Source organism: Coloeus monedula, assembly GCF_965178545.1.
Source record: "Coloeus monedula genome assembly, chromosome: 23".
Taxonomy (NCBI): domain Eukaryota; kingdom Metazoa; phylum Chordata; class Aves; order Passeriformes; family Corvidae; genus Coloeus; species Coloeus monedula.
Genome location: NC_138803.1, coordinates 6,718,095 through 7,003,014, shown reverse-complemented (window position 1 = coordinate 7,003,014; position 284,920 = coordinate 6,718,095). Strand labels below are relative to the sequence as shown.

Sequence of the window (284,920 nt, the reverse complement as noted above, 5' to 3'; positions counted from 1 at the left end):
AGAGTTCAGTCCTGTTAGGATGATCTGAGGGAGAGACAGCAATATTCCTCTCTCAGGTACATTCTTCAGCACGGAGTTTGCCTCTGATGAAGATCCTGGACTGGCACCAGTGGAAAATGGATTGTATGGAAAGAGCAGCGTGAGCAGGGAGACAGGAGCAGTCACTGCAGGGAGTGACAGAGGCTTCGTGTGCCTGGGGATGATGGTGGAGGCTCTGGGGTTGGTGCTGCAGCCAGGGCAGAGGCAGAACTGCCTGGAAGGAGCTGCTTGGCCACGTCACCTTCTGGCTTTCAACTGCTGCTTCAGTCCAAGGGCCCGATCTTGTCAGCACATGAAAATGAATCCGAGGGAAACGTGTTTTAAAGCAGTTTGTGACACAACACTGTCTGAGGCTGTGGTCATGTTTGATTAGTGTGGGTTGGGTGTGAATCAGGGTGACACAGGCCCTGGTGGCTCAGTCCCTCTGACATCAGGTGCCACAGACACCTCCCATCACTGGGGAAACAGAGAACTCTGCAGGCTGGGCTGATTTTCAGTATTTCCACATTTGCAAGGTATAGAGTGCAGCCAGATGAGTTTGAACTTACTACAGACCTTGTTTGCAATACACCTGTTCTGAAGGCTCCAGCCCCTCACCCTGAATCCCAACAGCCATCGACTGGGTGATGATAGTTTCTCTACACTAGAAACAGTCAAAATCACACACAAAGCCTTTAGGAACGATCTGTGATGTGCTGGAGAGTAAGAACAGCTCAAACAGAGCATTTCTGATGTGCAGTGGAGACAGGAGTCCCTGCCCAGGGATGAGCTTGGGAGGAAATGAGGACAGAGGGATGTGGGAATAGCAGTGAAGAAATGGAAAACAAAGAGAGATGGAGATGTCTGTGGGAGGAAGGGCGAGATTCAGATCACAGTACAGTTGGACAAACCATTCCTGCTGGAAATCAACACAGCAGTCCCCAGCTCTGCAGGACACGCACAGGAGCTTTGCTCTTTCACCTGCCCTCATCATGTTGCCATTTGCTCTCCTGAAAGCGGAGCAGAGTCGTGCTTGAGACAGCGGCCCTTGCGAAAGGTTACCCTCCCTCTGGCATTTCCCGAGGCGAGTCACAGACAAGGAGCTGAAGTTCACAGCCAAGCTGCAGAATTAATACTGCCCCCGCACTGACGAGTTTATTCACTCGATGGATTTAGAGCCAGGGATGGAATTGAAAACAAACCCACTGCAAGAGCCCCCCCCCACTCACTGTCAGAACACTCCAGGGTGAGGTGCTGACACTGAGGGTCCATTCCATGCACAGCACAGTGGAAAACTCCCCTGGAGCAGGTTCAGAGTGGGCTCTTGGAGGACACTGAGCCTCTGCACAAACTAGAGCCCCTCTTGCCCTGGCTCCCACCACTGCACTGTTCCAGAGCACCTTCCAAATCTGCCTCCCTGGGCCAAGAAAGCAGCTGACAAAACTGCCGGACAGAGACCAAACCTGCTCTTTGTGCGTGCAGCTGTTGGGAAGCATTTCCAGGTAAGCCAATGGATTTTGAATTATGAATAATTAAGTGATTTGGCACATGAAATACGGGAGCCTCATCTCCACATATCCCTCAGAGTCCTCCTGTTACTGGCTGGAGACTTCCTGGCTGCTTCCTCTCCTCTCTCCATCCCTCTCTCCCTCCCACTCAGCAGCATCGATGCAAACCCCTCCTCTGCCCCCTCAGCATCCCATCAAACCAGCTGCCAGCTTCCCCTTACTCTCCAATTATCCCACAGTTCCTGTCTCTGAGCCCTATCCCGTGACCTCTGCCTCTCAACACCTTTCTCTAAAGCTTATACTAACATGAAGTTAGTCCTGCAGAGACTTACAGGGCGAGAAATACTTCCCATCCATGAAAATTCCAGCACAATTCTCTCTCTCTGTTATTTTAAAGCCTCATCAGCACAACTCCCGTGCTCTGCTGCTGCACAGAATCACATCTCTCTGAAGTCACCTCAACCTCGGTGCTGTGGCTGTGCCTCTCCATGCCCGATTACGTCCCGTCTAAAGCATTTTTCTTCATTTGCAGGAGCAGTGGTGCTGCCTAATGAGGGACGCCGTCCCCTGCTAATGGGAGTCGCTTCATTATGAGCTGGGCTCTGCTTCCAACTGTGGCTCCACACTACCAGAGACCTAAATCTTACCACAAGGATTTTAATTTGGGATTAACCGATCGGGAAATTAGATCACTTGTTACATCAGTCATTCTGCTCCCCCTGTTACCTCGTGGTCCGGATGGCTTGGCTACAGCAGGAACAGGCTCCCCAGGGAACAGTCAGGGCCCCAAGGCTGCCAGAGCTCCAGGAGTGTTTGGACACCACTCGCAGGCACAGGGTGGGTTTTTTGGGTGTCCTGTGCAGGGCCAGGAGCTGGACTGGATGATCCCTGTGGGTCCCTTTCAGCTCAGGATATTCCATAATCTTTATGCTTTAAGTAGGAACCACTTTTATTTGAAAAGTGACACCTGCCTTTATTTCTTTGGGATGAGCCTGGCAAGCAGGTGTGGATCATAAAATCACACAATTGTGGAATGGTTTGCCTGGATGGGACCTTAAAGCTCATCCTGTTTCAATCCCTGCCATGGGCCGGGGCACCTTCCACTGTCCCAGGCTGCTCCAAGCCCCACCCAACCTGGCCTTGGACACTCCCAGGGATGGGGCAGCCACAGCCGCTCTGGGCATCCTGTGCCAGGGCCTCCCCATCCTCACAGGGAAGAATTTCCTCCCAATATCCCACCTAACCCTGGCCCCTGGCAGTGGGAAGCCATTCCCCCTTGTCCTGGCACTCCAGGCCTTTGTAAGCAGTTCCTCTCCACCTTTCTTGTTGTCTCTCTGCAGGTACTGGGAAGTCACAATTATGTCACCCTGAAGCTTCTCTTCTCCAGGCTGAACAATCCCAATTCTCCTGGATTTTATGCTATGGGTAGACAGGAATTCTTTTGGACTGCAAACTATTTCCAAAAGAAATCTAAGTAAAATATTTACATGCTACAAGTAAAATGTGGGAATCCCTTCTCCAGAGTCAAAATTAATTTATTATCCTGTTAAAACCAATATTCTGGAGTACCCATCACCCTTTGTGTGTGTGGCCCTGCAGATGAACGCGCACACACGTGCACACACCTTATCTTGTAAATTCCTGCTTTTTGCTCGCACTTCTAGGGCAACACTTAATAGAAGATGCAACATAATAAGAGCCCCAGCTGGGGAAACCATGACACAGCCCAGGCCCCAGAAAGTCAATTACTCTGTAGGAGAGGGTGACGATAACGAAGGAGATTTGCATGGAAATAACTGATCTCCTGACAGAACGGATCGCACAGGCTGTGCTGGCAGGCAGCGCTGAAGGGAAAGGTAAAGGCAGAGGATCAAAATACACCAGGCATGGCCGTGGTAATCAGCATTTCTTTGTTCCTTTGTTGGAGACGGCCAGGCAGGAGACTGAACTGGTGGAGATCTGGCTGCATTCTTGCAAAAGCCGTTCATTGAAAATTAATGGCAGCTTAAGTTTTCAATTAAATTTTAATTTAAACTCTGTGACTGGCGCAAATCAGCATAGTGCCACTTGTGTCAGTGATTTATCTTAGCTGAGGATTTGGCCCCACACGTCAAGCTCTGCCAAAATAATCTGCAGTAGAGATCCTCTGGCGAGATTCCAAAATGTGCTAAAGCCCTGAAAGGTGTAGATAGGCATGAAATCAGTGCAGCCTGGGACCTCTGAAAGCTCCATTAGGGGCCTGTCTGAATCTCCTGATGTGTAAAGTACTGCCCCAAGTATAAATTTACCATAAAGGAAAAAATCCTGCAATCCCCAAAGCCTCTTTTCTTTACCAAGTGGGATCTGTTCATGGCTCTGCTCAGGGCCCTGGTGAATATCAGAGAATCCCAGAACCTCAGAATGGTTTGGGTTGGAAGGGACCTTAAAGCTCATCCAGTGCCACCCCCGCCATGGGCAGGGACATCTCCCACTGTCCCAGGCTGCTCCAAGTCCTGTCCAGCCTGGCCTTGGGCACTTCCAAAGGTGTCCTTGGCTGAAACACAGCCTGGAACAAGGAGATAAAACCTGAATCTGTATCTCTTCCATGGAACAGCCTCTCCTGGGCTCACCTGGGGTGCTCTCAGGTGAGCTGGTGGGTCATCTCCCCCAGCCTCCACCAGCATGTGGGGACACGGGGACAGACATGGGCACATTCCCAGTGGCTTCATTCGAGAGGAGGGCTTTGATTTGGACTCTCTGCCTCCTTTACATCCCATTTAATAGATCTGTGGCAGAAAGTCTAATAAGTTAGGAAGTTTAACACACTCTTTTTATTTCATATGTAATGTAGTCATTTCTCAATCTGCCATTCTCAAGAAATTATTTTTTTTCTCCTTGTTGTTGAAATCTATCTGGATTGAATCATTGAATCATTATTCCCAATGTTCCACAAGTCTTGTTCGGAATATTTTTAGAAGAAAAAAAAAGAGATTTCTGCTTGGGACTTTTTTGTTTATAAATTTTGCATAAATCTGCAATACAAAAGCAGCAAAAAGAATTCAACTGAATCTTTTCAAGAACAGGATCAGCTTGTGATGTGCAGAGCAAAACCATTGGGTTTAACAGGCTGAGAGGCTGGAAGAGAATGAAGCAATTAAGGGGAAGGAGGGATGTGGAAATGAGGGTCACTTGCACTTTACAGAAAACCAGACCAACACGGAGTTATCTCTTAAGCTGTGTGGGCTTGGAAAATCCAAGGACAGCAAGGCAAAGGCCCTCTTGACGTGGCTGCTTCCATTCTGACTGGCAGTTACACTGAGGGTGACGAAAGAAACACCTGTCACTGCAGCCTTAGCCCTGAAAGTTCGTGGGTTTGTGCATTAGGCTGGAATAGCCGGTTCCAACTCATCTGGTGATGATTGGGCTGCACCGAACTTACGGAGAGAAGTTCAGGGGAGGTGAGTCACGGCCTCCCCACCCCCGGCATCAGCAGTGACTGGACAAGTTTGACTCACACCTGCAGACTCAATAATATTAATAGAGCACCTTGAAGTGCAAGGCTGTGATGAGTGGAATTTGTTGGGCTCATTTGCACTGTTTGGAGAAAACATATTGTGGGTTTGTTCTCAGTGATGTTTGGAAAACTTCAGAGCGAGTGGCAGTGATGGATGGGCCCGAAGGAGCAGAGCAGGCAGTGCCAGCTGAGGTGGGAGATGGGAGCTGACAGCAGGAAAGGCTTCTCTGCACATCCACTGCCTCCTCCTGGGGCTCTGCACGTGGGAACAGGCGCGGGGAGCACCGGGATGCTCCTTTGTGCTCAACACAGCTCTGGTCCTCCCGGGTGGAGCACAGACCTGTGCCACTTCAGGGTGCTCAGAGCAGCTGTGGCTGCCCCATCCATGCAAGTGTCCCAGGCCAGGCTGGACGGGGCTTGGAGCAACCTGGGGTAGTGGAAGGTGTTCCTGTCCAGGGGGTGGAACTGGATGAGCTTTAAGGTCCCTTCTAACCCAAACTGTTCTGTGATTCTGTGACTTACGGTCACTCCTGGCAGAGATTTTTTGTTTTGGAAGAAAGTCCCTTCCCTCCTCAGCTGCTGCAGCTGCTGCCACTGGTCCCACTGGTGACATGGACAGGCTTTATTAACGTGGGGTTTCTAAGACGGGGCTTAAAGCTTTTAATGCTCCCACATCTCTGAACACAGCAGATGAGAAAGCAAAGTCATTTTCCATCTGTCTGCAAAGGCCTGTTAAGTTCTCATTCATACGTAAAGCAGAGCCAGCAGAGATTGTTACAGGCTCAATGACAGTGCTCTACAAATGTTAATATGGTTTTTAATTGGGAGGAATAATAGCTTGCTGCTGCACGCTTGGCAGACCAGGCTCTGCAGCTACTTGATCCTACCCCTTTTTTAAAACGGAAGGGGAAAATTGCAATTCTGCATTGCAGTCAGGATTTATTTTAAGTAGCTGAGGTGCTGAGCTGACAGCGATGGTGTCCCTTATCCCTCTGGTTATCCTGGGGACAGCAGAGGCAGAGGCACCCTTCCACTGCACAAGTCTTGCTGAGTCCCTGCCACAGCAGGAGGGAGCACCCAGGTCCTGTGGAGGGCAACAGGACTCAGAGTCACTGAATGGTTTGGGTTGGGAGGGACCATAAAGCTCATCCAGTGCCACCCCCTGCCATGGGAGGGGACACCTTCCACTATCTCAGGCTGCTCCCAGCCTGGGCTGGGCTGAATTCAGTGTGGAGCTTGGTGCATCACCAAGTTCTGCTGAAGTTAATGAGGGCTTGTGTGCCCAGTGAGATCAGGAAAATAATCAGAATTAACTTTTAAATGTATTAGTCAAATTGCATTAAATACCTTTGTAAACACTTTTGTTTAGAATTAAGGTGGACTAACTTGATTTTGTCTGCTTCACTTTAATTCCAAGTAGCACCACCTAAACGGAAGCTTGAAGAAATTTAATCAAGCTTACACCTTGATTAGTCCCTAAATCTCCCTAAGAACTCAGAGCAGAGTGTGAGAGACTCCTCAGCTGCCTTGTGGGGTGGGATCTCCATCCTGGGAAACCTCCCAAGAGGGAAGGGACTGCTCTGATCAAGCCTCTGAGTCCCCATGGCCTTGATCTTTGCATTCCAGCCACCCTGTTTGCATCTTTCCCTGGGTTTTTGGTCCTCACTGGCAGCTTTGGCACATGGCAGGGCATGGCTTTGCTTCCCCTGGAGCTGGGAGGGCAGACAGAGGGTCCTGGCCCCCGGCCCCTTGTCAGGAGTGTCTGACCTTCAGGAGCCGGCTCAGCGATTTAATTCCTTGCTTCATCTGTGTGGGGAAAATAGAGGCAAAGTGAGAAATCCCACTGTGGCCGTGAGGGCACGTGGGGTAATCAGGGTAATGGCTGGTGCTGGCAAACAGCAGTGAGTGTTTGCTGCCAAACCCCTGGCACTGCAGCTTGGCTCAGAAAGTCTCTGTGTCCTCACTGGTGGTGTCCGGGGCAGGGGCTGGACAAGGGCCGTGGACACTCTCCTTGGGAGAGGAGAAACGCTGGGAACGTGAGACTCCGAGCAGAGCCCATCCTCGGCTCTTCCCTCACACACCCAGGTACGGCTCATCCCGGGGGCAGAGGAAAGGGTGGAAAAAGAGAATTTGCATGCATTCATTCAGGGCATGGTCAGCACTGGGAGGCAGCTGGGCAGAGCCACCCCACACCACTGTCTCCCCCGGCTGGCTCCTGACCCCACGGCCACCAGGCACCCACTGGAACTCTGGTGCAGGGGAAAGGGGGGGGGGGGTCTTGGAGAATTGCGGAGTTGGCTGGGAACTGATGGCAGCTGACAGGATTGTCAAGGACAGAGGGAGGTAATTCCTGCCCAGCTTCACTCCCTGTGCAGGACGGAAAGGGCAGCCATGCAGCTCTCCCCCTTTTGGAAGAATTACAATGCAGTTGAGCTATTTTTAGTAAGGCCTTAATTAAATCATCAAAATATTTTAGGCTGATGTTCATCAGCAAGTAAATTCAGGGAACAGGACAAGAAAAGAAGCTGTGTATTATTTTTCTGAGTAATGATATTTGGATCTCTGCACTACAGAAAGTGGGGAAAAAAGGTAAATTATACAGAAAATGCTTTCAGGAAGGTTTTAATCTTATTACAAACCTTCATTATAATGTATGATCAAGCATGTAAGTGAAAATCTTAGGACCCAGGGGTAACATATCGATTCTGGCAGACATTAAAATTTCTATTTGATGCTTAAGCAAAAGATAATCTGACTTCTGATTTTTCAAAATATTTTAGGGTAATTAGACATGTTTGTGCTTTATTGATTCTTAAAATGAACATAAGTATGTGGGGAATTGCTAACACTCTGGATTAAAGAGAAAAAGACTCCTTGCTTTGCAAAAGTTCCTGTAATTAAATCACTTTCTGCAAATGTGACCCTCATTATCCTGGATGGAAATGAATGCAGAAACAGGTAAGGGAGGTGAAAATCATAATGATCGTAAGAGTGAAGCTTTAGTGTTTAAATGAAAGTCTGTTTTCTCATAGTTTCCCCACAGGCTTTGGGATAAATCGATCATCTGGAGGACTGGGGCTCTGAGCAACCTGGGAGAGTGGAAGGTGTCCCTGCCCAGGGCAGGGGTGAAAGAGATGAGCCTTAGGGCCCCCTCCAACCCAAACCATTCTGGGATTCTGTGTTAAAATCCTGAACAGCCTCAGGGCACAGGCTGGGGGAGAACTTCTGTCGGAAATGGGCTTTTGAGAAGTCAAGCTCAGAGCAAACACCGAGGGCAGGGTCGGCACCGCCAGCCCAAGCCCTGACCTGATCCAGACTGTCCCTGTGCTGTGCCTGCCGAGGGAGGGGTCACAGCACCATCCCGAGCATTTCCTCCCAAGAGACCAGTCCTGCCAATCCATCCCGAGCTACAGAAATATTTACTGCTCCATTAACTTTTGCTGCCTTTCCCATGGGAATTTTGGAGGAACGAGGCCAGTTTCATGAAGGAAACCACCACCCCTCCGGCGAGCTTCCTCTCCACGTGGCTGAGCCAGTGTCCTCAGCATCACATCCCCCTCCACTAACCCCATGGGATGCAGCACCGGAGGCTGCAGATCCAGCCCAGCCATGCCAAGGATGCAGCTGGGACCTGGGAGCACGGAGGACAAGGTGCCCTTGGGAGCGAGCCCCGTCCCCACCTCGCAGGGCCCGCACTCCGAGCACCGACGGCTGCGAGGGTGTGAAGTCTGCTCGGAATGCACGAAAGGACAGAAGTTCAGCTGGTTTGAACAGATGGCTGAGTAACATTTGCTGCCGGAGCCTGCAGGTCCCCAGCAGGGCCTTTCTGTTATCATTTACTGCTCTTGCTATTTTCCCGGCGATGCAGAGCCACGCGCACGTGTGCGCAGCGCTGGGGACGCGCAGCTCGGCCCCTGGCCCCGGCACTGCAGCTCCGATGAAGTCATAAATAAGCAATAAGCAGAGATAAGTGTCTGATTTATTGGGGAGCTCAAAGGCAAAGACAAGCAGTAGCAAGGTCACATCCACGGTTAAGCACGTCCCTGACACAGCTCGCTCCTCTCTCTCCTCCCCTTCTGCTCCCACCAGGTCTGGGAAGGACCAAAACGGAATTTTTATCTGCACTTCCCACTACAGCTTCCTCTGTATGCTGAAAACAGCTCATTTGCTCCAAATCCAGGCAGTTTTTCCTGCTGCAATGCCAGTGCACCACAGCACAGCGGGGTGATGGCCGATGGCCATGCGGCTCCTGGCTCTCCGTAGCGTGGCAACAAGTGCTAAGCAACACGGAGGCTGCCACCAGGCCCTCGGTCTGGCTTTTATCTGGTGAGGGACCACTTATTTAAGAGCTGATGTCTGTACAAGACTCTGCCCCTCTGCAGGGCTGGCAGCTGTGTTACTCATTGGAACCTGCCTGGAATGGGTGCTCATATAAGATATATATATCCCTGGTCTGACAGGCAATATGTCAATAATGGGAGCCCACTTTAATCCACATAACTCTGACCCAGGTGCTTTGTCAGGATTACAGCTTGTGATTTTCCACCTGATGGCTTCCCACCTTCCCTTCCCAGGGACGGGGCGGCTTTGGCAGAAGCATGCCTCATGCCTGCTGAGGTTTGTCTCCCTGTAGGTCCCTGACTCTCCCCAGGGGTGGACCCGAGCTCCCCAGGCTCTGATGGATGCCCATTCCCAAGGGCCAGAGCAGTGTCCATGCAGCCCTGTGCCAAGGCATTGCCCTGCTCCTGGGATGGTTTTGGTTGGAAAGGACCTTAAAGCTCATCTCATTCCCACCCCTGCCATGGGCAGGGACACCTTCCACTATCCCAGGTGGCTCCAAGCCCCATCCAGCCTGGCCTTGGCCACTTCCAGGGATGGGGCAGTCACAGCTTCTCTGGGCAACCTGTGCCAGGCCCTCAGCACCCTCACAGGGAAGAATTTCTTCCTAATATCTGATCTAAACTACTCTCTTACAATTTAAGCCATTTCCTCTTGTCCTGTCTCTCCAGGCCCTTGTAAAAAGTCCCTCCCTGGCTCTCTTGGAGCCCCATCAGGTTCTGCAAATTGCTATAACAGGGCTGCTCCTGCCAGGGCTGTCCCGGGAGCAGAGGGGTACCCCCTGCACAGACACATCCCTCTGGAGCCCTGAGCTGGCACTGAACGTCAGGATTTCACTGCAGAGCAAGAAACAAGACGAAGTTCCATGTGTCAGGGAGGCGGCTGCCTCACCTCCAGGCCAGGAACGCAGGCTGGGCAGCAAAATGTGCACTGGGAGAAGCCGTGCCTGAGAGATATCTGGGAGGACAGACTGCTATCTTCTGTCTTTTTGCTGTCTGTCATCACCCGCAGCAGTAAATAAATCCAGGTGGCCAGAGAGAGAGGGCTGAAAGCAATGCTTCCCCATGACACACTGGATTTTCTGTCACTTGGTACTAAATAAGCCAGGGCAGATTTAGAAGCACCGCGATTGCTGAAAAAATAACCGTACTAAAGTGGGTATAAATAACTGTACAGCAGTATTTCTGCATATTGGAATTGTTTATGCAGGTAAAATTTAATAGCAGAGGTGTGACTGCATTTATAACAGAATAATCAGTGTGTAATTCCACAAACCCAGTGTGTTTGCTCTCAGGAGACAACCCTAATGTCTTTTAAAATGTCATTAGATTTAAGTAATAGCCAGCACCCAAGTACTCGATCAGGCAGATAGAGAACAAATCAACTTTTATTGCCAGACAAAAACTAGAAAACCTAATTCCTTGGAAGCTAATAAAAATTTTATAATTTTTTTTTTGAGTCGAATAAGCGCCAGGTTTATTACTTCGTAGACGTCTTCATAAAACCTGGAACAAACCTAATCTAGATGAAAACAACAGCTGTGAGGCACAATATATTTGACCAAGACGGATGCCTCAGAGGTATGATATTCATTAGCTCACTAATTCCAAATGGTAAACAAGGTTTAATTAATTTTGATTTCAAGCTACAATGGTCTGCTGGCCACGCAGAGGAATAGAGAACATACAGCTCCTGTAGGAGCAAGTGTCTGCTGGAGAAGCTTGCATGTTCTCCTGACATTTCTGCAGGGAGAGGTTTTGGGAAAAGAAGAGGGTGAGTGTTCATCTCCTAATTTTGATCTTTTGCAAGAGCGCTACTGGGGGTGTGTGGCGAGGATGAGGAGCTCCTTGGATCAGTGATGTGGCTATGCTTGCATGTATGTAAGTAGAAACATGGTGCCTAATTCATTAATTTTATGTCTAATTTGTACATTCAGTGATGGGGGCAATGTTAGATCTCTTCCCTGGGAGGGTGGGCAGGCCCTGGCACAGGGTGCCCAGAGCAGCTGTGGCTGCCCCTGGATCCCTGGCAGTGCCCAAGGCCAGGTTGGATGGGGCCCTGGGATAGTGGGAGGTGTCCCTGGGCTAGTGGAAGGTTTTGCCAGGGCCCTGCCAGGCTGCTGCATCCCAGCCAAGCACTGTTAATAATATATCTTTCAGTGATGGAATTGAGGGAGCCTCCTGATGGGAAGCATTTACTCAAGGAGTATCTAAACAAAGCGGAAAGCCTGAAATATCAAATTTGTGTTGCTGACTTCGGTGACCTGAGAGAACAAAACACTCCCACAGACAACAGTCAGATGCAAAATGGAGATGCACAGAAGGAAGAGGCGAAGAGGAGGCGCTGCCCCGGTGCCGTGTGCCTGTGGCTTCCCAGGCGCCTCAGAGAGGCGTCTCCCTCCCGGACTCATCCGTCATGTCCCTGCCCGCGCAAACACCCCCGGGATCAGCAGCACGAACGCCCTTCAAGGACAAGTGCTTATGGGGAAACGCATCCCATAATTACCGTGATAAATGCCGTGCAGGATGAGTGAGGAGCAGAGCACACACTGCGGTGCCAGGGGCTGCGCTGAGCAGCACCTCCCCTGCCACCCCCTCACTGTGCCAGGGTGCCCCCAGCCCTGACCCCGCATCCCCCATCCTCACTGCTGCTGTTCCCAACTTGGCAAGCCCCTGGAGAGCACCATTCCACCAGGAATTCCCCCTGCCAAGCTGGGTGCAGCTCGCTCCAGCCCCGCAATCCCACCCTCCCCTCCCTGCATCCCATCGGCACAGCATCGCTGTGCCGCGCTACCCCACCTGCTCCTCCAGCTGCGTCAGTTCCTAATCCTTCATTTCTGGCCTTCAAAAGAAAAAGACTGTTGATCTCATGGAGGCGCAAGGGACAGGGAGGAGCCCTGGGAAGCTGGTGTTCATCAGGGTGCTGTGGGCTGCCTTTGAAATAACCAAACAACCGCCTTTCAAATCACCTTGCTGTGCTCGCAGAGAACCGACCATTGTTTCCCATTTCTGGCAAAATTCCCTTCAATGACAGCGCAAGAGACAGATTTTTGGGAAAACTTGACATCCTCATCCCTTCAGTGTCCTGACTGGGGTGTTTCACCTCCCTTGTTGTTTCTCCATGCCATTACCTGTGCTGTGCTTCCACGTGTGAAAGCTCCACTTGCACCGATGAGACTCCAGGGAATGGGAAAGCCGAGAGCAGAGCTCTCCGGAGGGAAGCTACAGGGTGAGAGAGAATCTGTCACTGAGCCATGGCAATGCCCAAGCCTGCAGCAGGAGGGGAGCAGGGCAGGTTTCTCTGAGGAACATCTGGCCCAGCTGCAGCGGTGCCGGAGGCTGCGGAGGGCGGCTCGGAGCGGGAGCACGGCCGCAAGGCTCAGCTCTCCCAGGGCTTTTCACTCCCCAAGGACAATTCCTAGAAACGAGCTTACAGCTCACGTCTGACTCTACAGCCTTTTTTCCAGCTGCATGAACTTCCCTGCTCTGCACATTCCTGAGTCGCGGTGCCTCCCCCCGGCACAGCTGAGCCCGCGGCACTCACCCTCTCCTGCAAACAGCACCTGCTTTTGAGATGCAGAACTCCCCCAGGCTGCCCAAAATAGCCCTAAACACAGCACGCGGGAGATTTAATTGTTACTCTGATGGATGTGAGTGCCTCCTCTGCTTGGGTGCCCTCGTGCTCATCAGCAGCTGTGCTCGGGAGAGGTTTGGACAAGCTTGGAAAGCACCACGAGCCCGCACGCTCAGAGATTTCCTTCCCTGTGCCACCTCTGGGCAAGGACAGGCATTAATGGAGCTGCTTAGAAAAGAACCTGCTGTTCCGTCTGGAGAAGAGAAGGCTTCGGGGAGGCCCTAGAGTCCCTTCCAATGCCCAAAGGGGCTCCAAGTCCCACAGCCCAATTCCATATTAAACAGCCCCAGCTCTGCAGCACAGAGCTGCTCGAGTGAAAACAGAGCACAGGAACCAAACTTTCATGGACAGAAATTGAAAGTATCACAGGACATAATTTGCTGAAGTATTTCAGAGTTAATGACACGAGCATTGCCTTTATCTCCTCCCGGTGCCCGACAGCTCCGTTGTCCTGTGGGAGGATGGGACACACTGCACCCACCAGTCAGCACCCGTGGAGGGGTCTTGCTCCAAGGGGCCGTGGAAGTGTTTACTGTCACCTCTGAGTGACACCAGGACATGCACTTGTCTTGTATTTGTGAACTAGAAATGTATTTAGTTCAGGCTTGAGGCAAAGTCACGCTCACAGCCCTTTAGTGCACTGCTGAATTTGAAACCAGCTTGAAAAACTGTTCCCAAAATAACCCAGTGAGTTTCTTTTATCCAGAGAAATGTACAAAGTATTTTTGTTCAAAGACAGAGGTGCAAAGAAACTAAATGTCAACACTCCCGTGGAAGGAGAGGATGGGTTTGGGGGTCTATTTTCCAATATGAGTCGGTGCTGGATCCCCGGAGGACAGAGGCTGCGGGGTGGCAAATCCTTGTCTTGGTGAGATGTGCCTGTCTCCACAGCAGGGTGATGGTACCACTGTGAGAAAAGCTTTCAGAATATATAAAAACCCCACGCCAGCACCTTTTCCATGGGTTTCCTGTAGCCATCACTGCATATATCCCCTTACCTGTCCCCAAAGGCTGCAGGAGGCTCATGTTCCCTGCTACAGGTACAGCAGCTCTCCCTGGATCCTGCCCAGGGCTGGGGACCTGCCAGTGGTGTCACATGCAGGGCTGGACTGACTCAGCTCTCACATGGCTCACCAGGAACCTGCAGCATGGAGATACAGTCATTTATCCACAGGGAAGCTTTGCTGATAAATAACCAGAGCTGGAAATATGCTTTAATGAAGCACAACAACAATTAGCTTTATTCACATTTTCCCCCTCAAAACATAGACAAATATATGCACTTAAAGAATGATGATGTTTTGGGTAATCACAGCTAAATAAATAGAATGGAAACTTTGTATACTTTATGCAAAAGACTTTGCTGGCTGCAATATTTCAAGTTTCGTTTAAAAATAATAAGTGGTTGGAATGAAGCCTATACCCCAAACCCATAACTTTGCATTTTTAAGGGCTGTGGCCATAATGTAGCAAGGAATATATGAAAATATCTGTCTTCTTCAGACCATCATCCTATAGTTGCTGTGTCTGGCACAATCTGTCATAACACACCAACAGAAAACCTGAAAGGCACTGAAAAGAAAATTGATTCTCTTGCAAGCCCCTCTTTGTCTGGTTTCTTCACTTGCCCATTAATAGCCCACAGTGCAATTAATTACACACGGTTCAGGTACAATCCTCGTACCCCTGCAGAAGAGAGTTGATCAAGTCCTGCAGACATTTCCAGCCTGGGGGTAACATTTCTTCTCCTGCTCTCTGCTGTGGTTTCTGTGGGGACCTGGGTTGTGCACGGCAGCTTGGAGAGCCCAACAGCACCAAAGAACACGCAGGACAAAAACGGTTTGCTTAAAATATTCAGGTCAGTCTTGATGAATAATGAATACATCCATAGAAATGGGGCTCAACCACACACAAAACAGTGGTTAAATTAATCAGGTAATTTAACGGCAAGGAGTAATTTGACATCTTGTGTCTCACGGGTGCTACTTCCACAGCTTTCCTCCAAGCAGCCCGGCTTGTTCTCATCGCTGCAGGCTGGACTGTCTTAATGCAAGGCTTTTAATTATGCAGGCTGGACTTCTTTAATGTGAGGCTTTTAATTATCCTTAGATCAATACTTCTCATCAGCTCTAAGGAAAACCTTCCCCTCCTGGTGTGAGCTGGGCAGTTACAGGAGCACACTCTGTGTTAAAATATTCCCCCTCACCTGGAGGAAAGGGACAGTCCCTGTCCTGAGCTTTGAGGTACCAGGGTGTCACCATCCCGTTCTTTGAGGACTGGGGGTGTCACATCCCCCGTCTGGAGTACAGGGGTGTCACTGTCCTGTGGTTTAGGAGAGCCACTGGCCAGGCTGGGGGTACCACAGTCCCCTCAGCACCACACTGCCCTTCCAAGACAGACCTGCAGGAGGTGGCTGCATCCTCCAGCCTGGATGAGATGGGAAAAAATCAGCCCTAAAGAGCAGCTCCTGCTGTTGTCCTACTGAAACACAAGGAGAATTAATGACGTTATTTTTCATGTTGAGAGCGATTTGAATTATTTACAAAACTCCCATCAAGACTCTCAGCCGGGCATGTGCTTTTTCTCCTTGTTGTTCTCCTTTCCATCTCTCACTTTGAAAACAGCTGCAGTTGCACCTTCTCACATGGATTTTGCTGCACCATTTCCCCATGTCCAGGACAGCCTGGGGCCAGAGCCCATGTGCCCAGCACTGGCTGGTCCTGTCCCCCTCCTCTCCCCTCCACAGCATCCCTGGCTCCGTGTCGGCATCCCTGGCCCCAGCAGAGGAGTGACTGGATCTAATGAGTTTGGCCTTGGGCAACCACCTCCCTTGCTAGGTTATTTTAATTTTTTTGGAGCCTTTCAGCCCAGGGTGCTTGTTGCTTCTCCAGCAGCAACAACATTAACAAGCTCTGACATCTCATAAATTTCCCTTGGTAAAACAAAGAGAAACAAATAGAAAAACAAGTTTCAGCAGTACAGGGGGTTTGGTGCTTTGAAATTTTTCCTTCCTTTTCCATGCATTGGGTTTTATTATGAGCAGCCCCTTTTATCCTGCTGGTGTCTCTCTGCTGCAGCCAAACTGTCTGGGACAACACCAGCTAGAACACACTTGTTTTGGCTTTGGGTAGAAAATGCTGAGGTAAAGTGAGATCTGCTTAAGAAAAATATAAATAGATCCAATGCAAGCCCAGCCATAAAAATGTAACAAGTTCAGAACTAAGACAAAGGAGATTAACCCCGTTGATCTTTTCATTCAGCTTAAAGCCATTCCTCGTCCCGTCATAACGATCAAATGATTTATAGAACGTTTTAGGTTGGAAAAGACCTTAAAGATCATTGAGTCCAACCATTAAGCCCACACTCCCCAGTCACTTAAGTCACACTTTAAGCCATGTCCCCAAGTGGACTATGCAGCTGAACAAGCATCACTGCAGGGTCACTCCCGCTCACATGCCTCAGTTTCCCCCTTTAAAATCATGTATAGTAATAACTTGTAATTGTAATAAAAATCTTTGGTAATGCTTTATTTAGAAAGTGGGAAGTTAAAAATTGGGATTGATCATCACTGTCACAAGGAGCTTGTTCAAACACTCTCTGCCACGGCAGCCCCAGGCCCTCTCCACACTTTCCTCCTTGCTCTCTGTAATTCTTTGCCAGTGACCAAAATATAAATTTTCTTTCTTAGGGAATGAGAAATCTCCTGCCTCGGAGCCCAGTTTGTGCTCAGGGATGCAGAGACTGCAGACACTGCCTGCCCCTTCCACCACTGGGAAGCGCCGCTCCACCGAGGTGCCATCAGGAACTGCAGAGGGATGGAACAACCACGAGCCATTCTCTCTTTTCCTTGCAATTGATTTTCTTAAAATACAGATCCCAGAGCTTCCCAGAGACACCTGAGCAGGGCTCTCCTGTAACTCACTTTGTTGTTGGGAGCTGTATGTGGCACTGCAGCAAGTCAAGCACAAGCTCTGTCCTCCCCGGGCTCACTCTTGGATCAGAGGTTCCAGGAACTCAGCTGAGGGCCTGGCTTTTCCAAGAACGTGTTTTTATCAACATCTACCCCAGTGCAAAGGGAGTCTCAGCTGGTGCTAAACCAGTAACACACGGCTTCCAGCAAGGGCACAAAGCCCAGCGTTAACGGCAGAGGCCAAAAGGGACTTCACCAAACCCTGTCACCCCCTAACACAGATCCCCAGGCTGGTGTTTTTTTCAGTTACTGCTCCATTGTTATAACAATAGATGAATTATCATTTAAATGATGCTACTGGGAGGGAATGTGAGGTGGAAGAGAAAAACTGATTTTCCAAGGACAAAATTATTCAGCAACAACACTGGACATGTGAAATGGCATTTTGGACTCAACATCCACTGCTTTAAAATGAGGCAGAGTATTTTCCTTATGGATCCAGTTCTTGAAGCCCTGGAGCTCCTGACTGTGTCCTCTACTTTACTGCCACAACATAAATATCAGGAGTTATGGTTGCAGCAAGCACTCTGCACACTGCTGAGCTGGTTTGAATTTAATATGAATTTAATATCAGCATCCCATAGTGCCACAGCAGCTGTCAGGAGGCAGCTGTGTTTATCCTGTTTTGCTTTCTGCATTCAGCCTTTGACCCCAGGCACATCATCACTGTGCTTTGGGTGCAGGAGGGGAGCAAGAGGAATTTCCAATTAAACCACTTAGCAATAACAGGCAGCAGTCAGAAGGACACCTTGGGAAGGTGGACATTTTCACATTTTTGGAGAATATTTGCAAGCTGCTTTATTGTCACTTTTTTGTATTTTTTAATGGATTTTTTTTTTTTATTTAAATACATTTTAATTATTTAATACTAAACACTTTAAATCTCACAGAATCAGAGAATAATAGAATGACAGAAGGGTTTGGGTTGAAGGGACCTTAAAGCTCATCTAGTTCCAAGCCCTGCCCTGGTTTACTACAAATTAAGAAAAATCAGTGGTTCTACATCACCCATCATCGTACATCACATTAACACAATAGCAGAGAGTGTCTGCAGACCTGCAGTAGGCATGAACTGTTTGTTATGAATCCTGTTCCCCCTGAGATCAGTGCATTTCTTCATGTAATATGATTTAGGGAGAAAAGTGTATTTCTGACAGATCCAGAACAAATAAAATCTGTGTTCCATCTCGGAAAACTTTTCGGTTATTCTTTTATATTATGCCACAAAGAATGAAAGAAAGAAATAGATATCTAAGGAAGATCTCCCATTGCATAAAGATGAGAACTGAAACCCCCAGCCCTACAAACTATGATTTATCGATCAGCCAAACCCCAGGACAGCTCCACTTTGACCCATCCTGTGGTTTTATGAGCACAATAAAGCAAACATTTCACAGCACAATCATGAGTTCTGATGTTTGGGAGACTGACAGGACATCTCTGTCAGTTATGTGGGCTCAGAAAATAAAACATCTGAAACAGCATATCTGATTAAAGAGAATAAAACCCTGCGCACATCAAGAGACACTGAAGATGGAAAAAGCAGCAGAGACTGGCAATGCTGGGCTGCTGAAGGCAGTGGAGAAGTTATGGATATTGCAGGGGAAGGAATGAAGAATTTACCAATGTCCTGTGCCCAAGAAGATGAATATAATCACAGTTTTAATGTAAATGACAAACTCTGAACAAATCAGACCTCACGTGAAAGTCCCACACCTCACCCCAGGCCTTCAGCCTGCCTGTTACTCAGGCAATATTCACATGGGAAGAAACTGGAAGAGCAATTCCTGGGTGAATAGTAATTGGTTTGAACATGAGCCCTCTTCCCTCCAGGGAGACTGAAGTCACAACAAAGATAAGGCACATTTTAAACTTAATTCCCATGTAATTGTATAATGTGCTAAGGGAGCGTGAACACCAACAGATTGATTCCCCCATCTTGGTTGAGAAGGGTCCCAAAGGTGGAGAGATACAGGATGGGAATGCCTGGATAGCAAGATCAGGCCTGGATCAAGAGAAACTGCTTCTGGTGGGATACGGGATGGGAACTCCTGCACATCAGACCCAGCCTGGACAGAGGGGAGGTGTTTAACGAAGGGCTCAGCCCTACTGAAGGGGAAATGGCTTCAAGTTACACCAGGGGAGGTTCAGGTCAGATATTAGGAAAAATTTCTTCACTGGAAGGGTGGTCAAGCATTGGAATAGGCTGCCCAGGGCAGTGGTAGAGTCACCATCCTCGGAAGTGTTCAAAAACTGAGTAATGTGGCACTTTGTTAAATGGTTTAATGGGCATGGTGGGATTCAGTCAAAGATTGGGCTTGATGATCTTGGAGGTCTTTTCCAACCCTGATGATGCCAGGATGTGCCATGGAGGGTACAGATGTGCTGCTTGACATTTCTTTAAATCTTCCCCCCAGCCCAGCCCTGCTGAGCGACACCTCCCTCTCCACCAGCATCTCCTCCCAGCAGGATTCTCCTGGTCCTGTTGCCTCCATCCGTGCTCCGAGGGAGCTGCAGCCTTGTCCATCTGCTCCAGTGGCCCCGTGCCCACCCAGCCCACCAGGCTGCTCTGGGAAGGGCAGTGCCAATCAAAATGGGATTAAATGGGCAGCTGGGGAGAGCGAGCAAAAGCCGCCTCTCCTGCTGGGTGTGTGTGGCTCCTGCCTGGCATTGCCGGCTGGCACGGAGCTCCTTGTCCTGCTGGGAGGGCAGGAATTCAACCCCCTGGGTCTGTCAGCACTGCCCCAACACGAGAACATTGGGTTTGGCACCTCATCCAAACATAAACGGCGCAGAGAGGGTGATGGCACAGAGCTGCTGCCCTTTGGGAAGAGCTGGGCTGGGCTGTGTGCCCCTGGCAGTGCCTTCGGAGTCACGCTGGGGGTTTGGCTCCTTTGGTAGCAACCCCAGAACCAGAGCAGGACACCAGCAGGGCCTGGAGGGGATGAGGGACAAGCACACACAGGCACAGCAGCGAGGTCCTGAGGGGACCCAAGGAAGGATGGCAGTTTTTTCCCTGGCTCTCAGAACCACTGGCTGGCTTTGCCAAGAGGAGATAAATTGATACAAACCAAAAAGATTTGAGAATGAACTCTGTGTCAGGCAGCTCTGGCATTATTAAGCTTATCTTGGGAGCAGACAGAAAACTAAGAGACAGAATGTCAATTAATTTGAGTGCAAGTATTCCCCGGGCCGGCGGCTCAAGGAAGGCAGGAGAGATGCCCAGATGGCAGTGTCAGAAGGAAATGGATTTCTCTGCACAGACCCAGAAACCTGAAACCTTTCTCATTTCTATTTGTTTAAAGATTCTGCTCAGTGTAGAACAATTTGGGCTGGATGAATGCTGACTTACAGCAGTAATTGATGCCCTAACAGAGAAGAAAACTCCATATGAACAAAGCCAGTATGGGGCGAGGAGTTCTGGGAAGTGAAGACTCATCCATCAGAGCTGGGACCTGCTCCCAGCAAAACCATCTCCTCTTGTTCCTTCCCACATTGTCACTGCCATTATTGTTGCAAGGAGGGGACACCTGGGGCTGGCACAGCCCTCACGCTGCACTGTGAGGAAAGTGCTTGGCTTGACTTTGAATTTGATCTATAGCAGGATGTTGGGCTTGGGCCATGGAGGAGCTGACAAATAATGCACAACTCACTGCCTGGCCCTGCAGGTAATTGATCAGCTGGGAATCACACACATCGAGGATGAGCTCATTTAATGTACTCCTGACCTGTCTCCGTGTACCCACAGCAGGCCAAGAAATGCTGTTTGCATCTGGGAAGTCCATCACCGGTGACAGGAGCCAGCAAAGTCATTGTCATTATGTCCAAGAGAACAGAGAGGCTCCTCTGCTTTGATTTCTTTCCTGCTCAAACACTGAATTTGGTGCCTCCAACAATCCCCAGGAACTACAGTTTTGCTTTCCACCTGCAAGGCAGGTACAGCCTGATGCCAGAGGATCCCTTCGCTGGCCTGCCCTCCCAGGAACAAAGGGCAGGGAAGAGGGATGAGGCTGGGACCTGGTTGTTCTTCTCCCTGGCATAGCTGCAGGCTGATCTAAAACCCGGGGTTCAGCAGCCAAACCCCTTTGAATTCTGTTCTTCTGCACGCCCTGAGACCGCAGCAGGAGCCCCCGAGCTGGACACTGCCCGAGGAACACGGCTCCTGCTGGGCTTGGCACATCAGCCCTGGCACACCAGCCCTGGCACATCAGCCCTGGCACGCTGCTCCGCAGGGAAGCTGCAATCCGGCATCCTCGTCCCTGAGGCGCTCCCAGAGCGTGGCACAGGGCAAGCCGGGCTCGCCAGCAGCCTCCCCGTGCAGCAGAGCGCAGCCTCGCCCGGGCTGCGACCGTCCCGCCGCTGCCGACGCTCAGCTCCGCAGAGCCCTCAAGTATTTCAAAGCCTCAGGTGCTGCTGTAATGCAATGCTGACAATGAACTCTGTGGGAACACAGATCCATCCCGGACAGGGAGCGGCGTTTAACCCCGACACGCTCCCCTGCTCACACCCAGCTCCCCCCTCCTGCTCCGGCAGCTTCTGCTGCCAAGGCACTTTCGCTGGTCACAGACCCGTGGTGCGTGGAGCAAAGTCCTCTTAGCTCCTCCCAGCCAGCTTGGAAGCCCACAGGGCAATATTTAACACCTCCTTTATCATTCTCGCATTCTGTACAATATGCATTTTGCATTTATGCAGGTTTTCTCAGGCGGATCATTCCCAGCAGCCACATTATATATTTACACTGAACGAGCTCTTGAAGGAACTTGCTGTACCTGCAGCGTGCCCCCGGAATAGCGGAGCTCCCGAAGGATGTTTTCCCCTAAAAACTGCTCAGAATAAGCACGATCAGAAAGGGTCAGATTTGTGAGGGGCAAGAGGGAAAATGGGTCTAGTCCCATGTGCCTGCCCTGGCAAGGTCAGAGCCAGGGAAAGCCTCCCCCCAGGCAGAGGGAAAGCGGCCCCATGGCAAAGCCAAGAGCAGGAGCAGACCTCCGCGAGCCCCCAGACATTTGCCGCGCCATGAGAGCTCTCCCAGCAATCGCTCCATATGGCAGCACTGCAGGATCCCACCACAGCAATTATGGGATACCTGGGATGCTCTGTGGGGCTCGGGAGCCCTGGCCCACCAATCACCTGGTGGTGGGATATTCCTTCCAGCCCCATCTCCTTTCAAGCTACAGGCAAGCAGCTGTCAAGGCACAAAACTGTTCAAAGGTCTCTTGTGGCCTGATCCATCTCTTTTGGTATTTGCACTAATGTAGGGCAAATTAAAATTACGTGAGTGTGGGGCTGGTCTGCCGGCTCTTTCTGCATCCCTCCGTGATACTGTGTGGAAGAAAATTTGTAGCTGATGGCCACAAGGCTCGGGGAAAGGTTCCTGCAGATGTGTCAGGAAAATCCTGATGAAAAGCCACATGGACCACGTGCCATCCCACACACTACTCCCCAGGCACAGCCTGCTCTCCATCAGCATTTTCTGCTCTTCATTTCAAAGCTGCTTTTCTCTTGCTACAGTGAAGTGCTGAGAGTTTTCACTCCTGTTAAACACTCCTGTTCCTTGTTTAGGCCCTCCATGGCTGGTGGAAAAAATTTTAATTAAAAGCTGTTCTGCTTTTATGTCCAACATGCTTCAACTGGCAATACATCTTTTTGATGCTGGAATTGCCTGCTTGGTATTTCTTACACCGTCTAAGCAGCTGGTGCAAGGCAGCACTCAAATTAAGAGTAGCTGGATGGAAACTGCCTGGTGTGGCCACAAAATCCTCTGCATCTCTGGTAATGCTGCTAATTATAGCAGTGGCTGGATTCCAGCTGATGTCCTGGGAAAACAAAACTGTAGGCCCAGAGATTAGGGGAAAAGTGCTAAAACCTACCCAGCCACCTCCTCACAGGTGGCTCGCTGTCTTCTGCCACCAGCAATTCATTTCATGACACTGGAAAATGTCTCAAATAAACGATTGCTCCTCTGCAGAGCCAGAAGGAGAGGTTTCATGGATTAGGAGGAAATCTCCTCCCAAATTTACATGCCCTCTCCTCAGCCTTGAGATGCACAGGAGGTGGTTCACCCACAGCACCCTGTGGGTCGGCACGGCATGACCCCACCAAGCTGATCTCAGCCTGTGGTGACCCACAGGAGCACGGCCTGGGTCACCCCTTTGCCTTTTGGGTTAAAAAAACCCCTCGTCACCTCTGACTAACGGGGTTTATTGTGCTCCCTGGTTCAGGGGGATAATTGCCCACAGCACTGAGTAAGGCACACGGCTTGGCAGAAGAGAAAGCGCTGGGGAATGAAAGAGAATGGGAAATAAGAGGAAAAAGCAGCTGCTGGAGCTTCTGGGCTGCAGAACCACCTGTGGGGCAGCTTTTCCAGCTGCTACACCAGGCACCAACTGCACTTTAGCAGTGGCTCTATCCCTCATGCCCTTATTGAGAACCAGGAGAGGTCTTGGGGTTTCCTTTGGGATTTGCTTGTGGTTGCTTTAATGTCTGAGTCAGGGCTATCCTCTGAGAAGGCAAGACCCAGCAAATCCTGACCGCGGCCAAAGAAACTGTGTTTTTTCCTCTCTTTTATCAAGTGAAATGTTAGTAGTAAGCTGCAAAATTGATTCTTTGTCCTTTTATCAAATCATCCTGCACAGCCTCAAAGCTCCTTCCCCTTTCTGGATCTGTAAGATTTTCCAGGAGCCCCAAAATCTACCGACCCATCAAATGCCATTACAGGTAGAAACACTGTCAGGCTGTGTACAGGAATATAGACATTTAAGATGAGAAACTACTTAATAAATTCAGAGCAACTCTTTGTGACATTTCCCACAAGACTTTAGTGCTGTTTACAAATTCTGAAGAACACCCCAAGTCATTTCTGGCACGGACTTATGATTTATTTCAAAGCAAAATGGGTCGGAGTGTGTGGGTCTGTGCTTAATGCAGAAAGGGATTTGGAAATGAGAAGTCAACTGGCATGAAAGATTGCTGGGCAAATGTAAAAGCAGTAAAGCGTGTGGGTGGTCTCTGAGCATGTAATAGGATATTTGTAAGGAAAAGAAACACGCAGGATTCCAAGCTTTAATAAAACAGTTCCTTTTTACCCAATCAATAACGTAATTGTAATTTTCCAAGGCAAATTGCCTCTAAACTGCCTTTTCTCAAGGGAAGAGTGGCACAAATGGGACAAGGATGAGAAATTACTGCAGGACCAACTGTGCACACGTATGGGGGTGACCCTTCCCTGCCTCCCAGGCTGGGGTTGTGCTCCCAGCGGGAGCACCTGCAGCGAGCAGGATCAGGCAGAGCAGGGTTTGGCTCAAGCCAGGGATGGATAACACCCAGACAGGAGGGGTGGAGGATTTTCTGCTCCATCTCAGCTCCATCTTCCCACACACCGCTTTAGTGCCTTTGCCAAGGGATGTTCTTGAGCAGCCCTGGTGCTCCGAGTGGCTGCGTTGGGAGAGGAGAGGCCTCACCAGGGAAAGGCTTTGCAGGAGACAAAACGAGGACTGCAGTGGAATTTGGAATGCAGCAAGGTGGTGGAGGAGGTTACAGGGATTGAGGAGGAGCTGGCACAAGGTGCCAGAGCCCAGGGTGGGAAGAACCTCCCCCAGGGACAGACAGGCAGTGGCAGGACAGGAAAATCACTGATTCAAAATGCAGATATGAGCAGGGAGTTATTTCTATCTGAGAAGACTTCCCACTAATTGGGCTTTCTGAATCTGCCCAGTAACAGAATCATGGAATGATCACGGCTGAAAAGATCTCTGAGTGCAAGCTTTACCTCAGCAGTGCTGCATTCCCCATATCCCATGTCCCCAAGTGCCACATCCACACTCCTTTTGAACACTTCCAGGGATGGTGACTCCACCACTTGCCCAGACAGCCTGTTCCAATGCCTGACCACCCTTTCAGGGAATAAATTTTCCCTAATATCCAATCTAAACCTGATGGAAGCCAAGTTACATTCTGAGTCGCATCATCAGAAGTTCCAGGGCATCACATTGAAAACAAATTAATCATTATACTACTGCCTCACATGAAACTAAGCCCCACCTTCTGTTTCAACACTTAGAGAGCTTCAGCATAATTTATTTTTCAAAATTCAGAAGAAACACTTAAAGATGAAGGGCTCACAGGAGTATCTCTGACTGCATCACCATTCCTCAGCAGCTCTCATTGCTCAATGCAAAGCAGACAATTTAATTGCTATGGATTAGTGCACAGCGTTGGCTCAGGCTCATTACTGGGCTCTGTCCCTCTTTTGCCTCACAAGGGTGATTTCCTCCACGTCTTTATTAAGATGCACATCAGCTCCCAGTGGAGAAAATTATACAGCCATGGGGGGGTCTGCCCATTTTTAACCTTTAGGAAATACAACAATTCCAATAGGAAGAAAATGTAATCACTGTTAGATGTTCTGGACTTGAGTCAAGCAATAAAAACCAGCACGAAGATTGATGCTCCTGTTGGGATGGAATCACAGAATCACGGAATCATAGGCCAAACCTGTGTGATGGCTGGGAAACCTCCCCTGCATCCATTTCTCTGTCAGTGACTCCCTGGGGGAGTGGCTGGATGTACCCTGTGTGCCATGGAGCAAACTCTTCTGCAGAGGGATTCATCCTTCTGGACAGTTCAGAGGCAGAAATTGGCTTCAGGTCTTCTTTTCTGTAAAGGAGAAAGGAAGACAGTTTGAAAGGCTCTGCCATTATCCTCCAGGACAATAACACAATAATTAAAATCACTCTACACAGTCCATTTTCCTTCCCAATTTGGAAGGCTATAATAGAGAGAATAACAATTGCTAGGACCCTTTTCTTCTCCCCCAGAAGAACCTCACAAGTGACAGAGACTTGAAAGCTCAGAGCTGGCTCTCAGGGAGAAGATAAAATGCTGCTCAGAATATAGATTTTGGTGCCAGCTGGGAATTACAGCCCTGATCCATCCTCTGCTGTCATTGGAGTCTGTGTTGCTCTGTGGGCTAAATGGAAGTGAATACAGTTACTTTCCCTGTCTTGGGGGAAAAAATGACATTCCATTTTGTCTCCAAAAAATACACATTATTTAACTTATAAAATATTTAATCTGTGTAATTAATCCTCTCATGACAGCGCTTTGCACATTTTTCTGGCAATCCATACTTTGAATGGCCTATAGTTATAGCTAACTTTGTTTCCTTTTTCTCATGAAATTAATCAAAGGCTTGTATTCTAAATTATTCAGGAACTGAATGAAGCCTGCTTTCTATGGCTTGCAGCAAGAAAACTCCTATTTCTTTCATGTGCCAGCAATACAGAAATTCCATTTCTCCAAGGGGGAAAGGACTGGAAAGCGGAGGCGATCCAAGGCTGCGGGGTGTCACTGCTGCGCCCTGGTGACACGGCACGGGCTGAGCAGGGGCTGGGTCCTCTCACATCCTCCACCTGCCCGCAAGGAGCAGCAGCATCGAACAAGGGACTTGCAGGCACCGAGGCTCAGATGAATCATCCCAACAGCGGTGGCCCAATTCCCAGAGAAGTTGGGAGCAGCTGTTGCTCTGCTCACTTTGATTTGTCATTCCAGTTGCACTTCTGGGGCTGAACAGGGTGACTTTTCCCTTCAGGACACTCCAGCAGAGGTGAAAGGGGGTCGTGGGGGCCACGAGCTCTGGGTACTTTGTGCTCACACCCTCGTCCCTGGGGTGTCGGGGCCGGCAGCTCAGGCTGCTCCCCAAGTGTTCCCTCAACCTGCCCAGCACCACCCTGCCCTGCACACTCTGCTCTCCTCCCATCCTCCCCTTCCACACACTTTGTTTGGGGGATTTCAGAGCGTTTCATCAGCATTTAGTCCCCACTGGTGCTCAGGGCTGGCCAGAGCCTGGCTCCTGCAGTGGGAGAAAGCTGATCACAGGCTTGGCAGGGTTTTGAAGTGCTTTATCAACACTTGCTCCTCTCAGCTCCACGATGTGCATAAGGCTCTTGCTGGATTCAGAGTTCAGCCCCTTTGAAGTTTTCACCTTCAGGCTAATTTTTTTTCTGCAGAAAATTTTCTCTATCGCCACTTGTGGAGGAGTCATATGGAGAGTCTCACTGCAAGGGAGTCACACTTGCTGTGTCACTGACCTGCATATGAATTTCTTGAGATCATTTTATTTTTCTTAGTAAAAATATTTCCTTTCTCTGAGAAGCCACTACTTGCAGCCCCCCAGGCATACTCTTTCACCTCTGGCTCTTGCCCAGCATCACTCAGGTTTCAGTGACTCCACGGAGCACGAGCAGCAAGAGCTCTGGGTCAGATTTGGGGGCTCTGGACGTGAGGTTTTGGTAGCAGGCAGAACATCACCACGTTCTGTCACACAGGTTCTGGGAAACCTTCAGAGCTCACAGAGCCTGTCCCCTCCAGACTGACAGAACCTGTTCTCAAGGAAATAAATTACCACTTGGCACTGAAAGGAGACCCAAAGGAGACCCAAAGGGGGCCGACAGTTCATTAACTGTACCCAGGAAAATGTCCTAATCTGCCCTTTACTCTTCAGGCTTTACTTTGGAACTCTGCCTTTGCTACCAAATAATATGTGAAATTGATAGAAAAATCTATTTTCTGGCTGTCCCACTGCCCAGTGGGTTGTCAGCTGCTGGCACCTACAGAAATTCATCCCAGAGCACCTCAGCCTCGTGGCAGGGGAAGGGGTGATGTTTGCTGGAAATCATTCCCAGGGAGCAGTGGGATGGAACAGCCACAATTTCAGTGAGAAAACCTGAAGAGGAAACACAAAGCACCAGTCTTGCTTTGGGAGCCAGCAGCTGCTTTGGCAGAACACAGCAAAGTTTCCATCTCTTGTATCGTTAATCAGCTCTGAAATTCACAAAGAAAGAAACGTAATAAAAATAATTACAAGTGCAAAAGCAAAGCCTTGGTTAAATCATACCCTGCTGCACCACAAATTTCAGTATACAGAGCTTCGCAGGGCTCTGCCCTAATGCATCAAAACCTCCAGTGCAGCACCCTGGTCCAGATACAGGAAGTCTTCTAATGATCAACCCAGCATTAGGAGCATCATTGTTAATCAGGTTTTATGGATTTATGAAACAAATATACACACTTGTCTTGTTTAATATTATTTTCCACTCAGAACCTTAGTTTAATACATATGCCCTGAAATTACACCATTCATAAATAATGCAAGTAATAAAACCTTTCTCTTATTCTCTGGTGCACACAAATGCAAGATTAAATGTGGATTTAACAAAAAAAAAAAAAAAAAAAAAAAAGGTAGAACTTTGGGTATAAAAAACAAAAAGCAAGTGCTAAGTGCCAGCTACTCCAAGAGGAGGAAGTCAGTGCAGCTTCCAGGCTCCAAGGCACAAATGAGAATTGATTTTTAAGGAGAGATTTCATGGCCTTGATTTCGTGGTTAGATTTATACGACTGGGCTGATCTATTTGGTTGGTCTGGACTCAGGGCGTGGGTGTGTGATCCAAGTGGCAGTGGAAGCCCACGCACCCACCCCGGGAATCATCACCCTGGAGAGCCTCGCGGGGCCACGGGGAATGCAGGGGTTGTCATCCCCTCTGCCCACGGGGTTGTCAGAAAGCCCCCACGTTCACACTCTCGGAGGGTGGTGGGAGGAGAGGGAGCTGCTGAGGGAGCTGCTGCAGACAGGTGGAGCTGGACACCCGGCTCGGGAAGCTGTGCTAAACCTGCCAGTGCTTCAGCTTATTTGCTTTGCATCTTCTACATAATTCATGGCCCAGAGACTGCTGAAAATCAGGAACAATAAATAAATAAAGCAGCAAAATTAGTAGTTTGGGCTGGCTTTCACATGGAAAAACACATCTGAAAGAAAACCATGGTCTCCCTTTGCTGAATTTGGCCAAAATCTAACCATGGGCAGAACTGCATTCCCACTCAGTAGGAGACAACTGCCTTTTTCCTTTCGAATTGGACGAATCGATGTATTTTTAGTGCCCAGAGGCCTGGGACTAACGAGGGGAAGGAATGAAAAGAATCTGTGACCTGTGGGGCATTTTGTCTGCTCTGAGCCCCACCAGCGCCTGCAGAGGCAGAAATGCCAATGAGGTTCCCTGCAGCCGTATCTTCTGCCTCCGTACTTCCCTGCTGCGCATTTCCCAGTATTTTCTAGTCATTTCTCCAGCCAATTCCCAGCTCCTCAGCCGTGAGTCCTCCCCTTCCACTCTGGGCTCAGCACCACGGAGGGCTCAAGGCACAGAGCTCTGGTGACAGCGGCTCCTGCTGCTGTTCCTGTGGCTGTCACACTCTTCCTCCCTCCTTAGGCATGCTGGCACATGGTTTTATGGAATGCGTTAGGTCCTCTCTCCTCCAGCCTGCTGGACAGGGAACAGGGCTCCACCGCCTTCCCGGTGAGCCGGGAACAGCAGGGACAGGAGCTGGTGGCACGTCCCGAGCTCCCGGCTCTGCCAGGCTGGGTCCCTGTGGCACCCCAGCAGGACCCAGCAGGACCCAGCAGGACCCAGTACGACCCAGTACGACACCTGCCTGCCGACAGCCCCTCTGTGCTTGCCCTCTGCCCGCTGCACACGCGATTGCCCGTGTGAAATGAAATCTATCCCTCAACAGCAGCGAGTCCATCCTCCTCCCGGCCCACGCAGCCCCAGCCCCGCACACGCTTGGCTGGGTGGGAGGCAGGAGAACGGCGGAGGCTGCCGAGATTAGAGCCCGGTGCTCGGGAAGCGCTGCTGACAAACCGCACAGTCATCACTCCCGGAGCCGCCTGCCCAGCCAGCAAACGAGGGGAGGAAATAGGCTCGGTGGCTCGAATAAGCCCCAGAGCCCGCATTTGAATTTACAATGAGCTGCTCAGTGGAGCTCAATCTGTCAGGCACCATGTCCCATTAAGATGAAAATTTGAAGGTCTCAATAGAGGAGATGGAGAATCTCTTTTATTCTCTTTATTAGAGGATGCTTGTGAGGATGGCAGGTCGGGCTGAACACAGAGCCCAGTTTCAACGGCCAGGTGCTCCTTTTCTTGCTTGTTTGTTTGTTTCTTGGGCTTTTACTGATTCTCAGCTCCCCACATTTGCATGTGCTTATGCCAGTGCCTCAGTGTTGGGGCTCCCTTGCTCCATGATGCTGCTCAGTGCAGGATGTGCTGGGATAAAGCCTCACCTCACCTGGCACCGCCCAGACCCTGCCACAGTTTGGGTAGCCGTGGGCAAAGCTGCCCCATCAAAACAGGCGAGTCGTGGTGGAGCTGTCTCTGAAAGGAGAAAATGGGAATGCCTGGGTTCTACATCACCTCCTGCCCAGGGTCTGCAGGAGCTGAGCACTCACACCCAGAGCAGTGCTTCCATCTCCTCTCTCTCCCTCCTGACAGTAACCCCTGAAAATCCAGCCCTGTGTGAATGCAACTCTCTTCCAAAAAGTGAGAAAAAACTCACTTTTCTGGTTCCTGCATCATTTTAAGAAACAATATTCCCCCTGCTCAGAAATACATTGCACAGATGCAGCTTTGAGAAGGAGCTGCCTTGTTCCCAGTTCAGAGGTGTCAGTGGCGGCAGCTCCTGTGGAAAACCGTGTTTAGGTAAAGGATGCTTTTCCCAGTGCCAAAGAAGCAGAAGATGTATGCTGGAACCCTTTGCTGCTGCCCACCCCGGAGCTTCGGGCATCATTACTCCTCCCTTGCCATGTGTTTTGGCTCCTGCAAGCACGGAATATTTGCAAAGCATTCAGCGTTTGTTGAAATACTCTCTCTGGATCAAAGCTCAATATTTCTTGGCTTCTCCACACTTTCTGAGCTGCCTTCTGCTCACTGTTACATATTTGCCTTTCTCTCCTAGGTTGTTAATGGATCTGAACAGCTTTTGTTTATTGGTTGGGCTTCTCTTCCCAGAGAAGGGCAACAGAGCTGGGAAGGGGCTGGAGCCCCAGGAGCGGCTGAGGGAGCTGGAAAGGGGCTCAGGCTGGAGCAAAGGAGGCTCAGGGGGGACCTTGTGGCTCTGCACAAGTCCCTGACAGGAGGGGGCAGCCGGGGGGGTCGGGCTCTGCTCGCAGGGAACAGGGACAGGAGGAGAGGGAACGGCCTCAGGCTGGGCCAGGGGAGGTCCAGGTTGAATATTAGGGAAAATTTTTTGAGGAAAAATGACGTGATCTTGCCAGAAGCTGCCAGTTCTTCTTACTGAATTTAGAATCAATAGTGCATCAAGTGGCTTGGTATGTTATTAATCAGAAAATTGGCACGAAGGACCAGGAGGTAATAACACCACAGTGTGCCCACTCTTTTCTTGTGGAGTGGCTGTTCATTACTCCAGATAGTGCTAATTACTCCTTGGGACCTGCTTTTCAGCTGCCTTCCAGACAAGGCAAACTCCAGCTCACAGCGCTGCAAAGCTCAGCTGCTCCCAGTTATTTTCCTGTCACTGTTGTTGTAACCTGCAGCAAAATATTCCATTGCCTTCCCTCCAGCCCAGGAGGAACAGCTGGGGGGAAAGGCACAATTATTTTGGGTCAAAAGACACTAAAAAAAAAAAAAGGGACATCCTGCCAGTGCTGGAAGGGATATATGGCAGCTTCTCCTGATGCTGTTCCTCCCTGGGATCCAGGGGCAGCCACAGCTTCTCTGTGCCAGGCCTCCCCACCCTCCGAGTAAAGGAATATATATAAAATACATGTATTTTCTTTCTCTCTAGGCTGCAGCCACCAACTGTCATTCATCTTTCAGACATTCTCTGGGTCTCAGCTGCTTTTCAGGGAAATTAGTTACTTGTATTCAGAGCATTTAAACCACCTCGTCTACCACCTCCCTGGCACCTCCATCCCAGCTCCCTAAAATGCAGCAGTGTCTCACAGCAAGTTCCATGTGTGTAGCACTGCAGTTTATTAACAGGGAAGATGCTCAGCCCTTAGAAGATTTTCCTATTTTGAAAGATTTGAAACCTTTTCATTTCTTTTTTCACTTGCCTTTTATAAAAATCTCTCTGTTTGCAAGACCTTCTTCAGGGTCAACAGATTTAGCAGTATCTCTATAAAAATAACAGGGAATTTCTGAGCCTCTGTATTCCTGGCCTACACAGCACACCAGGGAAAGGAAAATAACTTGAAAAGTATTAGAACATACTTTAATAAGCTCAGGCCTCCTGCCTGTGACCCTGAAAGTATGTTTATCTTTGGGTTTGTCCTCAGCAATTGTTGTTCCACCACCACCTTAGGATAACCATGAAAGCATGAATTTACAGCTGTAAATCCCATTTGACTGCATGTAATCTAGTGGTTTTCCATGGAAAAAAGGTTTGAAATGCTGCACCTGTCCTGCTTTTGCAGAGAGGGGATTATGGTCTTATATAATTATTGTACGATTGTGTCTAATTGGATTTCCAATGCCATTTATTTCGTCATGAGGCTAACCTGGAAGTCACCTCCAACTGAATTCATTAATCCTAATGAGTTATTAAATTTGTGATTAATAAACACCAAAGGGAGCAGAGGCAAATATAACCACCACCCCACCGAAATGAGTGCTAGGCACATAAATGAGGGATCTTCTCCCCAAATCATCCTTCCAGATCTCACATATCTCTCCATAACCACAAGGAGTTGGTCTGTCATCAAACGACCTCTAATTTATCAAATTTCTGCTTTCCTGCAGCCTTCCTGGTCTCCCAGGAGAGAGTCTGAGAGTGGATTCTTGTCCCTGCTTCTGTTGCAGCATCTGCCTCAGATTTTTAACCAACATCATCCAGATGCCCTTGGGTTAACACAGACCATGGGGCTGTAAATGGAAACCTGCTGCTCCCACAGTGGGAGCTGGATGCACAATAGAGATGACAAAAGCGACCAGAGAAAGAGATACAGGAGATGGGGGGCACTGGGGGCTTTTCACAGCACCCAAAATTGCTGAGCTGGGGGGAGCTGGAAGGGCTCTGGGAAGGAGCAGCAGGGCTGCCTCAGCCAGCACTCCTGTAGATCCCTTCCAGATGAAATATTGTCTCTTCTCTCTTCTCTTCTCTCTTCATTCCCAGTGCATGGACAGGAGGGAGACAGGCAAAGCAGCTCACATCCTCAACTCCAGGAGCCTGAGGGATGTTCTCCCTTTTTTTACAAGAATCTGGTTGCTACTTTGGATTCTTACAGAAAAAAAAGTTGAGAGAGACACTATGGATACAAGACCCAGCACGCCCAGCCTGGCACTGAAAACCCTGCTGGTTTAGAGCAGCTCTTCTGTTCCAGCCACTACTGCTCCTCACCCCGTATCTGATCACCATGTAGCAGTGAACTAGAGATGCAATTAGCATTTCCCAGATATTATCTGCAGCAATCCATAGCCATAAAAACCAAGAAGTGATGAAGGCAGAGTCCAGCACAGCACCCACCCAGCTTTCTGCCCGGGCAGCAGATGTGTTTTATATGCTAGGATTTCTGACAAGCACAAATAATTGGAGTTTAACTTTAATTTAAAATGTAGCAATGGCTCCTAGCATAAAACTGGGCTCTGGTTTGTTATCAGAGCACACTGGTGGATAAACACCTCTTTTCATTGCTTTTTCCCTGCAGGTTCCCAATGCAAACACTGACCTGCTCAAGGCTGGTGAGGTTAGAACAGAGTCACACTGTGGAGAGGCACAAGTGCCTCTTATTGACCTACCTGGAAGGAGACCTGGACCCAAAGGTGTGTTTATCTGGACAAGGGGAGCCCTCCAGCCCCACAGGTGACAAGGCAAGGGACCCAGGGGCTGCTGCTCAAGAGCGTGGGCACATTTTCCACACAGTTCCCATCCAAGCCTGTTTGGGGAAGATGAGCGTTGGCACCATGTCAGAGATGAGTTTAATCGCATTATGAATATTCACTTGTTCCATGACAGTTTTCCTTGGAGTCTCAGAGCAGCGGTGGCCGGCGCTGGGCTACTTCCCTGCAGCCCTTCTGGCTCCAAATGCATGGAAACAACTCGGGGGGAAACTCCAGCGTTCAGCAAGTTTATGGGCAATGCAATTTATTTTATGATCAAATTACACCAGGGTAATGCTGCCTTTTGCATCAGACAATTCCGTTCTAGTAATTGCTACCCTGGGGGTCTCTTCTCTTCTCTGAACACCCAGCCCATTTATAACACTGATGGTAGCAGTGTGTGAGCAGAGGGAGGATAATAGACCTTAAATAGCAGCAACATCTTGCTGGAGGAAAGAGAGCTTTGTCTTTATATTTCCAAGACTTGTTGAGCCTTATGGGGTGTGTGCCTGTCCCGGTGAGCTGTGACACATCCCCAAGAGCTGATGCCACAGGAATGATGGGATCAGGCTGCTCTCCCAGGGTGTCTCGAGGTGTGTTCTGTCTCATACACATGCACACATCCACTGGCCAAAGAGTCAAATTTGACTGCAGGTAAGTTGTAAAAAATTGAGGGAAACATGCAAAGAACTGGTAACAACAACTGGGTACGAAGGACTGGCCCTAAAATCCTTTTACCACCCTTGGGCTGCAGCCCTGGCAGTGGGACAGCCCCAGGGCTGAAGCTTGGATTTGGGAGGTGTAGGTCCAAGTAGTACCTGCCTGAGGTGCCCACAGGCAGGAATTCCTGCTGCAGAGCAGCCTGTTCAGCCACAACTTAACCCTTCTGTTCTTCCCTTTCCTTTCTCTGAAAGGAAGATCACAGAATCCCAGACCGGTTTGGGTTGGGAGGGATCTGAAAGCTCATCTCATTGTGGGCAGGGGCATCTTCCACTATCCCAGGCTGCTCCAACCTGGGCTTGGACACCTCCACGGATGGGGCAGCCACAGCCTCTCTGGGCACCCTGCTCCATCTGGAGATGGCATTTGCCTTCCTCAGAGTGCCAGGGGGCCGTGCAGCTGATGCCCAGGGAGCTCTGGCACGTGAAGGTCAAAGCCATCGTGTTCAGCACGGATGGATGGGAGGGAGCAGGAGGCTGATCTGTCTCGACTCACGCCTGTCAATGGGGAGGAATCGGGACAAATGACACTGGGTAATGCATTCTGAAAGAATGTCCTCTAGTTTGGGGAAAGTCACACCACAAGCCGTGTTGGAACCAAGTCTTGATCTATTTAAACTGTTTTGCTTTGGGTTTCAAAAAGACAAGAATTTCTTGGGGGGGAAAAAGCAACAGCAAACTTTCAACCAGCTGTATAATTTCCTATAAATATTCCACAGCCCCTGGGATCCCAACGCCCTCGCTGAACACACGGCGGGGAGCACTGTGGATCATCTTCCCAGTGTGATGAGGCCAGAAAGTGGCTAGAGAAGTCCTGGAGGATGCCTGGATGATTCCAAAGATGAAAAGCAGGCCTTCCATGCTGGCACTGAGTGCCTGGCACTGCCGAGAGCTGGGCTAGAGCAGCCTTTTAACCCTGAGTTAGATGGACTCTGAGAAGAAGAAATTATTGACTGATTTTTACCAAGTGCGTCTGTCCCCACCCTTGGAAAGTGGCAGATGAATGGCAGGAGCAGGTACACCCCAGGCTCCTGGAGAAGGTGTTTCTCCCATCCTCATTCCTCATCTCTCATCCCATCCTATCCTCACACTTCCCTCGCCTCAGCTGACTCCTCACCCACTCCCCTGTACTCCACGGGGAGCTCCGTGCCTGCCCCTGTGCTCCATCCATGACTGCCATGATTTCCCTCTACCTTTTACCCGTTCCTCCATGTGGGCTGCTTTCCAGCCCTCCTTGCTTTGATCTGGCCCATTAATCTGGTCAATAAGCTATTTTTGGAAGCACCGTTCCAGATGTCTCCGGATCCCGTCGCTGTCTCCGCGGGCGCTGAGCGCACACGAGGCCGTGGCCAGAGGGGACTGGAGGAAGGAGGGAGCAGGGAGTGCCAGGAGGGAGCAGAGAGTGTCAGGAGGGAGCAGAGAGTGCCAGGAGGGAGCAGAGAGTGCCAGGAGGGAGCAGAGAGTGTCAGGAGGGAGCAGAGAGTGCCAGGAGGGAGCAGAGAGTGTCAGGAGGGAGCAGAGAGTGCCAGGAGGGAGCAGAGAGTGCCAGGAGGGAGCAGGGAGTGTCCCACACAGCCCCTGGCTCCCGGGATCAGGCCGGGGCTTTGCAGGAGCCCAGGTTAACACGAGGTTGCCACGTGCCCTTACAAGGCAAGTGACAAAAATCCACTGCCGGCCACAGCAGCCTGGCCACAAGGTATTGATTTACTCTTAACACTTCGTTCCTCAGCAATAACATAAATCAGCAAGACAAAAAGAGGAATAGGAAATAGCTTCCAGCAACGCTGAATGGACTCTCAGTGCTTACGTGCTGCAACCTTGGATTTACCCAGCAAGGTTACAGCTCGGAGGAGCTGCACCAGGAGCTCAGGGCTTGTGGTTTCCCCCCGTATCCTTACAATAACTTAAAGTGGCTAAGATATTCCCATAAAATCCCTGAGTGAAGAGCAGCTGTTGTTCCAGCAGCCAGCTGAAGGGACTGGGAGGACTGGGAGCCATCCTGGAGCCATCAGAGGGCTGGGGACACGCTGGGGCAGGCTGTGGCTGTGTGGTCCCCTCGGCCACGGCTGTCCCAGTCAGCACAGCACAGCCCTGGGCTGTCCATGGGCACCCTGCACCTCTGAGCTGCCCCAGCCTCAGCTTGCAGCAGAGGGGAGCAGGGAGGGATGGGCACTAGCAAAGAGCTACAAGGGTTATTTTAAGAATTACAGAGTTCCTGTTAGGAAAAGTGAAGACTCCGCTGATTGTCTTCCATGTGTTGGAGACCTGAAACTGCATAAAGTAACATTATAAGGGGCAGGAAATGGGGACCTGCTGAAACAAAAAATAGACTTTTTCAGCTGAAAATTTCCATTTCTTGTCATGTACGTAGACCCATACACTTTTTCTATGGAATTATTGATCCACATCTGCTCTTAAACATATTTCTCATTTCTTTTCTCCTCTCTGCTAACCAGCCATTCTTGATAAATCTCTGTTCTGTGTGTATAGGCACCTGCACCTGGATGTTCACACAGTGTGTGCGCACACACATCACAGAACCACGGCATGTCCTGAGCTTAAAGGAACCCACAAGAATCACCAAGTCCAGCTCCTGGCCCTGCATGGAACAATCCTGAAATCGCACCCTGTCCTTGTGTGCCTTTGAACACAACTGCTTTGGTGCTTCCATGTACTCACATCCATGTATTTGGTCTCATCCACCCAATCTGACAGAGATTTCCTGAATAAAATGTCAGTCTCCTTATGGAAATGAAGCTAAATATAAATCTAATACCTGCCTGAGCTCCTGAGCACTTGGAAATGTGGGGGTTTTGGTGTCCAGCCCTCTCTAAACCCAGGGAAAGCACAACCCTGCTGTTCCATGTCTTGCTGTATCCCTGGCAGGCTCCCTGCCTTTGGACACAGCACAGGGACCTTCTGCAGACAAGCCAAAATAATCCTAATTTGCCAAGAATTTTTGGAGTCTGCACCTCCCACATACCTGTGAGGGTGGATGGGAGCAGTGGGACATTAATCTCAGCCTTTTGTACCTTTTATCAAGTGGAGTGAATGTGGAAACAACATTTTCATTGGCATTTGCTTGTCCTTAGAGCCCGAGTGTCTCGGCTGAGGGGGACACTCATTTCAGGAGCTCAAGCAGCCTGAAACCTGCCAGGTTTTAAATTTATTATTGATTCCTTTTCTGTCTCCAGGGATTGCTGCAAAAGAACCAAGCTAAACCCCTTCTTTATGATGCATGGCATTTTCAGCACAGGATGCTGATGGAGGAGGATTTTGGGTATGGCAATTATTCAGCCACAAACACAGCACTGTTTAACTAATCATCAGTTTTAACATAAAGTCCTCTAATCCCTGAGGACTGGGACATGCCATACATCATCTCACAGTGCCGGGGCTTCTTGGCCTCATTACTAAATAAACAGAATGGAGTCAAAGATGAGCTGGGTGGAAATGCACTCCCTGGAGTGTCCTGGGCAGCCCCTCAGCAGGATGGGGACATGGGGAGAGGATCTGGGCACCCGATGGGGACAGGACAGGCCAGGCCAGGCTACTTGGCCAGATCCTGACCCTGCTCCATGGACCTGCTGGAATGAGTGGGTAGGCAGAGAAATAAAAAGACTGGGGAAAATATTAAAGGACTAAACCCAATGAAAGTCCTATTCAGTTTTTTTGGCAGATTCCTTTGGGAGAATGTCCTTCATCAACATCTGCTCTCGAGGGTTACAACACTGGGGGAGAATGTCCTGGGAGGTCTCGCGGGGGTGGAGAGTGGGAAGCCAAAACAGGACCATCTCCAGCCTCGACCCTGGAGGAGCCAGAGCAAGCAGCACCATCCCCACGTGTGCTTGCAGATTGCTATGCACCCTTTAGTATTTTAATGAGCTTTTGGCTTTTGCAGTGAATGTCTTCTATTGTGCCAAAAGGCCTTTTAATGGCTGTGCTGACAGTGAGACACACGTTTGCAGAGAAAACCACTTCCCCCAGAAACAGGACCTCAGATGAGCAGCTCCTACTTGCAAGAAATGAATCTGACAACAGAACTTTTCCTCCCCTTTCACCCTTGGAGGAGAAGGGTGGGGAAGGATTAAGATGGAAAGCTGGTATGGTGCTAGTGAGGTGCAGCAATCCTTTCAACCCCACACCATGCTGTGAGGAAGAGAGAATCTGCACATCATTCTCTTTTTAACTTTTTTATTCTGCCCTAGAATTGTTGTTCTTCATCCCAATATGGAAACATGTGATCTGAAATATAGTAATGTTTCTTCTTTCTATACCTGGAGTATGCCTGAAGTCCAACACAGATTAAAAGTTCACTGTGCTGCTGCCACCACAGATCTTTTTCCGGTAAATTATTCAGCTTTATTAAGTACATAAAGACCTACAAAGTTGGTCTTTTAATGTACTTATATAGACATAAACTAATATCACTGCTATGACTGCATTTTAATGATTTTTTTAATCTTTGCCTAATTTGTATACTTAACAATCACACCAACAGAAACAGAAATGCTCACTGTGGAAGCTTTCTGCTCAGAGATTAGGTGCACGTTTACGCCTCATCCCCAAAGCTGATCAAAGCTTCCTCATTCCTGTTCCCTGCTCTTAATGGCTCCTGTGGAGATAACCCAGCTGCTGTGGTGCCCTGCCTGGTCTGCTCAGCGTCTTGGCACTCTGCAGAGCGGGTTTGAAAAGCTCAGGCTGCTCTGGAAATGCAGCCTCAATCCCATCAGGGCAGATTTGCTCTTCCCTCCAGCCCTGGCTGAGGATTCTGCTGGGACACAAGGAGCACACGTGCCTGGACCCAAGTTTTATGTGGAAAAAGAAAGAATTGTGTCCTAACTTCTTCAGAAAGCACACAGAGATCCAGAACTGCTTTGGACGGTACCACTTGCACCTCACGCTGCCTCTGGTGGACTTTTTGGGTGTGGTTGGGAGCATCCCACGGGCAGGAATCAGGCTAAAGCTTTGCTCTCTCCCACGGACACCCAGGTCCTGTAGGGCTGGAGCTTCTCCTGGCACAGCACTGGGAACTGCCCTGTTACATTTGCCTCATGGGTTGTGATAAAGTTTCCCCATCCCTGGAAGTGTTGGACGGGGCTTGGAGCTACCTGGGACAGTGGAAGGTGTCCCTGCCCATGGCAGGGGGTGGAACGGGATGAGCTTTGAGGTCCCTTCCCACTCAAACCAGTCTGTGATCCTATGAAATACAAGCAGTATTTTAAACTTCCTAATTAACCTTAATTTAGCATTAGTAACAGTTTAGTAACATTTATATCTGTAGATTGCGATGAGTGAGCAAAGCAGAGCTGTTTGCTGACAGCATTTAGGATCCTGTCGGCTGCCACGCCATTCCCAAACAAGATCTATGCACCACTGGTTAATTAAGTTCTCAGCTGGGCATTCCTTGTAATAATTTCTGGTTATTTAGTGAGATCAGAATTACAAATTATTTAACCCTGCTAATAATTTCTCTAAGTGGACATTAATTAACATTGACTAATCATGAGATTCTCCCTACACCCACTTGCTTATCCGAGAATTTCTGCTGTTGATTGATACAGAAATTAAAGCCAGATGAATCAGTAATGTTTAGAGCTTATGGAAAAGGATTGCCCGAGTCAGAAGGAATAAATTAGCTGCTCATTCCAGAAAAGTCAAATGTATAATTATGCTGCCATGAGGTGCCTTGTCCTGTGTCAGGCACGAGAGCCCCGGTACCACCGCACAGGCTCCAACCAGCCCCGTCCTAGAGGGACATCACCCTTTGAGGGCTCTGAGGGGTCCCTGGGCAGCACTGGGGTCTCTTCTCCAGCTGGAGGATGAGCTTAGAAAAACCCACTCAAGCACCGTTAAGGGCAAAGAAGCTGGGAGAGCATCTTCAAGTTCCACTGATGTTTTTTCTTTAAGTAATAGATGTCGAGAGGACTGGAGGCCCCATGAGCGTGTGCTCAAGCGCAGATAGGAATCGAGCCTCGTCTCCCGCCGGCTGTCGGGAGGAGTCCTGCTTTTCCAGGAGCCGAGCTTTGTGCCTCGGGGAGGCTCTCTCTGCGGCACACTGCCGTGCTGTGCCCTGCTCCTCCCAGCAGCAATAAATAATCCCCTTGTAGTTAAACTGCAACAAATGAAACAGTTAAACACCTTACACGGGGAGCTGCAAAACCTGAATTCCAAATCTATCCTTTCTATCTTTGTCATGATTTCAAAGTCTTCACATGATGGAATTGGGGTGGGGATTTTTTTTCTCTCTCTCTTTAGCAAGCTGCAAAATGTTTCAGCACACTTTGAGCATTTCCTCCTGTTAACTTCTTATGCACGTTTAATTTTTGTGGGGTTTTTCATTCAATCTCTGAGAATGATGCACAGGTCTCTGCAATCCTTTTCATCTTGGCTCATTGCACACGCGGAAATGGGGCTGCAACACAACATGCTATGGCAAAGTTCCCCTTTCTGCTTCAGGAATGAATTACATAGCAGGGATCTATATTTGGAGCTCTCCGGCACCGCTCTCCATCCTGTGCCTTTTGATGTTTTATACATTTGTCTGAGCCGCCTGTCTGCTGGTTGAGCTGGCTTGAAGTTATCAAAATTTTATCATTTTTCAAGTAGAAAAACACTTTCTCCAGCCCCCTCTCTCCCTCCCCGCTTCCAGCATTTTTCTTCCAGCCTGCAGAGCCCCGGGCCCGGCTCCCGCCCGTGCTGGGCGCTGTTCCCTCGGGATCAGCTCTTGCCTCTGTCACAGCTCGGGGAGGGCAAATCAAAGCGCAGCTGTGGCAGGATTTAGGTGTGGGAGCGGGAGCAGTGGTGATGCTCTGAGCTCCTGACACAGCCCTCATCCAGAGAGCTCCATCTCTTCCCATCACCCCACCAGCCCTGCACCCCTCAAGAGCCAGGGTGTGCTGTAGGTGTTGGGTGAATGGGGAGGATGCTGAAAATTGCAAAATGCCTCGTGTTCTCTTCCTCCTCCACTTGTGTATTTGTTAGTCGCTTGATCCAAATAATTTCAAGCTGCTTAGAGCAGTTTAGCCATAGGGAGTTCAGGTGGAAGTGCTCACCTAGACGGACACAGGACACCTGAAGCTGTGGCTTTGTTCAGCCATGCTGAGTTGGGGTACAACAGCTAATCCCAAACCTTTATCCCTCCAGTAAGCCTTGCAGTTATTTCCAAGTTTTCTGGTGTCTTGAGATGGAACCCACACGACCTGCTTTTCTGGGTCTTCCTCTTTGGAATTGGCAACCCTCTCCTGGAGCCTGCAGCTGCCTGGTGTTCCTGCCAGCCTTTGGCTCAGAGCTGGGGAGAAGGTGGGAAAATGTCTTCTGCTGTAAGTAAGGTCTAGCAAACTGCAGGCAAAAATGAATTTTCATTGCTTCTTAATGATGATTAGTGATTTTGATACCACTGATCACATGCATTCCCAGAACATTTGATTAATGAGACCATTTCTAAGCAGAAATAATAAGCCTGTAGCAAAAATATGACAGGAACAGTGAGATCTGTCTGTACATCTCCCTCATAAAAGTCCCTAACTGTAAAGAAATTCCTAAAGGTTGTAAACAAAATGGTTTTCTTCCTCCCATTTTCCTCTTGCTCTCCCCCAAGGCACTTCCATCATTAGGAATCAATGCATTAACTGGAGATCTCTTGCTCTGGGGTTGCAGGCAGAGAATACCAGTCTTTCTACTCATAAAAAATGTGAATTTTAGAAGTAAAGGGGAGTCAGAGATCAACTCCTGCAGATCAGTGGGAGCATCTTCTACCACTGGGAAATCAACACACCAGGTGTCTCTGGGATGGAGCCAAGGGCTGGTGACTGCAGGTTTAGATGGGATGTTGGGAAGAAATCCTTCCCTGAGATGGTGGGGAGGCCCTGGCACAGGGTGCCCAGAGCAGCTGTGGCTGCCCCTGGATCCCTGGCAGTGCCCAAGGCCAGGCTGGACATTGGGGCTTGGAGCACTCTGGGACAGTGGGAGGTGTCCCTGCTCATGGCAGGGGTGGCACTGGATGGGCTTTAAGGTCCCTTCCAACCCAAACCACTCTGGGATTCTGTGATTCCATGAAAATGTCTGGCAGACGATGACTCCAGACCTGGCTGCGAGAGGTTTCCATAACATCCCCTGGATCCAGGGAGACTGGAGCTCTCAGCTACCGGCACCGCCTCAGCTGGGCATTTGCTCTGCCCCAGCCCTTCAGCTCATGGTTCTGGGAGTGAGAGTGGGCAATAAAGGTGCAATTAAGTTGAGACGCAAGAAGAAAGAAGATAAATTATGGCCCTGCATTTATATAGCACATTTCATCCCAAACCATTGAGTTAAGTGATTGATACACAAATTACATTTTGAGAGATCACTCTACTCTCTCCATGCTTGACATGCAGATATATATAATGTAATCATTATTTTTTAAAGCAAACTTACTTATTAATGCAAACCCTACAATTGGGGTGAGCTCTTCTGGGCAAAGATGAATCAGAAGTGACAAAACTCCACCATCTCATGACGAGCATGCTTAAGAATGAATGGAATAATTTAGATACTTGGATCCCTCCAACACAGCAAGTTCAAAGCCAAACAGAAAACGTCTCTCTTCTCTAAGGATTCAAAACAGAGTTTGCTAAAATGTAATTAAGCAAAAAGTCCCTTGAAATCAATCACTTCCAGAAACTAATACCCACCTTGCTGATTAGACAGTGGGTAAGCCAGGGGCAATTAATGCATTAGTATGAAAATTGTTAACTGTGAGAGCAACCAGTTTTGATGGGATAATTGCTCTGAGAAAGACTACTTGATGGTTAATATCAGAAAAAGTGATGTCTTTGGGAGAGAGAAAGCTACTATGTTAACAGCAGCTAATTAACAGTGACCTACTTCTCATTAATAATCTTTTTGATTGGATACAAACTTGAATCTGGGAGTCTAATTGGTACCATCGGCACATGTCACCCCAGCTGATGGCAGCTGGGAAGTTTCTGCTTTGTCTCAGGGAAAAGAGGGGCTCTTTTCCCACTCTCGTGGCAGTGAGAGGTATTTTGGATCAGAAAGGTGAAGCTCTGGCTCCTTGTTAAGTCATTTTTCAGCCCATACCAGGGTACAGGTCCATCCCTGCCCACCAGCTCCAGCAGCTCCCTGCCTTGTTCTGTGGAAGAGGGGTTGTAACTGTGGTGTAATCCTGCAAATGTGGCAGCCAAACTCCGTTCAGTAACCAGAAACCAGCCCAGGGAAATGCAATCCATCGTGTTTAACCGCTTTGAGTAACGTGTGATGTTTCTAAATTTTCAAGCATGTGTTTGCTCAGTGTGGCTGAGTGGAAGTGTCAGGGAAAAATGTTTGGTTTTCATACTCCTGCAGTTAATGACTGATTTTCCACAAATCATAATAGTTTTACACCATTAGCTTTATAATTAAGTCTTTATTATGTGATCCTGTTTACTCAGCACACGCTGCAGTTTGACAGCCGCCCCGTGGCCATCAGGCCAGGAATGATTTGTGTCGCGGAGCAGCTTCCCACATGACAGCTGAGCTCCTCCAACAGCACCAGAGATCACTCTCCAGGCAAAGAGGAGGCAATTTCAGCAGGAAACACAAAATAACCATGACACGGTTGGAGCCGGTGTGTGAGCGCAGCGCTGTCCGTCCCAGCCCCTGAGAAACTCCACGCTGGAGCATCACCTCTGCCAGCTTCCAGGGGGATTCCCTTTGCTCCAGAGGAAGAATCAGCTCTGATGCTATTACAGACAACTGCCCAAGGGTGGGGAGGACACCCCACACCCGTCAGCATCCCCAGCAGGCAGCGGGTACACAGCTTGGCCTGCTTTGATCACAGCCTCCCAGAATGGTTTGGGTTGGAAGGAACCTCAAAGCCCATCCAGTGCCACCTCTGCCATCAATATTCATTCCAGGAGGGAACAAGGGCTGCAGTCGCTTACATCCCACAGAGGGTGAAAGGTGGTAATCAGTGAATTAATCACTAATTGAGCATTATACCGGTGCCTCCATGGCTGAACAATTAATGACAGAAAAACAACCACAAATTATGTATTGACCAAAAATATCTAAATTATTTGTGTAAATTATTGGCAATAAATAATCTGACCAACCACTGTGAACTCCTTTGCTCATTTCATAGAATCACAAAATATCCCAAGCCAGAAGGGACTCTCAAGGATCATCCAAATCCAGCTCCTGGCCCTGTACAGGACACCCCAAAATCCCACCCTGTGCCTGAGAGCATTGCCCAAATGGTCAGTGTCCCCCAGCCAGGGTCAGCCCTCCCCAAGCACAGGTACCCAGGGAGCAGCACTCCACTGCTGGGCACTGAGCATCACCCTGGGCACTGCCCAGTGCGTGTTTATGCCAACAAAATACCCCAAAAGGCACTGAACTGAGGGGCAGGGCTTGGTGTTCCTTCCCTCTGCTCCATCCCTGCAGGATCTGCTCTTCCCCATTCCCTCCCCCACCGACCCCACCCTCTGCTGCGACTCATTTCACGCTGTTCCAAAACTGCCTCCAGTCACCTCTGAGAATATTCACCAGAGCTAAAGAGGAATCAAGATCTGCTGGACCTGCCTCATTGGCTTCACACCATTTCAGAGAGGATTTAGAGCAGCATAAAGTTGTTGTGGCAGTGCAGGAGCTGAGCAGGTCTTTGTATTTACATTGCGTTTTTCTGCTCGAGATAAAGCCCAACTTAAAATCCCTTAACTCTTTTTGACAACAAATTAGTTTCAGATCAAGGGCTCTTGCTCTGTCTCAAAATATGACTTTCACTTCCAAATTATTCATCTTGCCAGAAGCTGTTGCTCACCAAAAAAAAAAAAAAAAAAAAAAAAAAAGGCAATTTTTAAGTGGTTTGTATAATGTCTTGTTCACTTTCAGTTTTCTTCATAGAAAATTCTCTTTGTCACTTCATGCCAGAGAGTAAACTCTTCTATCACATTAATTTAGCAAGGCAGCCCAGGCTTTTGGGTAGAAACCTCCCTGTGGGTGTTTTGTGCAACCTCAGAAGGCAGCATCCCCTCCACCTGAGCTGCAGGCTGGGCAGTGATCCACGGCAATCCACAGCCTCAATAACAAAAACAAAACTTAAGACAAAAGTCTCCAAAATCAGAGATATCCCAGTATCCCAGGATACTGGGACTGGTTTGGCAAAGAGTGTGTTCAGTTGTTTTAATTGGTTGGAGAGAGAAAAGCAACTGCAACCCCCCAGGAGTTGCTGGTGTCCTGGGCCAAGGGTGGGCAGGATGCTCCATGAGGATGGAGCCCTGCCCTCCTCCTCCTCCCCACCCACTGGAGCCTTTCGCCTGGGAACAGCACATTCCGAGAGGCTGAAGAAGGAATACTACACTGTTCAGGGAGAATAAGGGTATTTCTCCCCTTTTAATTGTTTGCTGCTTGGCTAGTTATTGATTAACTTTTTTGCAGAGTTGCTATTTGTTTTTCTTTGCAATATATTGGCTTCTCGAGGCTTTTAATCAACTGCAATTGATTGTGATTACCACTAGCTGCTCTCCAGCCTGCCTGGCTTACTCCACATGCTCAAAGCAGGGGTTGCCTTGCTCCATGTGTGTGGAGACTCCTGCATGCCCTGCCTCCCTCCTTTCCCCCAGCCAAGCCTGAATTTTGGGACAAGTGACGTCAGCACATCAGCAGAAATGAAGGCATTTCTTCTAAAAATTCCCAGTTGTCCTCCACTCCTTACAGAGCTCAAATTGTCATCCCAGCTTCCCTCTCCGCTTTTTAAAGGAGCCCTGGAATATGGGATTAAGCTTTAGGATGGAGCCTGAGTTTTTAAATGGAAGTTTGTGCTTGCTGAACTCGGACATTTCAGCAGGTGTTCTGGCTGCAGCTGGAGCAACGCTGGGACAAGTCTTCTGTTGGCTTAATGATTAATTGTATCCAGTGGAAAATTATTCCACAGGCACAACAATCAGTACTCAGTGTTTCCAAATGTTAGTTTCTTCTATAAATGGGTGTTAGCAAAAAGCAGATGGCAAAGATAATTCACTGTCTGCTGCACTACCCTCACCCATTGTCTTTGCCTGTTGCTGCTCTCTCCAGTCAGGCTCTATTTACAGTTCTCCCCTCAGCTGCCAGGCCCGTGCCGTGACAGGCTGTGATTTATGGGGATTTTGTCTGCTGGTTTATTTACAAACCTCTTGTTCTGTGATTTGCTTTGAGATAGGAAAGGTCCCTGTGGAGCTGAGAGAAAGGGGTTAATTTTGATATTCTCCTCAGAGCAGCTCTTTCTACCCCAACAGATGCTGGGAAGGAGCAAGTGCTGGAGGAGGACAATGACATCCTCCAGGGCCGGTGATATTTGGGCTTTATGGCTTCTTAACCACTTCCTTTGGCCACCTGAGCAAAGAAAGGTTCAACCACCTGTTAACAGGGAGTACCTGAGTCACAGAAATCACCTGTGGTTCCCTGAGGTTTCTCCTGGTTTCTCCCTCCTGTGCCTTGCAATGCCCAAGAAGAAGACTGGAATGACAGCAGTCCTTTTGCAGCATCAAAGGGTCCTGTTTAATTTTTTTGGATTGCTTTTGAGTGAAGAGACTTCCCCTTTGGTATTTGACTGCCCAGATACCCTGGAGTCAGCACCAACCTCCCACCAGCTGTCTCTAAGGTCTTTCCTATGTGGATCTCAGCATCCACCTCCGACTGCAGCTGCTGCCATTTCTCCCTGGTGTCCCTTGAGCCAGATGTTCTCTTTGTTTACTCTTCTAGTAAGGGTTCCTTGATTAAATAAGACTTGGTTGCTTCTTCTGCTTGTCCTCCCCTGCAGACTTTTCTCCACCAGAGCATCTCCCACACAAATGTTTCTGTAATCTGAAGTGGTCCCTCCGAGTTGTTCCTTGGCCCCTTTGAGACACCGATCATTGAAAAAGCCCAAGAACCTTAACACTCCCAGCTGCCAAGATGTCATGGAGATTTTGAAACATGTCAACTGCTTATCAGCTGGTGAGACAAGAAATCAGCTAGCTGGAGGCTTCTAGAGAAGCAGCAGAAACCATTCTGCAAACTGAACAATGCCAATTTTCCTCCCCGCATAGCACTGAGAGAAGGTTCTGCTTTCAGCCGCTCCAGTGCAGCTGCTTCATTGCTGTGATTTCTGTGACAGCCCATTAAAGATCATCACTGCCATCTGTTCCCTCTGCCACGGGAAGGGCTGATTTTCCTGGAGCAAGGACTCTGCCCATGCAGCTCCAAGGAGCTCGGGCATGGCACCATTAGCCCTTGGTGGGAGCTGCTGCCCCTGTGGGAGCCCAGCCGGGGTCAGGTAGAGGGATAACCCCTCCAGGACTGCAGAGCCACCCACAGAACTCTCCCCCATTACGTTTTCCAGGATGGTGACCATTCTCTATTTAACACTCTGCAGCGTTTCTCCTGAATGCTGTTGTGTTCCACAGAAACCTGCTGATTTAATCCCTGTCAGTGGAAAATCCTCTGGGGACCTGGTGCCTACCAGCTGCTACTGGGTTTTAATGGACATTTAGCAGGGCCTGAGACTCGTATGGGGATCTTTCCAGGCACCATTCCCAGGGCAAGGCTTGACCTGTTCGTTCTGAACATGCAGGTCCTGCTGCCTCGTGCATCAGGGGCTGACATCCCACCTCCCACAGCTCCTCCTGCTTTCTCCTCAAGGCACCACTCACTTGAGAGCAAACCAAAGAAGTCACAGGGGGTCAAATCAGCAACACCGAGAAATGCATTTTCTGCTTCAAGAAAATATCTTGCCATTAAAAAGAAAAGGAGAGCACATCAGGGATGTGTCAAGCAGATGTGATGAAAGACACATGGTCACTTCATTTCTTACCCCAAACTCCAGGAAACACAAGCACTGAATGCTGCTCTCTCATGGACTTGGAAATGTGAAAAAAACCCTCAGCAAACATCAAAGTTTCTGTTCAAACCTGTTTGTTTTGGTAGTCCAGCTGCAACTTTCCATGGTACAAAAGCATATCCTTCATGATATTCAGATCTGAGTGCTCCTGAACATTGAACTCAAAGTCAAAACTCAAAGCCTTGAAGTCCATGTGTATCACAAGGACAGAGAAACGTCTCTCATCCTCAGAGTCAATGAGTGTATAACTCTCTGAGGCCAAATTGCCTGTGTAGGACGTCCCTCACTACAGTAACACCAATAGAAGCCTATTTTGGTACAGCTTTAGCTCTTGGAGACAATCCAGAGGCAGCTCTTACAATCCATGCTGACTCCAGGCTGACTCACACCCTTAACTCACACATGCCATTGTCTTTATTCAGATTTCCCACTTACACTGCAGGCATCTGACATTGCTTAATTACAGCTTTTTTTTTTCAGCCTATATTCCTTTTGTTTCTCCCCTTTATATTTAGTACGTTTATAAAGGGGTAGAGCAGGCATTAATGAAGATGTTCGGATTTCAAAAGTCTTTGGTAGCGCTGGAGAGGGATGGAAAAATTCTCCCTGCAGAGTGAGCAGAGATTTTACCAACCACTGCCTGGTCCGGCCTCGTCAGAGCCACGGGAGCCCGGTGCGGTGCCACCAGGGCCAGCAGCCAGCACGGGCCCAGGGACATCCACCACCTGGAGTAAAAGGCCACTACAGGTCCTTAGAGATGAAATGGCATAAAATTAATTTTTACATCAGAATTTGCCTCCAGCCGGGATCTCCCTGAGGGGTTTGCCGAGGCTCTCACAGTGCAGCTGCCCAGGGAACCAAGGCAGCCTGGTACCAGGGAGAGCCCAGCCCCAGCCGCGGGCACAGGCGCTGTGGGAGCATGGAATCATGGAGTGACCTGGCCTGGGAGGGAATCACTCTCTCTCCCTTGCCAGTTACACAGGTTTTGAAGCACCCAACCACAACATCCTTGGCTTGGCATGCCTTGCAGCACCAGGAGTGGGATTGGGAACTGTGTCCTCCCCTCTGAGCCAGCATGGCTCCCCTGCCTGAAGCATTCTGTCCTCTGCGAGCCCCAGGCAGATGCAGATGGAAAGCCTCATCCTGCCAGATTTTATGCAAGATGTTTTATTTATACACTCTTCCTCCCTGATTATACCCTGCTTGAAATAGAGCAACACTTTTTATTTCCACCAGTGCTCACCAGTCCTGTGTACTGGTTAATTTGCCTGCAGATGGTGAAAGAAAATTAAAGGGATAAAGATCTCCCTGGCTGAGCACAGCGGCTGGGCCGTGGTGGTGTCTGTGCCCAGGTAAGGTGTCACCTGGCAGCTGTACAAGTGTCCCCAGGGCAAGAACAGAATGAACAATCCCTGCTGCAAAAGAGAAGGAGGATCAGACGGCACAGAAACACCTCGATGACAGCCCAGCTGAGCCGTGAGCCCCGGGGCTGACCAGGAGCACGTCCCTCAGAATTTCCATCTTCCGAGTTATAAAATAAAGTTGGTGCTAGCAGTGCCCCTCACTCCATGCTGGAACCCCTGCCCGGACACCTTTGTGAGCACAGGAGAGCATTGCTCAGTTTGGTCCCGGCCTGGGGGGACATGGCGAGAGCAGGGGTGTCCAGCATTCCTCTGTTGATTTTACCAGATGTTATTCCCACTTTGTTCTGCCTCCTTTCCTGAGGCTGCTTTGTGAAAGCGCAGAAAAGGCGAGAGCTCAAAGTCAAGGCGGAAATGCAGAAAGTGCCGAATAAAACGGCGGCAGAAATCCGAGGGGAAATGGATTTAATGGTCCGAGTGGCTGCTCAGAGCTGCCCCAGCGCAGAGCACGGGGAATAAGGACACATTAGACTGTAACTGCAGAGGAGAATTGGCCCAAAGCCGCTGCATTTAACAGATTACAGCAGATTATCCTAAATAATGATTGATTTCTTTGGAGCTGGATTTCACACGCCTGGTTTACAGCCCAACCACACAAATTGGCAGAGAGCTGACGTGGGCTGTATGAATAAATGTGAGGGGATGTAAAGTGCTGTTAATGGGCTGTTATTCACAGAAATTCAGGTGTACAATAGTGCAAACTTACACTGACATTTTCCTAACTTCTTCCTACACTCTTGTTTCATACAAGGCTGAGACGAGCTGCAGTTGCCAGAGCTGTCTGCAAGCTGTGGAGATCAACAGAAAGCTTCAAAGAATAAAACTTTGATGAAAACCAGAAACAAAAGTGTATGAAAAGGAGAATGTTCTTTCTGTTTCAAAGAAATTAAGAATTTTTCAGAACATACCATTGGCACTTCTAAACCCAAATACCTACGGATTTAAAAACAAATTGAGATGTCTCCAGAAACACAAGCAGATAATAAAGACAGCCTTTACCCTTCCTTCCCTTGTCTGTTTTATTTCACAAGGAGAGAGGAAAAGAAAACTGTATGGAAGGCAATTGGAAAAGTCAACACTCAGCAAAGAATTCAAACGGTGTGACCAATGTGGCTTTCAGAATAATAAATGGCTCATTTCACTTATCAGCTGCACTTTTTATTATTATTATTATTATTTTTTAAGACTGGCTTCAGAATCTTTATTCAGTTACTTGGATCTATTGATGTCTCTTGTGCCAAATCAATACTCCTTCCCAGAGAACATGGAGTAAAAATCCATACTCGTCCTGCTCAGCAGTAAAATCATGGGAGCTTGGAGGTCGTGTGCCCAAGTGGTTGCTCTGTGGCTCGGTTGTTAAAGCTGTCAAGTGTGGATGCTGGGTAATAAAGTAAAAAAATATCCCATTTCCTGCACTGATCTGCACTTGGCCCCTCTTGGCCACTGACCTGGAGCATCATTTGCAGAATGAAGGTGCAGAGCACTCCCAGGTGGGGCCCCAAAGGCTCCGGGGCACAGGCAGGGACTTTTCCTACTGGCCCAGAAAGCACAACTGGGAGAGAGATGAGGGCTCACAAGATGAAATATTTCAAAGCTCCCCCTGGAGCACGGGCTCTGAGGAGTGGCTGTCCCAGAGGGAATTCCTGCTGCACCCCTGGGCGTGGTTCAGCACTGTCCCGTTCCCTCGGTGCATGGGGAGCACAGACCTGCGGTGATGCTCAGTTCCGTGTGCCTCTGCTTCTCCATTCGAGTTGTGTTTGTTGTTGGGCTTTTTGTTTGGATTTTTGCCTTTTTATTTTTTTAAGGAAAGAAGAGAATCTGAAGAGTTATACAATATTTGTAGAGCACGCAGAGACTCATGTGAGACAGTGAGAGTCCAAGAAATGAAACAGGGATGAGATAAAATTTTGGCTTATCCTTATTTTTCCTACTTTATAACAGAATTATAGATGAACTTTTTTTCTGTTTGAACTTTTTTTCTGTTTGAACTTTCTTCTTGAATCCAACTGTCTTTTATTTTCTCTGAATTCCCTCAGGACTGGCCTCTCCATTTCCATGCCTGCTTATTCCAACCTAGGCCAGGCAGCCAGCCTGGATCTGCGTCGCTCCAGAGAAAACAACCAGGAGCGTTTGATTTTGCTCTTGTCTGGGTGCTCCTGCTCAGCTGATGAGCAGATCCTGACTCCTCTTTGAAGAGGCAGATACCAGGCTGGAGTGCTGGGAAGCTCCACACAGTTTCCATAAACAAAGTTCATCAAAGCATGAATAGGAAACTGGATAATTAAAACTTATTAAACCTGCTCCTGTGAAACGCTGGTCCTTGCTCAGGAGAGCAGCACCCTTCATGTACCAACTTTCCCTGTTTTATCAAGGACAAAAAGCCAGAACTGCTCCTGAGACAAAAACCATTTACAAGAATTTGGTTATTTATTGCATCTCCAAACCATTTTTTTAACACGGTTGAGTTGATACGAAGTATTTTTAAGCAATTTCTTATTAGCCAGAGAATTAGAAAAGAAAATGTTAGTTGGAATGAAGTGTTCTCTTCAGTGCAAGGGTTTTTCTCTCCCAACCTTCAAACATGCAGAGAGATTAAAGTTTGGTTTATATTGGTTTTTATTTGGTTTATATTTATTTTTTATTTGGTTTATATTACCAAAGGTACTGTACAAGTGTGTATATTTAAGACTGGTTTTTGAGATCAGATTTATTACAGAGTTTAAACCAATCTACATTAAAATGAAAGCTGACCTCATTCACCCCATTTTATGATCATTATAACAACAGCCTAATCTGGACCATTTCTTCCTTCGTGTACAGTGCAGGCACTTTGAATGAGTTTGTCGCCGTGGATTTGAGTGGATTTGTATCTTCCTCTCCTTGGCTTTACTATGCCAGGGTTTTTTTAAATTTTTTGCTTGTTTTTCTTCCTTTTTCATTTAGATGTGGGTATGTTATCCCCATCCTGCAGGGCCCATGGAACCAAACAACCCTCTGGCCGTGCCTGGCAGGATGCAAACCCCACCACCCTTCTTCCTTCCCTGCCCCGGTGAACTCAGGGAGCAGGTTTTGTAAGAGGCATGTCAATAATTGATCTTAAAAGGATTTCTGCCTATCTCAGTCATGCTTTCCCTGCCACATTTACTCCAACATATGTCTGCAATCTACTGGGGCAACACGAGCGGATCAGCGTCCACATGACTGCACTTGGGAGCTAAAAATAACCTGCTGAAGCGAATACATTAAGTTCTTTATGCAAAACGCCTCGTGTTAAGTCTCTGTTTGCACTGCTGATAAAATGTGTGTTGAAATATCCACGGCCTTGATGTCTCGTATTCACAGAAAAGGGCTTTGGCAGCCAAAAATCCCAGTTACCACAAAGGCTTAAATAGCAGGCACATTAATCTGTTTAATTTCTCCATTCTTGGCTGTTTTGAAGGTCAGGTATTTGCCTACTACACCTAAACAGCTTCCAACCTGCAAAACAAAGAATAGTTAAAATTAGACAATTAGAGCTTAGAGAGAAGTGTCTCCAAGTAGTCATTCAAATCCAAGAGGAAATTTCAATTAGATCATGCTTGTTACTCCTTGGTGTTTGCTTTCTGCTAATCTCCGAGCATTCGAGCACTGAGAACACGAAATAGCCTGTCTGTCCCTCCAAGTGTGAGCTGATGGAGGGCTGGTGAGGAGGAGCCAAACCTCCACCTCCATCTGGAACCGAGCGCTTGCAGCAGCTACAGGAATTACAGCCAGTGTTCTTCTCTCACTGGTAGTCATTAATTATCAGCTCCTAAACGAGGAGGAGAAATACTGAACCGTAGAATCACAGAATATCCTGAGCTGGAAGGGCCCCACAAGGATCAGTGAGTCCAAGCGCTGGCCCTGCACAGCACACCCCAACAATCCCCCGGGCCTGAGGCAGCAGCTGCCTTTGCTCCTGCCGAGAGAAACATGGAATTACTCGGAAACCAGTGGGATTTGTGGCAAGGCAGCAGTGACTGCAGCCAGGAGCAGAGCGTGGCAAGGGCTCCTCAGCACCAGCCCTGGGGCAGAACCAGCCACCTCCTCCCTCCACGCAGCTTTTCCAGGGATATGAAACACAGCTCTGGCCTTTCCATTGCAGTGCAAAAGTCAGCCCTGAGCTACTGCAACCACAGAGTAATTCTTTCACTGCAGCAGCTTTGGACAATCCATACTGTCAACATCTGCTGCTTTATCTAGTTTGATTACATCCTTTAATATTTTTCCAAAAGATCCGGTGCTTAAAACAGAGTTCACTGAGGCTGAACGCTTTCCAAGGTTCAGATTTTTGGTACAAGTCCTTAAGCATTTTCTTGATTTTCTCAGTATTTGCTTTTACCTGCAATTATTGACTTTCAATGGATGAGTGTTTATGGGCACACTCCCACAATCACAGAATCCCCGAGGTTGGAAAAGCCCTGTAAGACCACCCAGTCCAACCATTCACCCAGCACTGCCAAGAGGGAACGTGTTCCCAAGTGCCACATCCACACATCTTTTAAACCTCTGGAGGGGTGGTGACCCCACCACTGCCCCGAGCAGCTCTGCCAAGGCTGGACAACACTTTTGGTGAAGAAATTTTCCCTAATATCCAGTCTAAGTCTTGTTCCCTGGGAAAAAAGATCAATCCCCCACCTCTCTACCTTTCAGGGACTTGTAGAGAGCAATGTGGTCCCCAATGTGCTCAAATATATACACATTTATTTATTCACAGGTCATAACCTTTCCCATTAGTAACCTCAAAACATTTCTGTAAAGCAAAGTAAAACTATTTATGGGAGGGAGGAGAGACAGCAGAGTTGGTTTGAGGACAGACTCATTTTCCTCCATTCTGAGCTCTCTAGCTGGATGTTGTGCATCTGCATAACACAGCTCCATGCCATGAAAATCAAAAAGCCTGAGCCCTCTGAGTAACAAACATTAGTGAAAATGCGTTTAAAAAAAATCCATTATAATTTTTGCTGCAGAGCAAGATACAGCTTTGGGGGTTTATGAGCTTTTCATGAAAGATGCAAAGGACTGCAAAGAACTGAACTGCCTGTCTGGGCAAAGGAAACACAACTTGGTGCTTTCATGTTGGCAGGAACTTCTTCCTGAATGGGCCTTTGTGCCATTCATCCCTCCCGGAGCCGAGCCAGAGCAGCAGAAGATCCCTGCAAACACAGGGATCTGTTGTCAGAACAGCATCAGCAGGAGCTGACTCCCTGCACGCTGCCCAGCGCTCCCAGCAGAGCGGGCTGGAGGTGAATGCAGTGGATTTGCCATCTCTGGGATGTGCGAGCAGGAATAAAGAAGGAGCTCTGTGACAGAGAGAGCTGGGATGGAGAGAGGAGGTGCATGGGCAGAGCAGAGGAATGGGCTGAGCTGGCCTGGGAGCCTTCTGGCTCAGAAAATCCTCATATTTTGAAAATAATCTCTACTTAGTATAACACTTCAGGAGCAGCCTTTGTTCTTTCATGAAGAAATTACTGCATGGGGGATGATGAGTGTTTAGCTCTGCTATGGGAACTCCTTCCCAGCAGGAACACCTGACTGCCCTGGAAATGCAGTCCTGTACATGAAACCAGTGCTGAGGGGAGCAGAGGACGGCAGCTGCTCCCCGTGGCAGAGCAACGTGCTGGCCACTCGTCCCAGCTGCCCAGAGCCCCATCAACTGTGTCACCCACGGTGTCACCCAGGTGACACAGGCACCTCCCCCTAACATTTCCTGAGGTTTTAGTCCAAGAATCTTCTCTTTGGGGCTGTCAGCAAATGTGACACGCAGATACAAAGCAGCAAAGACTGCTTTTGACAGCTCACGTAAAAGAAATATGAGGGAAAATGGATTGAAATAAAATAAAGAATGAGGTGACAGAAGGGGCTTTATTTGATAGAAAGGATTTTAAAGTGGGATGTCTGATGGGCCTCGTTAATCATCATCTACAAACAGGAAAAGGCTTTCATTTAGGATCATGGAATTGCTAAGGTTGGAAATGACCTTTAAGATCATCAAGTCCAACTGTCAGCCCAGCACCAGCACCGTGTTCACCACTAAACCGTGTCCTCAAGTGCCACATCCACATGTTCTTTGAACACTTCCAGGGATGGGGACTCCACTGCCCTGGGTGTTTGGTTCATGCCCCTGTTTTGTTTCTGCTCCTGCCTGAGAGCTCACCTGAGAATTGCTGGGAGCGAGGCTCTGGGCACAGACCAAAGGGACACCCCTCACCCCAGAGCCAGCTCCCCCTGCCCAGGCAGCTGAGCCTCACTTCACTCCTCCTGCCTTGTCCCAAAGAACTGATCTCTGAGTAAACTTCACAATAGAAAAACCTACAGAGTGCATTTCTAAACCTCAGATGCTCCACGCACCCTCCTTGCACTGATCAGCCCAAGCCTTTTGGTAGGCTCACACTGCAAAAAAAAAAAAAAATCCTTTGTCAATTGTTTTGAAGTGAGCAAAGTCTGGTAAATGTTCCTAATTGCTGTGGGGGCCCTTATTCTGTGTGCTGGTTTAGAGCACATTTGGGTTATTACATTTTCGTGTGAGCACTTTCCCATTATGATGAGGGGAATTATGGCTTAGGGGAAGGTGCCTTGGGAATGGCTTTGGGAGTGCACAGCACTGTGTGTGTGTTTCTAGGGAACTGATGCCACTGCCACTTCCAGCATTTTCACATGGACCTGGGGCCTCCCTCCCTCCCCAGGCAAACAGGGAACACGGGAGGTGGTGACGCCGAACAACACAACTGGGCAATTTAAAGGATTTTCCAGGCCCTGCCCTGGTCCACCCCCAGCCCTCTGGAATATCAATATAATTTTTAAACCCCATCTATTCAACAGGATCTCAGTGAGGGCTGCCTGCTGGCTGTGGCACTGGCACAAGTGCCCTAAGGTGCTTCTCTAATTCTTCTAACTGATATTTCCATAATAAGCTTTTCACTGGAGAGAGAACTCACATTAAGTAGCTTTTCTTGTCCAATGTTCCTTCTCATTTTTCTTCCTTGTCTCTTACTAACATCTGTTGGACAAAACTGATAACAACAGGGGATCCATTGCAGTCATTCCAGGGCTGCACCATCAATCCCAATGCTTGGGAAGTTAAAATCAAAAATACCCTCATGCTCAAAAGGAAGGGCAAAGCTCAGTATATCTGCTTTATCACTAAAAAAATAAATCTTTATGGAAGCTGTGATATCTGGTTACGCAGCTTACGAATGTTCTGTGCTTCCCCCGTGTGTAGCTCCCTGTTTGTTTGCTGTTGTTTATTTAGAGTCAGCCCACGTTATCTCGTGGCATCGCCCTGTCCTCGTGTGCCTGGCACGGGCCCAGTTTTGTCCTGCCAGGAGATTAATCCTGACAATGCACCTGGGGTTTGGCTCATTCTTGCTTTGCCTTTTAATAGACATGTCCCCACACGCTCAATTTATTGCCTTGTTTATATCAAAGAGCCAACTGAAGAGCTGTGCACCTGAGTAAATCACCTCAATTTTCAAGCTCAGCTACTTGACCAAAGGCTTTAAACCACTATATAGTTATAGTTAAAACTCTGCACTCAGCTGCACAAAGGTGTCTTAGTTTGCATCCCATAGTACATGTCCACTCCAGAGAGACAATACACTTGTATGGGTTTATGTGCTCTTTATATCAGCAATCCTTTAGGAGTTCTCTGGGCAGGCAGCTGTTCCAGGTAAGGATCTGAAAGCACTTGAAGGCTGTAATGATGTGCTCAAGTGGAGAACCTCCCATCCACGGCTGCTGATCCAATATTGCCACCCTGGAGACTGCAGCTCTTGGATTTCCCACCCCAGGTTAAGATAGATTTGAGTAGAACATGCAAACGCTTTAGACATGTGGAGAATAAATAACAATCAGGCAAGTAGTTCATCACAGATGTGCTAGCAAAAACGAACAAAACAAGGTCCTGTAATGACTGAGATAAATGAAAGCAATCCCTCAAGTCCCTGATAGTTTTTCTACTTCTCCAAAGCCTTATGAGTCTCTTGTTTCTGCAAAATTAAGCCAGAAATCTAAAAATCATTAGCTATATTCTAGGTTTTTTCCCTACTATTGCCATTTCTGGTCTAATTAGCAATCCCTCAAAAACAGATTCTCTCCCCTGGTGTTTCAAATCCCTGCAGGAGCAGTGTCTGCTGTTCAGCAGGAGATGCAGCTCCCGTGGGGGCAGAAGCTTGAAAACCCGACCAGCTCTGGCTGGAGCAGGGCATTGCTGACACCACAGAGGCTCCGTTCCCACCGAAATCCTGGCAGGGATGTCAGGCTCAGGTCCCACCGAGCCAGCTGCCCTCACCAGCAGTGAGGTTATTGATGAGCACTGGAGGAGGAATCCTCCTGAACACCGGGGAAATCAGAGCTGAGCTGTTGCAGGGAGCAGCAGCAGCTCAGGAACACAGGCCACCGAGTGTGTCAGCAACCAGAGAGCCAGGCAGGCTCTGGCACACTCGGGAAACCTCCAGAAACACCCTTGTCTGCTTTCAGTCAATATTTAGACTCTCACTAGGCATCAGCCCCTTATTCTGTTAACACTCAGAGCTGGGAGACAGGTTTGGAATTGAAACAGCCACGTTTCCTGGCATCTTCTCCTCCAAATAACTGGCAAATTTATTTTTGATGCATATTTGCATTTCGACAAAGCTCTCTGTTTGGATGGATTTTCCCCATTTTTGTGCAGGGTAATGTAGCACTCAGAGTTTCCCTGTCTGGAGACAAGGACAGGACACAGTTTTGTGAGCAGAGGGCACAGAGATTTGGAGTGAGGGGGTTTAACATCATTCGCTCTTTTACCGTCATCCCCTGCTCTGTTTCTCGTGCTCATTTGTACAGGGGACTGGGCTGCAGAGTTATCACTTCTTTCATTCCACACCACAATCACTTTCACTTCCCAAAGCCTCTCTCTGAGTCCTGGCTGTTTGTTAATGATCACTCCATCATCCTCAGCCCAGAAACCCATCCAAGCTGGCAAATATTTGGGTTTATAATTACGCTGGTGAATTCCAGATTTCGCATCTCGTGCCTCAGTGGGGGAGTGAGACTGACGCCGGTGTGAGTTCATTTCGCACTCAGTATTTGCAGGCAGCTGCTGTCTCTGCCCTGACTGAAGGATGCTGCTACCGAGGCCTCGTACTCAGAAAGCTCCCAATACTTCTTAAATCCCACCACAGCCCAGTTAAACATTTTCCTGAGTTTTAGACCAGGCTCTGACTCAAAGCAGGCTGCACACAGGAAAAAAGAAAGGTATTTTTGACATGTTTTGACCAATTTCACTGTTGCCACAAAGTGCTTTTTTCTTCTGACATCCAGAGGAGGAATTGTTCCGTCTCCACTCCAAAGGGATGTCATTAATTCAGGCGTCTGTGTTATAAATGTGTGTTTTGCTGATATGTTCTGTGTGTCTTTCAAAGCCAAGCCTCTCCCATCTCATAGTTCTGCAGCACAACAACTGTCACAGTCTGGAGCAATGCACCATTGAGGAAAATAATTATCCAAAAAGTAATTAAATTAATTGACCAGGGAAGTGATTATGTGAGACTGTGGGGATAATTAAAACTAACACATGTTTTGATGCATTTATAGCATAAATGCTCAGGGGCACAATGTTAACTGGCCTTTTCAGCACTGCTCTTCAGCCAGCGCAGCCGTCCAGGCGTCCATCATCCTGTCCATCAGTGCAGGCTGCAGCCACAACTGTCACTGAGTCCCAGAATGGTTTGAGTGGGAAGGGACCTTAAAGCCCGTCCAGTGTCACCCCCTGCCCTGGGCAGGGACACCTTCCACTGTCCCAGGCTGCTCCAAGCCCCATCCAGCCTGGCCTTGGACGCTTCCAGGGATGAAAATATGAATATGCAGTTTTTTTCTTAATGGTATTCCTGTGAATGGGACTGCCACTCTCAGGGTCACAAGGAACACAGCTGATATTTGCAAAGTCATAAAGGCAGAAGAGAAGATCAAAGCAGAATCCTTCACCAAATCCCTCAGAACTCATGGAAGCTGCCTGGGATGATGTTTGAATGTGATAAAAGAGGGGTTCTTGAATTGTCTGGTTTAAGTTCAACTTTTAGAGCAGATAGTGAGCTGGGAAATGTTGCCAGGGGAGGCTGTGAAGCCAGAGGAGGGAAAAGGAATTAAGTGGATTCATGGACAGCAGGTCTGTAAACAGCTACTGGGAGCAGCAGGCAGGGACTCACCCTGATACGGAGCTCAAAGAATCAGATCTTCTACCCCTGCTTGGCCTGGGGTGTCCCCTTGCTCTGCTGGGGACAGACCTGGGGGCTCTGTGCCACAGGTTCCCTCGTGCCAGGAGATGTCCCAGCACCCCTGTGAGTGCCCTGGAGGGACATCAGTGTCCCAGTTTTGGGGAGCACCACGAGGCTCATGCTCAGATGGCTGCAGAGGCTCTGGTATCTGCTGAAAGCAAGGTTCCTTGGATGGACATAAACTCCATAGAACAAAGATCATCTGAGCAGGAGAAAGATGGATGGACAGTCTTAATTAACTGTTTCTTGTGTCATATTCTTAATAATTTGGTTGATATTCCTGCAGTCTGTTACAAACTTCATTAAATTTACTTCCCTCAAGGGCATTTCTACCTCTTATAATCAGCCTCTCTCCTGTCAAAGATAAATTGCCTGATGGGATAAGTTGATCCTACACAAACGGAGCTTGCTTTGAACTTGAGGTGATGAGTAGCACCAGACAGGAGGTTTTTCTGTGGTTTATCTTTGTAGTGATATGGCATGAAATAAAAATGGGTGTCGCTTTGCTTGCTGAGCCGCATCCATCAGGCTGAGCAGAGGTTGGAAAATACTACTCACCCTAAAGAAACAAAAGGAAGTAAACTGGAGCACTTAAGAATAGACTTTTAGTCCTTTGATGTGTGCGTTTAATATTGATGTGCTGATGTGATCATCTTCAAAATTTAATCTTTTCCAGAAGATCAAAACCAAGCTCCACAGTTTTATTCATTGAATGGTTTTGGGCTGGAAGGAACCTCAGAGCTCATCTCTTTATCTCCTATGTTTGAGAAACAGTTGACAAGGGTCCCTATGTCCTACACCTGCTGTGACTTCACAGCCTCCCAACATCTCTGTGCTTCTGCCCTCTCTTCTCCAAAGGATGGAACTCCTCCCACCTGGGGAATGCCTCAGCACATTCCTTGGAGCAGAACAAGGAGCCTCAGCACAGCTGCCCCGCGCCTTTCTAAGTTCTTTTCCTGGTGTGGGCAGAGCCATCCCACAGAAACCAGACCAAGGGGACTCCTGGCTGCTCTGTCATGGTTGGAGAGACCAGAATCGGTTCCATAATTGCAGCAGCTACAGTGCTTTAGTGCTGATGTGGATGTAATCTCTTAATTAACTCATATTTAAAAAAGCACTTAATTCCTATGATAAAAAAGCATTGAAACTAACTCAATGCACTAACTCAGTAACAGCATAACCTACTTTCTTCCAAGTAAGAAAGCAGGGAATTATGAGACATCAATGCATCATTCGCTAATGAGTTGTAATTCTGTATTAATTTACCAACTAGCTGATTAGATATGAGAGATTTACAAAATATATTAGAGACTGTGGTTCCAGGAAACCAGCTCAACATCAGGGAAAAGAAGTTATTAAATTTTTCTCCATGGTGCACCTGAAATTATTAATTAGTTGGCATTTAAGTAAAATTCTTTAAAAAATAGTCTGAACTGACAGATTATAACATTGGAAATAACACAGGCAATAGCACAAACACTCTACTGCAGTGCTCAGGAGAACAAGGATTGCACACATTAAAGCATTGCCAGGTTTAGGTTTGAGAATACTTGTGTAAATTCTGTAGACTGGCCCCATCTGTGCCCAAGGATCAGCTGCTACTCAAAAGTCCTATCAACACCATCCTTATTTTTAAAAAATCTACAACAACCCAACAATTTTCCAATGGAATTTCAAACCTACCCACTTGGGATACTTGAGGGGCTGCAGAGCTGCAGATACCACACATCAAAAGGATCTGTGCAATCAGTGAAACCAGTGCTTCACATACCTTGCAGGTAGGTCAGACTCTAAACACGTTCCTGCTTGTTTTTTGCTCCTTTAATACACCTTTTTTGTCATCTCAGTCCTACCAAAGCCCTGACAGGTATTTCCAGAGGGTGGGAAGTGCTCAGTGTGCACTAGGAGAGAACTCCCTCGTGCTGCTGAAGTTTCCCTTCTCTGTTTTAAACATTTACTGCTTTGTTTTTCAGTTTCTAATTTTGGATTCCTTTAAGCACGTTGGATTTCTGTCTCTGGGAAAGAACTGTGATCACACTAAAATACTGCACATTATCTCGAGTCTGTCATAACTCAAAAACATACATCAAGGAGAAGTGTCACAATGTTAATTTTGGGAATAAGATCAGTAATTTTTCTGTTACATGTCCCCTGCTTGTTTTGCCAGTTGCAACACAAACTCAGATCTATTGACTATCTGGAAGTGCAGCCCATAGATGTAAAGACTCAGATTCATCTCCCACTCTTGAAGGAAACTGATGTTAGATATTTTCAGGATCTGCCTAATTATATTCTGTACAAAGCAAATGTGAGTTTTTCAATTGTCTCTTTTGTGTCAGATGTTTTTCTTCAAAATGGCTGAGGAATTCCACACCTCCCCTGCTTTTGAAACCACCTTGAAAATTGCATGTTTTCTATGAGCTGAGTTGTGACAAAATGTTAAATGCAAGTAAGAAAAAAACACTGCAAATGAATTGAACTAAATCTTAAAACAACTTGTTTGAGCAAGAAGAAACAGAAATCCTCCCATGCATTTTCCCATTTAATGTGTTAATCCCAACAGTTCCTGACAATGGTACCAACAGGAAAAATCAGGCAAATCCAGTGTCTTGTGAATAGGGAAGCGGAGTGCTGAGAGGTCTCAGAGCACAAAGAGCAGCAGAAAAGCAAAGATGACATTTCTCACAGTGAGAAGTGTCTTGCCCCGCTGAAACTTGAAATAAGCAAGAAGAAAGAACTTACATAAAAAGCTCTTGCATATCTTGAACAGCTGCAACATCAGGAGGGAAAATAGCACAAGAGACATGAGTTATTGTTGCCCTGGACTGTGAAGTATTTTTGTCCACACACCCAGAGCTGAGCTACTTCTGTACATTAAATCCTAAATGAGAAATACCCACAGGAAGCACCCAGTGATCTGCTCACACCATTTGTCATTGCAGCAGGGGGAAAAATCCCACAAAACCTCAAAACCCACAAGACCCCTAATTCTCTGATTTCTCTCCAGCCAAAGGGAAATCTGAGCTCCCATCCCAGGTGTCCTGCACAGGACACAGCTCTGTGGTCGGTGCTTCTGCCCCAAGGGGCCGAAGTGCTCCCAATGTCAGTAACAGATGCTCCAGGTCTGATAAATGAAGCGAGCAAATGGCCTTGGAGTGAAGAAATGCCTCTTTCTGTGCACTAAGGTGGGGCGCAAACACCAAAGTTCTCCCTGTGCCTCCTCCAAACCCAAGGCTGGCTGCACATTCCCTCTGTCATTCCTTACCTATCTCCATAGAAGATCTGAGCTGACAGTACCTAGATTATTTATAAGGATTTACTCCCACTGGGCTCCCCTGGATGTGCAGCCAACACTTGTTATTCTGCCATCCATCCTGGTGGAAACCCCCCAGTGCTGGACCAGGAATCGCTCTCCTGCAGAACAAGGACTTTTAAAACAAACCCAGCAGGCTCAAATGGGGAAGTGGCTCAAGGTTTGCTCTCATTCCCCTGTGGCTCTAATTCCCTTTCCAGTTCTCACTCTGACAGACCAGCAACAGCAAGAGTAGGTGCTTCTCCATAAAACTAGAGCTCCTCACGATGCCCCATGCACTTCCTTCAGGAGCTGTCCCTCTGCATGGAGAACACACCCAGAGTGTGACACATCCAAGCAGGGATTTTTAGTTTTTGTATTGGCCCTTCTTACAGAGTTTATCAGTATAATACCTCTAAAGCCAGAGCAGATGTTTTGGTGTAAGCACTATAACCTTTCCAGGGCCTGAGTTAAGGTGACTCTCGCAGCTGCAGGAAATGCCAGGCACCTCATTTGAGTCATCCCATCAGGAGACATCCCCAGCCTGCCAACCCCAACACATTTTAGAGGCTAATCAGGGTCAAATGAGGGGAATAATTTGGTGCGCATTCCCTGGCCATTTCCGAATTCCTTGCTGCTTTTCACAAGGAGCCAGGTGCAAAGGGCAGCACCTTGGCTGAGCTGGCACTGAGGAACAGGCACCATGCTCAGCAGATTCCATGCACTTGTCACGTTTGTTTCTTTAGCTGCAAACTGGAAACAGCCAAAGAGACCCTCAGCTGGGCTGCTGCCAGCAGGGACAGCCGCTGGCAGGGACGTGGCTGCGTCCCAGACCAGCCTGTCCCCCACGAGGAGTCCCCAGGCACCGGCGTCCTTCCCGCAGCCAGGCCAGGGCTACAGAACCAGGGCATGAAAATCCTGGGCTGGGCCCCACGGGGGGATGAAATGGCCCATTCTGGTTTTGGAAACACTGACATCTTTGGAAATAAAGTGTTGCACTTTGCTGCTGAGAGAAAAAATCAGCTTTTCTTTTTGAAATCAGCTCAGCTTCCCTACCAGGGAGGGAACAGAACCTGCAGCTGTGCTCCCCCAGCTTGGGAAGAACATTCCCGTCAGGCCTGACCTCACAGCACAGCACCAGCCCAGGGCTGGGATCATCTGCAAATATCCCAGCAGGGAGAACCCTTTACAGCAGCCCCTAATCTGCAAGAAACACCATAAATGCTAAAACAATAACCCTCAGCTCGTGCCCTCCCACGCAGCCCTGCCCTCACGGCGCCTTGGAGGGCCCAACTTCTGCAGTCACAGTCAATGTAGGTGGGTTGAAAAAAGGAAAACATGTTCTTTTCTGATAAAGAAAAGCTCCAGCAGCCACAGGAAAGATGTGAGAGTCCAGCATGGTGGGCCCTGCAGGGCACAGAGCATGGGGCATGGTGAAGGCAATGGATCAGGCACTATTTCAAGCTACTGATCTGTTCCAAGCTCTGCCTAATTACCTTTACTTCACTCCAAATTTAAGGTTCCGTTGAATTCAGTTTAAATTCCAGTGCAGACCTTTGATAAGAGAGTGAGCAGGAGGCTCAGGACTGGGGGGAGCATGGGGAGGGCTATGTGGGGCACAGCCCAGTCCTGGCTGCCTCGGCAGAGCTGGGGCTCCCACACAAACCCCAAAGCCATGTCAGGAACACCTCTGCCTCACTGCCCACACAGCCACGCTGGCCGGGCTTGCTCTGCTCCCAGCTTGCATCTTCTGCATTACCCCAGCCCTGAGAAACACCATTTCATTCTATTTGGGCTTTCTTCTCCCTGCTGCAGCAGGGTATAAACCCAAGCGTGCACAATGCTTGATATTTTCCGGAACTTTATGAATAACCATCACAGCAGACAATAAAGGCCACAAATAATTCCGGTGCTTCCAAAGAAAATCGATGTCCTTATCAACAGCAAATGGTAGCTGCAGTTATGAATATTTAACATAGAGTGTTGCCATGAGTTTAGAAACGCCTTGTATGCCCCCAACACAGCCCTGTAATAAATGCCATGGTCTTGTGGGATACTTTTTAATAAAAAGAAATCAGAAACATTAAAGCTAAGCCATTAAGTGCTGGAAGTAGTCCTGAATGCCAAATGCAATCTGTGCAACCCATCGCTTTATCCCAGTCTGGGCCCTTCCTCATAGATTTCGAATTTATTCTTTTTGTATGAATAAACAGCAAGTGCAGGTCACTTTAGCACGGTACCAGTACTTAAGTGAACTGAATCATAAATCAAGGCCAGGCCCATTCTTGCACATGCAAATGCTGTTGTTGTTGCTGCAGTCCATCCAGGAAAACCAGAGTTTTCCCAGATTTGCCATTGTGGGATGCTGGAGGTGATGGAGTCATCACTCAGGAGCACCAAACCCAACACATCTGGCCAAACAGCTGGACTGAACCTGTCATTATTAGAAGGTCCAAGCCAAGCCATCCCCACCCCTCTGCAGCCGTAGGGTGAGGACACAGCCCCTGCCCAGCGCCCTGAGCCTCTGCTCAGCCCAGCAGCTTTCACTCCCTTCTCCCCCACCGGGAATTTTCAGCTGCTTTTCCCAGTGAGGAGTTCTAGACCTGCCTGGCTGCTGCTGTTCCTCTCCTCTCTCTCACTTGCCACCTAAACCCTGCAGGTTCCCAGACAAACACAGAAACCAGCCCAGTCCCAGTAACAACACATCCAATTGCTCCTTCCCCGGGCTCAGGAAACACTTTCCAGCTCATTCCAATGCATTTCCAAGAAGGATATATTCTGGCTTTATTTCTCAAAAATCTTTTCGAATCCTTTCAAAATTTATAAAGTTATTAACAAAATTAATATTTGAAAATGACAGTATTTCGTAGCTACATCCATTACATTTAAATAACAAGCCAAAAATGGATTTTTTTTCTTAGAACATTAAGTCCTGAAGTCTTCCTGAGAAGTTCCAGTGCCAAAATGTTGGAGTTTGGACTGTGTTCTGCTGCCACGTGTGCAGTGATGCAGCAGCCCCTGCTGCAAGAGGGGGTCGTGCCCATGCTGGGGTGAAAGTATTTGAATTAATTATTTTTGTATTTTTCATACAAGATCCCGGATTTTTAAAGTAGGTTATACAATTTCTGGATTAATACTCAAGCTTTTAATGGAGATCACCCAAAGCCATTTTCTGGGTAGGAAAGGATGGGAATTAGTGAAGTTGAATAAATACTTGATGTTAAAATTTCACTTAAGTAAATGACTTGTATGCATAAATAACATGGGAGCTGTCAATAAAATCATCCTCAAATTCTGTCAAATAGAAGAATAATTATGGCGTCTGCTTGTTACTAATAAAGTGAAACGTTAGCTGAGCTTACACAAAAACAAACACCTTCTGATTTCATTGAAGATTAATGCTAATGTGCCAAATTGCCAGCATAAACTTAATTGCTCTTTTTTTATCTCCCTTAAATGATAAGAAGCAGCCACAGAAGTGGTTCTGGTGACCTTGGATTTACACAGGCCTTTGGTCACAGGAAATTGACTGCTTTTATTTCTGACTCAGTAACTTCACTGGGGGCTGCAGGATCCCAGGTGCCCTTCCAGGTTTCTATCCTGCTCTGCAGAGCTCAGCTTGAGGTTCACGTTTAATGGGATTCATCTGAACCCCCACAGTCCAAGGGAATAATTTTTCCCTCTGTGTGACAACCTAAACCCAAATTTTGCACTTCTTTAGAGACAACGTGGCTCCTTTTCCTTCCCCGTTTGTGTTTTGCAACAACGTATTTGCAGAACTAAAAAATATCGCCCAGCTACTTCCCATCTCCATGGCAACCTCCTGCTCTGGCTCCAATTGATAAATGCTTCCCAGAGCCTATTACTGTAGGTTAGTTGTTGCAAAAATTATACATTATCACTCACAAAGAAGTCCGTAGTATTTAGCACATTCCCTGGGTGGACAGCACAGCCTGATTTTAGCCCTTGCACACCTGAGCATCCTTCATTTATCCTGGTTTTCCAGTCAGTAACTGCGAACACGGTTCAATCCATTTCTGTGTCCAAGCTGTGACTTCGCAGGTTTTTGTTAAGGGTCACAAGCACTAAATGGCTTCACCCGAGCCCACGGGACAGGGGGAAAACAAGGCCCCTCCTCCAACCCCCAGCCAGAGAAAGCTGCTGTTGCACATCTGTCCAACACCTGCTCCTCCCACCCCAAATGCTCCTCCATGGGCTGGCCAGAGCAGAGGGATGTCCGTGGCTCATCTCCTGGGGCTGAAACCCGAGTAGGACTGAGAACAAAACCAGGGGAGAAGGGAAGTTTTCCACGTTTGTGCCCAGGGGCAGAGCTGTGCAAATGAACTGGAAATGCCTGGCCCTGGCCCTGGCCCTGGCCTTGCTCGTCCTTGTTGACTCTTGTTTAGTGGGAGGTGTCTTCTTTGAACTGCAGCCTCACAGGCTGGCCCTGCTGGAGGGGCCCTCCAGGCAAATCTCAAATGACCAATTACTGTCCCTGGGTCCTTTTAATCTGCTTTCACAGCTTGCAAAGGTTGAGTCAGTAACCTTTAAAATGCGAAGTTTATCGTGGGATGTCTGCAGCTGCACCCTCTCCCATCACTGCCTGCTGAGGGAACTCTGGGGCTTGTGGTCTCATCCTCTCCTGTCTGAACTACTTTGAGACTTTCCCAGCACACAAACCAGATCCTGACCCGGGGAACTGGCCAGACCCCAGCACACAGAACAGCCCCGGAGGGTGACGCTGGTTTGAGCCCAGCCCCTGCTCCTGGCTGGTCCCTGCAAGCCGTGTCTCAGCCAGAGCCTCAGCTGCCAGAGCAGCCCTGCACGCCCCAGCCCAGGCAGGACACCTCAGGAAGGGTGACACAGCCCAGGAAAGCACCTGGGCAACATCTTGGGATATTTGTGGATCCAGAGGGTAAAATTATCTTGGGCTGCCTGGGAGGTAACAGGCAATCAGTGCCTGTGACATCAGAGCAGGTCACTCTGGAAAGCATCAGATCTGGATCTGAAGGCATCCAGAATAGAGAGTACTACTCTGTACTGCAGTCAGATTTTCTCAGTAGCTAATGGTCCTCAAAGTTCAAAATTTCTACCTTGTTAATTGGATTTTTCTGGCTTCAGATTAAATCTATTAGGTCTTTTTGTGACTTTCTCTGAAGAAAATGCCTTTCAGGACCTGGAGCTGCGAAGGTACTTATCCATAGAAATTAAGTTACAAGCTTCTTCATGATAAGAAACACAGACTGAGCTCCTTAAGTCTATCACTGTAAAATATCCTCTGCAGCCCTTAATCATTCTTTATTAATCTTTTCAGCTCGGTGACATGGCAGCAGAAAGGTAAAATAAATAAATAAATCCGGAAACAAGCAGGAAAAGAGAAAGGAGATACAGGGATATGATCTCCTAGGATTTCACAAAGTGTGTTAAAACCGTGATACAACTGTATTAGAAATTTATTCCAGAGACTTCCCGAGGTGCAGCACTGCTGCTCTGAGTGGAGAGAGGCTCAGGAAGCCGAGGGAGATGCCTTGTGCCAGGCTGAGATAAATGTACATCCCCTGCACTGCTCAGAGTGTCTGAGACAGGGACTTGGAGTGGGACTGATAACGTCAGGGATGTCACCATGGAATTCACCATGGAATTCACCATGGAATTCAACATGGAATTCAACATGTTCTTACAAAACGCCTCACAGATGCACATCAACACCAGAGGAAGAGGCAGATTCCTATCACAGCACTTGGGAAACCGCAGCAGGGACCACTTCAAAGATTAGTTCATAATGAACATAAACTGGGCCTGAATTAGGTGGTGCAAACCAGTCAGCTGGGATTTCTGCACATTACAGTTATTGATTTACAGATTTATTTGCAGTGTGCAAGTCAGCAAGTGCTCCCAGGGTAAAGCAGCCCCCTGAGATGCCATTGGGAATTCCCAGGGCTCTGTGCTCACACACAGCTTCTTCCTCTGCTCACAACTGCTGTGCCAGACCAGAGGGGCACCACAGCCCCCAAATTCCCTCAGGGATGGTGAGAGCAGCTCACCTGGCCCTGGGGCACAAGCTGCTCCTTTCCCAGCCCAGGGAATTCCACAGCAGGAATGCCCTACTATGGAAAACACAAAGAATTCATTTTGGTACCAAAATAAAAGTCACTATTTTTGAACTGGTCATAACAGTTCCTCCAAGAGGGAAATTTGGGATTGGCTCCACGGACAGAGATGTCCAAGGGGCTGTGCAGGCGCTGGATTATGCCCAAGGAACACGGCACAGACAGAGAACCAGACCCATCTGTGTTTCCCTTTTCTGGAAGCCCCAGGCCAGCGGGAAGAGCAGGACCCCCCGTCCCCCCACGCTGCCCCAGCCGTAGCTGCGACACAGCGATGGTTCCTCTGCCACAACACTGAGAATTAATGCTCCTTTTTGCTCCTTTGGCAGATGCAGTGAAGGAAAATATGGCCAGAGTAATTCCTATCTCCTAAAAATCCTTGCTCTCAACTCTCGATAGCCAGCACCAGTTGACACTTGCAATTCTCATTTCATTTTTAAAACCTGGTTCACTTACATATGACAGTGACAATGACAGTGTCATTTGTTATATCACTGACCCTTTCACTTGATTCATTTATAATTTAATTGTCAGTTCAATTTGATCAAATATTTCTGAATTGAAACTATTTGCATTAAAAATAACACATCTTTCTCTTTTTAGTCCCTGTATTGTGGCAGGTATTGCTTGAAAATTCAATTGATGCCAGCCAAAAGCTGCTGTTTAATTAATAAGAAAATGGCTAATAAGGGAAGAAACCATGGGCCTGGATGAACATCCCTGATGAAAAATGTATCTTGGTAAGGACCATGAAACTCAGACATTCTCATTTCCACTTTTGCTGGATTGAGACCTGGACCTTCCTGAGGATGGTGGTAAAGGCACAGCCATGGCTATGGGATGGGATTCAAAGACCCCAATCTCCAAGTGATACATGCATATATAATATAGATATAATATAGATATATCAGTGAGGAACAGGACTTTTCCCTGATTCATATATTGTAATTAATTCTCTGAAGAATCCTTGCTTAGGAACGTTATTAAATCCCATTAAGGCTAATGAATTGTTGTTGTTTCCTAATTATACAGTTGTTTCTAGTTTAATGAAGTGTATATTAATTGACTTATAGAATAGAGATTTTACTTTCAGGATGGAAATACGTTAAATAAGAGATATATATTCTTGCTAATGGCATCAGTTGTCAGTTACAATCTCTTTTAATGAATCTGTTGGAAAATCCTGTCCTTTTGAATACAGATTTTGCTTATTTTGTTAGCTAAAGAGGCAACAAAAGGCTCCAAATTAAATATGTTCTGATGTTTTATGTATAGCTGATATTTTTCCTCTGATAATTCAATTTCTCATTGCAAAACAAGATCTCCAGGCCTCTGCAAGCAGCTGAATGCTTCTGACTCGAGTGAGATCATGAAGGAAAAGCAGAGCAGTGCAGGAGGGAGCCCTGTGAGAGGTTTGATCTTCACAGGATAAATCATGGATGCTTTTCCAGCTGAAACCCACCTGGAATGAGGCACCTGTGCTGCCAGAGCCGCCGGCCCAGCCCGGGCCAAGCCCTCCAGCACCACACAGCCGGGAGCAAACCCTGCTCAGGATGCACATGGCACCAGCAGGCAGGACAAGCTGGGGTGAGCCACGGTGGCACTCAGCAGCTGCTCTGTCCTGGCCTGGCCTGGCCACACACCAGACCACACCTGCCCATCGGGCAGAGGCACTGACTGTATCCTCCTCACTAAAAACGCATTTTCAGGATAATTTGCAGGCACCCATCAGTTCCTCAGCCCATGCAGGTGACAGCCCTACATGGGGGGGGGGGCTGTGCTTCATTAATTCCCTTCCAGCCTTCCTAACCAGGTCCTTCCTCAGCCACCTCAGGAGTCATCTGTTACCTGAACCAGCTGAACTGAGAAGCTGCTGTACCTCCATCAGCTTTAGAGTCTCACTGCAGGGTCGACATTGGTGTCCAGGGCAGGAATAAAGGACAACATGGTCAAAAATTCGGGCCTTGTCCATCTGTTTTCCATGAACTGGCCCAGCACAGTTCAGCAGCTGCACAGTCACACAGCCAATTTCATCCAAAGAAGTAAACCCAGTTCCTCTGCCAATGCCTCCTAAACTTTTCCTGAGGATGTTTTGTAGGGTGAAATAGATACACTCCTAAAATAGGAGCTGCTTGTAAAATAAGAACTGCTACTCCTTAAAAAAGTCATCATCTGGAATGCTAATACAGATAATCTTCAACAGACTGCAGCCACACCACAGATTAATTTCAGTACAGAGATTATGTTAATACATGAAAAAAGAAGTTGTGATATTGAGCTAGATCAAAGATTTTTCATTTTAGTCACTGTCTTTGGCACCAGGCAGCAATGCCTCTTTCAAAGTAAAGTCAAAGGCCTCCATAAAGCACTGGGTTGAACAGTAATTATTACAGGGAAAGGCATAAAGTTTAGACCAGAGTGTTGCTTGATCTTGATCTGACGTTAGTTGCTTAAAGTAACGGGTGTTTGATGAGGAATGACAAACTTGTAGGGAAGTCCTGAAAAATCCCAGCCCTTTGGTGCTCCCAGAAAAGGCTTTTTGCAGGGAAGAGGGTCCGAAGGTGTTGGCAGGGGGTGATGTGCTTCTCTGCCTTCGGAAAAATCTTCTTCCCCTCCCTGCGGCTGCAAAGCAGACTTTAGAAAACAGACATCCAGCACCTCAGACTGACAACTGAGTGCTTGAATCTTGTCACAACATAAGCCCTGAGTACTTCCCAGCCAGAGGAAAATAATGCCATTAATACAGCAAAGGGATGGAGCTGCATTAGCTGCACCCGAGAGAGGGCTCGCCTGCACAGCTCAGCACCCGCGACAGAAGATGGAAAAGCAGTTTGAGAGGAGTTTGACAAGCAGGTCTCTTCTCTTGTTCCATTTAGGAAAGCTCTGAATCACACAGGCATGGAAACAGAGGCCTCCTTCCTCCAGGAAGCACTAAAGGAGCTCAGGCTGCCTGGAGCAGGTTGTGTTTTGGTGCTCTGAGGAGCCCTGCAGAGGCTCCGGCAGGCAGCTCTGTGTCCGTGGAGCCCACGCCAGTCCAGCACGCACGGACACGCGGCCACTGCCGTCAGGGAAGGGCTCCAGAGCTGCCTCTGTCCCGGGGAGTTGTGAGAGTTCATGGCTCTGGAGAGGGAAGCCCCAGCCTGCCCAGGCTGCCACCATCTCCCTGCACAGGGAGCAGCTCTGCAGCCCCGGCTCTGCGAGCCACGGGTGTTACCTGCTCCAAACGCCAGCCACAAGCCCCAGCTACACGGCGAGTTGAATTAATTCTTCCCTTATGCATCCATAGGCTGTGACATGGATTGAGGAACCAAGAAAATACAGAGTGAGCCATCATCATCTCGAGGCGAGTTTAAACTTTACAGGTTTAAATCTCAACTGGATTGTTTCGCAAAAAGAAACCAGAGCTTTGTAATATTCATGTGAAAGTGCAATATTGAGTCCCCAGGCCTGGAGGGATGTAAAAGACGTGCGAATGTGGCCCTTGGGGACATGGGTCGGTGGTGAGCTTGGCAGTGCTGGGGGAATGGTTGGACTCAATGATGTTAAAGATTTTCCCAACCTAAACAATTCTGTGACTTCCACCCACAGCTGAAGTGAGCAACAGGGTAACAGCCAAATTCCTTACATGTCACCTCAAGGATCTGAAGAGGCCTGGAGGCAGCTGCAGGCTGTGCACCAGTGCTGGCGTGTGTCACCCAGCCGGCATCTCCCTGTGACGCGGAAGGAGGGGAGCATCGCCGGTTATGGCTTGAGAGGGGACCATAAAGAGCATCTTGCTAAGAGCTTTCTCGTTAGTAGTAGAGAGCTGGGGATGGCATGATTCATCATCCCCTTTTTGGAAAGCTTGCAGAGTACGGAAAGAGCACAAATACAATTCCAGCAGCCACGAAACACCGTGCCTTTGCACATTAGCTTTTCAGGGCAGTCATAATCATCTCCATTTATTTTATTTAATCTTTTAAGTGCACAAATGTGAAATGGTTCTGTAAGTACTGAGAGGATAAACGAGGTTAAAACATTCATGGGCAGTGGAATCAAGTGAGGCTTACTTTGGTGCTTTGCACCTTCAGCCCTCTGTCATTTTTGCTGGAACCATCACTGAGCAATCAGCTTTAAACATTTCAGACCTTGGTGCAGAGCTTCTGTGTAAAATGTCTCTGCTTTTAGGGAAATCCAACTCTTCATTATAAAAGAGCTGCACAGAAAAGATAAAATGGAATAAACACCCCTCACTCTAGAATAATTGGACTGGAATTAGGAAGAAACTGCAGGTTTTTTGACAAGAGACTGATTTCAACAGAACCCTGGGAAAGCAGATCAGCTCTGGTCTGCTGGATCCCAGGATGGAGGCAGCACAGCTCCAGATCCCAGCTCTCTGTGGAGAAGGGATGTGCTCACAGACAGCCACAGGGAGCTGAAAGGGAAGAGAGGCTGAAGCAGGGCAGGGAACCAGCAGCCCCAAGGGCAGGAGGAGAGGGAACCCAGGCTCCAGTTCCTCAGCCACTGCTGCTGCCAGGCCTCCACAAGTTTTTAAGCTCAGATACTTTAATTCATTTCATTTACCATCTTAGTGTAAATTTACAGTATGAAAATGAGGAATAATTTAACACTAGGAAAGGAAAAGATGAAACAAAAGCCTGGAAATCTTGGCAGTCTCTTTGAAAGCAAAGGAAATGTCACAACTCTTTTAACAGCATCTTTGTTTTTGCAGGCAAATTACAAGTCCAGGTTCAGAAGTGTTTTTGTTCTGCCATTCTGCTGTGACAGTGTCTGCTGGCAGCCTCTAATTCATTCAGGAAAATCCACAACAGCAGTGAAGAGGAGGAAATGACAACAGCTTTGTGCAGCTCTTCTTCCCTCCCTGCCAGGCAGCAGCAAACACTGACTTTCAGTGGAAAGGGGTTTTAGGACTTCTTAAGCCCTTCTTGACACTGCTCAGGCTCTTGTCTGTGCCTCTGGAGTTTTAACTCCGGATGATCTACGGCTGAATCACCCCAAGCCCCTGGTTCACCTGACAGCTCGTTTTATCTGACGAGCTCCTGTGCCTTATCAGACCAGATATAAAAGGCAAATTAGATGCACAATAATTAACACAGAAGATCTGGGCTGCTTCTGTAGCCAAGATTAATTCAATACATTTTCAGAGCCCTCGGGGATATAGATTCTGGGAGTCTGATCTATGGTTATTATTCTTTTAAAGGAAAATAGATTTACCTAATTTACAATCAGTTCTGATGGTGGGAGGAGGAATTTAATTCTTTTTTTCTTTTGATAAATATACTGCAACTTTTCTATAATCCCTATTAATCTGATCTCCTAGGGAAAATTTTGCTGATCCATCATCTTGTGGCAGCCTTAATTCCCTTAGTGCCTCCAGGCAGGAGAAATGGATTTCCTCAGACTATGCCTCTAAAACCTCGAGTGAAAACTCTCCGGGGAACTCAGCCCCTGTCCGTGAGAAGGAAACTGTCTGTGGAGGCCGGAGCAAAGGGGCTGCGGGGAGTCACTGCAGCGATTCCTAAAGCATTCCCATGGAAAAGCTGCAGTGCTGCAGGTCCCTCCCTCGCTGGCTGCTCGTGCAGACACAGACACCATTCACCACTCGCCGTTCAAAAGCAACAGGGAGAGAACATCTGTTGAAAAATAAATGCAGGACTAATTATATATGATTGAGGATTTGAAACTGCTATTTTTAGCTTTGCCTTAAAAAGACGCGATGAATCAAAGGTTTGTGCTCAGCATTTTGATCTAGAAGAGGAGCGGGGTGTTGACCTGCCGAGGAGGAACCCCGAGAGCGGCAGTGCCGCCGGGGGGGCTGTGCCTCCCTCGGCACCGGGGCACACGGGGGCAACCAGAAAATCATTTCAGTGGCAACGTCTCTGGTTTTCCTGTCAGGATGAGAGGCAGCAGGTGAACATCAAGGCTCTTTTCATTATCAAGTTTGCTTCAGCTCGTTCTGCGGGAAGATCCAAGCGGGGCGTTGTGGTGGCACATCTGAGGACGAGCATCAAAGGGCCGGGAGCATCCTCTGGAAGGCAGCGCATCCCACGGGAGGGCTCCCGGCTCCTGCCGGGCTCTGATCCCGCATCCCGCGATGGTGTCATTGGCAGAGAATCACAAGAAAATCCTGACAGAATTGGTTTTCATCTGCTGCATTAAAAAGTAAATGGAGTCCGTGGAGGTGTTCGAGAAGGGCCGTAAATAGAGGGAGGGCGAGGCTGCGGCGAGAGCCTGGCAGGCTGGATGCCCCCTTCAGGAAATTCTGTGTTTAAAGAACAATCTGGAGACATAAAAGGAAGATGGACTCGGTTCTGGTGGCTGCCAAGAGAGCCATAAATGCCCAGGGCACACATATTTGCTCAAGTGATGGGATTGCTCCCAGCGCCAGCCTCCGAGCCGGGGGTGCTGCTCTGAGCCGGGGGCTCCGGGGCTGGGAACCGCAGGAGCGGCAGGACAGCGGCTCCTGGGGCTGTGAGGAGCCCCCAGAGCACAGCCAGGGGGTCCGGGGGGAGCAGCGTGTGTTCCCCACATCCCCCCCACTGCTGGGAAAGGCAAAAGGAGCTGCTCTTCCTGCTGGAAACCCGGGAGCTGCTCCACAGCCCAGGGAAGAGCGAGCCACGTGCAATCCAAAGAAAAGCTGTTTTTCACACTTATTGCCCTTGAATTGGCAGAGGGAGACATCATGTTTTATATTAACTTCATAATAATTACAGTTATTACTGAATTCATGTATACCAAAGAGGCTACAGCTCCCTAGGAAAGCTCATAATATTTTTAAGAGAGATGCCAGTCCGTTGGCAGTCTCATGTAACAAGCTAATTCAAACATTTTGATATTAGACAGCACACCTCCAAAAATGCATGGATTTGTGCCTGGTCTCTGGGATCAATGGCAGCGACATGTCTGGCATGCACAGAGTTGTCCTTTGGGAAAAAAATGCTTTGTAAAGCACAAGTATCACAGCCCAAGAAGAGCAATAAGTGCTGCCTTTAAAATTTAAAGCAGTGAAAATAAAGCTAAAGATTTTTGATATAGGAGAATGCTGTGAGAAATGAAGGAATTGCAGCTAGCTGTGGAAAACCAATGGAAAGGAAGATTTTGTCTGTAAGAGATGTTAAGGAATTCACCCAGCCTCTTCCCATCCTTTCCGCACGATTAATTGCAGAGATTTGATTTAATTTCTCTGGGCATGTGTTCACATCGGCAAACAAACTTTTCCATCAGATTAGAAGAGGTGACCCATCTCCAGAGCAGCTGTTGTTGTTGCTTGAAGTTCTGCAGAGTGGCTAAAGGAGTCAGAAAAGGTCAGCTTTGCACCAGAAGCTGGGGGGGGACAGCAGCTGCTGGCAGCAGGCAGGGAAATCCTGGCACAAGGAAGAAATGTTTGTGCTCGGGATGTCAGAGATTGGGGCAGATCCATCCCATCCCTGCACGGAGAGTGGAGCAGGGATTCAGTCTCGTGACTGGTGTCAAAGTGACATAAACTCAGCCTGGGCCTGTAACCTCACATTGATTTTTACTGTAAATCTAATACTTGAAGTCTGCCATCAAATGAATTGTTGCACATAAAACCCAACCTTCCAAAGTCAGGAGGAAAATCAGACAGAGCTTGATTCCAGGACTGTTGCAATTTCCTCCATAATGTCAGGCTGTAGCAACACACACATCTTTCACAAAAATTAAATTGCTATTAAACTTTCTGCCCATCTTTGTAAATTAACCTCTCTTTCATCTCAGCTTTTGATTTAGCAGGAAATAATTTTTGGAGCACTTTCCAGACTTCTTCCATTAGGCGTTTGGGCTGTGGTCAATAAGGCTGAGTTAATTGCCTGCCTAACCAGATCACACTGCTGTGCAAACTGGGGCCTCATCTGTGCTGCAAATGCTGCGTTTCTTTCTTCTTAAAGGTGAAGCCAAACCCCCAGGACAACCCCCTGGAAGCTGCAGCCACAATTTGCTTTACATTTTTCCAGTGCAGGGCTTGGGAACCTGGCACCCTGGACCGTAAGGACTTGGGAGAGCAGCTGGGATCATCCCAGATGTTGGATTTGCCACAGCTGGGAAAACCTTTGCATCCACAGACTGGGAGGGTGACCACAGGCTGTGGTCAGCACTTGAACCCACCCCAAAGCTTCGGCCCCAAACCAGCAGCCCACGTGCTCAGCCTGTACAGTCAAGGGTGAAAAACAGCCCCCAAACTCTTTCCCTCCTTTTTAATGGGTGCTTTTCACGTGAAGGTCCTGGCCCACAATCAGACAAGGCTGTGTCCAAGCCAGGTGAACCCCCACTTATTCAATATCAACAGAGCCCTAATTGAGAGATCAATTGGGAACCTGCCTCTTCATGCACAATTTGGAGAGCTGACAAAGGCACCTGTAGGGGCTGGAAAATAAGTTCTGCCTCATTACAAAAGAAATTGCATCTAAATGAAAAACAACATATAATAAGAGCTCTAAAGCACCTGCAAAACGCTGCCAAGCAGACAGGTAATGCGGTGATGGATAGCACACACCCTGCCTGGGACAAGGGTCACCCTTAATTATTCAGCAATTGAAGGAGCTGAACTCATTTCCCCAAAGGATTAAATGTTTTTTATGATGATCTGTAAATTCCAGGGCAGAGAATTAGCTGTCCAGACCCTAAGAATTGCATCCCTTTGATAGATTAGAACCTAAAGAATCACATATAGCAATGCAGGGACACATTTTTCCATTAATACTTGGAAAAGTCAGGATACCCTTCAAACATTCTCCTCCCCTTCTGTTTGGCTGTGGCTGTTTTTAAAATTTTAATGGCCTAAACAGCAAAATATTTAATAAATCTGGGAAAGGCTGCATTAGCACAACTCCAGCTTTATCTTGTTTAGCTGAAAAATGTGCACTTTATAATTACTTACATAATTACTCATGTACTACTTGGAGGTTGGACTTGGAGGCAATTTCCAACATTAATGCTTCTGTGATTCTATTCTTCCACAAGTAAATTTGATCCCATCACATCTACTTTGTGTGTGATTGAGATTTTTTAAATCATTATTTATTATTATTTTTGTTTTTTAAAACAGCTCCCCCAGCTGTGGGCACACAGGAGCAAGTCCAGCTGCCAAGGAGACCTGGCCAGCCTGGATTTCTCCAGTGGGTTTGGTGGGGAGCCTTGGGCTTGGGACTGGTGCTGAACAGGAGCAGAAAGGCTCTTCCCTCTTGCCGCAGTCTTTCATAAACCTGAAGGAATAGAGCCAACCCTGTGCCACTTTCTGGGCTGCAAAATGAGATCAGGATAATAAAAGACATCCTGGAAATAGACAATAATGGTAAAATGATGTTTTGACACGGAGGCCATATATGGTTGATGGGAAAAAATGAACAAAGTAGATGATTGAGGAGGTGCTGGAAAAATAGTCTCCGTCAGCTGATGAGGCTCCTATTCAGCAGATCCCAGACAAATGTGATGGATTTCATTGAATAAATCCTTGGCTGTCTTGGTTTATCTCCACACTTCTCCACTTTCTTTCCTTTAGGGTTACATAATTCTTTTTTTTTTCTTTCCCCTTTTTGAGGGCTGTTTCCATTGTGTCCTGCAGTGCAAACCCCCTGTGCAAGTGCCAGGGCAGAGGCGGTGATGGAGTTTAGAGGCCACCTGGACAGGGAGGAGCTGCAGGAGCCGGGCACTGGCAGCTCGGATCGGGTCACCCCACGGCTGTTCTGTGAGAGACCCCTGGTGCTCCCAGGGGACGATGGTGAGAAACCCCCGGTGCTGTGGGCACAGGGTCACCTCTGGGGTCCCCAGCCACCCTCCTGCTCTGTCCCCTCTCCTCCATGAGGGTCCCACCTTTCCCCTCTCCCTTCCCAGAGCCGCGTCCCCACCACGCGCAGGACCCCGCACCTGCTGCCCACGGGCACCTCCAGCACTGCCAGTGCCCCTGGCCCGGCTCTCCCAGGGCACAGACACCACAAACCTGTGCCTGAGGAGGTTTTCCCCGCCTCAGCCCTCCCTGAGGATGCACTGGAGCGCTGTTGGCGTTGGCAGCCGCGCCAGCCCACTGCAGAACAACACCTCAATGCAAGATTAATGAACAGAGGGGAACATCGTCAGCGATTAAAAATAAAAGGTACAAGATGCTACTGTTGCAGGCAGGAGCCCCAGCAGCTGCATCGGGATCTATATTGTTTAATAATGCACATTAAATTATTGCAGACTTTTTTAAAAGCTGACTCTGTGTAGCACCGATGTAAATCTGTTGCCAATGCAGGATAATCCTCCAACACATTTCTTTGTATTATTTTATTCCTTCCACATATTTCTCTGTAGCCTCAACACATTCAGCAAAGTACAAGTTTGTGCCACAGCACCCCAACATCCTGATATCCACCTCTGGTTTCATATCACTTGGGAAAAGCTTGGAAAAACAAGCGCAAGACAAGCCCAGAGACAGAAAATTCCACTGAGGCCAAGGGGTGTTGGAGCACCCGCCGGGCTCGTGTCTGCAGTCAAGGGGCACAAACACCCTGCTCCAGCTCAGCAGACCTGGGGTGATGGATTTCTCATGGGCTAAGCCAAAAGAATGGGGGAATATTTGGAATCAACCTGGAAAATGTTATGTTCTCTTTCCAAACTGAAGTTGCCCAATATTTGTTTATAATTTTTGTATTTTGTTGATTTTGAACCTTAGCAAAATACTGGTTTGTTTTTCAGGGGTTAGTATTAGTTTCAAAGTAGATCTTACTAATATTTAAAATGAAAAGCTATTTCAGGCCTTAAAATGTAGATGTTGCATTTAATAAGCATCAATAGTAAATGTTTTGATTTTCTGAAAAATGTTTTATGTACTGAAACCCTTTGACAAATGCAACATGAATTTACAAGCACTTGCAACTGATTCAAACCTGCATTTTCTTCACCAAATAAAACATTCAGCTGCAATGTTTTTCCCAACTCTAATGTTTGTCCTGTGCCTAGGGGTGAATTTCGCTCGGTGTGAATAACAATGCAGCACAGACAAGATCAATAAATCTCATATTTCATTTGATTCACTGTCGTGTTCTGGGCGGACCTGGCACAGCTGTGGCATCACCACCCAGCACTCACAGCGTGCCTTTAATGCCACTGAACAAGGAGAAAAATGCCTTTAAATGGAGGTTGCACGCGGAGTGGATGGGGAGCCCAGAGGGTGCTTGGGGTGCTCAGAGGAGAGTGGGGACGTGGCTGGGGCTCTGCAGGCAGGGTAACAGAGCTGAGCCCTGCTTGTTCTCGATCCCCAGGGAGAGCCCAGGCAGCCCCCCAGGGACGGGACACCCAGCTGGGGACAGCTGCTCCCACGTGTGCTGGGGCTGGCACAGGCACCAGGGCCCTGCAGATCCCTCCTGCCCGCGAGCAAGGGCTGCCCCAGGAGCACAGAACCACTGATGATCCAAGATCCTCCAGTCCAACCCCCTGCCCACTAAACCATAACGTGAAGTGCCACATCCACCCTTTTTTGAACATCTTGTTCCTTTCCAGCCTTGCACTTCATTCCTCTGCTGCCTTTGCTGCTCCCTGCCATCCTACCCAAAACAACCCCTGCACTGTTTTATTTGTCTTAATATGAACTACAAAGGGATTCCATAAATCGGTGGATTTGGTATTTCTCATTTGGAGAACAGAACAAACAGATGTGACGGGGGAGTTGCCCAGAGGTTACAGCAATAACAATAGGAGGGTCAGAAAGTGATTTATGACTGTGCCTTGTGGTGCCTGAGCCCAGCAGGGAGGTGCCGGTGGCACAAGGGGACACATTCCCAGCACTCTGTGACTGTGTAATGGAAACAGGTTCATAGAATTATGGGATCAGTAAGGTTGGAAAAGACCTACAAAATCATCAAATCCAGCCTTTGACTGAATCCCACCATGTCCAATAAATCACCAGTATCGGGCTGAGGAAAAGGGAGATGCCAAACACCAATTTCTGCTTCACCACGGAAAGGTTTTAGGACGATGTAATGCTGTTAGAGAATTCTGAGGAACTCGTAATACGTTGGCCACGTTACAAAAGTGTTTGGGTAATGAGCTCCTGAAAGGAGAGATTAATCCGCTGGAGTGAAATAATTGTGGGTTCACTTTGGTACGTGCTCTGTTCTGCATCTGATGACTAATCATCAGCATCTAATAAGAGAATGTTATCTTTAAATCATGAAAAGGGTAAATGCTTTTACGTGGTGCTGAAGACTGCCCACATGAGAAGGCTGAATATTTCTTTTATTGCCATGTTTATCTGTTTTTATCCGCATTGAGTAGAAAATACTCTGCTTTAAAAATACGTTGTGGCTTCTTTGATTTCCTAAATAGATTTATAATTATCTCCAAATTGAACACACTCAGCTTCTGTCCAAGTAATTGCCAGGCACTGTCCTTCACAGGAAGTGCAGCCCTTGGCAGATTTTCACCGGGCTCTTTGGATGCAGGAAATGAAGGGGAATGAGATAAATCAGTGCAGGTTCTGTGGAGCTCTGGGGTGAGGGCACACACACGGTCAGGCATTCACAGTACTGGGTTGGGTATTTTTTCCTCAGACCTGACTGCAGGAAAATTTAGGACTGTACTGGACAAGGCTGGAGCAAAGAGTGTGGAGACAAACTGCAGCTCCTCAGGGTGCACCTGCACTGGCTTTTCTCTCCCACATCACTGAAAGCACTACAAGGTCCTGATCCCACACTCTCCATCCTCTCCCCACGCCAATCTTCCCACCCAGCTCCTTCAGAGCTCTGTCTGCGCTTCACTCCAGCGGCCATCCCAAGATTCCAAAAATTCATCCTTCTTAGAGCTGTGATTTATGCAAGCCTCCTCTGCAGTCTGTGGGAACAGGCACCTCCAGAGCATCATTCAAAGAACAAAGCCAAAGATTCAGGATCCTGCTGTGAGTCACCATCCCAAAGAGCCTCTTGCCACTGGCGAGACCGAGAGCAAAGGAGATCTGGTGGAGACAGGAAGATGCCAAAGCTGACAGGATAAATCTGAGCCAATATCTACAGTGGGGGCATCCAGTGAGCCTCCAGTAGGATCCAGCCCCTGAACCTTCACATGGACTCAGAGGTCAGCCTGGATATCGGAATTCTCTATTCACACCAACAAAGGGGCAGGAAAAGTGAAGTGCTGGGGGAAGAAAAGCCAAAACTGGTCCCAGGTAGTTCTGGCCCTGGTTGAGAGGGGAAGAGCTGAGCTTCCTGGAAGAGATCCCACTCTCACACGATCACATCAGTGTCACAGCCAAGGTTCATCTGATCTCTCTGTGCTTTTCTGAACTTCTCCCTTTTTTTTTTTTTTTTTTTGTAATCTAAGGTTCAGTCCTCCAGTGCAAATGGCTCACAGCCAGCTGTTTCCATGCCAGATTTAGGAATAATTTGTGTCATTTTTGTAACCTGGGAGAATGTTGTTAGCTTGTCCTCAAAAGAAATTGAGCAAAATAACTACAAGGTAGAACAAAATAACATAAGCAGGCTTTAATTCTGCAAAACCTAGGGAATTAAAGCTCCTCTGTTTAAATAGCACTCAGTGCTGTTAAATTAAACACACGGCCAAAGGAAAGGTTTTCTGAGAACAAATAAGAAAATAATCACATCTAAAACAAATGAGTTTAGGTTCAGGGCTGTTGCAGAGCCCCAGTGTTTCAGTGACACCTTTCAGCAGTGACGTTTCTGGAGCCAGGAGTCAGCCAGCAGAGATGGCAACAGCCAGTTTGTGGTTTGTTAGAGTTTACACTTGTTTGCTGTTGTGGAAGTAGACCAGACACTGATCTAAGAAATTGGGAGGGAAATTGTTTGAGCAAAGTGTGTCCTTGTCAAGAAAATCATTTGACTCTGGTCTTTGTGCCTCAAACTGCAGCAATAACCCGTTGTAGGAAGACTGGCACTGCTGAGAGCGAAATGGGAACGTGGAGGAGTCAGCAGCTCCTGCAGCACAGCCCCACTTCAGCATTAATTTAAAGCTCACACTGGACATCTAAGTGCCTTTTATCACAGAATATTTTAAAAGGAACAACATTTTCTGACATAAATGTGTCTGCTAATGACGAAGACCAGAAGTAGCTTGTGGCCAAAGAATAAATGTTTTTAAAAAGCTTAGCAACAGCTCACGCTCTGAATGTCATCATCCTCCTGGGAAGCCTGTTGCTGTATTCTCAAGATTAGGTAAAATTATCCTGAGTCCTGTTTGCAATTTTTTGTGGCTGTGCATCTTATCCTTCTGTCTGAAGGTCAGATGAGAATTCTCCATCCCTACTTTTGTTCCTGAAGGAAAGCTATGAGTAGAAGTCAGGAAGTGGTAATCATAATTATTTATTCTTAATAGCACTTTTTGTTACTATAGCACTTGTGAAAACTCCTGGAATTTGAGCTGGTGCAGAGGAAAAAGGCTCATTTAGCAGCCCTGGGCAGGGCTGTCGGCAGGATTGACCAGTCCCTGAGCCAAATTCTCTTCTCTTCTGCTCTGATTCTCCCCTGCAGGAGCTGCTAATGCCGAATCTGGATTTCGATGGAAGCGAGTTAGAGCCGGTGCTGCTCCAGGAGGGAGATGTGGGCCTGTGCCATGACTCATCCCTTGCACGGCTCTGTGTTCACAAAGAAACGTGTTGGAAGTGTGATCCCAGTCCCTCAAGCAGCTGGGGCCTCAGGTAAATGATACATATATTGGTTTAGACAACATTCCAGCACTAGTTAGAACCTAAAGTCCTGCTTATTTCAGGATTTCATTTTGTTGTTTAGAATTGTAAATGCTTGTTTTCCTTGCCAGCAGAATTTGTTTTTCAGACGTGCTCTCCTGCAGGGTCCCTCAGGACGAACCCAGGGAAACGTCTTGATGGCGTGCGGGGCTCTGGTCTTGCTCTGTGAACCACCAGCAACTCTAAATGAACATTTTTCATGAGTCTACTTGCACTGGATTAATTAGCAGATAATCATAACCCCTCTCTTCTCCTCGGTGCTGTTGCCATGCCAAGGAAGGGCTGGAGCTGATTCCGCTCAGCTGCCCGAGGAGCCCACGGCACGAAACCTCCACTGCAGCAGCAGGTCCGAGTGCCATGTGAGAGCTTTCATTATCAGCTGGGTCTAAAATCCACATTTTAATAGGGGCTGGGATCCTACAGAGTCAGCCCCTGGCTACAGCCCAGCGAAGCACTTAGTGCCTGTTTACTCCATGTGCGTTAGCAGCCTCTTGACTGGCTGGGCCTTCAGGATCTTCATTTCAAACACAGGCTGAAGTATTTCTGAATGCTCCAAAGAGCCAGCACCTCGCAGGGCTGAGTGCTCAGGGTTAGCTCTGCCGGGCCCCGGGGCACAGCCCTGCTCCGTGTCCTCTGCCATGGACTGAGCCACCCCCAGCCTCTCCCCCAAAATCAGCTTTCAGGAGGGACTCCTGGAAATAAGCAATCACAGGAACTCAGCAAGCAGATTTACCCCTACCTTGGCCTGCATGTTTGAGTGCTTTAGATGATTTATCTGCTCAGAGAAGGATTATTTTTGAGCCTCTCTTTGCCAAAAAATGTAAGCCTTATCAGATGGAAATCAGAATCTATTCTTTGGATCACCAGCCTGGATCACAGCTCAGGTAGAAAGCAGGTCACATAAAATCAGACCTTTCATGAATATTTATCTTACTTTTCATTAAGCTTTACACCTGAGGATCTGATCCTGAACGCACTGAGTGCCTGCACAGAGTGCTGCCGGTTCCCGGCCCCTAACGCAGCCAGGGAATAAGGTACAGTCTTGTTTGGATCTATAATATATGGATAATAGATAATAAATTAATTCCTTTCTTTCTGCTGCTGTTTGCAGTAGCAATAAAGGCATTGTCAGATCCAAATTCCTAATCACCCGTGTCATTCCTGCAGGATAATTTAACCCTGTTCCTCAGCTTCCTCATGCAGATGAAGGCCATATCCCAGGCAATGGGCCTTTGCAACAAATAAACTGTGAGGAAAGATTCTTCAACATTTTCAAAACTGAGAAAAAGAGGAATTTTATCTGCCTCCATTTCTGCCATCAACAGAAATAAAGAGCTGCTTCTCGTGGTCTGAGAAACTGAACAATGTCTGCAAATTCAGAGCTCTCCAAACAAGAAGTGGCATAAATTGAGACATTTCATCAAGAGCAAAGCCATCATTTGGATGGAACTCCATTCAAATGCTATAACATGGAGTTATTGTTGGCCATTTCAACGTTTGCTGTATTCCCATTTAAGCTGGGTGTATTGTCCTGCTACATCATCCCAGACTGTGCCGTGTTCTGCATGTTCTTCCTTGTACACAGGGTTAGAAAATACATTATCTGAGCATTCAGCTACAACAGTAAAGGTTATCTTATCTAATTGAAAAAAGGAGCTGGTGTAACTCATTCCTTGGTGAGCAATATGAGTTTTCATTACAGAGGATTTCTTGGTCAGAAACATGAGCACAGTGATTTTGAAAAATCCCATTCTTTTGATTTGCCAGCTTCTCCCCTTATACAAACCCAGAATTACCAATGACTTTGGCCCTGAAGTTTGCTATGAGCAAACCCAGTTGTATTTAACAAGACGTGCCAGTATGTCTTGATTAGCCTCCCTTCTCCCTGCAATAAAGGTAATATCACTCAACACCAATAAATCTTGCATTTTGGGTGATGTGACACGTTTTCCTAACAAGCCTGACAGTTGTGTCTTTTTACATGAAGAGCAAGAACACCTCCTGCTCAGATAGATGTTTGCATAAATATCCCTTTTGAGCTCCTTGAGAGGCTTAGATGAGAGATTTTCCATTCATGAAGAGCTTCCTTTGGCTCTGGACTATCCAAAAATACTGACTGAATTTACTTTCAAGCTATCAGCTACTGCTGCTGCTGGGAGCAAGTTTAAATTTTTGCATTAACAAAAGCTTTCTTTCTCTCTCAAAGGTCTATACTGAGGATTAAGATCTGAATTCCAGGTTAGCCCTTACTGACACATAGATGCGCCTTCCCTTTAGCTGGGAGACTACATCCTGCTAGAGCACAGCAGAAATAATGATCTTATTAGATTCAATATTAAAAAGAAATAAGATTAAGCTTGAATTCTAGTTAAAGAATTTGTCTGCAGGTAAAGTTATTTTTAATCTGTTCCAAGATAAAGGAATAAATTTATTTCTGCCTATTAGAATTCTCATATATAGAGAGGAGTTTGGTATGATAAATTGGTTTGGGGCTAAATCCACCTCTTGGGGTTTTTTCCTCAGCAATGTGTGGGGACCATCCAACCCTGGCCATTAGGAAATGTTGGGAAAACCTGTCCATGTCTGGAGGTCCAGGCTCACCTGGTGGAGGAACATGGACAATCTCACTCCCAAATTTCTTCTCCATTGCCCCACATATAATAATAATAAAAAGGAATTATGATAGTACAGGACTCATTCCCCAGACAATATCTAGGCAGGCTGGATATTGCTTTATGGCTGTTGACTTGATTTAAAACGCACTCTTTGAAATGAAAGAACAACTCCTTAAATTTGCAGTAAGTGTATAGTTCCCCAGACCTGATTTACTGGTTATGAGCCACCAAAAAACTGCAATTCCAATTTATTGTGTTGTTGACTGTGGCAGCAAAACCCTTGGTATCACTCAATCTCTGGTAATCATTCCAAACCTGATAATTTAACATTGATCATTTATTTCAGGTTGGCTTGGGCTTTGTTGGGGGTTTTTTGCTATTCTTTAATTGGGCTCTCCACTGGCAGCAGCTGAGGATGATTGCTTTGATGGTGACGGGTTAACCCACGAGCGTGAGATCAAAGCAGTGCACTTGCCTTGTGCTCTGCTCACTTTGGAGCTTTTTAGCCTGGGTCGGCTCATAATTACGAGAATTCCCAACTGGCTGGAAGCAAATCTTGCAAAAGGAACTTGCTGCAGAGCAGTTGGATAAAGAGCAAAGTGTAAAGTCCTGCCTGGGCTGTCAGACATGAAAACTGCATGGGAAATGGGCCTGGGCCATGGAGTGCACCGGGAAGGGACACAGGACAGAGGACAATCAGTCAGAGCCCTGATTCGGTGTCACTCCTGCCCTTCAAGGGTCTTTTCCTTCCACTGTCGTGTGTGACCCTTTCTCAATTCATTAACATCAGCTGAGCAGAAAATGTTGCAGCTGCTGGGTAGCTGTCACTGCTGCTGGACCCCATCCACGGCTCCTTCCTCTCCCCTTTTAGGAAGAAGTGGTAGAATACAGCTGAGGCTTTATTTTGGGTTGGAAAATCTCCAGACACAGAGGGGGAAAAAACTGATCATGATGTGAATCAGAGATGTCCTTGAACCAAAGCCCTTGGTTTCCAAAGGCCCACGGGCCCGGCGAGGCTGCAGAGTGGGGCTGGGATAGGGACTTCCATCGGAATCCAATGTTTGGCAGTGTTTTTCTGTCTCAAAGAAAATTTAGATTGGTCCTAGTGAAGATCATTTCCACCCCCAAAGCAGACACTGCATTTTCTGCACGAGAGACACACGAGGAAGGGGCTTGAACCGATTTTGCCAGACCTGTGGCATGAAGGCGCTGAAGCACACATTTAATTTTAAGGTTACAAAGACCGACTCTTTCGCATAATCACATTAATGACCTTTCTTTAATTTATGCAGGTGTTTTCACCAGCTTGGAGCCAAAGCAAGGGAACTGTTAGCACAGTCTATGGGACACAATCAGACTACAAAGCTCCGGTGTTATGGGAGCTGTAATTTCAGGCAGCCAGGCTGTGTTCCTGCAGCTGTCACTGCAGAACTTCTGCAGCACAGCCACGAGCTGAATGGGGTATTTAGATGCAGAATTTATGCAGAAGAGTACCCAATGTAGAGAACAAACACAATAAATAAAATACACTGTAGAGGCATAGGATATAAACACAGAAGAAAATGTAAGGGGAAAAAAATTAAGTGAACTATATTTAATATTGATATTTAACCATGATAGTTCATTCCATAATTTCCCTGGTTACATGGCTTGTTTTAACACCAGCAGGTTCTACTTTTCTGTAGTAGAATGAGAAAAAGTTGTTCAAAAAGTTTTAATAAAATCTATAATTGGGGCAGTAGGACCTAAGGAGTAATTCCTAGAAAAGAGAGAGAAGGGGAAAGGCAGAGTGAGAGAGCAAAATGAAAAGAGGGAAAGAAGAGAGACTTAAAGAGAGAAGAGAGAAAAAGAAACAGAGAAAATACATCAATAAAAAAAAGTAAGAGAAGAAGGAATATTTTCACTTCAGACTATCTGCAGCAAGCTTGCTTTTGACTTTCATACTCTATTTAAAAATACGAAATTGGGAGCATTGAAAAAGAGTTCCCAAATTAGCTTTTTAATAGAGATGGGAAGTTAAAAGGGGCCGAGTCATGGGGGAAAAGCGATTCAGAATCACAGCCAGGGCAGCACCAGCAGAGAGTGAGGCCAGAGCATGCCCCAGCGAGAGAGGAGTCAGGAAGTTTTATGAAGTGGTGACACTGTAAATCACAGAAAAATCTCTTATACCAGCAAAAGCCAAATGACATTTCTGGTTCTGCTTTCTTCTGAGCATCTGCAAGAGGGAAAGAGCAAGTGGAGATACAGGGAGGGTTTAAAAGTGGAAAGCAGTTCTGAAGACATCTAATAAAGATAGATTCAGGGTGCTCTGATATGTTTAAATTCTTACAGCCGCTGAAAGTTTCTCATAGAAGTTTTAGGATTCAGTTTGCACACAACTATTCTTGTGTCCAGTATACAACTCTTAATACCTGTGATCCAAAGATTATAATGCACTGTGTTTGCATGAACTTGTGAACTACTCTGCAGACACTGTAATGAATATTACAAGTGTTATTGGGGAAGGACTGGGTTTGGGAAGGGTTACCCAGGACCTGATATTCAGAAATCAGTGTTGTTTTTTAATAATTGCACTGAATTATCAGAAATTAGACCCTGAATTAGATCTATCGGGTTGAGGTTCGGTTTTATCTTAGGAAAAATTTCAGCACTGAAAGTGTGGTCAGGCATTGGAACAAGCTGTCCAGGGACGTGGTGAAGTCACCATGCCTGGAAGTGTTCCAAAAATGAGTAGATGTGGCACTTTGTGATACGGTTTAGTGGGCATGGTAGGATTCAGTGACAGGTTGGACTTAATGATTTTGGAGGTCTTTTGTGGTCTTACTAATTCAATGGTCAGGGTCCTGGTTTCAGAGTTTCTAGAACCAGACCGTTGATGTGTTGAAATATTGAGTATCTGGAGGTATTTCCCTATTTTTATTTAGTTGGTTTTTTGTGGGTTTTTTTTGTTTGTTCGTTTGGTTGGTTTTTTGGGTTTTTTTTGGGTTTTTTTTGTTGTTGTTGTTTTCTTTTTCTTTAAGAAGGTCTTGGGTTTAGAGCTCTGGGAAGAAAGGCACCTGGAAAACGGCCCCTGGTCATTGCTGACTGTACCAAGTCCCTGTTTCCCTTATTTTAAGAGGCACATCGGACCTCCCAACACACACCCCTTGCTCACAGTGATGCAGCTGAGGGAGCATCTCCTGCCCCTGACAGTGCAACCCCTGCAGCCCCCGGAACCCGCTGGACCCCTCCCTACACACCCCTCCTCCCCGGCTCGGGAACTCGGGCGCGGGGCCCCCGTTGCGGGAGTGCTGTGGCCACCGGCCATCCCCTGCCCAGCGCTGCCTCCATCCCGGGGGTCCCGCGCCCCGCTCCCCTCGCCCAGCGCTGCCTCCATCCCGGGGGTCCCGCGCCCCGCTCCCCTCGCCCAGCGCTGCCTCCATCCCGGGCTGCCGCGCCCGGCGCCGCTCGCTCCGGGTGACACCTGCCGGCGGCTCTGCGGGCGGGCGGCGGGCGGGGACGCGGCCGTGTGCGGGGAGCCCCCGCCGCCCCCCGCCCCGCGCCGCCTCCCCTCTGCGCGGAGCTGTCCCCGGCCCCGCCGATCGCCGCCGTTCGCCAGCCCCGTGCCCATCGCCGCTCTCCGCCGCGCGGTGCCGACCGCTCCCCACCGCTCCCCATCGCTCCCCATCGCTCCCCATCGCTCCCCATCGCTCCCCATCGCTCCCCGCCGCCGCCCCGCGCCCGCGCACTCCGCGCAGCCCCGCGCTCCGCTCCCGGCAGCCTCATGGCCGCGGAGGCACCGGGCGGGCGGCCGCGGCCGGGAGCGCCCTGCGGAGGTGAGGGGGTCCACCGGGAGGGCGGGGGCAGGAAAGGGACCGGCCCCGGCGGATGCGGGGAACACTGGCCCGGGGGGATGCGGGGCGCGCCGGCCCGGGGGTTCACCTGCGGGCGGGGCGGGGGCAGCGGGTGCCCCCGGCCGCTCCCACCCCCGGCCCCGGTTCCCTCCCGCCCCTCGCCGCTGCCGATCCCGGCCCGTGGCCGCACAGCCCGTGCCAGCCCCGCACTGCCGGCGATAAAGTGCGGAGCTGCGCCGCGCAGGGAGGCGAGGCAATGGCGAGGCAGGCGAGCCCCGCTCGCTCGTGTACGTATCGCTCTCACTTTATGGAAGTCATCAACTATCGCTGCGGCGCATCAGTCACCGCCGGGAGCTGCCCGGCAGAGCAGGGCAAGGCTGGCTCGCTCTGATTTGGGCTTACGGTTATTTACTTAATGGAGATTCGCCAGCAAACAGATAAATGAGCGAGGCTGCCGGGTCTCTGAGTGTGCCGAGTCCAACTTCTGACCGTGGATGAAAGAGGGATGCTGAGGTGGTGTGGAGACAGGACTGGTAAGAGCTGCAAAGGAGCAGAGCGAGCCAGAACAGCAGGGCGAGGGGCAAAGGGAAAGGTGGTGGGAAGGAAGAAGGGAGAAGAAGATAGGGAAAGATCGGTTTAAATCTGAATGATTTCTTTATATTCCTGAATGTAGCCTTCTGCCCTGGCCAAGGTGTTGGTTGTAGGTTTGTGATGCCGGAGGAATAGCTCAGTTCCTGGTCCAGAAGGAATCCCTCCTGCCTTGTCCCCGCCTGACCGAGAGCCAGGAGGGACACACAGGGAGCTCCGGGAGAGACCCGCGAAGTTCATCCCATACTTTTCCCCCCTTCATCTCCCCCTTGGCACATTAGCATGCAGGGTAGGCTCTGGTGTGTATTTAACGACTCCATTTGCCGGCGTCTCTGTCAGCTCACACCGCCCTTCTCCAGCCGCGCTCCACCGCCTGCCTCCCTGGACCAGCCGGGTCCAGCTCCGGCCGCGGCCACCCCGGCGGATCTCCCGGACCCGGGTGCCGTTCCCAGCTGGGCTGGGCAGCGAAGGGAAAGCTCCGAGCGGTGCTGGAAGGGAAAGGGGCAACGCGAAGCGAGCTCAGGCGAGAGAGGCAGGGAGAGCCTCCGTCTCGGCAGCAATGAGGGAGAAGCTGTTTAGTCATCTCTCTATATATACTTTCACAATGATGATCACATTTACTGATTGCTTCTGACTGCATTTAGAGAGGGAGTCAAGAGGCAGGCAGCACAGTTCACCTTTTATCCTGAGGAGTGACTGCTCCCCCTTCCTTCCCGTTCCCCACATTCAGCCCTACTTTTGGGCGCCGAGTGTCTTTTCTTGCCAGGTAAGGCAGCGCTGCGAGCCGGCAAGATGGGGCTCTCTGGGCTCGCTGAGAGGGAGGGAGGGGAGAAGTTTGCATGCATGTATCCTAAGCCTGTTGCTTTTGCTCCTAAATCTCCGCAACAGACTGAGGGAGTGAGTGTTTTGCAGAAAGTTTTATTTTCTGGTGTTGCTGTGAAGGAAAAGGAATGTGTGACTGACAGAAGACACCGAGGCTTTAGCTGACATATTTTGCTTTAAAGCAAAGGTGTCTTTGCTGCCTGAGCCTGACCCAACAAGGACAGGAGAGGGAAGAAGGAATGATCTCCAGGCTCTTCACTCCCGTTAGCAGTTTTCATCAAGAAACTTGCAGTATGTTTATCGGTTGGATTTCAGACCAGCCCTGTCTGCTTCTAGAAAGGGAAACACTGAGATTTTTGGTTTGTCTCTGCTCTCTTGAGATGATGAAGAGACACTGATCAGTGTGGCATTGCTGTGGGAGCTGAAGTGGTAAGAATCCATCCTTTATTTCTTGACCCTTTAGGTGAACAGTCATAACTGTTCTCTATCGAGTTTTCCTCCAGAGCTTTCCTGGCCCAGCCTTGGCTGTTGGGGTTTTGTTCCAAACTGGGATGAGACCACGGTGCCCCCGGAGCGGCTGCAGCGGAGTCAGCAGTGGTCGGGAGGGATCCGATGGGGTCGGGAGTCCTGGGAGGGGGACAGAGGGCTCATGCTCAGACTTTTCTACCAGATTTGCTTGACCGTTTCACTGTCCCCACAGCTACCTAAAGAAAACAGCTTCTTCTCTCTACAGATACTTTTTTAAATCAGGAGGCAAATCATTCTATTTTGTGTACCAGTCTTCTAAATGTCATCAGCAGGGTGCCGGTCTGCTGTCAACCAGTTCCTTTTAAATTACATGCAGAAATTACGGTAATTAAAATTAGAAATATGGATATAGCTAAATATATGCTTGTTAGAATTAAAGTGTATCTGTTTTCTATGAGAGCTCCAGAGACTGTCAACAGTACATTAGATTTTGAGTCCAGCCAATTGCTCACCAGCCTAAACAGGCTGGTTAGCAGTTACCAAAATCCAATCAGGCAGAAAAGGAGGATTCTTTCTACATTCTGGAATTCTACATTCTAGATAAATTGGTTACTTCATCTTTTTTTTTTACTCAGCTTAGGTTGTGCAGTTCAGAATTATAAATCCAGTCCTCTCTCTCTCCCAATTTTCTTTCACTTCCTTCAGGGAGTGGTAGAGTTCCAAGGAGTCATGGACAAGAAAAAGCAAAACCTCTGCAAGAGGGAATTTCACTACTCTTCTCACTCTTGTTCCTTCAGATAATTTATAGCTGAAAAAGAGTCATCTTTTGTGTCTTTTGAGGATCAAATGGGACAGATTCAATGTAACTTTGAAAATTAAGCTGGGTGCGCTCTGTTTTCCTATCCCGCCACATTTCTTGGACCCAGAGAAATGGGAACTAAACTTCCACAGAAGAATTCCCCTTTCTTTCTCTTTTGCTTTAATCTCCTGTCCCTTTCATAGCTGAGATATTTATAGCTTCCCCACATATACTGCCAGCATGAAAGGACCCATTTTATCTTTTAAAAATGGATTTTAAAATGTCTAAGTCACTTATGAGTTACCAGTGCTTTATTGGAACAATTATATGTGAAGTATTTATAGTGCCTCAGCAGCTAATGTAGGTAACCTGGAATCCACAACCAAAGTTATGAAAGTACAGAAGAGATTTCTAACGTGGCTCCCCTGAGAAATCAGGGAAGATGAGGATCCAATGTGCTGAAACTGGTCAGGTCACCAGTCAGTCCTGGCAGAAGGACTCTGGTGATGGTGCTAAGTGAAATCAAAACCCAGGGAAGACAGTTTGCCAGCAGGGAAAGCCGGAATGAGATGCCTTTTCTTGGTTTCTCAGTTATTTGCCCGTATATATTTGGTGATTAATGAATGAAATAGTTCTTATTTTGCTGCCTCCTGTTCTTAAATGTTTCATAAAAGGTAAAAGATCCACCACTGGCGGTAGAAAGCTGCAGTCTGAGCCCACTGAGCCCCTGGAGATGCCTTTTCAGCTGAGGGCTGGGGGAGATTTTCAAAGTCATGCAGAGAAAGTTTTCAGTGCTGAGCTCTGCCTCATGCAGATGACAGAGCCTGGTCCCCAGGGTGGCCAGTCTGGCACCATCAACACAATAAATTCTCTCTTTAGGGAGAGAGAAAAAGTGGTGCTTTGTAATACTGAACAATTCTTTAGAGGGAAATATTGTGGGATGTTTGCTCCAGTGCCATGTAGATGAGCAAAGTGTCTCCTTGGGATAAGCATCACTATGGATTATTATATGTTTCGTAATTACAAAAGCTCTCAGCAGCAATAAGATGCTCGCACGAGGGATTTCAATTGTCCTTTAGATAGTAAAATTGCAGAGAAAGATGCTCCACATTAAGGTGATGAATGTTAATTTGCCCCGAAGAGGAAGAGCATTTCTGTGAGCACTTCAGTCGTTTTCACCACAGACTGATTCCATCATTTTTTATTCAGTATTTTGATGGCCTGTTGGAATCAATAAGGCTGCAGCCTTACTGGCTGGAATGGCAGCTTTCATGTAAGTTAAAAACTTTAGAGTAAAACTGCCTACAAAGACACAATTAAGCTCTGAGGGCCTGAGTCAGTGGAATCAATGGAATTTCCATTGATAAATTGACTTTTGATAGGGCTCCTAATGCATCTCATATGATGATGGCACCTTTGTTCAGATAACTTCATGGTAGAATTAGAAAAGCTCTAGGGAAGTGAAAGTAAATGCAAGTTAAAACAAAAGTTAAAGACTGTAGGAACTCTGACCAGAAAGATAAATTCATGGCTAGATCAGAACACAAAAACTACTCAAACTTCAAGAGAATGTTGGCCTCCAGTGGCTGAGGATCTGGACAGCTTGGGATATTTCTCATACAAAAATCCAAGAGTGCAGTAAACATACTTTGTTTCAGCCTAAGAGTCCTTCAGTTCTTCAGCTGAAGGACTTCTGCCCCTGTTAGCCAGGAAACAGGCAAAGCATCTTCCTGCTGGAAAGAAATTCTCCAGCTTTGGAGCCTTCCTTCATTCCGATGTTCTTGGTACTTGGTAGCTTAATCCATCAGCTGTCACACCTGGGATTGAAGCTTACTGGTGCTCAGGTATTCTGAACAAAGTTTCCCCAAAAATCAGAATTTTGCTCTGGTCCAGTGGAGGGCTGCAATATTTCCCAAGAATAAACCCCACCTCTAAATGAAAGAGAGCAGCAGCAAACTGCTGCTGAGGCCAGGCCTAGCATTAAAGATGGAAGACAACTGGTGAAAACCAGAGAAAACTTTCCATTTCTTTCAACTAAAGATGTTCTTAGTGCGAGGTTCAGAACATACTGAGCTTCTTTAGGACTGGAAATGCAGCCAAGCCCAGTCGCGGGTTTTCGTGGTGTACGATTCCACTGCGGGCTGATTTCACTGGAGTTCCCAGCTCTTTCTTGACAGCTGTAGTTAAACTGATGAGCACATGAGGCTTACACCTGGGGAATTATGGATTAGTCTTGTTTGTGAGGAAGCAAATATAAATTACTGTGTTTATGCTACTTTTAAAATGCTTTTAATGAGGAATCATTTGCTATTCAAAATTTCAATCCATAATAATGCCATAACCCCGCTGAGCTGATTATCATGTGCCTTGTTCAGCATCATTCTTCACCTGGGAGGTGGGGGCAAGCCAGTGGTTTTAAATTCTCGCGTCTGTGCTGATCCTGGACTCTTCAACCCAACGGGGCAGGACGCCCTGTGTGACTGTGTGCTGTGTTCTCTTTTGTTTTGTGTTTTAGATGGAACTGGTCTGACTCCCAGCAGGTCCCAGGAGCATCCCAAGCCTCATCTCCAGTAACACGGCCTGGGCTCATCATGGCAGCAGGAGTAGCAGCGTGGTTGCCCTTTGCCAGGGCGGCTGCCATAGGATGGATGCCAGTGGCCAACTGTCCCATGCCACTGGCTCCAACGGAGAAAAACAAGAGGCAAGATGAGCTGATCATCCTCAATGTGAGTGGCAGGCGCTTCCAGACCTGGAGGACTACACTGGAGAGGTACCCGGACACTCTCCTGGGCAGCACAGAGAAGGAGTTCTTCTTCAACGAAGACACCAAGGAGTACTTCTTTGACCGGGACCCCGAGGTCTTCAGGTGCATCCTCAATTTTTATAGAACTGGCAAGCTGCACTACCCCAGGTACGAGTGCATCTCTGCTTACGACGAAGAGCTCGCCTTCTACGGGATCCTCCCTGAAATCATCGGGGACTGCTGCTATGAAGAGTACAAGGACAGGAAGCGGGAGAACGCAGAGCGGCTGATGGATGACAACGACTCCGAGAACAACCAGGAGGGCTCCATGCCCTCGCTGAGCTTCCGGCAGACCATGTGGCGAGCCTTCGAGAACCCCCACACCAGCACCTTAGCCTTAGTCTTTTACTACGTCACCGGGTTCTTTATCGCCGTCTCTGTGATCACCAACGTCGTGGAAACCGTGCCCTGCGGCACCGTGCCGGGGAACAAGGAGCTGCCCTGTGGGGAGCGCTACGCGGTGGCTTTCTTTTGCCTGGACACGGCGTGCGTGATGATCTTCACCGTCGAGTACCTGTTGAGACTCTTTGCGGCGCCGAGCCGCTACCGCTTCATCCGCAGCGTGATGAGCATCATCGACGTGGTGGCCATCATGCCCTACTACATTGGCCTGGTGATGACCAACAACGAGGACGTCAGTGGAGCCTTTGTCACACTAAGGGTTTTTAGGGTTTTCAGGATTTTCAAGTTCTCTCGCCATTCCCAAGGCCTGAGAATCTTGGGCTACACTTTGAAGAGCTGTGCCTCCGAGCTTGGCTTTCTCCTCTTTTCCCTCACTATGGCAATCATCATCTTTGCAACTGTGATGTTTTATGCAGAGAAAGGGTCCTCGGCAAGCAAATTCACCAGTATTCCTGCTTCCTTTTGGTACACTATTGTAACCATGACAACACTGGGGTGAGTATTACTTTTCCTTTTCCTGAGCAGCAGGCAAGCATGTACTGGGAGCTTGACTTCAGCTCCTCCTCAGCATTTTCCTGGGTGCATGTTCGAGAAGGGGCTGGAAGTGTTGAGGGTTTGATTGTTCTTTGCCTTACAACTCCTGCAATTTGTGTGCAGTTGTATAAACCAGAAAAAGCACTTACACCCACTTGGCAAATGCTCGGCAGCACGGTGAATGAGTGCAGGAGGAGCAAGGTGGTGGAGTAGCAGGTCCTGATTCATTTTTGCAGGAGGGAAAAGCTGACCCCAGTGCAAGGGGCTGGGAGAGAGAGCTCTGCTCTCTCTGACATTCACTCCAGCCATGCCGTTCACACAAAGCTGCTGATGTATCTGTTGTGTCTCGTTGCGGTGTCAGTCGTTGTTTCTTCACTTGACTTGCCAGGAGCTACAGATTTGCTGAATTCAAGTGGATGTTGTGGGTCGCCGTACTGAAAATACTCAGTGATGGCCAGGACATGATCTGGTTTCTACTTAATCGAGCAGGATTGGGGCTTCTTGTCTGTGTTTAGCTATGAGTTTGAAAACTGAGTGTGCTGCAGCAGTTGCAGTAGAATTTCAAACATTCCCATGGACAGGTACAAAGATAATGAAATCAAAGCAAGGGGAATGTAGCCTGGAGGGCACTTTTCCCCCTTATATTTCATTTCCGTCTTACAGATGTTGCGACTGAGATTATAGATTTGAGCTTCTGCTGCTCTGAACTAAAACCTCTGCGAGCAGAACGGCCAAACCCTCACCCTGACAAGGTTATGTAGAGGAAAGCAGGCATTGCAGGCTGCTGCTTTGGGGGCACACAAAGCCAGGATCAAGTGCAATCTCTGCATCCCATTCGTATGGGAAGTTTAGAGTTACTTTGCAAAGAGTTTTCCCACTGGAGAGTTCACATAGTTTAATATTCAGAGGTAGACAATTCTCCTCCTTGTAATGCAGTGACCACTTTTTCTCTAAACTGCTTTTGATTTTAAACACTACTCTGTGCCTATTATACATGAACAGGCTCACAGTAGCACTTTTAAATTATTAAAATCATAATTCAGCTGTCAGAAAGGCGCCGAATCTGGGCATATGACAACTGAAAGTCTGAATTTCTTTATTAGGTGAAATGTAGAACCTGTTTGTCATAGTCACCTAAAGATGTCTTATTCTTCCTTTTTAATATTGAAGCAAAGTTTGCAAATTTTTGGCAAAAGCTGTTCCTTACCCTGGGAAGGCCAGCGCTTACTTAGAAATCAAAGCTGGGCTTTGCATCCCAGCACTGCCCCACGCTGTAGCTCAACTTCCCATATTCTGACTGGTCCATACTGGTCTGTTCCCTGCCCATCCCCACCACTGTGTCTGATCAGCTTCAGGGGGACACCTGCCTTGGGTGGCTCCTTCACGTGTCTCTGCACAAGGGGAGATGCGTGAAAATCCAGTTCTATTTTCAGATTCCTGTTTAATAATGATCACACCCATCCTTCCATGGACACAGGCCTGCACCCATTCACGCTCGTGCTGTTACATCTTTGTGACAGGAGACTTGGGGCCGAGGGGCCGTCCTGTGCTGCTTGGGAACAGCCCCAGTACGTGCAGAATGTGCTGGAGAGCAGCTGAGGCTCTGCTCCCACCAGGGCAGTGCCTTGGTTTGCATCCCTTTCCCTCCCTTTCTGAACGCAGGGACAGACCCGAGTGCTCCCAAGGACCTCAGAGGGTTCTCAATTTGTTGTAATCACAGAAATCATAGAGGTACAAGTGCTGGAAATGAGCTGACACGGATTTAAGGAATTAGACATTTAAACATGGCCTTGTAAGGGTTCATTGGAAAGGGACCTATAAAAGGCTGCCAAAGTCTTAAAACTGAGACTTCTGGTGTTACTGATTTGGGACTTTTAGGTCATTTCCACCTTCCTGACTCCCATCCTCCTGGAGGAGTTCACCACCAGGGCTAACCCTCCTTGCCCCCTTCATTTCCCCAAAAGTCCTTCCAGTTCTGACAAACTGGCACTTTCAGACAATATTTCATATACATCTCTCTTCAGAAGTCATTTCAATCTGTTTGGAAGGATCTTGTTACTAATGAGAGTCCTGGCAATTCCTCCTGCACAGACGCTGCCAGAAATGCAGCCAAGGTCTCCAATGTGCTCCCTAATCCATCAGACTTCCCCTCCTCAGTGCTGGCCACTTCACTGCTTGGATTTCAGCAGCACTCAGAGCTTTTATCGAGATCTTAAATATTTCCTGCCTTTTGCCCTTAATAATTCAGCCAGCCTTTAAAACAAGAAACTATAAAGCACAACAGTTTTTAACTCAAAACCATATATATATATATATATGTAGCTTGCTTTCACCACCAGTACGTTTAAATCCAGGTAAGTGAGGGTTTCCCTGATGCTGGAATCTCAGCATTGCTTTGACAGAGTGCCTTAGAGGAGTGATCTGGAACATGCAGGATAACTTCTTCCCTGTTACTAAGATTAGCTCCATTTGTATAAAACAAAAGTTTACTTACAACAAACAACCAGAGCGAACAGTAGGAGACCATAAACCCTCCCCCTGTACTGTGCATCCGCTGCTCTCCCAGATTCCCAAGTATCTTTAGGATACAATCACATTTCCAGATTGTCTTGTAAAAAAAAGGCAATAAAAGTGTTTTTCTTCTTGAAGGTGAAGCCCAGCATCAATAAATAACCGCTGCTTTTGGTGGGGTTACCATGCAAATCAGTTTAGAGAAATTCGGGATGGCTTTGGGGCTCCTTAGGCAGTTAACAGCCCAGGGAGACAGGTACAGCAGCTTTTCTGGAGTGGGAAACAAAGCAAAGGAATTAAATTATACTGACCCTGCATCTCTGATCCCTCTGCTGTGCTCATCAGCCCTGGTTTAACAGAGGCTGTTTTTAATTTAACACGATTTAAATTTTGCTCAGGAGGCTTTATAATGAAAGCATTATTCTTGGGTGCATCTTAAATCAATCTGAATTACTGAAACAACTATTCAAAATTAATTCAAAATCGGCTCTCCAGTTCATGCAGAAACATTTTTCTCAAGAGGCCAACAGCTCCCATCTCCTCTCTCGTCCCTCTCGAAAGCCCCAGTGCAATGAGCTCTGCCTTTGCCAGACCCTTCCTGTGTTCTGTGGGGGGTTCTGACCCCTGGGACCCCCCGCTCGGGAATGCAAGTGCTGCCAAGAGCAGCAGAGGAGCAGTCCCTGTCCTGGCTTTCAGTTAATTCCATATGCGATCACTGGGTTTACATCCATAGATAAATGTGTTAATTAGAGTGAATTTGGTTCCCTTGTTACCAGTGCGTTGGTTTTCATGGAATCATAGAGTGGCTGGGGTAGGAAGGAGCCTTAAAGGCTACCTCATTCCAACCCTCTGCCATGGGCAGGGACACTTTCCACTAGCCCAGGTTGCTCCAAGCCCCACCCAATATTCAGTTTTATTCACTTTTAGGGAATGATATGGATGGGGAAGCCTCAGGTTCTGCTGCTGCCCCTCGTGTGCAACACAAACACGAGACCTCTCTCACCCCACTAAACCCCACGCCACTTTTGCCCAGAGAATGTGTTTTTCTAAGCTTTTTAGAGCTGCTTTCATTTTATCTGACAGCAGCAGTATGTTTCAGACTCCTAGGCAGTGTCTATGACCTGCAGCAGAGGCATCAAACTGTAGCTGTGAAACCCTGAGTGCCACATCCTCCTGCACCACTGCGGGCACGGAGAGGCTCCCAGGGCCCCGCTGGGCATCACAGGCAGGCTGCCCATGGTGCCCCAGACAGGGGAAGAGAGTCCTGGAATAGTTTGGGTTGGAAGGGACCTTAAAGCTCATCCAGTGCCATCCCTGCCATGGGCAGGGACACCTCCCACTGTCCCAGGCTGCTCCAAGCCCCGTCCAGCCTGGCCTTGGGCACTTCCAGGGATCCAGGGGCAGCCACAGCTGCTCTGGGCACCCTGTGCCAGGGCCTGCCCACCCTCCCAGGGGACAGTTCCTTCCCAATATCCCATCTGACCCTGCCCTCTCACAGTGGGAAACTATTCCCCCTGTGTCCTGTCAGTCCATGCCCATGTAAAATGTCCTGCTCCAGCTCTCCTGGAGCCCCTTTAGGCACTGTAAGGTGCTATAAGGAGGGAATACTCCTGGGGAAAATTGTCATTGTCATGGGGGAATTTGGGCCATTTTTGTCAAGAAAGCAGCAGCACCACAGGCCAGGCAACAGAGGCTGGTGCTGGGTTTGGTTTGTCCTTAGGGACATACTGTGTGGTTTTCTCTTGCATAGAAAGGCTGAGCTGCCTCAGCTCAGCACCCTCGGGGTGCTCCGTGGAGAATCTCTCTGGCTGAGTGTCGTCCTCATAATCTGCAAGAACATAATGGCTTTGAGAGCACTATCCCTCTTTCAGGTTCAGCTGCACTGGTCAATCAGTTTGTAAGACACAGCTCAGTGCACTTGGACAACACAGGCCCATCTGTATAATTCATTTAAGGAACCAGGTTAACACTGGAAAGTCGATAAAACAGCCCTGCTGGTCTGGTTATGTCAACAGCCTGATCTGGAGAAAGAGCTGAAATTTCTTAGAGGGTTTATTAGCTGAGTGTGTAGAGAGCGGGGATTCGGGGGTAGGGTCTGGTTTGGTTCAGTTTTGCCTCTGTGGAACGTGGATCAGAGAGAACAGGAGCCAACGGGCGCCTGAGCAACCGCCCTGAAAGAAACATCAGTCTCTGTTTTGCTTATTTCTTGGGTTTTCTTTTTTTCTTGGTGTTCGGTTGTGGACAGGAGTGGGGAGGGAGTGTGAGCAGTGCAGTGGCACGTGAGGGCCGTGGTGCCAAAGTGCTGCCAGCTGGGCTGAACCCTGAGCACGTTTCAGCGATTGCTGCCAGGCACCGTGAGAGCAGAGAGAGCTCTGCTCTGATTTCTGCACAGCAAAACCACTCAAGCTGATAGTAACCTTCATTCACCCTCCTTCACACAGACTAAGAGGAGTTTGCGAAGTAAGGAAAATAATAAATCATCTCTGGAGCACTGCCATTCCCACTCCTCTGGAAAGATTGTTGTTTGGGCCAGGAATCACACTGTGCGTGTCAGGGCTTTGGGAACTGCCATTAAACTGAATCAGGAAAAACTTCTTGAATAGAAACACCACTTTGCATACTTAACATCACCAATGGGAAGAGGGATGAGATGTGGGATGTTTCCTTTGTGAAGGAAGGTGCTGGAATTTCATCACTCTCACCATTTCCCACACAGTCAGCAATTCCTATATCCATGGGCCAAAGAACTACTTGAATTTAATACACAGAAAGTCCAATCAAACCATGAATTGATGGAGCTACACAAAGAGGCCATTTCCTTGAGCTTTCATTCTCTTCACTCCAGCTTCATCTTATACCAAACGTGTATCAATTCTCTCCTCCTAATGGATTTACAGATATTGTGTGCGAAATATCTTTGTATCAGAAACTACAGATGGAACCTTTTCCCGTCACCATCTTGATATAAATCTCAGGCAAGCATCTCATTTTTGAGCTATTTGTATTCACCAGAACCCCAGAAGTATTAAGACACCTTTATTCATTCTCAGAGCAAGTGGAATTCACTGGATTTTTTTTTTTCCTCTCTTAAAAAAAAATTATCCATCCTTGTGCCTTTCGTGGCTTTGGATATTTGTAACGATTGCACGTATGTGCAAACGCACCATTTTTAATGTGCAAGACAAAATAACTTGCCTTCAGGGTAACTCATTGTGTGAGAAGTGAATTATTTTGAATAAGGCTAAGAAATGTTGCTGACTAAAATTGTAACGTGACTGCTAAATTTACCAGTGGAAGCCTTGGCAGGGATGCATCTATAGCAACTGATTTACAGATTTTTTTCTGATCTCCTCTTTCTTTTTTTCCCCCTTTTCTTTTTAACCTGCCTTACAGTAAGTGCCTGAGAAATACAGATTAAAGATAACATTGCATTTTCATTGGAGATGAAGGGAAGTGATTGGCGTGCTGACTGGATCTGGGCTATTTTTAGTTGCATAAAATTATAATTTCATAACAGAGCTGACCCAGTAAAAGTAATCAGTTTACAGACATCAGCTGAAAATAAGGGACAGAGTAGCCACTGTCAGTCAGAGAGCAGGGAGAGGGGAAGAGAAGTTAAAGGCCCTGTAACAAATTAGCCAAAACTAATTACGTGTCTCAGCTGATTACAGCCCATGGGAGTGGACAGGGAGAGGAGCACAGGGAGCTGCTGAGTGCCCCCAGTCTCTGCAGGAGCTTCATCCTGCCAACACCCATCTTCATCCTCACAGGGACATCCAGGCCCCACATCCTTGCCCAGCCCTGCTCCCTTGGCACGGGTTTAGCATGGGGCACGAACCTGAGATAAACCCCCGCCACATTTTGATGTCAGGAAAATAACAGGAGAAGTTTTTACTGCAATTTCTTAAGGGATCTGTGCTTTCAAGAGAATGGAGTAACAGGGCAAGGGGGAATGGCTTCAAAATGCAAGAGAGTAGGTTTAGATTGGATTTTGGGGAGAAATGTGAGGGTGGGCAGGCCCTGGCACAGGGTGCCCAGAGCAGCTGTTGCTGCCCCTGGATCCCTGGCAGTGCCCAAGGCCAGGCTGGACGGGGCTTGGAGCAGCCTGGGACAGTGGGAGGTGTCCCTGCCCATGGAGGATTAAAAACAAGATGATCTTTAAAGTATTTTCCACCTCAAACCAATCTGTGATTCTGGGTATGGGGATACCTGTGACGAAAGCCGGCCTATGTCCAGGCTGTGTCCCAGGCTCTGTAATGGAATCACCCCATCAAGAAAAAAAAATACAAAAAAGTGTAAGATAAACAGAGAAACTTTTCCTGAGCATGAACCAGCACCTTTCCCTGCCAGCCATCTCACACCCAGCTCGGCACCTCGGTGCTCACGGAACATTCGCCCTCTGATCCACGGAACGGGTTTGGTGTCAGGGGAAGCAATGAACCATTGGCACTGAACACAGGTTGTGGCTTCCTGCCCTTGTCCCCGGTGCCTGCAGAGCACACAGGAGCTGCCCAAGCTCACTGCCAGAGGATGGGGCAGGCTTATGGTTTATTTATCTTTATCACAGCACAAGCTCCAGACGGCGATATCGGAGCGGGGCAGCCGGTGCTGGCACTGCCCGTGGACAAAGTGCAGCCACAGGAGCAGGGCCAGCCCCAGGCAGCTCTCGAGGCTCAGGCAAGGCTGCTGGCAGTGATATCCCATCGTGAGCATCGCTGCTCTGTAGAAGTTGAAGAGGAAAAGAGCTGCAGTTTGGTCCTTTACCCACTGCTTCCCACTCTCGCTGCTTCACCACCCAGCACAGAATTCTTTTTCTGTCAAATCCCACCACATCCATCGTGAATTTGTTAATATTTTCCTCCAGTGAAGGCAGATGAATGTTCTTCCTACAGACCAGAAGACAGGCAGCATTCAGCTAAGCTCTGCCTTCTCCTGGACAGACAATGCCTGCAGAAACAGATTGTGTCTCTTTAACTATTTACCACTGCTACATTACAACACACTCAAGGGCTGTAATTCACCTCTTAAAGTTACAAGTAAGTGTGGAAGAGGTATTTTAAAATCAATATCTAACAGAATGCCATTGTTCCAACATTAAAACCTGCTGGGAAATTACTGGGAGGCATGTGGCAAGTCAAATCACTGCCTGCCAGAGGAGGAAACAATTCATTACTCCTTTTAAAGGTGCAAGCCTTTACTGGCTTTTCATTCTGCTTTGCAGCCTCAGAAATTACGCTGGAGCATCTGGCTCCTTCTTTCCCTCATTCTTCCCTGATTTCGCTCTTTTGTTCTGCCTTTCCATTGTGGGTTTTTCTTACTTTCCACACGGGGCCGTGCGGGGTTCGGGGCTGGCGCCGGGCGCTGCCAGGGCATTGTCCCCGCTGTCACTCCCGATGCCGAGTGGCAGCTCTGAGGATGAATTGCCTCTCCCCGCTAAAAGCATCTGCGAGGAGCAGCAGCGAAGCCGAGCCGGGCAGGCACTCAAAGCCATTTCCCGAGCTGCCCTTCCCGCTTCGCCCGGGGAAGCTGCTGCTTTCATCTCGGGCTGCCATCTGCAGCACAACTAAAACACAGATCAGCTTAACTTTTTGCCTTCAGGACTTTGCGAAATTTGGCTGATGTGCATGCCCAATAAAGGCCTTGAGGAGGATTGTTTGCCTCTAAAGAGAGGAGTCCCGCGGAATGAGGCTACGGGCCCCTGGAAGCTGAGCTGGAGCAGGGCTGCTGAGGGCTCAGTGGATCTGTGCTGTGGAGCCTCCTCATAAAAAGGTCAAATAATTCAAGTAATAAGTCTTAAACACACGGAGGGAGGCAGCTGCTGTTGCTGAGTGTGCACCGCCTTGGGGTTTGCTGAACGCTCCTGCGGCAGTGGCACCCTGGCACCCCCGAAGCTCCCCAGCCTCGCCCAGTCTGCTGGGGTCACTTTGAACAGCTCCTGGTAGCCCAATCACACATCCCCAGCACTGCGAAGAGCCCCTTGCTGTATTCCTGGTGTCCGTGTGACTCCCCTTTGCCATCGAAAAGTCACAAACTGCTGCTGTTTTTCTCATCCTGCCTGTAGACACAGGGTTCCACATCAGATGTGAAAACAGCAGATGATAAAATCTTGAGTCACTTTCAGCCTTTAATATGCAAATGTGCAGCCTTGATAACAAGATTGCACCCCAGCACCAGGCAGCCCTTTTTTTCCTTTTTTATGCTAAGGAAAACACTTCTTACTATCATTTAGTTTTGCTTATATCTCATGTAGTTAGAATCACGGAATCCCAGAAGGGCTTGGGTTGGAAAATCTCATCCATTCCCACCCCCTCCCATGGGCAGGGACACCTTCCACTATCCCAGAGCCCCATCCAACCTGGCCTTGGCACTTCCAGGGATGGGTCCACAATCCTCAATTCCATGTCTGTACGCTCCACATGCACTTCTGGGGTGTAATTTGGAGACAACACATGCACATTTTTCTCTGTATTTGTATGATCTGGAGCACAAGGGAGCCATCCTCCTCAAATATTAATTACAGTCACTGTGGTAAGAACAAAAATAGCATTTTATTTTTCAATGGAAAAGGATTGTGCAAGCCAGCTCTTCTCACAACCTGGGCAGAAGTAAGCTGCCTTCAAAGGGAAAGCTAAAGTGAGAGAAAGCTGCTCTGAGCTGCTTTCTCCTGAGTCCATCTACTTTGGGGTCTTAGTTTGGACCAGGAATGCTCCGTGGAAGCAAACCCAGCCCTCCTGTTCCCACTGCAGTTTGGCTCCCAGTGCAGAGCATGAGGACCGATCCCTCCTGGATGAAATACCCCTGGAAGAGGCACTCCAAGAACACTTGATGTGCTCTTACTGCTGATGGGCTTTCAAGCACTGAGCAGAACAGGTCTGGCCTCCAATGAATACTCCCCAGGTGTGTGCAGGGGGACGCCCAGAACTCTGCTCCAGCTCCTGCTGACCTGCACCGCCTGACAGTGCAGGTATAAACTTATCCTTTCCCTACCATTGAGCTCAAAACTTATTCTCAATTATAATCCTGTTTTAGTCAGGCTTTTTTGATGTTTACATCATTTCTTGGGCTTTGTCATCAATATTAATGTGGGAAAAGCTCCACTTGCTTCTTTCTGCCTCTCGTGAGGGAAGATGGGAACAGGCTCTGACACCTCCGTTACTCCACTGCATCAGAGCCTTTTTCTAGTAGTCAGCGTCTGAAATGAGTAGAAACAGCACCTAAATTTACCACTTTGAGCACGAATCAATGAAGCATTATTGCCAACACATTCTTCACTGTCACACATCTCAGTTGTGCTGCTGGTTCAGGAAGATTTAAAACCCCGTCTCCCACCCAGCTTTGCATCTGAGATACCCTTTTTACCAATCTCGCTCTCTTATCTCTGCATAATTAACCAAAATATGAAATTCCCAGCTTCTGCCATGCCTGTGTGTGCTTCAGAACTTCCCCCAAGACCACAGGATTGTGTGCAGATGGGCAATCACGGGCAGCTCGCAGGAGGCAATCACAACTTTTACTTGGTGCCTCTTTCGTTTTCCTGCCTACTTACATCTGCCCAACCGTCTGTTCATCAATCCTGGGAGCATCCATCACGGAATAGGATGAGTCCTACTGAGTCAGACACTCTGCTTCAGTTCATGAAATGAGCTGGCAAGATATTCTAGCCCTGGCACACTCGATGCAGAAGATTTCAGCCCTCTTAGATGTTTTTCTGCTAGAGAGGAATAGCAGGCCAGATTAAATAATAGAAACAGTCATTCAGCAAAGCAGCCATTGAATGAAAACATGGGAAATGGATGATATTAGGTAAAAGTCATCCCTCTAGCTAAGGGTCAGGACGAGTAGTAAGCTGGGCTGAAGGGACACAAGATTTTGGGCTGGAGAGGGCTGAGCAGGATGAATTCCACCACTAATGAGCTTAGCGAATAAGCTCATTATCTAATGAGCTCTATTGAACAAGCTTGAATTCCTGCCTGGGGAAAGCCCTGCTACAGATCAAACATAGGTAAACAGCTCCATCAGTTTACACACAGACAGGCATCTGAAGCACAGCAGCAAACTCAGGGTCATTGGCTGAGCCTTTCCCGAAGGTGTGGATGTCAGGAAGGATCAGAAAAGCAGCAAAGAGCAGAGGCTCTTTTCCAGTTCTGTCCTTTCTGCTCAAACGGACACGACTCGTTACCACACCCGTGGCCTGGAAACTTTCCTTCACCATTTACATCAGGCTGCTCCACCCTGCTCCTGAGACACTGCAGAGCTGGACTAGGAAACCTCCAAAGGACCAAGACTGTATCCAAAAATGCTCCCGAAATGCTGCATCTCTGTGAATCTCCATCTAAAACCCCGGCCTTGCTTTGGTGCCTGGGGAGATCTGCCAGAGCACATGCCAATTCCGAGGGTTTGGAAAAGGCCCAAAGGAAATCTCACATCCACACTGCCTCATGGACAATTTATTGCCCAGAAAGGCAGAGAGGAGTCTTGGAGTGCCTGTAAGGAATGGCCCATCATCCCCACAGGCTGCTTAGTGCAGTTTTCAGTTCTCATGACTTGGAAGTGAAAAGGGAAAAGGGGATTTCAGAAAAGGAGAAGAGATCTACAGATGAAATCTTCATTTTGACTTCACATAGCATCATTTGCATTTATTTTTACCATTTCTTCTTAGATTTTCAGCACATACTGAAGTATTGTCTAAAGCATTCGTTTCCTGTAGTTGTGCCACTCCAAAACCTTGGCACTGTCCATCATTTGTCTGTTACCATCTGAGCAGGGCTAAAAAATGTTGGAAGAGGAAAAGGGAAGGAAAATACATGAGCTTTCCAGTAAAATATAATGGCTAGGTTCGTGGGAGAAAAAGATTTTGAGTAGAATATGGGTGTTCAGTGTTTAAAAATATATATCTTTAAAGCTCTGCACGCATGCCCTGAAGTGCACAGCCCAGGGTAAACAAACGCAGGCAGCTCCTTGTACGTGTCAGGATATATTCACATGATTGCAGCAGGAAAGTCTGGCACCAAATGTACTGTGAACCGAAAATGAATTTCAGCAGCTTTTATGATTCATTTTTTGTCAGAAACAAAGGCTGTGGCTGGAGCTGCTCGTGTGCCGTGTCCAGCGGTGCCAGCAGCACAAACCCTGCCTGCAGGAAAGGCTGTGGCTGTGTGTCCTTCCAGGCGGGTTCTGGCAGCTTGGACACCCCCTTGGAATGTCATCCGTGAACTCATTTCTGCTGGTGCTGCCCACTCTGGTCCCAAGGTGCAGGGGAGTCACTCTGTGACAGCCATGAGTCACAGCAGGGAAAACAAGTGCTGCTGGCTTGGAAACTGCCTTGGAATAGGCCAGGGTGGGGCCTGGGAGACACTTTATGCACTGGTTTTATGGGAAAGCCGTCATGGCAGGAGATGCCTCCTGGGGCAGGTCCTCTCAGAGCCCCATCTCATCATTCCCGTTTGCCAGGGCTTCCCTGGGGCCCCGGGGAGGTGCTGATCCCCAGCTCCCTGTATCAGCTGCACTCCCGTTAAGGCGCTTAAGAAAACTGTCGGATAGAATTTCTGTGCCATTAATAACTGCTTCCCTAGCAATAGCAAAACAGAGTGGGCAGCCAGCACATCCACCACCTATGGCACGTGACTGTACAGTAAATTAAATCCACCCGTTAAATCACCACAAACTGAGAGAAAGGGCATTTATCTGAACATCCCTGGATGCCGAGTGCTTTGTTTGCAAGGTGAAATACTCAGGATGAAAACAACTGGTGACTAAAAGCAAGTCAGACAAGGATTTCACAGAATCACAGAATATCCTAAGCTGGAAGGGACCCATGAGGAGCATCAAGTCCAACTCGTGGCCCTGCACCCACGGCAGGAGGGCCAGAATGAGAGGAGCTTTTAAGATCCCTTCCAACCCAAACCGTTCCATGATTCTGTGAATTCCCAGCCCTCTGGAATTAATCAGGTAAACGTGCACAGTCAGCTGTCCCTCTCATCCACGCTTGGGTTGCTGCAGTTACAATTCTGCTGCCAGCCAGGCTCTGTCCCCAGCACACAGCTCAGAGTGGCCCAGAGAGAGAAGGGGACGTGGTCACCCAGCGAGTGGGACAGGAACCAGCTCCAGTGGCTTCCTTCCAAACGTGTGTGCAATCTAAACAAAACATCAAAGAACTCCACCTCCTCTCACAGATAAAAGGAGAGAATGGTGAAAAAAATCACAGAGCATTTTAGACGGCAGAATGAAAGACGTTCCACAGGTCTGGGTTTTCCGGCTTTGTAGGGAACATGATTTAGCAAAGTGCAAACAGGAGTTGTTTCTCTCCCAGACGCTGATTTATTATTTAATACAGAAATACTATAAATAGCAAATCTGCAGAATCATCCAGCCAAGGAAGGGAGGGATGCATGTGCAGAGCCCCACACATCTCAGCAGGCTGTGCCAGAAGGTTGCCAGGCGGCGCAGCCGGGGCTGTTCCACACCTGCCATGAGCTCCCAGCGATTTCTGTCACTGTGCTGCCCTTTCCTCAGATTCAACTTCACCCATGAATTATTGGTTTTAACAGGTTATAGTTACACTTCTAGCCAGAAGGGAAGCCAGTTCATCTGTGCACCAGGCTGTGTTTTAAGTCAGACTCTGCCATGGCCCAGGCAGTTGGGCATTCTTCAATATTTTACCCAGTGACTTATTCAAGTGGAATAGATGCACTCTGTGACAAGTGCTGCCACACAGGATGGAAACTGGTAAATAACAGCAAAATCAGCTCATTTAAGCTACAATATAATGTAAGGTTTGGGCTTTTACTATATAATCCATTTTAAAGTACTCTTAGATATGTTACTCTATGGTAAAATTGGATTTTTAGCAAAAATATAGCCCAAATGCTCAGCATAACAAACTGTAATCACAGCAGTCAGTTTGCCATCGAAGATGCAATGCATCCTCTAGATCTTTTTTTTCCACTTATCTTTTGAATGCAATTTTCTGTCCCACTCTGTTGAAGACCAGGCTAAATCAATGAAATAAAAATAGTGTTGTAATATTATATCCTGTGGCTAAAGACTAACGTTGCCTCTAGTCAGGAGCTGTAAAAGTGATAAACCCAAACCAGATTTCATGGAACTCTGCAGGTCTTTGAGTGTCTTTCTCTCTGCTTCTCAGAGGAACAAGGCACTGAACCCCTTTGACACCACCCCTGACTTTCAGTTGTTCCAGATCCCTTGTCCACAAAAAAACCCCCACCTTTATCAAGAGCACCACATCTTCAGGTACAGAATAGTGATTTCAAGTCTTTTAAATTGCATTTGCATCCATTTCAGAAGAGCTTCTTGGTTTTCTTAAATAATCTGACCTTTCACAGGACAGAGCATCTGCCTTCCCTCAGCTGCCAACCTGTTCACACACAGGGAGAGGTGTCCCAGGCCCAGGTGAACGGACAACAGGCACTTAAAAATAGGGATTAATACCAACTATTAATATGCAATCCTGAAGTCCCATGAGCAGAGTGAGTGTATCCATGACCCTACAGGGATTTGCTTGGGAGTAAATCAGATTGAGAGGATATGAAAAGGCTTCTTGAGGATTATGTGTAAGATGTGAAAAGCAACCGCACCACCAGATATGGTAAAACATAACCATAAAACAAAGCACTGAAGGCCTGAAGGATTTGGCATTGAAGCACAGGGATTTTTAAATTCCAGTTATGGTAGAAAGGTATATCCTTCTTGCAAACAACCCTCCAGTACTGAGTGGTAGGAAAAACCCACAGATCTGAGGAAAGACACAGCAGAGGGACAGGTCTCCTCTGCCCAGCACATCTTTTCCAAATTCTTTTTCTTTCTTGGTATTCAAACTTGTACATAATTCAAGAGGAGCTCATTATGTGCTGCTAGAACAGGGGAAACAACAGGGGTGGGCCTGTGTATGTTTTGCTTGTCATTCATTTCTGAAAAGTATCACGTGTGGGGACTTTACAACAAAATCATCATCATTTCTTAGTACAGAGACAAAAAGTTGCTCCTGATGTGCTGATACACTCCAAGTTTGATCTGGGACTGGTCAGCCCTCAAGAGGAATTCAGCCCTTCTTGGAGGCCCCTGTGCTGGGCAGGTCCTGCCTGGGCTGACGTGACTGGAACGGGCTGAATCCTGCTCTGAGGAGACACCTGGAGCACGTCACACCCCACAAGGAGCGGTAGCAAATGAAGCCTAAATTTCCAGAGATTTGGCTGATGAAGAGATTGCATTCAGCTGTCAGGGAAAGGCCTTTTCCTTCTCCCCGCGTGCCCCCCGCGGTCACAGATCACTCACAGCAGCGTGGCAGGAGGGTTCTCTGAACCGAAGGGGTTTTGGCTTTTTGCCCACCGTGAGTAATGGGCTTTGTCAGGAATGATCTATTTAAAAACCAAGCACTGCCCGGGGTTGTCTTTCAGACAGACACAACCGTTCTCGAGGCACCACTGCGAGCGCCCAGCGAGGCCCTGGGCCCACGCAGAGGTGACCAGGGCTGCCCTCGGCTTGTGGCCACCACCACGGACATGGATCCTCGTGGCCACCCCTGCACACTCCCACACTGCATCAGCATTCCCAGGGACACGGGGAAAGGGAACACAGTGAGAGCACAAGAGGTTAAGGATAAATTGCGTATTTCCTTCCCCAGATCCTGTCACTACAGGGAGAGCATCTCTCCTGCTCACTCCTCATCCGTCCTGTCCTCAGCTCAGGAATGGGAGCTGCCCAGCAGGGCAGCACAGCTCAAAACCACTTTTCTTCTGTCCCACTCTGGTGTTCGTGCCACTGCAAGCTCAGGGGGTTAATTCCTAAGCCTAAAAGACTCTATTTTAGGGAGTTAGGGAAGAAAAGAGCTGCTACAGAAAGAAAAGAGCTTCCAAGGGCTGGGCATTTCTGCTGCCTCTCCTGCTGCTTCTTTTCATGATATGCATCCTCCCAAAGTGTCATTTTTTCCCTCCAAGCCACACAGTGATGTTGTGGCTCTGTTTTGGGACTGGTTTAGAGGGGAAGTGCCGGTGCTGAGCATGGTGGGGGACCTGAGCACAGAGCTGCCTCCAGCAGCCGCCAGGGCTGTGACGTGGGACAGCTCCGCAGCCACAGCCGCTGTCAGAGGCGATTTCAGGGACGTGAGATGATTTCAGAGACTGATGTTCTCCCAGCTCACTATTGACACATGGGATGGGTAAATGAGATTTGCTTTGGCATCTCATTCACTTCTCAATCCATCTTCTCTAGTACTTTTCTCCCCTCCAGCTGCACATGGAAAGGTCAATCAGTTTAATTACAGATGTGAGACACATCAGCACCATTTGCAACCCAAAGTGTGCTCATGCAGCTGCCACTCTTGCACACTCCTACTGACTTTTGCACCAGATATAATAGCAACAGGTTCCTTTGCAGTCAAGAAACCTCTCCATGTATCACTGGACTGATAACAAAAGGAATAAATAACTCAGGAGAAGTGAATTTTAATGACATTTCTGTACCAAGTCTGTCAGAGTACACTACAACCATTTATTCAAGTTCACTGCCTCCCCAGATAAACACTGACATCTCTATTTTGCAGGTGTAAAATCCAAGTCAGAGAAAGACTGAACTTCTACACAACCCACACAATAAAGAATTCCCTGCAGCCACTTTGGGGCACATTTCTCAGTGGAGCAGGGGAACCTGTGCACTCCCTCAGCCCAGCACCTCCTCCAGAACCACGGCCTGAGGCAGCTTTGATCAAATCATCCTCTGTTTCTATAAAGACCTTGATGTCCACAGAAGGTGACCAGAACGGGTCACCTCCTGCAGACAGGCAAGGGGTGGCACTGAGATTTTCTGATGTGTGTTCAGAGTCAGTCTGGCACCTTTCCACCTGTAATTTTCTTGCTCATTACCAGAACATCTGTAAATTCTGCTGCCCAGGTGGGTCGTTTTGACACCGCTCATTTCAGTTCTGTTCCCCCATATTCACGACCCTTTGAAGAGCAGAGGCACAGATCCATTAAGGAGCTGTTTATTAAGGGCGACTGAGACCGGTGTGTTGTTTCTATCCCTTTAGAGAAATCCACAAAGTTCTACAGGGGTCAAAACAAGCACACAAATTCATGAACAGCAGCTGCCTCAGCCTTCCGAAAGGACTTTGTAGCATTCCAGGAACTCGCACTGCAGTATAAACTTCACTTTGAAATAAAGGACACTTTGTGATTTTTAATTGCCTCCTAACCTTTCATTAATTGGGCTTTATGCAGTGAGCAACATCACAATAATAGGTCTGCACCCTCTGTGCAGAATGCAAATGGGCCACAATGAGGGGAGAGCACCTGACTATGCCAAGCCCCAGCCACAGCAGGAGCTCATGGTCTCACCCACCACAACAGAGACTTCCTAATTATCCAGTGGCCTTTGTTTCACTGGAATTGCTTTCAAAACAAGCAACATCTGAAGAGCATTCCCGACACACCACAGATTTTGGCATTTGCTCATTGGAGAGGCACAGGACAGCTCTACAAAGTGATGTCTTTCGGCAGCTCTGAAAAGTCACATTTGAAATTTATTTCCATAATAATGAGTCTAGTGAACAATTTTGTCAGAAAGATTTATTTGCATACCTCACATTTATGTTTTCACGTAATTTCTGAACTTCCCATAAACAACAGGCTCTGTGGTAATAAAAGCAATAATCCCAAGGGCAGGAACTTTGTTTATGGCCTCGGCTCCATCTGTGCCACGACACCCGAGGGGCCGATCCTGCAGGAGCTCAGCATAGCCCCGGCCGTGTCTGGAGCTCACCTGCCAGAGCTCCGGGAGCATTTGGACAACGCTCCCCGGCACAGGGTGGGATTGTTGGGGTGTCTGTGTAGGGCCAGGAGCGGGACTTGGGTGATCCTTGTGGGTTCCTTCAGCTCAGGACATTCTGTGACTCTATTCTCTGATTCCATGAACCCCAGCTATAGGAACACAATTCCTCTTCCTTCCTGGCCATCTCATCCTGCTCCTTCCCGTGCCTCCAGCTGTTTGCTGGAGCCCCTTGGGATTGGGAGCCCCTTGGGATTGGGAGCCCCTTGGGATCGGGAGCCCCGGGACCCTGCCAGCCCCACCAACCCCCTGCTCTGCAGAGGGACTGCGGGAAAACCCAGCCCCTGAGCATGTCCTGGGCACAGCAGCAGATTCAGCTCGTGAATTTTAAGGGTGAGGGTCCCAAAGGCTCCAGGAGAGCCCCGGTGAGGCTCCCCACAAGGGGCTCTGGGCGGTGGGAGGGCTCTGGCTCCAAGAGCAGCCAGAGCACCTGAGACCTCTCCCTCCTCTCCCCGCAGTGCTTGGCTGGAAACATTTCCCAGCAGATACTTGGTGTCTCTTGGGGCTTACAGTGCCGTTTGTTCTAATTCTTGTTGACATTTCATTTCACACGCTATTAAATGACCCCCTTCAGAAGGATGAAACAGAAATTTGCTTTAGAAGAGGGGAAAAAATAATGTGTGCTTTAGGACAAAACAAGCTCCTGATTTATTTTCCTGATAAAGTTAACACATCTGGTGCAAAGCAGGCAGCCAGCCTTACCCAGTGCTGCTGTGGTGGCCATAATTCTGTATTTGGGAACTGTGGCAGCGAAGTCTCTAATGGCACAGCACACGCTTCTGTGATTATTGTCATTTTCACACCATCAAACTGTTCCTACCCAAACTAATGTCTCCCTTTGTTTGTGAGCAGGGTTGCAAAGCTCTCTGCAAATAGCCGGGTTCGTACCTGCAATTACACCAGGCTGGGTAATGGAAGGACAAGTGTGAGGGAACTCCTATGAATCATTTTTTATGTGAGCAATTCAGCAGTGACACGTTCTATCAATCACTGCTCTGCGGGGTCTGTGGGGTGAGCAGATCTCCTGACACTTTTTATACCCTGCTTTGAGCACTATAAAATGACCTCAGGAGATGGAACAAGGCACTAAAGGTGACTGGGAATCTTTTCATGGGACAAGGACGGAGAGTTAGTGGGGTCCTGGCAGTCTGGGGACACGTGGGGACAATGGCTCCGAGAGCACCAGAGTCAGAAAATGCCACGAACTGATGTGAACAGAGCTGGAAAATGCAACGAGAAGGGCTCCTACAGAAACACAGCTTCCTCTGGCTTTCCATGGGCTTTAGCTCCCAACGTGCTACATTTATCTTTTATGGTGATTAAAGCTCAGCAAAGTCATTAATGCTGAGACTTCCCTCACTATATCACGTTCAGAAATAGTCTTTTTGACTTGCTTAAAGAAAACAACCCGCTTTTCCCCTCCCAAACCGGCCTTCCTGGGGGCAGTGCAATACTGAAAGTGTTGCGAAGGAGACCATTTGTTTACGGCCAATCAACAATTTAATGAGTGCTGGAAAAATACAATTTATGGGGATAAACAAAGACCATTATTGGCAGAAATCCCACAAGATCATGATGGGATGCACTGAAGCAGCTGGCAGGGAATGTCCCACAGCATCGGCCTGGGGGCTGCAAATGTGGGGTTGGGGGTGGTGCTGTCCCCACCCACAGCTCGGCAGAGGGACAAAAGGACAGGGACAGCCCGACTGACCAGGCTGGACTCTACCTCCTCCAGCTGCCAAAAACCCCTAAAAATTAACCTTGGGAAAACTTCTTTTGAAAAACGGAGGAATTTTGAGGACGATGTGAACTTCGGCTTTCTCAATTTTTAAACTAGGATTATGTCATATAACATTCTTAAAGATATTCCCCAAGGCCAGTCACTTTTACAGTGAATAATATCTAATCACCCATTTCTTCCCATATAATATACTACTGCCTTCTAAATTTGCCAATCTAATTAGCCCTTTCCCCTAACACTCAGTATGATTAAATCTGTATTAAAACTTTCTGTGCAGCACAAGAGCAGACACACCTGAGCATTTTCTAAATTTAGCAGAGGACAATATTTAATGGGTTATTTTTAATGGATGCTGGAATTGCTGCATAAATGAATTCTGATTTGAATTTCTTCAGCCTCCTTATTTTTTCCTCAACTGCCTCAAATTGTGTATCAAGCAGATTAGAAAGAAAAATGGAGAAACCTACCTGGAGCCATCTATCAAGGATCTTTCAGAACTAAATTAACAATGAGCACTTTATGCAAAAAGAGGAGGAAAAAACTGGGTTTCTTTATACTTCAGCTTCATCATTTTCTGAGATGTGTCAGACCAGGGACATTTGGACTCACCTCACGGTTCCCATGCGTTTTAAACAGGGACAACTTAAGGGCTGGAAGCAATTCCTGAGGATTTTCATTACTTGCACGTAACTTTGATCTGAATTTTAGGAAGATTTGCAAGAAGTTGGGGTGGTCAGAAAGCCTGTTTGTGTGTTGTGGAGCAATGACCTGATCCCTGAAGCCCCAGGCTCAGGAGGTGGAGCTCAGGGATCACCCGAGGGCTGCAGGAGCACAGGGCAAGAGAAGCATTGCAAACGCTCCCCCAAGAACAGCAGCGGCTCGGGGCTGGCTCCTGAGCTTAGCAGCGATTTTAAATTGTTCGGGCAAAGCAGGAAGGATGGGAGACCTGACAACATCAGCTCCAAGGAAAAAAAAAGGCTGAAAATCTGTAATGGGATCTCTTCCAAATCCTTTCACTGCCATTCCTCAGGCAGGTAGCTGGGAAACCATCCCGTGCTGCCTTCAGAGAACTCCACAAAAGCCTTTGTGTGTCTCTAATGGGAATATTTTGTGTTGCCAGTGCAGGAATTTATCTGAATCGTGTTGTGAGGGTTGAAAGTCGGCTCTTGGCCCATTTAACTCCACAGCCCCTCTTCCCCTGGAGTCCCCTGGCAGAAGGATGAGCAGATAACCAGTGCGTCTCCGTAAGGACAAAGCATCCCCAGCAGGCGACAATGAGGTTGTTTCTCACGAGGATTTGAATGACTTCAATTACCCAGTCCCATTCAGGGCAGGGTGAGGTTTGGGATTACTTTGGAGCGATCAATTGTGCCTGATTGGTCATATTCAATAAAACCAGATGGAAGAATCTATTTTTGTTCCCTTCAGGCAATACAAGCTCAAGGCTTGTAAAATCTCTGTGCCCCTTCAGGGCTGTCAATTGAACAAAGCCAAGGCACGAGCTGGAGAGAGGAGAAACCAGTGCTGGGAGTATTTCAGCTGCCTGTTCCTGAGAGAGCAGTTTGTCCTCACTGAATTCCAGGGCTGTCCCAGGCAGGTCAGTGCTGGCACCTCCCTCTGCAGGTGAGGAAATCGAGGCACAGTGGGAAGGGGTCTGGGAGTGGGAATCATTTCTGCTCCTCTTATAAAGGCAAAGGCAAAGATGCTCCAGGCCAGGCCGGACGGGGCTTGGAGCAGCCCGGGACAGTGGGAGGTGCTCCTGCCCAGGGCAGGGGTGGCACTGGATGGGCTTTGAGGTCCCTCCCAACCCATCCCATGACCCTGGGGCTGTCTGGCCAAAGGATGGATCCATTCCCAAAGTGCAAGCAAGACCCAGCCAAGCTCAAGTTTGACCTCCAGACAAATGAAGCTCTCAGGACCAATTAAAATGCACTTTTTCTTTCTCTTCTCTCTGCTGGTCAATAAGATAAACACAGGCCAGAGGAACACAAAGAGCACCGTGCACTCTGGGCTCTCAAAGATGCTTTACAGCATTAGACAGCAAACACAAAAGCTGAGCTGATGATTTTTATTTCTGGGTATATGTGTGTCCCTCTGGTGTTATTTTTGGCATGAAGAAAAGAAATATGTTTCTGCCTAAATATTTCAGAATGGCCAGAGGACTTAAAGCAGGTCCTCATTGAAAGATTTGTAATCCTGTGTCTGGAAGGCATGCAGAAAAATGGGTATGACTCAAAAAACTACAATACATTAATTTTTAAAAATTAATCCACCCCTGTTTAGCCAGACCACCAACTTACATTTAATTTGAAGCACAGATATGAATTCGGACTGGTTTAAAATTCTACCCTGAATAGAAACTCTTTGCTGATTTGAGGCCATAGCTATGATCTTACTCTTATCTCCAGGACTTGTTGCTGACTTTTGGAACTCCACCAAATCTCTGGACCTCTTCCTGGCTCAAAACTTATTAAAATTCCTAAAAGTTTTCCCTAAGAAAATATTATTTCCACCTCTGATCAAAATCCTAACATCCTAACCAGAACACCCTGTGAAACTCAACCCAGACAACACTTTCAGGTGTGTTTCTTCATTAGCCCTAAAATCTCTTTTGGGGAGGTAGGAGAGTTGTTCTTTTGGCGTGAAACACGGAATTCTGGAAGCTGTGGTTGCTCTGCTCACGAGAACAAGGTGCCAGCTCTCTCCATGCTGGGTCCACCAGGCACTTCAGCACATCTTCCCCTCGGTGGGCATTTAAACCCTGCTGCCCTCAGCAGAGCCCCTCCCCGCGCAGGCTGGGGGACAGACGGCTCAGCACCAGCTCTGCCCAGCTCTGGCTCCAGCTCAGCCCTGCCCGGTACCTGCCCAAGGCATCGCCGGAGCCTCCCCCAGGAGCCAGGCAGAGGAAGCTGCTCGCAGTAATATCGTGCCCTCCCCAAGGAAATCAGAGTGCTCTTGTTGGAGCCAGTTTCTGCAATGGAGAATGAGGGATGTTGCATTATCAGTGAAGTATAAGATATTGTGATATATGGCTGTGCTTTTGCAGCTCCTGCCCAAGCTGAAGCTCTCTCTTAGCTCAGGGTAACCTCCCAGTCTGCTCCTACGTTTGCTTCGCAAAGAAAAGGAGGACATAAAAAAAAATAACGAAAAAGGCACTTTTTCCCCTTTACTTAAGCATCACCTGAAGGTTTAAATGTAGTAATTAAAAGTCCCTCTATGCTTCTGCATGAATTTTTAAATATAGTCATTAAAAATAAAATAAACTCTTAGCATGATCTGCCTTACATAACTTCCTCCACAATTTAAAAATAACTTGTACAACTTTCTAGTACTCAGTGTGCATCAGAGCAATTAGAGAGAGGCAAGTAACACCGAGCTCCTCCCAGCCCTCACCCAGATCTGCCTTCACCAGAGCTTCACCCTTGGAGAACAGGATCCCACAGGGAAGGGTGGGGCAGATTTCTGGGAGAGACCCAAACCCCAGCCCAGAAGTCCCCCCTGGCCCCAGCCGGGCACACGGAGCTGCGGCTGCTCCTGGCAGCTGCAGCTGCACATCTGGACTGTGGGATTCCCTCCCTTCCTGCGAGTGCATGGCGGGCTGGAAAGAGCTGCTTCTGTCTGGGGCTGAAAGCAGCAGAGCTCTGCATCACAGCCGGGCTCCTGCCCGACTGAGTTACCAGGGAACCCTAAATCTTGTGTTATTCTGGTCCAACAGATATTAAAGTCAGGGGGAAAGCTCATTAAAACCCCAAGGGTATAAATACATAATGGAGCTCTGTGTTTAAAGTGCTGGAATCACACAACTCATTAATCGCATTCTGTAAAACCTCCCTGCCTCGACCCATCCAGCTCTGAATCCTCTGCTCTGAACCAGGGCAGGACAGAGTCTGAAGGCTCTTCTGCTCCAGATAAAGTTCCTGAGAAATTCTCAGGAGCAGCCAAAAAGTTAGAAGCCACTAAGAATTGCAGAGTGGAAAGGAATGACCATGTGAGAATGATAAATGCGTTGGAAAATAAGGAGAGCAAGGATATAGATCAACACAGGTCCATAAATCATGGCTCACATGATGAATTTGTTATGCCAGCTCTGCCTGTTGAACTGTTAAAGCAATGCTAAAATATGATTGAGGCACAAGTGAGAAACTCTAGGCAAGTCTCCCAGGCCTTCATCCCTGTAAATTATTACAGCTGTACTCACCTAAGTTTACATTAAATTAGGATACAGCCAGTTTTAGCTACAGAGAGAATTATTACTGAGCATCCATCAGGCAGAGCATCATTAGGGAGTAGGGCATGCAGTCATTCTCGATTTCCCAGCTGTATTCCACCCCAAGATTATCCACTCCTTCAAGCTTTCTTCTCCTAAACATTCACACACCTGCCTTGGGCGTGCAAGAGAAATCCAGGTGAGCTTCACCTGGAGCTGAATGGAACGCCGGGGCAGGAGCAGGGACCAGCCCCCAGCGGGCACAGAGCGGGGCAGGGCAGAGGAAAGGGCTGGGGACCTTGAGGTCCCCCAGGGGAGGAACAGCATCCCTGGGCAGCCCCAGCCCTGCTCCTGCTGCTGGAGGGGACTCCAGGGATGTTTCCCCCGAGGCTGCCGGGCTGGCTGCTGTCCCCAGGCCAGTTTGCTGTGTCACTGCACGGCTATTTATAGACTCACGGTTGTATCCAGGGAACTGGGGGATGTTGACTAGTATTCGTCTATGAATAAAACATGGCTATTTTCCTGGCTGGAGGAGCTGCTTTAATGTTTCACTCTCTGACCAGACTTGGCTGCTGAGGCAGTTACCTGTGCTTCAGTCACAAAGCGGGATTTGAGACCTGGACTGAGAGAAAACCTCACAGAAAACAAACACGTTTGTCAGGCAGCATCAGGCCTGGCAGACACTGCATTGTTGTAGATTTAAGTCAGGGATTAGGAAGGAATTCTTGGCTGTGAGGGTGGGCAGGCCCTGGCACAGGGTGCCCAGAGCAGCTGGGGCTGCCCCTGGATCCCTGGCAGTGCCCAAGGCCAGGCTGGACATTGGGGCTTGGAGCAGCCTGGGACAGTGGGAGGTGTCCCTGCCATGGCAGGGGTGGGATGAGCTGAGCTTTAAGGTCCCACCAACCCCAAACCAGTCTGGGATTCTACAGAGTTAGGGGCATTCTAGAGAGTTAAGGGCATTAAACCAATTATTAATCACCTACACCAGCTCCATGGGCAGGCAGAGAGAACAAGCAGGAGATTCACCAGCCTGGGCACAGCATCTCCTTCTGCTGATCAGTACAAACACGTATCCTGTTACCTACAAAGTTCCACGTCTGACCCAATCTCTCTCTCTTTTCTGTCAAAAATTAATGCCAAGTTTCCTACAGTGACACCTGAGATGTGAAAAGGCAAAAGGAAGGTCAATTTGGTGGCTGTATTTCTCCATACAGCTTTGAAGTAGGTCAGGTAATATAGGACTTGGCATCACTCTCAAAGTAATCATAACTGGAATTAAATTTAGATTTCAATAATGAAGGCACTTGAAAAAGTTAAAACTCCAGGCCTGTTGTTGTGGCCCCCCTTTCCTTCCTGCAGGAGTCACCCCACGGCTCCAGAGCTCCCTCAAAGGACCAGTAACACACAGACTGTGCCAATGCACCCAGGAGAGTCTTTAACATTTTGCCAGTATTTTTGTCAGCTTCCCTGGACAAATTGTCCCGTGGGTATGCAGAACACTTTCATGGCAACTTTCACTGTCAAATTTCAGTTTATTTATAACAAACATAACCTTACAAGTGCCTCTGCCAGATGAATAAACAACAGCAGCCTCTGCTGCTGCAGCTTGGGGAGGGAGAGAACTGCCCAGCTCTGCTCCAGAGTGACACAACCAACCCAGAGAAAGCTCAGGTTCTCCTGATATTTAAATCTTCATTACTCAGAAAATTTCATTTTCAGCTTCAGAAAGGCCTAGGTTTAATGTATACTTGTCATGGCTCACTCAATTGCTTGGTTTCAGCTGGATTCACAAGAAAAATAACAAAACAGTGCAAGAAGTTCATTTCCCAGTGTTTCAACCCATTCTACATCAGAAAACCTGAGACAAGAAAGCCTGACCTAATGAGATTACCCAGGTTACTATTTCAGGGCTAACTGCACTTGGGAAGAACAGAAAGAAAAGCCCATTACTGACTGATAAATAAAATAAAACTCATTTTCCAATGTATTCTGTAAATCAAAATACTCAAAGAACCTCTAAGGCTATATTAAAGCTGAGAAAAACGTAACATGAAATCAGTGTTAAAGGCCATCTCAACATCCTTTTATCTAACCAAAATTGTAAACACACTGCTCCATTCCCAAAGCACAAAATCCATTTACACTTTGCATACTTGAAAAGAAGTCTAATGCATTTTGAAAACCAGAGACTTAACTGCATGTTTCACCCATTTAATACAACGCAGCTTAATAAGATTTGCAGGAGGCACGAAAGGCAAATTGAGCCCTATAGCTGAATACACAACCTCAGGTTCCCAGCAGAGAGGCAAACCTGGTGATGGGGAAAATGTAACAGCAGAAGGGACCAAAGCAGGATGAAGGATGACCAGAAAGAAAGAGGGAAAAGCCAGGAAACACAGACTCAGTACTCAACTTCTTGCAGTACTTCTCTGAACACTCAGCAGACGATTTGTAGCAACGACAGAGAGTCGGTTTTCAAAACCAGTTCCCAGAAGGATTTTATTTCTTGTGGATAACTGCCTTCCAGAGCTACCCAGGTCAGTTTAGCTTTGGGTAACACAACCAGGCAGAGATCTTCAGGAAAAGGCAGCTTTGGCTGCACAAACCAGTGCTGCTCCCCCCAGCAGCACGGGCATGGAGAAGCTGATCCATCCTCAGGGAGAATCCCATCTCTCCCTCCTGCTCTGGCCACTGTCTAACAGCAGGTCAGCACTTCTACCCAAATATTGCAGCCTTAAATTTCTGAATATGATAAAAGACCACACAGGCACGAGCTTAGAAAGACAGGTCTGGAAACATCCAAGACTTGTAGCTGTTTGAAGTGATACCTTGAACTGGCCATCCACCATCCATGGATGTATCCCTCACAGTTATCCAGTGGCTTTTGATCTCTTCACTGGCATCTGGGTGTCCTGCAAGGGCTGCAGAAGCACTGAATAGTGAGTTTCTCATCTTAAAATCCTCCTTAAACTCTCTGCCCTGTTCCCACCAGCACTCACACTCCCACAGCCTCTATGAAGCTCCTGCTGCTGAAGCACAAACTCAGGTAACATTTTTCCCTCTGCTTAAAATTAGAGAGGCAGACATTAAGCTTGGTTTAAAGTGGTGTGTACACAGCAGAAAGCTGAGAGCTCATCCACAAGTGGTCTGAGGCATGGCACAAACTCAAATGACTCAACACAGCAGATGCTCTTTATACCTGTCTGACTCTCTGCACAACGAGTGCTTTGATCCAAAAGCTTTTATGGCAAAGCTCGAGCCAAAACTCGCAGGGGAAAACAGAGTCCTGTTGACTCGAGAAAGCCCTGGCTCAGGCTGTCAGATGGAGGAGCTGAGCATTGCTTTTGGGGTCAGGAATGTAAAATGTGCATGCTCAAAATTAAAAATAACCCTCCTGTGCAGTCACTGCGATAACTTTTGTTAATTCTCCCCCCCCAAAAATACCTCCCAACACTGGGCTGGGAGCAGAGGATCCCCCTAGGAAATCTCTGCATGTGGCTCTGGCCCTCTCTGGACATCCCATGTTGCCAAGACAACCCACAAGGAATGAGCCCTGCTCTGCCTGCACAGAGCATCAGTGCCCGAGGAAAGGGGAAGGGGTCGAGCAGGCTGGGAGCAGATTTCCATGAAAAAAATCAGACAGTGACTTTGGAGGAGGCAAGGAAATTACCAGGGTTAACATTTGTCCTTTTTCCCATTGCTGCAATGTGCCACATTCCCTGGTTCTGACACAAAGTTCTGAACTGTGCAAATAAATCCACAAAAACCTGGGATCCCTGTGAGGAAAGAATCCTGGTGGGGCTCCTGCACTTTGGCTTTTCAGCCTCCCGAGCACCTCCTTCTCTCACCCATCTCCATCCAGCAGGTGTTTCCATGGCAACACCATGTAAAGCCATCCTTCCCTCTGACATGGGAGAAATGTTGAATGGCTGAAAAGAATTGGCTTGGGAAAACCTGGAAATTCAACTAAAAATAGGAAAGGCAATAATGGAAGGTGAAAGTGGGAAACTGCCCGGGGGCTTCAGAGCCTTGCAGAGCTCTCAGTACAGCCAAGTGCAATTTGTGTTTCTCTTTCCCTCTGGTGAGAGGGAGGAAGGATCTTTGTCTTCCGGAAAGATGTGGAGCATCCCTGGCAGTTCTGTCCCTTCATTCAAGCCTCCTCTCAGCAGTAATTCTCCTAATTCTGTTTTATCACACTGAAATGATTCTGAGGGACCTAGAGAGCAAGGAATGAGCAGGAGAGCCCCAGATTCCCCCCTAAGGAATGGCTGCACTTGAAAGCTTATAACTCCTCCAGTAAATCAGTGTAATTTGTGCTCTGATGTCCTGCACGGCTTTACAAGTGACAAATCAATCATTATCCAAACATCCTTTGATAATCAGTGTGGTTCCATTAATTATGATAAATGCTTTCAGCAGCTACACTATGTGGATGCAATGCATAATTGCTTGGAAATCGTATTACCCTACTTTTCTACTCACATCCTGAAGTACAAAGTCTCTCAGAAAGTGCCACACTCCAGCAGCTGAACAGTTTACACAATCCACCCTTCCAAGTGTTTAATTGGAGCAAATGCAGAGTCCATTAGTATTACTGTTATTAAATATTAAGTAATATTCCTTGGAAAAGACCCATTACAGCTTTACAAATTACAAATATGCAGGAGGAGTGTCTGAGTCTCCTGACCCTGGGGATTAATTGCAGCAGTTGTTGCACAGCAACACGGCACAGGCGATTAGGACCTCACCTAATGAGTAACACTGCATCCAATTGGAATTGCAGGGAAATTTAGCCTGGCAGAACACAATTACCCAGTCCCAGATCTGACTGGGCTGCAGCACTGCTGTGTGCTTAAGATTGCATCTGGAATGAGTGGGAAAGGGCAGTGGATGAGGAATGTGCAATTCCCATCGGTCTTAAAGACACGAGAGGGGAGGGGGCTGAGAGGCTTCGAATCCAAATGACAAATTCAACAAACAGAGCAATGGATGCATCCCCGCAGGATTAACCTGGGGAGTCAGTGCCACAACACTTCCCTGGGAGCAGGAGTTCAGCTGCCTTTTCTGAAAGAACCAACATTTCTATCAAAACCAGGAGCTGTTGTCAAAATAAGGCAACGTGAATTTAGAAAAGGTTATAATTCTTTTGAATTCATAGAGAAACAGCCCTGCTGGCAGGTTTTCCACTTGCTCAGGGTCTCTTTTTTAGGAGCAATTCCCATTTGTCACTGGGAGTGACAGGATGCTGAACTGGACGGATTTTCAGAGCGGCTGCTCACGAGGGTGCCTGTGCTCATATTCCCCCCCATCCTAATGATCACAAGGAGTCGGATGTTGGATTTACATCTATCATCAGGGAGCTTTAAGGGAGTTTTCCAGGGGATTTTGGTAGAGCAGAACAGCAACATTAATTGTCTGGGAAACCAAAAGCACATGTTTGAGTGCTTGTGCAGCATCTGTGTTATTCCTGCAGGAGCTGTTGCAGGGGAAAGGATCTGAAGGTCAGTTTTAAGCCAGAACGGTCTTGTTTGTTGGAAAAGTGAAAAGAAGTGGGCGAGGAATAAATATTTGGATAGACTAAAGCAGCACGGAGAAAGGAAGGGCAGTGTGCAGGAGCAGGGCAAGGCAGCAGGGCAGCTGCTCGGGGCTGCAGCTGCTCTGCCTCGCCTGGAACGGGCAGGGAGGCAGAGATGATGGAGCACCTTCACAAGGGCCAGGAGACTGCAGCATCATGGAAGTCAAAGCAAAAAAAGGGTGCAGGAAGGGGAGGAATTGGGATACAAACCACAGCACCAGGCAGGGCTCAGCAGGAGCCTCAAGAGGAAACTCCTGCTGTGCTCAGTCCAGCTGGGAGCGAACAGCCCCGGGGCAGCCTGAGGCCCTGGAAGGAAGCACAACAGTGATCACCAAAAGAGCAATATTTAAAGCATGATGATAAGCAACGATTCTGCTTAAATGACTGCTTAGAGAGGATTTCCCCCCAGAATTTGACTTTTAAAGACACAGTTTTCATTAAAATAATGAGTTTAAATTCTGAGTCTAAACATCCTATTCCCAATGCTTTGTACTTCAAGACATCCATTTTGCAGGGTAAAGGATCCTTATTTGATGCACCTGAAAGGTTTTGCAGGGGGGTACAGAAATACTCATATTTATGTTTCCAGAACAAACCAAACCAAACCAAACCAAAACAAACCAAAACAAAACAAACCACCACTTCAGAATAAAGGAGCCTGAGTCGACTTGAAGCCCAAGGAGGCTCCTGAGGCACCTCCATGAGATTCTTTCAGCTGCCTTCTAGCACTTTATCCTTCAGGCTTTGACTAGAGCCTTTTCTTTTCTTCTTTACACGAGTTCTCCCAAGGAACTTGTGTTCTCAGGTCCCCAGTGATCCACCAGCCCCAGTGGTCTGTCCCCACCTGCCCCTTTCCTGCCTCCAGGGATGTACCTCAGCACAGTTCCAAGAGTTGCGTCTTTTTAGCAAAGAGGGGTTTAACCCTGTATTTTCATCAATTTTCCCTAAACCTCTTGGCATTAAAAGTTCTGAAAACAAACCTCCTTTTATATTTGGTGTGGTTTTGGAGTCTAATTTAGAAATGGTTTGAGAAGAGCTTTTTTTTTTCCTTTGTAGCCTTTATATCAGACATTTTATCTGATATATTATAAGCTCAGATGAGTTTAAACTGATTCATCCTATTTTGTAATGTTTAAATGTACTTTGCTGAAGCTCCATCATAATGTCACACACTTTTAAAATGAATAATTCATCCTGCCCACCTTTTCTGAAATGCCAAAAGGATACTGTGCCTTTCCAGAGAGAAGCAAATACCTTCACGAAAGAGTACACAAGGAAACAATATAATTTAAGAGCAAATACCAACCCAGCTGCAGCACTGCAAATCTCAATGGGGTGACTCCTGTGGGATAACGCCAGAGAGCCCTGCAGGGAGGGAGAAGGAGCTTTTCCAGGGAGGGGTCAGCCCTGCCCTGGGCACTGAGGGGAATCAGGCACAGATGAGGCTCTCCCAGCACACGCCTGTCAAGGAGCTGTGCAAGGACTGGCATTGATTTTATCCCCATGCTGGCACCGTTTCAGGGAGAGCTTTGTCACTTCTATATTTAGCTGTGGATTATGTATCTCACTAATAGCCAGGTAGAGTTTTGTCAATTTGGAACCCAGCAGGGATCAGGTTATGACCCTGCAATGAATGGCACTTTGTGAGGAACCAGTGTTTGCCAACCAGAATAAAACCCAGGTGTAATGAAAGAAACCTGGAGAACTGCAAATGGCAGGGAGCAGAGCTTGCCCCAGCTGGGGAACAGAGTTTTCTGCTGACAGGGCCCACCCCCAGCCTGGGCTCGGCAGGTGGGCTGGGGGTGTTCAGCCTGGAGAAAAGAATGCTCCAGCGAGACCTCGGTGCCTAAAGGGGCTCCAGGAGAGCTGGAGAGGGGCTTTGGACAAGGGAAGAAGGGACAGAACATGGGGCAGTGGCCCCTGCTTTGGCCACAGCCACTCATCTGCCCAGGAACCGAGGAGGTTTTATCTGAAAATGTCAAATAAATCATTTTGCCCCGGGGTAGCACTGAGGGAAAGGCAAGAGGAGGGAGCAGGGCCATGTGCCAGGCCTGCCTGGCTCCAGCAGCCCTGGCTGCCTCATAGGAGCAGATTCCCCTCCCCAGTGCCATAAACCCAGCGTTTGCAGCCCAAGGTTTGAGGGCCTAAATCTTCATTTGTGTTTCATAAATATTTGATGCAAGGGTATTTTTACTGAGTCATGGAGAAGGCACGAGATGAACTCTGCATGGAGGTACTAAAGGCATCTGAACACTTTGCTGAACACTTGCAGCACCCCTGGGAGCGTTGGGTGCCATCACTCTGCGCTTCAGACACGGCAGGAGCAGCAAGGCAAGGACAGGCCTGTATCACACAGCCCTGCTCGTGTGGAGGCTTTCAGTCAGCTCTCCAAACACTTATGAGTCTGGAAGAAATAAAAATCAAAGCAAACTAAAAAACCCCATAAAACTCTGTAGTCATTTTCCACCAAGAGGCCCATGCTGCTCATCAAACATTGAAGAGCAGTCTGTGAATATCTGTGAAAATGACCTCATTGTCATTCTTCAAATCTTCCCTTCAAGCCTCGGAGCTCGGTGGTGCTTGCAAAAGAACACCAGATGAGTCTGGAGCCCCGTGGCCAAGTCTGCACGTTCACCACCGTGGTTTCACTCCCAGCGAACTCGTTTGATGGGGCTGAGTTGCAGAACGACGGCGCTGCCAAGCCCTGCCCGTTCACCCAGACTCCTCCTAAAGTAACTTGTGCAGGGAAAGGGAACAAAGAGCCAGATCCTTCTCACTCACAGGGGATTGTGCTGCTTCTGACACCAACAGGGACATCTTCCACTGTCCCAGGGTGCTCCAAACCCTGTCCAAGCTGGCCTTGGACACTCCCAGGGATGGGGATCCACAGCCTCTCTGGGCAATGAGGGCACAGCCCTTTTCAGCACCAGGGTCTTGTAAACAATGGGAGGCAGAAATTCCTGTGCATCCAAGGAGTTCCTCAGTGCTCTGCATCCTGCTGTTCCAGGTGGCAGGTCTGGTGTAGCCCTGCTCTAAGTGAAAAATGAGCTGTCTCATCCCTCTGAGGGCCAAGACACCCTTGGGAGGAAAATTAAATCTCCTGCAGCTCCTTTGGGAACACAGCCCTGCTCCACAGCATCCTGTCATCTCCATGCTTGTCTGGGCCACTTCGGAGGGAAGCACTGGGGACCTGACTTCTGTCCAGAAGTAAAATCTAAAAGGGACCATATGGTGTAGATTTAAGCATTTGGCTTCTGGTTGAGCTTGGGAAGAGACAGCAGTGAAGGTTTGGATGCCAGTGAAAGCTCAAGGTCCAGCCACAGAAAATCCATTCCTGGGGAATAAGACTTACTTAATGTAACTCAATTACCTTTCCCTGGCTTCACATTCATTGGAGGAAATCGTGTGTGATATTTATCTCTATCTATGTCTATAGGATTGCACAATGTTCTCCTAAACCTGAGCATCCGATCAGTGTGGAGAGGCCCCTTTCCTATAAAACCCGTCCCTCACAGCCCAGAACTGGTATTTATAGCTGGATAGAAGAGCAAGTTATTAATTTTGGATGTCTTTCCAAAGCTTGGGCACCCAAATGCCCCGTGGGAGAAGCAAGGCAGAATGCACCGGTAAATAAACAGAAGGTGGCCATGGGAGATCAGGAATTCATTAACAGCTTTTAGGGCCAGAAGGGAAATTGTGATCGCCCTGGGGTTGGCAGCAAGAGTCCAAACACCCACGTACTGCAGGTATGTCATAACCAGAATGAGCTCATTATTCCTTTGCTGACTTTTGAATATCAGTCAGGTTTTCTGTCGAGTTCAGCCCCCCTTTTCACCATCATTATTTTTTGGGTGACTCAAGTGATTCCTTTTCTCCATACAAGGCTTCTAGGGATCTTTCCCATAGCTTCCCAGAGATATTATCTGCTCCAAAAGCCTCCCAGCCCAGGAGGAGAGGATTTAGAAGTGGAAGGGCCCCACTGCGCAAATGAAAAATAGGGGCCCACAGTCTGACTCCTGAACTGTCCTGGACTCTGCTCCTGATGCAACAAAGCCAATCAGCACTGATTTAAGCAGTGCTTACAGTAAAGGAGGCGCTTAAGTGCTTTCCTGGATGATGACTGGGACACTGAGGGCCTTGATGGATCCAGCCCAGCACTTCCCTGTGGCAGTTAAGTCACTTTTGTTTCATTTTGTTATAATTCTGTCACTTTACGAAGAATATCAAGCTTTATCTCTTACTGGCCGTCTGCAAAATGAAGCCAAATAAAACTCCTTAATGAGGTCTCAGTGCAGAAATCTTCCCACCATCCACGTTTTTGGCCCCTTTGACCTCACATGCCCATAGAAAATGACCCTTCCCACACCTCAGGGCTGTGCTCTGCTACCACCGAGTTTTACATTGCATTCTTATTCCCTGGGACATGACTTAGAGCTGAACCAAGACAAGGGCGAAAGGTCTGAAAAAATCCAGTCACAGCTTCTTTATAAGCAATGATTCCATTTAAGAACTAGAAAGTCCTGTTCAAGGGAGAATAAAAGATCCCCTCCATAGGAACACATACATTTAGAAAGGGGACACAGATTTCCTGACTCATGGGAGGATTTACTATCTCTGTTGTCTTTTATCACACCACTCTAAAGCTCATCTGTTGCTAATGGTTTCAAATTAAATTTTTGGGGTACAAATATGCAGAAAATGAGCCCGGGTGCCAAAGCAGGGGTGTGACTGTGTGAGCTCAAGGCTCTCCAGCTCTGAGCCTACGTGACCACAGGGTCTCTGTGCCTCAGTGAAGGTTGTGAGTCATCCAGCTGCTGCTGGAGTAAGTTAATAAAAGAGAGAGGGCAAACATCCTGTTTTGTTCTTAATTCCTATCATTGACTAAGATGCAGCCTAATTAACCAATCCTCTCTCCCTGTAGGACGGTCCATCACCACTTCCATATGTGAAACACGCAGAATGTCCTGAGCTGGGAGGGACCCCCAGGGATTCTCCAGTGCAGCCCCTGGCCCTGCCCAGACGCCCCAAAATCCCACCCTGGGCATCCCTGGGAGCATTGTCCAAAGGCTCCTGGAGCTCTGGCAGCCTCGGGGCCGTGCCCATTCCCTGGGGTCCTGTCCCTGGTCACAGAGAGCAGAAATCAGTGCCTGCCCCTCTGCTTCCCCAGTGCCATTAAATTCTGTTCTTCATACCAAAAAGACAATGACATTTATACAGTGCCACCACAGTAACTGACCCTACTCTCAGTGGTCGAGACAGAAATGGCACAGGTGTGGTGGGGCAGAGTCTGAGATACCCCTCAGCTCCCCAGCTGCTGTCTCCCTCCCTCAGCCATATGTGGTATCGAGACCGTGTGTGGAGCAGAGCTAATTCTTGCTGAATCATTCCAAGGCCTTTTTCCTGCTTCTCAATTATCCTCCACCCAGCTGCTGTGCTGCCACAAGCATTAGCACAGAGCATTTCTCAACCAAAACATGGAGCAGGCAGATCCTCATCTGTGAAGTGCCATCAGGCTCTCCCCTGGTGACATCCTCTGCTCCGAGTCTGTCAGGGACACCTGTGAGAAAACAGCTTCAGGCATCCCCCTGCACCCCCCTGACAGATTTCATGGAACCACAGAATGGTTTGGGTTGGAAGGGACCTGAAAGCTCATCCAGTGCCACCCTTGCCCCAGGCAGGGACACCTTCCACTAGCCCAGGCTGCTCCAGCCCCGTCCAGCCTGGCCTGGGGCACTTCCAGGGATGAGGAGTCCACAATTTCTCTGCAAGCATTTACAAAACTTATCTCAAACTCTCCCCTCAGCAGCCTGGGTGCAGGTGGAAGCCCCTGGAAAGGTGCTGCACTCAAGGAGAACATCTCAGCTGCCACTGCAGAGTGTCAAATGCTCTATCTGCTGCCCTCACCCTTCTCCCACTGCCAAGTGGGTGCTGGGGCTGGGAACTGGGACTGGGCACCTGCCAGCCCCACCCTGCCAGTGACACGAGGGAGAAGGAGGAAAGAAGGACAAAAAGCCTCACAGCAACCAAAGTAAGAGAGAAGAGGAGATTCTTGTGCTTGACAGCTAATGAATAATCATCCCAAATTGCCTGCTTCACCCTAATCCCCTGCTCAGTCACTGGGTCCCTGTTGATACCCCGGACTGGGTGACTCTTCTCTCGGAGCCTGCCAGGGAATTTTGCCATATGGCAACAAGGAGATTTGATTAGTTGACTGTTTCCTATTTGTTTTAATTAGTACTTTATTAGCCATATGTTAAATTGCACATTTCAACCACTCAGCAGTGCTGTTGGAAGTCAGAACGGATCTAGATGGGGTTTCTGTTGTCTCCTGAGCCATGTGGGGATTTGCTTTAGGTGTGAAGTCACCTGGTGGCAGGGCAGGACTCTCTCCTTCCTCTCCCCCTACCTCATAGCATCTGATTTCATCTCTCCTGGTTGTGTTTAATCTCAGCTGCCACCTCTCCCAGCACCAGGCAGAGGAGCAGGTCAGGCCTCTGCCTCCCAGAGCCACTTGTCACAGCAGCGGATGCCAATGCATCCTCAGGCTCTGATGACAGAGGAACAGGGACCTCCCGGGAGAAGCTCCCTCCCTGACAAGTGATTTGGTGCTGCTCTGTCTGAGTGGCAGATTACCAGGAGCTTGAAACCTCTGTGCTAGTCACACTGCGGGGTTTGCACCTCTTTGTTCCTGCATTCCCATCAATCAGCCATATAAAAGTTAATGGAAATAGATAAAGAAGGTCATAAACAGCAACAGCAGAGATTCATTTTAAACCTCACTACAATATCCACAAGGACCTGAGAGAAATTCTCCCCCAGCACAGGCTTTTACTGCAGATTCTGGCACCAAGGGCTGCTGCTGCTGCTGTGTGTTCCACCAGCACACAGCTCCTCCTAAGAACAGCCAAACAGCTCTTAAACAAATCCCAAACACCATCCCACTTCTTGACGGGAAGCCACTGGAAAGGTACTTGCAGCAGGTGACTAAAAACACCATCAGGAAGTACTGGGCAACTCGGGGAACATCCCACAGCCTTTCACCACTATCACACCCGATGTCAAAGCAATTGCACAGAAACATCTTTCCATTAGGATTTCTTGATTCTCATGCAGTTTAGAAATGCAGATTCCTGGGTGTTGGGGTTGATTTTGTAACCCTTTCTTTTCCATCAGCTCAGGGCCTAAAATGCAGTAACTTCACTCTCTCTAATGCTGTGTTTAATCAACACATTACTCCCATCCCCTCTCACGCACTTGCTCCCCGCGTGAGCTCACATCAATTTTTAGATGCTAATGACTGACACATTTTTAAAATACATTTCAGTGCACGTTTACAGTGGCTCCAGGTACAGAACTGCACGTGCAGATGGAAACAGCCCCGGCCCTTTGTCACCCGCCCTGCGGAGGCCAAGCCGTGGGTGGAGTGAACCCATCCTGAGATGGGAGCAGGGGAAACTCCACCACCCCCTGCAGCAGCTCCTGGGGCACTGGGGCTGCCTCCTCTTCCTCCCAGAAAGTCCCAGAGTCATAGAATGGAACCACAGAAAGGTTGGGAAAGCCATCCAAGCTCATCCAGCCTAGCCTCTGACCAAGTCCCACCATGCCCATGAAACCACAGGACAAAGAGCCCACGTCACCAGCTCCAGCCCAGCAGAACACACAGGTGCCTTCCAAGAGCCCAGGGCTGAGCACAAAGCCCTGACTTTACTAAATAACCCTGAGCAGAGCAGCAGTGCTTCTTTCCTTGGCTCAGTAACAGCTTCTTGAGCAGCCCTGTCCCACTGCTCTCAAAGCAATCAGTGCATCAGCAGATTGAAATTCTCAGTGTTTAGAGAAGCAGGCTCCCCCAAACCCCACTCTGCTGGTGGTCTCTCCCCACGAAATGAATCCCACCCATCCCACACATCTGCTTTGCAGTGCAATCAGTGACACTCCTCCTGCAGCTCGAGATGCTCAGTTGTGTACAGAGGCAGAGAGAGAAAACTCCCTCCAAGAAGGGATGAGGAGCTTCATGTTTACTCAGCCTGGTGTATGAGAGATGATAATGTCACTGGTCGTTAGTAAACACTGACAAATGTGACAAAACGTGAAGCTAATCCTTGGAGCCTGCTGGAACCAAATATTCTGTCTGATTTGGTAACAAGTACAGATAGAAACATGCTCCCTGGCCTCCGTGTAGTCATATTAAATATTTAAAGTTACTTACTGAATACACACAGGGTCTGAACTTCCAGCTGATCATTGGAACAAGCAGGTTCTGGGGAAGAATATGGGAAGGCAGCCATGCCAGCAGCTCCAGCTGGGTGTGAACGACTGGAAGTCACCCTTCAGCTGGAAAGTGAGACAAATGAGACTGCATTAGGGCATCAGATAAGAAAAGATGTTCCCTTTATTAAAAAATAGCAGTACATTCTTTACATTTAGCATAAAATCTGCTGTAATTACCTAGCAGTTGGAAAGCAATTTGCAACAGGCTTTATTGTTCAGCATCTGTACCAAATTCTCAGGGAAACATCCACCAGGGAATAAAGGAAAATGAGATGTGCCACAGTAACTACACCACTCAAATGCTTGCACAATGGAAATTTCAGGGAGGCTTAAACGAGCTCCAGTGCAATTCTACTTCTGTGTTTCTGGTTTTGTTTTGTTACTTAAAGGGCTCTGGGTTTGACTCCAGCTTCTCTCTGCCCTGTGTGCACACACCCAGCAGGATGCTATAATCCATACGAAACCCGTGGGGTTATATTACAAAAGAAATATAACTGTCAAAAGAAAAGCCAAGTCTGTTGAAGCCACAGAACAAGAAACATTCTGGCAGTACCACCACCAGGACTTCACTATTTATCAAGCACAAACCTCTTTGGGTTAAATCTCTACAATGAAGGGAAAAGGTAGCAACTGATGGTCTACAAATTCACCCCAGCATCCCAGAGTAACTGTTCATCCAGGGGATAAAACTGGAGCTCACACAAGCTTTTGGGGATGAAGGAAGGTACATTTTACTCCTGCTTAGGCTGGAATAAATCTGGCCTCACTTCCCCGCTAGTGAGACAGTCAGGAGAGCTGTGATGGAAATAAATCACCTCAAGTTTGTAGCAGTTTTAAAAAAAAAGACAGAAAGAGTTCCAGTTCTGCATCTCCCTGGGGCAGGAGTGCACACATGGAGCCCTTCTGGAGTTCTGTCTCAGGTGTTCAAACCTGTGCCAGGCAGGGAGGGAGCACGAGCCCGATGCTCTCCAAGCAACTTCCCAGAGGACCTCCCATGTCACACAGTGAGAACCAGGAATTGATCAGATGCCTGTTTATTCCTTCTTTCTTTCCTTTCTCCCCGATTAAATAACATTCCTCCTGATTTAATTTCAGACCATCAAATAAGATAGGAATGTGTCTTTGCAAGGAAATGTATATTGTGTTCTGTTCCAGACAGAAGCTAAACAGCCTAAACAAACCCATCCCTTTTGGGTATGAGGAGTAAGCAAGAGTGCTTGGAATTCAGGAAAATTAACAAATTCCCTTTGATTTGCTCCTATCCAGAGTTTCAGAACTCTGCCTTGCTTGCTGCCCTGCATCTCCCTGCCCGCCGAGGCCGGGAGCCCTGGAACCCCAGGCAGGCTTTTATTCTCTCAAATGCCCAGGATTAGACGTGCACGTCTTTAAGCTCCACAGGCTGAATTCCACTCAGCGTGATTGCGTGGATCCCAATGAGAGCAGAGCTGATCCGGGGTGTTTACAGGACCCTGCAAATTTGCTTTAACGCGCTGCCTTCTGATGGGAGGCGGGCCCACGCCAAGGAAGTTGATGGCCGTGTCCTCTCACGTCAGAGCAAAGCACACTCCAATAGGGAAATCAAAGCTGTATTATTAGGCAAAATAATTCCCTCATTCAAGAGAAAAAAGGAAAAATTCAACTGATGTTCAAAGCAATGGAATGATCTTTGAGTGGAAGAAGGCAGCATAGATGTGATGACAAGAGGGATGAGGCTCTGTGCTCTATGGGCTGGTTGGAAAGCCAGGAATAATAAAGAGCAAGGAGAATCAGACAGACATTTACAAAAAACCTAGACTTTATTCAATGAATTATTTAAAACCTATTTCTGATCTGGCACAGGAGGTCACTCGATCTCCAGAAGGGAGCAACGGGAGCCCCATCACTTCTGCCATTCAAAACTCCAGTGAACAAAGAGTCTGGAAACACAGGGCACAGAACCCTCATCCTGTGCTCTGCTGTTTGACCTCAGAAAGCTTCTCTTCTTTCCAGGATCACTGAATCCTGGAATCCCAGAATGGTCTGGGTTGGAAAGGGCCTCAGATCCCACCCCATCCTACTGTGGGCAGGGACACCTTCCACTTTCCCAGGCTGCTCCAAGCCCCGTCCAACCTGGCCTTGGACACTTCCAGGGATCCAGACTTTGTCTTTATTACAGCCTTGCCAGAGAGTTGGAAAAAGGGATGGAAATATGAGCTGAAAGCGATGAACTAAATCACACGAAGGTTAATGACTTGGCCAAGGTCTCACACAGAATTCCACAGCAGCAATTTGGGAACACTGGTGTCCCAACCCAGCTCTACAGCCCTCAGATCATCCTTCCTGCTTTGCTTCAGCGAGCACAGACAGATTGATGGAAGACACATCTCCCCCACACACCCTGAGAGCTCCCACAGACCTGACAGCTCCAGCAAGGGCCCAGTTCCCAGGATCTGAGGGAGGGCAGTGCATTTGTAGAGAATGGAAAGTGTATTTTAGGAGCAAGGTTAACACCTGCAGCTCAGTTTTCCAGGTCCACTGGGTGAGGAGAGATTGTCCCCCACCTTTCCTGAAGTCACGGAGGTGTTTATTCATTCTCTTTCCAGCCTCTCTTTGCCTCCCTGTCCTACGAACATCCTTGACCACGGAGCTTGTTGTCAGGGAGGGATCTAAAAACTCACACTTGGTTTGCCTTGTTCAGCACATTCCCCGCGGCTGTGCCTGCCCAGAAATAACCAGTGCCAAAGGTGATCACGAACAGCGTGAGACGTGGAACCACAGCCAGAGACTGGGCAAAGCTCAGGAGCAGAGCTGCTCCCACTTTCATTCAATGGCAGCAATTTCACGTCTCTGGGAAGAAGGGAAAAAGCTTCAAGCACGAGATTATTACATTTTGTACATTACACCCTGATAGAAGCTAAAAATAGACTCTGACTGTTGCTAAGTGCGTTTCAAATGGCTTTCCTTAGAGGTAAAAATGGGATTTATTTGAAAAAGCAGAAGGTGGGACTTATCACATCTTGGGAAAGAGCTGAACAGAAAATCCCCAGCTGTGGGAATGGAAGGAGCAGGGACTTTGCCATTCCTTTTCTCCCTGGGAGAGAAGGCAGGAGGGGCTCACTGACAGAATGTTCAGGGCTCCCAGAACACCCCATGGAGAACACACCTGGACACTCCTGCACTTCTCAGCCCCTCCTTTGAAACAAAACCTCAGGGTTCCTCCTGGTCCTGCCACACCATGGGACAAAGTAGAAATACCTCCACTGGCTCCAGGAGTTTCACTTAGGAAAGGGGAAGGGAAGCACGGAGCCCCACATGAGCCAGTTTCCCTTTTCCTCCACCTGCCTGGAGCATCTGGGGCTCTGGGACAGGAAAACTTTCAACTTTAGGCAATAATAGGGTTGGAGCTCAAGTGGGCCTGACCCCGGTGCTCCCTGCCAGGTAACCCTCAGCACTCCGAGGGTGGGAACAGCTCTTTAGCTTCCACACAGACCAACTCCAGCCCATAATTCCTTCCTGGTTGTCCCCTCGGTGTCACAGGCTCCGTGCAGAAGGGCACCAGTAAAGCAAAGCCCGGTTGGTCACTGCAGCTGGGACAGCCTGGGCAGGTGAAGCCTCCTTGCCTTTCTCCAGGGTCTGAAATATTGAGCCGTTTCAGAACACTGCCATTCTCATTAGAGCACTGTGGTTATCATTTTCTAATTAAGAAAATGAACTGTTATTATAAAGATTAAGAGTTGTAATTGAAAGACATCTGATGTCAGAACAATTTTTGAGACACACTCCAGGTATTAAGAGAGCCATTTCCTGCAGTAGGACTGAGCACTTGCTAACAAACCTACTTGGAGGAAAATAGCCTCGAGATAATTGGAATTACAGCCATGCAAATAGCACGAACACACTGTTGCAAAGGTTTGGATGATGCTAAAGCTTGTGCAGAAACAGCCACAGGCAGACAGGGAGAGGTGAGGTGGGGAAGGACAATAACCAGAAGCTCGAGCATCCCAAGCAAACTTTGGAGCATCAGATTTCTCTGAGGCCTCACAGCTCCCAGAAATGAGAATTACTATCCAAGAGGGATTAAAATGAGGAGAAAACTAAAATAATGGTTCAAAGGAAACAGGTGTTAAATTAACAGTTACTTATGCATTGATGTGGGAGCACGTGTACTGAAGGAAAAAGGAAAAGATTAGCAACCTCATTTATTTTCCCAAATAACTTTTCCATTACAAACTCACTGTGTCCTTATCATGACAATTTGGAAAAACCACAAAAAAAAGCTCATTATCATGGCTGAGAAAGAAAGGCTATTTTTAATCAATTCTGTCAAGAGAGATACACGTTTTTTGCACATGTTGTCAGCCCCCAGCTCTGGGTGTCTGCTGGAGTGGACAGCAGGCGAGAGATCAGTGCCCCAGAGGAACTCTGGACACCAGGGGGTTGCTCTGTGCCACCTTTCCAACAGTGCCAGTGCTGATATTCAGAGTGGCCCCCGTGGCTAACAGGAGGATGTTTTATATTTAACAGGAATTTCATAGGACGCCAGTGTGCATGGGAAAGAACAGCTTGAAATAATTTTGGGAGGGAGCTGGGTACCCAAACAGCACCTGCCTGAGACCAGCTGCTCTTTAGTTGTGTCAGTTGTGACAATTTGAGACAGTCTTGGAGAGTGCTTGGGGGGCTTTTTCTGTTCAGGAACTTGCCCTGTGCCAGAGTCAGAGCAGAACATTCCCTTCTCAGGTCCCCACACCTCCCGCTGGATCCAAAATACAATGGGAAAAGATAGAGGAAAATCTATTGCAACAAAATGAATTTGCCTCTAAACCTTCCATTATCAGATCAGATTTATGAAAGAAAAGCAGGCAATTAAACTCAACTGAATGTTTCACAAACAAAATCACCCAGGTTCAGAATTTCCTTTAAAATGACAAAACCCAGGAAATTACAAACTTGAGAGTGACAATTTATCCCAAGCACCTCTGCACAAAGGCCTCGCAGCATTATGAATGACCCACTTTGTCAGCAACTTCCTTAACTTTAACACACTTTTCCTCTTTTGCTGTAGAATTTGGGACGTTTTTTATCAAGCAGCAGATAAATCTCAATCACGAGGAAGGTCAGAACGTTTAGAGGGAAAGCAGTGATGTTTCTGTGACGTGCTGGGTAATAACCTGTGACAGGTCCTTCTCCACTGGGCTCCAAAGGCACCAGGAAAACCTCATTACAGCAGAGCCCAGGTAGCCTGAGAAACATCTACTGTTATTTATTATTTATTTAAAATGAAAAGCACTGTTACTTTTCATTCCTGACAGAATTCTCCATTTCCTGTGCAAGTCAGCAAATGATAAAATAGCAGAATATTCACCAGTGTCAAACAGAGGATTTCAGCAATAAGCTTCAGCGCAATGTGAAATATTGTAACAATTATTCCTTGTGATCAGGATGTTAATCTTCCTTTTTCAAATCAAATCTGAGGTTATCCAGTATGATCTTGCTAGATCTTCTCAAAAATTTCCTATTTTGTGAGTCCCTGTATTCACTGTGATCCCAAAACCAGTGACATCATTTAGCTCAGAGCCTCCCATTTCCACTCTGTGCAGCTTTTTGACTGAATGAAATCTAAATTTGTGGGTGTCTGAAGATGCCTAAGCAATATACATACAGATACAGATATGTATTTGTGTCTTTATGAATATATACAAGGTTACATCTAGACTCATACAACGGTTTGGGTTGGAAGGGCCCTTAAAGCTCATCTCATCCCACTGCCTGCCACAGCAGAGACACCTTCTAAATAGACAATAAATGCAAACTTCATTTTAAAATGTCACGGAACCCATCCCCAGTTCTAGTTCCTTATACTGCAGATACTTGAGAGACAGTGACAAGACTCCTGAGTAAGCCCAGAGCAGTGAGAAAAATAAAAATGTTTAAAACATGTCCAGAAATAAATACAGATGAAGAGTATTTTTACTGCTAGCACCTTATGCATCTGGATTTAAGAGTCCGGATAATGTGATGAATTATTAACATGCTAATGTAAATGTAATCAAATCTCCTGACTCGAGTGTACAGAGATCACCACAGGGAAATAAATAATGAAATGTTTAATCTTCTCTGCTCTCAAGTACCTGTTCTGCTGCTGGGGGTGTGGATCGGGGGGGCGGACAGGAGTCTCCTTCTGCCACAGCTCAAGGTGGGATGTGGAGAAATAGAGAGAAACCAACGTGCTCAGCCTTGGTTTCCCAGACTGCAAACACTCCCCAGTCCTACAGAGAGCACAGAATGTACCTGTGGTGTTCCCAGAGCCTGGAGCCACCCTGCTCCACACCCCATCCCACCCCATCCCACCCCATCCCATCCATCCCATCCATCCCATCCCATCCCATCCCACCCCATCCCACCCCATCCCATCCATCCCATCCACCCCATCCCACCCCACCCCACCCCATCCCACCCCATCCCATCCACCCCATCCCATCCCATCCCATCCCATCCCATCCCATCCCATCCCATCCCATCCCATCCCATCCCATCCCCCCCTGCTTAACAGGACCAGCAATTTGTGTGTCCCAGTCTGTGCCTGGTATCATCTGCACCCACTTCAGGTCATCTCAACTCTTTTAAATGGCTACAAAAACCAGCAAGTATTTGGTATCTGGAGCCTTTTATGACCTGTTTCACTCCACTTCAGAAGTCTTGGCACAGATACAGCATTAAAGAGCTCAAGAGAACTTGTTATCATCATAACCCTTTAGTCCCATAAACTGCGTGGAGCAGATCCTGATCTCGGCCGTGCCGGGAGAGGAATGTCCAGGGCCAGCCCACAGGGAAAGGATGCTGGGCCAGCAGCTCCTGTGGCACAGAGCATTTCCCGAGGTGACGTGAGCCCACAGGAGCTCTTGTCAGGGCACTCTGTGCATATTGAGAGCTTCAGAGTCATCCAAGCACAGAAATCCTGCTCAGTGCAGGAAAGGCAAGAAACTACGGCAGAACTGTGGAGATGTTTTTCACTGAACTTTGAGCACTGCCAGACACTGGTGACTCTCATCTCAGAGACAATGAATGGAGGAAGGAGGGAGTTGGAGAGAGCCCAAAAGATTTCACATCTCTCAGTAAATCCCTGCATGAAGCGGCAACATGCGACTCCTGTGTCATTCTCCGTCATGTCAGCACTTTGTGGTGCTTGCCAGGCACGGGAGGGAAGGAGCTGGGAGCTTTCACAGCCCCCCAGCCCCAGAATTATCCAGTGAGACCATTCCTGGTCAAGGAGTGGGAAGCAGAGGCTGACTCCAGCCCCTGCCCAGGGCGCCGTGTGTGTTCCTGCACCCCTCCCAGCGCAGCTCTCTCAGCCATCTGATGCTGATAAGAGGCAGCATTTTCTCACCTCAGGCAGGGCTCAGGGACTGATGTGACGAATGTGTGCAAAGAGCTGTGAGGCAGCTGCATGGAGTGCTGGCATTATGATTAATTCCACAGACTCCTGTGGATTATAATGAGCATGAAACCGAACCACAGCCCAGAGGACACGTGGCATTATACTGCAGCTATCTTTGTGGTGTGGGAGCCTGGCAGCACCAGCTCCCACCCAGCCAGGCAGGGCTGCACTTGGCTTCTCTGGGACACCCAGCAGCTCCTTACGGCTTCCACGGGAAGGGCACACAATGGGAGGGAGCTAAAGGGCAGGAGAAAGAACACAGGGAAGTGCCTTCTGCTCTTTGGTGGAGGGAAGATGTGGATTTGCCCAAGGTCACACAAGAACTCATGAGAGCATCAAATAAAATTTGTGCAGGAGCACAGGTACCAACCTCACTCCCCAGAGCCCTCCGGGGCCGACCCTCACAAGCAGCACCAAAGCAGCAGCACCACTCTGGGAGTGTCTCACTGAAGGGAGGCTCTGGCAGAGTGATACCAGAACGGGCTGCTCAGTCACAGAGGGATCTCCAGTCCTTGGGAAACGCTTCCTTGAGGGTAATATCTTACACGAAGCTGTCGGCTTTCCTCCGACACTGAGCAAAACGCATTTCTTTTGCTAACACAGCACTCCATGCAAGAATACGAGTGCAGACTTTGACTTGGAAGTCTGGGTTTGTATTTTTGGGGGTTGCTTGTTTGTTTAATTAAGATAAAAATATTCAAGGCCAGGTTGAACGAGGCCCTGAACAATGTGATCTGTGAGCAGCATCCCTGCCCAGGCAGGGGATTAGGACTAGAGGAGTGTAAGGTCCCTTCCAACACAAACCATTCTGTGATTCTGTGCTGTGTGAGACCACTTTTATGCAGTCCACCTCTCTGGCTGAGAGACAGCTTTTCTACAACCACCCTGTGGTCACAGGTACTGCTGCCTCTGTGTGTGCCCTTCACAGCAAAATCAAATTGCAGCGATCATGAAGATTAGAAGGTTGTGAAAACACACACAGGCAGAAACACAGCATTTTCAGCATCCCCAAGTAATCCCCCACTCCTGCCTGCCTGCAGATTCAGTGAAATGTAGCCAGGACACACATTGTCATCAGCACTGCTTCCCTCCTCGGAAGGACAGAGATTTGGTACACCTCGCAGGGGAGGTGCAGCAGAGCTTTAAATAACCACTTACAAACTTTCCTTCCAAAGAAAATTACAAGTCAGTTAATGCCAAGAAATCCCAGGCTAAGATTGATAAAATAGGACTGCCTTCTGCACTCGTGTGAAAGGAATTAAGGAGTCGTGAAAGTTTGTGGCACAGCAGCCAGGAGGAGAGAGAATTCTCACTTCTGAAACTCTTTCCAAAGCAAGAGCTGTGGCTGGGTCCTGGGATAAGGCATGGCTTGCTTAGGATCAAAGGAACTGCATCCATGTGCAATGGGAAGAATTCAGCACAGGAACTTTAGAGCCAAAGGCTTCACCTGAAGTCCTGTGGGAAGTGAATTTTCCTGCTGGGTTACAGCAGCAGGACGTCAGGGTTCAAATCAGGTGCCCACAGCCTGGTAAGACATTTCACCTCTCTTTGGCCAGTTAATTTAAAACAGGATTAATATTTCCAGCATGATTAGAATTTTATGAAGCTTAATTAATTAAAGGTCATAAAACACAATGAGACCAGCATATGACAAAGACCAGATAAATCCAGACTCTTGGTGCGGAAGTCCCGCTGTGTTTGAGGGCTGCAGTGGGGGTGGGGGCTCAGCCAGCAGCTGAGAACCCCCAAAACAATCCATAGGGGAGAAGAGGAAACCCACAAGACCAAAGTGTGGATTCCCAGTGGGAATGAGCACAAAACAGGGAGCAGTCTGATTCCTGAGGAATCACCCAGCACCACACGTGGATGTGGCACTTGGGGACAGGGTTCAGTGGTGAACAGGGCAGTGCTGGGTTAATGGTTGGATTTTGTGGTTTCACAGGGCTTTTCCAGCCTTAATGAGCCCATGATTCTGTGAGTGTTTGGGCACAAGGAGCTGTGCACACCCAGGCCCGAGAGTGCACACACATCATTCCCTTCAAAGGAACTCGCTGTTCTCCGGGACCTTTAATTACTAACAAATGCAGCAAATCCCCTTAAATATGCCAAATTAGGGTGGGCAGAAGGGGCTGTTCAGGATTGAAGTAGGATAAAGAGAATAAAATGCAAATCTCCCTGCAGTTTATACTTATGACTAATACCTATCACAACAGATTCATTTAGGAACACGCCTGTGACGTTAAACTTGTCAATCCTCCCCACCTCTCCAAGCCTCTGCTCAGGGACGTGCCTGTGCAGCTTTTCCAGCTCTGCCCAGCAGTGGCTCAGGAGATGCTGCATCTCTCCAGCTTTGGATCCTGCTGCTGGGAGTCAGAGAATCATGAAATTGTTTAGGTTGGAAAAGACCTCTGAGGTCACCCAGTCCAAGCATCAGCCCAGTGCCACCACCATGGTCACCCCCAACCTGTGTCCTCAAGTGCCACATCCACATGTTTTTTGAACACTTCCAGGAATGGGACTCCACCACTGCCCAGAGCAGACTGCTCCAAAGCTTGACAACCCCTTCTGTGAAGAAATTTTCCGTAATATCCAATCTAAATTTCCCCTGGGGCAACTTGAGGCACGAGGTCCTGCTCTGCTCCATAGAGGAGCTCCCATCTCCTATTTGAAGAAGCTCGTTGGTTGGGAAGGGCTCCAAACCTCTTAACAGACCACTTCTGTCTCAGTGAAATTATCAGGAAGGATAAGAGTGCAATTCATAACTATAAAAACCAGCCTGCATTTGAATAAAGCCAAGCCAAATCCATGGATGTCTGGATTCACTTCCCCAGGCCAGGTAGCAGTGGTCATTTGGGCATCTGCTTTGCCACCAACCCCCTAAAAAAGCTTCAATCCTGTGAATCTCTGTAAGTACATTAAATAGAGAATGAAAACCGCATTGAGATTAGATTTCCATCTCTCGACATCTACGCACACGACAGCTGGGATTAGTAAATGAACAGACCACTGAAGGAAGGAGGAGGATTAACAATGGAAAATAAAAACGGTCGATAATCAGTGGCAGCTCTTTGGAAAAGAGACTTAGGACAAATGGCACAGGCGGCTTCAATTTATTGACTCAGGCGAATGAGAGCTGCAGAATATGAAAATGAAAGAACAATCTTCCCTTAATCTGCGGGGGCAGCGGGGCCGGGAGCCGGGGCAGGACATCATCCCCCTAACGAGGGGAGTTCTCTGCAACAGCCTCTGACAACTCCAATCATCCCAGGGCCCGGCAGGCTTAGAATCCAATTTCAGCTCCAGCTATTATTGCAGAAGTTTTAATCTCCGTTCTTATGCAAACAATTGGAGGGAATGATGGATAGATAAATAAAGGAACAAATGAATAAAAGTCAGGCTGACGCACGGGAACGGTTTCTGGTTGGGATGAGCAGCACACGCCTGTGTGAGCCTGTGAATGGCAGCCGTGGGGAGATGGACATGACAGAGGTCACCCCCCTGCTCTGGCTGGCTTTAGATCAGCTCCAAATTTGATATTCCAGACACAGCTACACAGAGGCAATGACTGCTGTAACAGTGAGCACAAATGTAGGGGGAAAAAAATTTAAAAAGAGCTGTTCTTCATTTATGTCCAGACAAAGGAGATCTGACCTACGAAGTCAAAATTTATGAGGGAGATAAATACACTGGCAGTGGCTGGTTTGACCAGACCCAGGCAATGCAATATAAAAACACACTCACTGTACAGAATCCCGGGATCACTGGGTTGGAAAATCCCTCCAGGATCATCGAGTCCAACCTGTGACCCACCCCAGCCTTGTCACCAGCCCAGAGCACTCAGTGCCACATCCAGGTGCTCCCTGGACACCTGCATGGATGGGACTCCAAACCTCCCTGGGCAGTTCCAATGCCTGACCACCCTTTCCAGGAAGGAATTCTTCCAGAAGTTCACCCAGGCACTTGTCTGGACTCCAGTACAGACCCACAAGAGAAATTTATAGATGTTTTAAATTTTTTTAATACACTTTTATGAGTTTGTGGATGCTCAGTTCCTGCAGCAAACGGGACCGCAGCATTTTTATGTGCTACAGAACCCAGTGCTTTGCTTTACTTCCAGTCTGAGGTTGTTGGGTGAAGCAAAAGCAGTTTGGAGACTCACTGGTCTCAGGACTTCTTGTCTGGGGAGATTTAGAGAGAGAAGGAGATTCCCACCACAGCTCCTGCACTGCAGGGAGTGGCCGAGAGGAGGGAGGGAGAAGTTCACCTCACCCCAAAGTCACTGGGGAGCTAAAATCCAATGTCCGTGTTCAGTCTCCCATCTCCTAAACCTGTATTTAGGAGAGCATAACTTCTGCACAGACTAATCTGAATTCTATTGGAAGGAGACCCATCTCCCCCCTGCCCAAATACCCACTAAAGGTCCCTTTTGGAACACTCCCTCCTAAAGTGCCACAACGTTGATAGAATGGAAATTGCTCGGTTTGCTCAACTCATGGAAGGTTCTGCCAGGCTGTCAAACTGGTACCTTTACTGACATTAAATCATTTCCCTGCACCAAAAGGAAATTAAAGATTATTTTATGCTATTAGGTTTTAGCCCATTTACAACTTTCTGCATTAATATTAAGATATACAATCTCATTTTTGTCCAGGCTGTAAAAACTACATGAATACAAGATATTTGAAAATTATCTAAGAATTGTGCCCTCTGAGCAGCTCCCTCAGAAGGTGAACTACGAGGTCTTGGCCTCCCATTTGGAGCCTACTTGAAAACACATTTGCTGCTTGTTAGCAGATTAACAGATGAGACAGAGGGGAGTTAAACATAGCCAAGGTGTGAAAACTAATTACAGGCTGCTGCATCAGGCTGGGAACAAGGAAAGCCAGTGCTAAGTGTCTGCCCTAAGAGGTGATATCCATCTCTACTGCAGGAGAAACAAGGCAAAGCTGAACCTGGTTTTATCTCAAGGAGTTGATCTGAATCTCATTCTGTATCTCCAGGTGAGAAGTGTTCACACAGACTGCACTCAGATAAACTTCACTGCCCTCAAAGTCACCCTTTTTGGAGGCAAAATGCACAGCCAACTCCAGCAAGAGCTGCTGGAAATACGAGCTCAAATAACAAACCCCCACCAATTAACAACCAAGAGTGACGTTCCCCCACTCTTCAAGCCATGTGAAGCAAAAAACCACATTAATCTGAAGCCTTGAACCTTTTGAATAGTTATGAGCAAGAGGAAGGAGCACTGCCCGTGGCTGCTGTCACCCAGGAGCAGCCTGGCAGGATTTCCTCGGGAATCAGGGAAAAAACATCTGTGGGAAACAGGTTCCAGCTGTGCTAGAGCTGCCCCTTGCTTCTCCTGTTGCATCTCCTGTTGTATTTTGCTTGTGCTGTGGCTGAGGCAACACCTGTGGCTTTGTCTGAGCGAAACCCAGATGCCATCAGAGTCCGGGGGCTTTGTCACACCGGCAGCTTCTCACCACCTGTGATTGTGCTCATTGTCCATCTCTGGGATCCCTGGGCACCCAGCACTGCTCTTGCACAAATAACAGCCAATGATGGAATATTATGGGCCCTACTACTCTTATTTTCTACATTATTTACTGATGGGGTCAAAATTTTGTTGTTGTGAACCTTGTGCATCTTGGTGCAAATCCACACCAGGAATGGGAGTGAGGCAGGAATACTCTCCAGCAATTTTCCATCTATTTTAAACCTGCATAAATAACTGCACCAACTGCAGCACAATGGAAGATCATTCCCTCTGGGGCTGTATTTCTTTCCCTGAGCCTCTCCTCTGGTTCCTCAGAGGCAAAGCTCTAATGTAGGAACTGTGCACCAAAGAAGATCAGAAATAGAAGAAAATAGATGATTTTTCTTTCTTTTGAACACCCCAACCTCAGCAGCATTTCAGTGATGAGAAAACCACTTCTGCCATGGAAATGCAGTAGTTTAGCACCAGTAATTCCACCAGTCAGACTTGTGCATTTTTGGAGTTCATGGCTGACTCTTTATGCATGCACAAGAGCTAATTGCATCCAAGAGAGCTCCGTGCCTGTTGGTCTGGAGGTGTATTGCCATATGTTTGGTGTATACTTAATTAACACAGTGCAGCTGCACTGCTTTCCATCTGTATTACAGATCAGATTCCTATTACATATCTAGGCAGGAGTCCCACAATTCATATTTATTAAAATAATTGCCCCAAGATTTAGGTGGTTGGAAATACTCAGTCAAGCAGCCCAGCATTGCTTTGCAGAAGGAAAATTATCCATCCAGGAAGCCAAAGGGAGTAGGATGAGGACTTCAGGGGCTGCCATGTGCAGGTAGAGCTCAGCCCTGCAGACAGAGGTTAAAACAGAGCCCGCTGAGCATTTCTTCCAGGGACTGGTTCTCCAGCTCTGGAGCTTATTGAAGTGTGACTTGCTGGTATATTCATATTCACCATCAGATTCAGGGCTTTTTTTAGCTCCCTGCAATCTTTTTCTCTAGGCATCAGAAATTTAATTTTAAAATTCGATTTGTGTAACTCATGCCTTGGTCTGGACTATCTGTTTCTGAAGCACCTGTGTTCAAAATTCATCTGCCTGTGAAAATCATTACAGGTGTAGGAGCTGAGTAAAGGTGCAAACTGCACATATGGATTTCAGTTGAGTTTCACTGCCAGGATCTCTTTTCCTGCTGTACAAAACCAGCTTACACAAAAATACCCCAAAAATACACCGAGGTACAAGAACAGAGCAAATGCAGAACACAAAAACACAAATTAAGTGTGACCTAATGGCAATGTTTAGATCCAGGACCTAATTACAGCCTTTCAGGAGACAAATCCAAGGACCCAGAGGTGTGGTTTGGGTTTGATAAGGAGAGGACATTTAGCTTTTTATGTGAATGTTCTTGTCTTGTCCAGCCCTGCGCCGAGGAAGCAATCTGACTAATGACAGTCCAAATCTGTGCAATTATAGACAGCAACGCATGGCTGAGAAATAATCAAATTTACTTTTCTTATCCATTCATAAAGTCATCAATATAATTGTGCAGAGCTGGTTAAGAGCTGCACGTGGGAAGGTGAAGATTTCCAATCACCTGGAGAGCACAAAGGGCAGGGCCCAGCAGCCGGAGCTGCTCGCACGCCACACGGCCCTGCTGAGCTGCCTGTGCCCAAACAGGGCTCTGCCCCACGGCCGGGCTCTGCTGGGAGCAGAGCAGGGATTTACAACCCCTTCAGCCAGGCTGGGGAACAGACACCAGCTGGCAACTGCACCTGACAATAAGATCCAGGTGCTCCAGTGCCACTCCTGTGCCCAGGACAGATCAATGTCCTGCTCGGCTGTGCCTGCCAGCGAGGTGGGGTGGGCAGAGCCCAGGGGCGAGGGAATCCCTTTGGGCTTTGTCTGAACCAAGAACAGCAACTGGAGGGGAAACAAACCCAGGTCCCCCCTGGGCACCAGGTGTGTAGGGCCAAATGTTACCAGAGCTGCAAATCTGGGAGACTGGGGGAACTGGTGGGGAACTGGGGGTCCCTTCGAACCAGCTGCTGCCACAGCCCATCTGTGCTTATTAGCACAGACATTTCTAACTTTCCAGCTGAAGAACTTGGCTGTTTTATGTCTAGATTTGAATTATAATAGCCTTGCTGTAACTGGAGAGCAGAGATAGGGAGAGGTCTGGGAAATGTGCTTAAAGAGCTCTTTGCTCTTTCTTCTTAGGGATTTTTTGCCCTCTTTGAGGGGGCTGTTGTTTGAAAACAACGGTGAGCGCAGCAACAGTATTATTAAACATTAAATAGAAACTCCAGGAGAGGATGCAAGAGAAGGAACATGGCAGATTTTGCTTGAGAAGTTAAATGCAGTTCCATTGATCCATCCAGCAGCCACAGCTCAGAGGCTGCTTTGTGCATTTGAGCTTTACAAAAATCTCCAAATCCTCAGGAGCAGGCTTAAGGGACTTGATCCATGTGTCAAATCCCCAAACTGAAGCAACATCCTGATAGGCCTCAGTTATCCTAAACAGCAGGTGGTTGCTGTCACCCCAGAGGGCAAAAGCAGATTTTGAAGGAATAACTTCACATTTTTTCCCTTGTTTTGCATTCCCTCCTCTGCTCTGTGCAATGACATCAGACAGCAGCATCAGAAGCACCACAGTTTTTGAGCACAGGAGTGATTGCTGCTCTCTGGACCAGTGGTGTGGCAAAGGATCTGCTGGGAGCACCCAAACCAGCCCAATCCTCAGTCCTGGGCAGAGGCTCAATCCAAACCAAGCTCTGAAAGCAAGAGCCCTCTCCTTGAGATGCTCTCACACATTCCAGCAGCCAGAGTGTTTCTGGGCTCCTGTCACAGTCTCTTGGTCCTCTGAAGCAGCTGTTTGAGGGTTTGGGGTGGGTTTTTTTGGTTTTATCTTTGTTTTCACCAAAGGCCACATAATTCAATGCACATCAGCAGCAGAGCAGTGGAAACCACGAGCCTGATGTGCCAGAGCAACTCAAGTAATTTAAAGTGCAAACTAAACCCTCCCTTTTGGTGCAAGCCTCTGCTCTCAGGTGTCCCACAGACAAGCAAAGGGAACAGACTGATTTACACTGGTCTTTCCCCTCCTTAAATTGCCATTTTAATTAACTTTTCAGTCTTTAACCATACTAGTGCTTGTGACTTGTGCATTGACAGGAGAAGTAGAATCACATCTCATAGCAGCAAACAGAGTTTTGCAAATGAACCTAATCCTTTCAGAGCTTTCAGCACATGAACACACATTTTCTTGCTGGCCAGTGGTTCATTTTCATACCTGAATTCTCAAGCAACTCAGAATCATGGTAGGAAATTTCATGCTGCACAAAGCTGCTTATCAGCATCAAAAGAAATGAATTAAGATGGTTGGGAGAGGGGGAAAAAAAAGTATTTTTCAAGTAATGCTTATGTTCCATTAAAGGAGCATAGGAGGTGGGTTTGCTTTTTAACTTCAGGAGAAACTGTTCCCCCTTTCCTGGCCCCTTTGAAGTGCACCCGAGTCTCAAAAGCTGTGTAGGAATAACTTGGCTGTTTGTACATAAAGAACTGCCAGGGAAAGTTTATAGCAGTAATCACCAGCTCCTCCAGAATCCTCAGCAAAGGAACATTAATAAACATTAAAGAGGAGCGTGAGCTCGGCATCTTTCTAATTAAGAGTGGAAGAGCCTGGCAGATGAGGTCAGTCCCCAGATGGGGTTGAAGGGCAGTGTAAGTATGAGAGAACAAATTCAACGTAAAGGTCATCTATATGGATTAAATGATCTGAACAGTCAATTCCAGAGCCATCTTCTGCAATTAATATTTAATTAAAAATAGAAACACTATAAAGTTTAGCTTTTAACCAGCAAAATTATTTCATGTCCCATAAAACCTTTAAATACAAGGCCATGCATCCCTTCTCTCTCCCTATACAGAGCAGGCTGCTGTGGCTGTGAGTCACTCAGAAAGGGCATTCCAAGGGCAGACAGCCTTTGCACCTTTAAAACACTTGAAATCTGTTTCTAGTGACCAGAGACAGCATTTAACACCTGAAGGGTTTTATCCTTTTCATTCAACTGAGAATTAAATGCAATTTCTAATCAAATATTCATCCAAATACATAATGAATTTAAAGGACTGGATTAACCCACGGTCAGCAGCAATTCCATGTTTCAGAGGAGAAGGGGGTGCAGAAGAGGCACTTGAGGATGGTTCAAGTGCAATCTGCTGATCTCCAGACCCAGAAGGATCCGAGCCTGGCACCTCCCGACCCCGCTGCCCTCGGCTCCTCTCCCCAGGAGCTGTAAAACAGCTCAGAACCAGCAGTTCCTAAAGAACCAATGGCATCTTTTCACTTTGCTTTGCATATCTCTCTGGACCTCTCCTGGAAGTGCCTCCGGCATTTGTTTAGTGTGATTTGAAATGTTCTGTCTCCTCTGACTTTGCTGCCCCAGAACTAGGCCACCAAGAAGTCACCAGAGGAATGTTTGTTCTTCAGCACTCGAGTCCTTTGTAACCTACTTCCGAGTGTTTAACCTACACCACCACAAAGCAGCTGGAAAAGGAGTTTCAGACTCATCATGTGAATTCTCACGTTTGGAGAATGCAAGAAAGAATCACGTTGTTTCTACAAGTCCTTTCCCTGGGCTGAAGGTGGAGAAATTTAGGTCTGGTTCCCAACTCTGTCACCCATTTCCTTCTTGATTTTCCAAAGGCTCACACTCTCCAAGCTTCAGTGCCCTGGGAGTGGAGATAATACTGACTTGTTTTCATATGAGCTGGAGATATTTTCCACAGTGCTATGAAAATAAGAAGTAATCCAGTTCAAAGACTTGTTTTTGCTTCCCTCAAAGTCAACTGTAAAATTCCCTCCACTTCAGTAGTGCAGGATCAATGGTTTTTTCTTTAAATGTTTGATAGAGCTTCCCTTTATTCTTGGGACTTGGGGTCCTACTGTTTATTTTTACTTATTACATGAGATTTGTCATTGTTTTCAAGGGTACAGAGGTGTAAGTGAAAATCTCCACGGGTCTGATTGCCTGCAGCTCTCTGCCTCCCTCACTGCTTTTAAACAACATTCCTGGGAGCCGTGACCTGCCCCAGTCAGATTTTCTGGTTCACCCACAGCTTTGCTCAGGGAAACTTCTCAGAGGAGTCACTCCAGTGGTTATTCCCTGGCTTTGGAAAGCTGCTGTTAAACCTCTCTGAACCCACAGCAGTAGCCTGGGTAATCCTCCGTGGAAGGAGGCAGAATCCTCAACATTCACGGGAGCATCCATCCATCCATCAGGAAGAGAGAGCAGGCAGGGAAAGGCAATCAGCTTTCCTGAGGTTCTAATCAGGCAGCACAATTAATCTCTTCACTTCTTACCCAGCCCCTGCTGCATATATAAATTAAATTAGCAGTCATATGTGTGTGTGTATATATATATATATATATATATATATACACACACACATACAGACATATGAAATATCCCAACCTGAATGACTCTTCTAACATGGAGATAGAAGGCAAGAGATAAAACTGTTGAAAAATCTCAGAAAGCAACACATCCTCCATCATTCCTCCTGTGACCCAGGGATGATTCCCATGCAATCACATGCATGTAAAAAAATCCCTTTTGAAGTATCTCATATTTTTGTTACTAATTCTGGTTTGCAAACAACTGCCTGGTGTTAGTGTTGAAATATGTCAGAGCTGTTAAATGCTTGTATAAATAATAAATGGGAGGGCTTGTACTAAGACTAAGGTCTCTCTGCATCAAGACATAGTGTTATGTTTTATTAATAACGATTTGAAAACCACAGTGAAGTGGGGAAATGGCTCGGTGCCAGGATTTTAAACCCCTGGTTCACAACCAAGAACAGCCCAGAGGGTCACGGTTCTAAGTCTGTGGCACTGACTTCACCAGAACACTTAGACTTGCACAGACAGATTTAACACCTGCAGTTATCTTTGGTAGAGCTCGTTGTTCTTCTGCCTAACGTTGTAATGATGGACAGGCCTAGGACTGGTGGAGAATCCAGTGCTGCTGAGAGAAGCAGGGCAATGGTCAGTCTGTAATCACTGCCTGGAGCACCCAGAACACCTTGCAGTGCTGTGCTTTTCCAGACACCAAAAACATCTTTCTATGTATCCCAGAATCACAGAATTGTTCAGGTTGAAAATGACCTCCAAGACCATCAAGTCCAAACTTTGACCAAACATCAGCTTGTCACCAGCCCAGAGCACTGAGTGCCACGTCCAGGCATTCCTCTCCTCCTGAACCTGCTCCCTGGGAGCAGAGCCCAACATCCCCGGCTGCCCCCTCCTGTCAGGGAGTTGTGCAGAGCCACAGGGTCCCCCCTGAGCCTCTATTCCCCTTAAAAACAGGAAAAGGGGAAAATATTTTTTTTTAATCTTTTCTATGTCTAGCTTTGTTCATTCACAAGGTTTGTTCTCTGCATGATCTTTACGCCCTGAACCACTTCCCTGAGGTCCTGCCCTTCGGGAGAAGGTGCAATCCCTCCCTGGGAAGCAGCACCACGATGATGCCAACCCCTCTGCTGGGGCTTTGCACCTTCACCAGGTCGTTGGCCTGACCTGACACCCCTGTCCCAACTCAATATTCTTGTTCTGCAGAACTGAGCAAGACTTCTGCCTCTAAAATATCAACTTTTCCATTATACCTCTAGGACAGCTGTAAGAATCATCCTCTGATTTCTATCCATGGGTAATTGTGCTACAATTATGGAAAAAAATATTGTGTCATGGAAGTGCGTACAGTGGTTATTTCTGCAGAAATAGCCTCGTGCATTTCTAAAAAAGCGTTTTCCAACCCCTTTGCGTACAATAGGCAGTGACAGACGGAGGCCGATTTACATAAAATGACACAAGCATCAAGTTCTTTTCAAGTCAGCCAAAGATTCCAAAATAGCAAAGCAGAGAGTGCTCAGCGCGGGGATGGGCGCGTTACCCTGCGAGTTCCCTGCCGAGGGTTGTGATTCCTTTACTTCTGCTCCTCAGAAATGACTCGTCGGGGCACATAACCCTGCACAGATGGGCTTGAGGAGCAATCAAATTCTTTCAAACAAGAGCTACAGCGTAATCACTTAGAACACCAGGACTTGGGGGCAACTTTTTTCCTTTTTTGTTCAACTTCAGAATTCAAAGACTTCCCTCCCATACAACAAACCTGCAGCAGAGCAGCTGAAAGAGCAGATTTTACAGTTTAGGTGGGTTCTGGGGATTGTCCTGCCATCCTGCCCTGCCCAGAAGGGCATCTTCACATCCATGGTCACAGTGCTGGAGAGCCACAAGGACAAAGCTGCAGCAGGGTGAGCTCCTGCGTGTTCAGAGCCAGGCAGCACCACCCAACACACAACAAACCCTCCTCAGCATGCACTGCACTGAAATATGTAACCACATATAATATATGGCATCGACTTACAGCAACTCCAAGGCCAAAAACTTCACTGCTCCAGATATGTCCCCTCCTTTTGTAAATCTGAACACCGTCCTGTGGCTGTGAAATAGTGACTGCCAGATAACTCATGAATATAAATACACTTTGAAAATTGCCCAGCTGAAGGCCAGCCCTTACTCAGCCACAGAGTTTGCTACGTGTGAAAAATCACTGAAAGTCAAACTCATCCATTCACTTGCCTGGAGGACCTTACAGGAATCTACCTCTGAAACAGCAGTGAACTAATACCTTATGAATATTAAAGAACTCCCCAAACAACCTCTTCTGCCCCTGGTGTAAACTGGAGAAGTGAAACACCAAAGCAGCCTCCAAGGAATGAAATTTTTTGACAGTTTACTTAGATAGAAAACTGATCTTTGTTAAGCTGCACCTAATGCTGAAATACCAGCAAGTCCAAAGGCAGAGAACATGCAAAAAAAAAAAAAAAAAACAACAAAAAATTGAAAAAAAAACCCCTTACAGAGATCTGAGCTTGGTCCAACATCCCCCCATGCCTGCCCTTCAGTGGAGCTCAGGCAGGTAAGACCCAGAGCCTGTGCTCCACCTGAATCCCAGCACACACACTGGTGTTCCAAAGGGAAACTGCAGGGAGCTGTGGAAGGGCTTTGGGCACTGGGCAATCTCTGAGCTGCGGACGAGGTCGGTCTCTGTGGGGCTCCAGCAGCTGCTCCCAAGTCCCCGAGGCCCTGGCCAAGCTCCTGGCTCAGCACTGGCTGTATCTTCATCCCCAGAGGCTCCAGCGGGGCCAAGGGCAGTTCCTGCTGGGCATGGGGGGCTCGTGCAGACCCTGCTGCCCCCCAGGGACCCCAGCACCCCTGGCTGCTGGAGCTCCTGGCACCCCAGGGCTGGCAGGATAAATCCACACGCATTTGGTTTGCATCCCAGCCAAACAGATGGCTTGGGAGGACTGAGGGGATATTAAATTAAGCTAAGGTGAACCTTCTGGGAAAATTCAAAGGAACTTAATTGCAGAGTATTTGCTTTTACCTATTTCTCCCTTTTTATTTGGCAAATACTTATGAGCAAACTCCGTGTTTAATGAGGAAGAAAGCACTGATGAAAAGATACATATTTTTTTTTAGCATCTTTAATCTGAATTCCTGCTGGTGCTGCACATTTTCCCACTAGAATGCTTCCAGGTGATGAGGTTACCCTGCAATTTTTTACTGATTACACCCCAGACTAAATCAGATACAGGAGATAGATGTATAGATATATACATATGTATGGATGAAAACTCCCGGATAAACACAAAATGTTGAGCTCAGCAAACACAGCCCTAATCCCTCTGCAATTTGAGAGTGCAAGTGTTGTGTATCATATGCAATGTACACAGATTTATTGCAGACCAGAGAAAGGAGCCTTGCTCTCAGTGGCATTGATCACTTGCACATCCTTGCTCTGACTCTAAACTTGTCCAGGGTACATGGAGGTGTCATTCCCAGCAGGACTGGGAATAGAATCCAGGCTCTCTCCCTGACCCAGCTCTGCTAACAGATGATGTTCTGAACAGGGAACTGCTCAGTCACCTTGAGCCATGTGGGACTGGGGAGGAACAGCCCCTCCTGGGTACCAGAGTGTCCTGGGCAGGGGCTGCCAAATAATTCTCTTACTGGGAGCTGGAGCTATCATCTGCAGGCTTCTGCTTTAAATCCAAACAGGAATTCATTTAAATCTTGGTGCAGACTAAAAGTTACCCTCTCCTGGCAGGGAACTGGTTGTGTGAGAAACACATCTCAGGATTCTGTGCAAGCCATGAACAGCCAGGTAACCACAGCAGCTGATATCAGCATTGATAAATATAGACACTTCTTATATAAGAAGGGACATTCAGGTCACTGATTTTTTAGGAAGATGTTCTCATTGATTTCCAACAGGAAATTCTGATCTTAAATATTGTATAAAATGGCATTTTGATATTATTAATGCCATGCACTGAATAATATGAATGCTTAATCTAAGTGTAAATAATGATTATGAAAGCAGTGAGTGGACACTGCCAGTGCAAAGAGCAGAGTCCCTTAGATAAAGAGCAGGAGGAAACGCCGGGATTAGGGGAAGGAAAGGATCGCTCCTCACTCTTAGGTGAGAGAGGAAGAGAAAAGAGCTGCTTAGGCTGCCCAAGGTCACATAAAGGGCCACAAGTCACATCCCTCAGAGCCTCTCGCTTTGCCACCTGCAGGTGACACCTCCAGGGCTCCTGTACCAATAAATCTCCAGGCAGAAGGAGAGAGGAAGGAATGGGAAGCTGCCTTGGGGCTAAATCCCCTACTAGAAATGACAAATGAAGGACAAACATGTAAAGTTTATCAACGAAATAAATCTTAAAACAAAAGGATTTGGGAGCACTGTCGTGATCTCAGTGCTTACATCAAGCACAAGCTGTGCATATCTTCACGTTACAGTTACTGGTAGGAAAACATAAACTGGATTACCAGGGCTTAGTGCTTAAGCAGTCTGTTCCACCAGCAAGGCAAGGAACTTTGGCTGTTCTGGTATTACAGATGAGATTTAGACAGGACAGAGAAAAGACAAGGATCAGTCTGTTTTCCTGCTCAAAGCACAACGATTATACTCAATAAATAAAATTAAAATCAAAAACCTTCCCAGCTCATACTCATAAATCCAAGCAAGGCTGGAGGTACGTGAGCTCTGTGAAGCCATCCAGAGTTTTACCCTCATTTTCCTGACACAGCATCAAACCTGCCACTCTCACTGACAGGCAGGGAAGTTTTACCTCAGTTTTCAGGGGACAGAGTTGCTATATGAGATAAAATTTTTGAGCACAATGATGGGAATAAGGCTGATTTCACTGGGAAAACTCTGGTTCCATTAAAACCTAAACCCACCCATTCATTTCAACAATAAATTATTTAATTTAAAAAATATAAACAGCAAGAAAGCTTCACTCCCAACAGAGCAGCAGTGGCAGTCGGGATGCACTGCCCGGGTTCCTGCAGCAGCCAGAACCAAGCACAGGGGATCATAAAGGTTGGAAAGGACATCCAAATCCAACCTTTTAGGAACAAACAGCTGTAGCTGCTCAAATGTTTGGCTCAACCCCCCATATGGGATGACTTTTAAGGCCCCTTCCAACCCAAACCATTCTGGGATTCTATCCCGAACTTTGGCAGCTCCGCAGTTTAGGGAAGGACATCTTCTTGTCTGTTCTCTTGCCTGTCTTCCTCAAAATGAGGCAAAGGTGATTCCCCTAAGAACTGGTGAAATGTGAGGTATTATCCAGTGCTAGATCAAAAATGCCTTCTAAAAAAAGAGGGTTTAGACTGGCAGGGGGTTAAGTGCCCCTGGGATACAAAAGGCACAAAATGTGCTGAAATCAGAGGAAATCCGTGGACTGAATCCAGCAGCTTAAAGCTCAGCCACTGATTTTACTAAATCAGGAGGAGGGAGAAATCTGGTTTGTTTCCCATTTATTCCCATTAGTCTCTTCTCGCAGGTAAGAAGCCACAGGACAAGAAGAAATGGCCTCAAGTTGTGCCAGGAGAGGTTCACGTTGGGCATTAGGAGAACTTTCCTCATGGGAAGGGTTGTCAAGCACTGGCACGGCTGCCCAGGGCAGTGGGGGGGTCTGGATGTGGCTCTGGAGGATGAGGGTTAGTGGCGAACACGGGGGTGCTGCTGGCTGGTGGTTGCACTGGGTGATCTTAAAGGTCTTTTCCAACCTTAACGATTCCATGATTCCATTCAAGACCTGTAATAAACCCCCCAAACATCCAAAGAAACGAATCTCTGGCACTCAGCTCTCCCTCACCTGATTCCCTGGCCAGCCAGGGAGGGACTGTTTGTGACTTGTGTCACTCTGTGGGGCTCTTAGGGCTGTCACAAACCTGCAGGGAGAAGGGACAGGAGCCCCCATGCCCGTCACTGCATAAATCCCTGACAGATCCAGGAGGTGAAGCTGCACAGCTTGTGCAGGACACACTGCCAGGCACCTGGATCCTGGCATCCCTCCCTTCTCTATGGCAAAGGCAAGAAGAAAAATGCCTGCTGCAGACCTGGGCTCCTGGCTGTTTGTTTTAGGGGTTTTATGTTCTGCTTTGACTTGGGTTTTGTTGGCTTGTTTATTCCAAAATCACCTTGGGAAATGAGGCTGCTGCACATCACTCCCATAGATAAATTCCAATAAAGGTGTCTGGGTGGTTTGTACCTGCAGGGAGGATGGGGAATCAGCAATTGCAAGAGAATGAAATCACAGCCAAGTGTTTTATGGAGGCATCAAGTCAGACTCAGCACTCTGAGTGTCGCATCTACAGGGAAAAGCTCAACTTCCCAAGGTGCATAAATAGCAACAGGAGGGAAAGGATAGCTCAGGAATGCTCACCTTCCTCCTGGGAGATCTGAGAGAAAGTAAAGGCTGGGGGGGAAACGGGAAATTCTTCACAGCAGACATGGGAAAGAAGTAACAGACGATGGTTTAAATCTCATATTGTGCAAGTAATGATGAAAAATCTTCTAGGACAGGAAGGGAATTAGAAAATAAAACCTGGTGACAGGGAAGCTGTGAATTTCCCAACTGTACAAGCAGTGATGGGAAGGGCCAGGCAGGGGATTTAGGATCAGATAAAAGATTTACTGGTGGAAGCTGCAAAATGGTAATTTCACTGTGTAGTTGTGGTACCAGAAAACAAACCAGACAACTGAGTGATTTGTTTTTTCTGAAATACTTATGAATGTGCATAAAAATCTGGCTGCTCAAATGTAAAACTACAAAGAAAAGGACCTGAGGTATCCAGAGAGACAAGACGCATCATTCAGCTTGGTCCCGAGATGCAGATCTCAAGTGATTTATTCTTATAATCTGCTCCTATTCATGCAATACTCAAACACTCTTAGAGAAACAAAGCGGGGTTTGATTCTGGCGATTGTCCCTTCGTGTACTAATTATTTTTATTAGCAAGTTAATTTTCCACACAAGCTGTCTGCTTTCTCATCTGGGAGAAACACATTTGTAAAGCCAGAAGTTCCAAACCAACTTTGTGAGCATTACCCGAGGAAAGGAGCATCGAGCTCGTTGTGAAACCCTGCAGGGAACAGCCAGAGCAGGTGAGGGGCTGGAGGAGGCAGGGCAGGAGCACGGGGGCACACGGGGCACCCCCTGGCACAGCCCTGGCACAGCCCTGGCACAGCCCTGGCACCCCAGCAGAGGCTCTGGGGCTGCTGCAGGGAGTCCAAAGAGACGCTCAGAGCTCTGGGACCCCGTCCCTGTTCCCAGCCCCGTGTGGGTTTGCACTGAGAACTGGCCAGTGCTGCTGGCTTCTCAAACTGCACAAAAGGGAATTTTACACTCTGGCAAGCTGCCAACCCGAATTCTGGAGGAGGGAAAGAGCGGAAAACAAGTTTTGACTGGTAACATTTAAGGTGACGCTATCCATCACTGGCAAACTTCAACAACTCCGGTTAATTTTTGCTGAGAATGATAAAACACTCCAACGAAGAAGAAATAACAGGGACTTTCAGGCAGGGCTATTTTTCTTCTTGATTTTCTTTCTATTTGAAAGAAAAATCCTGTTAAATCTGAGGTGGTTTTAATCAAATACAGACAAAGGAAATTGAACTATTCACAAACCAGCCTCTATTTTCAATTGGGTTCTGTTACTTTCACTTTAAAAGTTTGTGGTTTCAATTGTTTCCTAACAAAAATGCAAAACGTTTCAAGCGAAATTGACATTTGTGAGCATAGCCCTTTAGTCCGTCTTTGAAAAAACTCTGAAATTGAATAAAATATTCAACCAGCTCTAGACTCAGAACACTTCCCTGGAGGCGTCGAGCTGGCAGCATGTAGGTGAATGTTATTTTTTACTCAGAAAAATTATCTGTGTGTTATTAACACCTGCTTAGAAGAACAAATGGAGAAGATGTTCTAAAGTACAGATAAAGTGGGTCCGAGCCTGAACTTCTGGGACTGCAGGGGAGGAGGGCCAAGCATCGAGAGGCAGGGAAGGTGTCAGAGGGTTGGTGGCTTCCAGGAGGTCACTTTGAGGCTCTTGGTCACTGCTGTGGAGGAGACGGACTCTGCCTTTCCTCGCTTCCCACCTTTGCACCGGAAAGCAGCGGGTGGGAACCTGAGCCTGCTCCATCCTGGCACACAGAAAACCCCACAATGCTTGGGCTGGGAGGGACCTCCGGGACCATCCCATCCCACCCCTGCCAAGGCAGGGACACCTCCCACTGTCCCAGGGCACCCCAAGCCCTGAAAAAAAGATTCTCTGATCTGGCTGCCCCGCACTTATCAGAATGAACGTCCTATGGCAGCGTGGTGTTTAAAGCTCACCTTCTTTTAATAAAAAAGATAAAAGAGATAAAAGATGAAAGAGTGGATAGCCTAAGGAACAGCTGTTTGTTTTCACTGTCTTCTGTGACAACCTTTGCTGCCCTGCACTAAGTAGGTTTGCAGAAGGCATCTGGATTTCTCAGGGATTTATTATTTATTTTTGTATTCTGCTATACACGAAATGAGGGGCAGAAAATTGATTTCAAGGCTTCCAAAAATTCAAATTTTATTCATAGAAAAGAAAGCAGAAGGAGCAGAGCTATGAGGAAGGAATGCTGAAGTCACCTGGCTTTTAATAAAATCTGTAGCTAACCAGCCACACGTGCTCCTTACATCCCAGGAAGAGATGAGAATGGAATTGGGAGGGATGGGATGATGGTTCTGCAGCCATAACACAGCCCTTGTGCAGCACAGGTTTGCACCTGCTCTGAGATGAAGCATTAATATTTATTTAAATGAGACCATTCAGGAGGAGTCATTAAGCGCCTCACCCGAGGTAGAACAAAGCCTGCCCACGCCAGCGCCAGGAGGCTCCTGCATTGCAGAGGGAACACCCTGGGTGACCTCAGAGTTTAACACGCCCTGGGTGCCACCTCCCAGGTTCTCACAGGGTCTCTCTCAGTCCGTGCCTCTGCTACAGCCAAAGCCTGGCCTGGCTGACACGAGCCAAAACCAGATTTTGGGATCTACAGAGTATCTATGGCCAGATTTGCAAAATTAAATAGGTGTGTAAAGATGCAAATAGCATTAGGCCTGCACCAGTGCTCCAGTGATCCCTCTTACGAGCTCAATTAACTTCGTAAATTGAACCCTGCCCCATTGTGATTCTGCTCAGGTGAGGCTGAGATGGAGCAAAGCCAGAGGAGCAGTGGCCAGGCTGGAAGGACAGAGCCCAGCAGGATGTGCCCAACGGGAGCCTGCAGGACACATGGAGAGGGGATTTTTACAAGAGCATGAAGTGAGAGAACAAAGGGGAATGGCTCCCACTGCCAGAGGGCAGGGTCAGATGGGATTTTGGAAGAGATTCCTCCCTGTGAGGGCGGGCAGGCCCTGGCACAGGGTGCCCAGAGCAGCTGGGGCTGCCCCTGGATCCCTGGCAGTGCCCAAGGCCAGGCTGGACATTGGGGCTGGGAGCAGCCTGGGACAGTGGGAGGTGTCCCTGCCATGGCAGGGGTGGCACTGGGTGGTCCCTTCCAACCCAAACCGTTCTGGGATTCCATGAAACCATTGAAACACAACATGACCAGTCTTCACTTCCCCCTGGTTCTGCTTTGCTTAAAGAAAAGGCCCAGAAACTGCACACAGAGTGTCCCTGCCCAGCCCCTCACTGGAGCTCGTGAGCTCTAAAGGAGAGATCCAGAACCCTGAGCGCTTCCCCGACCCCCAACACACCTCTGCAACATTTGCAATGTTATTTGGGATTTGACTGAAGGGCAACGAAGCCAACTCCTTCCAAATCTTCCTGATCTCAGTAATACCCTGGACACACAGAGTCAGCCCACAAGGACCCGGGCCATGTTTGAATTTCTGGATTGACATTTGGCCCATTATTAACGGGATTTGTCCCTTACATTTCCAGACCTGAACAGTCTGCACTCGAATAGCTCCTGCAGAGCTTAACTGCACCACGAGCATTTGGATGTTCCTGCAATCCCTCCTATCACTGGAAAATGGCTTTTATTTACAGTGCAGGCCTGATCCAAGTAAATTCTCAGTTCCTTTTATCTGTCACTGTCTGATGACAAACATCACATTATTGGGATCACTTTCCCTTGGAAGGGACAGAAGTAAATATTCAGGGAATAAGAAGACCTTGGATTGCATTTTACATCTTAGGAAAGGGAAACTTTAATCAGCTCTGCCCCAAACTAACCGGAATTTTCTTGACACTGCCCACTATGCAGTGAGTTTCCAATATCATCATTTAAAGAAATCCTGGTGGAGGGAACTGGTCAGGGACAGAGAGACGAAGATTTTGTCCCTCTCTGATCAACGCCCCAGAAAGGCTGCAGAAACCTGACACAAGATCTGGGCATTATGTGGCATTTCTCTGCATAACATTTGCATTTCTTGTCTCTCTATATATTCTATATTCAGCTTCCAGTGCATCTTCTGGCCGGTACAGAGAAGCCTGGGGTGTGGAATACTCTGTTACAAATACTCCATTACAACTCATTCCCTTTTCTTCCAGTCACTTCTTCAACTTCTTTGAAACTGCTTCCAAGTTCAACTTTTCTAGAGTCTGAGGCTTTCAAAAAGCCAATTCTTAAAAAGCTAATTAGTTCCCCATAGGCTTTTTTTTTTTTTTTGACTCAGTAAATATTTCTGGGATTGCTTTTTTTGTATAATCACTGTTAGCAACTCATTAAAATGCACAGTATGTGGATCATTTGGAATGTGACATGGCTCAGCATGGACACTCAAGCTGCTTAAAAAGACAGAAAAGAAAAAGATGAGGATAAAAAGAAAGCAAAACCCCAGCATTTCCTTTAAGCTGACACCACAGTTAAGGATTTAAGACAGGGCAGGGAGCCTTCAGCCCTGCTATTCGGTGAAAAGTCTAATTGCTCAATGCACTGCCTGCCCTCTCCAGCCTCTATGTTCTCCAAAAAGTTCCTTTTACAGAGAGTTAAGATGCTTAAAAAAATGGATTCTGTGAGCAGGTAATTGTGTACGGTTTTCACTCCGAGTAATATGAGGATTCTTCTTGAATTAATAATGAATGAAGTAATTTTAAAGGCCTTTAGTGTATGCAGCCAGAAATAAATAATGCTTTAATCTGGGACATTTTATTTTCCATTAAAACAAACACTTTTTAAAGAGTGGGCATTACTGAGCAGCACTCAGTCACTCACATGCCAGATGCCTGAATCAGATGGACAATAATACTCCGGACATTTTCTTAATATTTCAATCATGTTCTTCATGCTTGATGGAAAACAGGAAGGTTGAAAGTATTACTTTGGGTCACAACAAGAAATTCCAGCTGAAGGGCTGCCAAGCTGCTGCTGCCTGGAATCCCAGGATGGTCGGGGTGGGAAGGGCCCTTCCTGTGCTCCTTACCCCGGGCTGGGAGAGAAGAGACCCCAGAGCTGGCCCTGCAGCCTGACCCGCACTGACCTGGGGTACAACAGAGAAAGAAACCCAAAGATCAGCCCCCGGTGCCTCCTCACAGCCCTGCCCCAGCTCCGGGCCAGGGGCCAGAGAGGACCCCGGGTGGTGACGGCCCCGTACCCCCAGGGGCCAATTCCCATGAACGGATTCGAGTCTTAGCGCCCACATCAGAACTTAAATTAACTTAAATATTGACCGAGAAGAACTTGCTGTCAGGCTCAGGGTGAAAAGCTCCAATTACCAAGGAAACAGGAGTGCTTGAAAATAGTATCACACTCTCACCCGTACTGGGAAAAACCCCACGGCGTGGAGAGGGTGGGCTTTTGTCAGCAAAGAGTCAAAGAGACTCTTTTTTTGCTCATGTATGACAATAAATCCCCACTGCTATGATAAACTAGGGAGCTTTTTCTGCAGGGATAATGGTGAGTTGAGGGGCTAAACAGTCCCTTGTTGTGAACATTTCTGCATTTTTCAGTTGTGCTGACAATGGATTCCCCTCGAGCACGAGGCTGCTGCAGAGACCCGCAGGTGCCCACGCTGCTCTGAGCACCTGCCCAACCAAAAATGCTGTTAAATTCAGCAGGCTAACAAAAAAACCCAAACAAAAAAATCTTAGAGAGCTTTTCCTGATACATCTATCGCTGCTGAAACTGAGATCTGAGGATCAAAATCTTAGATGACATGAAGCAAAAAAATCCTGAGATTACTTTTTGCCAGATCTATCAGCTTTGCAAGAACTAAAGGGAATAGAGCTTCCTCTGAAAAGCTGAATTTATAAACATCAGGAATAACCTCCACATTTAACTGCCTTTTAAGATTGGAGGTATTTTCTCCAAAGTGAAATTCAGCTTTTCTTATATTGATTCTACATTGAAGTAAATTCCACTTTTTCTCTGAATAACTGTTAAATCAACAGTTTAGAATTCCTTTTTTTTTTTTTTCCTGTTAAAAAATATCCAGTGCTTTGACAAGTTTCATGGAAAAACCTAAGCTATCATAAAAAAGGACAACATCTGTTTTCCTTCCGTGAGTTGGGTATGACGCAGTAAAATGCTATTTGTGATAAGAATTGCCCTGCAAACACTCCTGAGCTGTACAGGGGTGGGATACTCCAGATTTCAGTCCCCACCTTCGTCACCTGCCCTGGTGACAGTGATGGCTGAGGATCAGGGCAGGTGGCAGCACCCAGCTCCGAGGGAGAGCAAGCAGGACATCTCCGACACTCTCTCTGGAAATGTGTTTGTGGCAGGGCTGAAATGCAGCAATTCCCCACTCAGAGGAGGGAATTTCCAGCAGCATTTGGAGGGGAAAGGGAGGGGAGCGATGCCAGTGCATCAGCTGGGGGGAGCCAAATGCAGAGAACAAACATCCACCTTGGTACTGCCCAAAAGCATCTTTGGTTTAGCACATCACCATCCTCACGGCGAACAGGAACTAGGGACGTGCTGCTAATTGAGAGCTGAAACAATGAGCTGGACTGGGACCACTGGGTGAGCTGGGACAGGCTCCCCATTTGCTCTGAAAAATTCCTGTCAGCTACAGCAAAGAAAGGCTTCAGCAGCTGACACGCGTTTGAAAAGAATGGAGAGCAAAGGAAGCACGGACAGAGTCTCAGCTTTGTGCAAGTCCCAATCTAATCCCAGAACCTGAGTCAGGGATGACAGAGGCAGCGTGGAGAGGGGGATTAGGGAGAGGCATGAACTGAGGATATGCAGAGAGGCTCCTCTCAGCCCTCCTGTGACTGAAGCACGAGATGAAGTTGTTATGTCTCCATGAAGAAAACCATTCCCATCCTGCCGTGGCTCCAGTCCAGCCTGCAGGACTTTGGGAATCAACATCCATGGTCATCCCATCTCCCACTGAAACAGGACTGCGAGGGCACAGGTCTCCTTGCAGGGAGAAGGATTCTCACACTCCCATTGTAATCCCTTTTTCAAAGGTCTCTAATAATATTTCTTCCCCTGCTCCGTTTAATGAATGGTAATAGGGAACACTTGATTAGAAGCCTTTCATCATTTTAGGACTAGGGGCTTTAGCTTTCTGACCTACTTTCCTTGCCAATGAAATTCCATTTTTAGCTTCGACTCAAGGTCTGAATGTTACCCAAATTCAGACCATCTGTTTTAACTGCCTACAGGCTGAGGAGCTGATCCAAGCCAGGAGGAATAGATGGAACCAGTGTGTTCATATATTAAGTATTCTCCACCCTTTGTGTATTAACTAACCTGCTTAGTTGGTTCCCGACTCCACACAAACATTCCTGTTTCCTTGGGCAGTACCTGCTGTTGTTGTGAGGAATATTCCTGCCACCAGTTGCTCTCAGGTCACCTCTCCTGTACAACTGGAGGAATGAGCAACCTACAACCGACTCCCAGTTCACCTTATCCCTTTGTTTGGCTCTGGTGAGGGTTAGTCCAGGCTACCCTGGGAAATTCATCAGGGAATAACCCTCCTCTCTTCCTTCCTAATTCTCGCCATTATAGAAGCAGCAGAACTTGCATCTCCTCAGAGGACAATTTTAGATACATCTCAGCCCTTTCATCACACAAAACTCAGTAAGAAATATGAATTTGTGAAACAGAACAATATCAAAAAGGCAACTTTACCTGGAAAATCCCCACTAGGTAACTGCTGACCACAGCTTTACTAAAAATCAAAGTGAATCCAAGTGCTGAAGATAAGCTGCTGCTGCTAGAGCTGATAGGCATCTCCAGCCCTCATCCCTCATAGCTTGGCTGAGGGATGGAATTGCAGCAGAATTTCTAGAGCATCCATGAAAACATTACCAAATGAATTATGCCAGGGAAAAAGAAAACAGTAGTGTGAAACCATGCCAGATCTCACAGTTGAATACCCAGCTGGGGAACTGCCCAGCTCCAAACAAGGCAGAAAATAAGTATATTTAATGTAAAAGAATCCTAGCATGAAATAGGCTCTGTACTTCCCCGGCCACGGCTGATTTACTGTTCAAGGCTGTCATTTGACAGCCTGTTTGCAGATTCTCTTGCTTCAAAGGCATCGTGGCTCTGTTTACAGCTCAGCCTTGCAGGAGGCACCAGGAGCCCCCATGGCCCCAACCCAAACCCGTCTGTGCTTCTGTGATTGTACAAAACCCAACTGGACACCCCTGGAGACATTCGAGGTCGAGTGGATGGGACTCTGATCAACCTGATGCAGTTGAAAATGTCCCTGCTCACAGCAGGGGGTTGGAATAAATGGCCTTTAAAAGGTCCCCTCCAACCCAAAGCATTTCCCGAGTCGGAGGCAGAGCAGCCCAGGGGAGCAGCACCTCGCTGTGCTCCAGGGCTGTGGCTTTTGGGGGCTCATTCCAGCAGGGCAGATGAGGAATGGTGAATTAAACCCTAAACAAAAGATCCAAGTACCCCAGCCCCCTTGCCACAGCTGTTAATTCCCTGCTCTTTCATCATGTGCAAAACCCACAGAGGAATGAGCAATACTCGCTTTTGTTTCCGCTGGATCATTGGAAGTGACATGATCATTATTTCACCGGGGGTTCAAAGCAGCATCAGCAAGATTACCTTGGACTTGCACCCTTGAGCTGGAGGGGCAGGAGCTCCTCGGAGCTGTCACGTGCAATATTCACACTTGGGCAATGCCACTGAAACCTTCTAGCTGAATTTTAGCCATTTTCCTCTCCTTTGTGCGAATCACAACATTGCTGAGTGAATTACTTGGAGCATAAAAAAGGACGTCTTGCACCTGGAAGTCTACATGCTAATTCCATGCTTTATTCCAGCTCTTTCATGCAAAAGGCTTTCAAAATCATGGTGGTATTGTACAGTACATAATGTTATTATTCTGTCCTTATTGTCCTAAAAGCAGACGCTTCCAGGCTGGAGCAAAATCTTCTTTTGAGTCTCCTGTGCCGGGCAAAAAGTTAGAGAGATAGAGCAGCTCCCAAAGAGCTGTTAATGCCCATGTGAGGCAGAAATACTAAATCAGGGGAGAGCATTGTTTCTGTTCCCAGCTCCAGGAGACATTTCAGCTTTCCCTGGGTGTGAAAACCACACAGTTTTGCACCACTGGGCAGCCAATGTCCCCTGACCACTTAAACACTGCGACAAGAAAAAGCACAGCCTGACTGTGGCACGAATGAGCCACTGTCCCCACGTTCCTGTGCTGGCCCTGGGACTGCACCCAGACCACCAGGGACACCTGGACTCTCTGGGGGGCTGCTCCGAGGGGCCTGAACACCCCCCTGAGCCAGGGGAGGAGGGCTGGAGCTGATGCTCTGCCCAAAGACAACTCTGGTGGTGAGAGGGAAGGTGGTGTCCCCCCACACTGCTCCTGGGGGACCCCAGAACTGTTGGAATGAGCCCAGAGGAGGCCACTAAAGTTGATCACCAATCCTATGGAGCTGGGCTGGGAGAGCTGGGAGAGCTCACCTGGAGGAGAGAAGGCTCCAGGGAGACCTCAGAGCCCCTTCCAGTGCCTAAAGAAACCCATGGAGACAACAGCTCCACGCTAATGACAATTCATAACCAGAACCCCCTCCCCAGCTCTGTGCCTCATCCAGGATGAAAAATTGGCCCAATAAAAAGGCTGCTGGAAAAGAGCATCCTCTGCAAAGCTGTTCCATTGCCACCACAGAGCTGTCACCGCACCTCCTGATGTCCCCATCCCGTAAGATCTTCCAGCTACTTTACTCCAGCTCCCTGTTCCCGGGGCTGTGGATGTTGCACAGAGATGCAGGATCATCAGAGATGCTGCGAGGGGTTATTTTTAGAGGGAGTCATTTGATGAGCTCTCTGGCACCTTATTTACTGCTGTCTCCAGCTGGGGACCTGAGCAATGTCCAGACACATCTGTGGCTAAAACCAGGGCTCGGGAGCAGCGACCTCTATTTGATAACACTTCTCTGCTGACAGGGAGAAAAACAACTGCACATTATGTTGTCAAGACTAATAGCTGCTCATTAGGGTGAGTGACATATGACCCCTTCTCTATCCAAAGAACACAGAAGTCACATGAGAAATTAAAAAAAGAACGTTGAAGCTCTGTGTGCAGTGCTTTCCAGTCTAGAGAGTGACCACTTAAAAGTGATTTTCTGATTTTTTTTCCCCCTGTTTTGCCTGTTTAGGGATTTACTTGAAGTTTATGTTGTGCATACAGTGAATCAGTCGTGGGGTTCACAGGGTTCCCTTGGGAGGAAATGGAATTGAGGGGACAGCAGGAGTAGAAAGGGGACACACCAAAGGTGTGCCACTGGAAACACGGGATACACCTGTGTGCAGGCTCTGGAATCGCTGCCGGTGCGCAGAGGGCACTGAAGGGATGTGGCAGCAAGGGCAGCTCCCCCTGACACTGGCACACCTTCCACAGGTGAGCTCATCTCACTGGCACAGCCAGGGAGCAGAGCAGGGAACCCTGGAATGTTTCAGGTTGGAAGGACTTCAAATCTCATCTGACTCCAGCCCCGCCTGGGGCAGGGACCCCTTCCACCAGGTGATCCTTCCACTGAATTCAGCAACTGCAGTCTGGTGCCACCTAAGTGGATTCCTGGCAAAATAAACGGGGGATGTATTTCCCTCCGGGATGCTGCCCTGGCCTCCCAGCCGGTGCAGATGAAGGAGGCTGCAGCCACGTGCAGGCTGTGGCACCCCAGATCCCCACACTGATAATTTGCATCATCAGTGTTGGCACTGCTCAGCGCGAGGGGTCACTGCTGGTGCTGGGGACAGTCAGAACAGGGGGCAGCTCCTGCTCTGAGGAACCCAGCACCCCCTTAACCAAGCAAAGAGCAAGGTATTAATTGCCATTTCCTCAGCGGGGAGCCGAGGTACAGAAAGTTACAATGATTTACTGGAGGTCACATTAAAAGCCCACGGAATTCATGGCCTCCTGTTGTGCTCGTGCAGCTCAAACACCCCGTTAGACCCTCTGAGTGTTAATCATTACCCAGCTCCTCTATCTTCTCACTGCTCTAATGAGATTATCGATGAATTACTTAAAATGCACTTTCTGTAGAAGTTTTTTAGATGACAAGTTGCCTTTTACTAAACAAATTAATGGGGAAGTTGAGTTCTCTCATTCCAGTCTGGGGAAAAGAAGTTTTGGGTTTGAAATGCCTAATTAGTACTAACTGAAATCCAATAGCTGAGTTTATTTGGCACTGTACCTGGTATAAATATGCCGTGGGACCATTATGCTTGTGGTAGCATCAGGACAGAAATAGTCTCTCCAGCAATTAATATTGCAGTAGCTGTGGCTGTCAATAGAGGAGCAGAGCAATTGCAGCTTCAGAGGTTCATCCCAAGCCCTGTCAAAGTCAAAGGGAGGCCTCTCAATAAGTGCAAGACATCGAGCTCTAGCTGGGTTTGCCTCTGATAAACAAAGCTGAGCTATTCCCAAACCTCAGGGCTGACATTTCCACATCTCAGGTCAGCCCAGTGAGAAGACACCCCCAAGTGCCTGATGTCCAAGCCAGCAGACTCCCAGAGGGAGGAATCCAGGAGAATCCTCCACAGAGAGCTGCAGTAGATGAGAATCAGCGTTACCAGTTCCAGGTCTTGTCCCTGCTCCAGCCACTGCAGAGCTCTCATGGTAGTATCTCTCACAAGAGTTGTGCAGATGAAGTTCTCCATCTCCCCACAAAATCCTTCCTGCTCCAAGGGTTTGATCTGTCCTGGTGGTGTTTTAAAGCACCTTCTCTGAAGTCCCAAGTAATGAGGTAACTCTCAGTCTGCATGTAAGAACAAAACTCCCTGAGACAGACTGTGAGCCAGACACTTATTATTATCCTTTCCACAAATGCACAGAAGGGCTTTCTCTCCATGCTCCAGGTCACTGAGATCATGTTTGAGGCATATGATTAATTTTCAGCCTTATTGTGTTAAGGGCCAGCAGGAGAAAAGAGAGTTTTATTTTTTTTAGACCAGTGTTAAATGAGGTAGAAGATCTTGTCACTTAGCAAGAGCTTTGAAATGATCTTTGCATAAAGCAGCAGCTAAAAACTCAGTAGACATGAAGAGCAATCTATTGATTTGAGGTATTCTGAGGGGTTTTGATGTGAGTGGAGGCAGGAGAAGGATTCTGCTTGGGATAAATATGCCTTGGCTAATGGTGCCTGAAGCATTTAACATGCAAGGAGTCCTGCTTCTATTCAGCCCCTCGTAGCAACAAGTTCTTGCATGGGGACAAGAAGTTCAGTTGATAAAAAAGGTGTTTTGAAATATTTGTTTTTCCTCTTGGATGTAAATTATTCTTTGCTCAGCTCTATTCCCCTCAAAGCTCTTTGTTGGTCATAGACTGACATCAAAAGTAAAAATAAAGCCTCAGTTGTAATAAATCATTTCTCTTTTCAACATTTGCTGCACCAAGCACCAGAACACCCCAAATACCATCTGATAGCTCTAGATTTCAATTTTCAGTTTTCAGATTTTTTCCAGAGCACAGGGGCTCCAGCCCTCAGAGCATCTCCACAGTCTCCTCTGCACTTGCTCCAGCAGCTCCGTATGCTCTTTATGCAACACAAATTACAGCAGAAGATTATTGGGTCCAACCCAATGCAGAGCTTTGTATGAGTATTTTTCAGCTGGTCTCATATCCCTGAGAATTCACCTTTTACTGAATGCACACTTTGAACAACCCCCAAATTTCTGACTGTGCAGATGGCCAGGAAACTGCTGGGCTTTGAAATGGAAGTGTAAATCAGTCCTCATTTGCACCTGGATACAAGGGAATGAGAATATATGAACCTGCTCCCCAGCAGACACAGAGTTTTAAGTTTGCTGGAGCTCACCTGCATGGAGAGGTGGGTACAGAAGGAGTGAGGATGTGACTTTAAGCACCCAGCAGCTGCCTGAACCAGCGCTTCTGTTCTGCCACAAAGGTGCCTTTCTTAGGTTCAGCTCAGCTCCCAGCCTGGGCAGGGCGTCCGTGCTCAGCCCGGGGCGGCAGCACCACGAACCGTCCCTTGCCTGGCAGAGTTCTGAGCCTCAGTGCCCACCCTGCTTGCTGCTCAGGGAACCTGACAAGGCTTTTGGTCTGAAGGAGTGGCCTCCCTCTCTGTTTCTGCCCTGCAGTTATGGTGACATGGTGCCCAAGACGATTGCTGGGAAGATCTTTGGCTCCATCTGCTCGCTGAGCGGGGTGCTGGTCATCGCCCTGCCCGTGCCGGTCATCGTGTCCAACTTCAGCCGCATCTACCACCAGAACCAGCGGGCAGACAAGCGCAGGGCACAGAAGGTAAGTGTCCCCAGGGGCTCCTGGGGCACAGGGACACTGTGGGAACGAGCCTGGGGGCACCTTGTACCCTCACACCCTGAACAGGCACAGCTCAGTCCCGCACGCTCAGCTAATCCCCTCAAAACTATCCCCAAAACAAGTCCCACACCGTGTCCAAAACCTACCAATCCCCCCAGGCTCTGGAAAAGGGACACAATAGACAAAACCCACCCACAGCACCAAACACAGCACAAAGAACACAGAGGAAGTGCCCAAACTCACACCCTGCGACAGACGCTGATGTAAAGCCACTGCCCCAGAGCAAGGTGAGGGACTGAACTGCCAATGCTCCCCAAACAGAGCACCCACCCCTAAACAGAGCAAAATATGCCGTAGTAATTCCTGCTTGGCTTTTCTCCAGGACCTGGTCTGAAATCCATTGTTGTCAAATTTCAGCTGCAGAACCACCCCCCAGGTGTTTTAGTGCTCTGATGGCATCCCACTCTGAGCCACATTTCACACCAGGTTAGTGTAGAAACTTCACGCACAACTGGATGGATCCTCGTATAAAATTTTCATATTACGTGTCACAAAACTACACCCAGATAACAATTTATCTAATCACATTTCTATCACAAGGCAAATAAACTCATATGACCCTACAAAATTTCAACACTGGTCGACCCAAAGTCCAACCAAGACAATTTGTACATCCTACCTTGGACAGAGAAGTGTGTTCCCATCAAATATGCACCACCTAAAGTCCTCATTCCTGCACACACTGTACTGCTGTATTTTCAGCATCAGAAGCAACAGGGCTGTTATTACTCACCTTTCCTGCATACTTGTCTGACACAAATATATATCTGTGTGCACATAAACCCTTAAATCGTCCCCAGGAGCTGTTTATCCTTCTGGCTGCTTCATTTCTTGTTGTCTCTCTGTAGTTTCAAATACACCCATCCAGCAACATGCACTTATCAGCACACATACCCCTCAAAGCTGTGACTGGAACACTGGGAATACACAAAAGCCCCTGGAAATGTGAAGGGGATTACTGAATATTCCAAATTCTGAACAGTTTTTGCCAGTAGAAGCTCACTGAGTCACTAAGAGAGTATAACAGATTTACTATATCTCTATTTCAATCTGCTAAATTACACCACAGCCAGAATCAGGTTTTTACAACAACTGCAAACTAAAGGCCTGAGGTTCTTTTTCTCCCTATGGAATGCTGTCTGCCAGATATTCAAGACTCAGGGGACCTGATGGAGAACAGTAGTATGAAAATGTGCTATTTCTGCTTCAGGCAAGCATCTGGGCTGTGCCTACTTCTTGCATCTCAGGGAGCTGACAGCAGAGAGCTCAGATACAAGACCTACAAAACCACAGAATTTGGCAGTCAAAACACAAAAGGGGAGTAGCAGAGAGACAGAATCGTGCAGGAATCAGCTGCAGCCTCGGCAAGGCACTGCTGGGTTTTGCAAATCCCTGCCTGAGGTTTGACACAGCACATGTGGAACAGGGGAGGTGTTTCGAGGGACAGTTGTTTATTTGATCAGTCACACAACACAAAAGAGATAAAAGAAGTGTAAAGGTATCATAAAGTCCACTCTGTAGCACGCACTGTTCTGTCAGCAGCTGGCAGTGGGATCCAGTGTGGATCAGCACATTCATGTAGAGAATTTCAATCATTGGCAGAGTGAATTGTCTAAAGTGAGGCTGCACCCAGCATGAGGATTTGGGATTTCACTTGGGACAGGAGCAGGTGAGGTGTCAAAGCATGGGAAGGACAGAGATGCTCAGGGAGAGGTTTATGGGGACAGTGTCCAACAGCCCATTTCCAGAACTGACAACTTTGAGAGAAAGCCCTTGTTCTACTGAAACAGCACCAAAACAGAGACAGAACCTGCTCCACAGCCCAGCCCAGGCACAAAGAAATGGGCCAGACAAGATTTGGGCATAACCCTGGGTCACAATCAGAGAGGCTCCAGAGCTGGCTCCAGCTCCGTGCTCCGGGACAAGGCAGCCCCTCTCTCCAGGCAGCAAACCAGTTTCTTCCTCTGATTCAGCTTTTCCCTTTATTCATTGGCCTGTGATCCACTTGGTGACAGGGAGAAGTCCCACCACCTTTGATGCCAATATGATTGATTGCAGCTTTTATAAAGGTTTGCTGTATTGACACACACAGTTTATAATTTCCCCCCATTTGAATTTCTAATTCCCTTGATATTGGTGGAATTTCTCAGTTAAGAAACTTTTCTCAAGTCAGAAGTGTGAGTAATTTTCACATGATCAGCACTGCATGAATGCTAAAAAGAAGGAAAGAGAGAGAAGCACATTAATGACAGTCCCTCCTGAGATGGTCAGGACGTACAAAGGGACATTAAGGATCTGCTTTGATACCACACTTGTTCCAGCACCATCCCACACTGAACTGAATCCCATCTTCAGAAACAGTTAAAACGCTGCCCCCATCTAGTTAAAGTTACAAAGACATTTGCATGGCTTTTTCAAGAAGGTTGGAAAAATCTCTTTGCTCTCTCGGTCCATGAATATGAAGAACCCACCAGCAGGAGCTCCTTATAGACAGAACTTGGGAGACAGCTCTGAATCAACGCAATGTCTTCCTTTAGCACACCACAAACTTAGTGAATCCTTTTTCTCTTTTAACTGAAGAGTAGTTTCTTGGGTATGTATTAGGATAAATGCTTTGGAAGTTCTGTTTAGTTCGAGAATCGTAACTTTTATGATGTACAGGTAGATTTCAAGATAAGGCTATAGACCATATTAATTTTTTATATGAACTCAGACTGAGTTTTCCCAGTGACAAATAACAAAGGCAGAAGCACTGTACAAGCATCAGACTGGCTGGATTGGCACTCACAGATTGGAAGGGTGGGGTGTGAGAGAAGCTGGACTCTCCAGCCCCATGGGGTTTCTGAGGGGCTGTACCCCAAAAACCTGGAAAACAGCCCAGCCCCCTGTGTCCCTCTGGCTCAGTCCTAGCTTTGTCTCTCAGCTGTTGAGGGGGCTCTGGTCTAGCAGAAAGAGGTATTTGAGTAACGTGAATCAAATACCAGGAGGTGGCTGTTACTCATCAGCATCTATTCTTCAGCTAACTGAGGAGAAGTGTTCCTTAGAAAGAAAAAAAACCCAACAAACACAAAACCAAACTACCAGTGATCTAATCACTTTAAAGATAAATTATTCTTTGCCAAACCTGTACTGTGAGACAATTAATTACAAGGAGATCTGGCAAATCTTAATTCATTGCGCTGTGGCATCAAATTCTGTCCTCTGGCATGCAGCAAGGACCAGGTCAGTGTGAATGGAGGATGGATTGATCATTTGTGACAAGGTTCATTTTGGTAAAATTGTTGTGGTTTTTTTCCTTCTCCAACGACTTTTTTTCCTTTTTTGACTAATGTGCTAAGAATAGACCTTCCTGACTTTGAAACGCTGCTGTTCCTCAGTGAATGTCACAGCCTTGGATTTAAAAGAGAATGTGACACTTAAAAGGCTTGACAATAGAACGACTTTGTAATTCAGATGATGCTGGAGGAGCCCCTCTCGCTGTGTTCAGTTTGCAGCAAAGATGCACCACGGAGGAGAAGGAGACGAGGAGCTGGTGCTGGGTGGAGGACAACACCTCCCACTTCTCCACCCCAGCAAGAAAAGGCAGAGGCAGCTGCTGACAGCTCCTGAAATGCTGCTCCTTTAGCAGCAGTGGGGAAGGAGAACAGTTCATTGTTTGGAAGTTCGAGAAGGAGTGAGCAGAGTCCCAAGGCACAGAGCAGGGCAGCAGGGACAGGCAGGGCTGGAAGGCTGGGGATGACACGGGGGGAACAGGAGGGCCCACGAGGGCTAAAAGGTAGCAGGGTCATTCTAGATCTCAGCTTGGGGGAAAGCCAAGGTTCAAAGGGGGAGCCTCTCACAAAACGAGGTACACACAACATCGGGAAAATGTAAATGCTCAGATGCTGTGGGGAAAAAAGAAAAATCCAGGCCTGTTTGAAGTGCATTTGTCATTTAATGGTTAGATTTGCTAAATGAGCCAAGATGCTGGAATATCTGATAATCCCAGGGGGATTGGCATCGGCCTCAGTGCTGCATTTCACAGGGGCTGCACGGAAGCTGCCAACAAATATAAACCCTTGGTAATCACAGTGCTTGGTTTCAAGTCTGCAGTAAATGTGCTTTTGACAACTACAGCCTCTCAGCGTGTTCAATTCATTTCATTTATTATCTGGTGCCCTTTGACTCCCTGAGAACAAGCAATGTACTGCAAAAGCCTTGAGACAGACTTCTCATTCCATCCTCCAGGCTGTAAGCTCCCAGGAGAGAACCAAACACAGATTTAGGCAAGGACTACCCAGGACAGAATAATTTTCTAGAGCTGCTCCCACATAAAACTCTAACATTGAGCTGAAAACTGTATCCCAGGCTATCAGAGAGCAGAGGGGCTAAACGAGGTGAGGCAGGCAAGTGGACACATTGTCCGGGGATGAATTAAAGCACTCAGTCACAGAGCAATTCCAGCAGCAGAGAGGGACGCTGGGCGAGGGAGGAGCTGGAGCTTTCCCGATGGAAGTGCATGAGAGGCAGGGGACAGAGGGAGGTTGTTCCATCTCCTCGGGAGATGGTGGCACACAGGCAGCTCTGTCTGCAGCTGAGGAAGAGGTAACTATGGAGATGCTTAAAAGGGGCTCCAGCCAAAAGGAAGGAAGAGCAAGGACACAAATGTCTGATTGTTCCTCAAGAGACACGTTGGAAACAGCCTGTTCCAGAGCCTGGGGAAGCAGGGCGGCAGCAGCAGAGCGCACGGAGAGGGGAGCTGGTGCTGGGGAAAGGCTTAATTCTGGATTTGTGTCATCCCCATACCCATGAGGAAGGCGGCCCACACACCTGTCAATAACGAGGCCATTATAATAATTGATTTGCTACAAAGCAGGGGAGTCAGCTTTGAAGTGTTCTGTTTTTCAGCTGACACCCTAAATTTTGGAGGTGGGTTAGTGAACTTCAGAGTGTGGAAAAGAACGGCCAGAAAAAGTGACTGGAGCTGTCTAAGGAGAGCTCAGCAACAGAACATGACTCAGTTCCAGCAGGGGATGGGGTTGGGAACTTAAGGGGAGAGAGAAACAATAAGGTTAAAACTGGAGCTGGCTGACATTTAAAGAACATGTTTTTTTCAACCAGAATGAATCTGTGTGGAATATGTTTTTGTTGTTGTTGATATTTAACAGACTTTGACAGGAGAAAAAAAAGCTTTTTTATTATTTTTTTAAAAAGACATTTCATTTTTGCTGGGCTAGATACCTCTTTCTCTGTCACATGCCTTAATGGAGTTCAGGGGAAAAAAAAAACCCAAACAAACAAATAAGCCAACCAGGAATCCTGCCTCTTTTCTTTCATATCATCGAGGAAAGCAAAACAACATTTTCCATCATTTCAGCTAGTCCAAATTCCCCGAGTCCCAAATTGTACAAGACAAGGAGTTGTCTCCTCTGAAAGGAAGGGCTGAAGTCAGTGAGCTCCGGTTTATGGGTTCAGCCTCCAAAGCAAGCCCATACGTCCAAATATTAAAGCCTGCTGTCAACAGCGGCCCAATGCCCAGCTGGAATTCCTTCCACACATATCCAGAAGCTGCTCTACATTTATTTTCAGTGAGGCCCTTTCACATCATGTCTCAGTCATAGTCAGAAAACAGCCTACAAAATACAGGGACCTGACTGATCACCCCCAGGGGCTCTCCTGGGTCACCTCAGCACCAGGGTGTCCCTGTCCTGGCTGCTGGAGCCCAGATGGCTCCATTCTGTAGCACAGTTGGGAGGATTTGTAATGGCTCATGTTGCCCACTCCATCCCAGATGTCGAAATAAATGCAGGCTGGAATTGCCTCGTCCAGGAGACCTGAATCGAAGCATTCAGCCAAAGAAAGTTGGGAAGCCCTATCCTGCCTTGGAATTGGCTTCTTGTGATCAGATTCTATGCTGTTACCTTTATTATCCAGTTTATACTGTGCCACCCTGCCTAAATAACCAGAATGGGGCGGGCTGGGCACAGCTGAGCCTCCAGCAGCTCCCAAATGAGCCCAGCTCCCATCCCTGCACTGACTGCAGTGCGTGCTGATGTCTGAATTTGTGGACGTGGATACATCACTGGGGCAGGGGAAAAGTCACTGAAAGTGGATGCAAATTGTGGTCACCAGTTTGTCCCATGGCAGGGATCCAGAGCTGCCCTCCTCCTCCATGTCCCTGTCACTGCCACTGTTTGGACAAACTGATGTCACAGCAGCACTGCCCTTCCATCCTTCCCTTCTGTGGCTCCTTCAGTCACACGTGTAGGAAAGAGCAAATCCAGCACTGCCCGTGACCCCTGGCACATCCAGCGGCGAGGCAGGACAGCCAGGAGCCACTGCTGGAATGCACAAACCAGGGCCAGGGCAGTGTGCAACCACGACAGCCCCATAGCCTGGGGAGCGCTCCAGCCCCAGGACAGCATCCAGGCAGGATTGTCCAGCCCCAGGACGGCATCCAGGCAGGATTGTCCAGCCCCAGGACAGCATCCAGGCAGGATTGTCCAGCCCCAGGATGGCATCCAGGCAGGATTGTCCAGCCCCAGGATGGCATCCAGGCAGGATTATCCAGGCAGGATTGTCCAGCCCCAGGATGGCATCCAGGCAGGATTGTCCAGCCCCAGGATGGCATCCAGGCAGGATTGTCCAGGCCCAGGATGGCATCCAGGCAGGATTATCCAGGCAGGATTGTCCAGCCCCAGGATGGCATCCAGGCAGGATTCTCCCTCCGCATCTGCCAGCCCGGCTTGCAGCCAGCATGTTGTGGCTGTCAGCGCAGGGATGTGAGCAGAGACACCAGTTCTGGAGTCTGCACTCCCCCCATGGGAGGGGTTTGGGATGCATTTTTCCTTCAAGGAAGATGCATCACCACACATCTCAGGGGCAGTTTCAGTAGGAAAGGCGATCGTGACGCGGCTTTGTTGTCATGTGAGGAGTTCTGGGCAATTCTGGTTCCCAGCAAACAACATTTTCCCAGTTAGTGCTGAAAACTGGCACACAGAGAAGAGGGATGGAGCTCGGGTTGGTTTCCTCACTGCTGCCAGCAGGGACCTGTCCTGCAGAGGTGACAGAGGTGACACTCACTGGACCAGGTGCTGGGCAGCACTACCTGGAGCCATTCCCTTCCTTTCCTGCAGCTGCCACAGGCCGCCACACCATTAATTAGTGCTCATCTACCAGGGAGAGGACCTTGGCATGTGACAGCAGATAAAATTCTGTTAATTCCTCCATCCCCTGAATACTTTATAGCTATTAATTAGGGGTGTGAGCTGTGTGAAAGAGGTTATAATAGTGAGCTCTGGAAACACAGATAAAAAAGACAGACAGATAAATCACAGGCAGACAGATGCTCATCACACTTGGCTGCCAGTGAAACACCGAGCCTCATTTTAGACTAATGGAGAACAGCAGCATCTCTACTAATGATGCAGAAAAACATGAGGGTCTTTTCCTGAGATTTTTTCTTAAGTAACACATTTCTAGACAAGTTCTGACACCCTGATTTACACCCCATAACAATCCCAACTATTCCAGATCATTCCCACCACAATTGGGCACCTCTTTAACCACATCCTCAGAGTAATTCTGACCCAAGCTCTAAAAACCTGTCACAGCATTAATACCTAAAAAAGTGTGTGTAGGAATTTCTTCTATTATTATTTCAAAAAGGGGGAGAGAAGGGAAGAGAGGTGGTTTTGTCACTCAGCTGGGCTGGCAGCATGGGAACTTTGGCAGAGAGGGAGCAACTGTGAAACACATAATTCAGTCAAGGGAAAACTTCCATAAACTCAGTCCTTACAGAGATCAAGGCCTGACTGTAACCTTTACGGGGTGGATGAATACATAGATAACTTTTAAAAGGTATTAAAAATAAACAGGGAATCTTCAGAGGATAAAAATATGAAATGGCCTCCAGAAAAGCTTACTACTTAAATTACAAGCAAAGGAATTGAGTGAGAATCACCAAGTTCTACAAAAACAAGGGAAGGTTATTCTTTTCTTTGCTGTAGAATGCAGCAAACACCAGAAAAGGGATGGTCCATGTGAAAAGAAAATGACAGTACAATGACAACTGAGTAAGATTGGCAACAAATACACACAGGCTGGGAATCAGAAAAAAGAATTTCTGAAATAAATGTCCTCCAGGAATGAGAGCTTGGCTAAGTCTGAGCTAGAGCTTGTTAAGATCAAGATGAGAATGTACAAAAAGAAGTTTACAACAGGAGGGGACCAGGCCCAGTGCTCCAGGGGCTTCCTGACCATCTTGACAGTTTTGCATACTGCGACCCTTTGAAAATTCCCTGTTTAATCAGCCAGGCTATCTGTGACTGGTAGAGAGGCCCAGGTCCATTAAACTCCATATTCTGTGCATTGTTCTATAAATAGCCTGAACATGATGTTCCTCAGTGTTGGAAAAGATTAAATGATAAAGTTCATTGGAAATGATGTTCTGTTGCTTTAATGGTGCCAAGGGTAAGGTAGCATTAAAAGGAGAGGCACAGAGGAGGAGAGGAGAATCTTTCATCTCTGGAAAGTAATGAAGAGGCCCAAAATAAGATCAAGGTCTGACTGTAAGTGGTTCTATCAAATTATATAGGAATATAATGAGTTCTACACTATCTGATTTCCATATGCAGCTCTATAACATCTCCCCCAAAGCAAAAGCGACAGAATATTTGAACTTGGCTCAAAATCTGTTTAATGTAAAGATCTGAGAGGAAGTAAAATCCAACTGTACATACTTTGTTTCTTAGGGGGAAAAAAAAAAGAGGTTAAAAGGAGAAGAAAAAGTTACTCTCAGGTCCTGTACCAGTGCTGTGCTCTTGTGCCTGCCCATTCCTGCAGCAGATGGGCTGTGGCTGCCAGAATAACAACTGCTCCTGACTGGATGGGCCATCTGCTTTCCAAACAGCCTCATCTCACCCAGCTCTCAAGCCCAGGGAGCAGCCCCAGCCCCAGCCTGGCACTCCAGCCTTTGGTAGAGATGGCAGAGCAGCTTCCCAGGGCCCTAAGCAGGACAGATGAGCAGTGCTGCCTCACTGTACTGAGCAAAGCACTCCACAGACAGTGGATTCACTGAATATCTTGTTTGCTCCATTATTTTTGAATGCTTTTTTTTTTAAATGAAGGGTTTTCCATGTTCTGCTTGGCAAGGAAAAACTACCACAACAGGCCAGGGAGCTGAGCAGGTTTGCACCGGATGAAGGCTCCATCCATTCCCTTTCCAAGTTACATCTGTGCTCTGAGTTCCCACTCAGAAGTACAACCTGAAGTCTCTGCTGAATTCCTTCCAGAATTTCAGGCTAAAAAAATTAGTCAAAGGTTCCAGAGACAAGATCATTTCAGGAAGGTGAGAACATAACCACAAGAAAACACTTTTTTGTAATTCCAGACTCCAAGCCCTGTTGTTCAGCCTGTACAAACTCCTCTTCAGCTCTACAATCTTCTTGTCACCTTTTCCGTCTTCCAAAATCAACCACGTTCTTTCCATCTAGAATTTAAAGCCCAAACCCCAAACAAGCAACAAATGCAGACAAAAGAAAAAAAATCAAGTACTTGCTGAATGGCTGCAATATTGCACCTTGCGAGTAAAAACCAGATCCAAAACACTCTGTTGATAACTTTGGAGAGCAGCTTCATTTCAGCCTTAAAGGCCCAGTGGTGCTCACCTACTGCAGCAATCACCACTAATACTCAAACTATTAATTATTGAAGAATTAGCATGTGAAACATGGTTAATTATTTTGTGTAGCTGTGTTTTCTACCAGGAACCCTCATGGTGTGGTTTTAGCAGTAAAGGGAGATGGAATGTGGACAGAGCACCCCTCACATGAGGAAAGGCTGAGGACTGGGACTGTTTGGTGTCAAGAAGGGAAGGCTCAGAGGGAGCTCATTAATGGATAAATACCTTCAGGTGCTCAGGGCGTGGAGCTACTCAAGAAGCACCTGGACAGAGGGTGGAGGTGGCCCTGCAGGTGAGATCAGGTGACCTCCTTATGAACAGCTCCAAATCCACCTGACACAGGGTGGAGGTGGCTCTAGATCAGGTGTACAAATACCTTCAGGTGTGCAGGTTCTGGAGCTATTCAAGAACCACCTGGACAGAGAGTGGAGGTGGCCCTGCACGGTTGGACCAGGTGGCCTATGCTTTGATTCCAGAGATTGTTTCCAACCTCATCCTGAGAGGGATAATGCTAAAAACAGCTCCAGTGCACAGAGGGAGAAATGGATGCAGGGCCTGCACAGAGAGTTCCTGACATGCAGGCACTCCACTCACTGCTTGCTCAAGAACAGAAGGTCTGGAAAGCTGAAGTTGTCTGGCAAATATGCAATTGTGTCATAGGTTGTAGCTTAATAGTTTATTATCCCACATAAATCAAGAGTGAGTGCTATCTCCATAAGAACTGGATGAAAATCATTAATAAATAATAATTAGCTGTTTCCTGAGCCTGCCATCTGGTAAGCATTTCTCCCAGCCAGCAGCTCCTGCTCCCTGCACTTCTCCAAAAAGCAAAAAGATGAACTCAGGCTCTTCTCTCTCCTCTGCCAGTCCCTTTGGGAAGTGCAGACACCCAGGATGCTGCACCCTCCCCAGCCCAGCTCAGGTCTCCACTTCTGCAGCTCTTCACTGCCCTTCCTGCTTATTCCGAGCCTCCAGTTTCTTAAAAACCAGCAAGCCCCAGAAGTTACTGAGCCCTGCCTTCCATCCTGCTCTGAGAAACACGTGGGCTCCAAGATAACCAAATTAATCATTCTAACCTGTAAGTGGCTGTCATTAGTATTATTATTTTCATCATATAAATTATCTTCCAGATTAGGTCATATGCATTTTGAGATCCTGTGGTTTCCTAGCAACTCCTCTCCCCATCTCCATGCAGACACAGTGTGCCGTTTGCTTTTCCTTTTTTAGCCTCCCTGTGCAGGGGTTATATTCAGTAACAGTGATCTCAGGCCCAGCCCTGGTGACCTTTAGTCTGTCACATTTGGGGGAGAAGATGCAGAAGATAACGATCCTCCCCAAAATGACGCTTGCAGCAGAAGGGCAGAGAAGCACAGTCCTCCACTTGCCCATGTTCTGTGCCCAGACCAGGAGGGCTGAGCTGCAGGAGAGGGGTGACAAAAACATGCCCACATGTGGTAAAAACCGGCAGAATTTGGAAGATCTTAAACCCCTTTTTACTGTCAGGCTTGATCAAAGTGCCACACCCCACACAGGCACAGGACAGGTACCCAAGCACCAGGCAGAGCTTGTGTCCCTTGACAGAGACACTTTGATGCTTTCCAAAGAATTCACATTTGCACACAGACATTCACAGAAAAACCTGAACTGTTGTTTCAGAGTTGTTTCTAGTCCAAGGGAGGAAAGTGTCTGGAGGGCCAAACCAATTTTAGGCACCAATTTTAATTAACTTCTCTAGCTGAGTTAATCAAGATATCTACCAAATTTAATCACGATGGGGACCCGGCGTTGGGCGCTGTGATGATCCCAGACAATCCTTTGTGTGAGGAGAATAGGATTAACTTCTGTCCTGCCCCACTGACATTTTTTAAAATAACGTCTGTTCTAAACGACAAAAGCTGTGGGGCTTAATTATTTAGATAGCAAGTGGCCCTGTTTCAAAAGGAAAAGGGAACAGACCTCAGAACCATCTCCAGCCCACATGGAGTACAGCTATTAATATTTGATCCCCTGCTAGCCTGGAGGCAAAGGGAATAATGTTCATTACAACAGCCTGAGACTGAATCCACTTTAATAAATGACTGAACTGAAGATGAGGATGAACCTTTCCTGCTACAGGTGAGGTAAGCTGGGCACTGGCAATTCCTCCAGCAAAGGAGCTGATATTTTATCAAGCAATGGGAATCTCCGGTGGTGACCATCAGAGCATCCTTGGAAAAACCACCACTGCATCCAAAATCCACTCCTGCTTACAGGAGAGAGGAGATCATTGTGAAAAGCGAGGAACACACACACAAAGGCACATACTTGCATTTAAAAGAAACGATTTAATGGAAATGTAATTATCAGGAACAGAGGGACAATGCCATGTACCTGGAATACGAAACATCCCTCATTCCCTTATACCGGCTCTCTCCCACAGCTCCCATTCCATAGCAGCAGTCCCCATGGATGTTGCAGCCTCAGGCCAGTCCTTTTGAGGGCCTAGAGCAACACAGCAGTTTGGGAAAGTCTTCAGGAAAAGTGAAGATCCAATTTCACTTTCTTGTTGTGTTCTCAGTCTGTGTTTTGTCCCTGTCTCAGGCTGAGAGCACCTTGGCCCAGCACAGAGATCTCACTCTCACACACCGATTAGGAGGCTCAGCATTAAAATGGGACAAGGAAATCTAGGTGAGGTATCGAAAATAAAGCCAATTTCAGATGTCCCCATTTTGGGGGTTCGAAAGATGACCTATTTTTCAGATTGGTCATAGTCTGTGTCACCCAATTAAAGCTGCAAACTTTACCCTGTGCATGTCTTTGCCTGAGAAATTCTCTGCTTGAGCACAAGGTCTTGATGTTAAACAAATATTTCAGATATTTCCAATACTGAAGGCCAGAATGGCTCACACCTGGACAGGGACAGAGCTCCTGAAATGGCTCCACTCTCTGGACCCACTGCAGATATTTGCCTCCTGCCTTTCCTCTTCCTACAGCGTTTACCCATTAGCACCTCTAATTAGAAGGGAAAATCACGAGCTCCATGTTATTTAAGGGATTAGGCAGCATTTTAAACTACAGCACAATGTAATTATTTTTTAATAGCTGCAGCTATTTCATGTATTTACTTTTAATGGTGTTTGAGTCATAAATTAACAGTAGAAAAGAAAAAAGGCAAATCATTTGACAGAGGAGCAGGCAGCAATTGAAAAGAAAAACTAAAACGCTAAAAGGAATTATCAAAAATAATCAAAAAGGAAGAGGTAGGGTCAGTTTTTCTTGTTTGCATTATTCTGGACTGCTTCTTATCATCTAACTTGTCCCCCTGGAGATGTGTATTTTTGGAGAGTGTTCTTTTATCAGATGCCAAAGTTAATGAAGTCCCACTGCCACTGCTGGGACACAGGTCCAGGCTCACTGAGGGCCCACTGTCCCTGTGCTGCTGCAGCACGAGCAGAGCAGGGCACAGAGACTGCCAAGGACAGAGCTGAGGGGGAGAGAGAGGGGTTTGAAGGGCCCAGGGTGCTGGGGGAAGGTGAGAAATGAAGGCACCTCACGTGCAGAGCACCTGAACCCTGAACAGCACCCACGGCCCCGTGCCCGCAGCACGGCCAGCGCGAGGCTCCAGTGCTCTGCATCTCACCCCAAAAAGGAACTCTGGGAGGCAAAAAGGAGCCAGCAGCACCCCAGGGACTGTCTCTGGGGGTTTGTTAACACCCTGGGGCAGACAATGTGCTCCAGGCAGCTCCGAGCTGTGCTCAGCTGCCCCCTGCACACAGACGGACAGACAGACAGACAGACACCCAGATCCGCCTGTGCCGCTGCTCCCAAAAGCTCCTCATCCTCCTGACAACCCCTGGTATTTCACCCCAGCCTTTTCCAGGCAGAGTGACCACCTGAACTCACCTCCCTCCTGGTACTGGCAACACGGGACAAATCCCCAGTGCTCCCAGCCCTAACCCCAGCCCTAAACCCATCCCTAACCCTGCCCTGTTCCCCATCCCCAACCCCAGCCCTAATCCCATCCTAAACCCCAGTCTGCTCCCCAGCCCTAACCCCAGCCCCAACCCCAGCCCTAACCCCGCTCTATTCAGCAGCCCTAATCCATCTCTGTTCCCCAGCCCTAACCCCGCTCTATTCAGCAGCCCTAATCCATCTCTGTTCCCCAGCCCTAACCCCAGCCCTAACCCCAGCCCCAGCCCCAGCCCTAACCCCAGCCCTAACCCCAGCCCTAACCCCAGCCCCAGCCCCAGCCCTAACCCCAGCCCTAACCCCAGCCCTAACCCCAGCCCCAAGCCCAGCCCTAACCCCGCTCTGTGTCCCCGCAGAAGGCGCGCCTGGCGCGGATCCGCGTGGCCAAGACGGGCAGCTCCAACGCGTACCTGCACAGCAAACGCAACGGGCTCCTCAACGAGGCCCTGGAGCTCACGGTGAGTGCACAGCCCTCTCCCTCCACAGCTGCCCACCCCCCAGCCCCTCTCCTCTCCCCGGGCTCCCCCCCGTCTCTCAGCTCACTGCTCATTCCCAGCCTGGCACACGGGATGTGCTATCACACACTGCACGTGGGGTGTGCAGGCACAGCTGGAACCCAGCTGCTCGACTGGATGGCAGGGAAAAGCTTCCTTGAGCTCCTCCTTGAGCTAGGAAAGGATCTGGCTTTCCAGCAAGGAGCAGGTTCACAGCTCCCTCTAATCCCTGGGTGTGACGGAGCTGTTGGAGCTGGACTCATTTACACAGCCCACACTATAAATATCCACTGCCTTCCATTTATTTTTTAAGAGTCTAATATCTACTATCTGATCATCTCCAACAGGACAAGGAAAATATTCCCTAGCTCCTGTTTCAGGCAGGCTGGTGGTGGGTTTATTTTTAAAGGCCTCCAGAGGCCTCTGGCTGCTCAGGAGGGGGAAAGTTTTAAATGCTCAGACTGCTCAGCAGAACAAGCAAACACGAGAGGAGGTTATTACATTAAGCCTGATCAACACCAGAACAGGTATTAGCACATTTCATGGATTTCATTTCAAATAAATCAGCCTTTCATGTACGTGGGGAGCGAAGAGAGAGATGAAGAATATTTGATTGAGCCCCAGAGCCGCCTAGAACTCATTTGTGCATCCTCACTTGGGATCTAATCCTCAATATCACTCTCCCTGGGACACAGCCCTGCTTTTGTGCCCAGAGAGGAGAAACAGAGCTGGGGAGAGGTCTAGAGAATAAGTTCTCTGAGGAGCAGCTGAGGGAGCTGGGGGGGCTTTTCCAACCACAATGGTTCTGTAAAATCAAAGCTGAAAACCTTTCCAACCCCTGCAAAAGCTGCTCCCCTGGACATGAGCCCACTCCTAGCCCAGCTCAGTGGGCTCAGCACAGGGGAGTCGTGCAGCACCTGGTTCTGCACGTAGGATGTGCTCAGTGCAGCCTGAGACAGATAAATCTGGCCCTTTACAACTGGAACTTTCTAAACTGTTCAACAAAAGCACTTCACACCAAGTATGGATTTGGAAGGTGGGGAGCCCAGAGCAGCTCTGTTCTCCCTTCCAAAACAAGTTGGATCCCTCTGACTGCACATCCAACGTTGTCTCCTGATTGGCAAATGGCAGCCACGCTCAGAAATCTGTTCCTTGCACCATACATCACTGCTGAGCAGTTCAGGAGGAGTTTCTGTATAAAGGCCATGACTGGTCGCACCTATCCCAGAGCTTATCCCCACACAGGAAAGGCTCAGGACTGGGAAGTCAGCTCTGCTGGGATTCTGCTTTTTCATTACCCAGAAAACATGCAAAAATTTGACTAAAAATTTAAAATTTCCTTTTAAACTTTATGTTTCTGGTCTTTAAAAATTGCCAGGAGATCTTAGCAGGATCACTCAGTTTGCACTTGATCTTCCAGCCTGTCATCCCAGCAAGGATCTCCTCACTTCTCTTGTCAACCAAAACTCCCTGCCAAGACCACTCAGGGAAGAGCAGCTGACACACCAATGCTTAAGTCCAAAATGCACGAGGCTGAGAGAACTATTTGGCTGAATGGGTTCATTTTCTGGCACTTGAGCAAAAATAAGTGGGAAAAGGATCATTTTGGCTACAAAGCTACTGTAGACACAGGAAGGAAAACAGAAACATTTCTAAAGAGGTTCTAGAGGATTTTTTTTACCCATTAATAACTAAATTTAGATCTATAGGAGCTCCTATAGCAGTTTTCACAAGGTTTTCTGGCTGTAACTTCCTTCCTGGTGGGCTTATAGCTCTAAATCATAGAATCCCAGAAGGGTTTGGGCCAGAATCAAGACCCAACACGTCTCTCCATCCCCAGGTAGTGGCACTAATTAATTACAGAACTGCAGAGCGTTCTTCCTTTCAGGTGTACATGACCAGTTTAACTCCAGGAGGCAAGATTTTATGTCTTTTCATTTTGTGGTGGAACAACAAACTCTTCTGAAGAGTACAAAATGTGAATGACAGCACAGTCTAGACAGCCAAATTTTTTAAGCTGTAAAAACATAAAGGAACACGACTTGTGTAGCTGCAGTAACAGACACCAAAATATTATCTCCATACTGTGCATATTTGTCAGTCACATTAGTGTCAAACTGCTTCCCTGCTCAGGTACAAGCCCTGTTTTGACACCTTGCCCAGGATCTGTGTGAACAGTAATGGGCTGCACATGGCCAGACTGCCACAGGGCTGCTCTGTCCCCCAGCAGTAATTCCAACTGCAATTACTCCACGGCCATGACCAGACATTCTCTCTCCCATCAGCAGTGATCCCACAGCTCTGGGCTCACTGAGGGTGTTTAGCAAGGGCCCAGCAGATTGTGTGACACTGGGAGGGGTCACCACGGCCCCACGCCGTGCCCTGGCTCTGGCTCTGCAGCCAAACCAATAAATTGGGAAAACAGGAGTGCTCAGGGTTCCGGAACGTGTGCCGGAGTGTCCTTTCATTAGCACCAGAATGAACACACTGACACCATCTTCCAAGGGAACAGCACGTCTCCAGCCCGGAGCCTCCCATCAAAGTGAAGAAAAGGACTCATCCAAGGACAGCAGCAGGAAGGAGATCTGCTTCCAGCAAGAATGCAGGCTTGTGCTTCACAAACATGTGGATATGTGGCATTTGCCATCTAGACACAAAGTCCTCAGACTGTTTTCTTCTCATTTTGAGATTTTTTTAGTGGGCTTTATGTCAAAAGTGCTCAAGGGATGGTGAGCTCCTTCCCATGGCAGCAGCCTACATATCCTCTTAGCACTAATCTCCTTGTACAGCAGCTGAAATTCCCTTTTAGCTGCAGTGCCAGGAGGTGCATATCCCGGGAGCAGGAGGCCGGGAGGTCTGGTGCCTTTTCACCAGCCCCAGATAAGAACTGTGGCTGTTCCTGGGCAGGGCCAGCCCCGCCCCTGAACCAGCTCACCAGGACCCAGTGATGGAGCACTGAAATAGAGGTAAAGTGGAAGAATTTTGGATTTCAGAACTGACACCACAGTGTGCTGCAGCCTCCCCCCAGGCAACCAGCAGTTCACAGAATGTCTTCCAAGAGCAAACTGAATTGTAACTGGCATCAAATCTTTGGCATCCCTGCTCAAAGAGCAAAGCTCTCCCTCCCCCACGAGCTCTTCCATTGCAGCCAAATTCTTCTGCTGAAGACACAGATTTTGTTTGCCTGCAGATGCAACCTCTGTAGGTTCCCTTTCCTCAGCACTACCCCCAAAATGCCAAGTGTCTGGGACGTTGGCACTGGCCCTGGCCCAGGGCAGCAGCTCCTGCAGATCTCATGCCTAATTTCCACATGGGATGGCCTCGGGTGTTTCTGCCCTTCTGGAAACACTGAGCTGACTGAAAAAAAATCCCAAAGGAAGATAAGGTACAAGTCCCACTCCTTATTCCTGGTCACTGCCATCCCTTGAGCCCTTTCCCTCAGGACCAAGCCCAGCCTTGAGGTGGAAGGCAGAGGGAGAGCCTGGGCTGTGCTGCCAACACTTAACAACTGGTTTGGATCTCCTGGCAGAGCTGTGGAAGCTCTGTCTTGGCTCTCAGACCCCTTTTAGAGTTCCTCTTAGGCAAATCCTCATAAAAAGATACTGTTTGCAATATGTGCTCTTCCTCTCTCTTTTCCCAGTGTTTTAGTGCAGCATCATCTCTGCTTTAGGGCTTCCAAGGGCCTCCATGGGAAATATTCCAACCCAGACTTCAGTGGAGTCAGTCATCTCAGCAGGAACCAACAGGACCTGCTGGATGTGTTACCTCACCAGGAGGATTGTTAATAAGAAAAATGGAACTGATTTTTTTTTTAGGCCACTTCTAAAAATACGTCTGGGAATGTTCATCCTCCAAAACAACAGCAACAAAAAAATCCATAACCTGCCTAAGATGCATTCCCACAGGATTCTATTAATTCTGTGTACGGGAAGTCAGCTTCCTTAATGTCCCACTTCAGCTGTGTTTTGGCACCTGTCAGAGACTGAGTTATTCCTTCACAAGGATCACAGCACCGGCCTGGGAATGGCATCCAGAGCAGGCACTTGCGGGGAAGCAGTAGGACACAGGGGTGCATTTAAATGCAGTGCTTTAACCACAGCTGAATTTGATCCCCTTGAGAGCAACAAGCAATGTCTTGGCAAGATGTTCTGCCACCCATTTCCTCTCCTGAGCAGTCAGATCCTGCTGTTTTGTGTCTGAGCAGCGATTCCAGCCATGCACATCCATTTTTGACTTTCAGATTCAGGCATTACAGAAGACACCAGCCCCCTTTCCTTCTGAGGCTCAGGGACACATCTTACACCACCTAATTGCTGCTGTAATGCACGTCATTGTCTTTGAGAGTGCTCATCCTCAAAGACACACAACAGATTAACGTGTCGTGAAATCACGGGCGGTTTCGAGACCAGAAACTTAAATAGCAGTAAGAGCATATCCTTAAACCCCAAATGTTAACTGTGCCATTCCCTGCTCCCGTGTGCAGCCGTGGCTCAGGAGCTCCGGGCAGCGGCACCCGAGCTCCCAGGGCCCAGCACTGCCCGGCTCGGGCAGAGCCGGGGGAACCAGGCAGCTTCGCTTTGCCTCCCAGCAGAGACTCGGGGTCAGGGGACATCTGTTGGCATTCAAAGGTCACGGCAAGCTTAGAAATCTTAATGTATTTTGGAAAAGTACAGCAGCACAGATTCTTTTTTTCCTTTGCCTTCTGGCTCCTGAGCTTGACATCGTAAGTCAGCAGCCCTTCCCGTATTTCCCCCCTGGCTACAGAATACCTAGAAACACCCAGGGTTTGAATCAGAGCTGAGTGCACCTGAGTGGACAAGTGAAATCGCTAAGAAAAAAAATTGAGGAAACCTCCTAAGAGTGAGGAGAAAAACCCGAGAGCTGGCAACACTGAAATTGTTATCTTTACCCCAGTGGAAGCTCCTGCCGGTTCCGTTTGTTTTCATGGTTTTACACCTGGTTTGGGTTTTGTTCCCCTCCTCTTTTTGTGGCTATTCAGGGATCCACCGAAGAGGAACAGCACATGACTAAAGGCACGTCCTTAATCGAAAGCCAACACCACCATCTGCTGCACTGCCTGGAAAAAACAACCGTAAGTACCAACACAACCTTGCACACGCACGGCTCTGGGTGCCCGGCCAGGGCGCCCCAAGGAGGAGGTTACACACGGGGGGCTCTGAGGTGACCCCTGTCACACTCCCTCCGAGGGTGGCACTCATTCTGGGCTCCCAGGAACATTCTGCAATGGGTTAAATGCACTTCTATTTTGTTGTCTTTAAAATAATAAAAACAATTCCTGTGCAGAGGGATAAAATGGGATCATCTGGTACCCCTCAGTCACCCACGTCTGTACAGAGCCAGCAGCAGCTTCTTGGTCAAGTTCATCTGAACACAAATTTTCAGTGAGGGGTTAGGGATATCCTAGAAATAAGAAGTTTCATTTCTTCAGTGCTCCTGAAAGAGAACCCAAGTGCATTTCCCTTGTGCTGTCAGCCACACATCACACACCCATCACTGCTGCTGATCAGCACTAAGGGACAGTCCTGCTGCCTTGGGAGAAAGATGCTGCTGGTGACTCCAAACCACAGCCTGGTCACCAGTGCCCACAGGGTGGGAAAAAATAACCTTCGGCCTTGGAGATGGCTCAGAGAAGATGAACTCTGTTCAAGGGTTTAAAGGTTGCACACATCTTTTCTCATCTCTGTCTGCTTGCAAGGGCAGGTGATCTATCTCAAAGCCACTCAGGCAGCTGGTACAGCATGATGGTTCTGTTTGCATCCTGCAAGGTGTTGGGAGCCAGAGTTTTATTTTTCATTACTGACTGATTGTGTATGCAGAAGTCTCTGGGAACATTTCAGATATTTATTTGATACATATGTTTTGCTTCCAGGTTTATAGAAAAGGTTCTGCAGTAAAGGAACACATTATCTATACCATGATTCATTCTAGAGAGAATGAAGAGAGGTTAACACTTGAAATATTCATGCCTTTTTCTATCTGCATCCATCATCAAGTGTACTTTTGATTTCTGACTTGCAAGGGTTTCTTTTAGACAAATCACCTTCACTTCCATAGTTTGGCTTATGCTGGAATAGCACCACTTAGGCCTCAGAGAAACACTGGAAGAAGCTGAGTAATTAATTACAGTGACCTGAGCCCAAGGAGCTCTAAAGGTCACCGTGCCAAGGGCAGTGAACTGATTCTTCCTGTATCAACGACTACTGAATTTGTTTTACACAACTCATCTCGCCTTTATTTCAATGTTACATTACCAACAGATATTTCACAACCTGACTCTTCAGTTTAAAACTTTCTGCCTCAACCCTTCAGTACTATGACCCATATTTCACAAAAACACTTTCATTTGAAAACTTGAACAAATTGGCTGAAGCAAACAAAAGCTGACAGCCCTGCCTGCAGGGTCTGCCCTGCTTTTAGAAAGGCTGTCCAGGGGCAGGTGAACACCTCTGGGGCTGCAGGAGCTGCTCCATCGCTCATGAGCTGAAGTAACGTGGCCAAAGTGTGCCCTAATTTGTGGTGCAGCGCCCCAGTTAGTGGGCGTGGTACCCTAATTAGTGGGCGTGGTACCCTAATTAGTGGGCGTGGTACCCTAATTAGTGGGTGTGGTACCCTGGCTGTGTCAGCCCACCACACTGCTCACAAACCTGCTCAATAAGTCTCAGCGATTGAAAATGTTCCAAATGTTCCTCTTTTTCAGCAAAGAATGGCAATGACAGTGATACTTGAATTTTGATTAAAACTCAGAAGGAGAAGCTGCACAACAGGTTTTTCCCTCATGTTTTTCAGCCAGTTATTACCATGGTGTAGCACCAAATCAGCAGATTTGGATTCCGGTCTGGAATTACTGGCCCAGAAAGTTCAATGGGTTTGTGTGGAGATCCTGTACTTCACGTAATCTATTAAAACACTATGCAACAGAAAATTTAAATTGTAGTAAAAGCATTTTTAAACACTGAAGAGTCATTTTGTGAGCCAGTTGCAGGAATGGAATGAGGAATGTACCATGGTTGCAAACTTGTTTTAATGGGCAATTCACCTTTCCTGAAACGAGGCAGAGGATTCTCAGAGTACATTCTTTATTGACCTGGTCTCTGGGTTGTCACTGGCACACACTTCCAGCTGAGTGGCTGTGAATGGCTCACAAATCTGCTGTGTCAGATGACAAAGTGACCCTGAAGTACTTGTAGCTGCCACAACAGAGATTACTTTGTCATATTCCCACAGCAGATGGAGTTTGTTCAAACAAAAGGAGGTTTTTTCCCTCCCATTCCAACGCCCAGATTAAGTCTGGACATTCACATGCTGTATTTTCTCCAAGTGCTGAGTGCCCTGAACCCAGTCCTTCAACCCAAACCCTTCTTCTGTGTTTTCACAGAGTTTGATCAAACCCCACAGTCCATTGGTGACACAATGGCAAAGCAGTCCCAATCTGTGATTTGTGAATCAGCAGCTGAAACTTTGTTTGCCTTTGCCTTCGGCTCTCAAAAGATCAAAGTAATAAAGTTGTTATTGGTTTTGTTCTGTTTCCATGAACAAAACACTCAAAAGCTGAATTGCCAGAAGGATTCTGGTTCAGGGTTTTGAGAGAAGGTCCTGTTGCCCATTCAAACTTGAGCTGGAATGCTGAGGCGAGAGATGCAGTGCTGGGACTAAACTTCTGAATGCTGGAATGGACAATGAATTGTGTTTTTATCTTCTGTTGGCATGTTGTCTTGTAGGGATTGTCCTATCTTGTGGATGATCCCCTGTTATCTGTACGAACTTCCACCATCAAGGTATTTCCTTTTCAATTCGATCTGTTTTCTGTATGGTCTCTGTGACATGTCTGGACAGTGTTTGCTTACTTCTCGTTCTGGTCTGGTCCTGGGGAGTCTGTGCACGTGGCTCCCTTTGGTTTCCCAGTGCTCTTGTTCCCTGTGAGAGTTGTTACTTGTTCCAGTGGAATCTGATGGCTGCCTTCAGCATGGTTGCTTTTGTTTCCCATCTTTTCTGAAGCCGACAGGGACTGGATGAAGTCTGTTCACTCTACCTGGGTGTTCTTATCCACATGTAGGAGTTCTTTCTTTCAGGAGTTCCTGTTCCTTAGCACAAAAGCTCTCTACAGATTCAGCTTTCTGAACTTCCTTCCCCCTGAACACTTTCCCCTCTCCACTGCCATGTTTATTCCTCCCAGCTCATGCACTGCAGGGATGCTTTGAACCCAACAGCCAATGCAAGCATTAAGTTCTATGGCCAGGTGATCATCCAGATAAAATACAATCCTGGTCCCAGGGATAAAGGAAAAGTAGCATGAACTCCTTTTGGGTTTCATAACCATGTGGCATTCCAGACTTACTGAGACCATTCTGGAATCCAGACAAAAAATGAACAGAAAATCAAACCCTATGGATTTGAACCCAACAGACTGACAATCTCAAACTGTGTGAGCAAGGCAGCAGTGACATCCTCACGCTTTTGTCACTGCAACAGCTCCTCCTGTTTCCCTGCGGACACAGGAGACCAAAATCTTCCATGGTTGCAGTGGGGGCAGAGTCATTTCTTTTTAAGATCTGCCCGGTGCAGCCCTTTGCAGGCACGGAGGCAGAGAGCATCTCCCACAGAGCAGGGGCTGACACCCCCCAGCCCAGGCTGTCGGTGTCCCCAGGCAGTGACAGCTCTGCTTCTCCCCTGCCAGAACCACGAGTTCATCGACGAGCAGCTGTTTGAGCAGAACTGCATGGAGAGCTCAATGCAGAACTACCCCTCGTCCCGGAGCCCCTCCCTGTCCAGCCACCACGGGCTGACCACGTCCTGCTGCTCCCGGCGCAACAAGAAGACCACGCACCTGCCCAACTCCAGCGTCCCGGCCACGCGCCTGCGGAGCATGCAGGAGCTCAGCACCATCCACATCCAGTGCAGCGAGCAGCCCTCCCTCACCACCAGGTACAGGGCAGGGGGCGTGCTGAGCGCTGGGGCCCAGCTGTGCCCAGCTGCAGGGCTGGCAGGGCTGTTCCCCAGCCGGGGGCAGGGGCTGGTGGCAGCATCTTTGTGTCCCTCCCAGTGATGAGCCAAGGGAAGTGGCTCCTGGCTGTTCTGGGAAGAACCAGATTAAAGCCAGACTCCAGCGCAGCTTGTAGGTGGCTATCAGGAAAAGGTTCTTCTCCCAGAGGGTGGTGGGGCACGGAACAGGCTCCCCAGGGAATGGTCGTGTTGGCAAAATGAACGGGCCAGCAGTGTCTGTCAGCCAAAGCTGTTGGAGAGCTGACGTGGTCCCCCCGGGACACTCCACTGATTTCCATTGTCCAAAAATCTAAATTGCCACTCTAAGCATCACTGGAAAACAAACAAGAGGAATTTCACAATGGTGTCTCAGTAGCTGTGACCTAAAAAGCCATAAAGGACGCAGTTGAAGTGTCCTTTAATACAAAATATTTTAAATTTAATTTTATACATAAATTGCTGAAAAAGAATCATTTATTCACCATATAATTCCTGCAAAAATTAAATTACTTTCTAAATCCCCCTCAGCCCATTAAGTTTTTTGTGCACCAGGGCTGGTTTTGAATGTCCCATTCCTCTTCTCCTCACTCCTATCAAAGGGATGTAAAAACCGAAACAAAGCTGCCTTTAGGGCAGCAAGCGATTGCTTTGTGCCAGAAGGGCATTTCAGAGCATGAATTATGAATGAATAAGTACAAAACAAGTCTCCAGCTATTTCAGTTTCAACATGACAATATTTTAAACCAGCACCTGAAGCAGTAATTCACAGGAGTGTCAACTGTTCTGGGTGCTAAATCAGATGCCGGTGATATTTTAAAAGTCAACACTTATTTCACTTGCTTACCAAACTGTGCAAGGATGGAGAGAGAAAAAAAAGCTTTTCAGCTGTTTTTCATGTGGAATGCAACCAAGTGGGTGTACTGGTTGCCACTGGCAGAAGCACCCAGTGCCTGAGGCTGCCCCACTCTCAGGTTGTGCCCGAGGCATCCAGGGAGCGGAGTGGGTTCTATTCCTGGTGTTTGAGAGATCAGAAACCATCCTCTGGTGAGTCACTCCGAGGTAACAACAGCAGCCGCTTCCCAACTGGGAGCTTTACATTCTGAAAGGACAGGCCTTGTGTTGAAAATGAACATGTTGGGCTGGTAATAGCAGACTCCTGTAGCTGTGCAGATGCACAGAAATCAACCTATCATTTTCCCTCTGTAATTAATTATAGGATGCAATTGATGCAGATCTAATAAGAATGCTCCCAGCTGTCAGATCCTTGAAACTACTGCAGAGAGAAATAAAATAGAAAAGATCAAGGGACAGTGAATATGAAAGAGGTATTTGAAATGCAAGGAAGACAACATCTTTCTCAGAAAGAACTACCTGTGCTCTGAAAAGATGCAGTACACAGGACGGTGTATTTAGATGTCCTTTTAAATAAACTAGAATTATGCAAGAAGGAAATGGAAACAGAACAATTTGCCCTGTGAAAAGCTGTATCCTAACCAGGGGGAACATTACCAAAGCTTGGTGTAATCTGTGTAGACATAAATGGTGCCTTGCAGCAACGGGGGGGGGGGGACGTTTAAGTGGAGTCTTTGAATATTTCAGCTGAATAAGATCCTGATTAAGAACCACAACCATTCCCATCCTTTCTACTACCTCATTTTGAAAAACAAGCCAAGCACTAAATTTGTTTTCTAGTCGTTCCAGCCTCAACATGAAATCAGATGATGGGCTGAGACCGAACTGCAAAGCTGCCCAGATCACCACAGCCATCATCAGCATCCCCACGCCGCCGGCGCTGACGCCCGAGGGCGAGAGCAGACCCGGCCCGGGCAGCCCCGGCCACGCCACGAACATTCCCAGCTCGGCCACCACCAACATCGTCAAGGTGTCCGCCCTGTGAGGCGCGGAAGGGCCGGGGGAAGCCCGGAGCCCCTGTCCCTGCTCATCTCCACGCTCCCTCCTCGCTGCACCTCGTGCCGGGACGGACCGAGCCGGCGTTTGTCACCGAGGGGCCCGAGCGGGGCAGCTTCTTCAGACACGGACTGAGGCAGGAGCGGGAGAGGGAGGAAGGGGCTGGACGGAGGGAAAACCTGCGTGGAGAGCGAGTTGTGCCGTGGCACGGGGCAAAAAGCAGCTGCAGAGGCTGGAGGAAGGAATCATCATGGCAACCAGAGAGAGTCACTGAAGCAAATGGAAATATAACACTGTGTATCGCAGCACCTTTTTAAAGGTTTTTAATGGATAATATTTATTCATGAGGAAATGACTGAAAAGGTGAAAAACAATGGATTTTGTGATTTTTTTTTTTTTTCTTCATGGAGCAGAACCTTTAAACCAACCAAAATTTCACTTTTTTTTTTTTTCTTTTATAGGAAAAATTTAGACAAAAGAAGCCACCTGTCACAGCAGTCCCCCCATCGCTGTGTGTGTGTGTGTGTGTGAGTGTGCAGAGGCACCGAACTCGAGGGCAGGGCCTTGCCAGGGTGGGTGGCCAGCAGGACCCCAGGTGTGCCAGCACCCCCTGTGCACACCCACACGCACACACACACCTCCCACCCTGGATTTAGACTATTTTGTATCCACCTTTTAAGTCAATACAGTGCAATTGCAAACAGTGTGTTTGTCTGCTAATTATTGTCTGTGGAAACATATTTGTGGAGAAAAGCAAAAACAACAACAAAAAAAAGAGACAGGCTTTAGTAGAGATTTAGTCCCACCTGGGTATCTGCTTTCTATTTTTGTTATCACTTACTTGTAAGAGTGTGACTAGACTACAGTTCTGTATTTTTAAAAAGGAAAAAAAAAGGTAGGATTCTTTTTTAATACTGTGCACACAAATGGCAAAGAATGAAAGCACTGAACTCGACTGCATCAAGCGTTCCTGAGTCTAACAGAGGTCCCTTGTAATGTATGCCCATGATTTTTAAGTTTTGGTTTCTATATAGAAATTTCTTTGCTAGCACTGGACGTATAACCCATTGTAAATAGTAGCCAAATAATGTCTGGATTTATACTTGATAATAATTTACCCCGGAGCCAAATATCTTGCATGGACAGAGAGGTATTTGGCTTTTTCACAGTCTTAGGGCTCCAGTTGTCCCATCCATGGCTTCTGGGCTGCATTGATTTTGGGGATAGACCAGGTCAGCAATTTCAGTTCTCCAGTCCCAGCACAGGATCTGCTTGAGAAGGGGGAGCAGTACTGGAGTTTGGGAAACGTTTGATAACGCTTGGTACAGACAGCGTTTCCTTTTCACAGTTCTACACTTAGCTTGGGCAAAGTCTAATCATGAACTAACAGATAACCAAAAACTGAAGAACACTGTGTGGTACTGCCAGGTACCTCATCCTGTGACTGGCACCTCGTCCTGAGACCTTCCTAGGAATGATTCACCGTGAGGAAATTCATGGGCCTGACATAACTGATTCCCCCCTGCCAAGAGGAACCTTTTCCTGCCGTTCTGCCTTCCTGGAGCCCCCTTTTACAGGGGGATCCCTGAAGGGCAGAGTGAGGAACATCCCCCACGTTCCCTCCCACCTGTCCCACCCTGTCTGGCTGATCCCTGTGGTCATGGCACAAACCTCTCCAAGGCCAATGCACTGCCCCCACCAGCCTGGAGGGAACAGGGAAAGACATCCCATGTCCTGTTCGGAGCAGTGATTTTACCAACGTCAGAGTTAGAAGAAGGGCTCAAAGCGTGTTTGAGGCTGATTCAGCAAAGGGATGATTTTTTTTTAACATCTGCCATAACCTCTCCTGATGTAATATTTATATGCACATATACATACACATGTAACTAATTACAGACTCATACATGTATAGGTAATTAACGCTGACTTACACATACGAGCTGGCACCCTGCTTTGGTAGCGCTCCTGCTGCGAGTGAGTGATGGCTGATGCATTAACTCAATACCCTCCTTAGAATCCTACAACATCCTAGGAACAGTAGGGCTATGGCTGAGCCTCCAGTAGCTGCACCAGCTTCTAGTCATTTATTCCAGTGCTGTAATATGTTACCCAAAACTATGTTTAGTCCTGTTTTAAAAGATTAAAATGCTCTGCCTTTTGCTGCTTCCTGTAGGAGGTTATACTGCAGTTAATCTGACCATTATTGAGTTTTTTTCTTGATGTTTTAATTTAATTTTTGCTTTAATTTCATCAACTGTCATCATCTGAGCACCCCTGCCCTTCTAGATCAGAGGCCTTGCTCTCCACCACTTGCCACCTTTGCAACCTCATCTCCACTGGCACAGAGTGAGGGTGAAATGCCCCCGTGCTGACAGGGGACAGGAATAAAAATTACAAAGAGTCAGGGATTCCACCTGGATTCTTGGTGCTGCCTTTCTTATTCCTGATTTAGTGTGGAGTGGTGAACAAAGCACTTCACATCTCTGTATCTGTAAATAGCCATCGTGGCAGCCCTTGTCCAAAGCACTATTGGGGCTTCTAATTGCTGGCAAACAAACTTTTTGGAAAAGAAAATATAACATTCAATTTTTAAAGTTTAAAAAAAGGAGGAATGCCAGTTCCAGGAGTTTCTGGCTGGCTGCTTGGGCTCTGTTTGCCAAAGCAGCCACAGCCTCTGTTCCCTTCCCTAAACCAGGAATTGTTATCCTTGCTGGGGAACCACGGCTTGTGCCTCTGCCATGAACTGGGTAGGGGCTGCCCCATGCTGTCAGTTCCTCAGCACAGGCTCTCAGAAGATAAAACCACACAAAATTAAGGAAGTCTAAGCCTAGAAGAACAGGGCTAAGAGTATTTTTAATGGAGGCATTAGTTCCCTTTATCCTCTGCAGTAGCCCAAGGAAAGCTTCCGAAAGCACCTGGGACTGCGCTGTGGAAACCCTGGGAGCCCCCCGGGAGGGCACTGAGCACCCACGGGAGCTGCAGGGACAGAGATCCATCCCTGCAGGGGCTGCCAGGCAGCAACAGAGCATCCCCGGGCTGGACAGGGGGAAAAGGACCAGTGTCCGCCCAGCAGAGCAGGGAGCTGCACTACGGCCCCTCGGCCCTGACCAAAGGGAGGCACAACAGCTTCCCAAACTTCAGAATCCTTAAACAGCACCGAGAGCAGGCCAAGCCACTCCTGAGAATTCCTAAGGCAGAACTTCACCTGAAGGACGTGGATCATTCCCTCCAGTGCTCCCAGTGCTGCCCTGCCTTACCAGCACCCCAACCCTTCCCCGGGCTCACACACGTCCCTGGACCCCGACACGAAACCAGCACCCGGCCCTGCCCTCCCGGCCGTCCCCGGGCACCGGGCAGGGGCTGCTCCAGCTGGGGTCCCCCTGCCAGGAACAGCACCAGGATCAGGGGCAGGCTCTGGAGAACAGCCCCATGAGCCTGGCAGAACCTCAGTGCTGTGCTGGCACTTCAGTTCAAAGCCTTCCCCCTCCTCTCATTCCTTACGACTTTTTTAGAGTTTTAGAAAAGTTCCTTTAAAAAAGAGATAAAAATGGATTCTTTGTACACAAAGCAAGTGGAAGGGCATTATTTTTTCAGACTTTCCTAAAGCAATATTAAAAATATCAAAGGAGCAACTCCTTTTTCTGAGCATTTTATTTCCTTTCCAAAGCTTTTTCTGAAGGAAAAATATTTTCACCGATTTTCATCCTCTTCTATCATTAGATTTCCTCTCTTCTCACCTGGCATTGAGCTGCTAACAGGATTCACACCCAGCTGGCAGCAAATGATGAAGAATACCTTTCACACATAGGCTTTGACATCCATCTACTCTTTCCAAAATCCACCCTTTGCTTTCATTTTCCTTAAAAATCTTAAGGACACCCCTACAGAAGAGGCCACAGATAATACATCTTGGCACACAAAAATTAAAGAATTAAACAGTTGAATCCATCCTCCACTAGCACAAGATCCTTCACTGTGATATGGCATTGCTTTTTCTAGATTAGACTTCAAATTCTCCCAGGACTCCCACTGCCTCCCTGGAGAGCTCCTTCCAGAGTGACAGACTTCAGTGTCAAGGATTTTTCCCCAGCTGTTCAGCCATAATTCTTTCCTTGTATTTCCCTCTCTTGCTGCCATTTATAGTCCCTTGCACCATTTCCCCTCCTTTCCACATGAGAAATATAAAACTTTCTGCACCAAATTCTTATCCCAGAGACTGCTTTTATCTATTAAATAATTACCTTTGTTAAAAGTGAACAGGGGAAAAGACAACCTAAGTAACACACATGGCTTTAGTGTGGAATAAAGCTCGTGGATAATTCAATGTATATCTTTAATTGGCCAGAAAGACTAAATTTAGTCAATGCCACTTGTTTAACCTAAGCCTGTTGCTAATACACCTGTAGTGCAACCCAGCATTTGTCATTCTCATCTAGACAGCTTCAGGCATGTGCATGAAAATCAGATTAATACCAGCTAAAGAAAGCAAATTTCCTTCAAGATTTTGCTTTTTTAAGTAAAGAGGTTGCAAACATGCTGCATCTTGCATGTATTGTAAATTCAGGAAATGAAAAATCACATTTAATTTATGTGTTGCAACATCCCTGGGACTTCGTAGTGTTTTATCTGTTGGACTAAGGCAGAGTTACAAAGTCAGCACTCGTGGAGGGCTGGTGAATATCAATAGCTTTGAACTGCAAACTTAATTCTGCTTTTAAAGTTAGGTGAATAAAACACCTTTTCCACACGATTCACCCATCCAGTCTATCTCAATTAATTTTTTGTTTTAAAACATACATTTTTCTCCAACACTTGGAGCCAACTGCAGTAGATCCATGGGTTTAAAGCCCAAGTTTTTTAGGCTTTGTATTTGCCAAAAACTCTGCTCATGGTAGTTTTCTCTTTCTAAAATTGTAAGAGCAAAGGGGAGGCAGTGAACATCAGCTGAGCATCAGCAGCCTGGGTTCTGCTCCTGATTTCCTGAGCAACCACTAAGTGACCTCAAAGAAGTTATTTCACCTCTCTGCCAATTCTACAGCCTGTAGAGCAATGAGCACCTCCTCTTGCACTGAGTGGAGCTCAATTCATGACATCCCAAAATCCCACAGGGAATTCCGGATACAGAGTGCCAGAACTGCTACTTCTGTTCAGGGAGCAAAACCTGTGCCAGAAATGCTTTAGGTGGAACAAAAGACCAGGTGACAAAGAGCTTGTGAAAATCCCTCCTCCTGTTCTCAGTCAGGTCTGTTCCTCTGTGTGTATCCGTGTGTCCCTTCCCACTTTGGGTTAAACCAGTGCTATTCCAGAGCCTCAGCTGGGAGAAGGTCCCAACCACACCAATGCTCTTCCCCACTGTTCAACCATGGCTGGGAGCTCCCAGGGGCTCCTCGGGCCAACCAAGTCTCTAAAAATGGTGTGATGGTCTATTTTTGATAAACCAGTATGGCATTCCAATGCAATGGTGTTTTCTTTAGGAGTTCTATGTTATAAGAAGCTCTCAACTTTATTATTTTCTATTTTCGTACTTTAAATGGGCTTTGCTTTACAAACATCAGAGGACAGATACGAAATGTACTGGACACAACTGCAGGTAGCTTCATTTGAGAACAACTTTCTAGAAGAACCAAGTTTCCTGTTGTCTTCTTTTGGAATTGTAGTGCATATGTTGAAACTTGTATATCATTTACAGTATTGAGTCTTGTGCCACTGCTGTACCTGATGTATCCAATCCGGATTAAACAGAGTATGTGCCACAAATACTAACAGGATGCTGTAATTTCTTCTAAAAAACTTCTGGGAGGTTCTTTTGGAGAATTTTGGGTGTTGACCAAGGCCACTGAGTTGCATTTAAATACCAATTAAGTCTTCCCCAAGCAATCATTAATGAAATCAGTGGGATGTCACAGGACAGCAATAATGCAGATACTGAAGTGCATCCCTCACCGTGTCCTCTTTGGGAATGTTAAGAGTCGCAAAAAAATCATCTTGGAAACAGAATCAAGCTGTCTTGGCCTTTTCCAACTACGAAGACAAAGGGAAACCCCTCCCTGGAGTCATTTGTGACACAAAGGGAATAAGGCAGGAACAAAGTACAAAAAGAAAACCTTTCAAAATTAGTGCAGAGGCAACCCGGGGTCAGCACCCTGAGCCAGCCAGCACTCCCATCTTTTCCTGCCCCAGGACAGCTCTGTACAAGCCAAACAGGAAATATCAATTAGTTTGAGCACTAATAGGTAATTCCATTTCTAATTAAAGCTTTCCTGTAAGTGTGGGAAGTCTGATATTGTTGCACCCAGAGGGACAGACCAATTATGATTGCTGCACATTTTCTACATTAATTAAATCCTCTACCACACAGCTTGCTGCACACCTTGCTATAGAAATGTTATTTATTCAGTGTTAATTAACTGGATTTAAATTAGCAATACAGGCATTGAGATGCTCATTTCACTCTGCCACTTCACAGGGATATAGTCAGTGCCTGGTGTTTAGCAAGAGAATTAGGGAAAATGGGATGATCACCAACTTTGAACAGACCCTGGAGTCACACAGGGAATTCATCTTCACCCAACAGTCACAGGGAACGCAAGGCAAGAGGGAGGTGAGGCCCTGGCACAGGGTGCCCAGAGCAGCTGGGGCTGCCCCTGGATCCCTGGCAGTGCCCAAGGCCAGGCTGGACATTGGGGCTTGGAGCAGCCTGGGACAGTGGGAGGTGTCCTTGGCCAGGGCAGGGGTGGAGCAAGATGAGCTTTAAGGTCCCTTCCCACACAAACCAGTCTGGGATTCCATGAAATACAACTGGAATTGCTTTGTATTTTCTCCTTTCTGACATTTCTTACGTGGAAGTGGCTGCCTTTTATCATCCTTTGTTTACTTTGGATTGAAAAGATTCCACCTGAGCATCCTTTCTTTTCCTTTTATTAACAAATTGTAACACCGTCACTGGACCTCTGTAAAACATTTACCAGACACAGCTGCTTATAAAAAGACCCCATTTTTCTTCAATTTCAAACAATGTCTGTCCCTTATCAGTGTCCCTTAGGGCAGCACTGTTGTCACAGACCCTGTCCATTCCTGGGCCCAACCAGGAGCATCAGGACATCAATCCCCACCTTTCAGCAGCTCCTGGAGATAGACTGAGTTGACGTGGTAGGCATTCATCCAGCTGAACTGCCAGTAACTCCTGCTGTAGTGGGACACTGCTGCGCAGTAGCTCTGCCAGGCATCGTAGTAACATTTCCAGTAGTCCTCATAACTCCAGCCCTCATGCAGAGCATCATCCCAGGAGCTGCAGGTCTGCTCCTCTTCAGTTCTCCTCGTGGAAGGACTGGAGAATTGATGGTTGTGGCTTTTCTTGTGTTTAGCACTTGGTTTCAGAACTTTCTTTTTCACTTCATTTTGCCTTGGGATGTGGGATCGCTCCCAAGGCTTCTCCGGTGCAGGACAGAAAGCTGCCAGGCCCTGCCGTGCTGTGGGCACAGCATTTCGGTCCTGTGTGTCTGAAAGTGCCCCAAAGCACGAGTTATTGGCCCCACTACTAAGGGAATCCCTGGAGCTGTCTGAGCCATCAGAGTCAGTAGACACATCCCCATTTGCTGCCATCTCTGTGTGATGTTCCATCTCTTCCCACTCCACATCCCCACTTCTGGGCAGCTCACGTTGCTCTCCTGGGCCTGAATAACTTCTTAAAATCTCCACCTCTCTCTCTGACCCTTCTTTAATGAAATACTCATAGTCTTCAACGAAATCTGAGAAGCTCCAGGGATTGGTGAGTTGGTTTTTGAAAGAAGACAAGCATGGAATTTTGGGAAGATTTTTTTTTAAGGCCTCCTCATCTGGAGCCTGAGTGCTGTGCTGTGCATCCATCCTGGAGATGGGTTTGACTTGATTCCTCTGTTCTGTGCGACAGTTGGAAGTTTGGGGGGTTCTACTATTTTTCTCTACATTTGCAGGATTTGTGCACTTTTTTATCTTTTTTTGCTTCAGAGTCTTTTTTGGCCTTTCTACAGAAGAATTATCCCTTGGAAGATTAGAGAGAGGCTGAGGTATGTCTGAAAAGCCATTCTGGACAGGCTGCAGCACTGGTTCCTCTGGTTTAGGACACAAAGTGTCACAATTCCCCACAGGAGCTGTAGGTATTGCAGGTTTAACTTCTACCTCCCCATCTTCAAACTGCTCCATCATTCCAGGAGGGATGGGCTCTGCACAGCAGAAAAACAAGCAGCCACTCAATCAAGTGCATCCCTCCCTCTGAACTCACACAAGTACCCAAGTGAAGCTTCTCAAAATCACATGTTAAGACATCAAGTGAGGACCACAAACCAACCCCTTCAATTCTTCAAGAGTTTAAAGAGCCAGAACATTTCCTTCATAGAAGGCATCAAAGATTGCTCAAGACAAACACTACATCACTTGTCAGGAGCAGAGTGTGAAGAACCTGGACTAAAAGCAAAGCAGCCCCAGCAGAAGAGCCCCACATCAGCCCCCTGGACTTGTCTGAAGCTCTGACTAGCAGAAAACCCCCAAGCCCAGCGGCATCCCCAGCACAGAGCCTACCTGGCAGAGGAAGAAGCTGCAGGTTGCACTTCTGAGCAATTTTCATCATCGTGTTCTCCTCCTCCCCACGGCAGCAGTAGGTCACAGATAAACCCAAGGTGCCTGTGAGATGGAACAGAGTTAATTCCCAAGGAGGGCCAGCAGAGCCCAGCAGAGCTGCAGGGTGCCAGGGCTGTCCCTACCGAAGCGCCCGGCTCGGCCAATGCGGTGCATGTAGGTCTCCCAGTCCAGGGGCACGTCCAGGTTGATGACCAGGTTCACCCTCTCAGCATCAATTCCACGAGATGTCTGCAGAAAGTGAGGAGGAAAAAAGGGCAGTGAGAGCTGAATTATTCAACAGAGCTTTAAATAAATACAGAACCACAGAGAGGCTGGACGGGACCACAGTGGGGTCATCTGGCCCAACCTCCCCAGGGTCATCTCTGCCATGTTTGGCACTCACAACCCACTGCCCACAGAGTAAAACCTCCAGCTGCAAAGCAACAGATAAATTGAAAACTACTTTTGAGCCAGATCACAGAATGGGTTGGGTTGGATGAGCCCTAAAAGTATCATCTCATTCCAACCCCCTGCCATGGGCAGGCAGATGAGGCACTGGGGGTGATTTCTGAGCCTCACAGTGAAAAGAAGTCAGAAACTCCACGGTGCTTATCAGCACATTCATGTTCTCTCCACTTCCAAGCCAAATCTAATCCTCTGAAGTAACTTTATGTGCAATACTCCTGCATGCTGTAAAATTTGCAGAGCAGTTAATAAGTTTGAAATAAAATCTGTAAAAAGCTTGTTTGAAAGCAGTAAAAGCTCACCAAGTCTGTGGAAATCAGAACTCTGCAGTGGAATTGCTTTAATTTAGCCATGGCATCAAGTCGCTGATTCTGATTCATGTTGCCTAGGAAGATAAAAATCAGAAGCAGGTTACATTCTTCATCTTTATGCCCCTCACATTTTAGAAAACGTTGCTTTGTATTGTCAGAAGTAAGACAGAAACTTCCTCAAACACCAGTTCCAAATGGGTAAAGAAGGAACAAACAAAACTTGAAAACTCAGGTCACTCATTACAGAAATAATTCTTTTGCTTGCTGAGTCTTGAAAAGACCTATGAAGGTTCAAATGTTCTTCTCAGCCATTTAACCAGAGGCCGTGCAAGGCAAGATTCAAGATTAATTTTCCTATTTTAGGTCACATTTATGCACAATTTCAGTAGAATCAGAAAGTTGCAAATGGATTTACCTGAAATGCACTCGGCAGGGAAGCCTCTGGATGTCAGTATTTCAGCCAGATGTTGAGCCCTGAGGGAACACACACAATGAGAATTGGAAATGAAACCCCAGGCCTAACAATGGCAGGGCATTTCTTAGGTTACTCTCTACAGCCAAGGACTGCATTTCTGTATTTTCAGTATTTCCCACTGCATTCCTCAGGGTGTATTTCAGACCTGAAGTTTGCAGACTGCTCTGAGACCTCACAGGTCTCATAAATTTATCCATATGCACAGAAATTTATCCATGGCTGGACATTACAACCGCTGCTTTCAAACAAGCTTTGTCCAGATGTTATTTCAAATGCATTACCTGCTGTGAAGATTTGAGAAGACTAAGGCTTGGTTGAATGGGATCTTACTGAACAACTCCTGCAGGTGCCGGGTTTTTTCCTCAAAGGTTTTATGTGGAAGGGGATGGGAACTCACAATTTTGTAGTACTGCTTCAGCCCTGAGCAAGAAACCAAAACAACAGATATGGGGTTGCCATAAAAACCTGTAGTCCTGTAAACATGTGATACTGCAGCTGAAGGAAAACTTCAAACAAAGACAAGCATAAGAACCTCCAGGAAAAGTTTTTCTTAAAAGGCTGAAATATTTTTTGAATGATAGAAAAAGCAAAGTTCCATTTGTCACTGGTATTTTAAATATACAGAATCACAGACTGGTTTGGGATGGAAAGGCCTTCAAAGACCATCTCATCCCACTTCAAGATTCACGACATCAACACTGGGAATCAATATTCATAAACTGAACAACTCAGATACAGGCGAAATTATGGAAAATCATGCATTTTAAAGGCATGTGTTTTGGTTTTAGTCTCGTCCTCTGAATTTGTTGCTAACAGTGTCGCTCTACCTGCTGTTCATGCGCTTACCAAGGAGGCCTGGATCCGTGGGGTTCAGCCTCACAAACGTGGGCTCCCTCATGTACCTGGTGAGAGCAGCAGCCAAGGACTCAGGGTAAGTGGCTGAAACTGCCAACATCTGCTTATTGGTTGGGAGTGAGGAGTAGATCCAACTGCGGGACAAAGCCATGGGAATTATTTACCAAAACACACCTGATGTAATGATACAGGCATGAGGGAAGGGTTTTTCCTTACTTGATCTGTTCCTGGAAGCTGCCCTCCTCCAGCAGCTTGTCTGCCTCGTCCAGGACGAAGAGCCGGACGCTGGCTGTGCTCAGGTAGTCCAGCTCAATGAGCTGCTTGATCCGACCTGCAGGGGAGGGAAAAGTAAAAACAGCTTCAAGAATACGAACTGAAACATTCTAATGATGAACTTCTAAAGTGTTTTTAAATTACCTTTGAGGCTGTGCCCTATTAATGACAACAAACAAACCCAAGCCAGCCTTCCGAAGCCCCAGTTATTGTATCGTGGAGGATCACACAGGACACAAATCTCAGCAAAGCTCCTCCCTACCTGGGGAGCCCACAGCTATGTGGCACTTCTTCAGCCTGCTTTTGTCCTGGCTCAGAGGAGTCCCTCCAATGAAGACATGGCATTCCAAGCCTTCCATTTTTATGGCAATCGCTGTGATCACGGCGTGGATCTGCACGGCAATCTCCCTCGTGGGAGCCAGGATCAGGATCTGCGCGGGGCAAGGATTAAACGGGAGGATTAAAGCCGCAGGACGGCGCTGAGAGCTCGCCCCCAGCGCAGTGGTGCTTTCCAGCGCTGTGTCTCACGGCCTTCAACGCCGTATTTCCCCCAAAAAGAGCGATTTCCCCTCCTAGAGCACCCCCGGCCCGGGCCCACCTGCGTGGCGGGGCTCTCCAGCAGCACCGCGTCCAGGGCGATGGTGGCGAACACGCAGGTCTTGCCGGTGCCAGACTTGGCCTGCACGATGAGATCTGCAAAGAGCGGCCACGGGGGTCAGGGCAGCCCCGGGGAGCCCCCGGCCCCGCGCCCGGCCCGCCCGCTCACCCAGCCCGCAGCGCCCCAGAGGGATGGCCTTCAGCTGCACCGGCGACGGCCGACGGAACCCGGCAGCCTCCAGCCCCGCTACCACCGGCGGCGACAGCAGGAGGGAGCCGAAGTCGGAGGGGCCGCCGGGCACCAGCACGTCCCGGGTGCGGAACCGGCCCTGCGCCTCCGCGGGCGCCGCCATCTTGGCGGGGCGGGAGGGCGAAGTCTCGCGAGATGTGCCGTAATCCCGCGCCGGGGCGAGCCGCAGGTGCCGCCGCCAGGGGGCGCCGGGGCAGAGGGAAGATGGCGGCGGCTCCGCCTCAGGGCGGGACAGGGCGGGGACAGAGCGGGAACAGGGCGGGGACAGAGCGGGACAGAGCGGGGACAGAGCGGGAACAGAGCGGGAACAGAGCGGGACAGGGCGGGGACAGAGCGGGACAGGGCGGGGACAGAGCGGGAACAGAGCGGGAACAGGGCGGGGACAGGGCGGGGACAGAGCGGGGACAGAGCGGGGACAAGGGCGGGACAGAGCGGGGACAGAGCGGGGACTAGGGCGGGACAGGGCGGGGACAGAGCGGGGACAGAGCGGGGACAGAGCGGGACAGAGCGGGGACAGAGCCGGGACAGAGCGGGGACAGAGCGGGGACAGAGCCGGGACAGAGCGGGACAGAGCGGGGACAGAGCGGGGACAGGGCGGGGACAGAGCGGGACAGAGCGGGGACAGAGCGGGGACAGAGCGGGGACTAGGGCGGGACAGAGCGGGGACAGAGCGGGACAGAGCGGGGACAGAGCGGGGACAGAGCGGGGACAGAGCGGGACAGAGCGGGGACAGAGCGGGGACAGAGCCGGGACAGAGCGGGACAGAGCGGGGACAGAGCCGGGACAGAGCGGGGACAGAGCGGGGACAGAGCCGGGACAGAGCGGGACAGAGCGGGGACAGAGCGGGGACAGAGCGGGGACAGAGCGGGGACTAGGGCGGGACAGAGCGGTCCCGATGCGGACGGGCCCGGAATGCCCCAAAACCATCACTGCGCCCAGCTCCTGGCCCTGCACAGACACCCCAAAATCCCACCCTGTGCTCCCTGAGCTCCGGCAGCCCTGGGGCCGTGCCCATCCCCGAGGAGAGGACACAGCTCACAGAACACACAAACATGATTTATGAGCCTACAGAAAATTACTTACTACAAAAAATTAACAGTACAGTATTCACTCAGCAAAGGGTAAATGTGTTAATCTGTATGTGCGTTACTTACTACCCTCTGTAGACCACTTATTTTAAATCGTGGGTGGGTTTATGAATATCAACTTTTATTGTAGCACTTCAGAGGCTCTGGACATGCCGCTTCCATTCATTGCAAGGGGATTTGGAAAATCTCCACAGTGGCTTCTACTGTACAAGCACATACACTGTGTCATTATTCTTACAGTGCCGGGCAGCCTAAATGAATTTTAATGGCTTTGGTGTATCACAGGCTTGGTCACACCTTTGAAATACCTCATGTCTATATTCCTGGGGGAGAAAAGTCTGTCAGATTCTATTCAGTTATTTTTTATTATGAAGATATTTTCCTGTGAATATCTGAGTACCGAGCACTGCAGGACAAAGAGCAGTTCCAGTTTGGGGAGCTCCCCTCCACCAAGGGGGACGCAGCAGGTGGCTGGGACTGTGCCCCAGAGCACAGGTAACAGGATGTGAAAAAGGATCTACAGGCATTCTGCTGGGCCAATTGTTTTTAAAATTTTAAGTGGATATTCTCATTGGTCCTCAAGGGGAAAGAGTCTCAAACGTGAGATAATTGTCTCTGGATAAATCTGGGAAAGGAGACAGACAAAGACACCTGGACATAACAAACATTTGATTAAATATAGCCTTTCATAACCCTTTTAAATTGATGTGATTTGAACAGACAAGAAAGAGCAGTGAGGAGGGACCGTTCCCGGGTGGGAAGGGCAGCAAGGAGGTGACAAAGCAACCCCCAGGAGCCATTGCAGGAACTGCTTCCCTCTCTATTTTTCTCACTTACTCCTTTTCTCCCCTGAGGTTTCATACAAGTTGCAGTACAGCCAAGGTGATCTGGAGACAGACATTATTCTCCATGGTGCATTAATGAGACACTCAGACACCTCGCCGTCATTCAGAAAGATACTGCTGTTTGTAGCTATGTAATTTTCCTTCAGATGTTCAATGCAGACAGACTCCAAACCATCTCCCTGTGTGTGACACCCTTCCCCACGACGACTGGCAGATCTGTTGTCCCTCTCCTGCTGGTTTTGGCCTTGACTGAGGGGGCTGTGTTGCATTTTGACTCCTGCAGCTCTGTCAGTCGACCCATGAAAAGTTGTGTTTTAACCCTTATTCCCATATTAAATCTTACCTGCTCCTGCTCCTCACGTTGTTGTAAGCTCTCTGTAAGTGGTGTGCTGTGCCATGAGTCACAGTATAAATAGGAATCTTCACCCTTCAGGCCTTGCTTTACCGCAGTGACTCTCGAGTGCTGAATTCCCGTTGTCGACATTCACATGTCAGCCCCGCCAAGAGGAATCTGCAGTTTTGCCATGACATTGCTTTGCTTTTGCTTGCAGTAGGATCCAAAGGAAGTATTCCTGCTCAGAGCAGCCTTTGGAAATCTTGACATTTAATCTGAATACTCTGCAGGCAGAGTAGGTCCTGGGAAAGGATTTAGGTTAGTAAAATAAGCAGATGAGACATCCTTCAGAGCTGGAGTATTACTAAAATAACAGGTTCTTTTGAAGGGATATTAACTCTCTAGCTCAGGGCCATAAAAATCCTCAAGGTTTTAGGATGTAGAAAAGCCCTGCTAGGAAAAATTCTTCCTCCCATACACACTGAGAGCATGTTTTATTCCTCTGAGAAAGTGCTCAACACATTCTTGTCCCTGTCACAAAGTGCACATCACATATTTGATTTTAATTCCATGGCATTCTTTTCCTCTGAATCTGTATATCAGTGTATCAGCTTTAGATAAATGATATTCTATGACACCTGTGAGTGATGCTGCTGATACTCAAGGTCAGGTTCTCGCTATTTCAGACTATTTCAGCCTAACACCTGCAATACCAGATCTTAGTACCTGTACTAAATAATTCCCACAGATTTATCCATCTCCTCCTTTTGTTATAAATTTACTCTTCATTTACAACACTCAAATTCTTGTTGTGACTCTTTGAAATACTGACGTAAAGTGCTCGTGGATAATTTGTATTGGCTTCCTGAATTGTTGGGTTGTGTCTTATGAATATATTCATTATAGATTTGGACATTGCTGCTGCAAACAGGCACCAGCTTTGCCTTATTCCTTTACCTTCAAAGGATTTGTCTTTCAGATCTGCCAAGACATGGAATTATTCAGAGCAAATCTGGTTTACATAATATTTGTAGAATATTTTGAAAGTGAGATAATCTCATCCTCCTCTCCCAGATGTTTTCAGATTAAGACAGGGAAGCTTCTCTGTTCTCTGCAGCACGCGTGAGTCACTCTTTGGAGTGTGGGACGTATTTGTGTTTACACTGCCATGGAAACTGTGTTTGTTCTCTGTACAGTAGAGCCCAGGACCGTGAAAGGGCCATTGATCCCAGCAGAGACAGTGGCTGCATATTCACCACCAAAAATTGACTCTGAGCACCCTGCACATTCACTTTTCCTCTGGAAAAAAAAGCTGCATGGCAAGTTACCAAGGAGCAGCAAGGCTTTGGAGCAGCCGAATCTTCTCTGTTGCTTTAGTAACTGACAAAGTTGTGGGTTTTTCCCAGCAAGTCTGGTGCATGGAGCTGTCATAAATAATGATGATGATGAGGAGGATGGTGATGTCTTACATCCATCTAGAGCTCATTTCAGTGCCCTCCTGTGGAATGGATTTGGTTCCTTGTCAGGCACATTCTTCACAAGGATCAAGGAGAACTCCCCAGACTTCAGATGGAGTCTCAAGTCCACGGGGGAGTGACCACAGGCACAGGCATGGGTGCAGCTGCAGATAAAAGCAAGCAGACCTCAGGGATCGGGTCAGAGCAGCTATTTCAGCTCTACGGTGAGAAATGCCAGTATTTCGCTCCTGTTGTTTTCCTCCAGATAAATAAACATCCCCCCATTTAAATCTTAGATACCAAGATTTGCTAAATTATTTTTTCAGCTCGTATGAGCACGATCTAGGTCACGAAAGTGCAGCGAGCCGAGATGAAATCCAGTAGTTCTTCAGCACAAAACAGCACAGTGGCTGCACAAGGAGCTTCCCTGGTACTTACTCCTGGCACTCCAGTGCAAGCAGAGCAATGCCAGGAGCTGGAATTTGGCTGGAGCAGAGTTAAAAGTTTTTATTTTGAGGATGGGGCATAGTGAGGGGTTGAGGCATGTCACAAGTGCAGAGACTGTATGCACTAAATTAGACTTAAGAAGAAATAGTCAGATTTTCAGGGATATTTTATCTCTGGTCAGATTTTCAGGGATATTTTATCTCTTTACCCACAAATATAAAACCAGGCAAAGTTCTGACATTATATCATTACCTATGGGTGGATGTTTCTGCCCCAGTGGGTTTAAACAAGGATGGATGCAATTCAGGTCATGCTGCAGCTGAAGTGGGAGGAAATTCTGAAAGGTTTGTTGTCAGCGTGCAGGAAAGTCGAAAGGAAAGAAAATTCAGCGATAACCACGCTTGTTAGTTCAGCAAAGAACAGTCATGTGGGAGCCTGGAGAAACCAGATCAATGAACTGAAAGACAACAAATGAGATGAGCCTTCAGCTGTGAAGGGATGGATGTTTCCTCAATCAGGAAGGAACGAGGCAGTTAATAGAAGTGGAATACTCCACTCTGAAGGAGTATTCTAATTTTTGCCCAAGGATCTCAGTTTTTCATTTTATCCTGAAATAAACCATGTAGCTTTCTGCTTGAGGGTGTTTTATTCTTGGCTCTCTATTTTCTCAGAGATCTGATTTTCCACTGCACTGCACCATCTGCTCATGGTTTACACCATGACAGAGCGGAAGGAGTGCAGGGCCTGGCATGAGGTGTCGGTGCTGCTTTGAACCAGTTGTCTACACGCAAGAGAAAAATGCTGCTTAGTAAGGCAATCCCACTGAGAAAATATTTCAGATTTTTCTCTTCTCTTGCAAGTTCCCAGGAGTTTGGAGCACATGAATATTCTGGTCTTTTCTTTATTCTGTGTTCATGAACTCCTTTATCAGTCTCCTGGGACAGGAGTAGCCCCGGAGGCTGGAAAATGGATCAAAAAGATGTCCTTAGCAGAAGCCAAACAGAGCCTAGAAACTCTTCCTGTTCATCTGCCAGAAGATCACAGAGTCTGGTGTCCTGCAAGAGGTGCAGGTGCTTACAGCATCTGCCACTTGCCATGTACACGTGCAGGTGGCCTCCTGAATCCTTGACACGTGCTGAAGGTAAAACACTGTGTAAGCTCAATTTGATCCTTCCAATAACCATGGCTATCATTGGTATCTCTGCTGTACTGCAGTAGTCAAAGGATGTGAAAGCATCAGTTAAATTCGGGAGTGATGCAGTGAACAGAGACCTGGGTGCTGAGCTGGCCCTTCCTGCCCACGTCTGGGACCCTGGAGAGGCCTGGGCAGCCGGGTCGTTCCCTGTGCCTCAGCAACTGCCCGAGCCGGGCGTTCCGGCCCCTGTGCTCCACTGGAGCCATCCCAGCTTTCTGATTTTTCACTCCTGCCTGGCTCTTCAACCTGCCATATGCTTGGATAGGCTGTGGACATCCACACCGGACCCCGGCCTGTGGGGAACAGCCAGCTGGCCAACAAATCCTGCCAGATTTCAGGAAAAAATCATAGCTGGGTTAGCTGGCTTAGACTGTACGAAAGACTCGAGACTGGCAAGTACCCACTCACATGATGGCACATCACATCCCTGTTGGAAGTGATTCACTTTTTGATAAGGTCATATCTTTAATAAATTAATTTATTATCCCTGCATTCTACAGAGCCTTGAAGAGAGATGCTGTTCCCATGCTTAACAGATGGGAAATGGGAACCCTGAAAAGAGCAGAGACAGGAAATTTTGATCCATAATAAAAGAGACAGTGGAAGGATCAATAAACATTAACTCTGGAGTGTTTCCCAAATACATGTGAAAGGGCAGGTCGCAAATTTCCCATTTAAATTGGATTTTGACACAAAGGTCAGCTTTCAAAATCACAGAAACTGATTTCTATAAACAAACAAGCAAACAAACCAAATTCTATTACCATCTATAAAAAATGTTTTCCTCCAAAATATAAAGACCCGGAGAGGCAAACATTTTAGCCAGTCTCTGTCAAATCTATGGTAAAAAACCAAGTAATTACACTTTTAATCCCAAATTTTAGAACATAAAGTAGTATTTCTTCTCCTATCAAGTTCTTTAGCATTGCGGAGCGACTCAGACAAACCTTGTTAAATTATCACAGGGGGCTCAGCATTTATCATCTAAACAACACATTTTGCAAATAAGATGAGAGTAATATTTATTTGTGAGAAACACTCAAAACTTCAAACCCTTTCAAATTCAGAGCAGTTATAAAGTCTGATGATCCAAAAGTGTTTGTATTTTTTTTTTCCTGGCTCGCCTGTCCATCTGTTTGGTGTCCTGTGGTGACAAGCAATATTAGAGGTTGTTGATCCGAGATAAAAGAATCCTGGTCTTGGAGGGGCTCATCCGTAGCTCCCACATCCCCCATACCCCGGGGTTTTCCAGGTGCTCTGTGTGCGCAGACTCCTGAAACAGCGCCGGTGGAACCGTGATGGAAAACTGTTCTGGAAATAAACCCCGCTAAGGGACTTTCAGCACCTGTCTCTCGCGGCTCTCTAACATGTGCTGTCCCTGACAAAGGGCGCTCGGACTCCGGCGCGGGCCGGGCTCAGTGCCTGTGCTGTGTCCCCGTGCCAGGGGACCGGCCACATCCCCGTGGTGGCCAGGCACAGCACGAGCCCCGGCCGCAACCCAGCCCGCCGTGAGGACAAAACGGGGACACCGCAACTGGGTGGCTTTGCAATTTCTCGTGATTAAGGCCATGTAGGTTAATCCGTGCTTTTGGTGGGGTGGTCCGCGCCTGCGGAGCAACGTGCAGAATCCAGACCACAACAAACTAAAGCACCCAACTTCGCCGGGAGCAGGGCCCGCTCCGCGCCCGGCACGGGCGGAGCGCTGGGCTGGCTCTGCAGGAGCGGCTGCCGCTTCCAGCAGGGCTGCGGGCGCCGGAGCCGGGCGGGGGGATGCGGCTGCCCCCGCCCCGCCGCCCGCACACGCGGCCCCGCCGCCGCCGCGCTGCCCGGCCGCGCCCGCTGCGCGCTCTGCCCCGCGCCCTGCCCCGCCGGCAGCCGCCGCCCCCCGGAGCCGCCCCGCGGACACCGGACAGCCCCCCGGACAGCCCCCCTGCCCTCCCCTCCCGCGGCGGGGCCGCGCCGAGCCGGGCCATGGAGCAGCACCTGCGGCGCCTGCGGCAGGAGCTGGTAAGGGCCGGGGGTCGGGGCAGCGCCCGAGCCGGTCCCGCGGGGCTGCGCGGCGGGGTCGCCTTGTGGGCACGGAGGGGAGGGCAGGGCCCGGCCGGGGCGCGGGGGTCCCGCCGCTCCCATCTCCGTGAGCGGGGGCAGGTCCCGGTTGTGGGTCGGGGGTCCCGCCGCTCCCATCTCCGTGAGCGGGGGCAGGTCCCGGTTGTGGGTCGGGGGTCCCGCCGCTCCCATCTCCGTGAGCGGGGGCACGTTCCGGTCAGCGGTGGCCGCTCGGGGTCCGTCCGTCTATCGGAGAGAAACCGCGGCGGGGGCATGCGGGGGCTTTAGGGACAAGCTGCCAGCACAGGTCAGAAATCAGAGAAGCAGCCACAGAGATGGATAGGAACAACTTTCCGGGAATCAAAAGGCTGTGAAGGGAGCGCGTTGGCACCTCCGATACGCTGTGAAAATACTTCTTTAATAGGAAAGCCTTTGTCAGAAACGAGCGGTGTTTTCGCCCTCCTGCCGCTCCTGCTCAGGGGTAACCTCACTCCCGGAGCTTGCTGGGGCTTGTCCAGCAGCCCGAAGGTATTGCTGGTGCTCTGGGGCTGCCTGGGGTGGGTTGGGAGGAGGAACTGATACTTCCCAAAATAGGGTTCCAGCGGGTCTGGCTCGGAGTCTGCGTTATCCTGATAAATAGATAGTGGGAACAAAAGGGGAAGACAAGGCAGAGCAAGAACGGGTGGGTGAAGTTTCTGAATGCAAGAAGCTCCCGGTTTGGACTGGAAAGGATGTTGATTTCAGCTGGGTTTTGTGCTCCCCGGAGTTCTGTACAGTGCCTGCATTGCAGGAAGCATTCCGTGTGGAACAACCCTAGTGAGTCCCTGTGGAGCAGGCAAAGTTCCAGCTGCGCCCACGGCAGGACCAGGGCTGGAGAGCCCTGTGCTCCTCCAGATCCCAGTGTCTTGTGAAACACGGGCTGGGGCAGTGGCCTTTTACTCTCAATAAATGTGGCAGCAGTGACATTTAACCTGCTGGCGTTCCCAGTGTTTCCCCACCAAACATAGGAGGTGAATGACAAAATAAAACAAAGGAAAATGGGAGTCACTGGTGTGCTGTACACCGGGTGTGATGAATGAAATGCAAACTGCAAACCAGGACGTACAGAATAATGGGAGAGCTCTTGAAAATCTGAGTGAGTTGGAAGGTGAGATGGGAGAAGGAGTAACTTCCAGAAGAACATCCTAAGAATAAGGTTCCTAAATCAGTGTTTTGTCTTCTAACCAAATCGGTTTTGTTATCTGAGCAATATTTTTGTAGAGGAGCCTAAACACTGCACCTCTGAGTCTAAAACATGCCTGTTTTGTAGTGCAAAAAATAACTTCTGAAGAGTCAATATATTCAACAGAAAGGCAGATCCCTCACACAATGTGAAGGCCAGAAAAAAATACTTTAAACGAGAAAATTCTGGCTTTGTTCAGCCTTTGCTATAGTGAAGGAATAGATTTTCATTGTAAAAATGCAACAGTTTTTATTATATTAATAAACCATGAGTTAGCCTGGCATAAATCTGTCTATATGCTTGGCTTAAAAAACTGGGAAGGGGCAGTTGTCATCTTCAGCTGGACGAGTTGTGACTTGACTGAGAGCAGCCTGGCTCTCCATACATTTGGTTTTCACTATTCACATTCGTTCCCCCTCCCACCGCCCAGTTTTTGTTACTCAAACTTAAAAACTTCCTTTCGCACGAGTTGCCCGGGGGTCCGAGCGCAGTCGTGAGCGCGGCTGTGCGGGACATCCACGGGGTGCAGCTGGAGAGAGCCTTGGGGTCACCTTCTTCAGCCTCCCTGCAACCCGAGTGAGCTGCAGGCTGGAGTGAAAGTAGGAGCTGTAGCAATTAAAGCATCCACCAGTGATATCCTGAGCAATAACAGCTTTTAGAAATCAATTCTAAATAGCCCGGAATTAAAATAGATTAATGTTTCTCTAAGGAGCAGCGCGCAGCTCGAGGGGCAGCTCTGCCGCTGCCTCGCCTTTGGATGCGCCAGAGCCGGGGTCAGCGGGCAGGAGTGCTGGGAACGGCTTTGGCCGCGGGCAGCCAGCGAGTGGGACAAAGGGGAGTCGGGCCCCGGGGCATCCCCGGGGATTTAGGAACACCCTGGGTTGTGCTGTGTCCAGGGAGCAGCTCTGCTGTGCAGGGAGGTTCTGCAAAACTTCCCTCTGTGAGGAGCCGGGCTTGCTGGGGCTGCCCAGTGCCGCATGGCAAGGTTAGAGACGGTCCCGTTTGCAGAAGTGTAGTTTGTCTCAGTGCAAACAGCCTCTGTTTTGGTAAAGCAGACTCTTGGCCAGTTTTGAGGAGGGGATTTTCTCAAAAAATAGTGGATGTTGGCACAGCTCCCAGTTCCCAGGGAAAGGTTATCTTCCTGTGCAATTCAATCCCCCACCAGTGAGATAGAAGGATTCCAGCTCTGGATTTTCTTTCCCTTGCTTTGTTTATTAAAAACATATTTAAATGCTGATGTGCTTGGCTGGGGTGCTGGTGAGCCCCCACATGTCACCTGTGCCCTGAAATCACAGAGGGCTGTGCCAGACAAGTCACCGAGGAGCAAGGTCCAGGCATGCTTACCCTGCTCTTCCCATTTCCTCTGGGAAAGCTCTGCCACGGCTCCCCAGGATGAATCTGACCCCTTTCAGTCAGTGCGAGAGAGCTCTCCTGTTCCAGTCGCATGTTTTCCATTGTAAGCTGATAGTTTCTGGCATGTGTGGTGTCCCTTTGATTGGAATCCATTCAGAAGCTTCCACATGCAAATGCTTCGCAGCCGGGAGAGCCTCAGCTGACACAGCCATTCATCCCGGCCGGGTGGGATCGGGGCAGCTCTGCTGGAGCGGGGATCCTCATCCCGGGCTGGCAGCGGAGCCAGCGCCGACAAGCTGTGCCAGCTCTTTGCACCTCATCCCCGGGTGCAGGAAGTACTTAAGACCTTGTTCTCCTCCGGGAAGCCCCTGGAGATTTATGGACACAGCATGGCTTGTGGGAATGTGCAGCGCTGGTTTGTAGGTCTGGTGATGAAATAAGCTGTGCTTCTGCACTCCTGTCATCTGTCCTTGCAGTGGCAGTTGTGAAATGTGCCCCAGAGCTTGGGAATCTGCCACTCACGCAATTAATCTCGATACTCAAAGCCCTTTTCACTGTATCGGCTGCGTTCAGAATCTGCAAGCATCGTCCTGAGGCACAGCAGAGTTGTGCCTGCTCCCCGAGTCGCAGAGCGTTATCTCAGCTGAAAGATCAGATTTAACAAGAATTGTCTTGCTGGGGCATTAGCAGAGAGGAGTTTCATTTCCGTGCCTTGCGCTGCACACGGCAGCGCCTCCCTGCACTCTCAGACACCAGCACAGTTTGCACTGACATGTCCCAGCCTCACACGTGTGCTGTGCGATGGGGGCCTGGAGCTCGTCTGCAGTTAGAATCGATCATTATTTTCTGCTGGGGAGTCCATGGCACAGATTGCTCTGGCACGTTGGGTTTGTATGGCTGTAACGGGAGGGGGCACAGCCACGTTAGCTGTGGTTGGAACTTTACTTTGCGTGTTTTGGTCTCTCAGATGAATCCAGGATATATCTGGGGTTTCTGTTGCTTTCTTCTAGGAGGAAAAGTGTTTAAGTACTGTTTAAAAGAAACTTCACCACTCTGACTTGAACTTTTAATGTTCTCCCTGCACATTTGTCATAAATGCATTGAATTACTGAGTTTGATAGAGTCTGACTCCCTTCTTACATTAATTTATGTCCTGGTAGGCAATGTTTCTTGCTATGAATATCCTCCAGGAATAGAACATTCGGTCCAAGTGAAAAATACAGCCAATTATTTTTACTCTTTGTCTCACACCGGCTCCTATTCCGGTAACTGTGTCACGCTCCAAGACGATCTGCTGTGTTTTCATTCCTGCCCTCTCGGGAGGGGCAGCTCGGGTGGTTTGCAGTCTGAGCAGCACAAGACAGCCCTGAGGGTCCAGTGTCGCTGCTCCCAACTCCAGCAGGTGGGACAGGCGGCTCCATGTGTGTCTCTGCTGATGAAGGGGTCCCTTTTTGGGTGACTTTGCCCCTGGCTGCTGGAGCAGTGCCAGGAGGTTGGGTGCTTGTCACAGGATCTCATTCCTTGGTGTTCCTGAGGGGAAGGTGCAAAGGAGTGACTTGACAGCAGATGTCCTGTCACGTATAACTGGGGAGAAAAAGCAGTCACACGCTTTGTCCTCTTGGTTATTTCCAGAGCAGTCTCCTAGAGATGAGGATGGATTTTTTCAGACTCCCAGCTTCATGTATTCAGGAATTTTAAAGAGCAGATTCCCAGAGAAGCTGGTCTGGGCTGAAAACTGACATTTTAACCATCATCTGCAGTGGCTGGTCTGTCCATCGAGGCCTGTGGTCTCTCTTAGCTTTGGGTTGTGAGTAAAAGTCTGAAGATTAAAGTTATTTTTGGTCCATTTTTATCCCAGTTGAGGAGAATTGATTTTTCTGATTTGCTTTTAAACATAGGGAATGTGATTGGGAAGCACAGAACAATATTCTTGCAGTGGGAAGGAAGGTGGATAATGGAGTGATGTGAACCACGTCTTTCATGGTTAACATCTGTTCAGGATCTATTTAAACTGTTGTGAGGGGGAGTCTCTGGTTCAGTGTCAGCATCCTTCCTCTTTCAGAAAACTGTGAGCTCACGGTTAACATCCTCATGAACACCTAAAATACCCTGGGAAGACAAGAGGTAAAAGAGAGACTTGGAATTATTGTGATAAAATGCAAGGACTGAAAGACAACTGCAGGCCCTTGGCATCCTCCAGGGGAAGAAAAAGAAAGGTGGAACATGGAGCTGGAGAGCAGCTCTGTGTGAGCTGTGCAGCGAGGGCTGTGCAGCCACAACTGCAGCCTTGTTGGAGATTAATCCAGTTAGTGACCCGAAGGGAAACACAGAAACAATATGATCAGCTCAGCAGTTCTAAAATAATTTCAGTCTCTATTATGTCATCTGCTTTAAATACCAATTGTTTGTTGCTGGGTCTGTTGCCCATCAGAACTATTATTAAGAACTATTTGCCATTTGTTCTTTCCTGTCCTCTTAGCAATAACTTCCTCTCTTTGCATTTCTTTTACCTAAGAGCTGGACATCTGTCTTCCTCCTGGTTGTGACAAACACTCTCAGGGCTCTTCTTCCCAGCTCTGTGCTCAGCTGAAAGCCGGGGGGGTTGCTGGGCTTTTTCTTTCCATCAGCATCACGAAGCTGCTGCGGCCCTGGGCAGGCAGATGTGTGGATGGGCTGGAATGCAGACAGCTGTGGCTCCAGGAGATTGATTGGAACTGGATTCTGAGAGCTCCGTGAAGGGAGATGTTAATAGAAAAACACCAGTTCCAGAGTGGCTGGTGAAAGTTACTTATTTACCTGGGAAGTGGGAAGTGACAAGGAAAATCTCCCTTACTTGTACACTTCAGGTATTTGAGGCTGAATTTGATGAAATGCCAGTAACTGCTGGAGGAGGTTCCTTGGGACGGGCTCTTCTCCTGCAGTGTTAGTCACTGGTGGGAGATCATTGATTACCAACTGTGTAAAGCAGTTGTTGGGTTATCCTTGGGGAGTGAGGAGATGGTGGAAGAGGCGGCTCCAGAGCAATTGGTGCCTTTGCTGCTCAGGATGGGACACTGCCAGTGCAAAAACCCCTCTGTATCTGAACTCTGGCAGGTTTTTGTTTGGTTCCCCCCCCCTCCACGTTGAATATTCCCCGATAATCATTTGAAAGTGGAATTTTGAATTTTGCACTTCAGTTTTCAGTGCTTGGGGTGTCTGTAGTTTCAATGAGCTTTGCTTTGGAGGAGCATTGAGGCTGAGCTGGCTGGGTCACATCTCCCCAGGACTGAGCCAGGTAATACCTCAGTGCTGGAGAAAGGAACCTCTCCCATCACACACCAGTCCCGGGCACTGAAGGGGAGCACTCAGCCCTGTGAGCACTTGTCTTGCTTTAAAAGGCATGAGTTGGCTTGTGCAGAATTAGACATAAAAGTTTTCATGCCAGTTTTTAGGGATTGCGAGAGTTTCAGGAATAATGAGATCCAATTTGAGGCATCTGATTTTTAACTGGTTTATAGAGATAGATTTGGGTATCTGCAAGTTGTCATGGTTCTAACAGGGCTTTTTTTGGAAGCAGAGAAGCCAAACAACCACTTATATTGAAGGGCCGAGTGTCTCAGATCAGACACCCTGGAAATGCTGATGTATTTGTGCACCTTGAGCAGAGAGCAGCAGGAGCCAGAGGGGAGGGCAGGCTCTGTGCAGAGCCGAGTCTGGCAGTGCTGCTGCCCCTGCACTCTGCTCTGCAGCCCCACTGATCCCACAACAGGTTTGGGGTTTGCAGCTCACAGAGAGGCACAAGCCAGAGCCTCTCCTGGTGCCCAGCTTACATAACAGCACTTGCATAAGCCCCAGTGTGGTCAGGGTCTCTCTCCACACCACATTAAGGCTCTCTGGGGTTCTGTGTCACATTCACGCTCTGCTTGGAATTGACTTCAGTTCATCACAAATTCAAGTTCCTTCTACATGAAGTGTGTGAGCAAGAGCCAGTGAGGCTACAAGGGCTGTCCCTTCAGCCTGGAGTTCCCACTGCCTGCAGTACAGCATGCATTTGATTTCCAGCCCAGTCTGCTGAATTATTTGCAGAATCCCTTTTTCTTCTCGCAGACCAGGTAGTTCAGTCCTGACCCTCTGCCAGGGAGGTGATCTCTCTTCTCTAGGACATTGTTCCTTTGCTGGAGAGTCTCAGAGAAGCCAGTCTGAACTTGGGAGAACTGAGGTCTTGGCAAGGAGAGGCTGGCAGTTAGACACTGGGGGAGGTTTTTTTCCCTCCAGAATTTTCTTTCCAAGGTGAGTGCTCTTAATTGCAGGTGGGTGGAATCCAAGCCCCGCAGGCCGTTTGGTCACCAGGCAGTGACTTCACTTTGGGCTGGGCTTCCCCTGCTCTCCAGCTCTGTAAAAGACTGAGCAGATACCATGAAGAGCAAAAGATAAAGCAGAGGGGGCTGATTTGCTTCATTTTTTAACTTGCACAACCCGAAACTACAGCAGCATTTGCCAGCAGAGTTAAAAGGCTGAGGATGCTGAAAACTCTGTCGGTGCTGGTGGGATTCACGTTTGCAGAGGGACACTGACACTGGAGGGTGGGATTCACCCTTCCTGAGGCAGGCCACTGGAGCAGGACAGAGGAGTCACAGCCCAGAGCCTCCTCTCCTGCCCCTGTGCTGCGAGGGAGGCTGAGCCCAGGCATCCACATCTCAGTCATTCACAGGAGAGGGTTTCCACAGAGCAAGACATCCCCGCTTCTTTTCCAGCAGCTCAGGCTCCCCAGTCTGGTGCTGGCACCGGGTTTGGCAGCCCCAGTTCCTTTGTTCAGAAGGAAAAAGTGCTGGGTTTGGAACCGTCGGGGCTCAGGTGTGTTCCTGCCGGGGGCGGCTGGGTCTGGCTGTGAGGAGCGAGCCCAGCGCTGCCCAACGCTGCCGAGGAAGGGTCAGTGCTCCCGAGATGTGCCTGGCTGAGCCCGGCAGGGCTGCCCCGTCCCAGGGCAGGTAATTGAGGCCGTGGAGGGAACGGAGCTGCCCAGCAGATGCCGAGGGCTCCAGGAGCCCAGTCCCGGGGCAGGACCCCGTCACTCCCCACGGCGCGATTACTGCGCCAGGGGATTTGGTGGGAAGTGGCCAATGAGGGGCCAAGCTGGCTCCAAATCCAGCTTTTTCCAAAGCCCCAGATCAAACAGACTGCCATTAATAAGGCAAGAAAGGTTAGGACGAGCAGCATTACAGCAGATCTGGAGAGGTAAGGTGATAGCTCTGTCTGAGGCTGGCAGAGCATCTGGCCCCAGCTTGGTGTGGGAACCAGGAGTTCGGTGAGGCTGGAATTGGGACGTTGTTTGCACGTCTGCAGCAGGAGTTTATTTGCTGATGTTAAAAAATGCCATCGCTGGAGGCTCTGGGTGGTGGAAGCAGGAAGCTGAGCACAGATTTTCTGTATCTTTGTAGCTGTGTGCTCATTCCAGATGATAAACAACTTTCTTGAGAGAAAAGCCCTGAAAAATGACCGTAACCTGCTGGTGAGTTTAGTTTTAGCTTCTGGGGTTTGAAGTGGGGATTTGTGGTCAGAAACTGTTGAGCAGTTTCCACTTACAGAGCTGGATTGTTACAATTTTCTGATGGCTGGTCTTTCTCACTGCTCAGCCCCACGTACAGAGATGGAAATAGAGCAAGTAATCGAACTAACTTGGTTAAAATGAAGGAGAGGTAGAAAATAAACCTTGGTAATGTAAAGCTGAACATAAGAAAAAAAGAAAAAGCTGGCCTTTTTCACCCTAATCTTGAGATCTGTTGCTGTACAAAAAATGGTGGTGAGCCTTTTAACCTGTTTGTGACAGCGTAGGCTGGCTGAAGCTTCCTTTGACAGGGGTAATCTCTTCTGCAAACCACCTCACAGCAGTGGGACATGCCCTCACCTCCAGCCCTGCCAGCCCCTGCTGTTCCTCCCCTCTCCTGCCCCTTCCCCACTCCCCCTCCCTGCTAAAAAAGAGCAAGTGGCAGCTGTTGGAAAATGGAGCCCGTTTGCTTTATGGTGCTGCTTTGGGAATATGATCAGATCCTGCATGAGAGAGAGAAAGCAACAGAGCGAAAGAGAAGGGGGGGGAGTTGGGAAGCTCTGGAGAATAAGTTGCTTATTTTAAGTCTGGTATAGAAAGTTGAATCTTTGTAGTGAGGTTCAGGGATGAAGCAGAACTGCTACTAAAGATCGTAGCCTGGGAATCAAAGAATTCCCAGTTGAATGTCAGTAATCCTAGAGTTTGTTGGTTGTTCTGTACAAAATTTCCAATGCATTGAAATGTCTTTGATTGTCCTCCAGCGAGAGGTGCCTGCGCTGAGGGCCTTAAGAGCTGAAGATGTGTTATGGAGTAACAATTCTTCTTGGGGTTTATTTTTAATCTACTTCAGCATTTCAGGTAAGGAAGCAAGGCTCTCCCTGGAAGGCACCTCTGTTCAGTGTTCTGGCTCCTGATTTCAGCTGGTGACAGGGCACAAAAGACACAAAGGCACAGGAATATTCTAAAACTGGCAGCAGCCAAAACCATTCATAATTCTACACCTTGGGCTTCTGCCAAGCAATTAAAGGAAACTCAGACTCTTTATTTTTGTTGTCAGGTCAAACAAACCACTTCTGTCAGCTCCTCTTGTTCCTAGAGGGACACTCCTAGAAAAATCTAAGGAAAACCTGAGTGCCGTTGGCTGAAATGGATGTGGTGCAGGTGGGATGCATGGCAGATGCAGTCAGGAGGGAGGGGGATGTCTCAGGGAGCTGCTCAGCCCTGCTCTGCTGCCCTGTGCTCGCTGTCCTGCTCCATGCTGGGGACACTGACCCGCCTGTGCTCTTCCCTCCGCAGCTCTCCATGAAGGAGGTGGGCGACGGGCTGCACGAGCAGATGAACTGCATGATGGGCGCCCTGCAGGAGCTGAAGCTGCTCCAGGTGCAGACAGCCCTGGAGCACTTGGACATCTCGGGGCGCCGGAGCCCCGCGGAGCAGCGCCGGTGCTGCCGGGGCAGCGGGGCCGGGCAGGACACGCAGCTGGGGCAGGCACAGGGACATTGCCCCCCGGCCCTGGCGTGTCCTGTGCCACGGCCAGCGGGTTTGTCCCATCCCACTGCATTCCCAGAGAGTGACCACCCTCGAGACACCCCCTCCTCCTCCCAGAGCCTCTGTGGGGAGGACCTTTGTCCCCCAAAAGGACCTTCCTCCGTGTCCAGCAGAGTGGAGCACGTCCGGCCCCGGACATTCGAGTCCAGCAGCCAGGGCACAGCTGGGGGGTGGCTGCTGTGCCAGGAGTGCCCGGGGTGTGATGACGGCCACGACTGGACATCGTCCCTGATGTCCCAGAGCAGGAACCGGCAGCCGCTGGTCCTGGGGGACAACATCTTTGCAGACTTGGTGGGGAACTGGCTGGACCTGCCCGAGCTGGATAAGAAGGGGGAGAAGAGCGAGGCGTCCCTGTCCATGAGCAGATCCCAGGAGCTCTGCAGGAAGTTCTCCCTCACAGCCAACATCTTCAAGAAGTTCCTGAGGAGCGTCCGGCCGGACCGAGACAGGCTGCTCAAGGAGAAACCTTGCTGGCTTCCTCCTGAGGACAAACGGCCCAAGATTTCCAAGAGGTCCAAAAAGATCAACAAACTCAAGGGGACATTTTACTTCCCCCTTCATGGGAACCTGCAGAACCATCACAGCAAAGCAGAGAGGTGCCCCAGGGCAGAAAGCTGTAGTGAGCACCCCAAAATCGGCACCAAGAAAGTCCACGATTCCAGAGACTACAGCCAGGCGGGGTTTGACATCAACACGGCCGTGTGGGTCTGAGCCTGTCCTCTGCTCTGCCCAGCGTTTCCACACCCACCAGCAGCTGGAGGCCACGCTCACCTTTTTGGGAGACTCCTGATCTCTCCACAGGGACAGGAGAGGAGTCCTGCAGAACATGCTGCAGGCTTCACTCTCCTGCACATGGAATTTTCTGGAGAACTACGGCTTCGGGGACTGCCTGAGCAGCAGCTGACACAGCCCCACGTGGGGAGACCTTTGGGGACCGATATTTGCAAAAATAATCCGACTCTTTAGCAGCTCTAGGATGAGTGGTGCCACAGGTGAGCAGCTCCTGGTGCCAGGCCCATTCCATCATCTCCAGTTCAATGGCTGCAGCACAAAACCCACGCTGTGCATGTGTGTGTATGAGTGTGCAGATATATATATAGAGAGAGAGTTGTTTTAAAAAAATCTATTCCTGCTTGTGTGCACTTGAAACTGGGTTATACACCAGGCATCCCAAGCCTTGTACCTGAAGCACTTGTTATTTAAGTGGAAAGAAATGTTTGAATTTATAAGACTTGAACAATTGCTGAGTGGGGGGCAAACCCCCAACTTTGGGGGGGTTTCCCCTTAAACTGCATCCCTGGTGCCCTTCCAGCAGCTCTCCCTCCCCTGCCAGTTAAACCAGTGGGGCACAAGGCTCCTTGCAGGGGGTTTGTGACCTGGGGGTCTCGGTGGGTTTGCCCCTCTCGCCTCCCCTTGTCCCTACAGATCGCTCCAGATAAATCATTGCAGAAGTTTATTGTTGGGTTTGCACCCAGATGCAAAGTTCCATCCCCTGTTTATTGTTGTGTTCCCTGTTGCTGTTGTGTACAAACCTCCTCTTGACAGAACCAAGTTCTTCAGTGTCCGACTCTCCAAGAGTTTCCAATAAAGTGGAATCGGTCTCATCTCTGCTGTGGAACACCCTCGGTCTCTTCTCTCACTCCGGGGTTTTCCCTGGCTGTTCCCAGCTGGGACCGGGGAGTTTGGGGAGCAGCCAGGAGAGTTTCCATTCAAGGAGAGGTTGTAAATCACGGCAGAGCTCCCTGCCAGGGTGCCAGCACTGCTCCAGAGGCACATCCCCTGCAGCCCCTGCACAGCCCCGAGAGCCTGCAGGGCTTCTGCAGCTCCACACCCGTCCTGCCTACCCCAGCACCAGGAGAGGCAGAGGGACAAAGGTTCGGGGCAGAAACTGCTGCCAAGGAAGAGCCTCAGAGCCACACGGTCCCTGGTTTAAGGAGGGGAACAGGGCCGGGGGTCCTACCACAGCTGCAGGGAGCACAGAGCTGGTGAGGGCACTGCAGCCCCCGTTCCCATCAGCCAGGAGCCCCAGCAGATGCTCCAAGTGCGCAGCAGGGTTGTGTTCCAAAAACCTGTTCCACTCACTCCGAGTTTAGGAAGGGTTTATGTGCAAGCAGGGGGATTATTTGTTTTAAAGACACAACTCTATTCCTGTTGTAACTTCCCAAGGCAGAGAGGCCAGTGGGGCAGAGGCACGGAGGGAGAATTCTTCTTCTTTGCAAATTAAATATAGGCACAAGGCAGGCCCTGTTTGTGCCCATACAAGGAGAGGAGCGGGGCAGCACCCGAGCGCTGTGCTCAGCACTTCTGCAGGAACCTGAGCAGGCTTTTGTCTTTCCTCCTCGTGGGCTTTTGGTTGTTCCCCCTTCCTAATTTCTCTCAATGCTGAAAAGCTGCTTGTAAAGCATTTTGTTTTCCTCCTCTTTTATCTGTAGTTCATCCTGTTTGTTACCTCCCTGCTCCTTTCCAGAGCAAAGGGGAGGAGATTTCCCAAGAGAGGAACAGCTTTTCCTGCACCTGCCTCAGTCCCCAGAGAGTGTGGCCCCAGCCCTGGGGCACCCTCATCCCAGATGTGCCCCATTGGCACCAAGGGCTGAGTCCCACGGGGAGAGGAGCACTGTGCTGGATGGGGATTTACTCAGCAGAGCTGAGCACTCCCACCTGGGCCTCTGTGAGCTCGTCCCTGGCACTGCCCTCAGGTGTGATGGGCAGTGGTGGGGCCAGGCTGAGCATGGCACAGCCACGGTGACATTTGGGATGGGGGGTGAGGGACACATTTCTGCAGGTGGCTGCCTCTGCAAGGCCTTGTGTTACCCAGGACACAGGATGTGTGTGCAGGACAGGGAAATGTGCAGCCCAGAGTGCACACGGGGAACCTTCTCCATGGGAAAAGCCGTTCTCCAGGACCGCCCCACGTTCCCTCCGGCCGGTGCCAGCCCGGTCCAGCCGCAGCCCAGGGCTCTGGGAACGCGGCCCCGCTCTGGCAGCTCCTGTCCCTCCTGAGTGCTGACCCCAGCCCAGCAGCTGCTGGGGCCGTTCCCCAGCGCCGGGGGCTCCTCAGGAGCCACGGGAAGTTTCTCGGGAGGAGCAGCACTTGTGGCCCCACTTGTGACCCCCCGACAGCTGCCCCCGGAGCTGTGCCAGGAGCAGCTCAGATCAGCTGCTGGGCCCGGCCTTTCTGTCCCTGCTCCAGGGAGAGCCCATTGTTCCTACTTCCACGTGGAAAGGGCAGTTCTTGGCCCCAGCTGCCTCCCACGTGTTCCTTTCCCACCCAAAAGGCTCCTGCTCCAGCCAGCACTGCCCAGGCCACCTCCCTGGGAGCAGGGACAGAGCCGGGGAGCTGCTGGCACCCCACAGCCACTGCTCCTCCCTCCCCTCGGCTCTAGGGACAAAGGAGGAACACCTGAGGACAGGGGGTGTGGGGGTTCCTTAATTTGTTGCTTTTCCAAAGGATCAGATCCCCACCGGGACACTTTGCATGGACAGCTGACCAAATGACCAACGTGGTTTCAAATGTGTTGTGTTCTCTCTGCTTGTTAAGTGTATCTTCAAAGGATGTTTTGCATTAAAATAGGATTTTTCAGGGTGTTTGCAGTGACAAATCCAGTGTGGTCTAGGCTTCAAACACTTGGGAATAGCGAGTAAACGTAGCTGCGTCTCAAGGTTCTTAAGAGAAAAAATATTTAATAAATATTCTTTATAGACATTCAAATAATAAATAATATCACCCAAGCCAGACATCCTCCCTAATTTAGTCTCCAGAGCAGGATCTGCTAATAGATCAGAGTTGGATTTGTGAATTACCATTTCACTTCTCCAGGGACTTTTCCTGAAATTATAATGCCTTTTGCTCCTCTTTTTTTTCATGAAACTGCCACAAAATTGTGCTCCATTATTGAGTATGAAACCCACCTAATTAGCACAATGACAGTGTCTAATGAGGCCCTGGCTGCGTTCTGCATGGCTGATAGGAGTGGCTAATCCCAGACATGGGACAGTAATTACAGGAGCAGGTTCCCCATGAAGCTGCCTGCGAAGGCAGCGATGGCAGAGGCAGCCTGGGCATTCGGGTTTATTGGGAATCTCTGTCCAGTCTCGTCCAAGGGCCGAATGAGCAGCACATCCCAGAGCTTCCAAAGCCCAGGCACCCAGCACTGCAGCTCCACATCCCTGGGATGGATGAGCGCTGGGTCTGGCCCATATGGCTTAATGGAAAGAGAGGATTTAGCTCTTAACATTAATCGAGTGCTTTTCCAGGAGCTGCTCTGCTCGGCCGCCCTGGGCTTTCCCTGCCCGGTGCCCACACCCTGCTCTCCCGGCCAGATGGCCTCCAGAAGGCTCCCAAATGTGCTTGTAATTAAAAAGCCTTTATTTTCAAAACCATTGCACAGCTTATTCTTCTGACAATGAGATGGGGCTTCTTAGGCTACTGCGGGGCAAGAGGAGAGGAAAACACGGCTGGCTGCCCTTGGGAGTGTTTCCCTTTGCCACTCACACGCATTCTATTTACTGTTTGTGGAGTGGCAGGACAAGGGGCAGTGGCTTTAGACTGGAAGAGAGTGGCATTAGATGGGATATTGGGAAGGAATTGTTCCCTGTGAGGGTGGGCAGGCCCTGGCACAGGGTGCCCAGAGCAGCTGTGGCTGCCCCTGGATCCCTGTCAGTGCCCAAGGCCAGGCTGGAGCAGCCTGGGACAGGGGAAGGTGTCCCAGGGGTTGCAATTAGATGATCTTTAAGGTCCCTGCCAACCCACACCCTTCTGGGGTTCTGTGATTTACCCGCTGGAACTGGGGGTCCCTGTGCCCTGCAAACCTGCACGGCTGCTGTGTGCCCAGCTGAGCTGAGAGGCTTTCTGAGGGCACACTGAGCAAACACAGTTCCCCTCCATTCCCCTTGTACGGAGTCCAGCAGGAAAGGAACCAATCGCCACGTCCTGGCTGCACTCAGATCCGTCTGAGTCCAAATCCAGCACTGGTTTATTCCCTCCAGCACATTCCCCATCACCTTCATCGTCATATTCATCATCATCAGAATCCCTTCTTCAAGCAGCGCTTCCACAGCATGGCCGGCGCGGCCCTGCAGGAGGAGGCTGGGGTTTAGTTCTCGTCCCTTTTGTTCAAGTTCATTTGTATCCACGTGGCATTTCTAATCAAGGACTCGCACCCCTTCCAGCTGGCAGGCAATCTCCTGTGCTGCTCTTAGAGCACAAATAAAAAGGAGTTTACTGCAACAATTTGCCTCCGCGAGGCTGAGCTGTGGCAGCTTTGGGGACCCCCAGCACCCCCTGGTTTGGCTCTGCCCAGCCAGACTGCACTGATCTCTCTGGGCTCCTCGTGGCCTTCCTGCAGCTGCAGGGGTCATTCCTGGCCGGGACCAGCAACTCCTCATCTGTGGTTTTTTGGGAGCATTTCCTGCAATAACGCTCCTAGCAAAGCCTCTGAGCTGGCTCAGATTTCCCAGCTTTCACTGGACAGGAAAGCGAAAGGGGGAAAATCAATATCCCAGAAAGAAAAACAACCGGGTTCTGTGTCAGTCCTCACCTTGGCCAGGCTGGAGGTTAATTCGGAGGGCGCTTCCCACATGCTGTAACCGCACCCTGAAATCCCAGAGGGGCTGGAAGGACACGAGCTCTGGGATTCAGAGGGGAGGCTGCAGGGTCCCAGCTCAGCCCCCTCTGCCCTCAGCACCGAAGCCCACCCGGGAAAGGGGCTGGATGTGCCCTGAAGGAGCGGAGGGAGAGCAGCCTCGTGCTGTCCCCACTCTGTCACGTCCCCAGGGTCCCCGGGCACGCAGAGGAGCAGCCCTGGCAGGGAGCAGCCCCATGCCCTGGCACAGAGGTGGCACAGACGTGGCACAGAGGTGGCTTTGCCCGTGGGGCTCCCACAGCTCCAGAACGCGGGGGCACATCCACTCCTCATCACCAGCCCACGCCAGCAATCCAGGCTGGACCTTCCCCGAGGGCTCTGCTGCCTTCCCCACGTCGGGCTGGAGCTGCCCGTGTGACATTTCGGACCCGCAGATAACGAACATGACGTCGTGCCAGGGTTAATTAGTCCCTCTGCTCTGCCGGCGACAGCCGCTCTGGAGGCACAGCCTGGCCAGGGCGGGCAGGGACAGGGGACTGTCACCTCCAAAGGCTCCAAGAGCCGCGGGGAGCAGCCGGGGAGACTCGGGCTGAGAAAAGCAGCTGCATGATGAAGCAATTGCTTTATTCTTAAATGTGCACACTAACAGCAGCCTCCTCTGCCTGCTTGGGATAACTGAAGGGTCTCTCCAGGCCCACGCTCTGTATTTTCTGTACTGTTTTGTCTGTAACAGCCTTCTGGGGCTGGAGAAGTCCCTCAGTGGGCTGGCCGGGTGTTGGCAGGGAGCAGGAGCATTGCAGAGGATTGTTCAACTCTGGCCCAGAGCGAGGGCATTGCAGCACAGCTCCGTCCGAAGGGCAGCAGGGAATGGGATCCCAGTGTAGGGAGGCGCCTCGGCAGGGCCGTGGCAGGCAGTGGGGTAACGTGGCGAGGAGCGAACTCGCCCAGCGCATCCGTGTGTCCGGCCACTCTGCTGACCACGTCCAGCCGCACGCTCTGCTGCCAGACAGCACAGATGGCCAAGGCAGCAGGAAAAGCGTCCTGGGGACCTGAGGGACCTGGTCTGTCCCTCTGCCGTGTGCAGCCAAGAGCAGAGCTTGCGTTCCTGGGGCCACTTGCGGAGCCCAGGGCGTTCCCTTCCCCGGGGCTGCGCTCACGGCTCAGTCTGGGGGTGCTGCTCCCGTTCAGCCCATCCTGGGATCGCTCAGCTGCAGCTCTCCCGAGCTACCTGCCCCGAGCTTCCCCCCCTCCTCCGCTCTTTCTGTTCCAGACCAATTACCGGGAGCTCGCACCCAAAGGCAGCCAGCCAGGCGTTTATGCTGCAGCTGCCTGATCTGCATGTGCTCATGCTAATGGTGTGGAAACGATTCATGGTCGGCTTTGTGCTGAGTTTCCTGTGCCCTGAATTGAGCTCTGCTTGGAAAAAGGAGAGACCGCGTTCTCTGGATTTGAAATAATTCAAGAGGGGAACTTTTCTGTGTGCTGCTTACCTGGTTTTCAAACGCGTCACTGATGTAACGCTGTTGGCAGGATGATCGGAGCTTTCCGCGGAATCTGCCTTAAAGAGGCAAATAACAGATACATTCCTAAGAGGAATTCTTATTTATTCCTCAGAGGAATGGGAGAAACATTGTATTTGCAGCTAGAGAGTATTGGGAAATTCTCTGGAGATAAGATAGATTGCCAGGAAAGTCGAGCAGAAGTCCTCCTTCCGCAGAGGTTTTATGGCAGCTCTAAATCACTCGGAGATGGACTGGATAAGACACCTTAAACAGCCAGACCTGCGGTTTCTTCCCAGCACCCTGCAGGCAATTCCTCCCACTCCTCTTCCTCAGCTCGGGCACAGGGGCGGGTGCAGCCCCTGGCTGGATCAGCCCCGGGTGACACCGTGGCACCGCTGGCTCCAGCACCCCACCGGAGCCGCCGCAGCCGGGCAGGAGCGCCGGGCTCCATCAGGGAGCTCCTGTGTGTGTTTAAAGCTCCCTGGTACAGCCTGTCGCTCCTGCAGCACGTCCCAGGGAGCCTTCCCGGTGTCCCGACCCGAGGGGGTTGTTCCCAGCAGGGTTCAGGTTCTTTGCCATAATATGATTTCGTGGGACGAGCGTAATTAGCTGTGACACATCTTTGCAAGGATTCGCCACCTTGGAGAATCGCAGACGAGCCGAACATCCAGCAGGATGCAGAGCCCCTCATCCCTCCGTGCATCGCAGCTGGAAAAAATAAGCACCAAGTTGAGGACTTTGCAGCGTTTCCTTTGGGAGACACCGAAGTCCTGAACACGATACTAAAAATTAATTATTTAGATTCCAGCCCTGCAATGAGAGCCATCTGGCCAGATGCCTTTACCCTTTCCAGAGCCCCCAGGAGCTCTCAGCCCTCCACGCTGGAGGAGCGAGCTCTCCACGTGTATCTGAACAGGCTGAGGCTCCTCCTGCCCTGGAGGAAGCAGGAATAGAACCAAAATGACTCTCAGCACTAGGGTTCCTCAGCCATTCAGTTTCCTCTGGAATGAAGGCAGCCGTGAGCCCTCAGTGCCGCAGGAAAGGCGCGTGTTTGTCCGTGGGGACCGGGGACAGGGACCGGGGGGACGGCTCAGGCGATTCATTATGCACGGCGAGGTTAATTCCCATTTCGCGGGGCCTCCGTTCGCAGCTCGGGTGCAGGAGGGACGTGTTTTCCTCTGCCACAGTCTCGGATTAGCCTGGATTTAAAGGCAGTTCTGTATTCTCAGTTTCAGATGTTTGTAGCCTTCAGGTGGTGGCACTGCCAGTGTCCTCCACATAACCCAGGGATGGCGACTGTGGGGAGAGCCGATCCTGGTCTGGGAGAAGCTCTGGAGGAAGCAGGGAGAGGCTTTTTCCTGATAAAACTTCAGCGTTGGCTGGAGCAGGCCTGACCCAGGGGAGCCCTTGCCGGGGAAGAGACAAGAGGGAAAGGGTTAAAAGCTGTCTCCAGGCAGGAGAACAAAAACACCATTGCACTCATCTCCCTCACTGTGCTCATCTAATTACGTTATTTAACAGGATACCCTCTCATTGATTTTAATTACTCACATAATTTGGGAAGTAATTCACAGCACATCCCTGCAGGGTGCATGAGGCTGAGTCGGGAACAATGTGCTCGAGTCTTCCCGGCCACATGGAAGGAGGGGAGGGGAGGACGAGCCCCAGCCCCGCAGGCCAGGGGGCCCTGGGATCTGTCCTTTGGGGAAGGCTCCTCCGGCATCGGAAGCCGGGATCCCCCGCAACAAAATATTGTCACCCGTGGGGTGCCGCAGGTCTGCCCCGGCCAGCACGGCCCCGAGTCCGGGGGTTTTGGGGATCCCTGGCTCGGGAGCAGCGATGCCCGGCCCCAGCTGCTGCCTGGAGGGATCCAAGCAGATCCTGGTGTCCCTCCATCCCCCGTGCGGAGCAGCTGCGGATTAATTGTCCCTTTGATATCGGTGGGGTCCTGCCAGGGACGATTCGCTCCTGTGGCACTGACGGGGGGATGCTCATCCCTCCAGAGCCCCCCTGGCTTCCCTCAGCCAAACATCCTGGAGAGAGGAGCCGCTCCTGATCCCCCAGGATGGTTTGCCAAACAGTCCCCGTCACTGGTGACTCTTAAAAAGCTTTTAACCACAGTCCTGCAATTTTAACTTTTTTTTTTTTTAAGGCCAGTTGCACACGGTTTAGCAAAATTGCACCCCCAGCATGCACTTGTTTGGTTTCTTCGCTGTCTTTTGTAAGTTCCCCACTTAATTAGGATGCAAACAATCCCAGAGGAATGTTTAATTAATATTATAAAGCAACAATGGGATGATTAAGCAAGTCTGGGCAGCTGCTATTTATACACAGGACATGTGGCACTTGTTGGGGGCGAGCGTGTCAAGGAAAAATCATTCCATGGATCTCTCCGTGCAATGTTATTGCTTGTTTTAATTGTCTGGTTCAGGCCTTTCCTCCTCTTTGTGCTCGCTCTGGCAGAGCGAGAGAAGCAGAGATTTAACTCGGTCTCTTGTTCAGCTTAATTACAGTGAAAGCTTTCAACCGAGGAGCCTCCCTGCCACCCCTGCCCTGCCCAGCCAAGAGGGCTCCACAAACAGCCCAGCGGAAGCTTCAGGCAGTGAATGCCCTAAAACTGGGCCAGGAATAGCATCTGGGAGGCCCCTTCGAGCAGAAAAGCATCCCCGAGGAGGGGCAGGCTGGGAGAGCTGGGGGGCTCTGCCAGGAGCAGCAGCGCCCGCTGGGCTCCCCCGTGCCAGGGCAGGGCTGGGATGGGGTGTCCGGAGATGCCCCAGAATTCACAGAATCACAGAACGATCTGGGTTGGAAGGGACCCTCAAGCCCAGCTCATTCCACCCTGTGCCGTGGGCAGGGGCACCTCCGCCGGGGTGGAACGTGCTCCTCAAACGGCTCAGTGATGCTCTCATCCCCCAGCACCTTCGTGGCACTGGGTTTTCGGGCATTTCCCATTTGGAAATGATTTCTCTGTAGCTTCTCAGAAGCCTGTGCACAACCTGAAGTAATTGTATTTGCCTTGGGTTGAACTCTTTTGGCACTTTCTAAAAATAAACACTTGATTTCTTCTTCCCATGGAGCTGCCTCTGCTGGGAGCAGAACCAAACAAACTGGTAAAAAATTAAAGGAAGTGGGAAATCCAACAGAAGGGGAGATGGCAACAGCACAGCCCCAAGTCTGTCAGGAAGGTACAACTCACATCAGACAGTGGCAAATAAATTCGTGTCTTGCAGGGGATGGCCCCAGCTCTGCATGCTGGGTGCTGTCCCTCCCTCACTGCTCCTGCCCTGGCAGCTCCAGCCTTGGCACTGATGAGGCAGAATCCCAACCCCGAGGGTGCTCCAGGGCAGCAGGAGCCCAGCCCTGAGCCAAGCACCCAGAGCAGCACGATTTGGGGAGCTCTGCACCCCAGCACAGCCCCCAGAGAACTCCCTCCCTGCCCTTTCCCCCCAAAAATCAGGTTCTGGCAGCTCGAGGGACTCAGTCCCACCTCGGGCAGCAGGGGAGACACCCAGGAGCCTTTCCCTCCTGCCCAAGAGCAGCTCTTGCTCTGACTCATCCTGACGTGTCTCATTCACCACCTCACACTTATTCAATTATTACTTCAGCCCTGGCCCCACTCTGGGAAGCTTATCTCACACCAAATCCTTCTCAGTCAAGCCCTAAACGCTGATTGTTTCAGAAGGAAAGGGCCAAAAGCTGCCCGTCGGCTGCTAATCAGCCTCTGCATCGTGCACTGAATAGAGGGAACACCCTGAGCTCGGCAGGGCAGCACATCCAGGTCCTGTTCCTGCCGAGGCTGGTGGGGAATGTGCCCCAGCTGGGACAGTCATTTCTAACACACCAAAATCACAGCCTGCCTCAGTGCACAGGGCCAGGGACAGCCGCTTCCTCGGGTCCTGCTCCTGACACCTGGATCCAGCCAGGTTCACCCAGCACCCCCTGGCAGAGGGTTTTGAGGCAGCTCAGTCCCTTGTCCAAGGACTCCTTTAGCTCGAATCCATCTCCTGGGGATGCTCAGCACCTCTGAAATCTTGGGGAGGGGGGCACATGGATGCTCTCCTTGTTTCCATTGAAATCCCTGTACATTTCCAACAAGAGTTCAGAAAACAATTGGCTCCTGTTTGCCAAATTTCAGTTTCTTGCCAAATTTTGCTGCTTCTGCACTGGACAATATCGAGAGTGAGGTGACTGAGATGCACGGGACAGCACAGAAACCCTCAGGTATGGAAGTGTTGGTTCATTACAGTCACTGAGGTCAGAAAAGCCCTCTGGGATCAAGTCCAGCTGTCCCCCAGCACTGGCAAGGCCACCTCTGCCCCATGTCCCCAGGTGCCACACGCACAGGGCTTTGGAACAGACCCGGGGTGTTACAGAGGATGCTCTGTTCATTCTGTGTTTGGGGGAGCTCTGATGGTGCTGGAGCTGCTGCTCTGCCCACATCCAGCCCTGCCCTTGGCTCCGCTGGGCCCTTCCTGTTCCTGCACATTAATCCGTGACTGGAGCTGGAGCTGGCCGGTGTCGGGTCTCCCTCATTTCAAACATCATTTATCATAACGGATTATCCTGCAGGGGCTCCTGTGCAGTCACATTTAATAACATAAACTGCTTCAAATCAAATGATTTCTCCTGTGAATTTAAGCCAAACTGACGCAGCAGTTTGACACTTCTTATTCCAAAGCCAAATGAAAAATGGGTGTAGAGCACTGGAAGCCTGCGGCCCTCGAGACGTTGCACCCACGCAGTAACCATGGGCAGGGGGGGTCGAGGTGCAGCGGGGCTGGAGTCAGTTTATCCAAGGATTTGTATCAGCCTGGGTAGGAAAGGGCAGCAGAGCTGCAACACTGCTCCCTTTCGCTCCGTTCCCCCATCACTCACCCAAAATGGGTTGCAAGAAACCGGATTTCCATGTAAAACACCTGCAGGGAAAGAGGCAGGATTAGAGATCACTCCCATGTCACAGAGGGCTCGGCTTGGGGGGCTCCTGCTCTCCTTGGGGCTGCTCTGGAGGAGACCCAGGCGCTTCTCAGGTTTCTTGGCTGGAAACCGGCGCTCCATGGAAATCAGTCCTGGGAGCCCCCGGCAGCACCCCCGAGCCGAGGCGGTCCCGACGGGCCCAGAGGGGCCCTCACCATGCCAGAGGCTCCATAAAGCTCCAGTGTCCCCAGCCCACGGAGCCGCTCCCGCCCCGTGAATTTGCCCTTTGTTGGGTGCCTTGGGGCGGTGGCAGCGGGAAGCAGCTGCCACCCCGCCGGGCTGGCCCCTCGTGGGCGCTCGGAGCATCCTCCCGCCCGTGCACAACGCGCTCCTTGTGCCCCGGAGCCCGCCTGCCGTGCCAGCGGGGATTTGGGGCTGGAACGTCGGTGCCTCCCGAGGAAAATGCCAGGGATGTTTGACCTCAGGCGTCTGCCAGGGCCGGCGCTGGGGGAAACGGGCTCATCTGAGCAATCCCCGAGTCCCCAAGGTCCGTGGGGCAACCGGGGTCGAGTCCAGAGCTGGCAGGGCCGAGCCAGGGTGGGCACCTCCGACTCCAGCACGGGGCTGCACTCCCAGCTCTGCCACCGACTTGTCCAAAATCTCTGGCAAATGATTTCAACTTCTTCTGGTGCTGCTCCCTCTGAACATCATCCCGCTGGATATGAGGGACAGAGGATCCAGGACAAGGTGGTAACGGGGTGTCACTCACCACAGGAGGAACGAGCAGAGTTTCTTTGTGTGCAGCTTCCTGCAAAGGGAGGAGAAAAGGCTGGTTTCAGTCCCGGGATAATACAAAGTGTTTCCCCATTTCCCTGGAGTTGGGAAGTAACTGAGCTGGAGAGCTCAGCCCCAGCCAGGAGTGGCCGCAGGGGCAGAACTGTTCCAGGGCTGCTGGGAGGCCGCAGCCTTGGCTAATTGGCCGTGGCTTGGGGCTACTGAGCCCAGAGCCCCCACTCCTGCTCCTCTCCCTCATCCTGCACAGGGTTTTTCTCCAAATTTGGGGAGTTTCTTCCCAGGAGGAAAGACAGTGCTGTGGCTGCAAGCCAGACCACTGACCAGCTGCTGCAGGGAAAGCAGTGCCAGATCCCAGCCCCAGCCAGGAGGCCGGGAAGGATGTTCAGCCCCAGCCAGGACGGCTGGCACATGCTGGTTATTCACCAAATGGCACCTGGGCCTCTGGAAAATCCAATTTCATTCCTCAGTGCCTGGTCCTGGCAAAATAAATAGAACATTCATTAGTTTTGGTGATTTTGCAAAGGTTAATGGTGAATTTAACATGAATTTTCAAGTTTCTCTAGTGGCTGCTGGATGCAAGACGTCCCACACCAGCCACTGCAATGGCAGGAATGCAGCTCAGAGCCAGCGGAGCAAACCTGGATTTGAGCAGCCTGGGAAGGTGTCCCTGTCACTTGTTTGGGTCAACATCGCAACCTGCAATTAAAACTTCCCAGTGAGGCAGGACGTGTGGGATCATCTGATCCACACTGGATGGAAAAATATGACTTAGAATAACCTTTAGAAAACACTGAAAATAGGCAGGCAAATACAGGCTGGGGAGTTTGAGAGCGGCGCATTTGCAGAGGTGGCCGGGAATCTCTTTGGTGGAATTTGTGCACGGCTCAAAGAGGAGCTCGATGGCTCCAGGGGCTTCAGTGAAATTCTAAATGTGCCCCTTTGCTCACAGCAAAATGTTACTGTGCTCGGCTGCTTTCTGGTCAAAAGCAGAAGCCTGGGACTTCTGGGAGGTTTTTCTTCTCCCCTTTCTTTAGGACACGCTGCAGTGAAGCCACTTTTAACCAAGCGCTTCAGGACACTTCTGCTTGACACGAAACGGCGCAGCGGCTCGAGCGTGTCCCGGGGCGGAACTGGGGCTATTGTGCTAAAACCCATTAAAGAAGAACTTTTCCTTACCCAGTGAGGAAACGGGAGAGGAGAGGGGTGGGAGCCGGGGCTTCACCCCGCAGAGCAGCCGCGCTGTCCGGGCAGCGCTCCCCGCCCGCGGCCGCTGCGCTTCTCGCACACTCCCATCTAGCGGCGAGCCCCGCTCCGAGCGCTCCCCGCCCGCCCCGCGCCCCAGTTCATACACGAGACGTCTGGAAAACACCACGCTCATTGGAATTACTTTATTGCTAAAATATTTTTACATTTAGTAAAGAGAACCAACCTGCAAACAGCGTGCTTCTGGCTCCTCCTGAAAAAGGAGGTGCGGAGTGGGTTGAAGACAACCAACTGAAGTAACTATCCTTGTCCTAGTGCTTGGAAGTAGGCAGATGTTGTCAGGTTATCCAGATGTTTTCATACAGTCTTGTTCGGGCTGCATTTAGAAACTGGGATCTCTATAATTCAACAGCTTCATCAGGAACACAGTTTTAGAAAAACCTATTTACAAAAAACTTTTTTCCCCCTGGTTTCCAATAAACTCTACAGCGGGTCCAGAACATCTGTCACACTTTAATTTCCCATTTTAACCAGTAGGACAAGGCCTGTGCTGAGTTTTCTCCACTGTGAAGATACATTTCTCTTCTCACTTACTGGGAAGCGAAGCAGGAGCAAGTCCTCCAGCCCTGCGGGGATTCCAGCAGCATTCCCTGAGGACGGGACTGGGATCCCACAGGTGGCTCTGACTGCACACAGACAGGAGGATGGAGCACCCACGGGTCTCTTCATATCCTGCTCTTTGAAACTTTATGAAACCAACAGGTATTAAAAAAATACAAGGAACAAACCCAAAATAAAACCAAAACCCCCTTCAGCTGATCAGGGACCACCAGCCAAAACAGGCTTTGAAACCGAGGATCATCCTCCAAGTCAGACCTTGGAACGAAACCAAACTTGTGCATATCAAAGCCATGGTACAGAGGAAATATTTGCAGCAATACAATCTTTTAACAGCCAAAAGAAAACACAAGAGTTGCCTGCTGTCCTCTGGGAGGGGTACATTAAATACAACATGGGGGGAGCAGAGATTCTGCCTCGGCAGAACGGGATGGGGGCACCTCAAAAACATCCCTGATCCACCAGGACAGGAGAGGAACTCACAAAACATGGAGCAAACCCAAAGTCTGGAAACAGTAACAAAAACACAGAAACAAAAATGAAAATGTACTAAAATTTAATCATTCATAAAAGCTGTAATTTAATCTGTGACAGTAACACAAGAAGCAATATTAGAGTTGGTTTAGTATATTATATATTTTTGCTTTTAAAGCCATAGAAATCAGTTATCCCAGTTTTTTTCCTATAAAAGACCCATTTTTCCAAAGCATTATGCACAAACATTTTTAATTAGAATATAATGGCTGAATGAAAATAATGATATTCCGTAACTTTTAAATATAAAATGAAGTCAATGACTCAAAAAGTTATTTGTTGCAGTGAGTTCAAAGGGAAATTTTGGATAATATATATCTATAGTTATAGATATAAAATATAACAGTGGAACATTTTTAGTGCTTGATGGGGAGAAATGATGATAAAATGGTCAATATGCATTTTAATTATAGTAGCAATCTCTAACATTTGAAATGCATCCATGCTCCTTGGGATAATCATATGCTAGAGTCAATTATATTTATTTTCACATCTGTTAATTGCTGTTGCAAAGGAGGAGGAATATTGGCTTAAATTTCCAAGAGATATACACAGAGCAACTGCTTTTTCCAGGGACTGTGTGCAAACCATTTTTAAGATCTAAATTCTTCTCGTAGTATATAAAAAACAGGAGAAGCTTCTTCCGATATGTTGTTCATTTCCATAAAGTTTTGAAGTTGGGAATGCTGGCACTTTCCACTTAGGCAACAGTTCTTCATTCCTGCAATCTGGCGAGAGTAAAACGAAATAAAAACAGAAGGTGATGGAGGGACATTTCTTATTCTGCTGATGAGATCAACGATCCCAAAGGCCCGAAAGCCAACGGCCCGTGCCCATAGGCAGCAGAACTCATTTCTCCCAGAATTCAGCTCTGTTTCTAGGTACAGAAAGGAGGAGATTGTGGCAAGTGTAACTCTCCAAGATGTTGTTTTATCACAGCCACAGAGCAGTGACAGACAACTGCCACCCGTCTGTCACTGCCCGATACCACCAGTGCCCGGCTCAGCAGCTCCGAGCCAGGAGGCCTCCAAGGGCTCTGAAATTCACCCCTGGACGAGCAACACGGGCGAGAGGGATTTCATCTTTTGTATTTTGAGATGCTCTCAAAGCCTGATGAGTCCGAGATCTCCTGAGCCTGGATCCAGGCAGTGAAACAGGAGGAGATTTAGGGAGAGTGGTGGACGGTGGAAGGAGAAGGGCTTTAAGAACCCTGCCAACCCAAACCATTCCATGATTCTGTGATTCCAGGTGACTGAACACAGGAACTCCTGCAGCAGTTCCCAGTATTTCAGTGCTGCTGCACACGGGATCCTGGGAGGGAGGGAAAGGGCAGAGATTGCTTCCTCCGGCTGGGGAAGCCCAATTCCATCCTGGCTGAGCAGGAGGGATCACCTGAGCAATAGGAAAAGCCACTTAAGGCTCTTCAGTTTCTTTTTCTAAAGCCATTGTTTCCCCACAGCCCTGAGCTGTTATTTTCTGGCACCCAAAGCTCGGGCTAAGAGCCTCATCCATCAGGGCAGCCCATTAGCAGCCGCTAACTGCAGAGCTCCACTGATCCTCCTCAGGCACACCTGGGCTGCCCCAAGGGCCATGGACAGCAGGGAATTCAGGCCTGGCAGAGACCCCTGCCCTCAGGAATTCATCCCTGAAAGCCTTCTGAGTTTGTCTCTAATGCTGCAGGACAGGCTTGATCAATACAGGACAGACCAGAGGCTCTGGTGGGTCCCAGAAACCCTCTGAGGGTGACAGCCTGTGCAGCCCACCGTGACAAAGGCAGGTGGCAGAGCTGGGCCACCACCCAGTGCCCTCCTCTGCCTCTGAACGGGGACATTTCTGTCCCAAACCTGGAGCTACAGAGCTGCTGTTTCCTTCCAGGAGCACGACACAACAGCTGTGAGCACACAGAGTTCCCTGCCAAGATACACAGGAAGATTATTTATAGCTGTGTCCAGCCTTGGCATGTTTTTTTGGTTGGCTTTGGGTTTTTTATGTTTGTTTTGGTTGGTTTTTTTTTTTTTTTGGTGGGCAGCCTTTTATTTCTGTGCCATTGAATCCCATGTCCCACGCAAAGCAATTTGTAACTGTCCCCAAAGCTCCCAGCACGGGGACAGCAGTGGCAGCACTAACACCAGAATTTCTCAGAGGATAAAAAGGAAGCAAAGCGAGCCCTGGTGGCTCAGAGCTCGGTGTCACAGGCCAGAGGGAGAACCCAGAGGAGTCAAAAGGAAGCTCCTGCTCAGCCACACTCCAGGAAGAGCAGCAGAGGGAAGGGGAGCTCTGAGAGGAGCAGCTCCTGCTCTGCTCACCTGCCCCACGTAGGGCTCAGACACCTCTTACCTGGCTCAGAGCTGCTGCGTGATGGGAGTCTAAAGCAGCAGACATGATTTCTTTTTAGGCTTCTTCTTTTCCACTGGTGTTTTTCTATTTATCTGTCTGACCAGGTCATAAAAGATCTGCAAATGAAAAACACAAGCTGAAAAATTCAAATAATAAAACACAGGCTGTCCAAACTGAGGCAGGCTGGGGAGCTGACAACTCTTTCCTGGTGGCTGTAGCTGTGTAAATTGAATTAAACTGCTTGAATTTATTAAATGTTTCTCAAGCAGCTGCTTATGGAAGAAGAAACACAGAGCTCCCATCAGTGTGCAGAACATAAAGGAGTTGAAAACTCAGTTTATCATCACCAAAGCCTTCAGAAGAGCACAGCAATGAAATGGCAACAATTTCCTTGCTTTGGAAAAGTGGGAGAAAACTCGGGAATAACAAAGGGTTTTTTAAAGACAGGCATAATATCCTCAAGGATCATCTTCCCAGTGGTGCCCTCGGGCTGGAGGTGTCTGCAGACCCTGCCCCACCAGCCCAGAGCATTCCCTGCAGGGAGGGGACAGGGAGCCCTTTCCCTTGGCTGTCCCTCCCAACATCTGCCCTGAACTCCGACATTTCCACCAGGGGACATTACAGGGACCTCTTTCAGCTGCAGAGGTTTTGTGAACGCTGCTGCTGTCAGTTGTTTTCCCAGCAAGACTCAACCCATTTATAGCAAAATGAGCTTTGCAAAAATGCTTGGAGCTGGGTCACAGCACTGAGGAGAAATATTTCAACCTTCAGAGGGCTCCACCCTTGTCCTTGTTTATTTTTTTTCCCCTTCCTGGAGTGGCTGACAGCTCACAAATTCTTGTTGATTCCAAAGAAATTCAGAAGACAAAGAAACAGTTTATAACATATTGTAACAACTGAAATTTAAGATTTTCCTTTCTCATAAATTAGATTATTTAGGTGCCAGTACTGACTGTGAGTACAGAAGTCTGCAACAAAGTTTCAGGAATGCCACCATCCCTAAAAAAAGTCAGTGTGCTGCAAGAGCATCTCAGAGGTCACCAGAAGGACACTTGATTCACTCTGGATTAAAAGCTTATTATCTGAAAAGTTTGATTCACATTCAGCAAATGCATGCAGGAATTTATCACTCTTTCCCTAGATTTTAACAATTTTAGAAACTCCAAAAGTCGCGAGAAAGCAAGAACAAACCCCAAAATAATGCAAATGCTTCCCGGCTCAGGAGCCAGCAGGACAAACTCCCAGTGCACTGAGCTGCTTCATTCACAGTTTCTCTTTGATTTCCTCAGCTTTTGTACTTTTCATAACTAGAAAATATCAACTGGCAGGAAACCAGAAAATGAAGATCACAATGAAACCAGAAACTCATTTTCTCACATTCTTCTCTGATGTGACCTCACTGGAGGCTGCAGACCCGGCAGGGAAAGAGGGAGACCCAGGATTCCCACATTAGGGATGAGGGGGTGTCAAACCAGGCTGTGCACCCACCCCGGGGCAGCCCTGGGCTCTGCCCCCCACAGAACCCCCTTCCCACGGGGTGAGGCACCTCTGCCTGATGAGGGTCAGTCTGCACCCCCAAACTGTGGAAATGCAAACAGCCCAGGATTTGTCACATCCCCTGGGGATGAGTTTGATGACTGAGCTCCTCGTTGCTTCATTACCAGTCCCAGTTTTACTCCAGCTCAGCCACACAAATAAATCCCTGCTGGCAGCGTGGCTCAGCTCTGCTGGATCCCTGAGCACGGCAGCCAGGCTAATCCCAGCCACAGGAGCTGCAGTTCATGGAGCCTGCAGCTCCCTTCCCTGTCCACCAGCCCCATGCAGCACATCCTGCTGGCTGCCAGATCAGCCCTGGGCCCAGTCCAAGATCCTGCTGCTCCTGCTTATCACCCACCCCCTGAACGGTCCCACTTATCTGCTGGCACCAGCCCAGCTGTGCTGCACGGGGTCACCTTAGCTTTGTGCCTGGAAACTTGGCCTCTGTCACAGGCCGATAATTCGCAGCACAGAATAAAAACGTGGTGCCTGACGTGGAGCAGAGCTCCCTCAGCACAACCCCACAGCCCCAGGCAGCAGGAAAAGGCACGCCAGAGCAAAGGGGGTCTCAGTGAAACTCAGGGAACTGCTCAGATCTGGGTTTGGGGCACTGTTTTGGCAAGTTGGGGCTTACAGAGGGCTGTGACGAGGTGTGTGCAGCCAGAAATGCAAATACTTCAAAACCGACAGCCAACACCACACAAGACAAGGAGTACAACAGGGCATAAATCCACGTTCAGAATAGCAGCAGTTATCTTGACAAAATATTCTTTCCAGATAGAGTTTATCTAAGCTCAGAGTCATGCAGCCAGCTGGGCTTGCTCAGGACCCTCTGCTATTCATGGCCCCTGACAGAGGCTACAGACACACTCACCTGGGAAGTCACCGTCCCTTTGCAAAGAAAAGGGAGCAAATCTTAAAACAGACAGAAAGTACCTAAATACACTGCAAGGCAACCCCTCCTAGGCTGAGAATCCAGAATCATCCCGAATCTCCCCAGTTCAGACACACATGCTGGTTTCATGTCACGTTCATGCTGGGAAGACAGGGGAGCAGGTGGTACTTACCTCATTTACGTTGATTTTCGACTTTGCAGACGATTCTAGAAAGGCACAGTTACACCACTGTCGTGCTAAGTTCTGCCCCTGCTCTTTGCCCACGACTCGTTCTTCCTCCAGGTCACATTTATTGCCAACCAGAATCATGGGAACCTGCAGAGGAGCAAGCAGGAGCAGAGATCCATCAGCAAGTTCATGTACAGCGAGCTCTGTGCTGCTGTGGCTCTCAGACTGAGGAGGGGGAAATGCACTGAAATGAAAAATACAGTATGAAAAATACAGTATGAAGTATGAAAACCAATAAAAATCAGGAGTTCAGAGGAGCTGACAGACCAGGCTGGAATTTAGATGCCTGCTGGGAAAGGGTTGAGCAAAGTTCACACCACACACCCCCTGGTGCACTAAATTAAACATATACAAAACCAAATTATAGTGTTTCAGCAGAATTTTAAGTCAGTAAAGTTGTATTTTCTGGTCTCTACACCTTTCTAGTCCAAAACCTAGTTTACTCCTGAAATGCATTTGAAATGCATTTCCTGTGCCTTTCCTGTGACAGAGGCTGAGCTGCTGCCAAGAGCCCAGTTCAGAGCTCTTCTGTCTGTCCAACACACACACACACACACACACACACACGTGTTTTCAGACATGTATTGCACGTTTCAGCCCCTCTGACCTGCCCTGTCAACCTGCCAAGCCACAAAACAATGAATGGAAGCACCTTTGAAAAGCACTGCCCTGACGCAGAGTGAAAAGGAACAGTCCCGTGCAGCCAAGCGTTCCCCAAGCCCCGAGCCCTGTGCCACCCCAACACAACCTCACCCACTGACATGTCCTGCACACACAGAAAAGGGGATGCTCACCACAACAGGCACAAACACTGCCCAGTACTTATTAGCTCAGAGTAATGCACATGTTCAACGAGTGCCCACCCAGCAGCTCAGCTCTTGGAAGCACAACACTTTCCCAAAATCATCCCATGCAACATCAACACAAACACTTGACTTGTGTTCAAAAGACCCATTCTACACTCACGATGCACATGCAGGCAACTCATTTGTTCAAGACAAGGGTGAGGTGGCATCTGCCCCTCTCCAGTCTCTGTCATGGCTGTGGCCCTCCAAGATGTCACAAATAGGTACAAAAGTGTCCAAGGCCAGGCTGGGTGGGGCTTGGAGCACCCTGGGACAGTGGAAGGCGTCCCTGCCCACAGATGAGCTTTAAGGACCCTTCCAACCCAAGCCACTCTGGGCTTCTGTAACACCTCAAACACAGGAACAAACACCATGCAGAAATCTCTCCCCAACAGCCCCAGCTCGCGCTGCCCGGTGCCATTTGCACACGGTGACAGGAGGGCCCCAGGCGCTGGCCCAGCTCCATCTCCCCCATTGCCCCCAGTGTGAGGCAGCTGCAGAGCTCGGGGCTCTGCACACCCGGGGGCTCTGCTCACGCTGAGTTCGCTGGGCCAGCTGCACCCTCGGCCGCGGGGATGCCACAGGCTGAGAGCAGAGCAGGACGGTGCCGCAGCCCAGCACCATTTCCTGTTTCCCTCACACGGAGAAGCAGAAAAAAAAACCCTAAAGAGCTGCTGATAAGGGTGTGCACCCGCTCCATTTCCTCAAACATTTCATTCTTTGTGCAGAAAACGAGTCCTTTCCAGCTGGAAAATAAATCACTATCCGCTTCCTTTGGTAATTTACAACACACTGTGTGTTTTTAATCTACTTCGGTGTTAATATTTGTAGTCTCTTCCTGACACAACTACACTCAAGATTAATTTCTGTCTTTGAAACTCCCAGCCATACCCATTAGAAAGTGATCATATTCTTATTTTTGAGACATAAATTTTACTTATTTCATCAGAAACCTTAAGTCAGTACAGATGAAGCAAATGCAAAAAAAGTTCATTTGAAATCAGAGATCTACAGGACATTTACAACTCTATCAGCTTAATCCTGTTCTTTACAGTTTTCTAGATAGTTAATTTTCTCATACTGAAACATGAAAATGTGTTTTGAACGTGTTCAGCAAAAAACTAAAGACGTGAAATAATAGGGCAAAAAGTGATACTGAGATGAGTAAGCAGTACAGGTTTGAAAAGACATGAAACTCTGTGTAAGGTTATTTCAAAAGGTGTTAATTGTTTATCCAAAAATGGAGTTTGGTAAGCCTCTGATAATTTCCTGTTAGGTGCAGAAGATTGGAATTTAAACTCTTCCAGACATATATAATATAATGATTTATGTATTGGGACTTTAAGACACATTCTGATATGACAAACAGGGGGGAGACATTTCCCAAGTCAGCAAAATGCAGCTTAAACATTCAAAAGGTTCTCAAGCTTGGATTCAACAAGTAGCACACAAAGCAAATAAATGCAGTTTAACAATGCAATCAGATCCCTGCAGTCCAAAGAGAAGCAGCAGTGTCTGCTGTGGGATGAACCTGCCCAGCTTAGGGTGCAAATTCCCCCTGTGAGCGCAGCCCAGCTCCCAGTGCAGCCAGCACAGGATCCTGTCAGCAGGGATTTACCCCAGCATAATCCCTGCCTCAAGGAAAAGCAGTTTTGCATAAATAGAAGCTCAGCTTGTTAAACCAAGGAGGGGCCCAGAGCCATTCCAAGCAGGTAAGCAGCACACAGATGATGCTCCAAGGGAAGCAGCCACCCTCGGCCCCAGCCTGCCCCATCTTCTGTCAAACAGCAAACTCCCCACAGCTGATTTTTCCTGGTTTTAAAGAGTTTTAAACAACCAAAACAACAACCTGAGACTATCAGACCCTTAATGGTTTAGTTCATGCAACTGTGTGACCTCCTTGGGTGACAGATTTTGCCAAGTGACCGAGAGTTGAGAAGCTGCTCCAGGGCTCCAGAGAATTCCCAGCTGACCCCTGGGAAACGTGACAGCTTGGAACCTCAACTTTCCCTTCTCACATTTGGAATAGCCCCTGTCAGTGCAAGACAGCTGCAGAGCTACCGAGAACATCATTACTGTTGAGTTCAGCTATGATTTTTCCCTAAATCTGAAGGAAATAAAGCACAGCTATAGCACAGAGGAAGAAGAAAATGCAAATCCTGGAAAGGAGTTTAAGGCACAAAAAATAAGTGATGCTGTTTTCAATCAACTCCCACCACTTCAAAAGACTGTGGTTTCCAGGACTTGGGAAAATCTGGTTTTGTGATGCCCCTTAGCAGGTGCTGGGCCTCAAACAACAACACTGGAAACTACAAGGCTCTGGAAACTTACTCAACACTAACCAAGAATATTCTTGGAAAGAATTTTTGTATGTAAACACACAGGAATTTGAGAGCAAACACTTTCTAATCATTTGCAGAAATAAAACCAACACATTCTACTCACATCTTCAGTGTCCTTAACCCGTAAAATCTGTTCCCGCAGGTCCTGTAGGTCGTTAAACGTGGACTGTGCTGTTATAGAATATACTAGTGCAAACCCCTGCCCATTCTTCATGTAGAGATCCCTCATGGCTGTGAATTGCTCCTGCAATCAAATATTTTTTAAAATAATTAGCTGGTGAATGCAGCTAATGAATAGTTACAAAGGAATACTTTTATTCTACTGGAGACAAGAATACAGTGCCACACAGCATGGATTTACATATTTACCCCTCACAGAAACCCACTGAAGCATGGAAATTGAATAAAAGCATTAACACGCTCTTTCCCTTCGTTTTTTTTTTTTTTTCCTTAATAGAGAAAAGGGCTTCTTGAAAAAATGGGGAAAAGATGAAGAGTAGCAATAAAAACATTTCTGCAGACAGACTGAAATGCCAGAGCAGGCTGGACAATGCCAGCTTGGAGCTGCCTCTGTCCCACCAGGGAAAGGACTTTTACCATGCCCACACAACCACTTCTGCTTCTGCTGCTGAGAATTGTCAACGCTTTCTCAAATCAACTTCCAGGGAGCACCACCTGCCCTGGGATGGGCTGCCAGCCCCCACAGGGTTTGTCTGCTCAGGGACAGGGCTCTGCCAGCTGCAGGTGACACTGGCACGGCCAGGGGAGTCACCCCAGCTGTGAGGGACAACAAGAGCCTCCCCAGCAGCACGGGGCAGTGCCAGGGAGGTGCCACCATGCGAGGGAGGGTTCCTTGGCAGGTGCAAGGTCTGCTGAGGAAATCTCCCCACCACAGGCTGATGTGACTCGCTGGGAAGCCCCCCCTGTGCCTGGCACTGGCTGCAAGCTGTGTCCTTCTATTCTGGCCACTTGCAAAATTAATGTTTAAAATGCTCCCGGACCAGAATGTTGATATGGGGGATGGCAGAGGGAAGGGCAGTGGCACAGGAGGCACCAACCTGTGTGTCCCAGCACTGGGGCACCAGCTGGGGACAGAGCTCACCAGGCCACTGGCACTCACCACACTGGGTTTGGGTTATTTAACAGAATCCTTCCATTTACCTTACTGCAGCTGATTTATTGCTTTCGCTTGGGCAGGATTATCATTCTTAACAAAGAAACTCCACAGCAATGAGACAAAGAAATGCCACTTACTGTCCCTGCTGTGTCGAGGATCTCCAGCATACACTGTTGACAGTCTACTTCCACTTGCTGGGGAAAAAAGGAAACAAACTGTTCAAAAATTGTCTGAAATGGGACAGGCAAGAGGGATCTCAGCTCAGTTTGTACTTCTGCCACAAAGGGCTCTTAGCAGAGCAGGCACCTGCACTTCCCCAGGGCTGAGCAGCACTGCTGTTAGAGGATTAATTATGCCCCAAGCCAGGCATTTGGGTCAGCTCACATGCTCCAGGACTCCATTAGCAAGCCTTAAATGAGTAGCTCCCTGTAAACTCTCAACTTAAGTGAGATTGTAAATATCTCGACTTAATCCACTCTTACAAATCAAAGCACCTTAAAACTTTAATTTTTCTTTGCTGCTGGGGGAGAAGGGAATAAGGAAGAGAAGAAAATGCAAAATATTTCAGGATCCTCACAGTAAGACTTTGCAAATCCTCCACTCACTGAGAAATGTCTCAGATCTAATGAGGGTAATTCCAGGAAATTCAAGTAAATTTAACAGCAGAACTCATACCACAATTTACATTTACTTATCACAGGCACAAATGTCACAAGTTTTTAGTGTATGTTTGGGTGCCTTTAATGCTGGTGACATTTATGCTAATCCGTGAAACAATGGGTCACTTGACATCCATCCAGGGAAGAAAGCAGCTCTGTGGCTGGAATTATGTAACAGCTCAGGGATCCTACACAGACTTCTGCTCAGCAATTCCAGCCCTGCATCCAAAACAGCTCCCAAGAATTTCATACTCTCTGTGGCACTTGAAAGAAATAAAAACAATGGTATTTTACCTTTCTGTATGAATCTTCTATTGTTGGATCATATTTTTCAACAAAAATTCCCTGAACGAACTGTACAGTCTGGGGAGGAAGGAAAGAAGAAAAAACCTAAGTGAGCTGAACACAACCAGAAACATTCACCAAGAAGCTCTTTAGGAAAAAGTAACAACAGTAAAACTGCTCTGCTGCTTAAAGTCAATAGTGATGACCAGAGAAAAAGACATAAAAATTACAATTTTGAAAAAAAATAATCGTGTATTTTCTGTTAAAATCCCTTTATTCAAGCATGTTTTCAAAACTGTTTTGCACGTCAACTGTTTGCTTGCTTTTCTCAGAAAAGAGGATATCCTCAAAAATGCCTTTACTCCACTGCCTGTGACTTTAGGACAAAAATCGCCAAATATGGAAGCCTTGAAATTTCAGCAGAACCACTGGCAACCTGGGCACTGTGGAAAATGCACATTTCAGACCAAATCAGCCCAGAGTCACCGCGGAGCTGCCCTGGACTGCACACCCAGGGACAGGCAGAGCAGCAAGTGCAGCCTGGAGAGCCTCCAGACACTCCCTGTGCACAAACCACTGAAGGAGGAGCCCTCACTCCATTCACAGGGAAACTCTTTCTTCCCTGTAATTATGCAGAACAAATCTACTCAGCATTTCCCACCGAGCTGTCACATGGATGTGACCATCCCTGGACAGCCCAGCTCCGTGCCCTGGCTTCTGCCAGGACAGAGTTTTCCTTCTCCTCTGGGAGGCAAAGCTCCTTTTTCCTTTTCACCCACAATAACTTGCAGTAAAACAGCACAGGAGTGTCTGAAGATTTGGGTGATATCTGTAAAACACGGTGGTGTGTGTTTGTGAAGCTGAGATCCCAGCACAGAATTTTGTCTCTTGAAAATCAACAAACACACCAGATACCTTTTGCCAACTGAACCTTTCACAAGTTTTATACATAAATACTGCAAATTTGTGAGGGAAGTCTGAGAAGCCACAACTACCTCATTTCAAAATCATTATATATCCCTAAATAAATGTATTTTACACTCTAATGAACGAAGTCTCTGCTTCTCCAACATTTTCTTCTCACACTAAACAGTTGTCCCAGTCTGCCTGAGGTAACAGATCTCAACAAAATCCTTACAGTAAGACACCCCTCTGAACGTGGATAATCAACAACGAACCCAGCAGGCAGAGCTGTAGGTTACAGATTGTGTTTTAGGATTGTTTCTGTGTATTTCAGCATGGCCAGGCTAGCACAGCTGCTCCCCAAGGAGGTCCAGAGAAGGCAGAGGAGGAGGCAGCTCTTTGCCAGAGGCTCACACACGAGCACTGTCACATCTGTCCCGCTCTGCTTGGGGAACTCTGAGCCGGCCCTGAGTGTGAGAATCTGACAAACCACTCCTGACACGTCATACTCAATCTCTGATGGGCTTTCTTTTCACCTATCATAAATAAAAATACAGGCCAAGGGAGAAGCTACAAATCTGGGGGTGGTTTGGGTTAAGTAGATCCAAGACTTTTAGAAGTTTCTCTTTGTTTTGGTTGTGCAGCCCAACTTTAGTTTCCAGTTCTATGTAAGACTCTGCACCACTGGACACCCTTGTAAACAGCGTCCCCCCCTGCCACTCCAGAAGATTTTTAGCCTCAGAAATGGGATAAAACTGCTGTACAGGAAACAAAAGTTGCTAAAAAACGGTGGCTTTCTAACTGTGAAGGTTTTCTGCTACTCCCTCACTGTTACCAGAAGCACCATCGGCACTGTATTGGCACAGAAGAGTTAAAACAACAGGAGGATCTGCAGTGAAACAACCCCAGATTGTCATCTGCACTCGAATGGAAACAGAGCTGCAGATGAACACCAGGCTCTTTGTTGCACAGGTCAGTTTATACAGTTGGAAGAATGAAATTTAAAGTGACCCCCATATTATTTTAAATCCCACCTTGTAGCCTCTCCTTGCTAATGCTTGTAAATAAGTACACAGACTCTTTGAAAGCTAAATATTATCCACTCTTAGCTGCTAATTGGCACTTACTGTGTGCTCTTATAAACATAATGGATCTATGCTGCATATGAATTACCAAATATGCTGACTTAGCACCCAGCCTGTCAAAAAGAATTTAACTTTTGTTTACCAGACTATTTGAGTATTTGCATTTCAGCTGTTAAAAAGGTCAGTGGTGGTGCTGACTCAGACTTCACATCACAAAGAAGGAAATTCAACTATGTCAGACGCTGAGTAATTTTTATTTACAGCATACTACTAAGTGCCCCGTTTCACCTAGTGAGTCTTTCAGTGTTACACAAGAAGATTAAGATAATCGAGGAAGTGCTGGAGGAAAAAGTAACACAGATTGCTTAAATTGCTGTGGAAGAACAGAGCTTGTAAAAAAGTACACCTTGTAAACATCTTGATTAGGATGGGATTGCTGAAAGAGTGCATCAAATTTGATACATAAATGAATAATCTCTCCTCCTGTTCACCTGGATCCCGCAGGTGATTTACCAGGACTCTTACCTGGTTGTACCAGCAGAATGAACAACGGGGCAGGACATGAAAGGCTGCTCAGCCATTATCATGTTTGTGACAAGGAACACTGCAGTTCCTTGTTGTAGATAACTTCACACTTGACCAGTTCTTTGCCTTTCTGTTGGAGAGAGCTGCTTGACTGGTGAGTGATAAATGGGTGACACAAGTCCCTCTCACAATGCTTTGCTATCAACCCTGCTATGCAAACCTCTCCTTGGGAACAAGACAGGCACTTAAGGAGTGCAAAGTGTCATCAATCTGCTCCTCCCTCTGCTCTGCACAGGCTGCAGAAGGATTCTCAGTCCTGGTGTTTTGAGCCCAGGTGCTCACTCGGGATGGAAAACACGCAGCCTTCGAGGTGTGCAAGGCTGAAGCCCCTTAATCCTGTGATTGATTCCAGCCAGACTTCTCTTGCTGCAGCAGGCTGGTTGGGCTTTTGATACTCACTCCAGCCATATACAATACAACACCCATGCAGGAAGCAAACATGAAATGTTAATTATCAGCAACTAACCACCTCTCCAAAACCATGACATCCCTCCACAGCTCTCTCAGCAGTGTCACAGTGGCTACATGGAAGTCCTGGCACGTATTAAAAGTCACACAAATACCCCAAAGCCTCAGTAACCTGCTCTGCAGTGAGACAGGGCTGTGTATGGGCTTCAGAGCTGCTTCCCCAAACTCACCAGAGCAGACTTGCCCACACCTCCTGAACCAAGGACCACCAGCTTGTACTCACGCATGGTGTGGTCTGTTCAGAGAGCGACCTGCAAGGCAGGAGAAAAGGCAGCAGTTAAAACACAGAACTGTGACAATGCATCCTGAAAGCAGCAACACTCCCCCCTCACCCAATCCTCCTGAGAACGAGAATGTCTTTATTAACAGCTCTGGGTTTCGTTTTTCCACCTGGACACTCAAGTGGGGAAGGCCACTCCGACAGCCCCAGGTTACAGGAGTTTGCCAAAGCTGGATCCCTCTGCCTGGCAGTGCTCGGACAGGAAGAGGATGGACACACCATGGGACAAACACAGAGCCTGTCCCAGCTGTGCCGGGCACCACGAGCTGTCACTGCCTGCCCCCTGCTTCCTCAGCATTTCATGGCACAAACCAGAGTATGGGACAAGAAAATTAGATCAGAAAGATGCAAGTGGAGAGCCTTCCTTCTCCCCTCCACCCCCAGCAGGGAGGGATTTAGGTCAGTGTTCTCTCCCTGGAAAAGGTCAGGCCCAGCACACGGCTGCCAAGGCAGAGCTCTCTGCTCGCCCAGCACAGACTCTGCCTTTTTATGGAAATCTTGCAACTCCCGCAGGTCACTACGCAGCACCAGAAAACTTCTCATTCTCCTCGAGATTCCCTGACAAATAAGGCAAATGACAAAGCTGGTGATAAACACTTTACTCTCTGTTTACATTAGAAGCCAGGCTGGGCTGTCCCGCTGGAGGAGCTGCAGCAAACAATGAGCTCAGCACGAATCCCCCCTTCCCCACGGACAGCGCTTCCTTCCCAAGTAAGGCTGCACACACTCGAGTGCTGGGAGCCTGGGCAGGCTCCCCTCCTCTAAGGTATCTCAAACTAACGTTGCACAGGATATTTATGGGTTCACTGGCTACAGCCTTTAAAAAGAAAAACGTCTTCCAAGGAGTTTGATAGAGACATGTATCGCCTTGTCGACTGCCGTGAACAAGCCTGTGAAGAACAGGGGTTGTATTTTTAGCTTTGCAATGTGGTCAACTCCCCGACAATCCATGTCTCAAGTTTATGTAATCATTAAATCGGGACAGGTTCTCTTCTGTCATTTCAACTCCCAAGGGGAAGATGTAAAACAGAGTCAAGAGGAGGAATCCCGTGTGCTGCTGCTCACCCATCACCAGTCAGAGCTGAACTGGGACCTGCTGCTCAACAGGGAGCTGGAGACCTCCCCAAATATCCTCCCTTAGCCCTCACCCTCAGCCACAGCCTGTTTCAGGGGCTGAATGTCACACAAGTACGGGTTTAAACAAAAATTTTAAAATCCCACGTGCAGCTGGAGAGAGACACAAATTTCTGTGTTCAGTTCAGCAGGACTTTAAGCTCATTCTGAAGGCAGAATAACAGAAATAAAGGACTTGCCTGTGCTGAGGCTCTCTGCAGTCACATGGCCAAGCTGCCCTTCCCTCATCCAAGCCCTGGACAGGGAGTAAGGCTCAGGCTGTCAGTGCAGCCCATCGTTTTAAGCACCTGGAGGAGGTTTCTCTTCAACTCTTGAAGCCCATGTGAGCTGCAGTTGCCTAACTGCAAATTGTGAAACGAAGTCAAACTGAAAGGGGTTTTCCAGAAACTGCCTCAAAGCGCAGCAGGCAATGTCTGTGCACACCAGGACATTGACAACAGTTTTGGCTAAATTCTGGGAACTGTAAGCTCTTCTGCTTGAACATTTCCCTGAGAAGTAACATTCACTTCCTTTCTTTCAAAAATCATGATTTTTAATGGGAAGGAGAGGGGAATTCCAATTAACAATTATTTTCCCCTTGATAATCCCTAGGAATTAAAAGGTGATGCATTTTTTATAAAGCATAAATGCAACTTATTGATCCAGTTTGTCTTCATTTTCCTACAGCCCCACAGTCAGTCCCACCGAAAAAAACCCAGAAAGCAATCAAGCTAAGGGTTAAATTTAGCTGTGAACTATTTCACTTCTTATTTATAGTAGAAAATACTTGTGGGAAAGTTTAGGCTGGGAGCAGTACAAGACTAACTTCTCATTTCTTCTCTACAGTATTTGCTAATTTTTTTTTCAGGTGCAACAGGAAACCAAGATCCTGAAAGGCACGAGCCTTATTACTGTAAACCTCACATGCCTTAATTATCTTGTAGCTCTTTCACAAGTATGTTAATGTTATCTGTTTATACAACATGAATAGAGTGCTCAAGAAATTACTATGCTGCATCCCAGCCAACTTTTCATTTGGCAACTGTTGAAGCCCACCTAAATACAGTCAGACACAGCAGCATTCATTTCCATCCAGAGCTCTCTGTAGTAGAGTCACATGCTGTGAAGCAACAGCTCCATTTCAAAATGGAATTAAATTGTGAGTGTTAAGTGTTCCTTTAGAGTCAAGAGAAGAGTATGATCGCTAAGGAGTAAAAAAAAAATTAACTGTAAATGCTGTGAAACTGGCCACATTAGTTCTGAATGCTGTGGTGCAAAAATAAAGCAAAAGCTGAGTGTGTCTCCTTGCTCCTGGCTCCCTTTTCCCAAGCACAGCCACCGAGCTACAGCAGGACAAGCCCGGGGCACAGAGCACGTGTCACACCCCCAGCACCACCCCGAGCTGCAGCTCCCTCTGCCCACTTCATCACTCTCCAAACCACCTCCATCACCTACAGAGTAATCAGGCAGAGGGTTCTTTCTTCTATAATCATGAAAAAACTTTGCTTCTACACCATCAAACACCTGATACATCAGAATTCATCTCTGTTCTGTGTCTTTAACAGGAGCATCTCTTCTCTGTTGCTGCTGTCACCAACACTGCCCAGGAAGAGACAGAAATGGACATTCATGTATTCACAGCATCTGCCCCAAGCTGCTCAGCTCCTTTCTGACAGAAAAGTGGAGGGCTCTACCCTGGGAACAGACGGAGAGGTGAGAAAAGCTGCAGGATTTTTGTGTCAATATCCAAGCGAAAGGCAGGGCAGGCAGAGGATCCCTGCGAAGGACCAGGGGGCGAGTGCAAACACAGCTGAAGCTCTGACCTGAAACGTGGCTCCCACTCACCTGCACCTTTGTTCAGCCAAGCCCTCGTGCACTCCCCAAACTGCACAAATCATCCTTCACCCTCCTGCAACCCAGGGGCTGAATCACAGCAGGAAGAAGCAAAACTTTCAGGGTATTTCCCAAGCAGCGGAAGAAGCTGGGCAGAGGCTGGGGGAGGTGGTGGGGACAAGGGCTGAGGCCCTGCAGGACAGAAACCTGATGCAAAAACGAGCTGCTTCTGTTACAAAAGTTTCAGCAGCCCATCAAGAAGTTTATAATTTGGGCGGTGGGGAGAGGGAAGCATAAATCAAAATACGCAAACACAGCACTGAAATACAGTGAGTGCAAGAACCTCACTTATCAATTATCCACTCCAGTGTTCACAGAAATTTCATTTAAAATATAATGAAAACACTAAAAAACTCTTACCTTGGCATAAAAGATCTCTCATCAGTGTTAGCAGCTCTACTGAAGGTTCTTCCAGGCTCCCCACAAGGAACTGAAAAAAAGAAGAATTAAAAAAAGAGTTAATCATTTTTCAAGTGTCAGCATTTGCAAAGCATCTCTGCAGTGCTTAAGCCAAACCACTCTCCTCCTGTGGACTTCTCCTCCCTAGAATAATCCAAGGAAGACTTCACTTACAAAAGACAAACTCAAGTCAAACTAACCATGTCTGAAGTTGCATCAAGTTCCCAACTAATTTTAGAAGATGAAAACTTAGTACAGGAAGTACTACCAGAAAGACAGGAGAAAGATTTAGAACAGCCCAATGTCCCGATAATGTTACAGGGGGAAAACCATCGCTTATCTGCTCCCAATCAGCACTGCCATGGTAAAATCCAATGCAACACCTCCAAAGCACAGTTATTTTACGGAATCCATCAGGTTTGTGGCAAGGGGTGGAATGAGACGAGCTTTAAGGTCCCATCCAACCCAAACCATTCTGGGATTCCATGACAGTCCTCGAGACCAGAACAATTCCAGCAGCACCATCCCCCCGTCCCAGGAACCTGCTGGCTCCTTGTGCAAGAGTTTTAGAAGGTGGTAACACTTCCAGTATCCCAATCCTTTGTTCAGTAACACTGAACAGCAGCAGTACTGATACTTCAGACAGTTATCACAGCATTGGCTACACCCTGCTGCTATGACAGGCAAAGGGTCCTCTCATTTATAGGTTCAGCACTTTATCCTTTCTTTTCAAGGGATAAAAAAAGAATCAACTGTTCCTCTGGAATCATAGGAAGTTTAAATGAAAACTTAGTATGCTGGTTTTTTGAAAATAATTCTTTTTAGCAGCTCTGCAGTCACAGAAATCAAAATTGTTTAGAAACAGATAATGAAATTCTCATAATCCTTGTCAATTATTTTTCCAAGTATAAGAGAAAGCGAGACTAGAGGGCAGGGATGGATGGGATATTGGGAAGGAATCCTTCCCCATGAGGGTGGGCAGGCCCTGGCACAGGGTGCCCAGAGCAGCTGGGGCTGCCCCTGGATCCCTGGCAGTGCCCAAGGCCAGGCTGGACATTGGGGCTGGGAGCAGCCTGGGACAGTGGGAGGTGTCCCTGCCATGGCAGGGCTGGCACTGGATGGGCTTTAAGGCCCCTTCCCATTCAAACCATTCCATGATTCCATGATTTTTTGTGAAGGTGCTGCCAGTCCCAGCTCCAGCACTGCAGACGGCAGCACTGGCTGCACTTGCACTCAAAAAGCACAGCCTGAGTTTAAATGAGGGTGAGAGAAAAGGAACAGAAAGAAGTGAGGCACGGAAAGGAGCAGCACAGAAACCACAGCATCAGTTCCTAGAGACAATGTGAGACGGCCTCTCAAGGTGCAGCTTCTACACCCACGTGCACTGTGAGCCTGAGGGGAATTTGCTCTCTGCTCTTCCCCAGAAAGGTGCACTGGGATAGAGAAGGATGTCCCTGGCAGAGAGGAGAGAGAGGCAGGGAGCAAGGACCACTCACCTGGCTTCAAGGAAGAAAAAAGGGAATAATTCCTTGCTTGTTCATCACTCACACCTCCCTTTTTCTGATTTTCACCAGAGGAAACCGGAATATTGAACGTTTCCAAGGGAAAAGTGCCGTCAGCACTGTGCACATTTGGGAGAGAAGCACAGATGTCTCTGTGAACTCCAGCACCTCCACTCCAGGCTGGCTGTGCCACTCCTGTGGCCATGCCCTTCCCATTTCCCAAATGAGAGGCAGATTCTTGGGATGTTGCAGCCACACGTCCTGGTTATTTTTATCCTGGCAGTTAAATACTGAATCGTGGCTACTATAAACAAACCTGTTTAATTTTCAACTTGTAAATGTTCTCCGTGCCAGTTTTTTTCAGTTACTATAAACTAGGCCATGGAAAGGGGTGGATTTTCTTTTTTTAAAAGTGTCAACTAAACATTGCTCAACACTCTACCAAAATCCCTCCATTACTCAGAGCCATGTTGGCAAAACAAACCCAAACCCAGCACTTCTGCAAGGGGAAGATTTACAGTGATCAAAACCACACTTAAACTGACAGATTCCCTCCACAATAAAAAAAAAATCCAAACAAACAGAGAGAATGATACAGCAGTGAAGGCTGGAAACACCAGACCAAGGATGTCTCCTTGGCTTGAACCAGCCCAGCCACCGTTCCCAGCACTGCCCAACGACAGCTCCACTCAGCACCTGCTCCCTAATTTGTTCTACACCATGTTCTGAGATATTAAATTATTCAATGAAGTCGAAAGCACGTGAAATACTCCCCTAATGCTCATCAAAACTGTCATCAACTACGCAATGGTTACACACGAGCCGTGCCGGGAACAGGGGGTTTGTCTGGGAATCCCACAGTTCATTAGCAGACACCACCCCTAAACAGCAGCAAGACAAACACTGTCATAGATCACCCTGTTACTTAACAGGGAGTTTATTTAATTAATAAAAAGCACTGCCATGAATTCACTTGCCAAGCCCCTTCCCCAAGGCAGTCAAACTCCCTGGCTCTAGGGTGCAGGGAAAACCTCCTCCACCTTTCCTGAGACCAACAACACCAGAAAAATGAGAGGGAAGAGAAAAACTAAAGACTAAAAGACCTAACTAAGCAGAAAGCAGGACTTCAATGTGACTTCAAAATTAGTTTGACAAACTTCCGTTCACAGACTCTGCATTTACTTTCTTGCTCGTTATCACTGCGGTACCTGACACCAAAGTGTGTTTTACATATTAACATTACGTAAGAGGTAACATTTTATAATTTGTGCCAGGAATCTCAGCCTCAGTTTTGTAATTTTAACAGTAAAATCATTACCATTTCCACTGACTGCTTTCAGCATCAAATCAAATACCCGTCAAGGCAACAAATGTGTAATTAGCTATGCACAAGCGTGTTGTAGGGTGAGTCATGACCCCACTATGGTGCATTCCTGATGTTGGAACGTGCACGCTGTCCCTTGTCCAAGTCATCAGCAACTTAAGTCTAAATCTATTTTCCTTTTGTTTTTTGCATAACAAATAACCCCAAAAAGACACAGCAAGAAGCACACACAGAAAATAGAGCTGGTGACAAGCCAAATAAGCAACCAGGTATTTGAGAACACAGGAGAATGACCACACCGGCCAGAGGTGTTATCTGAAGAGTTCTATCAGGAAAGGCAAGAGAGCAGCCTTCAAATCTTGCATCTATTCCCAAAAACTCAAGGCCCAGCATTCACATCCCAATCACCACTTTCTCAGTCACTCCGCATCCTCTGCGGTGTGTTGGGAGGTTCCTGAGCAAGGGCCAAGGCCATAAAAGCCTGGGCGAAGAGTAAAGTCCTCCAGCAACAGAGCCCTTCCGACTCCAGTGTTGTGCTGAGCTGGAGCTTTGAGCAAATTAACTGCAGCCCACACAAACAAGGCAGAGAAACAAACTTCTTGGAAAACAGCAATAATTCTGTCATTGGAAATAGTCATTTTGTGCACAAACACTCTGGGATTGATCCTCCTCAGCCTGTAATCTTTTGTGCAATCAGCTTCACTCTGAACCTGGAATCAAATAACATAATCTTAACTTCTATGGAAGTGACTGCCTAATTATTCGTTGGAAACTGCTTTGCTGTAGAAGCTCTCCAGGCAAGGAACAAGGGCTCTGGGCAGCTAAAGCCTGCCATGCTGAAACGGCTAATTTATTTTTTGTCCTATTGGTCTGCACTTGCAGAAAGTTGCTAGGGACATGTGCCAGCCAGACAAAGGCAGGGGAGAGGAAGCCAGCAGCACAACTCAAAGACCAACACAAACTGCATCCCCAAATTAGAACAAAGCGCTACGTCAGTGGCTGGAGTTGGCAGCCTCCCCTCCGGACGGACTGCGGCACTCTGCAAATTAATACTAACGAGCACCGAGCTGCAAACAGGACACAGCCACCTCAGCTCAGCACATCCAGGGCAAAACACACTTTTCTCAGTTACAAATATCTGAAGCAGCTTGATAGGAAGGATTGTGAGGTCACAGGTCCTCCCAAGCAACACCACGGCCGCATTCGCCATTTCTCCTTTTCCCATCTAGCCCTACTGGAGTAGTTCAGCAGAGGGGTTTACACCATTCACAGGAGTTCTCCACAGCTTTTTTTGGAAGAAAAAATGAAAAAAATACTTCCTTTCCCCCTTCCTCATCAGCCAAACATGTAAACATTTAAGGGCATCGCCATTAGATGCAGCAGCCACTTAGGGGACCTCCTCCATCTGCTGTCTACCACATCCCCAACTTGCCACTGATTTTTAAGCCCTATAAAGTTTTTTATTCCTCTCCATTTCCTTTAGTGGAAAGAAATATCCTGACCTTTTATAAAACAGATTAAATTCCAGACAGACCCGAGGAGGCTCAATCATAGCAAAAGACCAACTCCATTCTACTTGGTAGGAATAATTTGTTGTGCTGATAGTAGCTTGGCAACATTCGCCACTATTCTTCCTGGTTTATATAATTAAGAGTAAATAAGTGACATGAGGTAGATGGATTGTCACTGCAATTTCAGCTTGCACGTTAATTATTTCATTTCTGCCGCAGTTGTGACCAGACATTGGTCATAAAGCCCAGTTTGACCCTATTTGGTCTCCAGCATAAAAAATTTAATGGCGAGGAGAAGCTTCCAGCCCACTAGGGGTTCTTTGAAACTTCTCATTAAAATTGGAGAGGTTTAAACTGCTCTTCCCATGTATTTCAAACTGACATTGGGTAGGTTAAGATTAGATATTGGGAAGAAAGTCTTTACTTAAAGGGTAGTGAGTCCCTGGCATAGAGAAGCTGTGGCTGCCCCATCCCTGGAAGTGTTCAAGGCCAGGCTGGAGCACCCTGGGACAGTGGGAGGTGTCCCTGCCCATGGCATGGGGTGGCACTGGATGATCTTCAAAGTCCCTTCCAACCCAAACCATTCCATGATGCTATGATTTACACCCACCAGTGATAAATCCTAAAACTAATACCAAGCCCCTAAACATGGGGCACTTCCCAGCCCTACAGGAGACCGGGCTAACTCACAAATTCCAGAAAATATTGAGATTCTTTAAATCTCCCTGGCACAGCTGCAATAATCAGTGTGTGTGTGTGTGTTTATACACTGGATCTGCCCGTGCAGCCCGTTCTAAAGGTCAGCTTTGCATGTGCAGCCCAGAGATTTTCACTTGCCTGGTGTGTGGCAGCCACAAGCAACCAAACCCCCCCCACCCCGTTCCCACGCAACTGCCGCTCATTAAACGCCTCTTTTAACAACGATTTTCAGAATGAAAAGCCCCACTGACCATATGGCCACTTATTAATACTACATTTGTTTATCAGTTTAAATAAACCCCCTACAGCAATGAGTATCCATGTAATGAGGACTTAAACACAGCTAACAACGGATGTGTTTTAGCACTGCCAAGTAGGACTGCACCTCCTGAATGCTTTTCATGGCAGATTTTAAGGCTTGATAGGTACCTGAATAGCAGTAAGTGCACAGAATTAACTTCAAATAGAGGGGAAAGTAACAGTTTCATTATGTTTCGTAAAGAAATGAAGTTATTTAATGTGGTGCTTAATCCTTCAGTATTTAGCTCAGCCCCTTAATGCTGCTTCCTGGAACCTTGGGGCAGAGTGGGGGTGGAAACTGAATTTTCTTCTACAGCGAAAATGAAACTTTCTTCTGTGTGAAGGTTTTGACTGAAGGAATATTCAAATAGTTATTAACACTTCAGTGCTGGAGTGAGAGCTTTGAGGCCAGGGGGGTTTTAACCAAACCTGGACTCTGCACTGGGGCTTCTCTGAAGTTTTTTAATCCTCCTGAACCTGCTTAAAAGGGCAAAACTCCTTTGACAATTCATCCTGGAATTTCCTTTAGAGTGAATAAAAGGTGACATTAAAGGAAACAGCTCTGATAGTTTAATCATTTTTATATGAGCCATTTCAGTATTTATAGGTCAAGCTTGATTACAACCAAAATAAGACAATTATACAGCTGCCTTTAAACAGCAACAACCCCAAGCCCAGGGGCAGCTGGAGTCCTGCTCCCAGAAGAGGGGCTGTGTTTGACTCACACGGAAGGGAGGACACATCCTACCCATGAGCAGCACTGGCATCAGCCAGTCCTTCCCCTCCACCTCATCAACACTATTCAAACAGGAACAAAAAAAGTCTTATTTTTAGAATGTGTCTTTGAAATGATAAGGCACAGGGCAAAAGGAAAAAAATCATCTCTCCCATACTAGTATGTAAATTTGTCAAACACATGGCCTGGGGACAGCTGGTTCTGCACTCTGAGCAGGACCTGAGAACACACCACACTTCACTGGGGTGTTAATTGCCATCTCCCACAATTTCTGTGCTTTCCCCGTGGTGAGGACACCTTCCCACCAAAGTTAAAACTCCCAGTCATCTGTTTTTTCTAGAGTAAATCTGCAAATACAGCATCAGCCAAACCTGTGCCCTCAGCACAGTTCTACCATCACTGGTTCAAAGAAAGTTCCTGAATATATTTCAGCTTCTGCCCATAGAGATGCAGTGGACGTGACCTTGGCATGAAAAGGACAATGAAAGGACTTACAGCATCCCAGCTCTGCAGACACAATTTCATTCTTCTGACACCTGCTAAGCCACCCCAGCACCCAGCTCAAGTTTGCTTTTGTGCTAAATGGATTTGGACTCGATACTGTGTTTATGAGCAGGATTTGGGCAAACAGTTCATTTAACAGAGGCTGCAAATACTGAAAATTACAGAATAAAGGACAAGACCCACTTTCTCAGAATCACACCACCGAGGAAGGTGCCCTGGAGCATTACAGTATCTGTTTGATCATTTCAAATGGGATTCCTGAAAAAGCTTTGACTGCATTCTAGTGATCAATATGCCAATGCAGTGTATTCACAAAACAAGGCAAAGCCGTAATAATATTGTAATCTCCACAACTTCATAAGTGATCTGATGAGTTAAAAGCCCTAAATGCATAAATATTTCATGAGAAAGGCTGTCTGAAACCACTTCAGTCGGTATCTTTAATGTTATTTTCAGCTACAATTACTGTTACAATCTACAGCAGAAAGCAACAATTGCCTAAATTTATCTTCACCCTTATTTACTTCATAAATCCATCAAGATTTTTGTTCTTCAGGCCTGATACCCAGGAACTGTTACTCAGCACAGGACTAACAAACACATCAAATCTCAGGGTAAAACACGATGTGCTGGAATGAGACTGTTACACAAAAAAAGGAGAATTGCGCCAGAAATAGCTTTGCCCAGTGAACTATGAGTTACTTTTAACTATCACGTGGTGAGTGGCATATAAAAAGATATTATTCTGCATGTCAGCTGTCCGTAATGAAAGTTTTCCTCTTCTCAGCTGCCCCTCCCTACAACTTCAAGTTTATTTGCATGAGAGAAAAGAATATTACATAAAAATACAACATAAAAGGCACTGCAACCAATACATCCAGCTGAACTGCTCCTCCCACCTCCTCCGTGCTTTCCAGATTAAGGGTCTATTTCCAACTAAAAATGTGAGAAATGCCTGATTCCAAACAGATTCTTCACTTGGACAGAAACCTACAGCAGCCTTCCTTCCAGCGGCAGGGAGCAGTCACAGCCCCAGCTGCAGCCAGAGATGCTCAGATCCATCACGAGCAGATTGCACTGCCCTGAGTTCACACGCAATACCCTGATTTAAACATGACAAGTTCGCATTTTTTCAGTATTAGAACACTGCAGAACACAACATCATTGAATCCAACAAATATTTCAACTAAAAACATTCCAGCCAGCCCTGAGTCTGCAGTTGTAGCCACTGACAAGTGAAATGCAAGTGTCTGTTTTCCTGCAATGCTCCAGCAAGCAGCAGTTATGCAACACAGCCCTTGACAAACACACTACTAGTTGCAGTACATTCCCAAAGAGCAGGGGTTTCGACAAAGCAACAATCACCCATTACAGAAATGCTCATCCTGCTCGTTACATCGAGCATATTTCTCAGTGTATTTTGCCTCACTGAAGTGATGAATAAAGATTTGTTTCCGCCCTAACACAGCCACTGCTGTGGGCACATCCAGACCTCTCGCTTCAGTGCCCCAGATGGATTTAAGTATTTTCCATCTTATCAATACTCAAAATAAATAACAAACCACAATGCCTTGGGCCACCTGCTCAACAGGACTGCCATTGCCTGGCTCCCCACATTTTAAGTTAAACAAAGTCAAACAGGTGAAAAAGCCAAGACAACCACCTGCAGCCATGGGCTGTGAGCAGCCCTGGAGATTCCTCTTTGGTTGTTTGTCCTGTTACCTGCTTCTTCCCTGGTATAAAAGCCCTGTGCAGGGTAAGACTTCCCCCTCAGACAGGTGATTTTGTTATCAAAAGAAAGCAACCAGCAGTTTTCAAAACATACCAAGTCTGCTTTTGTCAGCATCTGGATTTCTCAACCAAAAAAAAATCCAATCTGTGCCTTTACCTGGGTTCAGGTCAAGCCACTGCAGCTGCAGTGAGGAAGTGCCTGTTCAGGTAGAGCAGGTATTTCCCAACTCCCAGCACCCCATACCTGCCGGAGCACTCGCAGCAGGGAGCAGAACACACATCAAAACATCAAAACACCGTCTTTATGTGGCCACGTCGGGGTTCAGCAGAGCCACCCGACCTGCTCCAGAAGCTGACACGGTGAGAAAGAGCCCCAGCCCTGCCCTGGGTACTGCTGCCACAGGAGGAACAGAATCAGGCAGTTCTGAGCTCACCTTCACCCAGGTGTGCTGCCTGCTACAGGGCTCTGAGTGCAGCTCGCCAACAGAAAAGTTACAGACCCCAAAATGACTGGAGATCCACATTACGGATGGGTTTTGGTGTCCCATTTCTTCCCACACACGCCCCAAAGGATCTTCCCACAGCACTTGAATGCAATTTAAGTTTAAGCACAGCATTTCTGATGAGGAATGTTAACACTCAGTGGGTCCTCCTTGAGCACCACCCTTCTTCCCACAGCCTCCTCATTTTAATTTCGTTAAATGGATTACTTTAGACAACCTTAATTATTGCAGTATTTGCAAGGGAAGAAGTGATCTCTCAGTAACCAGTTCCTGTCCCTTTGCAGATCAAAACTTGTTTCATAGCAAACCTGGGAGTGAAATGGCAGCAGAGGTGCAGCACAAAGTGTTTCAGTGTAAAAACCTGGCCCAGGTGTGTCCTGACTGATGCTCTGCTGTCACTGGGTCCTTTTTTCTTCAGAGGGGAGCTCATAAAACAGGCATTAATTAACAAAATTATGCTATCACAGGAAATAACAGGAAGCTTCTAATAATGAGCCATTTAGCTCTGAAGGGTATCAGTCAGACATGTCAAACCAGCTCCCAGAGGATGTCAACAGCCACCAGCAACAAGCACAGCCAGCTGAAAAACAACCAGGGGAGACCCTCAATTTGTTGCAACAGAAAGGCAACTCAATGGAGCTCCCATAAATGCAGGCTGGTTCTTGCAAATAACAACCTGCTACCTCTGAGGACAGAGACCAAATGTCACCTCTTTGGTATTATTCTGGCAGCCAGAATAAGCCACAGGTCACGTTCTTCCCAGTTGTCACAGGCAAACACAAGGCTGAAGGATGCTGCCCTAGCTCAGATGTGTCAGGAACTGCAGTTTCTTGTTCTCTTCTCAACTCCCTCCCTCCATCAGCAGTGGTACTGGCACAATAAAAGTGTATCTTCCTCACGCCTACTTTAATCCTTTCTCTTCAGGTTCAACAGTTCAACAGTTCTTCACTTAACCAACACAGATGGCTTTTTCACTCTAATATTCGTGCCGGAGACACTAAAACTGTATCAGTCGGGCTCTACTGGGTTCTTGCTTCCAAGAGTTCCTGAATGTTCAACAGTAAAAGCTCAACAATGGGAAAGCAAAGGAGTTCAATCTCTGACCTGCCTTACTCACAGCGCAGCTGCAGGGGCTGAGTATCCCACTACTGCAGAAACCAACCACTCTGGGCAATGTCTCACCCACAAAAACCGGGCCTCTCCTCCTGGCCTGACCACTGCCATCCATCACCTGTATTGGGAGGATTGGCATAAACTCATCTTCACAACTTCATGCTCTATTTCACCATTTTTATTAACTGAAATGTACTGAACTTGATTCTACCTCCCAGCACCTGCAGGGAGCTGACGGGAAGGATGGAGAGGGACTGTTTACACCTCACAAAAGTTTTAACATCTGAACAAGATAGGCTGGACCAAGTAAGAGAGCTCAGCAAGATGAACAGTTCTTTCAGAAAACTTTGGGACATTCTTACTTATCTCTGCCATTAGGTGTCATGTTTCCAGCAGCAGCAACTTTCCTAAAGTGCCAACACAAATGCCTACAGGAAAATCTGACCCTGGAATTTAGGAGCACCCCTTTCAGAAGACACTTCCATTAAAATTCTGTTTATTTTCCCATCCACTATTAAATAAAAGAGTAAAAGCAAATCAGTAACTACTTCAGAGCTCAACATAAAATGAATTGAGGCTTTACTTTAACCACCATCCTCACTACCTCATCTTCAAAAAATAACCCAACATGCCCCAAATCAAGGCCAAAAAATCCAAATACAACCCTAGGACTTCACCAAGTTTTAAAAGCAGCGTCTCTCTTGCATCTGCTTCTGCAGAATTAAATACACAAAGTTATAAGAAGTGATTAATGTTCAACATTAATGTGGCCCATCAGAAATTAAAAGAAAGTGATAAAATAGGAAGTCTCCCATATTACCCTAAAACCCAAAAGTTTTGATCAGGATCCACAGCCAGAGCCAGCTGAGCTGATTTCAGCAAGGTTGAAACTAACACTGGATCAAGGATAATCCTGAACTTCAAACAGCTACATGTAAAAAACATTTTGAATATAAAGCCTAAAGATTTGAGCTTACATATGTTCAAAAGATTCACTTTGTTTTCTCTAGGAAAACAGATAACATGTTCCTGTTGTCAGAGTATTAGGATTCCTCTTGAAGATGTTTTTTTTAAGTCTGCAGAGTTGCACAGAAGCAATCTGTTCTCTAAACACTGAGCACAAGTTCAAAGTGCCACCAAGTGCACTGTGCACGTGCAGGGTACAAGAAAAAGCCCTGCAATATAAAGTACAAACAAATGCTTGGAGTTGTTTATGCCCAGGACGATGATTCAATATACAATTAAAACTTCTATGTTCAAGTACATCCACATGTTACACTCTTGCTATTTAATTACTTTCAGTTTTTTTAAGAACAGTCCTCAGACTGGCTGAGCAGCCACGAAATGTATCACTAATAACCTATGTCTGTATATTTGCACCTTATGGTTTCAAATATAAACTGTTTCGATGCTCTGTGTAAACATGAGTCTCCAAATAAAAGCATTAACCTGTCACTGGACTTAGGCTGTGCGAGTAATTCAGCCCGTTTGGCAGGGAGATCCTCTCAAAACCTTCAGCAAAGCTACTTACCCTAAAAGCAGCCACGCCAGAGCCAGGACACGTGATGGCAGCCAGCGCTCAGCTCCCTGGCAGCCCCGGGGGTGACAGCCCGGCTGTGGCACCGCCGGGCCGGGATGGCACCGAGGCTTCCTCCGCACCGCCGTGGTCCCCTCGTCAGAGCCCTACAGCCTCCTGGGCACCCCCACACACGGGCTGTGAGCAGGATCTGCTTTTAAGGGGGACAACTCAGCTCCCTGAGGAGGATCTGAGGAACACAAACACTGAGTCGCAAGCACTGCGCACGAAAACAGATTATTTTTAGAAGCGGTGCGAGCACAGCGCTTCCTGACGACTCCACCTTGAAGAACGACAGACGCTCTGTCACCCTCCATTCCAAAAGCAGGATTTCACAACTTCTGCTACCTGCCACAACAGAGAGAGGCAAGGGACAATCTGCCGAGAACGGCAAGTAACAATTTCCCAGTTTATAACTTGGCACTAAGAACTTCTGTTGGTATATGCTGTCAGTCCTCACTCACGTCGATAAATCGATGCCTTTTTTCCTGCCACAGGGATGAACAGAACATTAAATGTTTTTATTTATGACACTGACTTTTTCCATAGCAACCGGATGTGAACACGGCATTCCCAGCGCAATGAAGTCACTATAGCAACGTGATAATGATGTCAGAATAATCAGACAGCATTTCATACTCGTGAAATACATCACTTCTGTGAATTCAGAAAGTTGCAGAGACCACAAAAGCAAGAGAGCTCCATCTGGAACTTCCCTTCAACTTGCCTGGTTTTGGATAACTTCTCATAAAGGCACACAGCTTTGCTAATGCACCATTTTCTGTTTCTCCAAGCTTCATCCATTACTTCCTGAAAGTCTCACAAATTCCCACATTAAAATCCTTTCAGATGCGAGGATCTGCTACACCAGGGAGAATCACTGACACACCATTTCAGCATGAAAAAAATCAATGACACAGATCACAACAATGAAACATTTCACAGCAGACAGGCACCGTCAACTGAACAGCCGCTTTCCTAAACTCATCAGATAGTCTGATGTCTCTTTACGTGAAGCAACACAACTACTCAGAGAGAATTACAACAGCAACAAAAATTACAGAGTGCCAATACAATACTCCGAAGGCAGACAGGTGTTTTCAAGTCAAACAACTATTTTAAGAAATATTATCTCCCCTGTTAAGCTACTGAAAGGAAAAAACCCAGAATGTTCATGGTTTGCCCTTCCTGTTTGCAGCTCTTTCCAAGCTGTGAGCAAAGCAAAGCCCAATTCCAGCTCTGTGTCAGTCGGAATTGACTCGCTGTGTCCAAACCCCAACCCTCCCGCTGAGGAAGCTTCGCAGGAACCCCTGCACCAAACCCAAACATTCTGTACCTCAAAATATCACAAGCAAATACACCAATTAAAAAGAAGTATCTAAACAGCAAAGTTTCCCTATGCAGAGAACAGTTGCTCTTTGAAGCGACTGAAGAAGTGCAAGAAACCTTTTCAGAGCTGAGGTGGTCCGAGACAACCAGTCCGTGAAAGTGGAGGGTGAGGATGGACCGGGGGATGAGGATGGACCGGGGGATGAGGACGGGCCGGGGGATGAGGACGGGCCGGGGGATGAGGACGGGCCGGGGGATGAGGACGGGCCGGGGGATGAGGACGGGCCGGGGGATGAGGACGGGCCAACCCGTTGTTCCATGCGGCACACGAGGGGCTCCCCCTTGGCTTGTCCCACCTGCCCAAACCTCCTGCCGCCCATCCGGGCCGGCGAAGCGGAGCGGCCGGTGAAGCCTGTCCCGAGTCCTGCCATGCCCTTGCCCTCGTCCTGCATCCCTGTCCCAGCGCGCCCTCCGTGCCTCCAGCCTCGCTGTCCCTTTACCTCCGGTGCTCCTCGGGCCCCGCACAAGCCCCTGCGCCCCTTCCCATGGCGCGGGGCAGCGAGCACGGGACGCCCCGCACACACCTGGCCCCGCGAACACCACAAGAATTCCGGTTATCTCCGAGCTCGGCCACACGCTCGGCGGCGCGCAGCCCGCCCGCTGCCGCGCAAGATGGATGTCCGGCGGGGCTGGGACGGGACCGGCCGGGCAGGACGGGGCCGGGGCCGGGGCCGGGGCCGGGGCCGGGGCCGGGGCCGGGGCCGGGGCCGGGGCTCAGCCGCCTCCCCCTCGCTGCCGGCCGGGCTGCGGGGAGGGAGCGCTCGGCGCGGCCCCGCTGACACCGCCCGGCCCCGCCGGACTCCGGGCCGGCCCCTGCCCCGCTCCGCCCGCCCCGCGCGGCCCCGCGGCCTCGCCAGGCCCCGCCGGGACAGCCGGACCCGCCGCTTCCCCCGCTGCCTCCCCCGCTCCGGCCCGCGCCCCGCCGCGTTCCCCGCTCACCGCTGCCCCCGGGCCGGCTCCCGCCGCCGCTCGGCTCCCCCGGTGCGGGCTCGGGGCTCGGAGCTCGGCTGCTGCTCTGCGCGGCGGCGGCGCCGCGTCCGCTCCGCCCTCCGCGGCCGCGGCCCGGGGAGGAGCCAGCGGGGCGGGCGGGGACGGACGGGGCCGCCGGGCCCCGGCAAAAGTTCCGGGAGGGCCGGGGCAGGTGCGGGGCTTTGGGCGGTGTTGGTTCTGTGTCGGGAATGTGCATCCAGCGGGACCGAGCAGGGCTGTCCCGCGGGGCGGGCACGGGCCGGGGCTCTGCGGGTGCTGTGTCCGGGACTGGGCCCCTCGTGCGGGGGCTGGAGCGTGTCCAGGGAAGGGAGCGGAGCTGGGGAAGGGGCTGGAACCCCAGGAGCGGCCGGGGGGGCTCAGGCTGGAGCAAAGGAGGCTCAGGGGGGACCTTGTGGCTCTGGACAAGTCCCTGACAGGAGGGGGCAGCCGGGGGGGGTCGGGCTCTGCTCCCAGGGAACAGGGACAGGAGGAGAGGGAACGGCCTCAGGCTGGGCCAGGGGAGGCTCAGGGTGGACATCGGGAGGAATTTCTCCAGGAAAGTGTGGTCAGCAAACAGCAGGGACCAAGCGGGTAACTGGGCTGAGGGTGTTTCCATATGGAGGAGATGATGCTGCAGCAGTCACGCATGGGACAGGACAAAAGCAGCTCCGAGGTCACCAAGCACTGACACCACAGGGCTCAGGACCAGCACCACATCACCTTCGCCCCTTAAAAAGTTTTTCTTGAAACACAGCACTTAGAAGTGTGGGGGGTTTTATTTATTTTTTCAGAAAAGCACAAAAATAAAGAACACTAACATTGAAGTGAAATACGCCTGTGATCAACAATAAACACAAAATGCAGGAAGAGGAAACGACACATAAATGTCCTGATGGTGTTTTTGTCACTGAGGGTTTGTGAATGACAGCAGCCACACAGAGAGGATCGGGTCAGAAGTCCAGCACAGTCACTGCGCAGGGTCTCATGATCTGGGAGATGGCTTTGTTAGCCCCGACTTAAGCTATAGTTCAGCTCTAAACTACACACTCCAGAAAAGCTAATGTCAACAGTCAATTAATTTCAGGGGCTTTTTGTCCTTGTTAAGAATGTATAAATACCCCAGGAGGAGCTGTAGTTGCTTCCGTGATTTCAATGGCCGTCTCTCCATGAAATGCAGAGGGATCTCTCGTGTTTCCAGGCACTGTCACCTCCTTACATAACCAGGGACAGGACGAGGACTGCAGCCACCACCTCTGGGGACGCTCCTGGTGAGGCTGCAGAAGACGGTGCCAGAGGCAGCAGCAACACACCCTCCCCACACTCCTCTATCGCCACTTGCAAAACTTCAGGGGCACAAGCAGATTTGTTGAAGTCTGAGGCTACAGCAACAATATTTTAGCAGTCGTACTGCCTTTCATCCAGAACTCCAACAAAAATGCTAAATATTACTTGTCTGGCTGTACAGATGAGAAAACAAAGATTAAATTACTTATCCAAAATCCCCAGCAAGCGAGCGGCCAGGAGACACACAGAGTTCAGAGTCCCCACTCACCCTCTCTCATTGAAACTGCTCCAGTTCTCCCTCTCACAGCTTTGTGTGTGCAGCAGAAATAAATACACAGCGCAGAATTTTGCTTCCAGGTACAACTTGTGGCTGCTGATACTGATCTGTAAGTCCCTGTTTTTATGGCTTAAGAGGTGTCTCCTTCCCTGGGGACCACCGTGCTGGGAGTGAGCAGGTGAATCACTGATTTGAATCGCTGGAGGCAGGGCGATGTCAGCAAAGGATTTCCACACTTTCTGTCTCTGCAGGACTTGGCAGCCTCAGCAGTGAGAGGCTCAGTCACACTGGGACAGTCGGTGTGGCAAAAGCATCTGCCTTGAAGGATGCTCAGCCACTTGTTTCTTCAGAGCACAAAAATTATCGTGAAATCTGTGAACTTAGGAAGTTACTAGCTCAATGTTTAAAAACATGAGGCTGTGTCTGGAAAACAAAATATCACCAGTAATTTCTGTTTTAAAAGCTGTGCAAAAACATCATTCCTATGGGCAGAAACTGCACAGGGATGAATTCCTATAAGAGGCTCAGTGTGCGTGGAGATGTTTGAGCATTCTGCAAGGTTTTACCCCAAATTTCCTTCAAAATTAAATCTGTAACAAACTTTGCCCCAAATATCAACACATTTGCAGCTTTTCCCACTCAGCACTGAGTGAAGAGTTTTATTATATCCAAGGAATCACACACTTATCTATTTCATGGCTTGTGGACCATCTTCCAAGTTTCAGAACAATAAGGGTCCAGGCACACTGAGGGCCTGACTCAGCAAGGCAGAGCTCCTGTTTGGTGTCTGTTCTGGGAAGGTTGACTTTTTTCCCCATTTTCTGCAGGTTTGAGTGGAAGCTGATAACATTTATTGCTGAGTCAGACTTTGCAAGTAAATGAAGTTAGATCTGGATGAATGTGAACCTGGTTATGAAAAGATTAGAAGGGGAGAAGCAGGTCCAAGTTCAGCTGAAATCAGAGGCACTTTTCCTAATGACTCCAACAGGGGGTAAATCTGGATCTCCGTTTCTCCCAGTCCCAGATTCTGCCCTCCTTCAGGCAGACAGATGCAGCTCCTCAGACAGAGCTGTTTCGCTCCTGTGCTGCTGCTCCTTATCTCTGGTACAGCAGGGGATTGCTCGTCAGCAAATCCAGTCTGTCAACAGGGTGTTAAATCCCGTGTCCACACCTTGTCTCTCCCTAGGTGCATTTCCCCATTTCTAACAAATCCCATTATTTCAGGGACATCTCCAGGGTGACTGACAGCACTGACACCTGCCCGGGGGGCTGGAACCTGCTGACATCCCCAAAACAGGGATTTCTACTCCACACCAACTCAGCAACAACACAAGGTTATGAGGCAAAGAGAATCGATTCTCTGCATCCTGTCACATACAGGACACAGCCTGTAATGTCCTGGATACAGCCCAGAAATCCAGTGACCCTTCACACTGCAGTTTTATTTTAAAAACAGTGTAATTTATCACAGCCCATTTTTTACACAAAACGGGGGTTACCACAATAACTTTTTTCCCAAACTCTGCAATCTAAACCCGTTCATATTAAATCATACCAAGATTTCACTCCCCCTTTCCTGCTATATGGCAGCAGTAAAAGACTGAAAGGAAAGCACTTATTTATCCCAGAACCTGCAACAGGATTGCAATTTTTCACCTGGTTTTTCAGCTGAGTTGCAGAGGCTGTATTGAGTCTTCTGCAGGCAAATTAATATGAAGCAGAATCCCTCATGACTTCTTTTATTCCAAAATAATAATTGGCCAATTGGATAAATTATCACAAGTTCAGCTGATGTAAATACATAGCTGAGGCCCATATGCTGATTTAATGAAATTCAGAAACAATTTGTGATTGCATAATGACCGTGGATTCCTGGCTGATTGAATCAGAGGGCTGGAGAGTAAATGAAAGTGGGTTTGACACCGTGCAGGCTAATAACACATTATTGCTCTGGCTGTCAGAAGTAAAGGTGCTGACTGCATCACGGTCCAGTCCTGAGTGTCTGAACTTAAACTGCACAAGAAAGGAACTTGTACTCTCTAAACTTACAATAATCATTCTTTAAATTCTAATCATGGAAGAATCAAGAAAAAATGCCCATTCCAAGGACCTCAACACAAGCCTTTGAAGTGCAAGCATAATTATTTTCTTTACAGATGAGATTGCAGTGTATCATTATGAATAATGACTTAATGATGTAATTAATAGTGAGCACCCGCATGGCTGCCAGCAGCTGCCCTGGCTGAGGGTCACCGAGTTCACACCTCACCTCCCACGCTGCCCTTGCCAAGGATCCGACCATAAGGGATCATTTAACACAGCCCAACATCCCAGGTTCTGTAGGGGCAGGTGAGCGCCAAAGGCCTGAGCCTGTTCCCAGAGCAGACAGGACCAGATTCCCTGAAAACCCCATCCCTGCTCCCACTGCAGACCTGGTTTGTTCCATGCCCACTGTCTGGCTGGGTGAAGCCACCAGGTAATTAGGCAGATGAGCTGGGAGCTGTGGAATCTGGGGAGGGATGGCTGATCCCAAGGCAATGCTCTGCAGAAGCTCCAGCAGATTTCCAGAGGGAAAGCCTGGACTGGCTTTTCCATGCACTACAGCCCTGGGGCAGCAGTGCTGGGGCCATACTCCTCCCCCAGCTCATCCAGTGTCCTTAAAGTTGCTTGAAATCACAGGAAAGGCTGGATCCCAATGCAAACATGGAGATATTTTCCAAGTTTGAGCCCTAAGAATGTCCCACTTGTGAGCACAGGACTGCAGAAAGGGTGAGGAGGCAAGAACAAGGCTTCCTCTACCAAAAACACCAGCAAGCCTGGCCTTTCCTCCTTTGTGACTGTCACTCGGAAAGGGACATGGGATGGAGGCTTCTTATGCAGCTTCCCAAACATTTCCCTACCTTGCAAGCGTGCCAGAAAAGCCCGGAGTCAGTCTGGTGTCTGCAGTTCTGCAGAGTCAGGGGAAAGGCAGAGACTGATAGGGGTTTCTGGTTCAAGGGTTTTATAAATACCATCAGAGGCTGTGAAACTCACTGGGGAAGGAAGCACAAATCCACTTCCCGTGCTCAGCTACGGCAGGGAACTGCCAATTATCATACACAGGGATTCCCATGTTTCAGGCTAATAGCAGCACAGTGGGCTGCTCTTACTCTTTGCTTTCTACAAGCAAGAATTTCCTTGTCCAAAGCTGTAGCAGCCTGGAATTTCCTACCAGAGGAGCCTGTGAAGGAAAGGACCCTTAGAAAGCTAAACAGGAGCAGAGCCAGCAGCCTGGGCACCTCTCCTGGCTTTAATCACAGGTGCTGGAGCTCTGTGTGAATGAGTCTCCCCAGCAGTCTGTTATCTGTGCATCTCCCCCCTGCACAGCCAGCCGGGCTGTGGCACAGAGCTGCTGCCAGCAGTTTGCTGGGGCTGTTTCTGGATGGGAGAGGTGAATTTGTCTTTTAGAAGCTGGGACACACGATGGGAGATTGTCCCATCTTAGGGTGGGAGCTGACCCAGCAGCTCCTCATACTGAGATCATTTGTCAGATACTTCACAAATCCCCTTGCAGGGATGGGTGGCACCTCCACAGAGACCCCCATAACACAGCCCAGGGCCTGATTCTGCCCTCGCTAACCCCATCCACAGTTTGCAACGTGGCTTGGGCAAAGCTGCTGGATTTGCACAAGAAAAAGCCAAAAGAGAGGGGACTGAGCTCCCTGGGCCCCGCACAGCCACAGCCAGGAGAGGCCCAGTCTCAAGCAGGAAAAACTGGGACAGCACAGCTCAACAGGAGCAATAACAAGTGTTGTCCTTTCAGCTGTCAAACTGTGCTCACTGCTCAAAGGCAGCTGCAAGCACACAATTTCTGTTATTACCCAACTTCTTCCTGCACAGCCCTGTGGAGCCCGGCACCCGCTCGCCCCGTGGCTGGGCGGTGCCTCCAAGTGTCTCTGGGTACCAAACCTTGTCCTCCACTGCCAGCTGCTCTCACCCACTTCTAGGGCACACGCAGCTGCCATTTTCCTCCTTCTCTTTTGTAAAATCCAGGCAGCACAGTATGGGGAAGTGGGGGGAAAGGAAAGAAAAAACAAAGATAAAATAAAAGTAACTACCAGAGGAAGTCAGAGACATCCTTTGACTGTGGAGGTCTGGTGGTAGCCGCACAATGAGACAAATATTGCCTTGAAATTAAATGTCATATATATTGAAATGAGAGAATGTCTGATTCAATAAGTACTCACTCCTGTGTTTCCTTTCATGGGGTTTAAAGACTTGTTTTCTTTAAACACAGTCACACAATGACTGCATTGTAGCCAAGGGGTAATTTTTGGTTAGCAGGTAAAAGTAACAATCCAGGTATTTGTCTGTCAGCTTCTGGAAGCCCTGTAAGATCTGTGGAATTTCTTCATTACCTGTTCCTGCCCTCTCCCTGTTGATAACTGGTTCCATTCAGGGTCAGTGCCAGTATCCAGGGACCAGACACTCTTTGTGCCTCAGCCCAGCCCCAGGCCAGCAGCACGCCCAGGCACAGGGCTGCAGGACAGGGTTTGTAAAGACATCAGTGAGGAAATAATGAACCTGTACCTGGAGAAGAGCTGTGTGTTTCCAGTTAGTGCTGCTCTGCTGTCCTAACTGGACTTAATCATCCCACAGCTTTGGAGACCCTCCAGCACCTTCATTCCTCCTGGTTTCAGGAGTTAGCGGGAGCTTGTCTTAAACCAGCCATGTCAGGAGAGGCTGTTCCTGAGCTCCCTTTAATAGCTGCTGCACTATAATTATGATTACAGTAACACTTAGACTCTTGACAGCACTCTTTGTGTTCTGATTGCTTCCTGAACACAAGCGAATAATCCTGGCTTTGGGCCTCTTTCCCGGGAAGAGCAGGTATTTTTTTTTTCCTTTGGGAAGGCTGTTAACAGTAAAGCAAATGCTGGATAGGAGGGAGCACGAGGCACCTGTGTCTCCTCACAGACGGTGCTGAGCTTCCCCTCCCAGTACAGTCACCCTTGGTCCTTTTGGGCCGCAGCTGAGTGTCACAGCCGCCATCCAACCACCCCTGAATCCAGCTCTGCAGTCAGCTGTTGCCTCCTTAGCGGATCATGAGTCACTTCCATTCCTGCTATGACTCAGAAACTTTGACTGGAAACTGCCTGAGAAAGGCCTGAATGTCTTGGGTCTCTCCCACCCTGCCAAGGTTTCCCCCGGGGCAGGGGTCAGTGGTGCTGCTGCCTCGCCAGGGCCGGGCAGGTCAGCCTGGGACCCCTCTGCAGCACACACGGATCACACACGGATCACACACGGATCACACACGGATCACACACGGATCACACACGGATCACACATGGATCTCCTTTCACACACGGATCTCCTTTCACACACGGATCACACATGGATCACACACGGATCACACACAGATCACACACGGATCACACACGGATCACACACGGATCACACACGGATCACACACGGATCTCCTTTCACACACGGATCTCCTTTCACACACGGATCTCCTTTCACACATGGATCACACACGGATCACACACGGATCACACACAGATCACACACGGATCACACACGGATCACACATGGATCACACACGGATCTCCTTTCACACACGGATCTCCTTTCACACATGGATCACACACGGATCACACACGGATCACACATGGATCACACACGGATCTCCTTTCACACACGGATCTCCTTTCACACATGGATCACACACGGATCACACACGGATCACACACGGATCACACATGGATCACACACGGATCACACACGGATCTCCTTTCACACACGGATCTCCTTTCACACACGGATCTCCTTTCACACATGGATCACACACGGATCACACACGGATCACACACAGATCACACACGGATCACACACGGATCACACACGGATCTCCTTTCACACACGGATCTCCTTTCACACATGGATCACACACGGATCACACACGGATCACACACAGATCACACACGGATCACACACGGATCACACACGGATCACACACGGATCACACACGGATCACACATGGATCACACACGGATCACACACGGATCACACACAGATCACACACGGATCACACACGGATCACACACGGATCACACACGGATCTCCTTTCACACACGGATCTCCTTTCACACATGGATCACACACGGATCACACACGGATCACACACGGATCACACACGGATCACACACGGATCTCCTTTCACACACAGATCACACATGGATCACACACGGATCACACACGGATCACACATGGATCACACACGGATCTCCTTTCACACACGGATCTCCTTTCACACATGGATCACACACGGATCACACACGGATCACACACGGATCACACACGGATCACACACGGATCTCCTTTCTGTGCCTGAAGACTGTGGGAGGCAGAAGCCCCCTGCAAGCTGAGCCGTGCTGTCTGAGCCTCACCAGCAGCGTGCGCGGCTGCAGCCCAGCGGAAAATCCCAGTGACACCCTCGACACGTTTGGGTGTGCTTTGGCTTCCAACGCTTCCCTCTGTTGCCCTTTGAAAAGAAAGTGTTTGCATAAATAACAGCAGATGCAGTTGAAAATAGCTTGTCTCCCAGCCCGTGTTTAGCAATGGAAGGGAGCAAAGATAAAACAGTTGCATCTGATGTGAGAAATCCACCAGATGGGTTTGCCGGGAGCAGCCGGCCCGGACAGGGAAGATGATGGCTCATGGACTGAAGTTGTCTCAGCATTTATGGGAGGGATTGGGAAAAAAGCTGAACTGACGCCACAGCGCTCAGCCCAGCAGTGACCTGAGCAGGGTGGGACAAACTGCCAGGTTTGGAGTCACCCACAGCCGTGGCTTCCCTCTAAAACATGGGTGGATGTCGGACTGAGCCGTGCTCCATCAGGCAGAGCACAAGGAGCAAATCCCCAGCGTTGCATCTGCTTGGTGGGAGGGCTGGGATGGAGCTCCCAGGGCTGTTTTCTCAGGGAACAAACATGGTAGGGATTAGGGTATTTATCTGCCAGAGCTCACTTTTACTCTAAACAGACAAAAAGTGTCCCAGGAGCTGCTGTCCCGTTCGATAAACCAGGATGGGAGCTGAGCTCCTGGGGGGATGGGGGCCGGTTCTTAAGGTTGCCTTAATGACAGAAATCTCCACTTGTCTCTCCAGAGTTACAGAAACCGCAGAGGTATCAGAGCATTTGATCACTTGTTTCACTGCCTGGGCTGTGTGTTGTGGTGAGGAGCTGCATTCCAGTCTGACAGGATCTCCCTGATGGCTCCTGTCACCGCCGTGTGCTGCTGCTGGGGCACGTCCCCAGCCCCGGCAGCAGCTCTGTGCTCTCGCACTCTGCTCCGTGCCCTGCAGCCCTGGGCAGGGGCTGAGGGCAGCTCAGCTCGGGCTGCAGCCCCTCCGCGCTGACCCTGTGCCCGGAGCCGCCGGGCCGGGCTGGCCGAGAGCCACCGAGCCGCTCTCCCTTCTCCCGTGGCTCCGACTGGGACCTGCCAGGCACGCTGCTGCCTCTGCTCTGGCCCCAGAGGGGCTCGTGGGCTCTCCTGGGGATTGCTCACTCTCGCTCCTTCACCAGGAGCCAGGCAAGGCTGCCCTTGCCTGCCCTTGCCTGCCCTGCTCACACAGATCCCGCTCCGGCTGCCCTGGTGCCGGGCTCTCCCTGCTCCAGCCCCTCATGGAAACCTTGAGCGAGCAGAGTTTTCATTTCCCATCTGCCAAATGAGCAAAGCCCAACTCAGCAGTTTCATCCCCCACGTGTTTGGATGGGAGTGGAAGTGACGAGAGCTGAGGAGATGGAAACAATACCACTTTATCTCCCCGTCCTTCCAGACCTGCGTTTCCCATGCTGCTCCTGGAGGTGCAGCCGTCCCAGGGGAGCTGCTAAATCTCCACCTCACACCAGGAACAGGTTGTGGTGTTATTATTTACCTGGGAACACGCTCGGTTTAAAATCCCTTCCACTGCAGAGTGTGTTGTGATTCCTCCAGACAGATCTTAGGGGCAAGCTCCAGATACATCATTGTGAGGCTCCAAAACTTAGGGCAAGTATTTAAGAGCACTTTATTTCCCCCCAGATCAGGGCAGCAATCCTGGCAATAAGTGTCATTAACAACAGTTTTCTACAGCAATGAGAGCTCTGTGTGTGCTTTGTTGTAAGGATAAATAAATTCCTTTTTTTTGCTAAGGAACCAGAAAACATCTCTGAGTTAATTGTAGAACAAAAGAGGCCTTGATTTCTGCCATCCATCATGGAAAAGGTTGGATCCAAATATACATACATTAAAAATAAAAAGGTATAAACAATGCTTCCTTCCTAAAGATCTTCCCTGGCAAACCTGGGCTGTGCTGGCCCCCAGAGCCCGGCTGCCTCCAGCTCATCTTCCTGTTGGTGGAGCCGAGCTCCTGGGGACACTCCAGGCACCTCTCAGGACCACTTCCCTGGAAAATGGTTTGTTTCCAGTCCATCTTTGATCAAAGAAAGCCCCAAGGGCTTTCCTTCCTCACCAGCACCTTTGTGTGTGACTGCCCTTGGTTCTGGGTCCTGGTGTGAGGTGGGAACTGAGCCTCCCTCATTCCTTCTCTGCCCCAAGGCCCATCAACATCTGGTATCACTGAACTTCCCTGCAGAGCCCAAGCCAGAGGGACCAACCAGCTGTGGAAGCCTGTGTGGGATCAGCGTGGGGATTGGGACCTCTCACCTCTCTGGTTTGAGCCATCAGCTCCTTCCCCCTCCAAAAGGACCTGTGGGGCTTCATTTGTTCATTTGGAATTACTGTTCCTCAGGGGAAAGCCTCTGCTTCCACCTCCGAGAGGATTAGTGCAGCCACAGGACCAAATCCCTCTGTTCATTACACCCGTGTAAAGCTGGAGTAAATAAATCCTGTTAAGCCATTGGGGCCACTCTGGGCTTACCCAGACAGAAATGGCAGTACTATAAATAAGATCTTGGTTTGATTATGGAAATAAAGGCAGGAAAAAAGCACTTAAAAGATATCCAGAGGAAATATAAGATCCCCCCCTCCAGTCATGCTGACAATGATGAATTAGTCCACGAATGCCAGTCAGAGAGTGAGTCATGTTTCATAAATAAATTACAGCAAGATATTCATAGAATCACAGAATATCCTGAGCTGGGAGGGACCCACAAGGATCATCAGTCCAACTCCTGGCCCTGCACAGGATAACCCAAAATCTTAGGAAATGTTCTTAGGCATCTTAGGAAATGCCTTGGTAATATTCATTTAATCTGGGACATTTGTAGCCTGAGATGGCACTGAACATTCAAAATTCAGAGTAATTCAGTGACCCCGTATCAAGCACATACACTTATTGCAGCTGATAGAGCCACACATTTCTGGCAGTGTTCACTCAACCCTTGTTGGAGACAAACTGATTTGGAGAAGCTGCTAAATGGGTTTTACACCCCATGTCCTCAAGTCCTGGGGACGGGCAGGGCAGTGGCAGTGGGTGCTGCCTGTGCCAGGTGCCTTGTCCCCTCCTGTGGATGCTCATCTGTGAGATAATGGCACCTTCCTCCCTTTCTTTTCAGAGAAAGGCTACTTTGCAGTGCTTTGCAGTTAAATAATTTGCTAGTGTTCAAAAATAAGAGCTGGGAAGGGAGCTCAGGGCCTTGGCTTTGTTGTTTCACCCCGTCCTGCCTCCCCCAGCCTTGCTGTACTGAGATGCAAAATTATCAGTGGAAGAGTTTATAAAATGTCAAAACAGTTTCTCTCCTGTCAGCCAGACAATTTGTGTAAATAGAGCCTCTCTAAAGAACCTCCTGCCAGCTCAAACCTCCCTTTCATCTCCCCAGGATTTATTGTGCGCCATTTTCATGGAATTTTAGAACAGTCTCTAATGAAGAGCGAGGATGGAAAGTTCTGTGCTGTGCAGAGGAGTTTCCAGTGGGACCCCAGATCTGCTGTCACCTTGCAGGGCCAGGCAGAGAGGCTGTTAAACACAGGCTGAGGTGATTTCCTCTCCTCACACACAGGAGGTGTCTCTCCAGACTGCTGGGTGACGTCTCTGCATTGCTCTGCAACAAGCTGGGAAAGCAGCTCTGGGAATAAAATATTCCAAAAAGCTGCATTTCCCAAGTCAGCAGGGAACACCCGGTATGGCACAGTTCATTCCCAGCCCCGGGTGCTGCGAGACAGGAACAGTGTGGGGCAGGAAGAACTGGATAACCAGGGAATGGCTGCTCCCACGGGCTGGCAGGGATCATTCCCGTGTGCAGGAGTGGAGCTGGCATCGAACGGGTCCTGTGCCGGCTGCTCTGCCCGGGCTGCAGCTGCACCCATTCCACAGCCACACCCAAGGAAAGCTCAAAAAACCCCCAGTTATAATGCAATTAATTTTAAAACCACGCAGAAATATAACTTGTCCAAGCCCCTGTCCCTGCGGTCCTTCCCTGTTTGTTCCTGGAATTCCAGGGGTGGCAGGCGGGAGCAGTTTCAAAGCTCCGGCTGCTGCATCCCACCCGTCTGCCCAGCAAAGCCCCTGGGCCGTACTGGTTTGACAGCCCCGGCTTCTCCCACACGGGCCCTGCGCTCCCCGACGAGCTCAGCCGGAGCAGCGAGCACGCAGCTCCCTCCCGGCTTTCGGCAGGTTTGAAATCCAAAGCCACAGAATCCAGCGGGGCAGAGCCACACCGGGAGCGTGAGGACTGCACAGGCTCCTGCTGTGTCCTGAGTGCAGGTGCCGGTCCTGCAGCAGCACCTCGGGCAGCGTGAGTGTGTCTGGCTGTGCCCGCAGGGATGGCGGGCAGGGGTGGCACCGAGGGAGTGCCAGCGGTGCAGGTTATCCGTGGTTAACACCTTAACAGCGTTTAACCAGCCCTGATCTCTCCAGTGTGAGACCCTGGCTGAGGCTGTCCTGGAGGGCTGGGGTCCCAGTGCCATGGGTCACGGTGCCATGGGTCATGGTGCCATGGGGTCACACATGCCATGGGTCCCAGTGCCGTGGGGTCCCAGTGCTGTGGGTCCCAGTGCCATGGGTCACACATGCCATGGGTCACAGTGCCATGGGGTCACACATGCCATGGGTCCCAGTGCCGTGGGGTCCCAGTGCCACGGGTCACACATGCCATGGGTCACACATGCCATGGGGTCCCAGTGCCATGGGGTCACACATGCCATGGGTCCCAGTGCCATGGGTCACAGTGCCGTGGGTCCCAGTGCCATGGGTCCCAGTGCCGTGGGTCCCAGTGCCATGGGGTCCCAGTGCCATGGGTCACACATGCCATGGGGTCCCAGTGCCGTGGGTCCCAGTGCCATGGGTCACAGTGCCATGGGTCCCAGTGCCGTGGGTCCCAGTGCCATGGGGTCCCAGTGCCATGGGGTCACACATGCCATGGGTCACAGTGCCATGGGTCCCAGTGCCGTGGGTCCCAGTGCCATGGGTCACAGTGCCATGGGTCCCAGTGCCGTGGGTCCCAGTGCCATGGGTCACAGTGCCATGGGGTCCCAGTGCTGTGGGT

General features: G+C 48.4%; 4 protein-coding genes across 8 annotated transcripts; 2 read left to right on the top strand and 2 right to left on the bottom strand.

Moving 5' to 3' along the window:
- Positions 1–95,678: 95,678 nt before the first annotated feature.
- On the top strand, positions 95,679–197,024 carry KCND3 (potassium voltage-gated channel subfamily D member 3; the record flags this gene model as incomplete). Of its 2 annotated transcripts, XM_082296098.1 has the most annotated exons (7): positions 95,679–96,787; positions 171,784–171,946; positions 185,990–186,091; positions 191,127–191,219; positions 193,867–193,923; positions 194,823–195,070; positions 196,820–197,024. In XM_082296098.1, 7 exons carry the CDS (start codon positions 95,679–95,681, stop codon positions 197,022–197,024), a joined length of 1,977 nt encoding a protein of 658 aa, XP_082152224.1. The 2 variants fall into 2 exon arrangements, with proteins under 2 accessions (XP_082152224.1, XP_082152225.1); XM_082296099.1 differs by lacking the exon at positions 193,867–193,923.
- Positions 197,025–203,935: 6,911 nt separating this feature from the next.
- DDX20 (DEAD-box helicase 20) lies at positions 203,936–209,075 on the bottom strand. The gene is made up of 11 exons (XM_082296337.1): positions 208,776–209,075; positions 208,608–208,702; positions 208,272–208,440; positions 207,953–208,067; positions 207,728–207,870; positions 207,163–207,301; positions 206,822–206,880; positions 206,398–206,480; positions 205,774–205,879; positions 205,592–205,693; positions 203,936–205,236 (listed from the first exon to the last, which is right to left on the bottom strand). The coding sequence occupies exons 1-11, from the start codon at positions 208,957–208,959 to the stop codon at positions 204,137–204,139; spliced, it is 2,295 nt and encodes a 764-aa protein (XP_082152463.1). The 5' UTR covers positions 208,960–209,075; the 3' UTR covers positions 203,936–204,136.
- A 7,118-nt stretch (positions 209,076–216,193) lies between these two features.
- Positions 216,194–226,626, top strand: INKA2 (inka box actin regulator 2; the record flags this gene model as incomplete). Its single annotated transcript, XM_082296283.1, has 2 exons — positions 216,194–216,229; positions 225,664–226,626. 2 exons carry the CDS (start codon positions 216,194–216,196, stop codon positions 226,624–226,626), a joined length of 999 nt encoding a protein of 332 aa, XP_082152409.1.
- Positions 226,627–241,068: 14,442 nt separating this feature from the next.
- RAP1A (RAP1A, member of RAS oncogene family) lies at positions 241,069–271,989 on the bottom strand. 4 transcript variants are annotated; one of them, XM_082296245.1, is made up of 10 exons: positions 271,862–271,989; positions 257,996–258,065; positions 257,198–257,437; positions 254,520–254,600; positions 251,318–251,386; positions 250,502–250,558; positions 249,351–249,491; positions 246,004–246,147; positions 243,401–243,516; positions 241,069–241,791 (listed from the first exon to the last, which is right to left on the bottom strand). In XM_082296245.1, the coding sequence occupies exons 4-9, from the start codon at positions 254,574–254,576 to the stop codon at positions 243,430–243,432; spliced, it is 555 nt and encodes a 184-aa protein (XP_082152371.1). In that variant the 5' UTR covers positions 254,577–254,600; positions 257,198–257,437; positions 257,996–258,065; positions 271,862–271,989; the 3' UTR covers positions 241,069–241,791; positions 243,401–243,429. The 4 variants fall into 4 exon arrangements, with proteins under 4 accessions (XP_082152371.1, XP_082152372.1, XP_082152369.1 ...); XM_082296246.1 differs by having other exon boundaries at positions 257,198–257,341; XM_082296243.1 differs by lacking the exon at positions 257,198–257,437.
- Positions 271,990–284,920: the final 12,931 nt, after the last annotated feature.

Excerpts from the sequence above, each read along its gene's own strand:
- RAP1A (XM_082296245.1), bottom strand. The coding sequence starts at position 254,576 with ATGCGTGAGTACAAGCTGGTGGTCCTTGGTTCAGGAGGTGTGGGCAAG. Across the intron at positions 250,559-251,317 it reads TAGAAGATTCATACAGAAAG|CAAGTGGAAGTAGACTGTCA; the intron begins GTAAAATACCAT and ends TTTTTTCCCCAG. Across the intron at positions 246,148-249,350 it reads GGGTTAAGGACACTGAAGAT|GTTCCCATGATTCTGGTTGG; the intron begins GTGAGTAGAATG and ends GCTCCTCTGCAG.
- DDX20 (XM_082296337.1), bottom strand. The coding sequence starts at position 208,959 with ATGGCGGCGCCCGCGGAGGCGCAGGGCCGGTTCCGCACCCGGGACGTG. Across the intron at positions 208,703-208,775 it reads TCTGGGGCGCTGCGGGCTGG|ATCTCATCGTGCAGGCCAAG; the intron begins GTGAGCGGGCGG and ends CGCTCTTTGCAG. Across the intron at positions 207,302-207,727 it reads CACGGATCCAGGCCTCCTTG|GGCTGAAGCAGTACTACAAA; the intron begins GTAAGCGCATGA and ends TTTCTTGCTCAG.